This window comes from Papio anubis, chromosome 1 (assembly GCF_008728515.1).
Source record: "Papio anubis isolate 15944 chromosome 1, Panubis1.0, whole genome shotgun sequence".
In the NCBI taxonomy this organism is placed as follows: Eukaryota; Metazoa; Chordata; class Mammalia; order Primates; family Cercopithecidae; genus Papio; species Papio anubis.
The window spans coordinates 86,987,860-87,269,247 of record NC_044976.1 but is presented as its reverse complement, the minus strand read 5'-3'; the positions used below and the strand labels follow the sequence as shown (position 1 = coordinate 87,269,247).

The 281,388-nt window shown below is 38.1% G+C and overlaps 2 protein-coding genes, 1 long non-coding RNA gene, 1 other non-coding gene and 1 pseudogene across 15 annotated transcripts; 2 read left to right on the top strand and 3 right to left on the bottom strand.

The window, feature by feature from the left end:
- Positions 1-21,989: 21,989 nt before the first annotated feature.
- GTF2B (general transcription factor IIB) lies at positions 21,990-60,117 on the top strand. 2 transcript variants are annotated; one of them, XM_003892157.2, is made up of 7 exons: positions 21,990-22,139; positions 26,203-26,309; positions 48,881-49,014; positions 52,764-52,910; positions 53,039-53,168; positions 55,550-55,831; positions 59,701-60,117. In XM_003892157.2, the coding sequence occupies exons 1-7, from the start codon at positions 22,123-22,125 to the stop codon at positions 59,832-59,834; spliced, it is 951 nt and encodes a 316-aa protein (XP_003892206.1). In that variant the 5' UTR covers positions 21,990-22,122; the 3' UTR covers positions 59,835-60,117. The 2 variants fall into 2 exon arrangements, with proteins under 2 accessions (XP_003892206.1, XP_017799854.1); XM_017944365.2 differs by lacking the exon at positions 21,990-22,139 and adding an exon at positions 23,779-26,091.
- A 16,208-nt stretch (positions 60,118-76,325) lies between these two features.
- PKN2 (protein kinase N2) lies at positions 76,326-242,267 on the bottom strand. Of its 8 annotated transcripts, none has more exons than XM_003892155.4 (22): positions 241,762-242,171; positions 166,667-166,967; positions 146,263-146,417; positions 136,233-136,350; positions 135,441-135,586; positions 135,132-135,345; positions 121,657-121,794; positions 120,185-120,294; positions 108,207-108,350; positions 107,813-107,888; positions 107,064-107,238; positions 106,721-106,847; positions 105,006-105,136; positions 104,845-104,920; positions 104,677-104,768; positions 98,720-98,896; positions 90,472-90,534; positions 88,080-88,156; positions 83,532-83,674; positions 79,273-79,380; positions 78,970-79,050; positions 76,326-78,882 (listed from the first exon to the last, which is right to left on the bottom strand). In XM_003892155.4, exons 1-22 carry the CDS (start codon positions 241,807-241,809, stop codon positions 78,679-78,681), a joined length of 2,904 nt encoding a protein of 967 aa, XP_003892204.1. In that variant the 5' UTR covers positions 241,810-242,171; the 3' UTR covers positions 76,326-78,678. The 8 variants fall into 8 exon arrangements, with proteins under 8 accessions (XP_003892204.1, XP_003892203.1, XP_009210591.1 ...); XM_003892154.4 differs by having other exon boundaries at positions 121,609-121,794; positions 241,762-242,143; XM_009212327.4 differs by lacking the exon at positions 241,762-242,171 and adding an exon at positions 221,670-222,729.
- Positions 80,011-83,511, bottom strand: LOC108580472 (annotated as a pseudogene). Its single transcript, XR_001891558.3, has one exon. The product of XR_001891558.3 is annotated as an elongin-C pseudogene (transcript).
- On the bottom strand, positions 95,560-95,666 carry LOC116271930. The gene has a single exon (XR_004180662.1). It is a non-coding gene; the product is annotated as a U6 spliceosomal RNA (small nuclear RNA).
- On the top strand, positions 242,223-252,213 carry LOC103886535. 3 transcript variants are annotated; one of them, XR_002524454.2, is made up of 3 exons: positions 242,223-242,260; positions 243,351-243,450; positions 245,710-245,935. It is a non-coding gene; the product is annotated as an uncharacterized LOC103886535 (long non-coding RNA). The 3 variants fall into 3 exon arrangements; XR_001891564.3 differs by lacking the exon at positions 242,223-242,260 and adding an exon at positions 250,631-252,213 and having other exon boundaries at positions 242,288-243,450; positions 245,710-245,803; XR_002524453.2 differs by lacking the exon at positions 242,223-242,260 and having other exon boundaries at positions 242,288-243,450.
- The last annotated feature ends 29,175 nt before the right edge of the window (positions 252,214-281,388 follow it).

The window sequence follows — 281,388 nt, the reverse complement described above, 5'->3', positions numbered from 1 at the left end:
AGCCGAGATCGTGCCACTGCACTCCAGCCTGGGTGACAGAGAGAGACTCCGTCACAGACACACACGCGCGCGCACACACACACACACACTAGACAGTACAAATAGAAAAGCATCCCATGCTCATAGAATGAAAGGACTGATATCACTAAAATGACCATACTGCCCAAAGCAATCTACCGATTCAATAAAATCCCTACCACATTACTAACATCATTTTTCAAAACTTAGAAAAAAATTATAAAATTCATATGGAACCAAAAAATATTTGCCGAAATAGCCAAAACAATCCTAAGTGAAGAGAACAAAGCTGCAGGCATCACATTATCTGACTTCAAATTATACTACCAGGCTATATTAACCAAAACAGCATGTTACTGGCATAAAACTAGACACATAGATGAATGGAACAGATCAGAGAACCCAGAAATAAAGCTACAAACCTACAACAAACTGATCTTTACAAAGTCAAAAAACATATACACGGGAAATGACACTCTATTCAGTAAATAGTGCTGGGGAAAACTGGATAGCCATACACATAAGAATGAAACTGTACCCCTATCTCTCAGCACATACAAAAATTAACTCAAGATGGATTAAAGACCTAAACATAAAACCTGAAACTAAAAATCCTATAAAAAGGAGATACTTTTCTGAACATTGAGTTATGCAAAGAATGTATGACCACATCCTCAAAAGCAAACATAACAAAAACAAAAATAGAGAAATGAAACTTAATTAAACTAAAGTGCTTCTGTGACCAGGCACGGTGTCTCACTTCTATAATCCAGGCACTTTGGGAGGCCGAGGTGGGCAGATCACCTGAGGTCAGGAGTTCGAAACCAGCCTGGCCAACATAGTGAAAACCCATCTCTACCAAAAATACAAAATTAGCTGGGTGTGATGGCACATGTCTGTAATCCCAGCTACTTGGGAGGCTGAGGCAGGAGAATCGCTTGAACCCGGGAGGCAGAGGTTGCAGTGAGCCGAGATCATACCATTGCACTCCAGCCTGGGCGACAAGAGCAAAACCCCACCTCAAAGAAAAAAACAAGTGGGCAATGAACATGAACAGACATTTTTCAAAAGAATACATGCAAATGGCTAACAGCCACATTAAAAAAAAGTTCAACGTCACTAATCATCAGATAAATGTAAATTAAAACCATATTGAGATACCGTCTTACACCAGTCAGAGTAGTTATTATTGAAAATGTCTAAAAATAACAGATGTTGGTGAGGATGCAGGGAAAGGGGAATGCTTACACACTGTAATGCAATCTCTATGGAAAACAATATGGAGATTTCTCAAAGAACTAAAAATAGAACTACCTTTCAATTCAGCAACCCCACTACTGGGTATATACTTAAAGGGACAGAAATTATTGTATCAAAAAGATACCTGCTCTCCTATGTTTATCACAGCACTATTCACAATAACAAAGAGATGGAATCAATGTAAGTATTCATCATGGGAGGACTGCATAAAGAAAATGCGACATATATGTGTGTGTATATATACATATATACGGATATATGTATATATATACACACACACACACACACACACACCATGGAATACTACTCAGCCACAGAAAAAAATGAAATCATGTATTTTTCAGCAACATGGATGGAATTGGAGACCATTATCCTAAGTGAAATAATTCAGAAACAGAAAGTCAAATGCCACACATAAGTAGGAACTAAACAATGAGTACACATGGACACACAGAGTGGAATAATAGATATTGGAGACTACAAAAGGTGGGACGGTGGAAGTGCGGTGAGGGTTGAAAAGTTACCTATCGGCCAGGCACGGTGGCTCACACTTGTAATCCCAGCACTTTGGGAGGCCGAGGCGGGTGGATCACCTGAGATTGTGAGTTCGAGACCAGCCTGATCAACATGGAGAAACTCCGGCTCTACTAAAAATACAAAATTAGCTGGGCGTGGTGGCGCATGCCTGTAATCCCAGCTACTGAAGAGGCTGAGGCAGGAGAATTGCTTGAACCGGGGAGGCAGAGTTTGCAGCAAGGGGAGATCACACCAATGCACTCTAGCCTGGGCAACAAGAGGGAAACTTTGTCTCAAAAAAAAAAAAAAAAAAAAAAAAAGTTACCTACCTATTGGGAACAATGTTTACACTATGGGATGAGTACATTCTCAAAACTCAGACATGCAATATACACAAGTAAAAAAATCTGCACTTGTATCCTCTAAATGTATTTTTAAAAGTCAACCCCTTTCCCATTTAGAAAGAAAAACAGTGCAGCTCCCTACCAGCACTCATTTAACTTTACATAAGCACGCTCTCTGAGGCTGAAGCAAATCTGACCAATTTTCAATGTGAAAATAAAATATAAAAACTGTTAGTGATTTCTAAACAGAGCTAACATTAGAATTGCCTGAATCATCAGAATCGTCTATTTCAGAAAAATTGGATTAATCAAAGGAATCTTTGTCCAATAGCTGTTGGAGAACAATGTTAACCTCATGATAGGAATGCTACACTTTCTAGGATTTGATGTTTTCGGAGATCAAGAATTAATGGAAATACCACTACTAAAAACAGAATGCTATGAATAGAATGATGTCTTTTGTTTCCAAAGTCAATATACTAGAGTAATGTGAAAATAATAAATGCATGATATTTTGTGGCAAAGTTATCTCCAGTAAACACTCCAGCCACAAGCGCCACCAGTGAGTATTTTTAGGGCAAACAGGAAAAAGGTTAAAAAGTATAAACTTCCGGCTCACGCCTGTAATCCTAGCACTTTGGGAGGGGAGGTGAGGCGGGCGGATTGCCTCAGAGCTCAGGAGTTCGAGACCAGCCTGGACAACACGGTGAAACCCTATCTCTACTAAAATACAAAAAATTAGCTAGGCGTGGCCGCAGGCGCCTGTAGTCCCTGCCACTTGGGAGGCTGAGGCAGGAGAACTGTTTGAACCTGGCGGAGGTTGCAGTGAGCTGAGATCATGCCCCTATACTCCAGCCTAGGCGACAGAGTGAGACTCCATCTTCAAATAAATAAATAAATAAAAATAAAGTAAAAACATCCTACTTTAGCTGAAACCTCAGTACTATACCTTCTAAACATCATAAGTCCATTTTCTGTATAAATTCCAGTAATGACTTATCATCAAACCACTTCTATAATTATTCTTGAAGTATTCTGCTAACCCATACATACATGAAAGAATATAAAACTCACAAAAACTGTTCAGTTTTCTCAATTTCTTCTCTCTGGAATATCTTTCTCCCGGTAAAACAGTAGTGTCATGCTCCATACTGAGAAGTGATCATTTCAAAGGCTCCTGACGCTTGGCTGCTCAAAACCCTTCAGTGACTATCTCAGTCAGAGTTAAAGCTAAATTTGTCACCACCAACTTCTAGCCCCTGCATGATCTGGCCCCTGTTCTTCTCCAACCTCATCTCCTGCTACCCTCCTCTTCCCTCAACACACTCTGGCCACTGGCCTCTGCCAATCCCTGAACCCCAGGCATGCTCCAGCTTCAGTCCTTTGCCCTTGCAGTTCCCTCTGCCTGGAATGCTTTTCTGCCAGCATGCACCTAACTACCTCAGATCTGTACTCAATTATCACTTGAGGAGAACTCATCTGTAAATCCTGGCTCTCTCCATTTCCTTTTCCTGCCTTATTTTTCTTCTTAGCACTTATCACTATCTAACCCACACTATGTTTTTCTCATTTAATTTACTGTCTATCTCCCTTCCCAATATGTTCCATGAGGATAGGGATTTCTATTGTTCTTTTGACTGCTGTCACAGAGTCAGGCATATGGTAGACCACTCAATAAATGTTTCTTCAATGAATGAATTTCTGCCAATTGAGGTTGGCCCTTAGAACACCATTATTGTTATTGTTGTTTAGTTTTGTTCTTAACCTTGGGTCTCTTTTTGGTCAATGTCGTTCACTTATTAATACTTTCCTGAAATGCCAAACATTGCTCCTAAAACTGCAAATACAATGAGCATGTCTCAGAGTCACATAAGCCAGGTTGCTAAATCATCTTTGCCTGGGGCTTCAGCTCATCAACAAAATGGGACTCTGTCTGACCTCTTGAAGCCCAATGCCAGGATACAGGACTCAGAACTGCACTTAGCTGCTGGTACTCCAAAACAACTAGATTCAATAGAATAGTGGCATATTTAAGCCATGTTGTGCCTACATACATATCCATATGCGCATACATACACACACGCACAAAAGCTTGGAATTTGCTATCTTAAAAGTCAGGAATGGTCAAAGACAATCTTAAATGTATATTAATATGAGAAGGGATAAATATATGAAGGTACATCTAAAATATGTCAGGCTAAGTAGAAGTTAAAATGAATGAGGAGGAACTTTCTGTACAGCCAAGAAACTATCTCAAAGAAATATTAGGAGGAAGAAAAACTTAAAAAATAACATCTTAAGCATATGACCTTAATAATATAAAAATAAATGTATATTATTCTATATTCCTGTATTCTATATATCTATTAACAAATAAGTGAAAGATACAGTAGCTACTAAGTGCAAAGGAGAAAAATAAAATAGAGAAGGAACATATGAAATGACAGGAGAGGTACTGAAATGTGTTTTAGCAATGTTCTCACAGCGTTTTATATAAATAAATGAAGTGTTCAAAAATTTTTAACTGAATAAATAAAAAGTCAAAAAGGCAGGAATGGAACATCCCTCTTCCTTTTGCTTGGTAAGAAGATATTTCTAATCAGGGTTTCTGGTTCTGGGTCTAAAATGATATTGAGTGATGCCTCAGTCAGCCCCTGCTGCCCAAATAAGGAAAAATGGGCACTTTTTAAGGAAATGGGCATTATTTTTTAGAGTATAAATTAGTGCATCTCTGGCAGGCAATTTCACAATATTGAACAAAATGTTATCTGCATATGCCCTTTGATTCCCTGATTCCATGGTATTTACCCTTCAAATATATAAATGTTCACAAAAATGTTCACAACAGCATTGTTTATAACACCAAAACACTGGACCGGGCGCGGAGGCTCACACCTGTAATCGCAGCACTTTTGGAGGCCAAGGCGGGCAGATCACCTAAGGTCAGGAGTTCGAGACCACGCTGGCCAACATGGTGAAACCTGTTTCTACTAAAAATACAAAAATTAGCTGGGCATGGTGGCACACGCCCGTAATCTCAGCTACTTAGGAGGCTGAGGCAGGGGAATCGCTGGAACTGGGGAGGTAGTGGTTGCCGTGAGCCGAGATCACACCACTTCACTCCAGCCTGGATAAAGAGCGAGACTCCCTCTCAAAAAAAAAAAAAAAAATTACTAACAGTCCCTTTGCTTGCTTATACAACTGCAACATGGTAGTGTCACCTAAGCTGTAAATATCACTTTCTTCTGACCAAGCTGTTCATGTGGGAAGCAGCATGGGAAGTTGAATGACTAGCTGTATGGATACAGCACTGATGCCCCAGTCCTGTTTTCTGGCATAATCTTTTGTTCAGGAAATGGGAGTAGCTGTCTACAATGCTCGATGAAAGATCTTAAGAAGATGCATAATCTTTCTCTTTCCTTATTTCATGATAAATTAAGTGAACTTACATGTTTCCATGTTACTAAGTCCAAGTAGCACAGGTTGCAAATAAATGTACACAAAGGTATGAGCTATCACAGCCTAATTTAGTTGTTTGAAAGCAAGACAGGCCGGACGCGGTGGCTCAAGCCTGTAATCCCAGCACTTTGGGAGGCCGAGGCAGTGGGATCCACGCGAGGTCAGGAGATGAGACCATCCTTGCTAACCCGGTGAAACCCCGTCTCTACTAAAAATACAAAAAACTGGCAGGGCCAGGTGGGGAGCCTGTAGTCCCAGCTACTCGGGAGGCTGAGGCAGGAGAATGCAAGTGAACCCGGGAGGCCCGAGGCTGCAGTGAGCTGAGATCCGGCCACTGCACTCCAGCCTGAAGCGACAGGCGAGACTCCGTCTCAAAAAAAAAAAAAAAAAAAAAAAAAAAAAGAAAGCAAGACAAAACTAAATTCTCATTAACTTGAAGTGTGGCTCATATTGCATTACTCCGAAACAAATCTGAGGAAAATTTGAAATAACCAAATATATCTAGTTATTTTAGATATTTAGATTTGGAACCATTTACCTTCGTGGGGAATGTTCAGGATCTCTACTGTAAAAGCAAACTGCTATTGACCTTGGGTCTGGGGAAAACAATTTTTTTAGCATTAGTTTCTACAAAACAGAAGAGAGAGTAGAAAGATGTAACTAACCCCTCATTTGCAAAATAGACAATAATGTAGGCTACAACCACAGTTTAACATAACTGAAAGTGTAAACATGATAACTCATAGATATATTTAGAGTGAACATTTGATAAGAGTGCCATCAAAGTAGCTTGGTTAGTCAAAATACTGAATTAAAACAGATGAATGCAGCCAGACGTGGTGGCTCACGCCTTAATCCCAGCGCTTTGGGAGGCTGAGGTGGGTGGATCACTTGAGATCAGGGGTTCAAGACCAGCCTGGCCAACATGGTGAAACCTCGATTGTACTAAAAATAAAATAAATAACCGGGGATAGTGGCACACACGTGTAGTCCCAGATACTCAGGAGGCCGAGGCAGGAGCATTGCTTGAACCCAGGAGACGGAGGTTGCAGTGAGCCAAGATCACACCACTGCACTCCAGCCTGGGCAAGAGAGTGAGTCAGACTCCATGTCAGAAAAAAGCAAAACAAAACAGATGAATGCAAAAAGCAGCATGAACTTTTATGCAGCTTTTATACTACATTTGATGCTAATTCCATAAAGTCATTTAATTCAGTGGAAGATGGCTCTCCCATTGTGTGTTTTAATAGCAAATGTACATTCAAGTCAACTTTTTTTTAACTTGAAAAAAACCCACCCCAATAAAAGTACCCTTTGTATTTTATGGTGAACCAAATATCATCTCTAAAACTGTGTGTGTGTGTGGCGGTGGCTCACGTCTGTAATCCCAGCACTTTGGGAGGCCGAGGCAGGTGGAAGGTCAGGAGTTCAAGACCAGCCTAATATGGTGAAACCCCATCTCTACTAAAAATACAAAAATTAGCCAGGCATGGTGGTGCATGCCTGTAGTCCCAGCTACTTGGGAGGCTGAGGCTGGAGAATCACTTGAACCTGGGAGGTGGAAGTTGTGAGGAACAGAGATGGCCACTCACCCAGCCTGGGCTGCCAGAGTGAGACTCCATCTCAAAAAAGAAAAAAAAGCCGGGCCGGTGGCTCAAGCCTGTAATCCCAGCACTTGGGAGGCCGAGACGGTGATCACGGGTCGAGATCAAGACCATCCTGAAGTTAACATCGTGTCCCCGCCTCTACTAAAAAATAATGAAAATCAATGGCTTCAGGGCGGCACCTGTAGTCCAGGAAGTACCGGGAGGCCGAGGCAGGAGAATGGCATGAACTCGGGAGGTTGAGCCAGTGAGCTGACCGCACTGTATTCTCTCCAGCTCAAGTAACAGAGCGACTCGTTTCAAAAAAAAAAAAAAAAAAAAAAATGTCCTGGCACAGGATTGGTTTTAACATCTAAATCATCCGAGATGTTAGGGACCTTCTGTATATCATTCCCCTATTCTTTTTTTTTTTTTTTGGAAATGGTGTCTGGCTCTGTCACCCAGGCTGGATTGCAGTGGTGCAATCTTGGCTCACTGCAACCTCTGCCTCCCAAGTTCAAGTGATTCTCCTGTCTCTGCCTCCTGAGTAGCTGGGTTTACAGGCACACACCACCACACCCAGCTAATTTTTTTTTTTTTTTTTTTTGATATTTTAGTAGAAACGGGGTTTCACTGCCTTGCCCAGGCTGGTCTCGAACTCCTGAGCTCAGGCAATCTGCCCGCCTCGGTCTCCCAAAGTGTTTGGATTACAGGCATGAACCACTGCACCTGGCCCCCCTATTTCAAACATAAAGGTTGCTTCCTGTTTTATATTATAACTAAAGTTACATATTTTCCATTTTTAGCATTTACCTTGCTTCCAATTTTTTTTCTTCTTGCTTCCAATTTTATATTATTATAAAACATGGCATATAACATGGCAATGGACATTTTCATGAACATAGCATTCCATATTTTAGATTATTTCCTCATTTCAGTTCTCAGAAGTGGAATTACTGGTTCATGAAGCTTTGACAGCTGAATCATTTTTGGAGTATTGCAAACTTGCTTTTCTAAAAAGGTTGTATCAATTTATAATGTTGTGACCAATGCAGCACAGTAATAAGAGAAGCAGTTTTATTTTCTCATCACATGACCACACTTTATAATTAGTACTTTCAGAGTTTGAATTTACGATTCAAATGATATTATATAATCTGCAAAGAGGTACCCATTTTACACAATAAGGCTTTTAGCATGTGATATTCATGGAAGCAATAAAAATGTAATACGAAAATTCATTCTTTAAGAAAGTAACAAGTCACGTGAATATGAACATGCTCCACCTTCTCATTTTCCCCCAGTAGCTCAACAGGGTACTTGATTAACAGGACTTTAAAGGCAAACCCCATGTAGATTAAAATAAGTGTACTTGAGCCTGAGCACGGTGGCTCACACCTGTAATCCCAGCACTTTGGGAGGCCAAGGCAGTTGGATCACTTGAGGTCAGGAGTTCCAGACTACCCTGGCCAATATTGTGAAAACCTGTCTCTACTAAAAATACAAAACTTTGCTGGCATGGTGGCAGGTGCCTGAAATCCCAGCTACTGGGGAGGCTGAGGCTGGAGAATTGAAATGAGAAAGTTGTTATTTTGTGGAAAATATTAACTACAGGATGTATGATAAAACAACACTAAATAGTGTTGCAAAACTTTTGAAGTCACATACTTAATGCAAAATCACATCTTCTTGGAAAAAGATATTAATTTTAAAAGTCACAAGCTATTAATGTGAAACCTTTAGCGTTTTTAAATTTTTCTTATTTTCTTTTGTCATCCCCATCCCCTGGCCTCCCACTCCACTTACAAGTTTTGCTGTTTTTATAAGAGTAGTTTAGGTCTAAAAGGAAACCACTGTTTGCTGAAAATTGAATTAAGAAGTGAATTAATTTCTAGCAATGTTCCTCCCCAAATCTGTAAGGAGACAACAGTTAATATTTTCTATTTCTAGATTATTAATGTTTTAAGACTATATTCTACCTCCCAGCACTTGGAGAAACCGCTGGCTTTTCCCAATGAAAAGCTGGATTTATTCTCACCTGGAAGACAATCCACCAACATTGGGAAACCAGATATATTAGTCAGGGTTCCCTAGAGGGACAGAACTTATAGAAGATAGTTCTATTTATATTTCATATATATAAATATATATAAATACATATAGTTTTTTATGTATTTATATTTATATATAATACATTATCTATATTTATATATAATGTTATAATATACATTATTTATATTTATAACTATATATAAAACTATATATAACTACATATATGGGAGTTTATTAAGTATTAACTTACATGATCAGAAGATCCCACAATAGGCTGTCTGTAAGCTTGAGGAGCAAGGAGAGTCAGTCTGAGTCTCAAAAGTGAAGAACTTGGAGTCCGATGTTTGAGGGCAGGAAACATCCAGCATGGGAGAAAGATGGAGGCTGGTAGGCTAGGCCAGTCTCGCCTTTTCAGGTTTTTCTGCCTGCTTTATGTTCACTGGCAGCTGACTAGATTTTGCCCACCAGATTAAGGGTGGGTCTGTCTTCCCCAGCCCCCTGACTTAAATGTTAATCTCCTTTGGTGACACCCTCACAGACACACCCAGGAACAAAACTTTGCATCCTTCAATCCAACCAAGTTGACACTCGTATTAACCATCACAAGTCCACCCCTTGTCAACTTGAACCCATACACATCTCCTGAGATCATACATAATCTTCAAATAAAGACAATAATAAGGTCATAATTACCCCTAACATAATACAACTATCCTTTGTACAACCGGAAATGCACCAATCCCCAACTCAAAAACTATTACATAAAGTTTACTATACTTAAATGCTGCTATGAAGTCAATAAATCTTATGTCACATGATAAAGGAAAAGGAAATAAAATGAGGATATTTTCTTAGTACAAGTGTATACACGCACAAACATGTTTTTTAACAAAAGGAGGAGGAAATATTCATGAGAGTTCTAGTCCTTGTTGCTGCAGTTGGTCATGTGGTCATAGCTGGTCTTGTTGACTACATTCTTCTACTACCCATTTGATATTTCCTTTGCCTTCAGCAAGCACCTCAACAGGTCGTGGTTTCTTTCCTAGTGGAGTGACCCAAACCTTCATTCCTGAGGGGTCTGGACCATTTGTAGTCCTCCCTGGATTGAGCTGTTGGAGTTTTCCATTGACCTTTATCACAGGGCATGGTAATACTAAGAGATGCCCTAATGGATCTCCTGTATTCCATGCATACTCTTCCTTACCTCTGTTATGGAGTAGTAGATTGATTTAATCTTGATAGTCCGGGTCAATCACCACAGCCAACACTGTAACTCCCTTCTTAGCCTGTTGACTTAAAGGTAGGAGTAGCCCAAAGTGTCCAGGTGGCAATCTTAACTTCCAGTTTAATGGTGTCATTGTCGTGTCTCCTGGTGGCAGCGATCCTCCTTCTGGAACTAAGACCTCTAGGCCAGCAGAACGTAATGTCGCAGGAATAGGAAGCAAAATTTTTGCTAATGGATCACTAGGGGTGATGATGAGTGATACCACTTCCACTTCCTCCCCTTGATTCCTGGACGCATGAATCCTGGCTATGGGAAAAACAGTACCATATATTGGACACTGATTCAGAGCATACACCGCCTTCTGGAGAACTTTGCCCCACCCTGGCAAAGTTTTGTCACCTAGTTGGCATTGTAATTGTGACTTCGAAAGGCCATTCCACCATTCTGTCAATCCAGCTGCTTCAGCATGATAGGGAACAAGGTAAGGCCAGGGAATTCCATGAGCATAAGCCCACTGCTACACTTCTTTAGCCATAAAGTGAGTGCCTTGGTCAGAGGCAGTGCTGTGTGGAATATCATGACAGTGGATAAGGCATTCTGTGAGTCCATGGGTGTTAGTCTTGGCAGAAGCATTGCATGCAGGATAGGCAAATCCATATCCAGAGTAAGTGTCTATTGCAGTGAGGACAAACCTCTGCCCTTTCCATGATGGAACAGGTCCAATATAATCAACCTGCCACCAGGTGGCTGGTTGATCACCCCAAGGAATGGTGCCATATCAAGGGCTCAGCGTTGGTCTCTGCTGATGGCAAATTAGGCATTCAGCAGTGGCTGTAGCCAGGTCAGCCTTGGTGAGTGGAAGTCCATGTTGTTGAGCCCATCCGTAACCTCCATCCCTGCCCCCATGGCCACTTTGTTCATGGGCCCATTGGGCGATGACAGGGGTGGCTGGGGAAGGAGGCTGAGTGGCATCCACAGAATGGGTCATCCTATCCACTTGATTATTAAAATCCTCCTCTGCTGAGGTCACCTGTTGGTGAGCACTCACATGGGATACAAATATCTTCACAGTTTTTGACCACTCAGAGAGGCCCATCAACATACCTCCTCCCCACATTTCTTTGTCACCAATTTTCCAGTCATGCTTCTTTCAAGTCCCTGACCATCCAGCCAAACCATTGGCTACAGCCCATGAATCAGTACATAATTGCACATCTGGCCATTTCTCCTTCCATGCAAAGTGCGCAACCAGATGGACTGCTTAAAGTGCTACCCCCGGGAAGATTTGGCTTCACCGCTGTCCTTCAGTGATGTCCTTCAGAAAGGGGCTGTAGTGCCGCAGCCGTCCACTTTCAGGTGGTGCCTGCATATCGTGCAGAATCATCTGTGAACCAGGCCCTAGTCTTCTCTTCCTCTGTCAGTTGACCATAGGGAACTCCCCATGAGGCCATTTATGCAGGCTAGGGGAAAGAAGGCAGGGTGGCAGGAGTAGAGGCTATGGGCATTTGAGCCACTTCCTCATGTAACTTACGTGTGCCTTCAGGACCTGCTCAAGCCTGACCACATATATACCACTTCCATTTGATGATGGAATGCTGCTGTACACGACTCACTTTATAACTAGAAACTCACTTTATAACAGAAAGCACCCAGTTCATGATAGGCAGTTCAGGTCACATGGTGACTTCATGACCCATAGTCAAACGATCAGTTTCCACCAAAGCCCAGTAACAAGACAAGAGCTGTCTCTCAAAAGGAGAGTAGTTATCTGCAGAAGATGGCAGGGCCCTGTTCCAAAATCCTAGAGGTCTCTGCTGTGATTCACCTGTGGGGGCCTGCCAAAGGCTCCAAACAGCATCCCTATCTGCCACTGACACCTCAAGCACCATTGGATCTGCTGGGTCATATGGCCCAAGTGGCAGAGCAGCTTGCACAGCACCCAGGACCTGTTGCAGAGCCTTCTCCTGTTCCGAATCCCACTCAAAACTGGCAGCCTTTCAGGTCACTCAATAAATGGATCAGAATAACACACCCAAATGAGGAATGTGTTGCCTCCAAAATTTGAATAGGCCAACTAGGTGTTGTGCCCCTTTCTTGGTTGTAGGAGGGGCCAAATGCAGCAACTTACCCTTCAACTTAGGAGGAATATTTGGTCAGGCACCATACCACTGGACCCCCAGAAATTTTGCTAAGGTAGAAGATCCCTGAATTTTAGTTGGATTTATTTCCCATCTTCTGGCATGCAAATGTCTCACCAATAAGTCCAGTGTGTTTGCTACTTCTTGCTCATTGGATCCAAGCAGCATAATGTAATCCACATAATGAACTAGTGTGATATATTGCAGAAGCAAAAAGCGATCAAGGTCTCTTCAAATAAGATTCTGACACAAAGCCGGAGAGTTGATATACCCCTGAGGCAGGACAGTAAAGGTATATTGCTGGCCTTGCTAGCTGAAGGCAAATTGCTTCTGGTGAATCTTTTGGACAGGAATGGAGAAAAAGGCATTTGCCAAGTTGGCTGCATACCAGGTACTAGGAGATATGTTAATTTGCTCAAGAAATGAAACCACATCTGGTACAGCAACTGCAATTGAAGTCACTGTTTGGTTAAGCTTGTGATAATCCACTGTCTTTCTCCAAGATTCATCTGTCTTCAGCACAGGCCAAATGGGAGAGTTGAATGGGGATGTGGTGGGAATCACCACCCCTGTGTCTTTCAAGTCTTTGATGGTGGCACTAATCTCTACAGTCCCTCCAGGAATGCAGTATTGTTTTTGATTTACTATTTTTCTAGCTCTAAAGGCTTCCATTTGGCCTTTCCCACCATAATAGCCCTCACCTACCAGTCAGGGAGCCAATGCGGAGGTTCTGCTAGCTGCTAACTATGTCTTTGCCAATTATCCATTCTGGCCTGGGGAAATGACCAGAGGATGAGTCCAGGGACCCACTGTAAGTCAGACATGAGCTAAAACTCCATTAATTAACTGATCTCTATAAGCCCCTACTTTAACTGGAGAACCACATGTGACGTTTTGGGTCCTCTGGAATCAATGTCAGCTCAGAGCCAGTGTCCAGTAGTCCCCGAAATGTCTGATCATTTCCCTTTCTCCAGTGCACAATTACCCTGGTAAAAGGCTGGAGGTCTCCTTGGGGAAGGGTGGGAGAAAGATTCACTGCATAAATTGTTGGTAATGTAGTGGGATCCTTCCTCAAGAGGACCTGGCCTCCCCTTCATTCAAGGGGTTCTGGGTCTGTAAACTGGCTCAAGTCTGGAAATTGATTGATGTGCTGTGATTCTCTGTTTTTATAATTCAAATTAGTCTTCAGTCCATTCGACCTGAAAGTTTTCTGCTTATATAAATTAAGTAGGAATGCAGTAGGCTTCCTAACAATTTCACTTCTAGGAACACCGTGATTAATTTGCCAATGCCAGAGCTCTTCACAAGTCAGACTATTCTGATTGCTGCTTTGTCTCTGCTGTCCATTACGGTAGCTATGCCCACCTTGCCTTTGATGGTTGAGTGCCACCACTTGGTCCCTACCACCTCGGGATCCAATTATTCCCATCGAATTTAAATTTTGTAGCTGGGTTCTTGCAGTTCCCACTGTTAGATCTGACATACAGAGAAGAGCAATTACAGAGCTCTTCAAAGATGCAGGTGCTGCCCTCACAAATCTATTTCACAAAGCGTTGGTCTAAGGGTGTATCTTCTGGACCCTCCCGGCTGGGATGAGTGGGTCTAAAGTGACTAATCCACTCCACCATCCCAATCTCCCTAAGCCTTTGGATCCCTTCCTCTACGTTAAACCAAGGGAGATCAGACGTTTCCAACTCGCTCACAGTGGGCCATATTCTAGTCCATCTTTCAGCTAACCAAGCATATAAACTATTAGAACCTTTTATAACTCCCTGAGCTGCAACATTAAATGTAGAATCCCTACTTAGTGGGCCCAAATCAATAAATTCAGCCTGATCCAACTCTATGTTTCTTCCACTGTTATTCCATACCCTTAATATTCATTCCCATGCCTGTTCTCCAGATTTCTGTTTACATAAATTAGAAAACTCAAGCAGTTATTTTCAAGCATAGCACACCTCCTCATGGGTCACACTCTCAACCTCATCTCTAAGGGCCCTCCAGGACTTTAGTCTAGTTATAGGTCTAGAAGCAAACAGGGGTGTTGGGGGTGGCTCTTGAGGAGAATCAACTTTTTTTTTTTTTTTTTTTGCCTGGCAACTGCCTCAAGGGAGGCCATCACCGTAGCTTCAGGCAGCACAGGGTTCATCTCCTCAGACAAAGGTGAAAAGGCTGATGGTAGCATGAGTCAGGGAGGGGATGTTGCCACTACTAGGGATGGAAAAGCTGATTCTTCTGGCAAACAAGGTTCATCAGAGTTTACAAATTCAGTGTCCCCAGCTTCATCAGGGTCCTCCCACACATCCCCATTCCGAGTTGCAGGGTCCCATTCTTTCAACCTCCTCACTTTAACAGTAGACACTTGGCAAGGCTGTGCATGCACCTTTCATTGCATGTCAGTCACTCACATAAGAGCTTGTGTCTGTTTTTCCATAATTTCAGCTATTTCTCTATAGGACATAAAATTCTCACTAGGGCTGGGCATGATGGCTCATGCCTGTAATCCCATCACTTTGGGAGGCTTAAGCGGGTGGATCACAAGGTCAGGAGTTCAAAACCAGCTTGACCAACATGGTGAAATCCGTCTCTACTGAAAATACATAAATTAGTTGAGCATGGTGGCGTGTGCCTATAATTCCAGCTACTCAGGAGGCTGAGGCAGGAGAATCGCTGGAACCCGGGAGGCAGAGCCTACAGTGAGTGAGATTGCACCACCTCACTCCAGCCTGGGCGACAGTGCAAGACTCCGTCTCAAAAAAAACAAGACTCTCACTCAGGGCAATCTTAGCAGAATCTGCTTCTGAAGCCAAGAGACAGAATTCCTAAGTTCATTATTTTCTTTCATCACCTTGTCCTCTGAACTTAGGAGCAACCAACCAGCTTCATAATGTTCCTTGGTTCTCCACATATGGTCAAAGGTATTATGCATAGAGCCACTAAATTCCTTGCCTCTCATAAGCAGTGAATCCGGAGTGTCAAATGCATTCATTTTGTGTAACTCTCTAAACAGTTCACACCAAGGACTATCAGTGTTCTCCACACTATTAGAAGTAGAGTCCTTAGCATCTTTGGGTGTAATCAGATTAAGCAGTCAACTCCAGAAACCCCCAAACCATTGAAAGAACTCCATCCTTCATATTCTGTTCCTCTAGAACCACTCCTGATACTAAAATCTGTATTAGTCAGGGTTCCCTAGAGGGACAGAACTGATTATATATACATATATGTATACATATACATATATATAGGAGTTTATTAAGTATTAACTTACATGATCGAAGTTCCCACAATAGGCTGTCTGCAAGCTCGAAGAGCAAGGAGAGCCAATCGAACCTCAAAACTGAAGAACTTGGAGTCTGATGTTTGATGGTAGGAAGCATTCAAGACAGGAGAAAGATGTAGTCTGGGAGGCTAGGCCAGTCTTGCCTTTTCAGGTTTTTCTGCCTGCTTTATGTTCACTGGCAGCTGACTAGATTGTACCCACCAGATTAAGGGTGGGTCTGTCTTCCCCAGCCCCCTGACTCAAATGTTAATCTCCTTTGGTGACACCCTCACAGACACACCCAGGATCAATAGTTTGGCATGCTCCAATCCAATCAAGTTGACACTCAGTATTAACCATCACACCAGAGTTTCAAATAAAGAAACAAATACAACAGTTAAATTCAGGATCACACCACACATGCAAGTACATTTAACAACAGGATATGAGCCAAGCACATTTCAGTTTAGGGAGCAAATGATCCAACAAACTCAAGTGTCCTTGTGCAGACAACTGCCTAGAATATTTTGGATCACAGATGCCCCATAAAATCAAGTCCACATGATGGCTGCAGTTACACTGCTTGTGGAATCTATTTCTTGATCTTAAAATCTCTATAGTTCCACATATTGCGTTGCTATTAGGAGATATACTACATGGATTCTGGTGCCAATTTGTCAGGGCTCCAATCCCAGCTCTGCCATTTACTAGCTATGTAATTTGGGCTAGTTTCTTAACCATTCTGTACCTCATTTTCTCCATCTGTGAAGTGGGGACACTAATGGTACCCAACTTATAAAGTTGTTGGAAAGATTGAATGAGTTAATATATGCAAAGCCTTAAAATAGTACCTGGCACATAAATAAATACTATATGAATGATTGCTACTATTCTTAATATCACGATTATTAATTTTGATTACTACTTCTACCTAAATTTAAATACAATTTTATAGCCCTTATTTAAAAATCAAAAAGATAGTAGATACTTCTACAAATATAACGTGTATTTTCCACAGCACAGTAATTTGGGCCTTAAAATATAGTCTTGCAATAACAGTTATATGGTATGCATGCACAGAAGCAGGAAAAATTTATTTTATTTATTTTGAGATGGCGTCTTGCTCTGTCACCCAGGCTAGAGTGCAGTGGTGAGATCTCAGCTCACTGCAACCTCTGCCTCCCGGGTTGAAGTGATTCTCCTCCCTCAGCCTCCGGAGTAGCTGGGACTACAGGCGCCCGCCACCACGCCTGGCTAATTTTTGTACTTTAGTAGAGACGGGGTTTCGCCATATTGGCCAGGCTGGTCTCAAACTCCTGACCTTGTGATCTGCCCACCCTGGCCTCCCAAAATGCTGGGATTACAGCCATAAGCCACTGTGCCTGGCCTATTTTACTTTATTATTTTATTTTATTTAGACAGTTTCACTTTGTGCCCAGGCTGGAGTGCAGTGGCATGATCTCAGCTCACTGCAGCCTCAACTTCCTTGAGCTCGGGTGATCCTCCCACCTCAGCCTCCCAAGTAGCTAGGACTACAGGGACATGCCACCACACTGGGCTAATTTTTATATTTTTGTAGAGATGGGGTTTCTCCATGTTGGTCAGGCTGGTCTTAAACTCCTGGGCTGAAACGATCCTCCCACCTTGGTCTCCCAAAGTGCTGGGACTACAGGAGTGAGCCATCATGGGCGGCCATAAGCAGGAAAACTTTAGAATTAGTTGTTTCTGGCTGTGAATTCTACCTACATCACTAACTTATTGTGTGACCCTGGGATATTTACCTACTTGACCTCTCTAAACCCTTGGAAGCAAAATCATAATCTTGACTGACAAGATAACCAAGAAGCAGATAAGATAAAATGTGAGGTGCCTGGCAGAGGCCTGATGCATAACGACCTGGATGGAGTCTACTTCAAATAACTCAACTATTTCTTATAGCTTCTCCAGGGACCCTCTTTTTTTCACTCTCTGGCTCCCTCCCACCAAGCTTCTACCACACGGCATGAGGCGTGTGAGGAGTGTATTACTCTTAAAAATAGAAAAGTGTAGCTGTCCTATTTTTAAGAATACAACCTTGGACACCTGTACTGCAAAACCTCCATGTTAGAGATCTATTCCACTCAGAAAAAAACAAAAAGAAAAACTTAGATGCAGAAATAATAAAGCCAACTTCCAAATGATGAGCAATCTACATTGCTTTCCAATTTCTGCGATGCTCCATCAGCCTCCCAGTCCCTTTGCCTCTGTGCACTGCAATACCGGTATCCTCATAATACTGTGGAGGGGCAAGTAGGGGTGAGGGGTATTTCTGCATATTGGAAGTGTGAAATTTGGCTTCCAGAGTCTATTGCACTGCCTCGGCTTCAGCAGGGCCTTACTCTTTTGCTTGGTGAAACCAAACCAAGAAGCAGGCCTAGGACCATCTCCAACTGAAAACTTCGTGTGTTAAGATATCACTGGTGACTTGGTAAGTATTATATTGCCATGTAAAAAAGGTTTAAAAGTCCATATTTTTAAGAGATGTACATAAATGTATATATGGGGTCAGGTAATAGATAAGCTTTATTTTAAAATAATTCAGCAAAGGGAGAAGTAAAGAGAAGGATACATGAAACAAATGTGGCAACATCTTGATAATTGTTTAATCAGGATGATGGGTATGATTGAGATTTATAATATTATTCTCATTATTCGGTCCCATTTTTGGGTTTGAACATTCTCATACGTAATTTTAAAATCTGAAAATTTTTTAAAACCTTCACATTTTTAGGAACAATACATATGGTCTTGTAATCAACAGGCACATGAGGCTTGTCTAATATCCTAGGCATCTTTCTCCATCTCCAAAAGAGTCTAGTAGGATCTGGTCTGGTCATGTATTCCATCACATCCTCTGTTCTTCCTAGTCCAACAGAGTATGTCTTTTAATTTCCAAGCACATATTTCTGAAGCCTTGAATAAGTTGGGGAATTGCCATTTTCTCCAACATTACCATCCAGACACTTATATATGTTTTCAAAAGTGAAACCATGAGGTAAATCTAATGAACCTCTAAAGCATTATGACAGGTAAAATAATCCTGACACAAAAGACAACATATTATATGATTCCATTTATATGAAAAGCCCAAGAAAGGCAAATCTATGGAGACAGTAGATTAGCAGGTCATGGGGCTGGGAGTGGGATAGGCACATACTGTAAATGGGCATAAAAGATCGTATTGGGATGATGGAAATGTGCTAGAACAGGATTGCGGGCGATGGTTATACAACTTAGTTGCCAAAAACCATTAAATTTTAAACAGGCGAATTTTACTGCATGTAATTATATCTCAATAAAGTTGACTTTAAAAAAAGAAACATAGGTAGGTCACAAGCATTTTTGGTTTTTTGAGATGGAGTTTCATTCTGTTGCCCAGGCTGGAGTGCAGTGGTGCAACCTCGGTTCACTGCAACCTCCACCTCTCACGTTCAAGCGATTCTCCTGCTTCAGCCTCACAAGTAGCTGAGACTACAGGTGTGTGCCACCACACCTGGCTAATTTTTGTATTTTTGGGAGAGACAGGGTTTCACCATGTTGGCCAGGCTAGTCTCGAACTCCTGACCTCAGGTAATCCACCTGCCTCAGCCTCCCAAAGTGCTGGGATTACCGGCGTGATCCACAATGCCAGGCAGGTCACAAGCATTTTAAAATCATTTATTAATCATGTAAAAGATTTTATATTTAAAATGAACTATAGCGCATCAACTTGAGATTTCACAGTAGTGATATAAACTTTTCAAATAACTTTCTAAGTTAAAAAGATGAGTTAATTTAAACCATTGCTTTAATTAAATTATTTTAATTTACATAATTAATTTAAATAAGTTATTATACAAACCAGAAGTTTTGGTGAATGCTAGTTATGTTATTGATTCCCGAATGATAAAATCCCAGCTCTGTGTGTGTGTGTGTGTGTGTGTGTGTGTGTATTTTAACTTCAAGATCAATAATAAATATTAAATGGGATTATGCTGATTAAAATGCTTTGTAAATTGCCAGTGCTGTACTAACAAAAGAAAACGAATGGCTTACCTAAGCTGCCTTCTACTTTAATACAAAAGAAATTCTTACAAGTTTATGACAGACAAGAGACTCTCCAGGTGTGGCAGGAATTGATTTAACCAGTAATGCTGCCTCCCTTTTCTAGGGTTTCAATTTCTTCCTTCAACAAACATTACTGAATGCTTATCATGAATCCACCAGGTGCAGGTCCATGTTCTGGATCTCAAGAGATGCACAGTTGTCTTATTCCTCCTCTTCCTCCAAGCTAAGACGCTTTACCATGAAACCTCTACTGGACTGAGGTGCAGCAGACCCAAGCCCTTTTCTGGTTGCACTTGACACAGCTGAAAAGGGTTGGCATTTTTCAAACTTTCCCAAATATTGAGGGAGGAAAAAACCCCCACAAGAGTACAGTCAAGTTATTAAAGTGACAGAATTACAAAACAGAAGATTGGGGTTGGGAAAGAAAAAAGAAATGCTCCCCGGTTCCCACCTAGATTTGAGTTCCTAAAATCCTGCCTCTTGCACACCCCTTTTTCTTTCTAAGGAAGCTAGTATCTCCCACCTTCTCAAGAAAACAATGAGTGCTCAATTAGATTTAAATCCCATCCCCAAAGAAAGGAAGCAGTCTTCTAAGTTCTCAGCCCCATGAAAACCACCAAGCACTTTCTCTACCAATCCCCATATTTCCAAGACTAGTTTTCTCCTGCAGTGTTGTCGCAGGAGAAAAGGGTCTGGAGGCAGGAAACCTAAGGCCGATTCACACTGATTTCCTAGAACTGAATCAAAAAGAAAACCCCAACTTTCCACACCTAAGTAACAAAAGAACCAGACACTACTCCCTTTGCAACCCCCTCCCCCCCCCCACCCCCCCCCCACCCCCCCCCCCCACATACACCCCCCCCCCAATACCCCCCTCTCAACACCCCTCCCCCCAACACACACACACTTTTTCTGTGTGGCAGATGGGAAATTGAAAGTATCTCTGATTGGTTGCAGAAAGCAACCAATCAGACATTTGCATAGGAGTGTAACTTTGTAACTTCTCTTTAGCCTCTGATTGGTTGCTTTTCACAACCAATCAGACTGATTGTGGAGTCACTACTTCATTTACATAGGGTGTACACCAAGTAACCGATGGGAAACCTCTAGAGGGTATTTAAACCCCAGAAAATTCTGTAAAGGTAGTCTTGAGCTCCTCTGCCCTGGTCTCTGCCGCTCTGTGGCGTGTACTTTCGTTTTCAATAAATCTGCCTTTGTTGCTTCATTCGTTCCTTGCTTTGTGCGTTTTGTCCAGTTCTTTGTTCAAAACGTCAAGAACCTGAACACCCTCCACCAGTGTTATTGTTGTTAGTAGTAGTGGTATTACTATTTTGACGTTAATTTGGCTAATAAATCTAGGGATATTTTGCATTATCTAGATGTTCTGCCAAGTTTTCTATACGTAGCTATCAGCCAAATTTGCAAAGGCCATGAAAAAAAAAATGATCAGAGTATGACCCATATCGTCGTGCCTCTCATGCACACATTGGTCTCACGTAATTTTGTTTCATCTCCTGCCAATTCTAAAAGGGTATGCAAGGCAAGATACTATAACCTATATAAACCTACATACCCTGTATCAAAACGACGTGCCTAAGAAGATAACATGCTAGTTGATGACAGAGCCTGAAGAGACACCTGTTCTGGATGACCTAAGTGAATTTCTCTTTTTATTTTGAATTCCTTAGAAAGAATCACCCTTGGGGCACGTAAGAACCGGCTCAAATGGGAGTGCCTGAAGCCGGGTGGGGTACTGGGGCCGGGGGGTGGCGGTGAGAAGGTGGGAGAGGAAGGGGTGGTTAGACTTTTAGGGATGCAGGCTTTGGCACCACTACGAAGCCAGGGTTTTCTTCGTGTTTTAACTCTGTCAGATTGAGAGTAGCTCTGTTGTAGCCCCTTTGCAGGGTTCCCATGAGACTCTTCCTAGGCAGTTACGTTGACTCGCTTAGCAACATAGCAAATTACAGAAACGGAGTAAGAACGTAAGAAATCTCAAAGCGCGTGACGTATGGGATCTCACTGCTCTTGGCCCTTCTCCCGACCCGTAGCCCCGCTCTGTTACGACAGCGTGGGTGAGTCGTCTATAAAAACTCATCTCTGCGCGTCTCTTCGCCACACTCGCTTCCTGTTTTCGGCGGATCTGTTGTGGCTTGTTGCGGGCACCGCAGTGGCCCTGAAGATGGCGTCTACCAGCCGGTTAGTATGTCCGGCCGAGCCCGGCGAGCTGAGGGGCGGGCGGGAGCGCCGCGGGCTTTCAGGCGGCCTCCGGGCAGCCTAGTCGGACTAAGCACCGAGGGGTATGGGAGAGAAGCGGCGGGACTGGCCGACCGGCCGGGACAAAGGCACTTCCAGACGGCAGGACTGTCAGGGTGTCGGAGGGGTTACCCAGCTGTTGACGTTATTGCTTCGGAGTCTTATGTCGTCTTCTCATGTAGACATCACCCTTTGTGGGTCCTGGTGGGCTTCTGTGTCCCCAGCCCTTGTCCTCGTCTTTTCCGAATATTTCAACCTCCCTTTATTTTCTTCTCCTTCTACCTCCGCCCCTCCCCCAGCTTGTTGTTTTCGTCTACGGCCCAAACAACCCGAGGTCCGTAATTTCTCCTTTTCAAAGGAACGGGAAATAGTTGGTTCCGGGTCCCTATCGATCTGACAGCTAGGAAGTTGGGAACGTCAGCATTGGTAAGCCAGATGGAACCAGGTTACCATCACAGCGGGCCTCGAAAGTGGAAGTTAGAGCCATCGGAAGAGTTGATTAGTTCCATGCTAAAGGATTTGTTTACAAATATCGTTGCCTGTGTCCTTCTGAAGAAAATCTTGCATAAGAAATTTAGTTACGTGTACTGGGAGGTTGCTCTTCAGTATATATTTAAAAATGCAATGTACTCATATCTACAGGAAATGCATGCAGTACCCTCAGAGACAGCCTTTAATCTTGTGACCTGAAAAATGCTTGCAGACCCTAATTATATCTCTCATTACCACTATGAGGTAGATATTAGTATTTTTGCGTAAGTGTAAACTGAGTCATGCCAATGTTGATTTTTCCAAGGATAGTGTTAGAGTGTAGAGTGTAAGATAACCTGTTTCTTGTTATCCACACCTGGCCTTTGGTTAACTAATGCTGTGTTAAAAGTATCAAATTAATTCTACAGGTTCTGGAACTCTGGCACCATTTTTCTGACCCTATCAGTTGTGGAATTGGTTAATTTCACAGTGAAAGCCATTTTTACAAAATAGCCTTTTCTGGTAACTGCCAAGACTTACATTTTATGGTTAGAAAAAAAGAATTTGGGGTGGGAGGCGCTTTAGCTAATGTACTGTTTGAACAGAACTCATAAAGCCAGTGACACTCTTGTTTACTGATTCTGATTCTTGGATTGGATGCTCAGTCATTCTATCTGGGTGGTGGTCTGTCAGGTGAGGCCTCCTTGTAGGTAAATGGAAAACTTTGGCTCCCCAAATCACTCAAATACGACTTAAATTCTGTCATGGCTTTTTAAGTCTGAATTTTTTTCTAGATATGTGCAATTTATGTATCATGGCAGTTATTGCTTAAGTTTTTCTATCAGTGACAAAGTTAAATGTAGAATTTTTTATTTTTTGGAACAGGCCTGGGCTGAAGTGCAAGTGGCACAATCATGGCTCACTGCAGCCATGACCTCCCCAGTTCAGGTGATCCTCCCACCTCAGCCTCCTGAGTAGCTGGGACCATAGGTGCACACTAATTTTTTTAGTGTGCCTGGCTAATTTTTTTATTTTTTAATTTTATTACTTTTTATTTTTGTAGAGACGAGGCCTAGTTACATTGCCCAGGCTGGGCCCGAACTCCTGGGCCCAAACAGTCCTCCGACTTTGGCCTGCCAAAGTGCTGTGGTAACAGGTATGAGCCACTATGCCCAGCCTAAATATATTATTTCTATCTTTTGCATGTTTTTCTCTCAGGAAGATGTATTGTTACTAGGCCGTGAAACTGGCTGGTGACCTCACAGAAGAATACAAATATTTTGAGTTCAAATGTAAGCTTCGCCACTTACTAGTTCCATGACTTCAGGCAAATCATTCTGTGAGCATAATCTTTTAAAATGGGAAATAGGCCTTTCTTGCAGGATTGCTGTGGAGATTGACAATAATAAATGTGTAACACCAGCAATACAGTGCATACCCAATAAATGATAGCTCTAAAATGGGGTTTGGGATTATCTGGTACTTTAGATGTTTTAATGTCAGTGGTGGTGGTTTCCCTATTCCTCCCCATTGTTTCTGTCTGTTACCACCTGCGCCACCCCATTTGTATGGTTCCTCTTTTGTATTGTGGGTAATTTGGTTAAAAGTTTACTAATTTAGCATACTTTTATTTTGATAGGTAACACATACAAATGGTCCAAAAGCAAAATTGCAATAGACTAAAACCATGAAAAGTAGTCTCTCAAGTCTCCCCAGATCAGCCATAGTTACTAGTCTTTTGGTGTTTTCCTCGTGCTTATGATTTAACAAGTGTATACAAATAGTTCTAACCTCTCTTCTCCCCAAAAGTGACCTAATTTAAACTCCATTCACTACCTTGCTTTTACCTTTTTTAAATGACATTAGCACGCAGATTTTAAAAGTGGGCAGCTCAGTCACAAAGTGAGCACATACATAGCTACTACCCAGGTAAGGAAATCAGATACCACTAGCACTAGCTAAGACACTAGCAAAGTCTCTGTCCTCAGTCATTCCCCCTCCCTTGAGAAAACCGCATCCTGATTTCTAACACCATCAATTTGTTTTGCCTGCTTTGAAGTTGGCATAAATGGCATATGTATTCTGCTGTCTAGCTTCTGTCAGTGTTTTGAGGTTCATCCATGTTACAGTGTATGGCTAGTTCATACTTTTCAGCTTTGTATAGATTTTCTACCTTACTCTTCACTCTTCATATCTTTCAGATGTTTCTGTATCATTACATGAACTAGAGTTTTCTGTCTACTTTTTAATAGTGCAGAGTGTTAGTTCTTAGTACTGTGTTTAACATGGCCTCCTCTTTTACTAATTTGTAATTAGTATTACTCTGCTAACATTTTCCTTTATTTCAACATAGTTTTTCGTAATTGATAACAACTGTTTAATTTTATTTGTCATAATATATTAAAATACTTTCCTTAGAGGAATTTATGGAGTAATCACAAATATGAAGTAATACTTACCCCTGCGTTTTCCCAATGAGAAGATTCAAGACATGTTCTGGTTAAGCTGACTAGATAAATTTGGAGGGGAATAGGGATTATTTTATCAGTTTTCCTGTAGATATCATCATCTAAGTTGAGAGTTAACCTTCTGAATGGTATTTGCTAACATGAGAAACTTTACCCCAAACCACAAATAACTATTTACATACTATAAGAACAGTTGATTTTTGTCTTTTACGTGCATCTGATGTCCATAACCTAACCATTTATTGTATTATTTCAAACGATTTTTAAAAGGGCCTTATTTGCAGTGCTACCAAGCATTTATGATTGGGAGGTCATACCCCCTGAAATAATGATCAAATATTTGTTGCTTTTACAGCTGATTCTGTCAGATCATTTATGATTAATGTGTAAAAAAAAGATGAACGTGTCTTCTGCAAACTGCTTTGTTGTTCAAAATAAGATAAATTGAGCTAATTATTAATATCACAGATAAATTTACAAGTAGCTTTTGAAACAATTCCTTGAATGATAAAAAATTCAGTAACTGAATTCTGGACTAAAGGAAATCATCAAGTCTTAAGTTCAGCAGAGCAACTTCTACCACCCCTCATTTCTATACTTACTGGGTTCAGTGTACTATTTAAATCTGTTACTAAAGTAGTTAACAAGTAGAAAAATACAGAGAGAAATTGTTCTCTGACTAGACAAATAAGTGGCAAAGAGCACAAACTGGATGGTAATGTAAATGCTGCAGGTTATTATGGTAGCTAGTCATTACAACACTAACCAGCATTTAAAAAAATCTTAGTAGACTACATATTAAGAGAAGAAACTAATTATTTTCTATTTATGTTTTGAAAGCCTTCCACAGTAAAATAAGAATTCCAGTGGAAACTACTTGCCAGTTACTAGCTAGAATTTAAAGTAACCTAACTGGGATGTTTACTTTGAAAATCTAGCTCACACGTGTTATAATCGTATGTATTGAAGAATGTTCACAATCTTTGTCTTCCCCATCCCCCGTCCCAGGAGATTACTGTGATACATGTTGATTGGGAAGATGTAAAAATACAACTTTTTTCTTTTAGTTTGGATGCTCTTCCAAGAGTCACATGTCCAAACCATCCAGATGCGATTTTAGTGGAGGACTACAGAGCCGGTGATATGATCTGTCCTGAATGTGGCTTGGTTGTAGGTGAGTTGTTATTATGGTTTTAATTTAAATTACTGTTTAGGAGGCCAAGCACCGCGGCTCATGCCTGTAATTCCAGCACTTTGGGAGGCCGAGGCGGGAGGATCACCTGAGGTCAGGAGTTTGAGACCAGCCTGACCAACATGGAGAAACCACATCTCTACTGAAAATACAAAAACTAGCTGGGCATGATGGTGGGTGCCTGTAATCCCAACAACTCGGGAGGCTGAGGCAAGAGAATGGCTTAAACCCGGGAGGCAGAGGTTGCAGTGAGCCGAGATCGCATTGCACGCCAGCTGGGGCAACAGAGCGAGACTCCATCTCAAAAAAAAAAAAAAAAAAAAAAAAAAAAACTTGTTTAGAGTTCTTCACTTTTGCATAGTTTCCAAACTGTCATTTAATGAACACATTTTGACTTTCTTCCCCAACAAATAATTTATTGCCAAAAAAAAAAAAAATTAGGAAACAGAAATGAGTAAAGTTGTTTAGAAACATATTTTATTGTATATCCAAATTTATGTTTTTATAATGTCAGGTGGGAGCTAATCCAGAAGAAATGAAAAGGCCACAGTAATTTCCTAAGTCCTTCGTCTGAAATACTTGGTGGAGGACTGGGGAGATGGGCTGACACTCATGCATATTAAATAATCAAACTTTTGTGACTTTTTTATATGTTGAGAAGTAGATAAACATGATTTTTGAGTCTCACCGAAAGCCTTTTAGTCCAAAAAAAAAAGATTTATTATAACTTTTATATGGAATCATTTATTGATGAATGTCTAGTATAAAATTACTGTCAAAAATACCACTTAAAATTTCACCTTGTTCCTACTTGCGCACTAATCTAGATATGCAGCAGAACTTTAGATTGCAGATAGTCTGTTCAAAAACTATTCTTGTGGTGGCGTTGCAGCATCTGAGAATCGGGGTAATATTTAGCAGTTTGAATTACTTAAGAATGAAAACTCTAGAAGGATTGTGGGCAGTATAACAGAAGCATTAGTAGTGGCATACTGTGGAATTGTCTTACTTGGTCCGAGAAGGCTGTTTGCCTCAGACCTACAGTGGGAGTTTTAAAGTATAGAGTTGCTAATAGGGATTGAGAATCATTTGCTACTGTATGCAGCTGAGTAAGGAATAGCCAATACATTTACTATATACTAGGTACTATTCTAAATGATTTACATATTCACTCAGTTTATCCTCACAACAAACTTGTGAGGTGAGTACTAACATTATCTTCACTTTACAGATGAGGAAACTGATGTTTAGGTAGTCTAGAAGATTGACTCCATTGTCTGCATGGGAGGCAGATTTCTATCTTGTATTGCCTTTCATAATAATAAAATTTTAATCTGGGGTCATCAAAGTACAACCCATCACCTGTCTTTATATGGCCTATTTGCTAATATGGCTTTTACATTTTTAAATGGTTGAAAAAAATCATTATTTTGGGACATGTGAAAATACAAATTTCAGTATCTATAAAGTTTTTCTTCGTTTGTTTTTTGAGATGGAGTTTTGTTCTTGTTGCCGAGGCTGGAGTGCAATGGCGCAATCTTGGTTCACCACAACCTCTGCCTCCCGGGTTCAAGTGATTCTCCTGCCTCAGCCTCCCAAGTAGCTGGGATTACAGGCATGTGCCACCGTGCCCAGCAAATTTTGTATTTTATTTTTTTAGTAGAGACGGGGTTTCTCCATGTTGGTCAGGCTGGTCTTGAACTTCTGACTTCAGGTGATCCGATCACCTCGGCTTCCCAAAGTGCTGGGGTTACAGGCGTGAGCCATTTCGCCTGGCCAAAGTTTTTTTTTTTTTGATATGGAGTTTCGCTGTTGTTGCCCTCTTGTTGCCCAGGCTGGAGTGCAGTGGTGCGATCTCAGCTCACCGCAGCCTCTGCCTTCCAGGTTCTAGTGATTCTCCTGCCTGAGCCTCTTGAATAGCTGGGATTACAGGCGCCCACTACTATACCCGGCTGACTTTTTGTATTTTTAGCAGAGACAGGGTTTCAGCATGTTGGCCAGGCTAGTCTTGAACTCCTGACCTCAGGTGATCCATTGGCCTCGGCTTCCCAAAGTGCAGGGATTACAGGTGTAAGCCACCACGCCTGGCCTGTTACCTATAAAGTTTTATTGGTATATAGCAACACTCAGTTGTTTACATAGTGTATGTGGCTCTTTTCATATTACAACAGCAGAGCTTAGTAGCTGCAACAGAAACCGTATGTGCAGCTCTCATCACTTGTTCTGCTGCTCAGCATACTAATTGCATTGATGCAGTTATAACTCAGCAACATGTTGATCGCCACATATGTTGCCATACTGCACTGTTTTATTTATTTATTTTTATTACCATTACATATCCATCACACCAAAACAAGAAAAGTTAACTTTGAATGTCATGCTTTTAAGGCCTGGTGGAGTGTGGATTATTTTGCTACTGAATTAGATGGCAAAACAGTTGTGTTTATTACACAATGATACTATAGCTGTGTTAAAAGAATACAGTAAGCGTGGACATTACTATACTGAGCACTCATTAGAATATTTCTAACTCAGGAAAACAATGGTCAGAAGATAATGTAAAATAGAATATCTTAACACAACATAATTTTTTCACAAAAATAAAAGAATGAAACTGCGGCTGCAACTGAAGTTTCTAAGTGGCTTATTTCTTGGCCAAGCAAGGACAGCCATTTACCAATGATAATTAATTCATATTTGATTGCAAGAGCTGAATATATGTGTCCAGAGAAAATAAATTTATTTAAGGCTGTTAGCATCTCACCAAGAACAGTTGCTTGAAGAGTTGAGGACAGTGGAGCAACATCAGTAGTCAGTTAAAAGTCAAGGCAAATTATCTCAGGTATTTTTCTTTGGCTCTTGATGACTAGATTGATGTTATTGGTACTTTTCAGTTGTTTATTCAAGAAATCAGTGCTGGGCCGGGCGCAGTAGATTACACCTGTAATCCCAACACTTTTGGAGGCTGAGGGGGCTGGATCATGAGGTCAGGAGTTCAAAACCAGCCTGGCCAAGGTGGTGAAACTCTGTCTCTACTAAAAATACAAAAATTAGCCTGGCATGGTGGTGGGCATCTGTAATCCCAGCTACTGGGGAGGCTAAGGCAGAGAATTACTTGAACCCGGGAGGCGGAGTTTGCATTGAGCCGATATTGCACCACTGCACTCCAGCCTGGGTGATAGAGTGAGACTCTGTCTTAAAAAAAAAAAAAAAAAAAGTCAGTGTTGAGCTTGTCAGAAGAACTAGCTCCAATGGGTTGTCTACATGGAGCAGCTATAGGAGAAAATAGCTTCAAAGCAGTTGCGAAAGTGTTAATTCAGTATAACCTGAAGTGGACTCTGCTAAAATTTATTATAACTGATAAGGGTAAAAATATATGTGGAGCAGAAGACTTAGTGGGACAGATTTGCCAAGATTGAAAATGTAAGGTGTTTAAACAGCCTGTTTATTGTATTATTATTCAGCAGTACTTTGTTAGAGAAGACTTTAATCTACCTGGTGTTACTGAACCAGTAATTGTGAACAATGAACTTCATTCACTCTTGTGGACATAACTATCAATATCAGTTCTGTGACTTTTTTTTTTTTTGAGACAGATTCTCACTCTTTTTCAGGCTGGAGTGCAGTGGTGTGATCATGACTCACTTCAGCCTCAACTCCTGGGCTCAAGCAGGACCTTGGCTAATTTTTTTTTTTTTTTTTGGTAGAGATAGGGTCTCACAGTGTTGCCCAGGCTCGTCTTGAACCCTGGCCTCAAGTGATCCTCTTGTCTTGGCCTCCCAAAGTGCTGGGATTATAGGTGTGAGCTATCATGCTCGGCCAGTTTTGTGACATTTTTTGTTAGAAATAAAAGCTGAATATTTCTAACAAAATATTGTTAGGGTGACTTGTCTGAATGACACACTAATTTGGTGATTTAGCAGTAGTAAAGTTTTGTTGTGATTTTTCTGAACTCAGGGGCCAAGAGTAAGATTTTTCTGAATCAGTACTGCCTTCAGCTACTGCTATTGAACACTGGATGGTTTTGAAAATTAGCTTTTGCTGCAAACTTGCTAATACTTCTTAATGAATTCATCATAAAGTTACAAGGCAAAATACTGCTTTTCTGTGAAACATAAACTGCGGTAAAGTCAATTTCACAAGTTAACGTTTGAATCATAAGTAATGTCAAATTGCTTTTATATACTTTATATACTTCCAGTGCTGTCAGAAGTTAAAATAGGATATTCATTACCACATAGATTTGCAGCAGATATATTTTCCAGGCTTAAGCTATATTTTCAGCGGTGTTTTTCAGACCTGAATGCAAATGCAAAGGAAATTTTCATATTTCAAAATTTGTTTTCATTGCACAGTTAAGGGGGTTCCATCTAACCTTCAATTGGTAGTGACTAATCTGCAGGGTAACAGTATGTAGGCCATTATCAGGAGAAGAATGTGATACAATTCTATAAATGCCTTCCAAGCAGTAAATATGCTCAATTAAAATCATACGCTTGTGGATTAATATTGGTATTTGGCAGTACTTATCTATGTGAAAAGAAAGTGAAATATATAAAATCTTGTCAGTACAACATCATTGACACATGAACATTTGTCATTCATTTTGATGATAGAGAACATTAACTTTGAACTCCAGTTAAGTGAAATGTTATCCCCCAAAAAGAGAATTTTATTCTTCTCATTAGTAGACATGTATTACAGTAAATTACCTAATTATTATATTTTAAATTTCAACAATAAAAAATAGTGGATTTTTTTCTTATTTTATATAAGTACCTACTTAATATCCTTAATTTTGCCTCTTGACCCACAAAGCCTAAAATGTTTACTGTGTCACCCTTTACAGAAAATGTTTGCTTAACCCTTCAGTTAAATGAGAGCCTTCCAATTCTTCCACAATGTTAAGATCAGACTGATAATGTGTACGAGTGAGACAGACAAAACTGAAGATAATTTCAGCTTCTTAGCTCTCCTAACCTCTGTAGCTTTTTTTTTTTTGGAGTGAGAGTCTTCCTCTATCCCCCAGGCTGGAGTGCAGTGGCACGATGTCTGCTCACTGCAGCTTCTGCCTCCGGGGTTCAGGCGATTCTTGTGCTTCAGCCTACTGAGTACCTGGGATTACAGGCGTGCACCACCACACCCATGTGTATTTTTAGTAGAGACAGGGTTTCACCATGTTGTCCAGGCTAGTTTTAAACTCCTGGCCTCAAGTGATCCAGCTGCCTCAACCTCCCAACATTCTTGAGTTTACAGGTGTGCGCTATGGCGCCTGGCCCATTTTTAAATAACGTAAAAGTATCCCATTATATTTTCAGCCTTCCCACCAGCCTCACTTCCGCTTTAACCAGAAAGACAGTTGAGATTAATCAGCCAGAAAAGGAAGATACAATTCACAGGACTTGTATGCTTTCTTGTGCTTGGAATTCCTAATTTTTGCTTGTACTTTTCTGCTGTATCAAACCAAAGGAAGTTAATTTTGTTTTTGCTTTTATTGATTTATTCATATCAAACACCATGTTAAATCTTGAGGTCTGAAAAAAATATCCAATGAAACTTACTTTCTGTGATATATGACAGTATTTCTTTTTGATACTGATTCTTCTGACATAAAATATAACCAACACTTATTTTAAAATACGGTAGGCTTATTCATAGATTAATGAGTTAAATGTGTAATATATCGTGTAAGTGAAGAATCCATTCCATTACCAAACAAGGACAAGTGTAGAAGAGTCTAGTAGCAAAGTTCTGTTTTGCTGAGACTATCATCAAGCAAATTAAGTTGGAAATACCTAAATTGAACATAACACTGCATTAGTATAAATTAATATGACATACATGCCTGTATATATTAATGTCATATATCAATAGTGAATTTAGATTGCATTAAAATCGTGTGTCACTTGATGAGGATACGTTCTGAGAAATGCATTGTTAGATGATTTCATCATGTGAACATCATAGATGGTACTTAATAAAACCTAGATGGTATAGCCTACAACACACCTAGACGACATAGTATATAGCCTATCACTTCTAAGCTACAAATCTGTACAGTGTTATCGTACTGAGTACTGTAGGCAGTTTTAACTCAGAGGTAAGTATGTATCTTTTTCTGTTTTTTAAATACATATCTAGTATTTATTGTTCTGACTTCTGGAGCTTTCGGCCAAACTCTTATTCTAGTATATGGTGCTTTTAACATCCGGTTCAATGTAGGCTTTGTGGGGCATGTCTGACCAATTGTACCTTCACTTACTAGTTCTTTTTTTTTTTTTTTTGAAGATAGCATCTTGCTCTGTCACCCAGGCTAGAGTGCAGTGGCATGAGCTCAGCTCACTGCAACTTCCACCTCCCAGGGTCAAGTGATTCTCATGCCTCAGCCACTCGAGTAGCTGGGATTAAGAGTGTGCACCACCACTCCCAGCTAATTTTTGTTGTTTTGGTAAAGACGGGGTTTCCCCATGTTGGCCAGGCTGGTCTCAAACTCCTAGCTTCAAAGAGATACCCCAGCCTTGGCCTCCCAAAGTACTGGGTTTACAGGTGCGAGCCACTGCGCCAGGCCCCACTTACTACATTTTTGTAGGTACTCAGGTACATTAACTTACCCAGTTTACCTATGAAAAGTGGGAGAAAGCTAGTATCCTTTCATCCCATTGTTCTGCGAGTTGTCAGGGTGCATACAGACCCTGCCATATATGTGAATGTGTTCAGCTCTGTCTTATATATCGAACATAGAAAAGGTACAATGAAAAGATGGTATTATAATCTTAAGGGACCACCATTGTGTATATAGTCCATTCTAAGCCAAAATGTTATGCAACATGTGACTGTATGTGTAATTGAATTTGCATCAGCTCACTGGTTTAAAGGCATTTGCTCTTTATTGCCAGCTCAGTTCAGCCTTTGCCTCTTACACTAAGAAAATGGGGAAGAAATCAAGCTGGGCAAATATTCTATAGCCCACTAAGGGATAGCATTTGTGACTTTTTTCTTATTTAAAATACTGGTTTTCATGGGAATTTGAATCCAGACATCAAGTGTTTCCTAATAAATTATCTTGGCATATATGATTTGATTATGCTTGCCATAAAATTTTTTACATTGTCTGAAATGTTTTAGATTAAACTATATTAATTTAATAAACATTTTCTGAATTGTTTTTGGACAGTCCCTTTTTTCTTTTCTTTTTCTTTTTATTTTTTATTTTTTTGAGATGGAGTCTCGCTCTGTCGCCCAGGCTGGTGTGCAGTGGCACAATCTCTGCTCACTGCAACCTCCACCTCCCGGGTTCAAGTGATTGTCCTGCTTCAGCCTCCAGAGTAGCGGGATTTAGGGGAGGCACGCCACCATCGCCTATTGATATTTTATTTTTAGTAGAGACGGGAGCCACCCATGTTGGCCAGGCTGGTCTCAACTCCTGACCTCAAGCCTCGGCCCCTCACACACCTCCCCAAAGTGCTGGGATTACAGGTGTGAGTCACTACACTCAGCTGGACAGTCCTATATTTAATTAATGTTTAATTTGTGCTTTAAAATTAGGACAGCCCATTGTCACTAATTCCTCTTTAATAGCAAACTGAAGAGTAGATATGGCCCAAGTTTCATATTCAGAGCCGTATGTCACCCCCTCATCTGAGTTAGCAACTAAGAGAGCCCTTTACTATCACTTTTTTTTTTTTTTTTAAGACAGAGTCTCACTCTCGCCCAGGCTGGAGTGCAGAGGCTCACTGCAGCCTCCACCTCCCAGGTTCAAGCAATTCTCATGCCTCAGCCTCCCGAGGAGCTGGGACCACAGGCACCTGCCACCACACCTGGCTAATTTTTTGTATTTTTAGTAGAGACGGGTTTCACCATGTCTGCTGAGCTTGTCTTGAATGCCTAACCTCTGGTGATCCGCCCACCTTGGCCTCCCAAAGTGCTGGGATTACAGGCGTGAGCCACCGTACCCGACCACTATCACCTTTTTTAATGAAATAATTCATAATACCAGAAGTATATTTATGTTATAAGTTTATATCTTATACCTTATACCTTTTTTCCTGCCTCTAATAACATTTATCTCATTGTCTCTCAAACCGTCACCTCATTCTTCTTGAGGCCGACCCACCACCAATCTCAAAACAAGGGCAAGTGTTTTTGATTTTTCTTAAAGTAACGCAATACTTCAGGAACCAATTTTTGTTTCATTTACAGTTACATTACGAACTACCTCAAAACTTAGTGGCTTACAACAGCCATTTTATTTTGCTCATGATTTTATGAGTCAGTAATTTGGGAAGGACTTATCTGGGCAGTTGGCATTGGCTGGACCTGTAAGATCTGCTTCTTTGATAACTTCTTCACTTGCATTTCTGGTTCCTCTGTGCTACTTGACCTCCGCACATAAATCTGTCATCCTCCAGGGCTTCTCCGTAGTTGTCTCACAGTAGTCATATTTTATACTACATGGTAGCTGGCTTCTAAGAGAAGTACCTCAAGAGCAAGTGTTCTGAGAAAGTGGAAGCTAGACATGGGTGGTAGGTAAGGGTTATGCCTGGAACTGGCACAGGATCGTTTCAGTATTCTGTTCGTCATGGCCATGATAGGACTCACCTGAGTTGAAGGGCGTAGAGAAATAGGCTGTACCTAAACGTGATAGTGACAAGGTCACATTGCAGAACAACATGTGGATGGGAGATATTGTTGCCATCGTTGGAAAATACAAATTGTCACACATTTGCTGTCTGTTGATAATGTTTTCCCCCAGTATTTAAATAGCTGTATAGTATTTAGTGTCCTTTAAAACTTGTTTCCATTTTTTGTAGCTGTAGTTAATGATATTTTTAATGCTATTTAACATGTGATAGTTGTTTAATTGGTTCTCTTTTATTTGAATTACAAGATTTTTATTTGAAACATGAAGTGTTATGATTTGGTATTAGCTGCCCATTTCATCATTGATCCTTAAGATACTGGTAGTGACTCTAAAACGACCAATTTTTATTTTTTATTTTATTTTTGAGACCAGGTCTCACTCTGTTACCCAGGCTGGAGTGCACTGGAGTCCTCTCGACTCACTGCAACCTCCACCTCCCTGGTTGAAACGATCCTCTCACCTTAGCCTGCTGAGTAGCTGGGACTATAGGCACACGGCACCACACCTGGCTAATTTTTGTATTTTTTGTAGAGACAAGGTTTAGCCATGTTGCCCATGCTGGTCTTGAACTTTTGGCCTTACACAGTCTACCTGCCTCAGCCTCCCAAAATGTCCACGTCCAACCTGGGCCAATTCTTAAAGCAAAGTTTTGTTGTTCCTACTATGAAACTGGTTTTTGTTTTGTTTTGTTTTTGAGACCGAGTCTTGCTATGTCACCCAGGCTAGAGGGCAGTGGCTTTATCTTGGCTCACTGCAACCTCTGTCTCCTGGGTTCCAGTGATTCTCCTGCCTCAGCCTTCTGAGTAGTGGGATTACAGGTGACCACCACCACGCCTGACTAATTTTTGTATTTTTAGTAGAGATGGGGTTTCGCCATATTGGCCAGGCTGTTCTCAAACTCCTGACCTCAAATGATCCACCTGCCTCAGCTTCTCAGAGTGCTGGGATTACAGGCATGAACCACTGTGTCCAGCTGAAGCTGTTTGTTCTAACAGCACTTTTTTGTGGGGTTTTTTCCCCAGATGCCAATTGTACGATTATGTCGTTTTAAAAGTTGAACACTAGGTGGCAGTATTATTATATTTAGATAATCAGTTTGTTCATAAATTTGACCTTGTACATTTCCCATAAATTTATTTTTATAACCAGTAAAGTATTAGCTTAGTAACCTGCCATAATTGCTATTAAAACATAAAATTGGTCTATCATGACTTCTGTAAGTTATTTCACAATGAGGAGTTGTTTGAAACTAGTAGTAGTATTTCTAGTTAAAGAAAAAAAAATGTACCATTTAAATCTAAATTATTTGATTGTGTACCATTTAAATCTAAATTATTTGATTGTATGTAAAAACAATGTAACGAAGATACTGGAAAATAGTTTAAGTGTATTTGAAAGAGAAAAATGAGTCCATTTGACCTCTCCCTTCTACTAAACTCATTCTGCATGTTGTTTATACCAGTGAATCTGAAATATGAATGTATAAATGTGCATTAAGAGTCAGCTGGGGAATGTGCTTAAAATGATTCTGGGCTCCATTTGCAGACATTCTAATGTAGGTCATACATTGGTAACATATTGAGGAACACAAATCTGTACTATTTACAATTTACCACATTCTTTTAGATTTCCTGTACGTTTAGATTTTTTATCTTCATATTTTCCATGTCTTCACACCTAGACTGCGAACTCCTGGGGGCATATATTTTATAATTGTGTGTCTCCATTGCTGCTAGTATAGCTAGAAGTTACTGTCTCTAGAATTGAGGGTTGGCTTTACTAATTGATAAGCCGTGTAACTATAGTTGAGTGACATAATTTGTTCAAGCTTAATTTGTTTCATCTGTAAAGTAAATCTTTTTTTCTTCCCCCATGGAAGACAGATACCATACATCTCAGAATTGCTGAGTCAAATGAAATAATATGTGAAATACATAGTGTAATTTTAGTATAAGATTTCACTGATACATATTGTGGAGATACAAGTGCTTTTTTTTGAGGCAGGGTCTCACTCTGTTGTCCAGGCTAGTGGCATGATTATGGTTCACCGCAACCTTTACCTCTCAGGCTCAGGTATCCTCCTGCCTCAGTTTCACAAGTAGCTGTGGCCACAGGCTCATACCACCACCCCCAGCTACTTTTTAAAAAAATTATTAACATTTGTAGAGGTAGCATCTCCCTGTGTCGCCCAGGCTGATCTCGAACTCCTGGGCTCAAGCAGTCCTCCTGCCCCAGACTCCCCACAGTGCTAGAATTACAGGCATGAGCCACTGTGCTCAGCTTCCCCCCCGCCCTTTTTTTTTTTAACCTTGTAGAAAAAGAGGGTGATTCTAAGTCTGAGATGCCACATTTCATAGCATGTCAGTTGCAACAAATGTTTGAGTGACTGCTGTGGGTCTGGTATATTTAATGCTCCAGTTATAGTATGTTAAAGATTATTGGGTAACCGTCTTTCAATTAGCATTAACAGTGTTTTCCAAAGGGAAAATTAGGTTTGGTTTAATATGGCCAAGTTTTAAAAATAAGCATATTTGTATTCACTTACAAGTTATTTCTTTGGCATCCCTTGTAAGCCTTTAGACACAGCCTTCTTGCCTAATTTACAGCTTTTAATTTGGGTGCAATTTTTCTCTTAAGCATCAGAAAATTACCCATTAAGTACTTGAGTAGCAGACTGCCCTTTGAGCTGGTTTGTTTCCATTTTACAGAAGGGGAAACTGAGACTCAGATTGCTTAGGTAATTAGCTCAAGATTCCCATCTTATAAGCAACAGAGCCACATAAATCCAGGTCTGTGGGACTTAAAAACCTTTTTTAACATATGTCTCTGTTAATCACTGTGCTGGTTGGTTACTGAGAGTGATGGAAGGTGAGAATGCTGTGAGCAAACCCTGGAGCAACTCTTTGGATAGTGTATGAAAGAGAGTAGGGTAACCTAATATGGGATCCTGCAGTTAAAGCTACATTACAGATCTTCCAACTATGGTGACATCCTGAAGATAGTACTGTTGAAATTCGAGTGAAGCACAGTTTTTAAGAATGAGTAAGGATTTATGGAGAGAAAATTATTCCAAGTAAAGGGAAAAAGAAACCTATGCCATAGGATAGAGGCCTGAACAGTAGTAGTATGTGAGTGACCAAATTTATTGTGGCCAAATTTAGGATACACTTTCAACCAATGCATCAGCTCCTCATCTTAGATGCTGCTACTCCTATCGACCTACTTGTATTTGAGGAAAATTGAAATGTAATAAGATATCCAGGGATGGGGCTTACAGTGTATTTTCCTCACTGTTTTCCACTGGTTCACCTTGAACAGTTTTCTTTAGGGTCTAAACATCAGGGGCAAAGTAGGCTTTTATGGGCTGGTCTGGGAAATAAACTGTGATATGCTTTGTTTCTAGGAGATAATTCATGTTGAGTTCCTACTCAATTTATGGCAGCATAAACTGTGAGAGACTGGTGATTTAGAGACTTGCTATATTATTAATAGTATTTCTTTACGAAGTCAGCATTCTCTTCAAACTTGAATGCTGTCATTCAAGCTGACCATTTCTTAGTCAACATTCTCTTCAAACTTGTCTAATGTAAGATTTCAGTAAGAATGTGTAGTGACCCTGGACTAAAAAGTAGGATTATTTGACATGTCATGAGAAGGAATCGTAGAAAGGATTAAATGACCACGGAAAGTGTGGAAGCTAGTGATACATTTCATCATCAACATTAGACTTACTGTTTACAGCATGTTGACTTAAAATAGTTTTCCAAAGTACCTTGGATTTTTTTTTTTTTTTTTTTGCTTTAAACGTAAAAATATTTGATGCTTAGAGTTTGTCCACCTTGAATAATAATACGTTCAGATTCTTGAACTTCTAGACTTAACCAGCACGTTTGACAGCATTTGTAGTTTTTAAACTAAATGAACCTGTGAAGACAAGTAATTTGGGGTTATTCTGAGACTTCTACTTCTGAATTCTTTACTACAGGTTGTATGCCACAGTGATTAAGATTAGTTTCCAGGAAGACAGCAGAAAGAATTGAAATTCTGGGAAATTCCTCTTCGTGTTCCTGTTCTTAAAAATTTCTTTATGAGGAGCTGGGGGCTTGTGCTGTAATCCTGATAACTCAGGAGGCTGATGCAGGAGGATCACTTGGGGCCAGGAGTTCAAGACCAGCCTAGGCAATGTAGCCAGACCGTGTCTGTAAAAAAAGAAATATTTTTTTTAGTTAGCTGTGTGTGATGGCGCAAGCCTGTAGTCTTACCTGCTTGAGGGAATTAGTTCCCCCAAGTAGCTAGTGAGAATCGCTTGAGCCCAGGAGTTTGAGGCTGCAGTGATATGAGTGTGCCACTGCACTCTAGCCTGGGTGACAGATCAAGACTCCACCTCCAAAAAATAAAACAAAATTTTAAATTCCTTTATTAAATTATAAAAATAAGAAGCAAAAACACTCCTAAGAGTCTAGGTCAGGCTAGAAAATCAGACCCTCCTCAGTATTTGCTTCCTGGCTGCTTTTGGTGTGTTGCAGTTTCCCCTGCACGAAAAGTCCTTCTAGTTTTCACGTTGTACTATGAAATACCTTTGGTTGGACTTCCAATTGCTTGCATGGTAAAGAGGATAAATGTCTGTTTAATTTGTCTTTCTTTGTGGTTTGCTTCAGAATATGAGGCAGAGTACCTTGATTTTTCTGGGCATTCTTTCTCACTTCTCCTCTCCCCCATCCTCTTATTCATTATAGCTGAGACTGCTGGTTATTTGCCAACGTCCATTTCCCTGTTCTTTCATTAGTAAGAGTCCCTGAGTTTTACATGGGCATGTATGTGGCTGCTCACCTAGACCCTATATCCCAGTTTCTCCTGTAGCTAGGTATGCCATGTGGTTAAGTTCTGACCAGTGGGTTTGTAAGTATTAGAACAGATGTGTACAGCTCTAGATCCTGCCTTAATAAAAGATGTATCCTTACTTTTTCTCCTTCCCAGTGGCTAGAATGTAAACATGATAAAGGAAATTACCAACAGCTGTCCTATGCTACAAAATGCAAGCCATAATAAGGATACATTATCAAAAAGATAGGAGGAGCTTGGGTCATACTAGCCTGGGACTATTAAGTGTGGACTGTTAACATGAGAAACTTCTATCATGTTTAAGTCACTACTATTTATTATTTAATTATAGCAACCCTACCTGTATATCCTTCCTTAAAAACTTCTGGAATCCTGGCCAGATGCGGTGGCTCACCCCTGTCATCCCAGCACTTTGGGAGGCCGAGGCGGGCAGATCACGAGGTCAGGAATTTGGGACCAGCCTGACCAACATGGTGAAACCTTGTCTCTACTGAAAATACAAAAATTAGCCGGGCATTAGCCGGGCGTGGTGGTGTGCGCCTGTAATCCCAGCTACTTGGAAGGCTGAGGCAGGAGAATTGCTTGAACCCAGGAGGTGGAGGTTACAGTGAGCCGAGATAGTGCCACTGCACTCCAGCCTGGGTGACACAGCGAGACTCCGTCTCAAAAAAAAAAAAAACCAAAAAACATGGAATCCTGTGGGAAGTTTCTCTTGTTTGGGTCATCTATTAGTCTGCTAGGGACTGTGCTACTGCCCAGAGAGACTGAGAGTACTGGTGGTAGTGATGTTGGAAGATTTTCTGGATTGGATTGGATTGACAGTTCTTTATTATAGATAGAATGAATAAGCTTAAAAATCAATATGAGGCTTATGAATATAAAACTATAATAAAGAGAAACAGGGATCCTATGGACTTGGCAGAAAACTGTGCCCATAACATAGTTTAATTACTCAGAGAAAGTTACAGAAACCAATGTGATCAATGAGCTAAAGGGTCCATTATTGAAATATTATGGAAGATTTCTATTAAATGTCAGAAAAAAGTAACACAGCACAAGGAGACCAACATGATAAAACTGGTTTTTAGGCGGTAATTGGCAGACTTAACACTCTAAAAAACTAAATCAGTAAAGCAGAGAACAAACCTGAGACACACCCACAGTGTGCAAGACGACAAGATACCTATTAGGTTAGTCAGACAAAGTACCCACTATGGTACTACTTGAAGATCCAGGTGAATAAAGTATTAAAGATAAAAGAGAAAAAAACTTTACATTCCTAGCAGAAGAGCTCAGGGCTACAAATCAAGAATTGTGCACACCACTGGGGATTGCATGCTTTTAATGTTTTAAAAATTATATTAATAGAGACTTGTAACCTACCACTTCCTTTGTTTTTTTTTTTTTTTTTTTTTGTTTGAGACAGAGTTTCACTCTTGTTGCCCAGACTGGAGTACAATGGCACGATCTCGGCTCACTGCAACCTACACCTCCCAGGTTCAAGGGATTTTCCTGCCTCAGGCTCTCAAGTAGCTGGGGTTGCAGGCATGCGGCACCACGCCCGGCTAATTTTGTATTTTTAGTAGAGACCGGGTTTCACCATCTTGGTCAGGCTGGTCTCAAACTCCTGACCTCAGGTGATCCACTCACCTTGGCCTCCCAAAGTGCTGTGATTACAAGCGTGAGCCACTGCACCCGGCCTAAAAAGTTACTTTCAAAGGACCTAAATCATGTTGACAGATTACTTCTCTGTGACAGTTGCTGAAATACAATGAACTTATCCCTAATTCTTCAGTTTGTCATTTGGTACAAAAAGGAAGCCATAGAACAATCTTCTGAGCCAGACGCAATGGCGCATGCCTGTAATCCCAGCACTTTGGGAGACTGAGGTGGGTGGATCACCTGAGGTCTGCAGTTTGAGACCAGCCTGGCCAACGTGGTGAAACCCTGTCTCTACTAAAAATACAAAAAATTAGCCGGGTGTGGTGGTGGATGCCTGTAATCCCGGCTACTCGGGAGGCTGAATTAGGAGAACTGCTTGAACCTGCAAGGCAGAGGTTGCCGCCAGCCAAGATCCAGCCTGGCCAACAAGAGCGAATCTCCATCTCAAAAATAATAATAAATAAAAAGAGCAATCTTTTATACGGATTTGTACATAAATCTCCAAAAATACAGTGCCGAATTATCTTTGTTAATTGTCGCTTGGAACAGCACTAATGACTATTCGCTTAACATTTTTGGTTCTCCTTTAGGGTATATGATGTAATTGTATTTCTCCCCTTTGAAGCATAACCACTTACTTGACTGGCTTTGGCCAGTGGCATGTGAGTAGAAATGTTAGTGTCACTTTTGGTCAGAAGCCATTATGAAGTCTGTGTATAATTTCCCACATTCCCTTCCCCATCCATGGTAACTGGCAATATCTCAGGTGATAAAGATCCTGTCACCTTGAATAAGGATGGTGTAAGAAGCTTTCAGCTATCCCTTTATAGATATGTAATGTGAATAAGAAATAAACCTTCATTTTAAGCCTTTGAGCTGCTTTAAAAATTGTTCCTCCAGTATAACTTGATTTATCCTAACACATAAGTATTAAAGTATAATAAATCTCAAACAATTGTGGTTAGCTTTTTACAACATAAGAAGACGCGGTGGCTGGGCGCGGTGGCTCACAGCTGTAGTCCCAGCACTTTGGGAGGCGAAGGACGGAGAATCGCTTGAACCTGGGAGGCGAAGGTTGCAGTGAGACTAGATCGCACCACTGCACTCCAGCCTGGGTGACTGAGTGAGACTCCGTCTCAAAAATAAATAAATAAATAAATAAATAAATAAATAAATAAGTAAATAAATAAATAAAGACAGTGTGTAAGAAACACAGTGGTCTGGTAGGAAGACAGACATTTAATAAACTCAACACTTACTCCTATTTAAGGTACTTAGGGTAGAATAATGCTTTAATAGACTGTTTCAATTGTATGCATAATGTTGAAATGTTTCAGTTTAAAATGAAGAGCATTGTTTTGAAAGTTTTGACTAGTGCTTTAGATATAAAATATAAATGAAAGTTAAGCATTGGAAATGGAATGTGTTTTTTTTGGAATATGTTTTTTGCCACTGATGGGGTTCTATATCTAGAAGTCAAATTAAATTTAAAAAAATTAATAGTCTATTAAAAGTGACTGAATGTAAGCATATAAAATATAGCAATTAGTGGTTAGAAAATGAGATTTTTAACATAAAAAATCTAGGTCTAGTCTTAAGCATGGCATACATAATACTTTGAAATCTGCAAGAAGACCTTGAGGAAAGAGTATTCCCTTGTTGAAGAAGATAAGAATTGTTCTATGATTCCCAAAATAATATATAGATTTGGTGTCATTTAATTCAAAATCAGTAGTATATTGGTGGGAATGAGTTTTTAATTTTTAATTTATTGAGCTGTAATTGCATACCATAAAACATAGTTTGAATTTTGACTGCATGTACTGGTGTAACCCACACCCTAATCAAGATATAGAGACCGTTTCCCTCACCTTAGAAGTCATTTTGGCAGCCGGGCGTGGTGGCTCGTGCCTGTAATCCCAGCACTTTGGGAGGCCGAGACGGACTGATCACAAGGTCAGGAATTTGAGACCAGCCTGGCCAACACCGTGAAACCCCGTCTCTACTAAAAATACAAAGTTTAGCCAGATGTGAAGGTAGGCGCCTGTAATCCCAGCTACTCGGGAGGCTGAGGCAGGATAATTGCTTGAACCTGGGAGGCAGAGGTTGCAGTGAGTCGAAATTGTGCCACCTCACACCAGCGTGGGTGACAGAGTGAGACTCCAGTTGCGGGGGGAGGGGGGAAAGAAGTCATTTTATGCCACTTGCCTGCCAGTCCCACCCAGCAATAGCCGTGGAACTGATTTCTGTTCTCATAGATTATTTTCCCGTTTTTTCAACTTCACTTGAATGAAATCATACAGTATGAACTTTTTTGTGACTGACATTTTTGGTTTGAAATAATTTCAAAAAAATTTCAAAAAGTTTTGAGATATATTTGTTATTGCATGTGTGAGTAGTTTATTTACTGAAGAATATTCCATTGTGCACATTTTTCTGTTGGTGGGTTGTTTCTAATGGGGCAATACACTCACTCCATCCCTCAGTATCTGTGGGGGACTAGTTCCAGGACCTCCCTTGCATACCAAAATTTGCAGATGCTCTAGTCTCTGATACAAAATGATGTAGTATTTGCCTATGCACATCCTCCCATATACTTTAAATCAGCTCTAGATTACTTCCGTAGCGTAAATGTATGTAAATAGTTGTTTATACTGTGCTCAGAGAATAATAGCAAGAAAAAAATGTCTGTACATGTTCAGTACAGGCGTTTTTTTTCCCCAAATGTTTTCAGTCTGTGGTTGGTTGAATCCGTGGATGCAGAATACACAGATACAGAAGGCCAGCTGTACTTAAGAATGGAATTGCCAGATTGTAAGATAGGTGCCAGAGTGACTAAACCACTTAAAACTGGTGCAAGTGATTTTTGACAAGTATTCTCGGTTTCTTCTTGAAAAATGAGATGGAATTCGTATTCTCTTCAGAATATGGTAAAATGTTTTAGTTAATACCCTTTAGACACCACTCTAATATATGGATTGAGAGCTATACATGTGTGAAATACATAAATACACATATTGGGTGTGTTTACTTTTTTGGATGGGGAACTTGATTAAAAGTGTTAAAGATCACGCTCTAGATGGAGCGAGGAGTTGTGCATATATATGTATTATAGTAGTGTAATTTTTCTTTGATACTATAAATCTTCACATAGACTACAGTGTGTGGTTAAGAAGGAAACTAGTGGAAGTTCGTATGTTTCTTGGTTTCTAGAACATTAAAAGGATATGTGAAGTTTTGTGTATTTGCTAATTAGCTGACTTCTTCCTTTTCAAAAGTTGATTATAGATTATACCCAGGCATGGCTGCCTTGTACCACTTAGCCCTTGAAAAAATTTTGTCTTGCAGCTTTCTTCCAGAGCAACTTTTAAAAATACTACTCCATTGAGATTTTCTTCAAATGAAAATTCTTTATGTATTCTAATTTTTTTCTGAATGGACTTGCCCTATTTCTTGTTACTCATGCACTTAATCTGCTGGACTAGTTGTAGTTGCATGGTATGCTAATTGAGTTATTTTGGAAACTTCATTCCTTATGAATGCTCTTTTGGGTTGTTAAATATAAAAAGAGGGAATGGTTCTTAGCACAAACCACAGATTCTTGAACGAGTCGTTTAGATCATTCCTACGTATGTGGAAAAATTACATCACCACCCAGTGTTGTGTTTTCTATTTATACTATGCTACCTTAAAATAATCCATCTTAAAAAAAATTAAAAATCCATCTTGTCTTTATAAAAACAATATAAAGCAGGCAGCAAATGGAACTCATGGTAAGGTATTTCAGAAAATGCTATGAAATGAAGCATCTTAGCTAACTAATGGTTTATCTTTAGATTTCTAGACAGACTTAAAAGGTGTGGGCATACCTTCTGCCTTTTCACTTATGCCATTGTCTTGATACATTCATATGTGTTAATAAAAATATTGCAAGTTACTGATGACATTTGATGATTTTTTTTTTTTAGCTTAAAATTTAGTAAGTAACTCTGGGTTTGAAGGCCACAGTGATTTTTGTTCTGTGCGTGTTTGTGTTTTTATTTTGCCAAATAGTAAAGTTAGATTGTCTTTTCTGTCTTTGAAAACATAAGTGCATGGGAACACCGTGGTATCACTTTAATTGGTGGATGCTATTAAAGGGACTAAATTCTGTCTAAAAATACTATGCTGGTGCTTATGATAAATTTAGTGAAAAGAGCTTGCCATGAAACAGGCACAATATCTAAATTTTAGGAAAACATATAGGTGCATACATATGAACGAAAAACACAGAGCATATATGAAAATATAGTGGTCGTCACTGGGTATTGGGAATGCAGGTAATTTTTTTTTCTAACATATCTTTTAGTGAGCAAGTATTTTCTAAAAAGGAAGAAAACTTGATCTCTTTAGTGTGATCTCTTTGAGACATGGGTTTGTTGGTGAATAGTACTCACTGCACAGTGGTTTGGTAAGGTTTCAGTGCACAATGACAATTTGATACTTTTAAGTACCTTTTTAAAATCTGTGTAATTCACATTACTTCCTAAGTTTAGTGATGTTTATTATGAGGAAGAGGAAATAGAGAAATCCTTATAATGCCATCCATCTAACGCTTTTCTCCTTGTTTTGGGCCACCTCCTCGATGTGATGTATTAAAATTGCCTTCTGACTTACCGCCCTGCTTCTGCCTGCCTTGCCTGTTCTCATTGCATGCAGGGATGGCAGATGGGAACTCTGCCTCTAATCTCAATCCCTTTGTAATGTGGACACATGGTAGTCCAACTGATAATCCACTTTTACCTCAGCTGTTTAAAGAAAAGTTTTTCTGTTGCGTGCGGTGGCTAACCCCTGTAATATCCCAGCACTTGGGGAGGCCGAGGTGAGTGGATCGCTTGAGCCTAGGGGTTCACGACTAGCCTAGGTAACATGGGCAAAACCCCGTCTCTACAAGACATACAAAAATTAGCCAGGCATTAGTGGTGCATATCTGTAGCTGCTCAGGAGGCTAAGGTGGAAGTATTGCTTGAGCCTGGGAGGCAAAGACTGCAGTGAGCCGAAATTGCACCACTATACTCAAACCTGGGCGAGAGAGCGAGACCCTGTCTGAAAAATAAAAAGAAAGAAAAAAGAAACATTTTGTCAGAGGCTTCAGGAATGAATCATTCTCTTGAGCATTTGCTTACTTTCGACAGGGTCTCACTCACCCAGGCTGGAGTGCAGTGGTGTAATCACGGCTCCCTGCTCCCTGCAGCCTCAACCTCCTGGGCTCAGGTGATCCTCCCACCTCAGCCTCCCTACAGGCATGTGCTACCATGCTCAGCTAATTTGTTTTTGTATTTTTTTGTAGAGACAGGGTTTCACCATGTTGCCCAAGCTGGTCTCGAACTCCTGGGCTCAAGTGATTTTCCTGCCTCAGCCTCCCAAAGTGCTAAGATTACAGGCGTGAACCACCATGCCGGGCCTTTTCTTAAATCTGTCACTAAGATTAAATTACATGATCACTATACTCTGGTTGTTTATGAGCATTTAAATTAATTTTTATATACAAAATTAAAAAGTTAGCATGGTCTAGGTGGAATTCCTTCTGTTTTCTCTGTTCTTTGCTGTCCTCCTGATCAAGTACTTAGCAGAGCACTTGGAAACTTTTAAAGTCTTCTATGGAGATTAATGTTACTGTTTTGTTATTTGGGTTTTTTTTTTTTTTTTTTTTTTTTTTGAGACGGAGTTTTGCTCTTGTTGCCCTCTTGTTGTGAACTCAGCTCACCACAACCTCCGCCTCCTGGGTTCAAGCAATTCTGCCTCAGCCTCCTGAGTAGCTGGGATTACGAGCATGCACCACCACGCCCAGCTATTTTGTATTTTTAGTAGAGACAGGGTTTCTCCATGTTCGTCAGACTGGTCTCGAACTCCCAACCTCAGGTGATCCGCCCGCCTGGACCTCTCAAAGTGCTGGGATTACAGGCATGTGCCACCATGACCAGCTAATTTTGTATTTTTAGTAGAGACAGGGTTTCTCCATCTTGGTCAGGCTGGTCTCGAACTCCTGACCTCAGGTGATCCGCCTGCCTTGGCCTCCCAAAGTGCTGGGATTACAGGTGTGAGCCACTGCGCCTGGCCCGAGATTAATGTTTTAAACTGATGCCTCTCCCTTATCATCCCCACAAAAAAGGAGAAACTCAGAATATATGCTATCTTTCTAATTTTCATAGCAGTAAATAGCGAATATTAAGCACGTAGTACTACTTTTTAAACACTTTACACGCACTATACGTGGGTATTATAATATCTTATTTAATCTTTATAATCTTTAAAATACGAGGTTAAGGAGAATTTTAGAGCTGAGGTAATAAAGACATAGAAATGAAGTAATATTCTAAGGCTAAGCAGCAAAGGGCAGAGTTCACACTCTTGACTATTATATTAATTGACTGTTATTGCTGCAGTAACTGGTTTCTGCCATTTGTTTCTTTCTGCTTGCTGTGTATACACAAAGATGAAATGGTCTGGTTCCTTCCTACTTTCAGCTTCATCACAATTCACTGAAAAAGCTCATGTTTTATAATTGGAGTGTAGAACAGACTCTGGTGTGCATTTCAGTTCTAGCTATGTGATCTTAGGCTAGTTCATCTTATTTGTGAAGTGGCAGTAAAAGTGGTACCTCCCTTGATAAGGCTGTGAAGATTAAGTGAGAACATGTACAAAAGGGCACAATGAGTAGCGTGTCTAAGTGTTCAGTGTTAACTTTTGACTACTCTGAAGGTATTGCCAGACATTGAGATTTCTCACCAAAACAGTAATAATACGGTTTACTTGTGTCTGCTTTTTTTTGACATGATATATTTAGATGCTGCCTCTTGGCTTAAAGAGAAAAGTTTGCCTACCAGACTTTCTTCTTACTGATTCTAGGCTTGAAGTTTATTCTGTATAAATTATTTGGCCACATATATTTTTCATCAAATTGTTACTTTGAAACAGAAGCTTAGGCTTATTTTCTGCAAAGCATTTCCCACCAAAACTTAGTGACGTTTTAATATGAAATTATTTGCATTAATACCATTCTAAAAAATGTTTTCTGTTTTTTTCCCATGCCTGTTGCAAATTTTGTGCAAAATCTGGTTCTTAATCATTATTACATTGTTTGCCTTTGCATCACATATGAATAGCTGTACTTTGCTACTTTTGACATTCTTTTTCTTCCAAGAGTTAGAATATCATAGCATAATGTTTCAAGAGGATTATTGTTAGACTGGCACAATAGTTAAAGGAATGCTTTAGGGCAAATGTCTGAAATGTGATATTTGAGCTAGATCCTAGATGTCCATGTGGAGATTTCCTGGGAATAAAATGGCTTAGTTGGGCATTGGACAGTGTAGTTAAGTAAACCTTATCTTGACAAAATGATTCAGGTATGTGCTTATATTCTTAGGTGACCGGGTTATCGATGTGGGATCTGAATGGCGAACTTTCAGCAATGACAAAGCAACAAAAGATCCATCTCGAGTTGGAGATTCTCAGAATCCTCTTCTGAGTGATGGAGATTTGTCTACCATGATTGGCAAGGTAATAAGTCCATTTGGCAGGAAATACCAATTGCAGAATGACCATAGACCTGAGAGTTTGGGAACTTTGCAAAAGTATGTCACTGTACCAGTGGGGACTCTTGACCTGTCTAATAAGATTTGCCAGTAATATCATTGTGAATGAAGGCTAACTTGTGTGTGTATTCCATCCTAAAGTGGGGAAGACTTTTAAATCAAATTAAATCCAAATTAAATCAAAATTACAGGGCCTTTATATCTGACCTTTTTTTCATAAATCACATTTTGTATACATACAAAAAATGAGTGTAGTGTGGCCTTCATGAGTTAATATTGATATATTCTTTGAATATCAAGAATGTCTTCTCGGCTGGGCATGGTGGCTCACGCCTGCAATCCCAGCACTTTGGGAGGCCGAGGTGGGTGGAGATCAGGAGTTCAAGACCAGCCTGGCCAAGATGGCGAAACCCCGTCTCTACTAAAAATACAAAAATTAGCCGGGCATGGTGGTGGGTGCCTGTAATCCCAGCTACTCAGGAGGCTGAGGCAGAGAATTGCTTGAACCTGGGAGGCGGAGGTCGCAGTGAGCCGAGATCGCGCCACTGCGCTCCAGCCTGGGCGACAGAGAGAGACTCCATCTTTAAAGAAAAAAAAAGACAAAAACTTGTCTGGGCAACAGGCTGGAGTACAATGGTATAATCAAAACTCACTGCATGCTCAAACTCCTGGGCTCCAGTGATCCTCCTTCCCTGACCTCCCAAGTAGTTAGGACTACAGGCGCATACCACCACACCTGGCTAATTTTTATTTTTAAAATTTTTTTTGGCCAGGCTCGGTGGCTCACGCCTGTAATTGCAGCACTTTAGGAGGCTGAGGCGGGCAGATTGCTTGAGGTCAAGAGTTTGAGACCAGCCTGGCCGACACAGTGAAACCCCACCTCTACTAAAAATACAAAAAAAGTTGTCAGGCATGGTGGCGGGCGCCTGTAATTCCAGCTACTCAAGAGGCTGAGACAGGAGAATCGCTTGAACCCAGGAGTCGGAGGTTGCAGTGAGCCAAGATCACGCCACTGTACTCCAGCCTGGGTGACAGAGTGAGACTCTTGTCCAGGCAGGTCTTGAACTCCTGGTCTTAAGCAGTCCTCCCGCCTCAGGCTTCCAAAGCGCTGGGATTACAGGCATGAGTTACCATGCTGAACCCTGCATAGCCTGTTTTGTTTTTGAGACAGGGTCTAACACTGTCGCTCAGGTGGGAGTGCGGTAGCATGATCTCGGTTCACTGCAACCTCCCCCTCCCAGGCTGAAGTGATCCTTCCGCCTCAGCCTCCCAAGTAGCTGGGACCACAGGTGTGGGCCACTACACCTGGCTAATTTTTTTTATTTTTTATAGAGACAAAGTTTCACCATGTTGCCCAGGCTGGTCCCAATTCTTGGGCTCAAGTGATGCACCCACCTTGGCCTCCCAAGGTGCTGGAATTACAGGTGTGAGCCACCATCCGTGGCCAAGATAGAAATATTTTTAAGCTGCTAGATTTATCACATAATAAATTTCTATGTGTACTTGGGCATATTTTTCGACTTTCTATTTTTTCCTGTCCTGGTCCAGTTAGTCAAATGCCGTACCACACTGTTCTAATATATAGTAGCACTAGTTTTCCCTCATTGCTCTTCTTTTTCAGCATTTTCTTCACTAGTGTTTTCCATTTAAAGGTTAAGTTTGTTTCATTTTTTAAAAAAGTTTAGGTTTGTTCACTTGCATTTTTTGTACCTTTGGAGTTGATCATATGATTTTCCTCCTTAGCTCTATTAATACGATGTTTTATATTAGATTCTTTAATATATTTGTGGAACAGTCTCCACTTGGTTGATATTACTGCCTTTTAATACACTGTTGGATTCTGTTTTCTGTGGGGTTTTTTGGTTTTTTTCTTTTGAGACAGGGTCTCTTTCTGTCACCCAGTCTAGAGTGAAGTGATGTGATCATAGCTAACTGCAGCCTCAAACTCCCAAGCTTAGGTGACCCTCCTGCCTCAGCCTCCCGAGTAGCTGAGACCACAGGCATGCGCCACCACACACTGCTTGTTTTGTTTTGTTTTGTTTTTCTGAGACGGAGTTTCACTCTTGTCGCCTAGGCTGGAGTGCAATGGCGTGATCTCAGCTCACCACAACCACCTCAAGCGACTCTTCTGCCTCAGCCTCCCAAGTAGCTGGGATTACAGGCATGTGCCACCACGCCTGGCTAATTTGTATTTTTAGTAGAGGCGGGGTTTCTCTCTGATGGTCAGGCTGGTCTCAAACTTCCAGACCTCAGGTGATCCGCCCGCCTCAGCCTCCTAAAGTGCCAGGATTACAGGCATGAGCCACCGCGCCCGGCCTGTTTTTTAATATTTAATATTGTCACTGGGGTTTTGGTCAATTTGCAAATTGACATAGGGAAAATTGACTTCTTCATAATAAATCTTGTATTCAAAAACTCATAATGGGCCGGGCGTAGTGGCCGAAGCCTGTGATCCCAGCACTTTGGGAAGCCGAGACGGGCAGATCACGAGGTCGGGAGATCGAGACCATCCTGGCTAACCCGGTGAAACCCCGTCTCTACTAAAAAATACAAAAAAAAAAACTAGCCGGGCGAGGTGGCGGGCGCCTGTAGTCCCAGCTACTCGGGAGGCTGAGGCAGGAGAATGGCGTGAACCCGGGAGGCAGAGCTTGCAGTGAGCTGAGATCCGGCCACTGCACTCCAGCCTGGGCGACAGAGCGAGACTCCGTCTCAAAAAAAAACCCAAAAAAAAACTCATAATGCCTTTCCATTTCCTTAGGTATCTTATGTGTCCTTCAGGAGATGTTTGAAAGTTTTCTTCATGAACATCTCACATGTTTCTCAAGTTTATTGCAAGATTTTCGTTGTTGTAATTGAAAAATTTGCTTTCCTTGTCTTTTAACTGGTTGATTGTACTTATGAAGGGTATTGATTTCTATTTATTTTGACCTTGCTGCTTTAGTGAATTATTTATAGCAGCTGTTTTTTAGTGATTTTCTTGCATACTCCAGGTGTATAAAGATACTATCTGCAAATAGTTTATCACCTCCTTTCCAATTTTGTACTTCCGATTTTTCTCTTGGTTAATTGACTCGTTTTTCTGATCAGTGTTATAAAATGGTAGCAGTGGGAGGTGTGTTTGTCTTGTGATTTTGGTGATAATGCTGGTAATGTTTCTTCATTAATTGTACTGGCTTTGGGCAGAGGAGAGTGGTTTTCTTATGTAAAGAAGTACGCATTTGTAGTGTCCTATGAGTTTTTATCAAAAATGAACTTTGAATTTTGTTCATTTGCCTTTTTAGCACCTTTGGAGATGATCATGATTTTTCTCCTTAGATCTAATAATATAGTGTTTTACATTATTTGATTCTCTAATAATATCTTGTGGAACAGTCTCCAGTTGGTCATGATATACTACCTTTTAATATGCTATTGGATTCTGTTTTCTAGTATTTGATATTTTTTATCATATTTCTAAGTGAAATTAGACTTCCTTTTTCCATGGTTTTGTCAGGTTTTTGTATCGTATTTCTATTTATACACTTTAAGCTTCACATTTTCTATGTTCTTGAACAGTTGTTAGAATTACATATTCCTTTAGTATAGATGGGCAGGATGCACAATTCAGATTTCTAGTCTATATAGAATCAGATCTTGTAAGTTATATTTTCATAGAAAGTGTCCCATTATTCATACTTTCCAAAACGTTTTTTCATAGTTTTAACTGTTCTATAGGGTACAGGAGCTGCAAGTTTTGATGAATTTGGCAATTCTAAGTACCAGAATCGGAGAACAATGAGCAGTTCGGATCGGGCAATGATGAATGCATTCAAAGAAATCACTACCATGGCAGATAGAATCAATCTACCTCGAAATATAGTTGTAAGTTCTTGTCTACCTCCTTTAAGCCATTCTGGCATTGACTTTGCATAATTTAATGAACACATGAAATTTCGATATTGCAGCTAATTAAATGACATAGAGTTAAACTTAGTTTCTCTGCTTTGAAGGATCGAACGAATAATTTATTCAAGCAAGTATATGAACAGAAGAGCCTGAAGGGAAGAGCTAATGATGCTATAGCTTCTGCTTGTCTCTATATTGCCTGTAGACAAGAAGGGGTTCCTAGGACATTTAAAGGTAAGTTTTTACCTTTTTTTTGTTGTTTTTTTGTTGTTGTGGTTGGTTGGTTGGTTGGTTTGTTGAGATGGAGTCTCACTCTGTCACCCAGGCTAGAGTGCGGTGGTGCGATCTTGGCTCACTGCAACCTCCGCCTCCCATGTTCAAGCTATACTTCTGCCTCAGCTTCCTGAGTAGCTAGGGTTACAGGCACGTGCCACCACACCTGACTAACTTTTGTATTTTTAGTAGAGACGGGATTTCGCCATGTTGGCCTGGCTGGTCTCAAACTTCTAACCTTAGGTGATCTGCCCGCTTTGACCTCCCAAAGTGCTAGAATTAACAGGCGTGAGCCACTGTGCCCAGCCTAAAATAGCATTTTCTACATCATATTAAAGAAACAGACCAATGTCAGGCAGCTTTGACACTTAGAAGCTAAGTCATCTTTATTGTCACTACAGTAATTCACTTGAGCATCATTTGCCAGTGTCTACTTATTTTGTTCCTTGACAGCAAATTCATAGAATGTTCTTTTAGGCTGTTTTCCCACGTAGACTCATTTTAGTCCATGTAAGCCCACTATGTTCTTTGCTAGTGAAATCTTTTGATGGACTGTTAAAATTTTGTGGGCTTTCAGGCCTGTAATGGTAAACCAAAGTAGGCCATTTACACATTTGGTTTACATGAAAACAGTTTCCATTTCTAGCACCAGTCTCTGTAGATGAGGGAGTCAGGCTTTAGAAAGTATCAGTGAAGGCCAGATACGGTGAGTCACACCTGTAATCCCAGCACTTTGGGAGGCCGAGGCGGATCACCTGAGGTCAGCAGTTCAAGACCAGCCTGGCCAATATGGTGAAACCCCGGCTCTACTAAAAATAGAAAAATGAGCCAGGCATGGCGGTGCACGCCTGTAGTCCCAGCTACTCGGGAGGCGGAGGTTGCAGTGAGCCAAGATCGCACCACTGCACTCCAGCCTGGGCGACAGAGCAAGACTTCATCTCAAAAATAAATTTAAAGAAAGCATCAGTGAAGTTTTTTCTCTTGAGGTGTATTGTTTGCATTTTACACTTCAGTTGGAGGCTTTGAAAGAACTGGTATTTTTCATACAGTTTGCAGTTACATGGGAATATATGACAGTTTGTTCAGTGTTGCTCACTGACTTACACTACCAAAGCTCAGTTTAGCTGAAGACTATACTTAACCCTTTATTCATCCAGTGAGTATTTATTTTTTATGTTTTCTTATGTAAAAGTGAAGAGGTGATGGCCTTTATCATCATCTTTTTTGTTGTTTTTATAATTAAAACAGAGCTTTTGTTAAATTTCTTCTGAAAGTGTATGGTGGTTGCATCTGGGAATAACAGGGTCAAATATTTTATCTCATCGAGCTATATAGCCCATAATTGCAGGGATTTTATGTACACATGACACTGTGTTGCCTAAGAGGTATCCTTTAGCTTGAGTATTTTCTTTCAGCTCCTTGATAACACTGCTTACAACAGGTTAATATATAAATATCAATTTTTCATTTAAAGAAATTTACTTGCAATGAATTAATCCTTAGAGCAGTTAATATTTTGAAAGATTAAGACCTAAATTTAGCCAGGCACAGTGACTCACACCTGTAATCTCAGCACTTTGTGAGGCCGAGGCAGGTAGATCACGAGGTGAGGAGTTCAAGACCAGCCTGGCCAATATGGTGAAACCCCATCTTTACTAAAAATACAAAAAATTAGCCAGGTGCAGTGGCAGGCGCCTGTAATCCCAGCTACTCAGGAGGCAGGAGAATCGTTTGAACCGGGGAGCAGAGGTTGCAGTGAGCTGAGATGGCATCACTGCACTCCAGCCTGGACAACAGAGTGAGACCTCATCTCAAAAAACAAACAAAAACCCTACATTTAAAGAGTGAAGAACATTAGGCCAGGCGCAGTGGCTCACGCGTGTAATCTCAGCACTTTGGGAGGCTGATGCAGGAGGATCACCTGAGGTCAGGAGTTCTAGACAAGCCTGGCCAACATAGTGAAACCCTGTCTCTACTAAAAATACAAAAGTTAGCCAGGTATGGTGGTGCACGCCTGTAGTCTCAGCTACTCGGGAGGCCGAGCCCAGGAGGTGGAGGTTGCAGTGGGCTGAGATTGTGCCACTGCTGTTAGCCTGGGCGACAGAGTGAGACTCCGTCTTTAAAAAAAAAAAAAAAAAAAAAAGTGTGATGAACATTAAAATTAACTGAGAAATTTGCAGTTATCTCTGGGGGGGAGTATCACTGAGAGAATTAGGGTTTTATCTTTAAGGCATGATTGAATGTTTTACAATTAGAATGTATGTTTATAATTAGAAATGGTAGATTTTAAGATGAACTATATGGCTTAAGTGAATTGATTTATTTAATTTTTTTTCTTTTAGAAATATGTGCCGTATCACGAATTTCTAAGAAAGAAATTGGTCGGTGTTTTAAACTTATTTTGAAAGCACTAGAAACCAGTGTGGATTTGATTACAACTGGGGACTTCATGTCCAGATTCTGTTCCAATCTTTGTCTTCCTAAACAAGTGCAGATGGCAGCTACCCATATAGCCCGTAAAGCTGTGGAATTGGACTTGGTTCCTGGGAGGAGCCCCATCTCTGTGGCAGCGGCAGCTATTTACATGGCCTCACAGGCATCAGCTGAAAAGAGGACCCAAAAAGGTAGGGTTCGTCATCAGGAAGTGTGGCAGTAAACTGTGAAATTCGCAGCATGTGATTATTTTTCCATTTTAAGTTTGAACCAGGTAAATAGCAAGAACCCACATTTGGCCGGGCACAGGGACTCATGCCTGTAATCTCAGCACTTTGGAAGGCCAAGGCGGGTGGATCACCTAAGGTCAGGAGTTCGAGACCATTCTGATGAACGTGGTGAAACCCCATCTCTACTAAAAATACAAAAATTAGCTGGGTGTGGTGGTGGGGCTTGTAATTCCAGCTACTTAGGAGGCTGAGGCAGGAGAATTGCTTGAACCTTGGGAGGTGGAGGTTACAGTGAGCCGAGATTGTGCCATTGCACTCCAGCCTGGGCAATAGAGCAAGACTCCATCTCAAAAAAAAAAAAAAAAAAAAAACCCACATTTAAGACATCGTTCCTCAACATCAAAATGTTAAGAAAAAATGTTTTGCTTTTAAATTGCTCATAAAAAAAAATGTTCAGAGACATAACCCTGTAAACAAACCTAATTTTTTTCCCATTTGAATTATTTTAGTTTGTACATCTTTTATTCTTACAAGTTCTTTTTTCTCCCTAAATATATCCTCTTGATCATACTCTTTTCCTCCCCAAACTTACGTTTTTAAATCTTAGGGGTCAGGGAGGCATGCTTTGTTTCTCACTGCTTGGCATGGGATCCTGCAGATAGACACGCTGTAAAATATGTGTTGGCCATCAGCCTTTAACATTCTGTTAAGGTTGGTTTTTTCCCATCTTGTACAGTATTTTACAGTTTCTTAATACAAATTCTGAAGTGAGTAGACGTAAGTGGTTCAGCCTTCTAAAACCATGTTTAAATTTAGTGTTGTAGGAAAACTTTCACCAGAAGTATTAAGTGAATTTCTTTTCCTTTTTCCTTTTTTTGTTTTTTTTTGAAACGGTCTCCCTCTGTTGCCCAGGCTGGAGTGCAGTGGCACAATCTCAGCTCACTGCAGCTTCCACCTCCTGGGTTTAAGCTATTCTCGTGCCTCAGCTTTCTGAGTAACTGGGACTACAGCCACGTGCCACCACGCCCAGCTAATATTTGTATTTTTAGTAGAGATGGGGTTTCACCACGTTGGGCAGGCTTGTCTCGAACTCCTGGCCTTATGTGATTCGCCTGCCTCTGCCTCCCAGTGTGCTGGGATTATAGGCGCAAGCCACCACGCATGGCCCACTAACTCCCTTTTAAATTTAGAAGTGACTACTCCTTTCTAAATGTTTGAGGATTATAGAAGTTATTCATAAACAAATGCATGTAAAGAAATTCATAAACTAGGTGCGGTGACCAGCCTCCTGGCCAACATGGCAAAACCCTGTCTCTACTAAAAATACAAAAAAATTAGTCAGGTGTGGTGGCACACATCTGTAATCCCATCTAGTAGGGAGGCTGAGGCAGGAGAATCACTTGAACCCAGGAGGCAGAGGTTATAGTGAGCTGAGATCATGCCACTGCCCTCCAGCCTGGGTTGATGGAGTGAGGCTCTTTTTCAAAAAAAAAAAAAAAGGTGGCAGGGCGTGGTGGCTCACACGTGTAATCCCAGCACTTTGGGGGAGGCCAAGGTGAGTGGATTGCTTGAGGCCAGGAGTTCAAGACCACCCTGGCCAACATGGCAAAATCCTGTCTCTACTAAAAACACAAAAATCAGCCCAGCATGGTAGTGCACACCTGTAGTCCCAGCTACTTGGGAGGCTGAGACATGAGAATCTCTTGAACCTGGGAGGCAGAGGTTGCTGTGAGCCTAGATTGCACCACTGTACTCCAGCCTGGGAGACAGAACAGGACTGTCTCAAAAAACAAACAGAAAGTGAGTTAGTGAATTACTGGCCTCAATAACTTTGTAATACTCTATTCACAACAGCCTTCAGCTTAGGCTATATGTTGAAAAAATAATAAATGATAGGAATAATTAGAAAGAGGAAGCCAATCATTAGTTATTTAAAGGAGCCATTATCCATTCCCTTTGGCCTTCACTTACGTTTTAAGGAAATTTTGAGTCTTTTAGTAAAATTGAGAAGTTGCAGTTAGACAGTTTGTCCTTGAGGTACATTTCTAGTTGTAAAGTTTATTCTAATGAAGAACATGGAAACATTAATCTTGGTGCTTTCTGCTTTTTAGCTTTATATGAAAAGTCGTCTTCAAATGTAAGGTTCTTCTCTTCCCTGCACAGCAGGCAGTTGACATTCAAATAGTTGCCATTTATTGGTATTTAGATGTAGAATAATGTAATGCAGTGTGAGATAAGGAAATTTAAAATTAGCAAATTGTACAGTGATGGCAGGCATTCACAGTGAAAATCACTAAAACCTCACTGATTTGAATCAAGTGTGAAAAGGTGATAAAATGAGTTTGTATTAAAAGATGTTTAGGCCAGGCGTGGTGGCTCATGCCTGTAATCCCAGCACTTTGGGAGGCCGAGGCAGGTGGATCATCTGAGGTGAGGAGTTTGAGACCAGCCTGGGCAGCATGGTGAAACCCCGCCTCTACTAAAAATACAGAAATTAGCTGGGCGTGGTGGCAGGTGCCTCAGCTACTCAGGAGACTGAGACAGGAGAATCGCTTGAACCAGGGAGGCAGAGGTTGTAGTGAGCCGAGATCTTGCCGTTGCACTCCAGCCTGGGTGACAGAGCAAGATTCCTTCTTTAAATAAATAAGTGATGTTTAAAAATCCATTTTAATAAAGCATTCATAATACTTAACCAAATATTGTAGTGGCAGTCCTTTGGTATTTCTTTTAATGACTTTGAAAGGAAAAAAGGGACAGTGACTTTAAAGGGTAAAAGTGGATCTATTAGGATTTTGTAATAGACTAGAAATGTTCATTTGAGCTAAAAATATTTGCTTATGTGCTTGTATCAGTGAAAAGCATCTCCGTATGCTATAAGTAGCTGTTTGACCTCGATGTATTACGTAGAAAAAAAAGACTGTAGAACAATATTTACAGTGTAACATTTTGTTTTTAATAGGGACCTCTTAACAGAAGTTAGCTAGAGGAGATTTTGCATGGGAACTTTCAAACACAGAAATAAAAAGTGAATTTCTTTACAAGAATGTATTTGTGGAGTACTTTGTGATCATCAGAAAGATTTATAAAGAAAAAGGAGCAGTCAGTTGTAAATACGATACCCAGTATAATAAGATAACACTCCTAATACTAAGTCCTGAACCCTGTTCATATATTTTATATTAGTTAAACTCCTTAAAACATTGACAGCTCTGTAAGGTAGTAACTACTGCTATCATTTTTATTGTTGTTGGTTACTGACTTTAGCTCCCGCTTTTTTTTTTTTTTGAGTCAATATTTGGTTAAGCATTATGAATGCTTTATTTATTTATTTATTTATTTATTTATTTATTTATTTATTTATTTATGTAGAGATGGAATCTTGCTCTGTCACCAGGCTGGAGTGCAGTAGCACGATCTCGGCTCACTGCAACCTCCTCCTCCCGGGTTCAAGCAATTCTCCTGCCTCCAGCCTCCTGAGTAGCTGGGACTACAGGCGCCCGCCACCACGCCTGGCTAATTTTTTGTATTTTTAGTAGAGATGGGGTTTCACCATGTTGGCCAGGCTGGTCTTGATTTCCTGACCTAGTGATCTGCCTAACTCGGCCTCCCCAAGTGATGGGATTACAGGCGTGAGCCACTGTGTCTGGCCTAGCTGCTGCTTTCTACCTTTTAGTATGTATTTCCATTATCAGTTTTTAGAAATCACTTCTGGTTTTGTTTTTAAGTTTGGCGCTTTATACTGTATAATCATATCTCACAAATGACAATGCAGGTAGTAGAAAGGAGGTAGGATGGAAATGACGGTTAATGTTTTGATTTTTGTCTTTTAGAAATTGGCGATATTGCTGGTGTTGCTGATGTTACAATCAGACAGTCCTATAGACTTATCTATCCTCGAGCCCCGGATCTGTTTCCTACAGACTTCAAATTTGACACCCCAGTGGACAAACTACCACAGCTATAAATTGAGGCAGCTAACATCAAATTCTTGAATACAGAACTTTGCCTGTTGTACATAGCCTATACAAAATGCTGGGTTGAGCCTTTCATGAGGAAAAACAACAGACATGGTACGCATTCCAGGGCTGAATACTATTGCTTGGCATTCTGTATGTATATATACCAGTGAAACATATTTAATGATTTAAATTTCTTATCAAATTTCTTTTGTAGCAATCTAGGAAACTGTATTTTGGAAGATATTTGAAATTATGTAATTCTTGAATAAAACATTTTTCAAAACTAAAGTTTTTGTTATAATTATATGTTACATTTAACTTATACATAATTATAAATAATGCAAATCATTGCAGCTAATAAAGCTTTATTTCCATTACTTATATATACATAGTTTTTTATTTTAATAAATTCATGGAAAGAGCAAAAGCTTTTGAGAACCATTGTTAACATCCACATCGTATTTAGTGTCCAGTTTGAAAGGATTCATATGTGAGATTTATTAATATGTCTATTAAACAAGAAGTGATGAGCTTGGACCTTTTGAAAGGCACCAGCTTGACAGACATTAAAATGTTCTAAGTATGTGATTTTCTCAGTGAACTTACTGAGCAGAGAAGATGATGCTGGTAAATTAATAGCAGCAGCAGATCAACAGATTTTAATTTCTGGATGTTAAAATCTCATGTTGTAGAATCTGCATATCCCCGGTTCTTTTTTATTCTTTGTTAGGCTTACTGGTATACTCACAGGCTAAAGAGCATTTCATTTATTATCTATTATTTTTTGATACAGAGTCTTGCTTTGTTGCCCAGGCTGAAGTCCAGTGGCCCAGTCTCAGCTCACTGCAACCTCTGCCTTGCCTCCAGGGTTCAAGCAATTATCCTGCCTCAGCCTCCCGAGTAGCTGGTATTACAGGTGCCCACTACTACGCCCAGCTGATTTTTTTGTATTTTTGGTAGAGACAGGGTTTCGCCATGTTGGACAGACTGGTTTAGAACTGACCTCAAGTGATCTGCCCACCCTGGCCTCCCACAGTGCTGGGATTAGAGGCGTGAGCCTCCACACCTGGTCTAAAGAGCACTTTAAATGAAGATTACTGGGCCTGCAGGTGGTTTTTACAGGGGACTTGAATCCAAGCTAGACATCACCACTGGTAACTGCACTGCTCTGGAAACAGGTGTCACAGTTCTGAAACATCTGAAAAGAGGTTAGCACTAGATTAGAAAGACGATCTCCTGTTGTGGCCTGGTGGGCAGGGTCAGACTCTGGTTCATAGAGGGTCTTTGCCAAGAGCAGACCTCCACTGCCATTCTGCTGACCATGGAGTGGGGATAAGTATTGGTGCCATGAAGACAAGTGGTATTTCTGCCTTGAACAAAACATAGGACACTCACCCAGTATTGTTTAGAGCTGGGGGAGAACACCGGAAAAATAATCCTGTCAGGGAGAACCTGTCCCACCCAGCGTGAGGCCTAGCAATAAGGAAGCTTCAGTCTGTATCTCCCTTCTGGACACATCTTTGATCCCTAGCATCACACGTCTCCACGTACGGACTAACGAACAGTGGTGCTCTCTAGTGTTCCCCAGGTTCTAGTGACTAGCCACAAAGTTCCCCATTCAGTGACCACTGCAGTTACCAAAGTTTATTTTTGCACTTAATAAAGGTCAGTACCTACACATTATAGAAAATTAGGAAAATACATAAATAAGTCACCCAGAAATAACCAGTATGTTGGTGGGGGTTTTTTTTTTTTTTTCGAGACGGGGTCTCACTGTAGCCCAGGCAGGAGTGCAGTGGCAAGATCTTGGCTCACTGCAACCTCTGCCTCCTGAGTTCAAGTGATTCTACTGCCTTACCCTCCTGGTACTTTTTTTTTTTTTTTTTTTTTTTTTTTTCATTTCAGCTTCTTGCTGTGCTTATTTTAAGAGAAAGGTTCTCACTCTGTCACCCAGGCTGGAGTGCAGTGGCATGATCATAGCTCACTATAACCTCAAACTCAGGGTGAACTGATTGTCCTCAGCTTCCCAAGTAGCAAAACTACAGGTTGAGGACACCACACCCAGCTAATTTTTTCTATTTTGTAGAGACATGTCTCACTATGTTGCTCAGGCTGGTCTGAAACTCCTGGCCTCAAGTAATCCTTCCACTTAAGCCTCCCAAAACATGAATTACAGGCATGAGCTACCGTGCCTGGCCCACATTTTTTCCAGCATAGCTGATTAAGATGTAATAGGCTTGTTTAGTCTGTTCATTTTTCTGGTTAAAAAATCTGATGTATTCATTAGGTAGCTAGAAAAATTCAGATAAAGGGAAAAGAAAAATCTGGTCCTTGCTACTCGTGTCAACATCTTGGGCCGGTTTTTTTTGTTGTTTTTTGCTGCCTATACATTTGTAAAGCTTGGATCAGGAGAATTGATTTTGAAGATTAGTCTGGGGTCAGAGGGTATGTTTGGGCTGTTTTTTTGTTTTTTTGTTTTTGTTTGAGAATGAGGCATTGTTGTAGGCATTTCTTGAAACTAAAGGAATTAAAATGCTAGTTTTTATAAATCCTCTGTAAGCCACCCATATGGTTAAATCAGCTTAATTCCAAATACTGAAATAAGGAAAAATGCCTATTCGAAGGGTAACTAGTAGCACTGTGACCTGTTTTTTCCTTCCATCCCTGGCTTCACATGCTTGAGTGTTCTCAAAAGGGGTAAAAGTGGTTGGAATTGGATCCATTGTTAATAACCCTTTTGGGAAGTCATTAAATCTGACTACTGGAACATTCTCACTTTCAGCAAAGAAGCGCAGGGCTCAGCAGCAATTCTGTTTGGGGCTCAGGCCCCTCAAGCCTTCTTCACCTGAGCAGGCCCTAGTCCTTATTTGTCTATTTCTTTGAAGACTGTTCCATCTTTTAAATATAGAAGTTTATAGTTGGATGATTTTCTACTAAAATTCACTCAAGATACGGAGTGTTCATTCACAACTAAATCTTATTTATTGTGGCAAAATTGCTAATACTTAGACTTTTTTTTTCTTTCTTTTTTTTTTTTTTTTGAGACAGAGTCTCGCTCTGTCGCCCAGGCTGGAGTGCAGTGGCGCGATCTGGGCTCACTGCAAGCTCCGCCTCCTGGGTTCACGCCATTCTCCTGCCTCAGCCTCCTGAGTAGCTGGGAGTACAGGCGCCTGCCACCACACCCGGCTAATTTTTTTTTGTATTTTTAGTAGAGAGGGGGTTTCACCAGGTTAGCCAGGATGGTCTCGAGCTCCTGACCTCGTGATCCACCCGCCTCGGCCTCCCAAAGTGCTGGGATTACAGGCCAGGCCCTACTTAGGGTGAAAAGAATTTGACATACTTTGAAAACAATACATTGTAAATTAGTGATTCAACGTGATTTATCGCCTGAGTTGTGAAAAATCCTGTATTAAGTGGACACCCACCTTATTGAGAGATGAGCATACTTGGATCTTGAAGCCAGCTTCTTTTGGGGCCTACGTTTTAGCAAGTAAGTAATATTACTGAGCTATGCAAGATAGTTTCTACGAAGATAACGTGGATCCGCTTTGTACATGTTAGCATTTTTTTTTTTTTTGTGACGGAGTCTCTGTCAGCCAGGCTGGAGTGCAGTAGCACAATCTCGGCTCACTGCAACCTCCGCCTCCCAGGTTCAAGCGATTCTCCTGCCTCAGCCTTCTGAGTAGCTGGGATTACAGGCGCTGACCACCACACCCAGCTAATTTTTGTATTTTTGGTAGAGACGGGGTCTCACCATGTTGGTCAGGCTCATCTCGAGCTCCTGACCTTGTCATCCGCCCGCCTTGGCCTCCCGAAGTGCTGAGATTACAGATGTGATCCACCTTGCCTGGCCACACGTTAGCATTTTTAAACAGTTGAAGTCTTCATGAATATGGCTCCTTGCATTTGGGTATTTGAAACATTCACTGGAAGCCACTTTCATTGATAACCTGTGGTATTACTCTGAGAGTTCAAGGATTTGATTATACGTTTCATGAAATCTTAGCTTCAGTGCTCTGGTCCAGTCTCCCCATTTGGTATATCAGAGCAGTGTAGAGAAATGAGAAGATCTGCACGAGCTCTCTTAGTAGTAGCAAAGATGAGATGGACTGAGGTCTCAGTCATTCAATCCAGTGTTCTTTCCACTGAACCACACCATTGAAGCTCACCTCACAGGACGTTGCCTGAGGACCAACTTTAGTTGTACCCTTCAAATATAATTCCATTCAGTTACGAAAGAGAACACTTAAAGGCAAAACTTGTATCTGGCTTCTTGAGGAGAACTTTTGAGAGTTTTTGAATTATCTTTAAATCGGCCCAGGTGACAAAGAGTTAATAGCCAGAAATTGTTTAGCCTTTCCTCCAAACTTAAATGCTGCTTAAACTACATGCCTCTTGATAGTAAGCATTTGTGTTCAAAGCAACATTGTACTTTACCAATGGTTGTGTTTGGTTTCTGAGCTAATTTTGTTTCACAGGTGCAAGATTTACTTTAATTATCAAGATGAACAGCTGTGGGGGTCAGCCTATTACCCATATGGTCCTAATCCAGCCAAGAGGCCTCTGTGCCTCATGCCAATATTTCCAATTGTCAGTGGCCCTGACTTTTCCTGTTGCTGGAGTTTTAATCTCATCTGCCAATTGTGGAGCTATTGAAAGATCTTCTGATCCCCTGAACACCTCCTCATTCTTCCCTTCCCAGATACACACACACACACACAGAGACACACACACACACACACACCCTTCATCAGAATCTCAAGATTGTAAGGCATCACTACAAGAGCCCCATTCAGCTGATCTCTAGCCACAGAGACCCCGGCATCTTTCATAAGCATAAACTTCTATTCGTAATCCTCATTGGCATTTCTGGGGCAATATTTAAACTGGCATTTCAGGAGGCTCAAGCTTGCACTTGGTGAAAGAGGAGGAGGGAAAAGGTGACTCTGAGAGGAAAAAACCTCTTTTTCCCTCTACCCACACACTACTAAACAACTTTTCTGACACTGTAATGTGCGGGTATTTCCCCACACACACTTAGCAATTCTCCCGGAGACACCAGCTTGGTGTCCTATCATTCAATTCTGCCACTGTTTACCTGGAGATATATGCATCAGATCCCACAGGTTAGGGGCTCATTCCCACAAAAACTGCCCCCCCTCACTTCAGACACCAATTGCAAGTAGTAGGTTGTCACCTATATCTTTGGCAAAACGTTGGGGCTCTCACCAGCCCCTCTTTGGGTTCCACTATTGTGCTAGGGCAGCTCGTGTGACTCAGAAACACATTTAACAGCTTATTATAAAGGATATTACAAAAGATACAGTTGAACAGACAAAGAGATGCATAGATCAAATATGTAGGAAGGGCACTGATGGCCTCTGCAGGCACACCTCCCTCCTGGAATCTCCACATGCTCAGCTGCCTGCAAGCTCTCGGAACCTTCTCCTTTTGGGATTTTATGGAGGCTTCATTATGTGGGCAGGATGGATTACATCACTGGCCATTGGTATCAACTTTCAGCACCTCTGGACCTTGGTAGGGGGTTGGGACTAACCCCTCTCATTACATGGTTGGTTCCCGAGGCAACCTGCCCTCATCTGAGGCTATTCAGCAGCCTGCCAAGAATCATCTCATTAGGACAAAAGATGCTCCCATCACCCAGAAAATTCCAAGGGGTTTAGGAGCTTTCAGACTCCCTGATCATTCAGGTAATTACAGAGTTTCTATCCAAGTGCCAGTCTAAATACCAACACCTCCAAGAAGTCTTCACTGAATTCACAAAATTCTAGGTTTGCTTGGAACTGTATAAAGTGCGCCTGGAACATCTTTTAGTTTAAGAAAGCAAGGAGGTACTCAAAGACCAATGGGGTCGAAGTTTGGGACAATCTAAGCATCCAAGAAAAAAGTATAATACATTTAAAAATCCATGAATTCACAGTAATACACAACCATACCAACCATAAAAGCCAAGAAAAATTGAGGGAAGAAAAAGCAAAAGCTTAAGAAAGAACAAGCTAAGAATGGCTGCTAATCAATACAGAAGGAATACTAGAGTTAGAAAATTATTTTGCAACTACCAATGTAATGATTTATTCAGATGAAGGTAATTGGAAGGATAAAACCACTGAAAGGAAGGTTTTTGGGAAATAGAATAAATAATCTCAAGTATTATCTCAAGTTGCTTACTAGTTACAAAGGAAAAATACATCTTTACAAAGAGAGTTCTGATGATCCACCTTAACCATGTGATTGAACTTAAATAATAGATACTTGACATTACATATCTCCTTATGTGATGCAATAATATGCCATACCACTGATGTAATATTCCTTAAAAAGGTTTTAATTTTTATCTATTTTCATCTGATGTTTTTGGAAGCTGACTGTTGACTGGTCTAATTTAAAATCAATTTTTAAAAAGGTTTGCAGTGAGGCAGAAAAAGCACCAGGCAAGAGATTGGTCTTGGCTCTGCCATTTAGCAACCATGTGAGCCAGGACAACTGCACTCTACCCATTTCACAGGAGTACTCTTGAGGATTAAATGAGATAATATATATGAGACTACTTAATTATAAGATATTAGTATTTAATTGCTTTTTTTTTTTTGAGACACAGTCTCCCTCTCACCCTCAGTGGTGAAAACTTGCTCACTGCAGCCTTGACCTCCTGGGCTCAAGCGATCCTCCCGTCTCAGCCTCTGAGTAGCTGGGCCTACAAGTGCACACCACCATGCCCAGCTAATTTTTTTTTTTTTTTTTTTTTTGAGACGGAGTCTCACTCTGTTGCCCAGGCTAGAGTGCAGTGGCACGATCTTGGCTCACTGCAACCTCCGCCTCCCAGGTTCAAGCAATTCTCTGCCTCAGCCTCCCGAGTAGCTGGGATTACAGGCACATGCTACCAAGCCCAGCTAATTTTTATATTTTTAGTAGAGATGGGGTTTCATCATGTTGGACAGGCTGGTCTTGAACTCCTGACCTCAAGTGATCCACCTGCCTCGGCCTCCCAAAGTGTTGGGATTACAGGCATGAGCCACCACACCCAGCATTTTTTTTTTTTTAATAGAGTCGAGGTCTTGCTATGTTGTCCAGGCTGGTCTCGAACTCCTGAGCTCAAGCAAACCTCCTGCCTCCGTCTGCCAAAGTGCTGGGATTACAGGCCTGCACCACCGCATCCAGCCACTATTTATATTTACTTTAAAAAGGTGAAAAAATCATTACTACTACAAGCAGGCAATGACTTCAGTGACCTGAATATGGGATGAGAAGCAATGAGTAAAGTAGATCTTAGTAGAAAGGCAAAAATAGGCAAAGTCCAAAAAGTCAGCAAGAGTAGGAACACTTAAAGTGCACTAGGAGGCTGGGCGCAGAGGCTCATGTCTGTAATCCTAGCACTTTGGGAGGCCAAGGTGGGCAGATCACTTGAGGTCAGGAGTTCGAGATCAGCCTGGCCAACATGGTGAAACCCTGTCTCTACTGAAAATACAAAAATTAGCCAGGTGTGGTTGTGGGCACCTGTATCCCAGCTACTCGGGAGGCTGAGGCAGGAGAATCACTTGAGCCTGGGAGGCAGAGGTTGCAGTGAGCTGAGACGCCACTGCACTCCAGCCTGGGTGACAGAGTGAGACTTAATCTCAAAATAAAAAAAAGAAAAAAGTGCACTAGGAAAGTCTGGTGCCAAGGTGAGCTCGATATCCTGGTTTTCTGGCTCTATGGTTACATGTGTTCACACATGGGAGAGAAACAGTGCTGATTCCTTAAAGGGAGGAGGGGTGTTTTGCAGTTTACTCCAAAAAATTATATAATCTTGACAATACCAAGGACATATTTAATTTACACAAACGCAACTACAACTACTTGTCATGTGTATGTGTACAAGAGAGAAAGAAAAATGATTTAAATGGTATAACCGGTCTAGCCTCTCACGTACTAAACATCTCTTAACAAATCTTACCTTTCAGAATGAGCATGACAAGGGAGCCGAGTTTACTGAGTTACAGCTACTCGGGAGGCTGAGACAGAAGAATCACTTGAACCCGGGAGGTGGAGGTTGCAGTGAGGCGAGATTGCGCCATTGCACTCCAGCCTGGGCAACAGAGTGAGACTCCGTCTCATAAAACAAACAACAACAACAAAAACTTTAGTCTTTTTAATTTATGGAGACTTGTTTCACGACTAACCAGAGGCATCAGCATCTCCTGGAAATTTACCGGAAATGTAAATTCTCAGGCCCCATCTACCGAATCAGAAATTAGGGGTGAGGCTGATGTGTTTTAACAAGTCCTCTGAATGATTCTAATACATGCTAAAGTTTGAGAGCAACTACACAGGAAAGTTTAAATAGTAAATACTTACTTCAAAATAGTGAGATGAGTTAGCACGGTTGTTTGGATGCAGAGATGAATTTAAGAGGTTGGGCTGGGCACAGTAGCTCAAGCCTGTAATCCCAGCACTTTGGGAGGCTGAGGCCAGCAGATCACCTGAGGTCAGGAGTTCAAGACCAGGCTGGCCAACATGGTGAAACCCCATCTCTAATAAGAATACAAAAATTAGCTGGGCATAGTGGCAGGCGCCTGTAATCCCAGCTACTCGGGAGGCTGAGGCAGGAGAATCACTTGAACCTTGGAGGCAGAGGTTGCAGTGAGCTAAGATTACACCACTGCACTCAAACCTGGGCGACAGAGCAAGACTCCATCTCAATAAATAAATAAATAAAAGAGGTTGGGCTTGAAGTTTTAACAAAGTTGCACAAAGAAATAAGAGTGGAGCAGGGAGCTGAGATATATGGAATAGTGATTATAAGGACGAGTTTGGGAATGAAAGCTGAAAAAGGGAAGACCAGTGAAATCACCAAACTGGAGGCTTCCCCTACTACCAATAACTTTAATCCTACAATGCACTTCGATGGATCTCATTCTTCTGCCTTCCCACCAAATAACCACCGTCTTCTGTTTAACATTCTCTTACTTAACAAAGTTTTATTACTTTGTTTGGTAATAGACTTTGAAAAAGAATATCACGTTGTATGTAGTTTTGTGATTAGCTTTTTTCACATATTTTGTTCTTTTCTATTGTTCCCTATAGCTGCAGTTACTTTTCATTGATCTATAATATTTCGTGGTGTAAATATGTCATATTTTATTAAGCCATTATCTCCCACTGATGGGAATTTAAGTTCCAGTTTTTGCTACTACAAATAGTGCTATGAACATTCTTGTTCATGACACTTGGTGAACATGTGTAACAGTTCCTTTTTAATACAAGTGAAATTGCTGGGTACCAAAGTATGCAAATGTTCAAACTTTATAATACCAAATTGTTTTTCCAAAGCAGTTACTTCTTTACACTTACCACAGCAATTTCAAGGGAACACATTGTTGGACTCCATCACTTGATATCAAAATTTAAATTTTGTCAACTGAATGGGTGCAAAATTGTATCTCAGTGTGGTCTTGATTTTAGTTCTCTGATTACCATTGTGGTTGGGCTTTTTTTTTTTTTTTTTAAAGTTCTGGGGTACATGTGCAGGATGTGCAGGTTTGTTATGTAGGTAAACGTGTGCCATGGTGATTTGCCGCACCTATCAACCCATTACCTAAGTATTAAGCCCAGCATGTATTAGCTATTTTTCCTGATCCTCTCTCCTCCTGCACCTCTACCTCCACCTCCTACTGACAGGCCGCAGTGTGTGTTGTTCCCCTCCCTGTGTCCTTGTGTTCTCACCATTCAGCTCTCACTTATGAGTGAAAAAGTGGTGTTTGGTTTGCTGAGGATAATGGCTTCCAGCTCCACCCATGTCCCTGCAAAAGGCATGATCTCATTCCTTTTTCTGGCTACATAATATTTCATGTATGTAAGTACCACATTTTCTTTGTCCAGTCTATCATTGATGGGTATTTGGGTTGATTCATGTCTGTGCTATTTTGAATAGTGCTGCAATGAACATACACGTGCATGTATCTTTGTAGCAGATTTATATTCCTTTGGATATATACCCAGTAATGGTACTGCTGGGTCAAATGGTATTTCTGGTTCTAGGTGTTTTTTGTTTTTTGAGATGGAGTCTCACTCTGTCGCCCAGTCTGGAGTGCAGTGGCACAATCTTGGCTCACTACAACCTCTGCCTCAGCCTCCCAAGTAGCTGAGATTACAGGCGTGTGCCCCCACACCCAGCTAAATTTTGTATTTTTAGTAGAGACGGGGTTTCACCATCTTGGCCAGGCTTGTCTTGAACATCTGACCTCGTGATCCACCCGCCTTGGCTTCCCAAAGTGCTGGGATTACAGGCGTGAACCACTGTGTCCGGCCCAGTTTGTGCCTTATCTTTTAACTTTATGATGTCTTTTGATAAACAGAAATTCCTAATTTTATTATAGTTGGATATATCAATCTTTCTTGCATTTTAGTGTTTTCTTGTAACATATTCTCAACGATTTATGTTTTGCTTTTGACACTTCCTGTTCAATATGAGATGTTTATGTATGGTGTGACACAGGAATTCAATGTTGTTACATTTCCACACGAATAATTTTCCTAACTCTATTTATGTAGTTAGGAAACTCTGTAACACTTCTTCCTCCACTGAATTATGTCTCTTCTTCTACATGTTAAAATTCCAGATACATGTGGGCCTGTTTCTTGATTCTTTTGTCCTATTTCTAATATGCACCAATACTACACCTTTTAAGTCTTATATGTTTACAGCTACATAATTTTATCTAATTACTTAATATATAGTTACATAATAGAATTACTACAATAATTGCCATATCCTTTTAAGTGTTGGTATCTAGTAGGGCAAATTCTCCTTTCTTCTTTAGGAATTTCCTATTCTTAATCCTTTGCTCTTCTACATGAACTTCAGAGTGAGCTTGTGAAGTTCCACAAAAAATTATTGGGATTCTGATCGGGGTTGCAGAGAATCTACAGACCAATTTCAGGAAAACTGACATATCATAAAATGGGTATGTCTACGTTTACTTAGTTCGTCTTTAATGTCTCCCAGTAAGGTTTTTCCTGTACAGGTCTTGTATGTGTTTTATTTATTTTTAGGTAACTTGGTTTGTTAGCATTGTAAAAGTTGTTTTTTGAATATTATGCTCTGTAATTGTTTGATGGTGTATCAACATACCATCAACTTTTGTCTTCATCTTAATCCAGTATCTTGGGTAAACTATTATTGCTGGCAAATTGCAGTCTTTTGAGTTTTCTAGGTAGGCAATCACATCATCTGCAAGTACTGGCCAGTTTATTTGCCCCTTTGAATCCTTATGCCACTTACAGTAGCAAAGTACAATATTGAAAAGTAGTAGTAATGACAGGTATCCTAGTCCTATTCTCAATTTTAAAGGGAATGCTTCCAATGTTTCTTCATATGAAATGTCATTGGTTTTAGCTTTTGGTTTTAAAAAATATAAAAAACATTTATCAGGCCAAAGAAATCCACCTCCCACTCCAATTTTTTTTTTTTTTTGAGATGGAGTCTTGCTGTGTCACCCAGGCTGGAGTGCAGTGTCGTGATCTTGGCTCACGGCTAGCTCTGCCTCCCAGATTCATGCCACTCTCCTGCCTCAGCCTTCCGAGTAGCTGGGACTACAGGCGCCCGCCACCACGCCCAGCTAATTTTTTTGTATTTTTAGTAGACGGGGTTTCACTATGTTAGCCAGGATGGTCTCGATCTCCTGACCTTGTGATCCACCTGCCTTGGCCTCCCAAAGTGCTGGGATTACAGGCATGAGCCACCACGCCCGGCCTCCATTTTTTTTTTAAATCAAACATGAGATTAGCTTTTCCCTACCTTTTCTCCTTCAATCTGTTAGTATGGCAACTACAGACTTTCTAATTTTAAGCCATCCTTGCATTCCTGGGATAAACCCAATTTGATGTCTTTTTCAAACATCACTGAACCTGATCTGATACTTTATTATTTTGCATCAATACAAATTAAATTTGTTAGTAATGTACTTTTGTCTGTTTTATCTAGATTATACTGATTTCATAAAATGACTTGGGAAATAAAATCAATTTATAAAATCAAAGAGAGACTTCTAAGACAACCATTGTTATGAGACAGATGTCGCTGGAAAAACCATTTGAAAAGCCATCCAGCAGACTGCCTCATCATCCATAGAGAACTCACTTCCTGCTTCCTGGACTCTCAACTGCTTTGATGTTTCAATTAAAACAAAAAACAAAAAAACAGTGTACAGTAACCTTTCTTTTTTTGAGATGAAGTCTCGCTTTGTCACCCAGACTAGAGTGCAGTGGTATGATCTCAGCTCTTTACAACCTCTGCCTCCCAGGTTCAAGCGATTCTGCTGCCTCATCCTCCCCAGTAGCTGGGATTACATGCATACACCACCATGCCCAGGTAATCTTTCTATTTTTAGTAGAAATGAGGTTTCATCATGTTGGTCAGGCTAGTCTTGAACTCCTGACCTCAAGCCATCCACCCACCTTGGCCTCCCAAAGTGTTGGGATTACAGGGGTGAGCTACCGCACCTGGCCACACTAAGCTTTTTTTTTTTTTTTGAGGTGGTTTCGCTCTTGTTGCCCAGGTTGGAGTGCAATGGCACAATCTTGGCTCACTGCAACCTCTGCCTCCCAGGTTCAAGTGATTCTCCTGCCTCAGTCTCCTGAGTAGCCGGGATTAAAGGCATGTGCCACCATGCCTGGTCAATTTTTTTATTTTTAGTAGAGACGGGGTTTCTTCATGTTGGTCAGGCTGGTCTCGAACTCCCGACCTCAGGTGATCTGCCCGCCTTGGCCTCCCAAAGTGCTGGGATTACAGGTTTGAGCCACTGTGCCCCACCCGCAGTAACCTTTTAATGAAAACACAGGGCTGGGCACAGTGGCTCACACCTGCAATCTCCGCACTTTGGGAGGTTAAGGTGGGAGGATTACTTGAGCACAGGAGTTTGAGACCAGTTGTGGCACGTCTGTAGTCTCAGCTACTCAGGAGGCTGAGATGGGAGGATCGCTTCAACCTTGGAAGTCAAGGCTGCCGTGAGCTGTAATTACACCATTATACTCCAGCCTGGGTGACCCTGTCTCAAGAAAAAAAAAAAAACCAGCATCAAAAATGAACTGAAAGCCTGCCATTGTTTGTTGTTGCTGTTAACAGATGATGCAGGTATTCTGGTGATGCTACTTGTGTGGCTTAGTTATCCTGAACACATTTTTTCACTGTATTAATGGTATGTTCTATTTTTTACTGTTAAGTATTTATGTGTAAATGAACATAAAACAATGATTACTTATCGAAGCGCATAAATTCAAAGTCGGGAATGACAATGATGTTAAACCACCAGAGACTGTCTACATGAGTGGCTGTGATAATGACACCTTTGCCTTCTGAAGGTTCAATGTACACAAACTGTTTCATATAGAAAATTATTTAAAATATTTTATAAAGTTACCTTTAGGCTATGTGCATAGGTGGATATGAAACAGAAACTCTCTCTACTCTTGTTGACATTTAGGTTTTCATGGTGTGTCTAAAATCTACTTTGATATTAGGTGAAGCTACCATAGCTTTAGCTTGAGTGGATTTTGCATCATATTTTTCCTCATATTTTTACTGTCAGCTTCTCCATATACTTCTATTTCAGATGTATCTTTTTGTAAACATTATACAACCAGATTTCTCTTTTTAAAATCTAATCTTATAAATCCTGCTTTTAGCTAGTGAGTTTGCTCCATTTATATTAATTGTGCTTTGGATTCATTTCTACCATCCTGTCTTTTGGTTTAGAATTTATACTCACTATACAGTGAATAGCCTTGGCATTTTACAGTGAACCTAAAATCTAAAGTTAATACCTTAACATTCCAACAACAAAAAGACTACACAATACTGTGTAGCTCTGGTCTTCACTATCCTGACTTTCCTGCTACTGCTATCTAGAATTTGTGCTCAGAAAAAACAAAAAAACTAAAAATCCAACAATTCCTTCTTTTATCTCTTTGGTTTATTTAGATTTACCTAGGTGTTTGCCATTTTACGTATCACAAACCTTTTTTTATCTTGTGTCACCCTTCTGGGATCATTCTTCTTCTTCTTCAAGCACATTCTTCAGAATGTCCATTAGAGCAGCAAGCGTTCCCCTTTTAAAAAATATATGCCGTAATTCTTATGAAAATAATTTTATTTTTATGTAATTCTAGGTTAACCTTTTTTCCCCCAACACTCTGAAGGTCATATTCCACTACTTCCATTGTTGCAATTGAGAGGTCAGCTGTTAGTCTTTCCTTTATAGACATTTAGTCCCTTTTCTCTGGATAGTAACAAGATGTTGTCTTTGGTGATCTGCCATTTCACAATGGTTCTATGTATACATTTATATTTACCCCGTTTGGAAAATACTGTACAGCTTGGATATTTTTCATCTCCGAGAAACTTGCAGCCATTATGTCTTTAAATATTGCCTCTCATTCTTTCCTCTTGAGTCTCCATTCCATCTTCTGTATCTCTTAATCTCCCTTTTATATTTTCCATCTTCATTTGGGATTGATTTTTCAGTTTCCAATCTTCAGTTTTCCTCAACTGTCTAATCTGCTGTTTAATCTTTCCACTGAATTTCATATTAGAACAACTACATTTTTCATTTTTGGATTTTAAAAATGTTTAATTATGTTAAAATATTCATTTTACATGTTTATACTGATAGTTTTAGGTATGTAAATATATATAGCTATTTTATAACTTATATCTGGTAATTCTTTTTTTAAGACAGGGACTTGCTCTGTCGCCCAGGCTAAATACAATGCAGTGGCATAACAGCTCATTGTAGCCTTGACCTCCTGGGCTCAAGCAATCCTCTGACTTCAGTCTCCAAAGTAGCTGGGACTACAGGTGCACACCACCATACCTGGCTAATTTTTAGGTGCTTTTTTTTTTTTTTTTTTTTGTAGAGATGGGGTCTCGCTGTGTTACCCAGGCTAGTCTCAAACTCCTAACCTCAAGCAATCTTCCTGCCTTCGCCTCCCAAAGTGTTGGAATTATAGGCATAAGCCATTGTGCCTGGCTGATAATTCTAATGTATGAAATCTCTAACAGGGATATCTAAATTTAAAATTTCTGTTGGTTCTTACTCAAGGTAACTTGCTGTCTCTCACAAGTGTTTAGGGATTTCTGACAGTGAATTACTTGATCTTAATCTGTGGAAATCTGATGGTCCCATCCTGGAGGAGCTTCCATCCACAGAATATTTCCTTCCACTGTCAGGGAAAGAGTGACATGCAAACTAAAATTTGAACTCGTCTACAGGATTTAAGCACAGAACATAAGTCCTGATGCTATTGCAAGGTTTGTTATCCTCAAAATTGTGTTGTTAGAGAAATCTATCCTTGGTAACCCCACTTCTCTTGGGTGCCTGAATTTTCAAAACCAGCTCCTTGCCATTGTGACTCCTACCTTTTCCAACTTCCTGCTGCTCTGCCATACTCTGTAGACTCAGCTTCCAGTTCTCTCAATATTCCTACTTTTGTGCTTCAGCACTCCCACTCTAACTCTCAGGTGCTGAGGCCCTAACTTGTTCGGACTCTGCTCAAGTTTATTTGCTTGTTTTGGGGTGAAGGGTTGCCACAGACCACTCTTACCTTTAATGAGATTGGCAAAACCTCAAATTACGTATCTTATTGATGGTCTTCCACTAATTTTATACGCGTGTGTATACTATTATTTTTAATAACTTTAAAGCCTCTACCCATTATACTAATGTATAAAGCCAGTATCTCAGAAAAACCCTAGACCTCAAAAGATGGCTGGAAAGTAAGTAAGAATTCTAAATTTAAATTAAGATTATGATCTGTGGATTAGTATTTGCTTATTTGGATTTTTCATATTTACTCCAGTGGCTTTGGGAATACTGGTAGTACTTGCAAAAATCTTGTTAGACTTTAATCTATACGGCAGATTTACCAAGTCAATATATGATTGCAATTTCCATTATGTCCTCAATTTGTGTTACAGGGAGAGCATGCATCATTTTATATTTCTAAAATATTCCATTTGTAATTTTTAAATAAGATTACTATAAAATGACTAGTATTCTGTTTTATTCATTTGCTTTTCTGAGAAGCCAGGTCCTAAATTAAAGTAAGTTAACCTCAAACAAGAGAAAAGTATATACAATACTGGTGCTTGCATCTTAATATTAAAGCAGGCTGTTGTTCTTCATTCATCAACATTTTGTTGCTTCAAAAAAAACCTTCCTATTCTCCGTATCTATACACAGTAAGCAGTCCTTAAATATGTTTCAAATAAAAGATGCTACTGACCTTACAGGAGCAGAATACAAACTTTTCCCATTATTCCCAGTGAAGTGGACAATTTGCTCTGAATGTTCATGGTTTTAAGTCTTCCCTAGGACAAAAAGTACTTGCAAGAATGTTTACTCAAGTTAATTAGTCTTTGAGATTTTGAACACAGAAAAGTTAAAGTATATTTTAGTCATTAGGAAGTTTCTAAAAAGAAAGAATACTTAAAACCAAAGTTACAAATTTCAATCTAAATAGACTTTAATTTGTGCACTTGTGATAATTTATGACTGCAAAACACTTGTTTTCTTAGAATGACATAGTGAAAGGCACATTTCATTTGAATGCATAGTGTACCATTCTAAAATATCCTAATTTCTTTACAAAGTGCTTGAGCAGTCACATACACATACAGTAATAGCAAAATATATTTACACTCTATAAAGCTTAAAATTTTAAATCTGACTAAAATATATATATTTTTTAAACTACAAAAAATTAGTGCTTTCTTCAGCTTAATTGTGTAAATAGACCCTGCCCTCTAATTTTTTTAGTGATTGACTTCAATTAAAAAAAAATTCTGTACACTGTGTAGTTACAAAATGCTATGTCAGTTTTTAATGCTAAAAGCCTGTTTTAGACATTACTTTCTTTGCTATTTGAGAACCAAAAAAGTGAGCAGACTGTACCTCAAAAGTATTTAGTGTTTTATTTTAATGTTGTATTAACACTGTTTAAATTAAAGCCAGACAATTAAGCTAAGTTCCTCTACTGTCCTTTGCCAAGGAAGTTAACTGGCATTTAACAATAACTTTAAACCACATATTGTTCCCCCTTTCTATTAAGATTTTCTCCCAAAGGATCTTGGGTAATTAACAATTTGGAAGGTAATATAAATGATCTCTGGACAATTTTAATTGTTCTCAGAGTACAATGAAAAGATGCTAAAACATCCCAGCAAATATTTATAAATGTTTTTAGCTCAACTCTCCATAAATCAGTGTGCTTCTTCATGTTTCTCATAAGATTTACACCTGAACAATTTTTAAGAGATGAGCTCACTGTGATTAAATAGTTAATTCAGTATGGTTACTTAACAGCTTGCTATTCCTGAGGTATAATGACCCTAACATGCTAAGCACAGGATCAAAGATGCTATTACTAAACTAAGAAAAAACAATAAAGTCATAGATTAGGAGAAAAAAATATAAAATCAAACCAAACCAAAACAAACAAAAAACTACAGGCAAATGGAAAGTCATGGTTTGCAAAAAGACAATCCTAGAAGAGTATAAAAAGCCACAGACGGATCCTTTGAAGAGTTGTATAAAATATTTGATCAAATTATTTTTGAGACTTTTGAGGTACAGCTTTAGTGTTATAATTAATTTTTTTATAAAATATAGACTGTTTTATCAAAAATATTTATACATTCTGTTACAATATATTGCTTTTGCCCTCAGTAACTGCCAATATAAAATCTGGATCCAGTGGCCTAAAATATACAAATGCACTTAATGTAAATGCTGGAGTTTGAGGTGTCTGCTTGGCCACTGTACAAAAGTGATGAAGTGGTAAAATTAAATAATAAGCCTACAACATAGAATACATTAAAACTTGCACATATACATGTTCACAGCATGTATACAATGATAATCTCTACGGTTTAACCAAGGTATAGTTCCCTTCTACAGCAGACACAAAACCAAGTGAACTAGGTTGGCAGATGTAGAGTGAGTATCAAAAAAGGGGTAATCGGTTCACTGATTCTGGAAGATATGACTGAACATACTGAGCATCTAGACTTTGGGAATGCATACAGGTAACAATATCTTGGTTCAGCTGATTAAAAGTCCTCATTCTTAACATCTTAAGTAAATGCTGATCTTGTTTGTTTCAGCACTGTTTAATAAAAACAAAATTGTTTGGCAAGCAGCTCCGCTGGAAAGCTATAAGCCTCTGTTACATGGTTGATAAAAATAAGGCAATATAAAGTTTTCTCCTAATAAATATAGAACATTTATAAAATAAGACATCAATTCATTCTGTTTTTTTAAAAGATCAAGCCCCAAATTGTATACAAACTGCTACGTTTTTTGATATTACAGTAATGTCTTTAAAAAAAAGAGCATTTGTCTTATTCAAACAGAATCATACTTTGTGTGAACAGTAATAGCATTCCAAGCCCTTTTTTACTTTTTGTAAAACATAGTTAAGTGATTAATTTTCCTTCCACTTAAGGCGGGCATATGGCAAAGCTAGGGACTATAAAAAAAAGTGGTTTTTTTTCTTTCTTTTTAAAAATAGACTATTGATCCAAAAGTATTTGTGATGGATTTTCATAGCCGATGTTCACTCAAACTCCATGAAACTGTTTCCAGTGCTCATATTTACGCTGAAGTACAATGAGAAGCCACTTTTCAAGAAGTATTAGAATGGTACTTTTCAACAAATCTTCATGTGTTTCAATTAAAAAAAAAAAACAAAAAACTCAGAAGCTATTGGTGGCACAGAGAGCAAATGAAGGGTTGCTATTTTTAAGAGGTCTTCTTGTGAGTCAGTCAGCTTGATTTCGCAGTGTCTAGCAACTTAACACCAATCAGCAATGTAGTCAAAATCTCTGAACATTTCCTGCTCCTCTTCCGAAAGTATCCTAGGTTCTCGAGGTGGAGTCAGAATAGGTGCTTCTGAGGTAAATTCATCATCAAAATTACTAACATCTTCTCGTCCTCTTATGGTAGGTATAAATGGTGGCTTTACTTTTTTGTCCATCAGAGCGCTCCAATCAATTAGCTGGATCATAAAATACAAAATGACTAGTTTAGTTTGTTACATCTAATTGCTCTAGTTTAATAAAAAATTTTAAATAGTCACACTTACCCGGAAAAATGGGTGCTTTTTTACATCCTCTGCATCTTTCTCGCTAGCCCCAAGGCGCCGCTCAGGATTTCTTCTTAACAGCTAGCACAATGTAAAATAAAAAAGTTAAAATAAAATCAATAGAATAAAATTCACTGATAAAGATTATTTTTAAAAACTCAGATATATTTTGTCTGTTTTTGTCTAAGCCATGCAACATTTATGAACTGAAAAACAACTTCTAAAGTTCTACTGGGAAATTTTCTTTAATATAAAAAATTAAAGTAGTCTTAAAAAAATTCTTATCCTTAATTTAATTCTTACCCTTCTCATTATAGAAATGGCTTCTGTAGATAAGAACCTTGGATACCTTACTTCATCATTTACAATACTGTCAAAAACTTCCTCTTCATCATCACCAGGAAAGGGAGACTAGAAGAAATACCTTTAAGTAAGTTAAAGCAAGTTTTAAGGCAGTAAAATCTTATCACCTATTCAAAGTATAACCAAGATCCAGGCAGTGAAAAAGAAAAAAACAAACAAACAACAAACCCATGCCTACCAAAACAACAACAACAACAAAAGAAGTATAAGAAGTGACAATAGATATGTATCTATTACAGAGGGAATATACCATATACTCTTTCTGAAATCTTTAAATTTTATAGACCGTTAAAAAAACTTGTCTATCTCATATATGATATGGCTTTTCATTTCATTTCATTCCACTCCAGTCCATTTTATTTCATTCACTCAATCACCTGTTTGGCCAGACAGTCAATTTTTAGAGTGTCTAACAGAAAGTAGGGAATATTTAGATAACAGAATCCTGAAGAACCTCAATCTTGTGGAAAGACAGAAGAAAATGGATAAGGTTAATATGGTAATAAATGTTATAGTAAAGGAAAGCAATCTGCGGAAATACATCAGATATAAATGTGCTTTGGATTTTAAAGTCAATAGTAAATTAATGGTGGTAAAACGCAATTAGAGATTAGTAGGCATAACGACCGTACTAAGCAGCTGCCAACAAAATTAGACTGAAAGGAACCCAAAAAGCACACATTGACAGGCATTTTTAATGCTCTAAACACAAAAAGTTTTAGGGCATTTCAATAAGCACAGTATTAAAATCATTTTTCATAATGACCCTGAGACATAAAAAGTAGTTACATTATATTCAGTATGACAATTTGATTCACAAAGAGATAAACTTTCAACTATGCTGAAAACGTGTCTATCAGATGTGATTGCCTGCCTCAGAATTTCAGATGGCTTAAACATCACTCACTCATTTTAAAAATCAGGACACGAATGTCTAAATATCATTTAATTCCTTAAAATCACTGAAGTGAATCAGTATCTTTAACCTTATTTTCTCACTGGCTATTGAAATATAGGCTTACTTAGCCTCATTAGATTTGATTTGGCTGCTTGCTTCCAATTAAGTTTTAAAGAATAATAAGCAGAAAGCAATATCCAGGGAAAGTGAGCAATCTTTAAGGAATCTGTGAAAATAAATTCAGAATCCAGCTTCTTAAGGCTGAGCTTCTAATCTTGCTCATAGCTAAGAAAATTTCAAAGCTTTCAGTTACCAAAACCTTAGTTTGTTCATTCACTCACTCAAAATACGTAAATCAAATATACTACATGGGACAATGTAGTGCACTCAAAATACATAAATCAAATGTACTACATGGACAATCTAATTTCTTTTGGGGACTGAATCAGTAAGTCAGGAGAAAATTTTATTTTACTAGGATTCTCAATGGGAATTTCAATGGATAATACAAAGAGAGCACTTTTGTCTTCTGCTTGAACAATTTTTACTTGAAAACTCACTCTCCAAGTCTGAATAGCAAAGAAGTATCTATACATTTGTTAAAACGTGTAGTATCTTTTTTCTCAAATAGATTGTAAGCAAACAGGGCTAACAACAGAAAGCTAACAAATGTGTTTTAAGCACATTTAAAAGAAACCAATAGTCTGTTCAGATATCAACACTGATAGTATCTAAAACCATGTCCAGCATTACATTCAATCACTCTGTTATCTTCACTCCCATCTGAGGCAGGAAAAAGGGGACTTGGGATATTTGTTTATTCCTGGAGTCTTTCCAGTAATCAAAACTAGTAGAAGTATACAAATTTGAGCATGTATGATATATCCAGCTAGTTTACAATTATTTGTAATAATAGAGAAATCTGACATAAACTTTAGCCACACCTTACGTTCATCATAGTTAAAAAGGAGTTACCACTAGCGTTTCATTAATGCTATAAAATTATGAAGTAGACTGATGAGTTTTAAGTTTAGTTCTTTTCCCAGCTACCCTCTTGTGGAGATACTAAAAAGAAATTGCAAGAAACAACTAAGAAATAGCCAGATCCACTGTCTTTTATCTTCTAGGTAATTAAGAGCTCAATCAATTAGCTCTCTTAAAAAATATGAAACAGGAGCTTCCTTGTTTTCTGTCAAACCCTCCAGTGGCTTTATAATGGGAGGGAGTAGATTCAACTGGCGATTAATTCTACAGTATTTTGTAATAAACTCATATTTTCCATATGTCATCTCTAATATGGAGAGTAAATTTTAAGCAAGCACATAATTGAATCTCATAAACTTCATACTTACTTGAATATTACACTAAACAAAACCAAAAAAAAAAAAAAAAAAAAAAAAACCCCAAAATGTTACTTTTAAAATAAAGGAAGGGGGTGGGGAGAAGTTCAAGTATGCCAGAGCTTACAGAAGATTAACTATTTTATGAGAACTTCTGGCACTCTCAGACAGTAAAAGCCACTGTGGACTGGAGCTAAAATAAATCGTTCCAACCTAAACACTGCACAACAGCTTTTCTAAATAGAGGTGAAAAATTCAGATCTGGACCACTAGTCTTAAGAACAGAAACAAGGCTGGATGAATTGAAGATCCTATCCTGGAGCAGCAAAGCATAATGCTTTAGAGATATGTTCTGGAGCCAGAGTGACAAGGTTAAAATTTCCAGCTCCACCATATGAGAGCTGTGTGACCTTAAGCAAGTCATTAATCTCTTTGTGTCTCTATTTACACCTCTGAAAATGGGCATAAGATCAGTACGGAGCTTATCAAAGGCTGCTGCAAAATTAAATGAATGAATATTTAAGGCACACAGAACAGTGCTTAGCTTAGGACATGATAAATTTTATTTTAATTAGCCATACTTCTCCTCCTTTTCCAAAGAATCCACTTCAAACTGACACACCAAAAGGGGCTATCCATCCGGAGAAACTAAAACCATTTGTTTGTTTGGGGTAAGTGCCAATAAATGACAAGCATAGAACAAAACTTTAGAAATTTCTGATACTCAATTTGATAATTCATTCATTTAGCCACTAACTTCTTCAAACTTGTAAGTGTACAAGGGAGGTTGCTGGCATGGGGAAACTGCAGAATAATGAACCAATCCCTTAAAATAATTTTTCTTGCATCTCCAGTTTAAGTCCCTTCAAGTAATCTTTAATTACTTATTAAAAGATTTACTCTTTCTCAATTTCACCCCAATTCAACATTTCTAACAGTTTATAATATAATACATTATTAGTCTCCTATTATTGCCTTATTTAACATAATTCACTGTTTCCTAATGGTAATAATTTCTGTGTACAACTCAATTATCCTCAGAAATTTAAGTTAATCGACAGAAAACAGTAGGAAAAAATGCTAATCTTTTCAACTCTACCATTTTTGAAAGTAACATTTCTTTCATTTTTTAAAATTATATTTTATTTAACAATCTAGGAAGTTCACAGCCAACAGCAGTTCTATTGCAACTTCAGGTGCAACTGGGAATTCAGGAATCTCGGTGGAGCTGTTAGTGTAGCGAACCTTGTACATAAAATACATACATATTTTTGATAGCACATGTGAAGGTATCTCTCTAAAATTGACCTCATTGGTTTCATTCTCAGCAAACTGACCTGGGCCACTCAACATGGCTTTTATCATGCCTGATGTTAATGCACGTTCTGTTTTTACAACAAATTCATGGCCATCGGATGATATCAATCTGACATACATGGCATCAGGGCCTTCACAGCCACCATAGCTTTTCTCCTCTCCATTCATTTTGTTCCTATGAAATTCTACTTTGCTTCCCCAGGAACTTCAGCTGTTTCCTGGTGAAGCAAGGATGCAGTGTGTGTTGCTCACTTCCGTCTAGGGGAAGTCGAAGGTTACATTTATTTCTGACCAATCTATAGTGGGCTTTTCTTTACACGTACAGAGTACATTTTTTAAATTAGTCTTTCTGTTATTCCATTCCCTATAAAATGACTATGTCTTAAAATCAGAAAACACATTCAAAGCACAACACTGAAATACAAGGAACTATTTTCAAAGCACTGATAATGCATTCCGCAAACCACATAAAAATCTTTATTGAAGGTATTACAGAAAGATAGCTGACTACTAGTATACTATAAATATTTATAAAACTTAAATTCCACTCATACTGAAGACAGTATTAGGTGGTTTTATAAATGACATGCTTTATTATTTCAATCATCCTTCCTTTTTTCTCTTACCTATTTTACACTGCTTACCTCACCAACAAGCATTTCATATATAAGTACGCCAAGGCCCCACCAATCTACAGCCCTTGTATAAGAAGTTTCTGTTAATACTTCTGGGGCAAGAAATTCAGGAGTGCCACAAAATGTGCTTGTTCTATCTCCATATCCCATTCCTGGAAAAGATAAAATTTAAACATTTGTTAGCAAAGAAAATAAATCTAGTATATAAAAAAAATCAAAGCTATCTTTGGGAGGCAAAATTAAAGTTGCACATTTGTGCATGGCGAACAAATTCAGACATATTTAAGATATTTCAAGAAAACAATAAGGACTGGTACAGCAAAAACTGTAATAGCAACTATACTATCTAATTAATGGGTAAATAGAAATAAGATATCCATGTTTCTTTTCAGTTAATTTTTCTTCTTGTCATTACAAGGGAGCTAAGAAATTACAACAAAATGAACTGATTGTGAAGTTCTATCATCTTTCCAATTCAATCTTAAATAAGTTTATTTACTTTACTATAAGAACAACATTATAAAAAAATAACAGTTTGGAAAATACCAAAAATCAAACCCTTGGATAATCAGGAGCTAACCAAATGTGTCATATAATACAGAGAGATAGGGCTATGAGCGGTGGCTCATGCTTGTAATCACAGCATTTTGGGAGGCTGAGGTGGGTGGATCACCTGGGGTCAGGAGTTCAAGACCAGCCTGGCCTACATGGTGAAACCCGTCTCTACAAAAAAAAAAAAAAAAAAAAAAAAAATTAGCCGGGCATGGTGGCTCCTGCCTGTAATCTCTGCTACTTGGGAGGCTGAGGCAGGAGAACTGCTTGAACCTGGGAGGCGGAGGTTGCAGTGAGCCGAGATTGTGCCATTGCACTCCAGCCTGGGTGACAAGAGCAAAACTCTGTCTCAAAAAACAAAATATCTATATATATATATGCAGAAAGGAAGGAAGGAAGGAAGGGAGGGAGGGAGGGAAAGAAAAAAGAAAAGAAAAGAAAAGAAAAGAAGGAAGGAAGGAAAGGGAAGGGAGGGTGAGTACAGGTTGAACAACCCTAATCCAAAAATCCAAAATCTAAAATGCTTCAAAATCTGAAACTTTTTGGGCACCAACATGATGCCATAGAGAATTCCACAAGTACTTAACACAAGATTAGTTTCATGCACAAAATTATTAAAAATAATATAAATTTTTATATTATTATATAAATATAAATTTACTTTCAGGCTATATATAAGGTATATATGAAACATACATAAATTTTGTGTTTAGACTTGGGTCTTAGCCTCAAGATATGTCATTATGTATATATGCAAATATTCCAAAATCCAAATAAATCTGAAATTCAAAACACTTCTCATTCTAAGCATTTTGGATAAGGGATACTCAACCTGTATTAACATTTTAGCTAACTAGTTTTTAAATATATGTTCCTCATAATTTATTAATATGTTAATCAAATAGTCTACATATTGAAGATACTGTCTCCATGTATTCCAAAGTGTTAAAAACTTGTCATAAGTGTCATCTTTTTTTCTTTGAGACGGAGTCTCACTCTGTTGCCCAGGCTGGAGTACAGTGATGCGATCTCAGCTCACTGCAAGCTCTGCCTCCCGGGTTCACGCCATTCTCCTGCCTCAGCCTCCCGAGTAGCTGGGACTACAGGTGCCTGCTACCACACCCAGCTAATTTTTTATATTTTCAGTTGAGATGGGGTTTCACCGTATTAGCCAGGATGGTCTCGATCTCCTGACCTCGTGATCCGCCTGCCTTGGCCTCCCAAAGTGCTGGGATTACAAGCATTAAGAATTTTAAAGAAAAGCTCTCAATTCTAAATTAAGAATAATTAGGTATGCATATATAGAGACTACAAAATAGAAATGAATTTGTATGTCTAGGAACCAAGACTTGAAGGGCACAATTAGATACATTAGCACACTGGAGTGGGGAAATTTTTTTTGGCAAAATTTCTTTAACACTATCATAATGATTTTTATTTTCTTCAATAAATTATTATTTTAAAAAACAGTGATATAGTATTAATATCTATATGAGTTCTGCACCAGCCTTTTAGTAACTTGGCCAAAACTAGGAAAAAGTTAATTAACAAAGAAATAGAACTTATGTTTCTTACAGACTGGTAAAGCTGCATGGAAGTGGTTAATATCAGGCTCTAGATTAATAAATACCTGGTTTAAGTTCCAGTTCTGTCATTTGTTAACTGTGAGAGGTTGAGAAAGTTGTCTAACATCAAAGCCTAGGTTTCTTCATCTGTATATAAGGGTTAATAATACCATCTACCAGTGTGGAATGATAAGACAAGGAAGACTCAGAAGGGTAAGGAGGTGGGAGTGGGGTGGATGATGAGAAATTACTTAATGGGTACAGTGTATGTTATTTGGGTGATGAATATCCTAAAAGCCCTGATTTCACCACTACACAATTTATGCATGTAACAAAATTGCACTTGTACCCCATAAATTTATACAAATAAAAATAAAATAAAAAATTAAATATTTCCTTCAAAAAAACTATCTACTTTCATATGATTGTTATGAATTACAGGAGATATGCATATGATGAAGCATTTTGCAAAATTCTTGGCATACGGTAAGCACTCAAAAGTTGTTAGCTATATTATTATAATCTACTAAATATGTTTTTATGATAATGCATTAATAAGTCTGGTTATTCAACACACATATTTTCTGTACCTTTTATGTTCTAGGCACCTGTGCCAAGTAGCGGGAACACAAAAATGAGAGTTAGACATGGTTCTTTAAGGGGTTTACAGGAGACTGGAGGAAAATGGATATTTATTGATAATTTTATAATAACAAGGGAAGAGCAAGATAATGCAGAATAGTGAAGAAGGGCTCCTAAAGCAGAGTTGGGAGTTGGGGTAGTAAAAGGCAATCTCTGGTAATTTGCCTGTAGAGGTTACACTTGAGTTGAATGAGAAGGATGTGCAGATGTTAGTCAGCAAATAGAGTTGGGATGGGTGACAGTGCTAGAGGGACACAGACTATAAGCAATTCATTGTTGCTGGAGCAAAAAGTACTAAATACAGAGCAGCAAGAGATGAGGCCAGAGAGGAAGGCAGGCAGGCAGATCAGGAAGGGCACTCTATGTCACCTTATCCTAGCCACTGAAGAGTTTTCAGCAGGTGTGTGCCATGGTCTGATCTGTATTTATATGGACTCCTTAAACAATTCAGCAATTACATGGCAGGTTGATTTGGGATAGAAAAAGACTAGAAATAGGAACAATTAGGAGATTATTATACCTGTTTTGTCAAAACAAGATGATGGCTAGCAGGAGTTGACTGGAAATGATAGATTTCAGAAATATTCAGGAGGTTAAGTGGCAGTAGAATTTTTTGAATAACTACATATGGAAAGTAGAGAACAGGATAGAACGCAAGATAATTCCTTGCTTTCAGATTGAAGACTGAGGGGATTGTGGTACCAACAACCAGACTACCTGAGGAAAATAAGTGATTTTTGTTTGGGTAGTGTTTGAGGTGTCTCTTCACTGTTCAGGCAGAGCTGTCTAGTAGATAGTTGAATATATACCTTTGGAATCCATATGAAAGGAAATAATAGATTTGAGAGTCATTAGGATATAGCTGCTAGTCAAAAAACTGCAGTGAAGAGCAGCCGGCTAAGGAGAGATGCTGAGAAACAAAAGCGTTTAGATCAACAGTGTCCAATAAAAAGAAGCCCAGTTAAAGAAAAAAACTGACTTGATTCAGCAATTATGTCAGTGGGTATGTGATGGGCATATATCTACAGAGTTCATTCATTTATTCATCCAGCTACTTATTAATCAAACACTCACTGAATACTTAAGATGTACCATTCCCTGTGTTAATGTACTATGGAAACAAAGCTAAACAGCAAACAGAAGCCAGCAGTGCAGAGGGAGATAGGCAATGTTAGTACTAGTAAACAGAAAGAACCATGTCCATTTTTTTATGGTTGGAGAAGTAAGACTCAAAGAGATTAAAACTAAGTTTTCCAAAGACAAACAGCAAATAGTGGCAAAGCCATGATTCAAACCTAGAACTGTTTGGTTCCTAAGCCCATGATCTTTATCCTTTCTTATGTTACCTGATTCAAATTTCCCCAATTTACTTACTTACTTTTGAATATACAAAAAACATACTTGAGATACCTATCTCAATTTATTTTCTATTTTTAAATGTTTCCAGTTTTAAGAAGCTGGAAGTAAATTATCAGGCCTATGAAATTCACTGTGTACAGTCTCACTGGAATAAATGATTTTGGTGCTTAAGCAATACTTCCTTAAAGTAGTGACAAAATTATTAATCACGCAGAGAAGCTTACTATGATTTCTATACATCTAACCTTATTCGTATTCATAGAACACATTCTTAATGTGATAATTAGGTTATATAAGCAATGTCTTCATTATATCTACAATGTCTTAATGAAGAATAAAGTTAAAAGTACAGTTTGTTTTCCATAGACAAACTTGAAAACTACTGATGCACAAAGAAACAGTAATTTATCAGAAAAGAAACTTAAAAACATTCGATTACCTTCTTTGCAAAGACCAAAATCAGCAATTTTCACAAAGCCCTCTGTATCTAGCAATAAGTTATCCAATTTCAAATCTCTGTTCAGGATAAAAAGATACAGCATGAAAAAAAAAAATCAGTAGGTTATACAGTTAAAAAAATAATTTCAACTGGAACTGTACTTTATTAAAAATGGGATTTCCAAGTTATGATTTGAGATTTAAATATTATATCATTGTTTTCTTCCTTTTAGTAAGCTTATTGCTCTATATAAGGTAGCTTATGAGAAATTATTCTCCTGTTACATAAAAAAGGAAGAAGGTATTTAATTTATTTGTGATAATCTAATTTAATCCACTTTTTTTTTTTTCTTTTGAGACGGAGTCTCACTTTGTCACCCAGGCTGGAGTGCAATGGCATGGTCTTGGCTCACTGCAACCTCTGCCTCCCAGGTACAAGCGATTCTCCTACCTCAGCCTTCCAAGTAGCTGGGACTACAGGCGTGTGCCACCACACCCGTCTAATTTTTGTATTTTTATTAGAGAGGGGGTTTCACTATGTTGGCCAGGCTGGTCTTGAACTCCTGACCTTGTGATCCGCTGGCCTTGGCCTCCCCAAGTGCTGGGATTACAGGCATGAGACACCACACCCAGCCCTTTTTTTTTTTTTTTCTTTTTTTAAAGACAGAGTCTCGCTCTGTCACCCAGGCTGGTGTGCACTGGCATGATCTCGGCTCACTGCAACCTCTACTTTCCAGGTTCAAGCAATTCTTGTGCCTCAGACTCCCAAGTAGCTGGGACTACAGGTGCCCACCACCAAGTCTGGCTAATTTTTTTTTTTTATTTGTAGTACAGATGGGTTTTCACCATGTTGGCCAGGCTGGTCTCGAACTCCTGACCTCAGGTGATCCACCTGCCTCAGCCTTCAAAAGTGCTGGGATTACAGGCGTGAGCCACTGCGTCTGGCCAACTTAATCTAGTTTTAAAGTTTGCTTATATGCCATCCATAAGAAAGAACTGTAAAGCTAACAGTATTAATAAGGCATCAGAGGGCAGGTTTCATCTTTTGAAAGAATGAGAGAAAGCTATCCATCCATACTAGTTGATTACAAATTAGGCAAATTGACAATATTTTATCCATTTTGTTCAATTTATTTTTTCTTTTTGTGATACAAGGTACTCGCTCTGTTGTCTAAGTGGGGTACAGTGGCATAATCATGGCTCACTGCAGCCTTGACCTCCCAGGCTCAAGCAATTCCCCCACCTCAGCCTCCTGAGTAGCCCAGATACAGGCAGATATCATCACTCCTCGCTGATTTTTAGATTTTTTTTGTAGAGACAGAATACCACTATGTTGCCCAGGCTGGTCTCAAACTCCTAGACCGAAGCAATCCTCTCACCTTGGCCTCCCCAAATACTGGGGTTACACGTTTGAGCCACGGAGCCCAGGAAATATTTTATCCGTTAGGTAAAACAGAACTTAATCCTGAAAACATCATTAGAACCTTACCTGACTGGGTGCGGCGGCTCACAACTGTAATCTTAGTACTTTGGGAGGCTGAGGCGGGTAGTCACCTGAGGTCAGGAGTTTCAAGACCAGCCTGGCCAACATGGTGAAACTCTGTCTATACTAAAAATATAAAAGTTAGCTGGGCATGGTGGTGGGCACCTGTAATTCCAGGTACTCAGGAGGCTGAGGAAGGAGAATCGCTTGAACCCGGGAGGCAGAGGTTGCCATGAGCCGAGATCGTGCATTGCTCTCCAGCCTGGGCGACAAGAGTGAAACTCTGTCTCAAAAAAAAAAAAAAAAAAAGAAAAAAAAAAAAAAAAAAAAAAACTTAAATAATCCAATGTTTATAGTCTTCTAATTCTGACTAGTCTTCTCATATCTGCTTGGTCTTGGGCAGTGAGTGCTAGTCAAAGTGTGGTTCACAGACTAGCTGCTGGGCCACAAATTACAGAGATCAGCTACATCACCAATATACTATTTAGTTCAGTTGACAATAAGGCTTCGTAATGAGGGAAGCAGTGTGATGTTTTACACTCTAACACAAGCTACTTGTCTCATCACGGACACGTTTTTAGCAGTATTGGTCTATGGAGGTTTTTTGCAATGAGTTGTTTGAATGCTAAATATTCACTAGGATGAATATTGTTGAGAAATGCACTGTCATAGACCAACCCATAATTTGACTATTTTAATTAGAAAATGTGCTATGGATTAGGAAACAAAAAGTTCATCATATAATCATAGTGCTAACCACATGTCTTTCAAAATTGGGGTTTGACTTATCAGATGAAGGAGAAAACTAAGAATCTGGTTAAACATAAAACGTTTAAGAAACACAAAACACTATCTTTAATTCTAAATCACACCAAAGCAAGCCATTAGAAAAAATTAAAAATTAACTTACCTATAAACAATTTTGTGTTCATGTAAATACTGCAACCCAAGAACTACACAAGCAGCATAAAATCTGTTTGAAGAATTAAATCAATAGGAGTTTAATAAATTTTATTGCTCTTGAATCCCAGCTTATATGTTTATACTTCAAAGCAGACCTATCATTAATTTATTTCACAAATTTTTTTTTTAGTCCCCACTATGTATCACACATTGTGCTAGATATTAGGGGTAAAATTTAAAAATGAGAAAAGTATAGTTTTGACAATTAAAGCCATTAACTTTGCCTAGTGGAGTCACTGAGAACCTCAGAGGGGACATTTGATCTGGTTTTGCAGGAGGAATTACAATATACCATAAGGACAAAGGACAGTGTGACAGGCAGAAGTTTTGTGGGGGAAAAAATACTTACCTGAGAGAAAAAAGAAATAGAGGTGCAAAAGGCGTTAACACGTTTGATAACAAGTAAGTCTGGTGTGGCTGAAGTAAAGGATGGGTGTATCTGGGGAAGAAGTAGGAGATTAAGCTGGAAAGATAACCTGGGTGAAGGACCCTGAATGTCATATTATGGATACTGAAATTTTTTCTCTTAGTGACAGAGAATCAAACCATTTTAATCAGAGGAGAATGATGGCATTTGTTTTCTGGTAGCAATGCGAAGGATGGAGAAGTAGGTAGAGATCCAGAGGAAAAAAGAACAGATAAGGCTTTTATCATAGTTTAGATGAAAAGATCATGAGAACATCTACTGTAGTGGCAACAGAGATACAGATTCACAAGAACTTAAAAATTAGCATGACAGAAGGTGCTATCCCATTACAGGATAAGGAAGAGGGAAGAGCTACAGGTAACTTTCAAGGTTTCCATCTTAGTAGAATGAATGGATAAAAGAAACAGAGGTGGCCAAGGTTTTGTGACAAAACTAGGTTTGGCATTTGACAGGTTGACTTTGTCTGTGGGGCAGGTGATGATATATAAAAGCTGGGTATATGGGTTTGGATCTCAGAAAACCTGGGCCGAGAGAGAATAATAATTCTTGAGGCACAGGACCATGTTTGTCTTTTTCAGTTTTTATCCTAAGTTCATAGCATAATGCCTGATATACATGATAGGCTTATTGAACAAGGAGGAAATAAATGAATAGATTTAAAAATGCAAATGTCTTCAGTGTAGAATAGCCTATAAACACTTAGGATAATTAGTTTTTAATTATAAAAGTAATAATATGAGTATTTTCTCTATAAAACATGTAATACGCTTCTCTCCAAAGTACACTATTTCATCCATCTATCTCCATCTCACCTCATTCCACTGCAGTTCATACGGATAATAATTCTTGTCACTTTAACATTATTCCAAACTTTCAGAATATATTTACATTCACATGTAGATAATATAGCTATGTTTTATATTTGCCTATTTTTATTAAAAATGGGTCAATAATTTTTATTTATTTATTTTGTTTCTTGAGATGGAGTTTTGCTCTTGTTGCCCAGGCTGGAGTGCAATGGTGCGATCTCAGTTCACCGCAACCTCCGCCTCCCGAGTTCAAGCGACTCTCTTGCCTCAGCCTCTCGAGTACCTGGGAATACAGGCATGTGCCACCACGCCCGGTTAATTTTGTATTTTCAGTAGAGACAGGGCTTCTCAACGTGGTCAGGCTGGTCTCAAACTTCTGACCTCAGGTGATCCGCCCGCCTCGGCCTCCCAAAGTGCTGGGATTACAGGCGTGAGCCACCGCACCCGGCCTATTTACTTTTAAATTATACTTTAAGTTCTGGGATACATGTGCAGAACGTGCAGGTTTGTTACATAGGTATACATGTGCCATGGTGGTTTGCTGCACCCATCAACCCATCATCTGCATTAGGAATTTCTCCTAATGCTATCCCTCCCCTATCCCCCGAACTCTGATAGGCCCCCGTGTGTGATGTTCCCCTCCCTGTGTCCATGTGTTCTCATTCTTCAACTCCCATTTATGAGTGAGAACATGTGGTGTTTGGTTTTCTGTGTTAGTTTCCTGAGAATGATGGTTTCCAGCTTCATCCATGTCCTGAAAAGGATATGAACTCATCGTTTGTTATTGCTGCATAGTATTTCATGGTATATATGTGCCACATTTTCTTTATGCAGTCTATCATTGATGGGCCTTTGGGTTGGTTCCAAGTCCTTGCTATTGTGAACAGTGTTCCCATAAACATACGTGTGCATGTGTCTTTACAGAATGATTTATAATCCTTTGGGTATATACCCAGTAATGGGATGGCTGGGTCAAATGGTATTTCTAGTTCTAGATTCTTGAGGAATCACTACACTGTGTTCCACAATGGTTGAACTAATTTACACTCCCACCAACAGTGTAAAAGTGTTCCTATTTCTCCACATCCTCTTCAGCATCTGTTGTTTCCTGACTTTTTAATGATCGCCATTCTAACTGGTGTGAGATGGCATCTCATTGTGGTTTTGATTTGCATTTCTCTAATGACCAGTGATGATGAGCTTTTTTTCATGTTTTTTGGATAAATGTCTTGAGAAGTGTCTGTTCATATCTTTCGCCTACTTTTTGATGGGGTTGTTTTTTCTCTTGTAAATTTGTTTAAGTTCCTTGCAGATTCTGGATATTAGCCCTTTGTCAGATGGATAGATTGCAAAATTTTTCTCCCATTCTGTAGGTTGCCTGTTCACTCTGATGACAGTTTCTTTTGCTGTGCAGAAGCTCTTTAGTTTAATCAGATCACATTTGTCAATTTTGGCTGTTGCCAATGCTTTTGGTGTTTTAGTCATGAAGTCTTTGCCCGTGCCTATGTCCTGAATGGTGCTGCCTAGGTTTTCTTCTAGGGTTTTTATGGTTTTGAGCCTTATGTTTAAGTCTTTAATCCATCTTCGGTTAACTTTTGTATAAGGTGTAAGGAAGGGTTCCAGTTTCAGTTCCCCACATATGGCTACATATGGCCACATATGGCTAGTTTTTCCAACATCATTTATTAAATAGGGAATCCTTTCCCTATTACTTGTTTTTGTTAGGTTTCTCAAAGATGAGATGGTTGTAGATGCGTGGTGTTATTTCTGAGGCCTCTGTTTTGTTCCATTGGTCTATATATCTGTTTTGGTACCAGTACAATGGTATTTTGGTTACTGCAGTCTTGTAGTACAGTTTGAAGTCAGGTAGCGTGATGCCTCCAACTTTGCTCTTTTTGCTTAGCATTGTCTTGGCTATACAGGCTCTTTTTTGGTTCCATGTGAAATTTAAAGTAGTTTTTTTTTTTTTCTTTTTTTTGAGATGGAGTCTCACTCTGTCGCCCAGGCTGGAGTGCAGTGGTGCGATCTTTGCTCACTGCAACCTCCACCTCCCGGGTTCAAGCAATTCTCCTGACTCAGACTCCCGAGTAGCTGGGATTACAGGCGTGTACCACCACCCCTAATTTGTGTATTTTTAGTAGAGATGGAGTTTCACCAGATTGGTCAGGCTACTTTCAAACTCCTGACCTCAAGTGATCCATCCGCCTAACCTCCCAAAGTACTGGGATTACAGGCGTGAGCCACCACACCCAGCCTAAAGTAGTTTTTTCTAATTCTGGGAAGAGAGTCAATGGCAGGTTAATGGGGATTGAATCTATAAATTACTTTGGGCAGTGTGGCCATTTTCATGATATTGATTCTTCCTATCCATGAGCATGGAATGTTTTTCCATTTGTTTGTGTCCTCTCTTATTTCCTGGGGCAGTGGTTTGTAGTTCTCCTTGAAGAGGTCCTTCACATCCCTTGTAAGTTGTATTCCTAGGTATTTTATTCTCTTTGTAGCAACTGTGAATGGGAGTTTATTCATGATTCAGCTGTCTATTATTGGTGTTTAGGGATGCTTGTGATTTTTGCACATTGATTTTGTATCCTGAGACTTTGCTGAAGTTGCTTATCAGCTTAAGGAGATTTTGGGCTGAGACAATGGGGTTTTCTAAATATACAATCATGTCATCTCCAAACACAGACAATGTGACTTCCTTTCTTCCTATTTTAATAAACTTTCTTTCTTTCTCTTGCCTGACTACTCTGGCCAGAACTTCCAATACTATGTTGAATAGGAGTGGTGAGAGAGGGCATCCTTGTCTTGTGCCAGTTTTCAAAGGGAATGCTTCCAGCTTTCACCTATTCAGTATGATACTGGTTGTGCGTCGGTCATAAATAGCTCTTATTATTTTGAGATACGTCCCATCAACACCTAGTTTATTGAGTTTTTAACATGAAGGGTTGTTGAATTTTATCTAAGGCCTTTTCTTTTTTTTTTTTTTTTGAGATGGAGTCTCGCTTTGTTGCCCAGGATGGAGTGCAATGGCGGATCTTGGCTCATTGCAACCTCTGCCTCCATGGTTCAAGCGATTCTCCTGCCTCCCAAGCAGCTGACACTGCAGGCATGCGCCACCACACCCAGCTAATTTTTTTGTGTTTTTAGTAGAGACGGTATTTTGCCATGTTGGTCAGGCTGGTCTCGATATCCCAACCTGGTGATCTGCCCACCTCGGCCTCCTAAGGTGCTGGAATTACAGGTGAGAGTCACTGCACCCAGCCTTTTTTTTTTTTTTTTTGAGACACAGTCTTGTTCTATCGCCAGGCTGGAGTGCAGTGGCGAGATCTCTGCTCACTGCCACCCCCTGCCTACCGAAGGCCGTTTTTTACATCTATTGAGATAATCATGTGGTTTTTGTCATTGGTTCTGTTTATGTGACGGATTATGTTTATTGATTTGCATGTGCTGAACCAGCCTTGCATCCCACGGAGGAAGCTGACTTGATCGTGGTGGGTAAGCTTTTTGATGTGCTGCTGGATTTGGTTTGCCAGTATTTTACTGAGGATTTTCGCATCAATGTTCATAAGGGATATTGGCCTGGAATCTTTTTTTTGTTGCTGTGTCTCTGCCAGGTTTTGGTAACAGGATGATCCCGAAAAATGAGTTCGGGATGATTCCCTCTTTTTCTATTGTTTGGAATAGTTTCAGAAGGAATGGTACCAGTTCCTCTTTGTACCTGTGGTAGAATCTGGCTGTGAATCCATCTGGTCCTGGGCTTTTTTTGTTGGTAGGCTATTAATTACTGCCTCAATTTCAGAAAAATATGGAATGCCTCATGAATTTGCGTGTCATCCTTATGCAGGGGCCATGCTAATCTTCTCTATATCGTTCCAATTTTAGTATATGCGCTGCTGAAGAGAGCACGGGTCTATAATTTTTAAACGTGGGGCTTGGGTGGGGGAGGGGTGTGGTGGTCAGGGTCCACCAGGCAGTTTCATCAGGGCTTAGACTCCCCAACACAGAAATAAAAAACAAAAACAAAAATAAAATGCAACTACTTAGAAATACTTACTTGATTATACATTAAAAATTATATAACTTACCAGAAGTTTAAAGGAGCTACTGAAGTTTGTTAAAATAAATGTGAGCTTAAAATTGCTTAAGATGGCCAGGCATGGTGGCTCACGCCTGTAATCCCAGCACTTTGGGAGGCTGAGGGAGGCAGAGGGAGGCAGATCACCTGAGGTCAGGAGTATGAGACCAGCCTGGCCAACACAGTGAAACCCCATCTCTACTAAAAATACAAAAATTAGCTGGGCGTGGTGGCACACGCCTGTAGTCCCAGCTATTTGGGAGGCTGAGGCAGGATAATCTCTTGAACATGGGTGGCAGAGGTTGCAGTGAGCCAAGATCATGCCACTGCACTCCAGCCTGGGCGACAGAGCAAGACTGCCTCAAAAAAAAAAAAAAAAAATTGCTTAAGATCGTTAAACATAATTTTCTTAGCAAACTTATTTTAGTGGCGAAACAATACTGTAACAATTATAAAAATATATTGATTTCTCTCTTTTTTTTTTTTAATTTGGGGGGTCTTACTCTGTCACCCAGGATGGAGTGCAGTGATGTGACCTTGGCTCACTGCAACCTCTGCCTCTGGGGTTCAAGTGAGTCTTCTGCCTCAGTTTCCCAAATAGCTGGGATTATAGGCGCCTGCCACCATGCCCAGCTAATTTTTGTATTTTTAGTATAGACAGGGTTTCACCACGTTGGCCAGGCTGGTCTAGAGCTCCTGAGCTTAAGTGATCTGCTAAGTGATCTGCCCGCCTCTGCCTCCCAAAGTGCTGGGATTACAGGCGTGAGCCATGGCTTCCCACTGATTCCTTTCTTTGTAAACAGACTACCTTGATTAATTGGGTATACTATGTAAAATACGTATTTTATTGAATGCTCCTGTTTGTCAGGTATTGTGTCAGTTATTTTCATTTATTAGCTTACTTAACCTTCAATCAAGCCTTAAGATAAATATTTTACAGAAGCAGATAATGAAGCTCAGAAAACGTAATTTGTCTAAAGTTAGACTACAAAACAACAAAGCTAGAAATCAAGCTATTTTGATTCTATGGTTTCAATCAATAAAAATTCACTGATTGCCTAATATGTTCCAGCTGTTCTTTTAGGCATTTCACTAATAAACAGGACAGATATGGTCCTTGCTCCTCTCTTTTAAGTGAAATAAGACAGACAATAAAAATTTAAAAAATAAATCAGATTTCATGTAGAAATAAAATGATATGAAAAAGATAATACAGAAAATAGAGTGAATTGAATTGGTTAGTGATGTGATATTATAGCTAGGGTACTCAGAAAATTACCTTTAAAGAAATGACATTTGATCTGAGAACTGAACGATAAAGGGAGGTACTTCAGATTTGGAGTTCTGTAATGTAGCATTGTATTCTTGCATTTTCACTGAACTTTATGGTTTTATTTGTATATAATTTATATTCTCAGCAAAAATAACAGCTTCTTAAGGCAAACTACATTTATATATTATTTTAAAAACAAAAACAAGCATAAAAAATAAAAGCAAATTCCCATGGCAGCATGGGCTAGGCTTAATCGTAATGCTCTGCCTTATTGAGGGAATGAATTATTCGTAGCCTTCTATTACTTTCTGGCTTTTGCCTCCTTTTAAAACGCTTCAGTACCCATTCGAATTAACCCCTATTTCCCTCATCTGAAACTTCAAGGTTATGACAGTATTACAATTATCTGCTTTAAATACCTCTAATGGTTATGACAAGAATCAAATGGAGGAATCAAAGTGAAAGTACGACACGGATGTCAGTTGCTATTTCATCAGATTATAGATGTGGAATGAAAACTAAAGAGTAAATATAATAGAGATTTACTACTAGATTTATGCTTCCTATGATTTGGGATATATTCTACAGGTGGAGTTGACTGGACTTGCTAATAGTTTGAGTGCTGAAGTTAAGGGAAAAAGAGCATCAAGAATGACTTCTTGTGTTCTGGCTTGAATCTGGTTAATAAAATAGGGAAGATTAAGAGTAGCAGGCCTGGAGTGTAGTAGATGAGGTAGATAGAAAAATGGAAAAAATCAGTTCAGTTTAAGTTGTTAAATAAGATACTTAGCCACGCAAATGGAAAACTAGCTGACCACTGAATATTATTAGAGTTGGAAGTTTAGGTAAAAGGACGGGGCTGGAAACACAAATTTGGTAAACACCAGCATGCAGGGTGTAGGTATTAATAGCACTTTCCTAGGTTCAAATCTTAGCTCCACCATTTAACAGCTATAAAATTAAGATACTAACAGGGAAAATATACATACATGCATATATAATTTCAAGTGTTTACTATTATTCTTATGTATTTGAGTAAGCCAAACCTTGACTTCAAAAACTACAAAAAGTTTACCATGAAAAGTCTGCTCTTTATCCCTTTGTCTGGAGGCAACACACATAACCAGTTTCTTTTACATTTGTTCAGAGATATTTTAAGCACAAGGACGCAAATACTTGATATTCTTTTAAATTACTCTTTAGAAAGGCAAATACAAACATTTTATATAAATATATGATAGACTCTTCTGTACTTTCTTTTCAAAAACTTAACAGTGCATTTTGAGTATAATCTGTCTTTAAAGCTGTAATTCTGAATGGCATTCTCTAGTGAGAAAATCTAGTAGCACAAAAAGAAATTTTACTAAAATGAATCTACATTGTTTATCTAAAGAATTAATTGTGGTTTAGGATAACCCATGACATTTTCAACACAGACAACAGAATACATACAAAAAGTATATGGCAAAAAAGTAAGTAAGGAGTTCTAATATTTCTTGCAGAGATCTATTTTCTGTTAGGAAAAAAAATCTAAAATTCAAAGAATCTCTTTTCCTTCCCACATTAAATCAGTCATGGAAAAACTCAGATAAATGTCTAAAGCATACTCACACAGCTCTTGGTTCTGAAAAGACATCAGTATGAATGTGCATCATTAGGTCCCCACCGGCAGCATATTCCATTACAAAGCAAACATGCTCTTTGGTTTGGAAACATGCAAAAAGGTTCACCAAAAAGGGATGCCTTACACTATTCACAGTTTCAAAAATTCTTTTTTCACACATCAAGCTGTAAAAGAAAATATTTAAAAATAAGCAGATTAAAAATAATTCTAGTTGGAAATAACATCCTTTATAAATTACTAAACTTAAAAATAAGCACAATTTTAGCTATAACTTAAAAATCCTAACATGTGTCTTAGTTTTGCTATATGTGCTATGAAAACTGATCTACCTAAAATACGTAAGTTTAGTTGAAATATATTAATAGAAACTTTAAAAGATTATAGTGTTCACATTGATAGTCTATAGCACATATATGGTTAGTGGTTATAGTTAATTTTTTAAAAGGCTTAATTAAGGGTGATTTATGAAAATTATTCAGGAATTTGTCAGAGAATTTAGCAATTAAAGCATACTATGAAAAATTTAAAGTTTGTGGTGAAGGTAATTTCAAGGACAGTATCTATAATTCACAAGCTATAGTATTAAATTTTTTTATCATATAAAATTGATATGAAGTTGAGAGGTACAGATATGCTGCATAAAATTTTAATTTAAAAGACTAGAAAATAAAGACGATACATGACAAAGTGTCTAAATGTTACTACAAATTAAGGCACTATTATAAATAAACTCATAGAAGATTAAAAAGTTAATAGTTTTTATTTTTGTCATTTAAATTTACTAGAAAATAATGTACTTAAAAATTGCTTTGGACAAGATCTGTAAGACGTATTCTAATACATCTGCTTTATTAAGCCAATCTGAATTTTGGCTAAATGTAGATAAAATAATCAGATGAAATAAGACAAAACTAAGATGTTTTGGGCTTAAGTAGATGACAAGTATGTTCTCTTCATTATCTACAGTTGTGTGTTTTTTTGAGATAGGATCTTGCTCTGTCTTTCAGGAGCTGGAGTGCAGTGACATGATCATGGCTCACTGTAACCTTGAACTCTTCGGCTCAAGTGAACCTCCTGCCTCAGCTTCCTGAGTAGCTGGTACTACAGGCACATACTACCATGCCTGGCTTTTAGTTTTTGATAGGGACAGGGTCTCACTATGTTGCCCAGGCTTGTCTTGAACTTCTGGTCTCAAGCAATCCTCCTGCCTTGGCCTCCCAAAGTACTGAGATTACAGGTATGAACCACCATGCCACCGCCTGTCCCTAGTTTTTATTTATGGGTGACTCACTAATTCATTATGGGTGAACTTATGAATGAAACAACTGTTCTCAACTGAACAGATGTTAGAACTGGGTGGAACATATAAATGGTATAAAATATTTGAGACCCACTGGCTGGACTACCCCTTGAAATTATTTTAATGCGATTCACAGGAATTATTTGAATTACAATAATGATGATACATCTGTATAGATGTCTTTGAACAATGAGACAAAAGAGCAAGGCTATAGGTCCAAATTGACACAATAATTTTAATTTTATGCATTTTATAGTACACGAAAAAGCTATTGCATACGAATCTTCAACTTGTCTCACATTATCTAAATTGTGTATTGTCCCTAAAAGTTCATGCAACAGTCCAACTTTATGTAAAACTTTAAACCTTATTCATCCTGTTCAGAATATTTCCCTCTAAATTGTCATCACTCTTCTCTCCTTATTCCCAAATAACTTGTCTACCAAAACCCAGCAAAAATCCCACCTCTTTTATAAGACTCTACCTAAATCTTGCTCTAAATATTTCTAATAGTGATGACAAGAATCAAATAAAGGTGTCAAAGTGAAAAGTGCAACACAAATGTCAGTTGCTGTTTCATCAGATTATAGATGTGGAATGAAAATTTAAGAGTAAATACAACAGAGATTTACTATTGGTTTTATGCTTTCTATGATTTGGGATATATTCTAGAGGTGAAGTTGACTGGATTTGCTAATAGTTTGAGTGTTGTAGGTAAGGGGAAAAGAGCATCAAGAATGACTGTGTATGGCTTGAGCAACTGGTATTGCTGTTTAATAAAATAGGGAAGATTAGTAGCACGCCCAGGGAGTAGTACACTATATGTACTATGGTGTAGTAGTACACCAGTACACTGATTTCCTCCTAAGAACTGCTATTGTTTGTATTGCTTATTTTAAGCTGGACTCTATCTAGTCACCTTTATTACATAATGTATTTATGTCTTGTTTCCCTAAGTTACTAGTTCCTAACATGTTTTGTGTACTTTCTTCAAAGTTCATTACATTTTTAGATAAGTTAGAAACCTGAAAACTTATATAAATAGTCATTTTAGTCAGGGGAAAACATCATTAATAAAACCAAGGTCTTAGAATTGAATCCTACATAAGCTGGTTAGCTGTGCTTTCTTCTACAAACACAAAAATATACTTCCAACCCTATTCTGTTGTGTTGAAATATAAATTGGTAAGAAAAGGAAGCTGAGTGAGGAGGCATTCCAATAACATAAACGTAATATCCTTACTCAGCAATTGAAGGGCAGACAGGACTTAAGAGTGTTTTACTCATGGTAGGTACACAGAATATGATCTTTGTTCATAAATTATCTAACACTTTATTTTAAAATCCATAATTTGTGTTCACTTAAAAAGAGGCTGATTTGAAATTTTCTATTATTCATAATTTCAAAGTAAAATAATATAATACAGACTATAGAAAGAAAATTTAGACTATGAGAACTGTCATTAAGAATCATAAAGTAGGCCAGGCACAGTGGCTCATGCCTGTAATCCCAGCACTTTGGGAGGCTGAGGGAGATGGATCACCGGAGGTCAGGAGTTGCAGACCAGCCTGGTCAACATGGTGAAACCCTGTCTGTACTGAAAATACAAAAATGAACTGGGTGTGGTAGTGCACACCTGTAATCCTGGCTACTAGGGAGGCTGAGCAAGGAGAATCACCTGAACCTGGAGGCGTAAGTTGTAGTGAGCCGAGATCACTCCACTGCACTCCAGCCTGGACAACAGAGTGAGACTCTCTCTCAAAAAATATATACATAAAGTATTCTAGGAACATCTATTAAAAAATAAACAATGACACTAAATTCCATGGCTTAAAAAGATAAGCTAGGAAGTGGAAAGTAAATATTTAAAATTCTGCTCAGTTATAATAAGTTTAAGTTATTTACCATGTATACTTGCAAGTAATGAAATATATTACTTTTAAAAAATGCTAGTCTTGGCCAGGTGCGGTGGCTCATGCCTGTAATCCCAGCACCTTGGGAGGCTGAGGTGGGCAGATGACCAGAGGTCAGGAGTTTGAGACCAGCCTGGCTAACATGGTGAAACCCTGTTTCTACTAAAAATACAAAAAATTAGCAGGGCATGGTGGTGCACGCCTGTTAATCCCAGCTACTGAGGAGGCTGAGGCAGCTCCAAGAATCGCTTGAACCTGATAGGCGGAGGTTGCAGTGAGCCGAGATCGCGCCATTGCACTTCAGCTTGGGCAACAAGAGCAAATCTCCATCTCAAAAAAAAAAAAAATAAATAAATAAAATAAAATAAAATAAAAAAGCTACTCTTAAAAAAAAAACTTATAAACTAATTTTTTTTTCTCGCCTTCTTTCAGATATGCTAGAAATTTAAAAGTACTCCTTTTTCATATCTTCATTCCTCAAATTTCTCTAAGAGTGTGTTTCATTTCTCACTTTTGGATTTTTCTTTTCTCTCTTTTTATACCAGTTCTACTTGAGATTTTTAAATTTTCATGTTACTGAAAAGTAGAGATTTAAGTTAAGAATGGGTGTGGTGGTTTACACCTATAATCCCACACTTCGAGAGGCCAAGGAGGATCGCCTGAAGCCAGGAGTTTGAGACCAGCCTGGACAACATAGGGAGACCCTGACTCTATGGGGGAAAGAAATGCAGATGGATCAGTTGTATGCACCTGTGGTCCCAATGGGAAGCTGAGGCAGGAGGATGGCTTGAGCCCAGGAACTCAAGGCTGCAGTGAACTAGGCTCATGCCACTGCACTCCAGTGTGGGTGACACAGTGAGACCCTGTCTCTACACAAGACTGGATTAATTTTCAGTTGAGATTACTAATGGCCTAGATTCTGGCTACAGCACTATCCTGTGATCCGAATTTTCTGTAGATTTAATTAGAAAGCATTTCTCCTACAAAGATTTAGCACAAAGTTGTAACAAGGTAGCAGAAAGCCACATAAATCAAGATTAATAGAAGTAGTAAACAGTTCCCTATTATTTTAGAAAATAAATGAATTTACCATTTAAGAATCTGGAGAAAAGCAAATATTCCTTCAGGGAAGGAAAACATTTGACCCTTCTGTTAGTCCAATTATAAACAGCCTTAGAATCAAAGACTTGCTTTGGTGGGATCACAGACTTGCTTTAATTATCTGCTTGTATAACATAAAAATAATTCTAAACATGTAATATGGTGCTCGGAATATTTTATAAATATCCAGCAAGCTCTTTAGTATTAGATATCAAGAAAGCATTGATTTTGATGTGATTGAGGTGTATGAGAAACAGTGAAAAGAAACAACGGTGAAAAACAAATAGGAAAATCCAAAAGGAAAAGTTTATTTAACATAAAAAAACAAATCTCAATCTTTTGAGGCCTTTCCTTATTCTAAGAACTACCCATATGGTGGAAAAAAAAATTAAAAGTTGCAATTTGGCATCTCTATGTATCAGTACAACTCAGTAAGGCAAGTATTACCAAAACAAATATATTTTTAAATATATGAGTTAACTGGGGCTTAAAGATGTTCAGTGAAATGCCCTAGGGTCAAATCCTTACTAAGGAGGAGCAATGAGGACTAGAAACGTCAGCCTTCTCAGTCATAGCCCAGGGCTCTCTTCATTGTGCAGGGCTGTCTACCATTAATATTAATATATGCTTCCTAGTGGTGTAAGAAAAATGTCCAATGAAAGCCCTTTTCTGTGATAAATATGCCATTTTTACACAATAATGTCCATATTTAATTATTCTGTATTAAGACAGTCATTTCTTAAAGTATATTCTCTGAGTGAATTACAATCTTAACCCCCCAAATCCTTGCATTTTAATAATTATGAGGCCGGGCGCAGTGGCTCACGCCTGTAATCCCAGCACTTTGGGAGGCCGGGGCTGGCAGATCATGAGGTCAGGAGATTGAGACCATTCTGGCTAACATGGTGAAACCCCATCTCTACTAAAAATACAAAAAAATAGCCAGGCGTGGTGGCACGCGCCTGTAGTCCCAGCTACTTGGGAGACTGAGGCAGGGGAAGTGCCTGAACCCGGGAGGTGGAGGTTGCAGTGAGCCAAGATGGCACCACTGCACTGCAGTCTGGGAGACAGTGAGACTCTGTCTTAAATAAATAAATAAATAAATAACTAATTGTACAAAAAGATGTATCCACAACTTAATTAGACCCAGACGTTAGGGTCAAAAAACATGTTTTTAAGAAAAATAGAGGGAAAAAATAAGATAACATATTCTGCTTTGTAAAATACTTTAAAACATTCCATTAACTGTAGATTATTTGTAAATGACTTTTTATCATTTCCATTAAGATAGAATGAAATACAGCCCCACCAAACAACAGATGAATAACAGTTTCTATTCCATATAAACACTTTAACATTTTCATATATAAAAACCTTAACAGAATTAGTTTAAACATTTCACTATCTTTTTTTGGTATCCATTAACCAGTTAATTATCACAGGAAGGGTAAAAAGGAAGGGGCAAAAAAGAAAAACTAATGTCTACCTTATGTCAAACATAGATACATTATATTTAATTTCTTCACATATTACTGTAAAATCGTGATAATTTTGCTGTTGTAATATATACATCATTTCTCTTAACTTACAAATTCAGAAAAATAAACAATTTCATTTTTAAAAACTAACCTGTCTACTTCATCTCGAGCCACAATATCACCTTTCTTTAAGGCTTTTATAGCAAACATCTCATTTGTGTGTTTATATTCAGCTAAAAGCACCTGAAATAAAATTAAAATAATTATTTTCCATTTGAGTTAATGTTGTAGATATTCCAAAAAATTCCAAAAAGATTACCTTTCCAAAATGTCCTCTTCCCAAGACAGCACAACACCTGAAATCTTGTAGATTAAACTGAAACCTTTGCTGAGATCTGAAAAGAGAAATGTCAATTAATAATAAGACAACAAATTATGGTACCAAACATGTAGTAGCAAAACTTGGTATATATTCTTTACCTTTTATCCTCAAGTTCCTGAATACCACTATATTCTAGGCCTGACTGAGGAGTATCAGGCTTGTATTCAGATTGAGATTTTGGAAGTATACTATTTCTGTCATTCTCAATATCAAAAACAGTCTCTGAATCCTGTAAAATATTAAATACACATTAAACCATAGAAACACCCAGAAAACAACTTATTTGGTAATAATAAAACTAAGGAAAAACATTTCAAAAGTCAATATAAATGTTGGAGTGAAAAGTAAAATTCAGATACTCATTCTTTAAAATTTTTTTTCTTTTTTTAGAGGTGGATCTCACTATGTTTGCCTAGAGAGCTCTTGAATTCCTGGCCTCAAGCAATCCTCCTACCTCAGCCTCCCAAGTAGCTGGAGCCATTACTTTTACATTAAACTTATCTAAAAAAATTTGAGCTGGGTGCGGTGGCTCAAGCCTGTAATCCCAGCACTTTGGGAGGCTGAGACGGGCGGATCACGAGGTCAGGAGATTGAGACCATCCTGGCTAACACGGTGCACGGTGAAACCCCATCTCTACTAAAAAATACAAAAAACTAGCCAGGCGAGGTGGCAGGCGCCTGTAGTCTCAGCTACTCGGGAGGCTGAGGCAGGTAAACCCGGGAGGCGGAGCTTGCAGTGAGCTGAGATCCGGCCACTGCACCCCAGCCTGGGCGACAGAGCAAGACTCCGTCTCAAAAAAAAAAAAAAAAAAAAAATTGAAAAACTGGGCTGGGCGCGGTGCCTCATGGTTGTAATCTCAGCACTTTGGGGGCCAAGGCGGGCGGCTCACCTGAGGTCAGGAGTTCGTGACCAGCCTCACCAACATGGAGAAACCCTGTCTCTACTAAAAATACAAAACTAGCCGGCATGGTGGTGCATGCCTGTAATCCCAGCTACTTGGGAGGCTGAGGCAGGGGAATCACTTGAACCCAGGAGGTGGAGGTTGCAGTGAGCCAAGATCGTGCCATTGCACTCCAGCCTGGGCAACAAGAGCAAAACTCTATCTTAAAACCAAAACAAAACAAAACCAAAACAACAAAAAACTAACACATTATTATGTATGTTAATCATGCTAGAAGAAGAATAGTATTTCAGGCAGTATGTCATGTAGTATCAAACTCACTCCTATGTTACCTATAGCTTAAGCAGCTTATTCTATCTCTTCTGGACCATGAGCATCCAGAGGCTAATGACAATTTCATGCCAACATTAAGAAGTTGGTTATCTCCTATCAACTCAGTCTAATTTAGCTGAGACTAGACCATAAGAAACACAAATTCGGCTGGGCGCAGTGGCTCATGCCTGTAATGCCAGCACTTTGGAAGGCAGAGGCGGGCAGATCACCCGAGGTCAGGACCAGCCTGACCAATATGATGAAACCCCATCTCTACTAAAAATACAAAAATTAGCTGGTCATGGAGGCATGTGCCTGTAACCCTAGTTACTTGGGAGGCTGAGATAGGAGAATCGCTTGCAGGAGGATGACTTGAACCTGGGAGGCAGAGGCTGCAGTAAGCCAAGATCATGCCATTGCACTCCAGCCTGAGCAAAAAGAGTGAAACTCCGTCTCAAAAAACAAAAACAAAAAACAAACAAAAAACCATACATTCACAGTGGCAATTTTAAATGGAAATACACGCCTTATTCACTATGATGCTTTCACTGCTAATTCATTCGGTGAAAAGGAATTATGCAAGGTTTAAAATGGCTTGCCTGTCCTGGTGTATCCAAAACTCTTAATTCAGAAGATTCATCTATTTCTCCAAGGGAAGAAGCTCGTGGTGGGGCTGGAGGAGGTTCAGGCTCAAGATCAAAGTCCAATTTGGTTACTGTAGAATCACTTATAGAAGATAAAGTAACTCACCAAAACAGTAATAGAAAGTCTGTATTTTAAACCACTTTAAAATTAAAGCAAACAATTTACTTTTTAAGTACACAGAACACTACTTTCAAAATACTACTTGGGGAAAAAAACAAGACTCAGTACACCTGCTATAATCAGTACGTAATTGTCCCAATAACTTTGCATAAGATGCTTAAAATCTCAGACACATACCTAGCTGGAGGTGCTAGTTCAGGGATGCGTACATCAACCACTGGCACTGTAGTAGGCACAGGAGCTTGAGGGCTGAAGGTGCCAGAATGATTTACTGTAGGAATAGCTCTTCTTACTAGCCTTCCCCAAGTGGCAATATTAATATTCATTTGAGGAGCTCTGAGAAATGTTTTGCCTGTAGATATTGAAAATAACAAAAATAGAACAAGTAATTTATGTATAACCAAAAGTCATAATTTAAAAATTCTTACTCGTCAGTTTATAATCTATGAAGAACAAACAAAATTTGTCACTTAAAAAAACTAGTTTTTTACTATTTGCTAGTAAAGGCTGGTGCAAAATAGCATAAGTAGTTTTAAAAATAAATAGGTAAGAAATTTTTTTTCTCTTTAAGTCTAGTAGTAATATGTGGTTAAGGTTTTAAAAAGAAATCTTATCTTTTACAGATATAAACTATAATATTTATGAATAAATCAGTAGGATGTCTGGGTTTGCTTCAAATTTGAGAAAGTAGTGAGAGGATGGCATATGGATAAAATAAAATGAGTTGACTATTGTTGAAGCTGGATGATTGTACATTTCACTAGTCTCTTCACTTGTGGATACATTTACAATATTCCTTAATAAGAAATTAGAAATAAATGAATAAACAAAAACAAAAAAACCCACAGATGGCTATTACTTTTTAAATGGTAATTAGATGTTTAAGAAAATATCAAAATGCTGTGTATTTGATTGTTAGTAATTACCTTGTTGCTTTGAAAAAATTTTCTTTTGTCTTTGAAGTTTTGGTCTTCTTTCAATAACTGGGTTAAAAAAGGTAACCTGCAGTGAAGAAAATTCAAGTTGACATGAAAATAGCATTGGATTTATGGTTCATGAAATCCACTAAACTTATAAAATTTGAAAGCTTAAGAGAATCTTAGTTATAGTTTAGTCCAGCCCCTCATTTTCTAGCTGAGAAAACAGACATAGAAAGAATAATTGGTTTGTCTCAAGGTCACATACCTATTCAGTGGCATAGCTCAGCCAAAACTCAAGTCATCTGTCTCTCAGCCTAACACTCTTTCCACTTCTATATTATGCTGCCTACATACGTAATTTCAATTGTAGTTATGCACATTAATAAAATACATTTATTACCTCTGCAAATAAAGTACCCTGTGGTTCCAAATAGAGACACATGCCATGCCGTTGGTTGTCTAAAAAATCTTCTAACCTCAGAAATTTTACAGCACACAGAGACCGCCAATCACGCCAATAAACTGAAATTTCCAGTTCACGTGACTAGGATAATTAAAAAAAATAATAAAGAAAACAGAAAAGACATCATTGGACACACACTTGAATAAAATATCACAAAAATATGAAATACAAATACAATGAACAAAAATTACACACACAAAGGTCACACTGTTTTAAAGAGATTTGTAATGTTTCTCAACTGTATATTACTTTATCAAACTTACACATTTTAATTCAAAGGAACAAAACTTACACTGTGACACTTTCCAGCTAAGGTATTCCTAAAGTATACTTAAAGAATACACAACTGGGAACAATCAGTACAGATGAATAACCACCAAAACTCCTTCTCTTACAGCTTCAATCTTTTGGATTTCCCTCCTCTGTTTGTCATCACGTGCTATGTTACTACCCCAATGCTTGCTTGCTTCAAAGAACTCATTTGAAACCTTTTTATTTCTTTGTCTCATTGCTGAGTCAGAAAAAGTTCTGCAAATAGCATTTATTCTGTACTCACAATGTGCCACATATTGTGCTAATAAGCACTTTAAGAATATTAGGTCATTTAATTTTCAAAATACCACTGGGTAGCAAGACCCATTTTGTGTACGTAGGGCAGAAAGGGGAAATTCAGACCAAGCTTTATACAGAAAGATATTCGCTTATTATAACAATAAAACATAATTTAAAAAGCAAATTAGCAAGAATTTGAATGTTCAAAAACCAGGGACAAGTTAATTATACCAAAGCTATATGAGAGAATACACAGTAGACATTGAAAATGCTCATGTGGGGAAATATATTTAAGGTTTTAATAATCAGTGTTTAAATGTACCTGTAGAACATAGTTCCTAAGCTGGGGTCAATCCATATACTGACCACTACCTATATGTTTTAATGTATATATATTTTAATCATAAAGTACTGGACTTTTCTATTATTTTGTTTTTAGGCTTCTGTACACCATCCACATAAAGAGATAAATGTTTCTCCTTTTAAGGCTCTACAAAGCAGTAAATTACTTACTTTATATAACAAATTTCAATTTATAAACTTATGCATCTTATTATGTAAGGTCTTGGTATATACAGTAAAAAAAATCTATTGACCTTAAATTATAAATCTAGTTGATGCTAATGAACACGAAAAACACCTATAAAAAATGCAACATGAAAAGAAATGAATCAAAACACAATGGGCCAGAGGGTTTTATAGCCAAACAGGAAAACAATTAGAAAAGTACATCTATGGCAGTGAGAATGTGATCTCAGGGACTCCCACCTCATTTCTTCTCTCTGACTCATAATTAATATGGGAGAGAATTGTCATGAAAGAAGTATGAGGAGAATATAATTATTTTAAGACTAGCAAATGGCAAACAGAAGGGATGGGGTACTAAGGCTGTAATATTCTATTCAAGTTAGAAGTGTAAGTATTTTGGAAGCAGCTATTTTGGGAAATAAACTGGAAGAATCATGTCAGGATTGGTAATTTAGACTCCATTTTTTTAGATTGGAGGAAAAGAGGTCGACTTTCTCCTGCCTTCTTCCACTGTTGCAAGGAAGACTCGTTATGAATCGGGAAGATGCAAGATGCACATATGCTAGAGACAGAATTAGTACTTGTTAGAAGTTCTTATTACACTTTTACACTGGCTGAAATGGTAAGATTTTGTCTTACTGTGAATAAGAGAGGATCCAATCACCTCATTTGCTATTTATTACAGACGCTCTGGTAAAATTAACATATTGACTAATTTCTCTTTCCTCTGTATCTTCATTCCATGCTTCAAACTAAAGTACATTTCAGGCTGGGCAAGGTGGCTTATGCCTGTAATCCCAGCACTTTGGGAGGCTGAGGTGGGTGAATTACTTGAGGTCAGGAGTTCGAGACTAGCCTGGCCAACATGGTGAGACCCCATTTCTACTAAAAATACAAAAGCTAGCCAGGTGTGGTGCCATGTGCCTGTGGTCCCAGCCTCTTGGGAGGCTAAGGCATGAAAATCACTTAAACCCGGGAGGCAGAGGTTGCAGTAAGTCAAGATCATGCCACTACACTCCAGCCTGGGCAACACAGCAAGACCCTGTCTCAGAAAAATAAAAATTAAAATGATCTGAGATTTAGGATAAGTCACCTCATAGACCTTAAGCTAGCTTTCCTAGAATTATACATTGAAGTTTTATGTAGAAAGTAGAAAAGTTCCTCTTCAAAGCTCATCTTGGGTTAAAAATAAAAGACACTAGGAATAATCGCTCCTTACTCTAAAGCCTCCTATCAACTATTAGTTATTACACTTTAGCCCAGTTAGTTGCTTTGGCTTACTCAGGCATGTCTGGACAGGCCCAGGGAAGTCTTAGTTCACAGCTTATGCCCCTTCCTTATTTGGAAATGTTGTTGCTTCCTTAAACCTTTCATAAGCAACTTCCTCTTCCTCTTTGTTCTCCTTTGCACTTACCTATTTAGGAAAGTTTTAGGTTATTAGCAAATCGGTAATCAGTTTAAGACTGTGAGGTCCAGCTCCAGCCAACGGATGCAGGACACAGCAGTGAGGATGACTCAAATGCATAAGGGATATATATATATATATATGTCTGCTTTTCCTTTGTTCTGGTGTGCTCTTGCCATTGTCCCATCTGCGAGGGGCACCCTTTCTGCAGAAAGTAAAGATCGCCTTGCTGAGAGATCCTTTGTCTCCATGCTGAGTTTTCTTCACGGCACCGATTATCTGTTTCTAACATTTTACATACAAAGCTCTTCACTTTTTGTTACTTTGCACTGTTCCCAGTGAGCGTTACTTTCTTCAAAACATAAGTGGGAGAGTGGCTGTGATCTAGAGATATTTTATGTCAGTACTCCATCATTTGTGTCCAATCCCACTTTAAATCCTAACATCCAGCATGGTTTGAATAAGTAAACCAGTCACATGGTATCTGAAAAACAAGGTACCATATAGATAGACTAAAGCTTCTACATAAGATGTCACTAATGTTTATAATTTATTTTTTATTATTTTTTGTTTTTTGTTTCACTCACTGCCCAGGCTGGAGCGTAATGATGCAATCTCAGCTCACTGCAACCTCCGCCTCCCAGCTTCAAGTGATTCTCCTGCCTCAGCCTCCCAAGTAGCTGAGATTACAGGCACCCGCCACCACACACGGCTAATTTTTGTATTTTTAGTAGAGACTGGGTTTCGCCATGTAGGCTAGGCTGGTCTCAAACTCCTGACCTCAGGTGATCCACCCGCCTTGGCCTCCCAAAGTGCTGGGAATACAGGCGTGAGCCACTGTGCCCGGCCCAACGTTTAGAATTTAAAATGCAAGTGTGATTGCTGGTATGCTGGCAATTTTCTAGATGAAGCAGGTCAGTTCTATAAGGCAAGGGCATGCTGTTAGATAATTTCAAAGTCTAGGAGCAACAATATATGGAGCAACTCTAGGAGCAACTCTAGATGGAGTAAAACTACCACCAAAAAAAGCTGAGCAGTATGAGTTGAGATAGGTACTGTCCCAACTTTTCATTTTGTCTTATTATGAATTGAATCTAGGATCAAAAAGAAAACTGCTTGGTGTAGACCTAAGGAATCTGCGTGTCTTATCTGAAGTCTAAGATCTGAAAGTAAACAAACAAGGTAAGAGACACTGCATCAGCCTTATGTGTGGTGGAAAGCAACAAATTAAAACATGTGGTGCAATGAAAAAAGAACAGTACACATCTATCACAAAAGAATTAGCACAAAGAATGCTGAGGTTCCCAAATTGTTCGCTGAGGAGCCCTGGGGTGCCAGAGAGTATTTTCACTTTTCATAGGAAACACAGCAACATCTATGGGACACTGTGAGAACTACTAGCACAAGGTAGTTCATAGTTTCAACATTAGAATACTCCATATTTCTTCCGGTGATGTCATATCTTTGCTAAGGTGGGTTTTCAACAATAATAAAAAGCAACTTCCTATGAGGAATCATTGTGGAAGAAGAGAAGAGATTGCAGTTATCCTTATGATCCCAAGGTTTGGGAAGTTACATAGTGAGAACAGGCAGACATGTCCCATTAGTTAATTTTAAGTATGTACTGATGGAATAAAAATATTATGTTTTCTCTCAGTATTTGTATTTTTCAAAAACACCTGTTTTAAGACTTAAATACTAACTAGTAAGCCCTTCTTAATACATGGAACTGTTGGGTATTTCTTTAGGTCTAGGGACACACTGCAGAAACATTACAAGGACACTGAGGACACTGAACTGAGAAAGTTTAGGAACTTTGATAGAAGTAATGGAGAGCTGGGCTCTACTACTGAAATGAAAAGGGCAAAAGAAAATGTGAACCAGGCTCCACTGCCAAAAAGAAAAGAAAGCTCAAAAAAGCTTTCTGTTGCCACTTAAAAAGAGAATAAACTCAATGCCTGGAAAATTCAAGAGCTGAAGAAAGGTGAGATTTCTGCAAACGTGTACACGAGAGATGATACTCACTGGTCTTCAATGTGCTTCTGAGGACAACATAGGCTTTGGAAATTTATCAGTTAGCGTCCTAGCAGCATGCAGATAGTACACTGAAAGAGTTTAAGTAAATAGAGTTTTTAAAATTGGCTACTTATGGAGATGTGACAAAAGTTAAACCGACAAGGAATGAAAAGAATCTGAGGACAAGCAACAGTAGAAATCCATTATCACTCTTCGCCTGAGGGGGCAAGAGGAACTATTAATCATTGCCAGAATCTGATTTAGACTAAATTTTGAAAAAGGAACTATCCAACAGGAGTTGTGGCCATAGATGAATGCTGTTGTGAAAAGCAAGGCAAGGCAAGGAAGGAGAAAGGGAAATACACACTGCGACTTTCCTTTCCTCTTGCTCTTGCATCTCCTAACAGTGTCTCTCATTCTAAGTCATAGCCAAGTCATCTGAGTAAACTTTGTAGTCATCAGCCCACAAACAGGGTAGGACGGGGAAGGAAGGAGACTGGAATCCACTGGGGAAAAACAGAAAACCACCACCTCAAGAAACAATAATATATGTTTTCAGTTCAGCAGTCCAATGAGAGTGATTCTCCAGCTGGAACAAATGTGACAAAAAGAGGGAAACTTTGGGATCATTTGGGAGGATGAGAAATACAGAGAGAAGAGTAGGAGACAGAGATAATGGAGAATATAAGGCCATGATCTTGCCAGGAAAAGTCAGCCTGCTATAGATGTGGGTTACTGCCTCTGCTCCCTTTATAGGAAAGACACAAACAACTACGATAGAAACTACTATGCTGTATCAACTATGCACAACTGCTTCCTATGTCAATCCACATCATATAACAAGTTCCAAAAACTCCTAATTATTCCAAACCTATTGTATACTTTTCTGCCTCCATGTCTTTACATATATAGTTTCTATTTCTAATCTTATATCTTATTCTCCAACTCAAACCTATATTGTTATATAAGATTTTCCTACTATTCTTTCCCCCATACCAGTCCAAATTTTCTCTTCTCATCAAGGGCAAGTTAAACATCCATCTCTTCTACAAAGGCATCCTTTAAATCCAGCCCACATTTTTCCCCCGAGGTTTTTTAGATGCAGCTATCTTTTTATGCATCCTTATAGGAACTTATGTTTTCAAATCTGAGGACTCATGGTTGTCATCATTCTAGAAATTACTGGCTATTATTCCTTCAGACATGGCCTCTGCCCCATTCCTTCTAATCCCTACTTTTGGAACTTCACTCCACGTGTTAGTCATTCTTAGTTTATCCTTCATGTTTCTTAACCTTTCTTTCATATTTTTCATCTCTTTGTCTTTTTGTGTTGTATTCTGGGCAACTTCTTTAGCTCTTTCAGGCCACTAACTCTCTCTTCTTTAACATATGCTCTTAGTTTTCCATTTCAGAAGTTGTGTTTCCTATTTTTTACTTCTACTTGGTTCTCTTTGTTATCGGCATCAACAATTTGTCAATAAAGGTCAATAATGTTTCATCTCCACCTTTCCCCCATAATTATTTGAAGCAAATTTCAGACATCTATAATTTCATTTTATTTATTTATTTTAAAACTCTGCTTAGTCTTTTTGGCTCATTACCCATCCTTTGCTCATGTTTTCAAATTCTTCTATTCTTTAAATACTATAATCATTTAAATATTTAAACACAAACTTTAAAATATTTTATATTATATATTTAATAATCCCATTATCTGCTTCTGCTTGGTCATGGTGGCTATATCCTCATATATTTTAAAATTTTGGATGCAAGCTCATGTTGGTAGACTTATTATTCCCTAAGCTTCTGAAATACAATGTAATAGTTTTTTATTTTATCTCAAACAATTTATTTTTAACCTACCAGGCCTTAGGGTCCTTTATGCAAGGAATACCTCTGGCACTTTTGCATTCTTTTGCATTTCTTTTTAAAAATTTTTCTTAAAATTTCATTATTTTTAAAATTGTTTTCTTTTTTGTTTGCATTTATTTAAAGAATAGATATAAAGTCTCGCTGTGCTGCCCAGGCTAGTCTCAAACACCTGATCTAGTGATCTGCCCACTTCGGCCTCCCAAAGTGCTGGGTTTACAGGCATGAGCCACCACAACCGGCCCACACACAGCTTTAAATTGGTTACTTTAGTGTCTCATTCTTAAGAAAGCCATGATGGCCACACATTTGCCCAAATATACAATATGACAAACAGAGATCTTAAAAGAGATCTCAGAAGTAGTATAGACAATTCAAGAAAAAAATTTAAAACATATTCTCAGTTTTAAGAGATGATATTATCTCCATGAGAGAAAAACAGGGTGTTTTTCAAAAACTAAAGAACAAAAATGAACTTTTAAAAATTAAAAATATGACATCAAATGTAAATTTTTCAGTTGTAAAAATTTCCTAGAAAGTGGAAAAAAAGACAGAGAAACCACAGAAAAAGAAAATCACAGGATTAATCTAAGAGGTTTAATTACCAAGAGAAAACACTAAAAATGGAGATGAGAAAATTATCAAATAAGTAAGTCAAGGAAACAAATAAGCTTTCTGAAAAAAAAAATAAGCTTTCCATTTTTTTTTTGTTTCATGGATCTGAAACAAATAAGCTTTCAAACTGAAAGTGCCAAACAATATCTACCAAAAAGAATGAAAGATACCCTAGTAAGATACACTACTGTGAAATTTCAGAATACCAGGGAAAAAAAGATAAAATCTTATAAGTTTTTAGAGATCTAGCAGATCTAACAGATCATGATCAAATGCTGAAAATCAAGGGAGACACAGAATTCTCGACTGTAATACCGAGGCTAAATAATAATTACACAACTCAAAATTAATGAAAGTAATTTCCAACCTATTAGGTTGGTGCAAAAGTTATCGTGGTTTTTGCAATAGAAAGTAATAGCAAAACCGCTATTACTTTTGCTGCAACCTAATAGAATTCTATACCCCAGGTATGATAGTAGAATATACATATTTTCAGACATATATCATCTCTAAAACTTTATTTCATTCACCCTTTTCTCAGCATGAAAATGGAGGATATGATTCACCAACACGAGGAAGTAAAGCAAGAAGATGGAGTGATCCAAGACTCAAGTGATCCAATGTAGAAGACAGTTCTCAAGATGACAGTAAAACAAAGTCTCAAGATGAAAGCTGTGTAGCAACTATTTAAATTGGAGCAGAAAGATGTAAGGCCCTAGAAAGGATGTTTCTAATGGGGAAGAAATGTGGACTAATAGATAACCAAGCATACCTGCTTATATACAGTTGTTTTAGAGTCCTTCTGGAGCTTTTGGGGATAAATAATAGGTATGCAGAAAACTAAGCAAAACAAAACAGAGGTATTTAGTGGCCCTAAGGGGAGGAAAGGTATTAAAAAGGAAATATAATCACAGTACAGAACATGGTTCATCTATGGACAATCCTTATAGTTATAATAAACACTAGATTATTGATTTAACATAATTATTTGGGAGAATGAGAATAGGAGTGTGGTGGTTTAAAAGTTAAATTCCAACCTTCTTTCATGTAGTGAGTCAAAAATTTCTGAAAATTAGAAAAAATAAATGAAAAGTCTCTTGGGTTCTTATAATCTTATTTTGTTATTATTATTATTATTTTGAGATGGAGTCTTGCTCTGTCGCCCAGGCTGGAGTGCAGCGGTGTGATCTCGGCTCACTGCAACCTCCGCCTCGGGGGTTCAAGCAGAGCCTCAGCCTCAGTCTCCGAAGTAGCTGGGATTACAGGCATCTGCCACCGCACCCAGCTAATTTTTGTATTTTTAATAGAGATAGGGTTTCACTATGTTGGTCAGGCTGGTCTTGAACTCCTGAACTCGGGTGACCCGCTCGCCTCGGCCTCCCCAAAGTGCTGGGATTACAGGCATGAGCTACTGCACACAGCTAACTTCTTAAAATCTTGTTATTTGCCTCACCTTGCCCTTTCACTCCTGTCATCATACTGTCATACCAGTAACTATAATCCTTTCACAATCTCAACTGTCTGCATACTTCTCTCTGAACATTATCTCCTAACATTCTAGTTCACTCTAATACCTCAACATCCACTGATACGACAATCCCACTGTTAGTCCCAATCCATGAATCCTACCATCTTTTTACTTGTCCTAACTGCTTCGATACTCTCTTCCCTCCTTTCCCAGTGATCCGTCAACATTTTCTACAGCTCTGCTGTTAACAACACTGAAATCTATTAAAATTGTTCTAAGTTTTGTTTCTAAGGACAGGGCTCTTCTCTGTTTCTAATATTGATAAAGAACTTTTACTACTACATTAGTAAAGTTACTCTAAAGGAAAGGTGCAAAAAGTTAACAGGGCTTAGTGTAACATTTTGTCTTTTATTTCAATCTCTCATGGGAGTTTAAGCTTTTTATAACAGGAAGGCTGAGGGAATTCAGGGAAAATGAAAAATTGCATAGCTACAAGAAAATATAAAAGAGTAACCCGACAGAATAGAAAGAACACAGAGTTAGTAGTCAGTAGACTTCATTAATAATCCTGGATTAGGCCAGGCACAGTCTCAAGAGTGTAACTGGATTAGGCCAGGCTCAAGAGTGTAATCCCAGCACTTTGGGAGGCTGAGGTGGGCGGATAACCTGAGGTCAGGAGTTCAAGACCAACCTGACCAACATGGAGAAACCCCATTTCTCCTAAAAATACAAAATTAGACAGGAGTGGTGCATGCCTGTAATCCCAGCTACTCGGGAGGTTGAGGCAGGAGAAGCGCTTGAACCTGGGAGGCAGAGGTAGAGATGAGCTGAGATCGCGCCATTGCACTCCAGCCTGGGCAACAAGAGCAAAACTCCATCTCAAGAACGAGGAAAAAAAAAAAAAAATCCTGGATTATACCCTAGACTAGTTAGTTAGCCTGAGGGCCAAAATTTCCTTAGTTTGTAAAATGGAGCTAAATTATACCAACAATTTAAAAATGTTTTTCCTAATAGCAAAATCCAAATGATATTTTACATAAAATCCCAAAACAACAACAAAAAAGACTGTGTTGCCTCTTGAGACAATTCTGCAGAACACTGAGGCTCCACAGAACATAATTTGAATTTTTCTAGATCATTCTAGATCTAGATCATTTCCAGAACTATCCTACAAGTCTAAAAAAAACTATGAATTTTTTATCTCGAAACATTACAGACAACTTAGTTCCGGAATGCCATAGAAGACAAAGGTGACACATGAGACAAAATGCTGGAAACAAACATGTCAGTTTAAAGCAATATTTCCTATAAATTTTTTCTTCTTTTATTACTAAGACCGCTTGAAATGTTTCCATCGGTACATGTTTTTATAAACATTTTCTATAAATAGTCTATAAATATAAGGGATAAAAGAATAGAAAGCACATGAAAATGTAAAATATCCTATGTAAACAGAAGGAGCTATTTTAATAGGGAATGTGGTCTCTGCCAAGGAAAAGTTTATAATCAAATTAGGGGTAAGAAACAGCCTATCAAGAACCTAGAGGATCTGCTTAACATGCACAGTGTCTTCCAAGTTTTAAAAGGAGCATTACTCCAAAGTGGGAAAAATGCCTGATGCCACTGAGGTGAAAAACATTTTTAGGTGAACATTACAATGGTAGGTAAAGAACAAACAACAGTTATCACAGTCTTTTATTGTTCTAAGCTTGTAGTTTAGGTAATTTAAAACCATATTATCTATTCCAGGCACTCATCATCTTCTGCTGTTTCCTCCTCTGTGCTACTGTTATCTTTCTATCTCAATTCAAATCACCAGACAGAAAAAGAGCATCCAATTAAAAGTTAAGACACTGAAGGTCTAGTACCAGTCCTGAAATTTATTGGTATGTAACTAACCTGGATCTTGGTTTCCTCAACTACAAAATAATGGCAAGATTCTGAATTACTTGTAAATTATCTTTTCAATATAAAACTTTATTAACAATAACCTTTTCATAAGAAAAATCTCCTAGTCATTTTCCTTCCAATAACAATTCTTTAAGTTTCCTTTCTATATTACTCGATAATTACCTTAAATAGGCTCTGAAATGAAAGAAAATGACATTCAACCAGTTAGTTCTCCATTCTCAAATCCACTTTCATTATATTCAAATTCATAGCCATACTTCAAACCCTAGGCTAAAAGAAAGAATACCCCTGAATGGCTTAAATGTACCAGGCAATGCAAGGTATTTTACATACACTACCCTGGTTTTTCATTGTAACAGTTCTGTGAGTATTACATTCTTAACTCCACTTTAGAGTCGGTAAAACATTGAATGCTTTTAAAATGTTTTGGGGATTACCGTTCTAGCCACTACTTTTAAAACTGGGAAATAATTAAAATTTAATGCTTTCCCAGTTTTAAAAGTAAAGGCTTAGAATAGTAATCCCCAAAACATTTTCACAGCATACATCGTTAAGCATTGTAAATCTGCTTTCATTAACATAATTAATTTTTAGAATAACATATACCATCAACCTAAATACCAAATAATAAAAAAGTTTAGTATCTTTTACTTAGTTTTTAGATAAAATTACGATTACGTAATTTTCCTCTCACAACCCAATGAATGGATTTGAATCTAAAAGTTATCACTATGGATTTAAATCTACTGTGGACCAAGTTAACCTCTGTTGGGTTCTATGGCCACAGACTGAATTCTAGTTATTCAAATTATTCTTGAAAGACACTGAAACACATAGAAGGCTGGGTGACCAAGCCTAATAGCTCATTTCAAATATAGCTTGAGTAAGATATCCTACACATGGTGAGCCAGAAGAATTGCCTTAGTTGTTAGACAGTGCATTATTTTTTTTTTTTTTTTGAGAGGGAGTCTCGCACTGTCGCCCAGGCTGGAGTGCAGTGGCCGGATCTCAGCTCACTGCAAGCTCCGCCTCCCAGGTTTACGCCATTCTCCTGCCTCAGCCTCCCTATAGCTGGGACTACAGGCGCCCGCCACCTCGCCCGGCTATTTTTTTTTTTTTGTATTTTTTAGTAGAGACGGGGTTTCACTGTGTTAGCCAGGATGGTCTCGATCTCCTGACCTCGTGATCCGCCCGTCTCGGCCTCCCAAAGTGCTGGGATTACAGGCTTGAGCCACCGCGCCCGGCCTAGACAGTGCATTATTAAGATCACCTATATGCTTCAATATTACACCTTACTGATCTTTCAGGTTGCTATGAATGAAACATTTTCAAATTACTACACAAATGAAAGATCTTATAGCTATCTGATATTCATCTCTATATTAAGGTAGACTTTATAACTCATTGAATAAGAAATATAAAAAACAACTTAAGTTCTATTTTTATTCTTGTTAAGAATACAACTTGTTGAAACCTTCTAAAAAATATAACTCACATTTAAAATGAATTATAATGTAATTAAAATTCAAGTAAAAATGTTAGTCCTCTTACCCTGTCTAGTTCCAGTGTAAACTTCTGGTCCCATGATTGATTGGAAATGGGCTTCCAGCTAGTTTGGCCAACCACAGTATTATCAAGCTTCAAAACAGCACAGACATCATCTGTAATTAAAATTTACAAACTAGCTTAAAAACCTTAAACCTTTATAAAAAATAGAAGTACTGCTTTTTAATTAGCAATAAAAGTCTTAAGACCCTTTGAAAATAAAGTTTTTCATAATCAATATTAAAACTTTTGAATCTAAATGGCTAGTTTTATATATACATACACTCCTACTAGACACTCCCAAATTGTTTGTGTTTGACAAAAACACAAATAGTGACTGCTATCTCTTTTGTTTACATTGGCATGTGACTGAAAGAACAGATAAATAGTTGTTTGCCACACTGTGTTTGTGTGAATATCAATCAGTTTTTCTTTCTCTATCTGATATTTACAGAGCTTGTTGCCTTAAACAATTCTTTATTTTCACATTTTTCTTAAAGCCTCTCTCTATACACAGGAAAGCACAGGCAAATTCACTTTTGTATTCTACGGTAGGTTGAACTGTCACATGCTTTTCCCCTGTTATATATCTATATGTAGTTTATGCTTATACTTCAGAATTTCTCCCCAGTGCTTTCCAAACCTCTTGCATTTTACTCTCCTCGAACGACACCCCTATCATCCCCCATCTCAGTGACTACCAGGCTATTATCTCAGTAAACACATCTGGATCAGCAGTTAGATTACCAAAATTTCAATGTTACTATTAAAGTGTCAGTAAACCATTAAAAGAATCAAGGCTGGAGATGGTGGCTCACACCTACAATCCCAGCACTTTGGGAGGCTGAGGTGGAAGGGAAGTTACAGCTCCTGAGTTCGAGACCAGCCTCCGCAACATAGTGAGACCCTGTCTCTAAAAAAAAAAAAAATAGCCAGGCATGGTGGCACGTGTCTGTAGTCCCAGCTACTTAGGATGCTGAGGTAGGAGGATCACTTAAGCCCAGGAGGTTGAGGCTGCAGTGAGACATGATTGTACCACTGTACCTAGCCTGGGCAACAGCAAAACGCTGTCTCAAAAAATAAAGAAAAATAAAGGAATCAAGATATGATTCTACAAGAAGGACCAGTCTCACAGCTTCTGTATACCTTCAGTTTGGCATAAGAGTGATGCTCAATAGTTCATTCTTCCAAAAGAACTAATGTTATTTGTCATTCAGTTTTCTAATGTATTTTTAACAAAATAGAATTTGTTGCCTTTTTGTTTCCTGTCATCAAAGCTTTTAATATTTTAAAATTAAATCATAAAAACCATAATTTTAAAGTATTTTGTCCAACTTGAACACTTCATATTCTTCTCTATCCCCATTCAGAAATCCCTTCTATAAGCACTTTAGTTTGTTACATGATTTTTAAAAATCTGGTTACTGAACTGGACAAGTCATCGGTTTTTAGAAGATTTCGACTACTTCCGCTTTTACTTTTACTCGTTCTGCTCATGAAAGATGATCTGGTTTCACTTGGACTCCAACCAGGCAGTGCAACTGATGTTGCTTTTGACCGTCCAGGGACATTCTCTAGGATATCTTGGCAGCCCATAAGACGAACTTCCAAAGTACCTGTTAGCATACATAAATATCAAATAAGAACATCAATCCTTAATCCATGGAATCCTTAAACTAAATCTGTTATCTATTCAAAAAAAGAAAAAAATAATCTGGTAACAAAAACTCTTCTCCCAGAGGATTTGTGAGGTAGTTATCATCTTTCCTATTTTAATTAGAGAAACCATTACAAATTCCTTAGACAATTAGAAGAAATTTTATAGAAAAGAACAGCACCTCCTGGCTGTGCATGGTAGCTCTCTTGCCTATAATCCTAGCACTTCGGGAGGCCGAAGTGGGTGGACTGCCTGAATTTAGCAGTTTGAGACCAGCCTGGGCAACATGGTAAGACTCTGTCTCTACTAAAAATACAAAAAATAGCTGGATGCGGCAGTGTGCGCCTGTAGTCCCAGCTACCCGGAAGGCTGAGGCACGAGAACTGCTTGAACACAGGAGGCAGAGGTTGCAGTGAGCCGAGAATGCGCCACTGTATTCCACCAAGACTCTCTCTCCCAAAAAAAAAAAAAAAAAAAAGGAACAGCATCTCCCCAAAGCTGTCTGTCTGTAGGGCATAAAACAAAACAAGTTACATAAACTATGTTGGTAGAGGTATGGGAGGAGAAACATAAAGCTAAATAATATGCCATTAAAATGGTACATGAAAATTGGAAATAAGGAAGTCTCACTATGTGAAAAGGAACTACGTTTAATAGTTACGTAGTTAACACAGAAAAGAACTTTACAAGGTTTTTGTGTAACTAAATAAATTTGTGTTCTATTTGATGTAAAATGACATTATCTTTCCATTCTGTTAGTTTAATTAGCCAAAAAATTATGGGTTGTAATTAAGCATAAAATAACTTCAATTTATTAGGCAAAAAAATACTAAAGATGTTCAAAATGAAAACAAAGAACTATGCGTTAGGTCCTCTGGATATACGGCTTTGTCATTATTTGGGCTAGGCACAATATACTAGAATTTAAATAATGCTTCAGTATTAACATTTTAGATACTGTACACTAAATAACATTTTAGGAGAAGTATTTCTGGTAAAAGTTGTCCCATTAATTTAAATAACTACTTAATTTTACTTAAAGTTTTAAATTGTTTTTAATAATACTTAAGTACTTATATATTTCTGTCCAGGTAAGTAACAAAGCTTCCCAATCCAAAATACCAAAAAATAATAATAATAATAATTCAGACAAAATATATGATAAAAAGGGTTAAAGACACTGGACATCAGGCAATGAAGAATAATGATCCCCGAGAGATGGGAAACAAATGAGATAAGCCCTAAGATTGCTCCAGCTTACTGTCTTAAGAATTTCCAGGACACAGTGCAGGGAGGGGGGAAACTCAGGGGAGCCAAGTTGAAGAAACAGAAATGAGAGTACAAGGAAACCAAAGCAGCTAGAGTTCACAAGGCAGAATAAAGGAAAGAGCTGTTCATAGAAAGAACTCCTGAGATGGTCAGAGGGTTTTCAAGTATTCATCAAAGTATTAATCGGGCGCGGTGGCTCACGCCTGTAATCCCAGCACTTTGGGAGGCCGAGGCGGGCGGATCACGAGGTCAGGAGATCGAGACCATCCTGGCTAACATGGTGAAACCCCGTCTCTACTAAAAATACAAAAAATTAGCCGGGCGTGGTGGTGAGCGCCTGTAGTCCCAGCTACTTGGAGGCTGAGGCAGGAGAATGGCGTGAACCCGGGAGGCGGAGCTTGCAGTGAGCCGAGATTGCGCCACTGCACTCCAGCCTGGGCGACAAAGCCAGACTCCGTCTCAAAAAAAGAAAAAGTACTAATCAGCACCTGCCTATGAAGAAAAGATCTGAGGCAGGGTAAAGAACCAACTGAAAAAGTTAGAAAGAACAATACTCAGGGCATAAAGGCAGGAATAGTGTTTGCCACCACCAACCAGGCTTGAAAATCTCAACTCATGAGGTACTGAAGAAAATATCCAAAAGAGTCTTGCCCCAGCAGTAGAGAATAATTACCCCTAAACTAAATGATTTCACATAACAAATCTTTAAAGCAGTACCCAAAAGGGCCATATTGTTTCCAAGTAACTGTGTCCTAGTACAAAGTTCAAGAATATTTATAGAAATACAAAAATATTCAGCATCCAACAAGGGAAAATTCACAATGTCTGCCATCTACTCAAAGATTACCAGCTGTATTTGTTTTCTATGGTTGCATTACAAATTATTACAAGCTTAGTGGCTTAACATAAATGTTAGGGTTAGAAGGCAAGGATATCAAAACAGTCAATCTACTGAAAATGTGGCACAGACACATGGAAGAAATGAAAAAGACCTAAACCAAATTTCTAGTGATTAAAAAACGGCAATATCTGAGATTAAAAAAAAAAAAATACACTGGATGGGACTGCAGGCAGATTAAACATTGCAAAAGAAAGATTATTGTTCTTGAAGACATAGTAAAGAAATGATCAAAAATAGAAGACACTAAGGAAAGACTTGGGAATAAAAAAAGAACAGAGCATATATTAACTGTGAGTTTAATTTCAAGTGGCCATATATGTGTAATTGAAATTTCTCATGAAGAGAGAGCAGAAAGAATTGGAGACACAAAATGTATTAGAAAAAAAAAAAAAGGCCATGAATTCTCCACATTTGATGAAAACTATAAACCCAAGAAGTATACAACAAGAAGTTCAATGAACACTAAACAAAAGAAACAGAAGCAAGCCATACTAAAGCACACCATAATCCAATTTCTCCAAACCAGTCATGAACAAAAAACACTAAAAGTAGCCAGAAAAAATCATGTTACATAAAGAGGAACAAAGATTAAGATGGCAGGAGATCTCTTATGCAAAACAATGAAAGCAAGACCATACACTTAACATATGTATAGTTTTTGTATGTCAATTATTCCGCAATAAAACTGCTCTATAAACTGGATACTGATGATGGTGAAATAGGCATATACATTTACTAAAAAAAATACTTTGTATATTTAAAATGAGTGAATTCTATGGTATGTAAACTATATCTCAATAAGGCTATTAACATTGGGAGGTGGAGTGTCAATAATGTTTTGTTAGACTGTGGAAATCTTATCTTACTGTATAGCATTAACACATTAAGTAGAATATCATTTTGAGTTCAAAAAATTTGTTGTGTTTCTTGTTTTGTTGTTAAACTGGCAAATTTAGCTAATTTCCACTGCAAATGCTCAGCTGTAAAATGCATCCTGGGGAAACTGAAAACATCTGGCTACTACTTCAAACTATGGTAGCTTATTAAATATTTTAGTAATTTCAGTATATCAGAACATGACAATGCTCAACACCTGCTTTCATTTAGGAAAAAAAATCTAGAGGGAGTTCTTTATTAAACATCTAGAAGTTTCTTTATGAGGTGACATAATTGCATATAAACACATTAGAAATAGTTTAAAACTACATTCATAAAGCACAATATGAAATTTTCAAAACAAGCAAATCCAAGAAGTAAATGTTGGTATTCAGAAGTAATAACTATGAATTGCATTAGAACAAGTAAATGCTTTAACATTTTTCGTTCAGCTTTCTGGAAAACTATTTTATACCTATTTCACTAATTTGGTATTTCATCGTGGTATGATTAGGCAACTTTTTAAAATTCTGTAGAAATATCCTCTTATAAAAACTAGTAAATTTCTCAAAACATGAAACCCAAAAAAAAAAAAAAATCAACTTTACCTTATTTGAAGTAGCAACAAATTTGCAAATTTCAGTAGTATAATCATGCAACCACAAAAGAAACCGGAGTATGAGATGAACCACAAATAATAGCATGCAGTAAAAACTTCAGAACAGCAAATGCTCTTACTATTCATCCATGTTCATCTTTCGTCATGTGGAGTCTTCTATTAATGTCAGTACTATTTCCCTAGTTACTTAAAATTTAGTTTATGGTCCCTTAGAAGCTTAAAGAATTTTTTTTTAAATGTCTTAAGAATTGTAAGATACTTCTTTTTTGGTTGGTGACTTATATAACTGTGAGTAAAGTTTAGTAATGGAATGACGAACAGGGGAAGAAGGAACTGAAAAGAGGGAACAGGAGACTAGAAAAGGAAAACAATTCCAGTCAGCTCCAGCTGAGTTTCTAAAATGTGACTTTATTACTTTTCTAGAAATATGGTTAATTTCCAAATATTTGACGACCATATTTTAATCAATGCATCATTCAGAAGTGCTTGAGTATCAACAATGTGTTCAGCATTGAGCCAAAAGGTGGTGAAACTTAGTAGACAATAAGTGCAGTCCTTGCCTGAAGTATAGTCCTTGCCTAATTGTCAGATACTATTTACCAAGTACTTGTTGAATGTATCAAATATCCCATGCTGGAGGCGAGGATATGATGTAGGTAGATGACAAGGTCTTTGTTCTTTACAGGTCTATATTCCAGTTTTGATTTAAAAATACATATAAGAAGAAGATGAATACTAAGGTAAAGACATTTAAGCAGTGTAGAGGAGGCACCGGGCACAAACCAGTTTGTGACAGAAGATTCATGGTTGGAGTTACAGAGATATGACTGGAAAGATAAATAGGTATCAAATATGAAAGAATTAGATCAGAGGTTCCCAAGCTTTCTCAGTTCATGGTGCCCTAATGTTTTAAACTATTTTTTAACTGTGTCCCAAGGCCAAAAGATATATCTAATAGTTCTGCTTATTAAACAGTTAGGTCCAAACATAGGATATGATTGCTTTCCTAACAAATTAATAGCTATTTGAAAAAAAATACATATAACTAAAAGAAAAAGCATTTTCATTCTTAAGCAAGATTACTTCCTTTTGGAAACTGTATAACTTATAAAGCTTTGGAATCAGTTTGGAAACTACCACACTGATTTCCTATTTCACACTGATTTCGCATAGCACTTTAAAAAAACCAAAATCACAGCAATCGAGGAAAACCCAGCTTCATAAATACAAGACACCACTGAAAGGAATGTAGCTCCACCTAACGCTGAAACTGTAACTACCTTGAGCTAGTAGTCTGAATGGTGACTACAGGAAGTGCAGTTAATGCTGTGCTTCCCTCAAAAACTTAAAATATCCTGATGTGGCCCTGTGAATTCACTTTGGTGTCCCAGGTTGCCTCAGATTTAAGCACTCAATTTGTGAACTGCATCTTTAGACTGATCCTAATTAGTGGCAATAGCGAAGTTTAACTGTAAATTTGTCCTTCGTGTTTTGATGTATAAGTTTGACACAGAGTAAAACTGAATAATGATACTCTTAACAACCAGAATGTGATAGTATGCTATGCAACATTGAAGAACACTTTCATAACTTCAAAATTTTTAAGGTTTGTTGATATTAATATTCATAAGAAAATTAAAGGATTCTGGAAAGTCATGTAACAAAAATATGTCATATTCACATGGCCCATAAAAAAGAAGCCTTTGTGGGTGATGTCAGAGAAAATGATGGAGTAAGAAAGTCCTCATGTGGTACAGATCAGATCACATAGCATCTAGTATTTAAGATGGACATAATTGCAGAATAAAGTATATTCCTTTAATAAATCTGGCCTTGTGAAATTGTTTTTTAAAAAGATATATGTAATGAATCCTAAAAAAAAAAGTACAAAGACAGTCTCTTTACAGAAATAGAAAAAGAAACTGACAGAAACTTTCAGAATTGAGTTTATCACAACTCAGGAAAACATTCAAAGGTTTACCACAAATAAGCAAATGTTTAATCAAAATCCAAAAAGCAAGGGACACTCCGGAGAGCTCTGTGGAGTTTTCACTTACCTTTGCCTCATCTTTCTCTTAACTCCCAACAGCTTGGGGGCAGTATTGAAGATGGCAGCCTGCTGTAAGGAGGGAGCAGAGATCTTTTTCTAAAATAATTGTGATCACCTGCTTTGACCTGTCTGAGGGCTCCTTAAAATACTAACACCAACAGCTTGCCATTATTTCACATAACTAGAAAATCTTTGGCTGGGCACAGTGGCTCACGCCTGTAATCCCAGCACTTCGGGAGGCCAAGGCGGGTGGATCACGAGGTCAGGAGATCGAGACCATCCTGGCTAACACGGTGAAACCCCCATCTCTACTAAAAATACAAAAAATTAGCTGGGCATGGTGGTGGGCACTTGTAGTCCCAGCTACTCTGGAAGCTGAGGTAGGAGAATGGTGTGAACCCGGGAGGCGGAGCTTGCAGTGAGCCGAGATCACTGCCTGGACAGCAGAGCGAGACTCCGTCTCAAAAAAAAAGAAAGAAAATCTTTGAAGGCAGAGAAACAGCTAAGTGGAGAGCATCTGTCAAAAACAATGGAAGGCAAATGAAACAGTCTCTGCAAACTAAGGAAAAAAGAAGATCAGTTGGGGTTAAACAATAGAAAAGCCAAAGAACCTGGGAGCAACAGCTAGCAGAGGAAATGCTTTGGAGAATAAAAGACTTTGCAATGCTTGTACATATTATTGGGATACTAGAAGGCTACGTGCAAGGAAGAGGCATCCTCGGAAGAGATCTGAGAACACCCTAAGCTCTCACCTATGATTGACTCTCAAGCTCTGCACAAAGCAAATGCAGAGTTGTACAGTGTCTGAGTGAGCGCTCAAGCACAGGGCCCAGCTGCAAAGACTGGGCAATCTTTTCTTCTTCAGGAATTAAAGGAAATGTCTGTTGAAACACCCGATGACCACTACACAGTAAGCCAAAAAGTATCTGAGACAGGTCTCAATTTAGAAGTTTATTTTGCCAAGATTAAGGACATACATGACATAGTCTCAGTAGGTCCTGACAACACGTGCCCAAGGTGGTCGGGTTACAGCTTGGTTTTATATATTTTAGGGAGACATAAGGCATCTATCAATACATGTAAAATGTACATTAGTTGGGTCCAGAAAAGAGGGACAACTCAAAGTGGAGATTTTTCAGGTCACAGGTGGACTCAAAGATTTTCTGATTGGCAATTGATAGAAAGACTTTATCTAAAGACCTGGAATCAATACAAGGGAGTATTGCAAGAGTGTCGTTAAGATAAGGGGTTGTGGAGACCCAGGTTCTCATTTTGTAGATGAAACCTCCAGACAGCAGGCTTCAGAAAGAAGAGACTGTAAATGTTTCTTATCTACTGAAAAAGTCTATTCTGTCAGTCTTAAGGTCTCTGTTTTGATGTTACTGCTGGTCTGCTATGCCCGAATTCCAAAGGGAGGAAGGCATAATGAGGCATGTCCAACCACCCATTCCCAGCATGACCTGAACTAATGTTTCAGGTTTACTTTAGAATGCCTTTGGCTGAGAGGAGGGGTCCATGCATTCGGTTGGGTGGCTTAGAATTTTATTTTGGTTTACAATGTATTAATGAAATAGACACCTCAGGGACAATACATGAGAAAGAAGACAGTCTCTACAAAATAGATTATGAAAGTTGCTAAGCAAACAACTACATTCAACATATAGCAGAAAAACGAAATCTTTGGGAGTAGAATCTGATTTGTGAGTAAGTATACTACGGAAAGGAAGTACTTGAATTATGAAGCAAGCACAGTAACAGAATATGGTCAGTTCACAGAAAAAAGAAATTAACAGAAACTGTCCCTGGGGAAGCCAAGATGTTGGACTTACTAAATTAAATTGCTCAAAAATCTAAAAGAAACCACGGACAAATATCTAGGGGAAACAAGAAAAGTGATGTGTCAACAAGTAAGATAACATCAATACAGAAAAAAAAAAAATTATAAAAAAGAACCAAACGGAAATTCTGGAATTGAAAAGTATAATAACAAAAATGAAAAAAATTTACTAGAGAGGTTCGATACAAGATTTGAGCAGGCAGAAGAAAAAGTCAGCCAACTTGAAGGCAGATCAATTGACCTTGTCTAGTCTTAAGAGCAGAAAGAAAAAATAATGAAGAAATAAGAGTCTAAGAGAAATACCATAAAGCACACCAATGTAGGCAAAAATCAAAATCTCAGAAGGAGAAGAAAGAACATTTGAAGAAATGATTGGAAACTTCCCAAATCTGAAGACAGACACGAACCCACTCATCAAGCTCAAAGAATCTAAGCAGAATTCAAAAACATCCACTCTAAGACACATTATAATTAAACTGTGAAAAAACAAAGAAAATCTTGAAAGCAACAAGACAAAAATAACTCATCACTTACAAGGGATCCTCAGTAACATTAACGGTTGATTTCTCATTACAAAGCATAAAGGCCTGGAGGGAGCAGGAGGACTTTTTTTGTTTGAGACGGAGTCTCACTCTGTCACCCAGGCTGGAATGCAGTGGCACGACCCGGCTCACTGCAACCTCTGCCTCCCGGGTTCAAACGATTCTCCTCCCTCAGCCTTCTGTGTAGCTGGGATTACAGGCAGACGCCATCATGCCTGGCTAATTTTTGCATTCTTACGATAGATGGGGTTTCACCATGCTGGCCGGTCTAGTCTCAAACTCCTGACCTAAAGTGATCCACCCGTCTCGGCCTCCCAAAGTGCTGGGATTATAGGTGTGAGCCACTGTGCCCAGTTGGACATTTTTTTAAGTGCTGGAAAAAACCAAAATTGCCAGCCAAGAATTCTATATATATAGCAAACTATCATTCAAAAAAGAAAAAAAATAAAAAGGTTCCTAGATAACAAAAGCTAAGGGAGGTAGACACTAGGAGACCCGCCCATAAGAAATGCTAAAAAAGCCTTTTAGATTGAAATGAAGGATGTGGGAGGAGAAGGGGGGGCAGTCAGGAAGGGGAGGGAGGGAAGGGAGGCAGGGAGGGAAGAGAAGCAGGGAGGGAGGGAGGGAGAGGAGGAAGGGAGAGAGAAAGGAAGAAAGGAAGACAAATGCAGGTAAAATTAACTACATAAGTAAATATAGAAGCCAGTATTTTTTTTTTTTGAGATGGAGTCTTGCTCTGCCACCCAGGCTGGAGTGCAGTGGTGCGATTTTGACTTACTGCAAGCTCCGTCTCCCGGGTTCACGCCATTCTCCTGCCTCAGCCTCCAGAATAGCTAGGACTACAGGCGCCCGCCACCACGCCTGGCTAATTTTTTTTTTTTTTTTGTATTTTTAGTAGAGACGGGGTTTCAACGTGTTAGCCAGGATGGTCTCGATCTCCTGACCTCATGATCCGCCCGCCTCGGCCTCCCAAAGTGCTGGGATTACAGACATGAGCCACCGCGCCCGGCCAGAAGCCAGTATTTCTATATTTTAAGTAACTCTTCTTTTGTTTCCTTTATGATTTAAAAGACTAATGCATAGAACAATATTTATAGCCTATGTTAATGGGTATATGGTGCATAAAGACAGTTTGTGACAATATAACAAGGGCACAGTGAAGGAGTTTTGTAGGCTACTAAAGATAAGATTATAATAAATTTAGGACATTAGTTACAATCACTGGGGTAATCACTAAGAAAATAATAAACCTGCACACAGATGTTTATAACAGCTTTATACATAACTGCCAAAACCTAGAAGCAACCAAGAAGTCCTTCAGTAAATGAATGAATAAATAAATTATGGTACATACACACAATAGAGTATTATTCAGCACAAAACCAAAAATGAGCTATTAAACCATGGAAAGACATGGAGGAAACTTAAATGTGTATTACTAAGTGAAAGAAACCAATGTGAAAAGGCTACATACTGTAAGATTCCAACTATATGACCATTCTGGAAAAGGCAAAAACTACGGAGGCAGTAAGGTGAGTGGTTGTGAGGAGTTCAAGATTTAGTGAAAGACCAGGCATAGTAGCTCATGCCTGTAATCCCAGCACTTTGGGAGGCCAAGGCGGACAGATCATTTGAGCCCAGGAGTTGAAGACCAGGCTGGGCAACATAGAGAAACCCCGTCTCTACAAAAAAAATAAACTGAGTGTGGTGGTGTGCACCTGTACTCCCAGCTACTAGGGAGGCTGAGGTAGGAGAAAAAATATATATATATTTATCTCAGAAAAGGGAGCAAGAAGAGAATAAGAAAAGTAGAGTAGAAGCTGGGCATAGTGGCTCATGCCTGTAATCCCAACACTTTGGGAGTCTGAGGTGGGAAGATTGCTTGAGGTTGGGAGTTTGAGACTAGCCTGAGCAACATGGTGAGACCCCACTCCTAGCAAAAAATTAAAAATTAGCTAGGTGTGGTGGCACGTTCCTGTACTCCTAGCTACTCAGGAGGTTGAGGCAGGAGGACTGCTTGAGCCCAGATGTTTGAGGTTACAGTGAGCTATGATCACACCACTGTACTCCAGCCTTGGCAACAGACAGAGATCCTGTCTCAAAAATAAATAAATAAAAATGGAGTAGAAAAATTCAATTAAAACCAAAAGAAGGCCGGGCGCGGTGGCTCAAGCCTGTAATCCCAGCACTTTGGGAGGCCGAGACGGGCGGATCACGAGGTCAGGAGATCGAGACCATCCTGGCGAACACGGTGAAACCCCGTCTCTACTAAAAAAAAATACAAAAAAAACTAGCCGGGCGAGGTGGCGGGTGCCTGTAGTCCCAGCTACTCCGGAGGCTGAGGCAGGAGAATGGCGGGAACCCGGGAGGCGGAGCTTGCAGTGAGCTGAGATCCGGCCACTGCACTCCAGCCTGGGTGACAGAGCAAGACTCCGTCTCAAAAAAAAAAAAAAAAAAAAAAAAAAAAAAAAAACCAAAAGAAGGTAGTAATAGAACTCAGAGAAAAAAAGATAAACACTTGCAAAAAACAAAAACAAAAACAAAAAAACCTGCAAAATGCCAGAAGCCCTTTTGTTGTTTAATAATTTGGCTGGTTTTTGTCCCTGGTTTCTGGAAGACAGCCTCTAAGTCTAAACCTCTGGACTGTCCCCCAGTGATAGGAGTGCCTTTGTTATTCATAGTGGATACCTCAGACCACACCTGATAAGGTGACTCATGGTTGGCCTCTAGACAGTTTCAGGATGGGGGGCTGGCCATGCCAGAAAGAATGATCATATCTTTAAGAGGTGGAGGCTTTGAGCCACACATCAATCAGTCTGACCTCCTGACCTAGGGAGGGGCACAAGGCTGGAGATTGAATTCAATCATGTGGCCAATGATTCACTCAATCACACCTACGTAACAAAGCCCCAGTGAAAATTCTGCACACCCAATGCTCAAGTGAACTTCCCGATCAGTGACAGACACTGATGTGTTAGGAGGGTGATATATCCTAAGGACGCATAAGGTTTGTGTTTGAGATCCTCTAAGATCTTCCCCTTTATGTTTATTTTCTTTTCGCTGCAGTGAGCCATGAAGGTCCTAATTTGTATCCTTTATAATAAAAATGTAATCCTAAGTATAGTGCTTCCCTGAGTTCTATGATTTGTTCCAGCAAATTACTGAGCTGAGATGCTAGTAGAAATTCTGGAATCTGTAGACAGTTGGTCAGGAGTGCATGTGGCCTTGGAAACTCTGTTTGCTGCTTGCTTATGAAGTGATGGCAGTTTTGTGGGGGACTGTGCTATAAACCTATTAAATTTAACCTACCTCTCAGTAGTTACCACCAGGATTATTACATCCTATTGGTAATTACTTTAAATGTTTCTCTCTCTTTCTTTCTTTCTTAGAGATGGAGTCTTGCTCGGTCACCCAGGCTGGAGTGCAGTGGTAGAATCACAACTCACTGTAGCCTCAAACTTCTGGGCTCATGCAATTCTCCTGCCTCTGCCTCCCAAGAAGCTGGAACTACAGGTGCATGCAACCTCACCTGGATAACTGTCTTAAACTATTAAATTAAATAGCAGACACTGGTCAGATGCGGTGGCTCACACCAGTAATCCTAGCACTTTGGGATGCCAAGGCAGGCAGATCACTTGAGGCCAGGAGTTTGAGACCAGTGTGGCCATCATGGTGAAATCCCATCTCTACTAAAAATACAAAAACTAGCCAGGCGCAGTAGCACATGCCTGTAATCCCATCTACTCGGGAGGCTGAGGCACAAGAATTGCTTGAACCTGGGAGTGGGAGGCTATAATGACAGAGTGAGACTGTCCCAGTAAAAATGAATTTAAAAAAAAAAAAAAAAAAAAAAAGCACAGACTGACAAAATGGATCTTATAAAACAGGACACAATAATATATAATCTAAAAGAGACTCATTTGAACCCAAAGACAAAACCAAAACAAAGTAGGGGTAGCTGTTCTAAAATCAGACAAAACAGACTTTAAATTAAATATTATTACAGGAGAGAAAGAAGGACATTATAAAGGAGTTAAGGTAAAGGTAAAGGAGTCAAGCCATCTAAAAGATATAAAAATTATAAACATACATGACCTAGCAACAGAGCCCACAAATATAGGAAACAAAAATTTACATAACTGAAGGGAGAAACAGAGATGGTTCTACAGAAATAGTTAGACATATTACCATACTTCCAATAATGGACCTATTAGAACATGATCAAAGAAGAATGAAAGAAAAATAACTATTGGTGAGGATCTGGAGATACTGAAACCCACTTTATACATTACTGTTAGAAGTATAAAATAATGTAAATGCTGTGAAGAACAGTTTGACAGTTCCTCAAAATCTTAGATATAGCTACCATATGACCTAGCAATTATACTCCTAGGAATATACCCCCAAATTGAAAACAGATGTTCAAGCAAAAACCTGCATATAAATGTTCATAGCAACACTAATCACAACAGTCAAAAGGTAGAAAGAACCCATATGCTCTGACAAACAGGTCAATCAAATATGGTTGAGTATTCCTTATCCGAAATGCTTGGGACCAGAAATATCCCAGATTTTGGAATGTTTATATTATATTATACTTACCGATTAAGCATCCCTAATCTGGAAATCTGAAATCCCAAATCCAAAATGCTCCAATGAGAATTTCCTTGGACATGACCTTTGAGCATCATGTTGGGTGCACAAAAAGTTTTGAATTTTGGAATATTCCCGCAAGTGGAATACTATTCAGACATTAAAAGTGAGTGAAGTACTCATACATAACATGAATGCACCTTGAAAACAATATGCTAAGTAAAATAAGCCAGGCAAAAAAGGTCACAAATTATATAATTTCTATCATATGAAATATCTAGAATAAACAAATCTGTAGAGACAGACAATTAGTAGTTGCTGGCAGCTGGGAGGAAGGGGGAATGAGGAGTGACTGCTTAACGGGTATGCGTTTCCTTTTGGGGTGATGCAAATGCTTTGAAACTAGGTAGTGGTGATGGTCACACAATATTGTGAATATACTAAATGCTTCCAAATTGAATAAAATTAAAATGGTTAATACAACAAATTTTATTCTATGTGTATCTTATCACAATTGAAAAAAATCTATGCACAAGTTTTTCAATTATTAAATCAGAACCAGTTATAGACAAAAATACACACAACAAACAACGGATATACACTACATACCTGTTAATGCTGCTGGTTTGGATAGTGTACTATATTGATTTTGTGTAGATATCATACTTTGACGTGGACTTAGTGTTGGTGATGCAACAAGTGACAGTTCTTCAATAATAATACTGCTTTTGGGATGATTCTTGGGAAGTTCATTTAATCTCTGCTCTAATGAATACTTTAAAAGGTCCAACTTCTGACTTGATTCATTAAATCTTGCTTGAGCCTTGCACAGGGAAAAGACAATTGTTGTCACTCAAATAATCACGTACTTTGAATAATGTATTTATTAAATCAAATAAAAATTTTATTTAGAATTACTTCTGAAAGTGCTTTTCTGTCTGTTACTTTTCCTGAGCCAAGTAATTTCATTACATTCTTTGCACCTTCTGCTACTGCAAACTCTATCCTAAAATGATGCCTTAATTCTTCCATCCGAAGTTCAAGAGGACTTATCACAGGTTTTGCTAGAAGGGAAAAAAGAAATTTTAATTGCACCATTTATTTGACTTTCCAATTTGCAGTGATTAAAATCATGAAAAGAAATGAATTCCCGTGACATTACAGTAATTTAGTCCTTACATCAATAAACACTGAAATAAAAGTATTTGATATGATACTGAAATTCAGTCTTTCATTTTTGTCATTATACATCAAAATCACAAATCTGGAAAAAAGATTTTAGAGGTGAAAGATATCCAAATATTGTAACACTGGGAGACTGAAAGTTTCTACTCCTACTCTTAGCAACTAGCTGTAAAGATTTCTTCTGGAATTAAAAATAAATAAATAAAACAAAACCAAAAAAACAAAAGAAAACAAAATCATACTCTTAAACAGGTAACAGATTGTTTTAAAAATACAGACTGATTGTAAGTATTTGATAATCTATTTAAATGAAGAGATATATTCTAGATCAATATCTTCTTGAAATATAAGGGCCAAATATCTAAAAGCATCTATCCAAGTGAAGAGTCTAAAACTCAAGATTAAAAAAAAAAGATAGTAATAATAATGCTTCCTCCCCCTTAACTTTGAACCACTGCCCTGTTCCTACATAAGATTATTTAGCACCATTATGCTCATAAGAAGGAGGACAATTTATTCCATCACCATTATCAAAAGCCAATTCATTAGTCTGGACTGCCTGAAGAATCTGCATTCGTATGACTTCTATTTTTGTCTTGCTATCCTGGAGCAGTTGCTGAGCTGTACCATGGAGTTTCCGATCCTATTAAAAAAAAAAAGTTTGAAAAATTAAGCAAATAAAGGGGAAAATGAAACATTTTCATATCTTCTAAACAGATCAAGTGATGTATCAGCAAGTGAAAAACAGTTAAAAGAATGCTGTTAGCGCTATAATATATCTTATTGATAAATTTACAAAAAAAAGAGCCATCAAACTTACAGAGTGATAATTGTGAAAAACAACTCCATTAGTTAAGACAGTTTGGGAGAGAAGTAAATCTTATTATGGCTGTGTTTTTAAAATTTATTTTTTATTGCATATACTTGCAGTGTACATGATGTTTTGGTATGCATACACACAGTGAAATGATTATTACAGTCAAACAAATTTACTTCTATGGTTACCCCTTTTCATGTGTATATGTATTACGTGTATCTAAAATCTACTCTCTTAGCATATTTTCGGTATATAATATTAACTGTAGTTCATGCTATATATTAGATCTCTGGACTTATTCATCCTACCTAACTCTAAATATGTACCTTTTGACCTACTTCTCCCCATTTCTTCTTCCTCCCTATTGCTGGTAACTGTATTCTACTGTGTTTCTATTTATTCAGCTCTTTTTTTTGGATTCCACAGGGAAGTGAGATCATGCAGTATTTTTCTTCCTGTGTCTGGCTTATTTCACTTTGCATAATGTCCTCCGGGCTCACCCATGTTGTCATATATGGCAGTATTCCCTTTTTCAAGGCTGAACAATATTTCATTATGTATATACATATATATATATATACACACAGCACAATACATTTATCTGCTAACAGATACTGTAGGTTTGAATCTTGTTACTATTTTTTAGAAAATCAAAATCCAAATTCACATTTGTAATTTTCTTATTTTTGCTATACACAAAAAATAAAGAATTTTTCTTTACTATGATCAATAACTCTAAGATTCAGAAACATAGTATGAAATGAATGCCTCCATGATTAAACCTAAAATAAAAACCTAATCAGATAGCATTTGTGTTCCAATTAATTATGCTAAGAGAGGTAGAAAACAGCATTTGTCAACCCTGGTGACAATGAGAAAGGTCCCTAGAAAGACTTTAATGTCAAAAAATGAGACCTTCTTAATAAAGCTGGAGAATAGACTTCTGTCATTTCTTAAGATTTCAAAAAAAGCTCTGAATTAAGTGAAATAATGTTAATGCCTGATACGATTTGGTGTTTGTCCCTCCAAATCTCATTTTGAAATGTAAGTCCTCAGTGTCTGAATCGAGGCCTACTGGGAGGTATTTGGGTCACAGGGACAGATCCCTCATGAATTGCTTGGTGCCACCCTCACAGTATGAGTACGTTCTCATTCTATGAGTTCACGTTGGTTGTTGAGCTGTTTGTTCAAAAGAGCCTGGTACTTCCTCCTCTCTCTCTTGCTTCCTCTCACCAGGTGACATGTTGGCTGCCCTTCATCTTCCATCATGACTGTAAGCTTCCTGAGGCCCTCAACAGAAGCACATGCCAGCACCATCCTTCTTGTACAGTCTGTAGTACCATGAGCCAAAAATAAACCTTTTTCTTTACAAATTACTCAGTCTCAGATATTCCTTTACAGTAACACAAATGAACCAATGCAATAGCATACCATTGCTTAGTTCCAGTAACACTGAATGTGAGTGACAGAAGGAATTGTATGCCAAATAATGACCTACTCAAAGATGTCAATGTCCTAAGCCTCAGAATCTTGTTAGTAAGTTACCTTACATGGCAAAGGAGATTTAAGGTAGCAAATAGAATTAATGTTGTTAATCATTTGACCTTAAAATACAGAGACTGTCCTTGATTATCCAGATAGGCCCAATGTAATCACAAGGGTCCTTAAATGTAGAAAAGGGAGGAAGAAAAGGTCAGAGTGATGTGATGTGAGAAAAACTGGACCTGCTATTGCTGGCTTAGAAGAAGCCAGGAGCCAAGAAGTGTGAGCAGCCTCCCGCAGCTGGAAAAAACAGGGCAACATTCTGCCCTACATCCTCCAGAAGGGAATGCAGTCCTGCCAACACCTTGATTTAAGCTCAGTAAGGTTCACTTCAGACAAAATAACTACAAAATTATAACATAATACATTTCTGTTGTTTTATACCACTAAATTAGTGATACTTTGTTACAGCAACTGTAGAAAACTAAGAAATTTTAAAAAGAAATATTAGAAGTTAATGCCACCTCCTGTTTTTAGAGTTGCATCAGTTGTTAAAGACTGGTATCCACACACACATACACACACAAATTGATTAAACATCAAGTTAGAAAGTACTTACTCATAAGAAAGGACAAGCTTTGCATTTTATTTAAGCATCTCTATTTTTAATCACTAAGGCAATCAGTACTAATTTGGAAATAAAATAGCACACAATCAACCTGTATCCTCCCGGAGATTCATGTCTCTTAGAACCCAAGAGACACGCTTGATGACGGCAGTATTATTTCAATAAATCAAACACTATTTGACACTGAATAAAGAAGAAAAAGATTGGAGATAAGGGGAATAAAAGTGAGCTGAGATATACTCTGCTGAATACCAAACTCAGGTTAATATACCATGGAGGAAAAAACATTGCATATTTACGAAATTTATAAATTTTTCTTCTATTTCTTTCATATTCCCAAAGTCAGTCATTTAGAAAATAGCTTCTGGCCAGACTGCTGCATAATGACATTTAGGTCAACAATGGAATACATATACCTATGTTTAGATATATTTAGATATACAAGTACTTACCATTGTGTTACAACTGCCTACAGTATTCAGTATAGTTACATGCTGTTACTACAGCCTAAGTGCAATAGGCTATACCATATAGTCTAGTACCTTCTAGAATTGTGTAAGTACACTCTATGATATCCACACAATGATGAAATCACCCACTGATGTTTTTTTCAGAATGTATCCCTGTTGTAATGCAATGCATGACTGAATTTCTTTGAGATCAGACTAGAGTAAAAGTATTCCAAAGCTCATAATTTAATGGGACAACCGTACTTTGCAGTCAGACAGACTTGAGCCCAAATCTTATTATATATAAACTTGGACAAATTATCTATTTTCTGAAAGCCTTAGGTTTCTTGCATAAACTATGTAAATTGTGATACCATTCTCTTCAATATAAAACTTTTGTTAGCATTAAACTAAAATTATATTGCCTAGCACATAATTGGCATTAAAATGTTCTCTTTTAGAACAATAAAAATAATGATTAAGTGTCTTGAAGTTCTAATGTAAAAGTATAAATATTAAGTAAACCATATAATATTACCCTCTTCAATTAAGCTACTTCTTTTATTATTTTATTGTCATGCAAAATGACAGTAGTTCCATCATTTTACTTCTTTGGAAATACTCCTTTCTTCACTATTTCAATTCAACAAGCAGGAAACAGCACTTGTATTTTATTTTCAAAATCGGTGAATTTTCCCACAGAAATTTCTGGAGGATCTGCAGGATGTCAACATATGATGAAACTTTTAAAATGGACTTTGGATATTATCTATCACAGGCAATACATAGTTATTACATATCAGTTTTACGTTTTCAGGCATTCAATGGAATTTTTATTGAGCACATAATACGTACAAGGGAAGAGATAAGGCTGGAGTATATGAACTGGTTTACATATTGGAGAAATCTGACTTATGTTGATAAAAACTTTGGGAAAGTTTTTACATATATGAGGTTGAACTACATGAAAATGCCAATGTCTGACTGATTTTGAACTAAAAAAACAGCCAATTTTATATGGCTCAACCTAATAGACTAAAGTAATGAACTATTAGTAATTGGTACTCTATAATGCTGGTAATTATATTTGGAATAAATATTTTACAATTATAAGAATAACTAAACATTTATACTATTTTCAAATTATATGTTTTTTATTTTACAAAAAAATAACATCTTGTTTTGCAAGCTACAGTGGGACATTACAACACATTACATCACACAGAAAACTTTCAAAAAAGCCAATCATTGTTCTTATTAGTACCATCTAGGTAATAAATAGGCCAATCATTCTTATTTTTTCATCATGTATTTATGTTAAAGTAACATACAGGAAGTAAGCCATAAATTACATGCCAGACCAGTGAAAATACAAATATTAATCAATCAGAATGTTACCCGATGAAGCTTATAATTTGCTAGAAGACATACAAATGATTATTATATGCACTAGGAAGTTAAAACTAGCTGAAGAAAATTCCCAAGAAATATGGAATCAGGCCAGGGATGGTGGCTCACGCCTGTAATCCCAGCACTTTGGGAGGCTGAGGCGGGCGGATCATCTGAGGTCAGGAGTTCAAGACCAGCCTGGCCAACATGGTGAAACCCTGCCTCTACCAAAAATACAAAAAATTAGCCAGGCATGGTAGTGCCCACTTGTAATTCCAGCTACTCAGGAGGCTGAGGCACGAGAATCACTTGAATCTGGGAGGTGGAGGCTGCAGTGAGCCAAGACTGCCCTACTGCACTCCAGCCTGGGTGACAGAGTGAAACCCTGTCTCAAAAAAAAAAAAAAAAAAAAAAAAAAAGGTGGAATCAATTGTAGTTGAGGGAATCCAGAAAGGCTTCCTGAGTCGTCATAATAAATAAGTGTGGAATATGTCAAGACTGGAGATTTTCTCATGTTAAGTGCTTTCACAACGACAACAACAAAAACAAACAAACAAAAAAACAAACTTCCACTAAAGAACCCAAGGGTACTTTTGGAAGTAACCTGGTTGTCATGGTGGTATCACATATGCATACATATGTATAGAAACATCCAAACTAATCGAAATATATAACTAAATATCTGCAACTTTTTTCTATCTAAATTAGATCTCAAAGCTTAAACAAACAAAACTGGAGGACTGGCGGTTGGGGAGACCTGGATGGACAGTCTGGTATATCCATATGTGGAGGATTGGGGAACACTTAAAACCAATGCAAGATGCTGGTAAGAACCCCAAATTTTAATAAATACCTTGGTTTACCGCCTGAATATATATACAGGAGACATGTCTTTATTTTTATTATTTATTATTTTTTTGAGACAAAGTCTCAAAAACTCCCAGGTTCAAGTGATTCTATAAACAGGAGACATGGCTGGGCATGGTGGCTCACGACTGTAATCTCAGCACTTTGGGAGGGCCAGGCAGGGGGATCACTTGAGGTCAGGAGTTCGAGACCAGTCTGGCCAACATGGTGAAACCCCATCTCTACTAGCCATACAAAAAATTAGCCAGGCATAGTGGTGTGTGCCTATAATTCCAGGTACATAGGAGGCAGGCTGAGGGAGGAGAATCGCTTGAATTTGGGAGGGGGAGGTAGCAGTGAGCCGAGATTGCACCACTGCACTTGAGCCTGGGCGAGAGAGCGAGCCTCTGTCTCAAAACAACAACAACAACAACAAAAAACAGGAGGTATGTCTTTAACATATCTCATGAAGCCCCCAGAGATCGTTTCAAAGGATAAAAAAACAAAAAACAAAAAACAATGATGCTGCTTAAAGCCACACTACCAAATAAGAAAATGGCAAGCTAAACTACTTATGTAACGGGGTAAAATAACTGCATCCCATTCCTCAGATCCTTGTGCTGACAATAAAAACATGTTAGTCATAAAAGGGATAATAAGAAAATAATTACAGTACACACAGTATGAAATAAGAAAAAGAACAATGTGTAAATTATGGGCCAGAGGAAGATAAATGGAATGGGCAGTGAAGCGGTATCAATTGTTTTAACAGATACTTATTGAGTATTTGTAGCAAATTTCTTCAATGTAGTATTGTTTTAGGTATTGAAGATATGGTAATAACCAAGATAATGTCTCTGCCTGCATGAAATTTATTTTCTAATGCTGAAAACTGATGGTAAAGAAACTGATCACATAAATTGTAATTTAAGGTAGTGGTAATGCAATAAAGGGATAAGAAGAGACAGAGGTTGCTATTTATCTTAGGATAAGTAGTGAAGAGCTTGCTGAGGTGGTAGCATCCAAGTAGATGACTTAATGAAGGGAGAAAGCCACAAAAGTACTTGGGAGAACAGATACCTAGGCAAAGATATAGCAAGTGCAAAAGCCCCGAGGTAAGAGTGTGCTTGCTATGTTTAAGGGATAGAAAAGAAGCTAGTGTAGCTAGAGTGTAATGTGAGATGAAGGTGTTTTAGAAGATGAGATCAGAAGCTATAGGTTTTCAGAGTCAGAATAAGAATTCTGGATTTTAAGTATGAGGGAAAACCACTGGAGGGTTCTGAAGCAGGAGGGTGAAAATATCTGACAAATTTAAAAAGGACAGCTCCGATCATAACATGCACAAGGGTAACAATTTAATCATGTAGAATCCCATAACCAGAGTCCTGTTGACAATTTTTACTGCCAAACTGAATTAATCATCCCTGTCCCTAAATTTGCTCCCCCTCATGAATTCTCTGTCATTGTGAAGGGCACCATAATTTATCAGTCTATCCACATAACCAATCTAAGAACAATCTTTGACTCTGCCTCCTTCCTCATATCCAAGATACCAAAAGTATGACTCTTATCTTCACTGTTTTCACTGCTGTTACAAGCGAAAGGAAGCTATTTAACCTGTACTACTGCAAAACACTACTTAAACTTACTGCCTGCATATAAGACCTTCTTTAATTAATTCTTTAAGTCTGAGGAGGATGGATGTGAACTTTTTTTTTTTTTTTGAGATGGAGTTTTCCTTTTGTCGTTGCCCAGGCTGGAGTGCAATGGTGTGATCTCGGCTCACCACAACCTCCACCTCCCAGGTTCAAGTGATTCTCTTGCCTCAGCCTCCCAAGTAGCAGGATTACAGGCATGCAACACCATGCCCAGTTAATTTTGTATTTTTAGTAGAGACAGGGTTTCTTTATCCATGTTAGTCAGGCTGGTCTCTAACTCCCAACCTCGGGTGATCCACCCACCTTGGCCTCCCAAAGTGCTGGGATTACAGGCGTGAGCCACCACACCTGACCGGATGGATGTGAAATTTCTAAACTTGAAATCTGATTGTGTATTTTCCCTGCTAAAAGGAGCTCCCTGCTTTCAGCAGCTCCATTTATCTTGTAAGATAATCACAACTGCTTAATTCTGTGCAAACTACCATATAACCTGGCTTTTCTTTCAGTTTCGTTGTATCTCTTACTATGCCTCACCCACTTAAAACTCCACTGGTGGGGAAGGGAAAGAAGCCCTAATGGAATCACCTGGAGGACTTTTCCCAAACAAAATGAATGTCTTTCTGGAGATTCAGATTTGTTTCCCTATGGCTTTTAATTGAAAACGACTGCTAGAGTTGACAACTCTTACTATTAGAAGTACATTTTAGCTACCCTCAGATATGTTAGGTAAGAAATATGCTAAGAACTTGTGCTACAGCCACACCAAATCACTTTCATTCCTTAGAATAAGCCAGGCTATTTCACAGTTCCTTACTGTGTATATACTGCATTCAACCACACCACCATCCCTAAAAAGTAATTTTTTATTAAATGCCAAATCATCCTTCAAATATCATACTAAAACTTAAAAGATTCTCCATTGTGCTTCCAAAGTCAGTCAAACAAATCACTGTTACACACTGTAACTATTCACACACGATATATCTCCTTTTAAGATAGCGGGTCTCTTAAAAGCAGGATATTATCTATTGAGTACCTAGTATGTAATAAGGACCATCTTTATTACACTTATACCCCACAGCCTAGCATAATGGCTATCAAACTTTTAACTAAATCCTTAGTGAATAAATTAATATTCCACATAATTAAAATTTATAATTTTCCCTAATCTAAAACGATGTACTCTGACCCTTTGAGAAGTTTAAAGATGAAAAATAAAAACAGTTAAGGTGGAATCTAGACAGAAATAACTGGCAGGCCTATCTCAGAGACAATAGTAGTTGCAAATGGGCTTTGGACATCCATTTGAGTCCCTCTCAAATTAATAAATCTAATTCAAAATAAAAACCTATGCAAAATTGACATATCTGTTTTAACAGGATGCTCACAGCCTTGTTCACTTTGGATCTGTGGTTGTTTTAGGTTATCTATTTGTTTTACTTTTAATATGTCCATAACTGTTCAACTTAGAGCAGTGGTTAGTAATCTTTTGTGGATTAAATACCACTTTGAGAATAAGGTGTAACCTACAGCCCTTTCATCCATACAACTATCAACACAGACACTTGCTTTTCCTATAACTTCAAAGGGTTCATAAACCCCTCAAACTAATCCCTCCACCCCAGATTTAAAAACTTCACTCCAAAGGTAGTAGCTGGGTTAATTTGAAAATGCTCAGCATAATGTGCTAAAATCGCAGTTCCAGGAACAAAGTATTTACTTAGAAAAAAAAAGGTCAAAATAACATTTTATAAAAATATAAAATCCCTAAAACTAAATGTCAGTGCTAAAAATAACAGCACAAACAATAACTCTATCATCCAATAAGAAATGTTCAAAGTTAGTGAAATAATATCCTATCAAATATCACATAAGTAAATAGGAACAAATACCTTTCTCTAAAAGTAACAAAAAATTCTTTTGAACATAAAATCTAATGCTCATAATTAACGTTAAAACATTTTTTATGAAAAGTACACATTTCTTTCTTTTTGATATCTTCCCTAATGTCTTTTTTTCTTTCTCTTTAAACAATTTTTTTTTTTTTTTTTTGAGACAGGGTCTTGCTATATTGACCAGGCTGGTTTCAAACTCCTGGCCTCAAGGAATCCTCCTGCCTCAGCCTCCCAGAGTGGTACGTATACAGGTGTGAGCCACCAGGCTTAGCCTCAAATTTCATTTGGGGTGAATAGCTAGGATGCACGACTAAGAAAAAAAAATTTCCCTCTGATTTCAAATTCTTTTTAAACTGAAACAAACAAACAAAATACATAAGAACTTTTATTATGAAATTATTTTTAAAATATCTATTAAAATATAAAAAATTGATTTGCAGAGATAAAAATATTTAAAATACATGAGTTGAAAGTAAAAAGGTATATTTTATAATTTTATATCCTTCTTAGAATTTTTGGAAATTATTAAAACTATAGAACCTTAGGCTGAAGAGAACCTTGAGGATAATCTGGTTCAGTGGCTCACAACAATTTTTTTTTTTTTTTTTGCTGCATTATACCTAATAACAAGGACATGTTCTTATTACTAAGAATTGCTCCACATAACACTGATTTTCAGTTAGGAGTTATATGCCCATACCAGATTCCCAAGAATGCACAGGTCTAGGCCAAGCAATTATTGATGATGCCAAAATGTACCATCTTTTCATTTGCCCTCTCCCAAAAACTTGGGAGAGTGGTCTATAATGTGGAAAACTCATTATAGATTAAATTTTTTTAGATAATTTCTTTTTAAATAATTTTAGATTTACAGAAAACTTGCAGATATGGAAAGCTCTGTGTATCCTTTACCCATAAGGTCAAATTTTTGATTAACTAGGTCTTGGTAGGAATAAACAATTTTAAAAATGTTACCTTAAAAAAAAAAAAACCCACGAAACAAAACATGTTTCCAAATTCTTTTATTCACTCTTTCAAATTTTGAGGTAAAAATTATCTCAGATGTCATAATATAGTGTTTAAACAGTGAAATTACCAATTAAAAGCACAAAAATGTGACAAACACAGCACTAAACAGATCTCAAAAAGGATACTTTTTAGTGTACCATAGCTTAAGAAGGCAAAATCACCTTGTTAGACCTCAGCTGGAAATAAGCATGTCAGACAATTCAAATTTCCCCCGCTCCAGGCATGTACACAAATGACTGCCAAAGTGCCATGCCACCAGTACTGATGTTGGAGTTACAAATAAATTTTATCGAGTAGATAAATTTATAACTATGGAATCTGCAAATAATGACTAAGTAGTTACATTTATTTACTACACTTACCTTTGAAGATCCATTTGAATACATCTGTATCATATTCTCTGCACCTTGTTTTACTTTAAGTTCTATATCCAATTGTTTTTGTAGAGCCTTTAATCTATTGTTGCTAGTAGAACAACGAGGGTCACTATTTGGAGTATCTGGAGTCCTTGGGCAATCTGTAAATAAAATATTGTTAAAATTACTTATTAGAATGAATTGCTGCTTAAAATTGGAAGTTAATATTTTTCAAATAAACAGCGTTTTTCAAACTTTGAGATGAGCCTAAATGAAATCTCCTTATGCTCATAGACAATCCATGAATTCAACCAATTCATGCAAAAAAAAAAAAAAAAAGTATTTGAGTTGCAAGACTACTTCCCAGGGTAGATTCCACTTAAAACATAAAAGTGATTATATTAAGTCTGAAACTCAGTTAGAAGATTGTCCATGGTTTCTCCAACACCATTATTATTATTATTATTATTTTTGAGATGGAGTCTCGCTCTGTCGCCCAGGCTGGAGTGCAGTGGCGCCATCTCCACTCACTGGAAGCTCCGCCTCACAGGTTCAAGCCATTCTCCTGCCTCAGCCTCCCGTATAGCTGGGACTACAGGCGCCTGCCACCACGCCCGGCTAATTTTTGTATTTTTTTAGTAGAGACGGGGTTTCACTGTGTTAGCCAGGATGGTCTCGATCTCCTGACTTCGTGATCCGCCCGTCTCGGCCTCCCAAAGTGCTGGGATTACAGGCATGAGCCACCGCGCCCGGCCAACACTATTATTTTTAAATCAACTTGACTAGTTTATTCAATAATTAAACTAAATTTCCTACTATAACCTCATTAGCTGGAGAATAAAGCATATTCAAACATGATACAAATTCAATTAAGGTAATTCTTTTTAAAGAGAACTAAGGTTATCTACAGTGTAGCAATGCTTCAAAAATATTGATCCATCAATATCAAATTGATGCAGGGCAGAAGGAGGTTACAGAGGGATGAAAAATTCAAGTCCACAGCCTCTCATAAAGGATACTGTGTTGCTTCTATTTAAAAAACAAAAACAAAACTTCGCAGAATAAGTTAGGGAGGAGTCCCTTCTCAATTTTCTTGGATAGTTTCTGTGAAATGGTACCAGCTCTTATTTGCACATCTGGTAGAATTTGTTTATGAATCCATCTGGTTCTGGGCTTTTTTGGTGGGTAGGTTATTCAGTTTTGGAACTTGTTTTTAGTCGGTTCAAGGGTTCTATTTCTTCCTGGCTCAGTCTTGGGAGGGTGTATGTGTCCAGGAATTCATCCATTTCTTCTAGATTTTCTAGTTCATATGCATAGAGGTGTTCATAATATTCTCTGAAGCAATTGCAACAAAAGCAAAAATTGACAAACGGGATCTAATTAAATTAAAGAGGTTCCACACAGCAAAAGAAACTATCAACAGAGTAAACAGACAACCTACAGAATGGGAGAAAAAATATTTGCACAAACTACACATTTGACAAAGGTCTAACATCAGCATCCATGATGAACTTAACAAGGAAAAAATAACCACACTGAAAAGTGGGCAAAGGATATGAACAGATACTTTTGAAAAGACATACATGTGGCCAACACGCACATTAAAAAAAGCGCAACATCACTGATCATTAGAGAAATGCAAATCAAAATCACAATGAGATACTATCTCACACCAGTCAGAATGGCTTTTTTTGTTTTCTTTTTTTGAGACGGAGTCTTGCTCTGTCACTCAGGCTGGAGTGCAGTGGCGCCATCTTGGCTCACTGCAACCTCTGCCTCCCAGGTTCAAGCCATTCTCCTGCCTCAGCCTCCTGAGTAACTGGGATTACAGGCGTACGCCATCATGTCGGGCTTATTTTTGTATTTTTAGTATAGGTGGGGTTTCACCATGTTGGTCAGGCTGCTCTCGAACTCCTGACCTCGTGATCTGCCTGCCACGGCCTCCCAAAGTGCTGGGATTACAGACGTGAGCCACTGCACCCGGCTCAGAATGGCTATTATACAGAGGCTAGTGAGGATGCAGAGAAAAAGCAATGCTTATACACTGTTTGTGGGAGTGTAAGTTAGTTCAACTATTGTGGAAGACAGTGTGGAGATTCTGCAAAGACCAAAAGACAGAAATACCATTCGATCTAGCAATCCCGTTAGTGGGTATATACCCAAAGCAATATAAATGGTTCTATCATAAGGACACATACATGTGTATATTCATTGTAGCAAAGACATGGAATCAACCTAAATGCCCAGCAATGACAGACTGAATAAAGAAAATGTGTGCGTGTATACACACACACACACACACACACACCATGGACTACTATATAGCCATTAAAAAAAAAAGAGAGAGAGAGAGATCATGTCCTCTGCAGGAACATGGATGGAGCTAGAGGCCATTATCCTTAGCAAACTAATGCAGGAACACAAAACCAAATACCACATGTTCTTTCTTATAAGTGGGAGCTAAATGATGAGAACACATGGACACATAGAGGAGAACAACAGACACTGAGGCCTATTGGAGTGTGGAGGGTGGGAGGAGGGAGAGGAACATGAAAAACAACTATTGAGTACTAGGCTTAATATCTGAGTGACAAAATAATCTGTATAATAAACCCCCAAGACACAAGTTTACTTATATAACAAATCTTCATGGGTACCCTTAAGCTTAAAATAAAAGTTAAAAAAAAAAAGCATAATATGTTGCTTTACAGATTTCTATGATTTTAGGAATGGGAATATTTTCAAAATCTCTGTGTTAGTAAAGTCCCTAAAAATTCAAAACATGTGCCATTTAAAGATGAGCTTCATGGAAATAAATTTGTCCTAGAATAAAATAAAAATGGGAACTATTAATGCATAAAAAATCAATGCCTGCAGATTTTGAAAATTATAATTTTCCAAGTAAGTAATTTTCATTTTGCAAAAACAAATAAAACTTCAAAAAGAACCATCTTATTCTGGATAATCCATTATTATTGAAACACTTCTTTTTTTTTTTTTTTGGAGACAGTCTCACTCTGTCGCCCAGGTTGTAGTGCAGTGGTGTGATCTCGGCTCACTGCAACCTCCGCCTCCTGGATGCAAGCAATTCTCTGCCTCAGCCTCTCGAGTAGCTAGTATTACAGGCGCCTGCCACCACGCCCGGCTAATTTTTTGTATTTTTAGTAGAGAGGGTTTCACCATCTTGGCCAGGCTGGTCTTGAACTCCTGACCTCATAATCCACCTGCCTCAGCCTCCCAAAGTGCTGGGATTACAGGTATGCGCCCGGCCGGTTGGAACACTTACCTTCAATCAAAATTCTTCATATTTTAAGTTTAGTATTTGTATTTTTATCCACACTAGGTCCCTTTACTTCTAAAAAAGCTAGAAGACTAGGGTACTACCCTGTTCTAGGTGATAAGTAACTTGGTCATCACTGGAAAACTGCCTAAGCTCCAAGTTACTTTACCTTTGTGCTTGAAGGTTCCCTTCACTCCTCTACAATATAAGATGGTGTGACTAACCATTTTAATGAATGTATTTCATATTAAGTTTTATATTCCCTTTAAAAAATCACTAATTCAAACACATGCAATTATAATTTATTAATATAAAAATATAGATATTAAGGCTGAGGCAGCAGAATCACTTAAGGCCAGGAGTCTGAGACCAGCCTGGGCAACCAAGTCAGATGCTGTTTCTAAAATAAATAGATAAATAAATAAATAAATAATAGAGATACTAAGCTAGGATGTAAAATAATAGTGCTTTAACGATATCTGCCCGAACATGTGTATGTGTGCATATAAATCCTTAGAATAACCTTTTGAGACAGATATTATCCATACTTTATACATCAGGAAACAGGCAAAGCCACACAATTAATTCAGAAAAGGTTCTGTTCTAACTGAAGTCCCCAAATTACAAATGGGCTGCCCAAAAAAACTGATATAAAATGTAGGTAAGTTTTCAAATCAAATCACAAAAGAGCAACTTAGTATATATCTAGTATAGTGGTTAAGACTGCCCAGGTTTGAGTCTCAGTTTTGATACTGAGATTCAGTACAAACCATGTAATATAGGGTAAGGTACTTCACAGTTCTGTGCCTTATTTTCTTCATGTGTTAAATAGTGAAAACAGCATGTACCTCACAAGATTATAGTGAAGATTAAATAAATTATATGTACAGAGCTTAGAAACAGGTGTGGTACACAGTAAATATGCAATAAATATTAATCAGCAGTACCCACCGTAGAAAGAGTATCTCTGTTGAGTCCATAAATGAACTACACATTATAACAATGACTGAACAGATCTGGGAACATTTTAATTTTCTTCTTTTTGTATAAATGATATCAGAATCTTGTAAGAAGTGTAAATTACACAGAATTTGGTATATAAAGATAGCTTATAGTAAGCACATTTTTTTACAGAACTGGAATGCATTCAGAATAGAAGGCCCTTAGTTGAGTATGAAAATGTGTTGTCTGTAAAACAGTTGATGGTGTGTTTAGCCTAGGATGAGAAGGAAAAATGATTCCTGTCTAAACATTTAAATATTTGTCTATGAAAGCTGTCCACTTACTATTTCCCCACAAGACAGAGAATTAGAACCAATGAGTAAAAAGGTAGTAAGGGCAAAATTTTTGTCACAACATAAATTCCTTATGTTTTGGGTTATCTAACAATAAAATGGCTTGTCTTAAAATGTAATAAAGTGTCGTCTCTGGAAGCACTTATACAAAAGACAGATTACAATTTGTTAGAGATACTATATAATAGACTCTTAAACATTACAGCAGGTTGTACTAAGATATTGAAATATTCGGCTGGGCACGGTGGTTTATGTCTGTAATCCCAGCACTTTGGGAGGCCAAGGCAGGTGGATCACGAGGTCAAGAGATCAAGACCATCCATGCTGAAAACCCGTCTCCACTAAAAATACAAAAATTAGGTGGGCATGGTGGTGCACGTCTGTAGTCCCGGCTATTCAGGAAGCTGAGCAGGCAAATCGCTTGAACCCAGGAGGCAGAGGTTACTGTTAGCCGAGATTGCGCCACTGCACTCCAGCCTGGTGACAGAGCAAGACTCCGTCTCAAAAAAAAAAAAAGATATATCCATTGATCTGATAGTCTGTGAATTTGTAAAAATACTACATAACACTGTTCTTAAGGAAAAGTATATCCTCAGTTTTAATAATGATTACAGGAATATAAGAAATGAGAAAATGGTTAAGAACCAGGGCTCTGAGGTCAGAATGCCTGGGTTAAAATCCTGTGGTTGCTACTCATTGGTATGGTCTTGATTATATACTTACTTAACATCTCTGTGCTACAGTTTCCTTAGCCACAAATTGAGGATTACTGTAAAAACAAAGCCTATATAGTGCTTAGGTTGACGCTTAAAATGTAATAAGGGCTCAGTAATATTACAAGTCAGGGCTCAGCTAAGTAGCCAGTATTTCTGCTCATTTAATCTTCCCAAGAACTCATAAAGGTTTGCAATATAACTTCATTTCACAAATAAAAAAATCTGGGTCGGGCGAGGTGGGTCACGCCTGTAATCCCAGCACTTTGGGAGGCCGAGACGGGCGGATCATGAGGTCAGGAGATCGAGACCATCCTGGCTAACACGGTGAAACCCCGTCTCTACTAAAAATACAAAAAAAAAATTAGCCGGGTGTGGTGGCGGGCGCCTGTAGACCCAGCTACTTGGAGGCTGAGGCGGGAGAATGGCGTGAACCCGGGAGGCGGAGCTTGCAGTGAGCGGAGATCGCGCCACTGCACTCCAGCCTGGATGACAGAGCAAGACTCCGTCTCAAAAAAATAAAAAAATAAAAAAATAAAAAATCTGAAACTTAGAGAATTTATTTGCAAAGGTCACAAAAGTGTACACCAAGGCAGAAATTTAACCTTAAATATGTCTTATATGAAGTAAACTTTATAAAGTTCACTATTTTTCCCATTTAGAAATCAGAGAAACACTGTCCTCACCCTTGGATTTCATCTATTTTCCCCTTGAACCTGCTTTCCTACACACTACCTTTCTTCTCTCCAATTTTCTTCCTTGTACTTTATAGTAAATTTGAGCACGATAAAACATACAGTTGCCAGTATATTTCTTAAACTCTTCTTCTCATAGTGAAACATATTTTAAAACAAGGATAATTAGAACTTCCTACTTCCCATTAATACTCTCACCATTCAAAAAAAAAAATTAAAAACTTTATAAAATGGTTATCATTTTTCTACTCTTAACAACTGCCTTTACATTTAAAAAGAGGTGAATCTGCTCTTAAATACATACTTTGCTGGCTAAAGAAACTAAACCCCATGATTACAACAAAAAACAAATTTCCATTTGCTACATATATTGCTAATATTACTGAAAAAGTTTTCTCGGGGGTATTATAAGAAATTATGCATGCTTCTAACCTTCTAAACATTATACAATTCAAAATGTATGTTATACAAATTCAATAAACTTGCTTTAATGTTTACATATTAGATCAAAGAGATTTTAGGCATGTATAAGTTACAGTAGACAATGCACTGGAGATAAGCCCATAAAGTCACACCTTTACACACATTTAGCCAATATAAATTGTTGTGCTTTAAGATGGAAAGTAGACAAGATTAATTCCTCCACTAAAATATTTTTAATAGCCATGTCTACCAAATACAGTCCCAACTTCACGGTTAGGCATTAAAGGTCTTATGCTATCTAGCTCCAAGCTAATTCTCCACTACTATTTTTCCTTGTCAAATTCTGTGTTCAAAACCTTTCTAATAAAATGCAATTGCTTTCTTCAATACTATTGTTAGTTTAGGCATTACTTTCTCCAGAAAACTTTCCCTAACCATTCTCCAGTCTAATATATCTTCAAAGTATACTTTCGTCCCTCCATTGAAATGTGTACTACACAGTATTATAATCTGTTTTCACATCTGTTTTTCCTCTGAGACTACAAGCATCTTGAGTGCTGTGTTCTTAGCTATTTTAATGACTGAGTTTAACAGCAGACCAGACACAGAAAAATAGCAGATTAATACTGAAAAATAGCTAAGTTTTTTAAAAAGAGAAAGAAAGGAAAAATGAGACATAAAGAGACACAGAGGAAAAAAAAAAAAGCTCCAATATATCTTATGGTGCTTCAGAAGAAAAATAGTGACTTGAAGACAATATATAAAGAGATAATGACTATCACCTTTTAAGAACTAATAAAAATGCCAATCCACAGATTCAGGATACCCAATCAACCCCAAGCACAAACATATAGGGGAAAAAAAGTTCATACTTGGATATATCACGGTGAAACTTCAGAACATCAAAGACAAAGTGTTCACAGCAGTCAGAGAAAGGGTACCTTCAAAGGAATTACAGTTAAATTTATGGCAGTTTTCAGCAACAACACTGAAAGGTGGAAGAAGGTGAAATGACAGCTTCTTTATGTTAAAGGATACAACTACCTCCTTAGACTGTGATATGGTTTGGATCTGTGTCCCTGCCCCAATCTCATGTCAAACTGGGATCCCCAATATTGAACGTGGGGCCTTGTGGGAGATGACTGGATCATGGGTGTGGGTCTTTAATGAGTGGTTTAGCACCATCCCCTTGGTGCTGTTCTCACGATAGTGAGATCTGGTTTTTTAAAAGTGTGTAGCTCCTCCCACTCTCTCTCTTGCTCCTGCTCTGACCATGTAAGACGTGTTTGCTTCCCTTTCGCCTTCCACCATGACTGAAAGTTTTCTGAGGCCTCCCCAGAAGCCTAGCAGATGCCAGCATCATGCTTCCTGTACAGCCTGTGCAACCATAAGCCAATTAAAGCTCTTCATAAATTACCCAGTCTTGGGTATTTCTTTACAGTAGTGTCAGAATGAACTAATAAAGGTTGTATATATCCAATGAAAATATCTTTCAACAGTGAAGACAAAATAAAAATATTATCAGAGAAAGATGAAAACAGTTTTTCACAGACTCATTAAAAATTTAAAAATGCTAAAGGATGTACTCTGGGAAGAAGAAAAGTGATTCTAATTGGTAGGTCAAAAAAGAAATAACAAAGAACAGATAAAGTGGCTTAGATGTGAGTGATTTTAAAGGACCACCATATAAACCAATAAAAAAAGTCATGAGGGGGTTTTTAAAAAATAGAATTACAATGGCAAAAACTGCAATTAATTTTGCACCAACCTAGTAAGACAGTAAAATATAAGCTAGGGTATAAGTAAATAAAAGCATTCTAAAGCCTTCGAATTGTCCAAGAGATAAAAACAGCAATCAGACTACTGCCTTTGACAAGTATGCATGATGTACTATCTAAATGAATCAATTTCCAAAACAATCAAACTTTTAATAATTGATTCTTAAAAAATAGTCTGAAAATGGCAAGAAAAGAAAGAAAAAGAAACATTAAAGGCACAAAATAAGATACTAAATATAAACCCAAATGTAACAGCAATCATTTAAATAGGCTAAATGATCCAGGTAAAAGAGATTATTAGATTAGGTAAAAACAAATGAATAAAATAAATCCAACTATATGCTATTTTAAGAAACATATCTAAAACATGATACAGAAAAGCTGAAAGTAAGGAAATGGAAGAAAGGTATTCCACACAATCACTAACCTCAACCCACAACCTGTATTGATAACAGACAAAAGATACTTTAAGGCAAAAAATACTTCAAGACAGAAAGATTACAGATAAGTCATTTCATTATAATAGAAGGTTCAATTCACCAGAAATATGCATCAATTCTAAATATGTAGGTGTTCAATTATGTGGCAACAAAATAAATAAAAAACCGGCAAATTTTAAAAAAATATAGCAAATCTGCATTCCACCAAATTATAACACAGACAGTTCCAGCACATAATTACAAATCACAAATCTCAATCGGAAAACAATTCACCATGAGAAAAAAATTACAGGATTAGCCTTGTAAAGATTTCACTTATTGTATTTATCCTATAGAGACTGTGAAATAAGTATGTTAAATATGTAAAGCTAAATGCAAGGGGTATCAACTGGGACAAGAGACTATCAAAATTACCAAGATTAACAAAATAGAACCTCTAGCATTAAAAAAATATGTAATAACAAAATTAGAAACACAATATTTGATAAAGAGCAAGTTTGATACAGGTGAAGAAACTATTAGAGAAATGGAGATAGATTTGAAGAAATTAATATGTATCTAAAGTTCCTGAAAAACTACGTAGAAGGAAAACAGGAGGTACGACAATCAAAGGGACAGAGGCTAACAATTTCCCATAAATTGATGAAATACATAAATCTCAGATTTAGGAAACCCAACAAATCCCAAGCAAATCAAATGAAATGAAATCTATGCCATTATACTTTAAGTCTAGAACACTGAAGACAAAGGATATCTTAATAGAAACTAGATGATCTACATGGCTTCAAACATGAGACTGGCAGCTGTTTCCTCAACAAGAGTAGAATCCAGACAACCACGAAATAATAGTTTCTAAGTGCTGAAAGAAAATAAATGTCAACTTAGAATTGTATATAAAGGGGAAATCGTCTTTCTAAAGTATCTACTGTACTTTAGGAAGCACAAGAAAAGATCATTCTAGAAGGTATGTCTGAGAAGCATGAACAAAGAAAATGGTCAGCACGTGGGTAACTATAAATCAACAATGACTATATAGAACAATAATGTTTAGATCTAATTTGTGGAATTGAAGCTAAAACGATATAAACAGAACATGGCCAACAACAGCATGTAAGTATTCTAAGTTTATTGTATAGTATAGAAAGGTTTTGCCATTGAAGAATCTAGTTGACAAACTATGCAAGTTATTTTGGACAGAGGGAACTTAATACAGGGAACTAGTTATATCATATGTTGCCAAGTATTATGCAAAGGACAACCCTGTGTACAGGTGGCAAAATTCCTCTTCTCAAAGAGGTTAGAGTCAGGTGTGTGTGTGTGTGTTTATGTATATGTGTGTAAAAATATAACGTATGTATATATAAAAGGGACACTTTGTATGTACCTGTATGTATATGTGTGTGTCTATACATACCAGAGTGTATGTGTGTATATATGAACATTTTCAAACATACTGCAAAGTTGAATTTTACAGTGAGCACCCATATACCCATTACCTAGATTCTGCTAATCTACACACACACATGTGCATAAGTATAGAGAGGTAAAAAAAAGAGGTAAAAAAGAGAAAACATAGGGATAGGAGAAAAAAATTAGAGCTGGGATTAGTAGCAGAAAACGTTGAAATAATAGAGGCAGATGCCAGACCATTTGAAAGGCATCTCTACCATGCTGCAAATTTGTACTGTATTCTGTAGCAAATGAAGATCCACTGAAAAGTTTAAATCAAGTAACTAACAGGACTGAATCTGAATTCTAGATTTTAAAAAATGCTGACAGTAGTGTTTATGTTGAATTAAAGAAATACTGAATTTGTACTCTGTGGCAATAAAGATGGAGAGGAGATACAGATTTCAGTCCTGTTATCAGAGGTAGAATCTATAAGGTTTGGCGACTTACAAACTTACAATGAAGGTTGAAGGTGGGGAAAAAGGTTTTAAAAAGTCAGGTTTTAGTTATAGATTACTGGGTCATGCCACTAACAGGGCAGAAAACACAGAGAAAGATTCAGAGATAGCGGTCCAAGAAAGGAAGAGTTCAATTTTAGACATGATGAGAGGCAAAGCCAACAGGACATCCAGGTAATAATCCAAAAGGGCGGCTATAAACTATCAGATGAAGCCCAGAAAACACAGCCTAGCTGGAGATACAGCTTTGGAAGTCACCAGAAAACAGGATATGATTAAAATTTCCTTAAGGATAAGATTTCCCAATGCCAGAATAACGAGTAAATACTGAATTTGTTAGATTCCCCCAAAATGTGTAGAGCAATAGATTGCTGTTTCTGGTGCTTTTCGTATTTCTTTAAAACCACAACTGAGCAGTTGGCTTACAAGATGAAACAGAGTTCTAGAACACAGGAGCAATCCTGATCCGTCTTAGAGGACTTCTGACTACTTAAGGTCTAGCCTTACCCTGATTCCTTGATTGTCTTGGAGATTAGGAATATGGTTGAATTCTTGAGTCTTTCCTTCCCAGACCCAGGAAAGCCTCCTCAGACTTTATTTTACATCCAAATGGGGTTTCATGTTCAGACTTAGATGGCCTTGGATGTCTCATGCTTTTCCTCAAGCTATCAAAATACTGCGTTCACAAAACACCCTAGAGAGGGTACATATTGTCTGTCCCTCTTATTCTACAAATGAGAAAACCAAGGTCTCGACAGGTTCCAAGTGGTATACACCACACAACCATTTAATAGTGCAGCCGGATGACATCTCAGATAATATAACCTTTAGTCTTTATTTTATAGCAAGCTGGCTCTCTATGTCCATTATTCATAAAGTGGTACTTGTATAGCCAGGATGTCTGCTTATGAAACACTGTTTACTGCATTAAACAATTAAAGGGAAAGATATTAATAGTTGAAATAAACTTAGCCAAATCTAAATTAATAAGGTCAATATTATACAAAATCACTAGCTTACTATTTATCTATATTCTTAACATACTTTCTCCTGTAAGTCTCTAAGTTACTATCTTAAAAATAAACTGCTCCAGAATCTTGCCATGTGTTACCATTACATTAACTTTATACATCTCCTAAAGTCCAACTTTCTTATTTAAAGAAAGATACTTTACCTTTTATAGCCATCTGGAACCTGCTCAGGTTGTAATGAATGCTCAATTATTAAAGGAGGCTTAATTGGCTATTTTATATACTTGAGATAACCCTTGTCATATATCACCAACTGAACTAATTTTGGTTAAATATTTTATAACTAATACAACCTCTGGTTTAAGCTTTCTTAATATGTTACAAAAATAGGCAAGGGTAACACTGTGAGTTAGAATTTTTTTTTTTTTTTTTTGAGACGGAGTCTCGTACTGTCGCCTGGGCTGGAGTGCAAGGGCTCAATCTTGGCTCACTGCAACCTCCGCCTCCTGGGTTCATGTGATTGAGTTAGAATAATTTTTTAAGGTAAAACAAGCAACCTAGGTATAAAAATTACAGAACTGCCTCTATCTGCAATATCTTAATGTTTGAAAACTGCACCTATCATTAGAGGAGACTTCTTCATTCTGCATATAACTCTGTACCTAGGGCATGCACTGTTCTTTCATAAATTCTCCTTAAGATGGTGTTGCTCTATTTTTCTTAATTTCCTCTATGACGATAATGTGTATTAACTACTACATACTTGTTAGACTGGTTTAAAAATATATGAACAATACCAAGTGCTGGAGAGAATGTGGAACAACTGGAACTCTCATTCACTGATGGTGGGAATGAAAAATATCACTACTCTAGAATATATTTGGCAGTTTATTTCTTTCTTTTTAAAGACCAGGTCTTGCTCTGTTGCCCAGGCTGGAGTGCAGTGGCACGATCATCGCTCAATGTAGCCTCAAACTCTCAGGCTCAAGTAATCCTCCCACCTCAGCCTCCCAAGTAGCTGGGATTACAGGTGCAGACCACCATACCTGGCTAATTTTTAAATTTTTCGTGGAGATGAAGTCTCACTATGTTGCCCAGACTGGTCTCAAACTCCTGAGCTCAAATGATTCCCCCACCTCCACCTCCCAAAGTGCTGAGATTTTAAACATGAGCCACTGTGCCCAGCCATCTTCTTATAATGTTAAACATATGCTTCCACATGACTCAGCAATCCTACTCTTCAGTATTTACTACAGTGAACCAAAAACTTTATTCACACAAAAACCTGCACATGAATATTTATAGCAGCTTTACTGATAATTGCCAAAAATTGGAAAACCAACCTAATGTTCTTTGTGAATGGATAAATTATAATACATTTATACAATCAACTATTGCTCAGGAATAAAAAAAAATGAACTACTGATACACACAACAACTTGAAGGAGTCTCAAAGGCAATATGCGGAGGGAAAGAAGTCTCAGAAACTTATGTACTTTATAATTCTATGTACATGACATTCTTCAAAAGAGAACTATAGTGACAGAACAGATCAGTGGTTGTCAGGGCATACAGAGGTGAGGAAGGGTGTGACTACAAAGAAAGAATACGAGGGAGATTTATAGGGCATTGGAAGTATTCCTTTTTCTGAATGTGGTGGCAGTTAGATGAATTTATCTTAAAATTCATGGAAAGGTATACTAAAAATATATATACAATTTTACTACATATTAACTGTTTTAGAAAATACATCATAAAAAGAATTCAAGTATTAGGGAATCTATACATTTAATCTCATGATTTTAAAGATGAGGAAACAAATCCAGGAGTTGAAAACAGCAACTTACTAATGATCACACTATTGAAGTGGGCAGGGCAACAGATAAAAAGAAAATTAAATCTTCATTTCTATTCATCCAAGACCATAAACTGGTCTTTAGTCATGAACAAAGTTCCCTCAATACAGATATATTTTAGGAATTTAGAAGAATTTGCTAAGATTAACCCCACAAAATCCCAATATAATATTAGGTATATTATATTACTAAATTAGTATTTCCCTTCTGAATATTTTAAATATTAAAGAAAACATTCACCAAATTAATAAGTAGAAACCAATCTAAGCTTGGTGGAGTTTGAAAATATAAGAATGGCACAAGAAAACTGAGATGAAAACAGAGACTATACACTACCCAAATTATTATCTGTACTTAATAAAATATAAAAAAATGTTCTTATAGTCTTCTTCAGTGATTATATACTTAAAGAAACCAAGATTCAGGAAACTGGCTCTTTCCCAAATGAGTGTCAGGTTCTAACTAAGGCTTAGATTACCACTCCATTTTACAGAGATGAGTAATCTTTTTTCATAAGGTACATTTAGCCTCAGCTAACCATCACTCTAATTTCCACATAGGATGACAACAATACCCCTTTAAACTATTTTTATTTCTAATCAACAAATTAAATATTTATGGAGTACAATGTGATGTTTCATTACATTTATACATTGTAGAATGATCAAATTAGGCTAAGGTATCTATTACCTCAAATATTTATTTATTCGCAGTGAGATTTAACAACCTTTCTTTTAGCTATTTTGAAGTACACATCGCTATTAACTATAGTCACCATGCTGTGTAATAGATCACAACTTATTCCTCCTGTCTAAAACTTTTTAACCTGTGACCAACATCTTCCTCTTTCCCATTTACCCATCCTCCCCCTCCCCAGCTCAAGCCTCTGGTAATCAGCATTCTCTTCTACTTTGATGAGTTTATCCTTTTAAGATTTCACACATAAGTGAGGTCATTAGCTATTTGTCTTTCTGTGTCTGGTTTATTTCATTTAGCATAAGGTCCTGTAGGTTCATTCATGTTGCAAATGGCAGAATTTCCCACATCTTTAAGGCTGAATAGTATTGTACTGTGTTTATATACCATGTCTTAAAAATACATTTGTCTGTTGATGGGCACTTCAGTTGTTTGGATATCTTGGCTATATAATGCTGGAATGAACATAGGAGTGCAGACATCTCTTCGACATGCTGATTTCAATTTCTTTAAATATATACCCAGAAGAGGAATTGCTGGATTATATAATAATCCTATTTTTAGTTTTCTCAGAAACCTCCACACTATCTTCCCAAGTGGCCATACTAATTTTACAATACCACCAACAATGCACCAGGCTTCCTTTTCTCCATTTCCTTGCCAACATTTATCTTCCATTTTTTTGACAATAGCCAATCTAATAGGCATGAGGTGGTATCTCATGGTGGTTTTAATCTGCATTTCTCTGATGGCTAGAGATACTGATCATTTTTTCATATTATCTGTTGGCCATTTGTATGACTTCTTTTGATAAATGTCTACTCAGGTCCTTTGCCCATTTTTTAAATAAGATTATTTCTTTTCCTTGAATTCAGTAGTCTGAGCTCCTTATTGACCCCTTATCCAATATACAATTTATAAATATTTTCTCCTATTCTTTGGGTTGTCTCTTCACTCTGTTAATTCTTTCCTTTGCTGTACAGAAGTATCCAGTTTGATGCAAACCCATTTATCTGTTTTTGCTTTGGTTGCCTCTGCTTTTATCCAAGAAATCACCGCCTTGATCAATGTCAAAGAGTTTACCCTCTATATTTTCTTCTAGCAGTTTTATAGTTTAATGATTGACATTTAAGTCTTATAAATGTATAAGGTAAGATAAAGGTATAAAGTATAAAGGTATAAGGTTTAAAGGTATAAGATATAAAGGTATTACGTATAAGGGTAAGATAAAGGTCCATTTTCATTCTTCTGCAGGTGGATATCCAGTCTTCCCAACACCATTTATTGAAGACTCTCTAGTCCCCACCATGTGTTCTCGGCAGATTTGTCAAAAATCAATTGACTTGAATTGCATGGGTTTATTTCTGGGCTCTCTTTTCTATTCCATTGGTTAATGAGTCCATTTTTTATGTCATTACCATGCTGTTTGGATTACTATAGCTTTGTCATATTTTGCAATTTGGTAATGTGATGCTTCTAGTTTTGTTCTTTTTGCTCAAGATGGTGCAGAGTCTTTTCTGATTCCATACAAATTTTACGATTTTTTTTTTCTAGTTCTGTGAAGAATGATGTTGGGATTTTGATACAAATTACCTTGAATCTGTAGATCACACTGGGTAGTCTGGACATTTTAACAATATTAATTCTTCCAATTCATGAACACAGGAGATTTTTCCATTTATTTGTACCATCTTCAATTTCTTTCATCAATGTTTTATAGTTTTCTATACAGAGATCTTTCAATTCTTGGTTAAATTTACTAGGTATGTTTTATGCTATTAATGAGATTGTTTTAATTTTGTTCTGATATTATATAGTTAGTATATAGAAATGATACTGACTTTTGTATGCTGATTTTATATCCTGCAACTTGACTGAATTCCTTTATTAGATCTAACAGCTTTATGGTGTTAGAATTTTATATATATATGTAAGATTGTGTTGTTCACAAACAGACAATTTCACTTCTTCCTTTCCTATTTGTGTATCTTTTATTTCTTTTTCTTGCCTAAGTGCTCTAGCTAGGGATTAGAGACTATGCTGAAAAGAAGTGTTGAGAGTGGGCATCCTGATCTTGTTCCTGATCTTAGACGAAAAGCTTTCAGCTTTTCACCATTAAGTACAATGTTAATTGTGGGCTTGTCATACATAGACCTTCTTGTGTTGAGAAACATTTCTTCTATACCTAATTTGTTCACAAAAATTTTTTTTTTTTTTTGAGACTGAGTCTGGCTCTGTCGCCCAGGCTGGAGTGCAGTGGCCGGATCTCAGCTCACTGCAAGCTCCGCCTCCCGGGTTTACGCCATTCTCCTGCCTCAGCCTCCGGAGTAGCTGGGACCACAGGCGCCCGCCACCTCGCCCGGCTAGTTTTTTGTATTTTTTAGTAGAGACGGGGTTTCACCGTGTTAGCCAGGATGGTCTCGATCTCCTGACCTTGTGATCCGCCCGTCTCAGCCTCCCAAAGTGCTGGGATTACAGGCTTGAGCCACCGCGCCCGGCACAAAATTTTTTATCATGAAACAATGCTGAATTTTCTTAAATGATTTTTCTGCTCCTATGGGGATAATCTTATGGGCAAAAATCATATGATCATCTTTAAAGTATATAGAAGATGAACAAGAAGCTCAGAGTATCATGGGCATGATGAGAAAATAAATAATTCATTTCCTACTACTATTAAGAATGAATACATTTATTATACAAATAACTTTCTCAAACAATCAGACCTTGACTTTACAATAAGGAATATTTCAGAGTTTTATAGTTTAAAAGTTCACCTGATAAAAATCCTTATTTTACAAACAATAAACTAAAGAGTCAAAGAGATCATTATTACAGAGGTGAATTAAGAGCAAGTCCCTGGCCGGGCGGGTTGGCTCACGCCTGTAATCCCAGCACTTTGGGAAGCCAAGGTGGTGTGGTCGAGGTCAGGGGGCATCCTGGCCAACATGATGAAACCCTGCCTCTACTAAAAATACAAAAATTAGCTGGGGGTGGTGGCGTGGAGCCTGTAGTACCAGCTACTTGGGAGGCTGAGGCAGGAGGATCACTTGAATGCGGGAGGCGGAGGTTGCAGTGAGCCGAGATTGCACCACTGCACTCCAGCCTAGTGACAGAGGGAGATTCCATCTCAAAAAAAAAAAAAAAAGAACAAGTCCCCTGCCACTTAGTAACGACTTATACAATGCAGATTTAAATTCTGTCACTCTTTACTTAAGTCATTTGTTCTGCTTACTAAGCTTATGTACCCACAAGACAACAGGAATTAGTCAAACACTTCTGTTATAAATCCACTCATACCTTTCAGAACTGAAAGCAAAGTACAATGTCCTTGAATCTTCTTGCCAGACCTAATCTAAAATAAGTTTATCTTAGTGTGCAAGGTAAAACATCTAAAATTTTATGGCAAACTGGCCTAAAATTAATGACATAATTTTAATCCTCTATGTTGTGGTTGTTGCTTTTTATGTTGTTAAGTTAGTAAAATGGGAAAAAGAAAAAAATAACTTATTACCAAGTTGTGTAAATGTGCCATTTGCAAACAGAATTTTTTAAAATAAAATAAAAATCTGACGAACTCATCAAGTCTAAACAAACTGAAGTATTAAGAAGTCACAGTATAAAGTTGTATTTCATATATCATCTGCCCTCCAATTATCTGAAATGTCAGTATTAAAAATGGTCAGTATAATAAGTTTCTGGCTTAAGTCTTTGTTTTCTAAGTTATTTAATGTTTCAAGTGTCATAATAATTAGGCTTTGATACTAATTCTAAAGACTAATATAAGATGTGGATTTCCTGGTATTTTTCTATTTTGAGATATAATATTCACAAGTGAACACCTACTATGTTTCAGTTTCTGTAATAAGCCTTTAAAATAGATGAGTGAACACATGTCCCTTCCCTCAAGGAGAAGACAGTTTAGTAAGTGATATAAACACGTACAGAAATACGTTACAATGCAACAATGAATGGATAAAGTAGCACAGAGAAGATAGAGCAGAAAATGTCATGGAAGGTTTTATCATAATACCTAAAAATTGGTTTTTAAGGGTGATCAGGAATTTGACAGGACTTAAAGGAGGTAATTTCTTTATATAAAACACTAGAAGAGACAAATTCAATCTAAAGTGATAGAAGATGGATCAGTGGGTTCCTATGGCCAGGGTTGGGGATCATGGTTTAGCTGGGAAGGAATATACGAGAACCACTGAAGTGATGAAAATGTTCTGGATCGATTGTAGAGATGGTTAGCTGGGTGCACACACACATTTATTAAAAATCATTAAATCATGTACTTAAAATATGTGCATTTTGTCATATGTAATTTATACTTCAATAAACTTAATTTTTTTTTTTTTTTTTTTTGAGACAGAATTGCTCTCTGTTGCCCAGGCTAGAGTGCAGTGGCACGATCTTGGCTCAACACAACCTCTGCTTCCTGGGTTCAAGCAATTTTCAGGCCTCAGCCTCCTGAGTAGCTGGAACTACAGGCACACGCCACCACGTCAACTAATTTTTACATTTTTAGTAGAGACAGGGTTTCACCATGTTGGCCTGGCTAGTCTTGAACTCCTGGCCTCAAGTGATCTGCCTGCCTTGGCTTCCCAAAGTACTAGGATTACAGGCATGAGCCACCGTGCCCGGCCACAGTAAAGTTAACTTTTACAAAAGGAATGGGGAAACCAAATGGGCTCCTCGTGTTGATAAAACTCTTCTATATTCCAGTGAATCACAAGGTAGTTATCAGTATTCTGTGAGGAGGAAAATTTCTCTAAATAAACAGAGTTTAAAGCTCCAGTGCTGTTTCTTATTTTAGACTGCTCTTAAAGATGTAACAGGCAAAAACAAAACAAAACAAAAAAACCCAAAAAAACCCTAGAGTTTGGCAGAGTTCCATGGAACAGGCTATTTCTGAGTTTATGTAATATTACTAAAAACAGCATTTTCGTAATACATTATTTCCATTTATAACATAATTATTGAGTGTGTAAGAATACTAGATGAAGAGCTGAAGGGTTCTTTTTAACTAGATTGGTGATTCTGAAAAAATTAATTTGCATCTTTGGGATTATTTCAATCTAAAATTAGAAGCTGGGTTTCCTATTACTTCTTTCATTTTAAAGTTTCAATTATTCTTACAAGGTTGAAATCTCTACATAGAGAGCCTCCTAATAAAAGCCCTAAATCCCAGATGTTGAAAGTGATGTCGAAAACCAAGTTTTAACAAGAACACTAAATATCAGTAGCGTTTTCTGCAACTTTTGAGATGGTAAATATTTAAGGTTCTTAGCCAAATTTATGTATTTTCTTAATCAAAATCAAAATTACTTACATCTATTATTTATTAGCTAATCACACAGGTTCTTCTAAATTTTCTACCATGCTATAGCTATATTACTCTATACACTCTCATACTCTTTTTCTTTGCAAATAAAAAAATTGACAGTTATAGAGATTGATAATGTCTTGAGACCTTGAACCAAATGCAAATATCCTTGCAATTATTATTGCAAGGATAAGACCAAATGTATCTTACATAAGTTTTTGTATAAAAAGTTAAAGAAAGACTATACATACTGATGGGTGAATACTGGCACAAACATAGAATTTTTTTATCTGGAAGGATATACAACAAAAAGTAATGTTACCTTTAAGGAGACGGTCTAAGAAAGAAAGAGGTGGTTTTTTAATTTTTACTTTCTGTACCATTAAAAATATTCCAACATAAATATTAATTCTATTGTTTAAAAATTATGTTTTTACATTGAAATCATAGGTTATATTTTCCCTTTTATTTTCTATGCTTAAAGAAAATAAAAGTAACGTGTAACAGTTTTTTCTATTGTTTTTCTTTGTGAACACATATAGTGTTTTTCTTTTTGAACACTATGCCTAGTAGTTTAGTTGTTAATTCAGTTGCTTAGAGCACAAAGAATGAAGGCCATAGGTCTGATTAATTATATCTGCAAAGAATAAAACCATCTCTTGTTCAAAGAACACAGTTTTAAGTCAGCTGGCAAACTTGCGCTGTTGATTACAGGATGAATCAGGTAAAAGCATGTGATTGACTCAATATGAAACATTAATACTGGAGACTCACTCTAAGTAATGTCCTACCAACAGAGAGTAAGAGAGAATACATTAGGGTTATTAAATTCTAACTAAACATTTCAATTTCCATACCTATCAACTTCTGCCCTTCTGAACAGAATATAAATAAGACCTTAACCAAAAGAGAAAAGTCTGTGTACTTTCAGAAAAGCTAAAAACTATTCATGTGCCAAAACTATTTTCTAAAAAGATACATTTTTTAAAAATATACCATATAAACATCAAATAAAGCACTACTATACCTGTAATATCTTCTGGATCTGATACAACAATATGTGCATTTAATTCCTGTAGCTTGTGATGAAGTTCTTCTAATTTTTTATTTGATTTTTTCAAAATGTTGTCTACATAAGCCAAACTTTTTTTATCTGTTGTGACTTTCCTCAGATTTTCAGCTCCTTCTTTGATTTTCAGTTCTTTCCTTATTTCTCTCTTAATTCGATCCTTGATATCATCCAATTTCTGTTGCACCACTGTATCTGAAAAGTCTAATTTTTGAACAGCACTCACATTCTCAGAAAACGGAAGACTTCGGGAATCCCCCTACAGAAAAAAATAAACATACAAATGTGGGAGTTTAGGAGAGTTGGCTGCTCAGTAAATATGCAGTGTTTTCAGCCTAAGGGAGTCTTTCTTGATTACATTACAGTTAACTATATTTATCTCCTTAATAAGCAACAGACCAACTACTTATTGACTTTTATTATAACCACACAAAATAATAAATTCAAGAACTCACTGGCCACTCACTAAGTAGCATTACTTGACAAATAGATTTATATTAAAATAAAGTGAACACAACACATCTACACACAAAGGCTGTATAAAGATAGCGGATTTTGGTATCTTAGGAACCCACGTTAGATCCCAGCCCCTACACTGTGAACCTTGGGCAAGTTACTTAACTTTTCAAATACTCAGTTTTAATAGTCTACAAAATCTAAATAATAATAGTGGCCACCTTTTAGAGATATTGTGATAATTCACAAATGCTGTAAATGAAGTTCTAAATACAAGTACTGGATCACTGTAGTCACTTAATAAATAAAAAGTATTATTAAATTCTATAGGTAAACACTAAAAGCCCAGACTTCATCACTACACAATATATTCATGTAACAAAACTGCACTTGTATCCCTTAAATTTATACAAATAAAAAAATTCAATAGGTGAGTAATTTTATCTTCTGTAAGAAACTTCTTAAAAATAATACTGGCAAAATAGATATCCTTATGACCACTTTTTAGTTAAAAAATTAAATGTACTAGGGCTTGGGAAAACTATATTCAGAACTCCATTTATACAGTTGTCATTTGGTATGTGTGGAAGGCTGGTTCCAGGATCCCACTATACACCACAATCTAAAGATGCCCAAATCACTTATATAAAATGGTTTAGTATTTGCATATAATCTAAATACACACCCCATACTTTACTCTCTAATTATTTATAATACACAATACAACTGGTAAGTAAATAGTGAAAGGAGCTGGGCACATTCCTCAGCCCTGGGCTCAAAACTCCCTGAGCCTAGTACAAACACATCCCATCCTCCCATCCCACCACATACCACCATGTATCTCTCAAACTCCCTGAGCCCAGTACAAACACCACCTGGAAAGTCTCCGATAAGGGGACAGCCGTTCAAGGTTACTGAAAGCGCGGGAGCCAAAAGAATTTCTTTGTTCCCCTGCAACTTTCGGGCTATAAAAAACAAACGCTCGCATTGTTTGGGGCCCTCTTGTATACTGTGGAATGGAGGGACCAGGTTCGAACTTGTAGTAAAGATCCTTGCCGCTTGGCTTTGACTCTGGACTCTGGTGGTCTTCTTTGGGGAACAGTCTGGGCATAACATCTGGGGGCCCGTCCGGGATTCCCCAAGCCCACCAGACCCCTGGTCAACGGATCTGCTAGGATCGATCTACTGATAGGTGAGCTGGCTCGTCTCTGTCTGTCTGTGTCTGTGTGTCTGTTCTAAATCTGAATCTGTGACTCGCGAGGTCTGAAACTGGAGCTGCCACAGTCCTGGCGGATGCGCTATAGGACGGCCAGTGGAGACCGGTGGGAGACGTCCCCTGGCTCTCTTCTGATCTAAATTGCGATCTGAGCTGCCCGAGCGCGTTCACGATCCGGGCAGCAGCTGACTCTGACCCCGACTGCCGGGGCGCGCTCGCGATCTGAGTTGCCTGACCCTGGCTTCCGGCGCGCGCTTCCGGCCCCGGTCCCTGGGCTCCCGGCTTCCGGCACGCGTTCGCGATCTGAACTGCCCCGGTTCCCGGGCTGCCGAAGCGCGCCTGCGACTAGCTATCATTAATAAGTCAGATCAAATTTCCTTTATAGGGATTCTAACCCACATTCCTTTACAGGAAAGGACTACAAATCATTACAGGATGGGTAATACCCAGAGTACTCCTCTATCTCTCCTTACAAGTAATTTCAAAGAAGTTAGAGCAAGGGACCATGATCTTGGTATGGAAATCAGGAAAAGAAAGCTAATTACTCTGTGTCGCTCCGAATGGCCTGCCTCTGATGTGGGGTGGCCACCCGAAGGGACCTTCCGGCTTGCTGTCATTACTAGGGTAAAATCCAAGATTTTCCTACCTGGGCATGCGGGCCACTTAGATCAAATCCCATACATCCTCATATGGCAGGACCTTGTTGAAAACCCGCCTCCTTGGCTGTCCCCTTTCCAATTAGCCTCTGAACCCTGTAAGGCACTGGTTGCTCGACCACTAAAATCCAAGCAACCAACTGCCCCCCCCCCATCCTGTTCTACCTGACAGCGGTGACCCACTGTTCACAGAACCCCCTCCGTACCCCTCCGGGCCCCAGGCCCCGGCCCCTCGGGCTGAGTCGCGGGAGGGAGCAGGCAGACGGGAGGCGGCCAACGCACCCGGACCCACCCCCCGGGCTGAGTCGCGGGAGAGAGCAGGCGGAGGGGAGGCAGCCGGCACTCACGGGCCCGCTGATAGGGAAAGTAACTTTGAAGGGCCGGCGGGGCGGACGCGAGGGCGCACTTCGCGGACTAGCCCCCCCAGCCGCCTGACTCCACGGTGGCTTTACCCCTTCGGGAAATAGGACCCCCAGATGACACAGGAATCCCCAGGCTCCAGTACTGGCCATTCTCCACCAGTGATTTGTATAACTGGAAGACTCAGAGTGCTCGGTTTTCAGACAATCCCAAAGATTTACTGGCTTTACTGGATAGTGTCATGTTCACCCACCAGCCCACTTGGGATGATTGTCAGCAGCTCCTCCGAATCTTGTCTACCACGGAAGAGCGAGAGAGAATACAGGTAGAAGCCAGAAAGCTGGTCCCAGGGGACGACGGTCAACCGACTGCCAACCCTGACCTCATAAACGTGACTTTTCCTCTGACCAGGCCGGCGTGGGACTACAACACGGCAGAAGGTAGGGGACGGCTACACCTTTATCGCCAGACTCTAATGGCAGGTCTCCGGGCAGCTGTTCGCAAGCCCACTAATTTGGCCAAAGTATATTCTATTCTACAGGGAAAGACAGAGAGCCCAGCTACCTACTTAGAGAGATTAATGGAAGCTTTTAGGCAGTACACCCCCATAGATCCAGAGGCTCCAGGAAGTCAGGCAGCTGTAGTAATGTCATTCGTAAACCAGGCAGCCCCAGATATTAAAAGAAACACTCCAGAAATTAGAAGACTTGGAAGGAAAGCGGATTCAGGACCTCCTTCAGATAGCCCAGCAGGTTTACAATAACAGAGATACTCCAGAGGAAAGGCAATTTAAGGCCACTGAAAAAATGACCAAGGTCCTGGCAGCAGTGGTACAGAAAGAGCATCTACAGCCAGAGTACACCCAACCCAGGCGGCCCCCCAGGCATGATAATCTGAGAAAAGACCAATGTGCCTACTGCAAGGAGGTTGGCCACTGGGTAAGAGACTGCCCCAAAAAGAAACAACAAGGACAGGGACCCCCTAGGTCTACACCCGTACTAGTCACTCAAGATGAAGACTAGGGAAGACGGGGTTCGGATCCCCTCCCCGAACCTAGGGTAACTTTGCAAGTGGAGGGGTCCCCGGTCCAGTTCTTGGTCGATACGGGAGCACAGCACTCAGTCTTAGTTAAAACTAATGGAAAATTATCCTCCAAGTCCTCATGGGTACAAGGGGCCACAGGAGTTAAGAAATACCCATGGACAACACAAAGAACAGTAAACCTCGAGCCAAGAATGTAAACTCCATTCTTTCCTGGTCATCCCTGAGAGCCCCTGTCCCCTATTAGGAGAGACCTGCTAACTAAAATGGGAGCACAGATCCATTTCCCTCCTGAGGCCCGGCCGTGACCAACTCCCACAATCAACCCGGTCCGCCCTGACTATAACCCTAGAAAAATGAGTGCACTGCTCCACCCAGGAGCAAACGGCCCCTGACCATTATATAGCAACCTGGGCCTCCCAATATCCAGAAGCTGGGGCGGAAACGGGGCTAGGGACTAGCAAAACAATCATTCTGCTTTATTTGTTGAACTTAAAACTGGGGTAGACTCGTATGGCACGCCAATACCCGGAGCGCCCCTAGAGGCCAAGAGGAATTGCCCAAGATATCCAAGCTCCTTGACCAAGGGTCCTTCACCATGTCACTCACCCTGAATACTCCATTGTTGCTGCAATGAAAACCTAATAGTGGAGAATACAGACCTGTACAAGACTTAAGAGAAATCAATAAGAGGGTTGTGGACATACATCCAACTGTGCCTAACCCATATACCCTCCTGAGTACCCTAAACCCTAAACATCAAATGGTACACTGTTTTAGATTTAAAAGATGCTTTCTTCAGTTTGCCTTTAGCCCTCAGGAGCCAAAGGCTCTTCGCCTTCGAAAGGGAATGACCCTGATAGGGCATAAGTGGCCAACTGACATGGACCAGACTGCCGCAAGGATTCAAAAAAACTCCTACCCTGTCTCGGGATGAGGCCTCCCATGAAGACCTGTGAGTACCGACGCAAACACCCTGAAATAACCTTACTACAGTATGTTGATGACCTCCTGATTGCCAGACCCAAGAAGTTACATCCAAGGGACCAAGGGTCTCTTACAAGCTCTGGGAAATCTAGGCTACCGAGCCTCGCAAAGAAAGGTCAAATCTGTAAGCCAGAGGTGTAACATATCTTAGGGTACCTGCTTAAAGAAGGGCAGCTGGTTAACAGACTCGAAATGTTTAAACTGTTCTGCAGATCCCCAGGCCCAATCCACCCGGCTGCGAGGGAATCCCTGGGGTCGGGCGGGTTTTGCAGACTATGTGATACTTGGGTTCGCAGAACTGGCTAAAACCCTCTTTATCAGGCAACACGGGGCAGTGGCAGCTTACTTATGGGATAGGACGGTTTGTCGGCTTCCAACAGAGATTAAAACCACCACTGCCTGCACTGGGACTACCTGATATTACCAAGCCCTTCCATTTATAATGCGTAGGATGAGAATAAAGGTGTCGCCATGTAATAACTCAGAACTTAGGCCCTGGTGGAGGCCAGTTGCCTACCTGTCAGCATTAGCACCCAGTGCCGGGTGGCCCCCTTGTCTCTGAATGATTGCAGCCACGGGCCTGATGGTGCAGGATGCTGATAAACTTGTCATGGAGCAAGAATTATGGTCGTTACTCCACATGCCAACGGAAGGTGTACTCAAACAGCCACATTCAATCAATGGATGAGTAACGCTCACTCCACCCATGGCACTACCAAGGACTACTACTAAACTCTCTCAGGATAACATTCCTGCCCCCAACGCACCTTAAACCCCGCCTCGCTGCTGCCCAACCCGACCTGGACTTCCACCTCCATGACTGCACTGGAGATACTAGCTCAGGTAACGGAGTTCCTCGAAGACCTGCAGGACTCCCACTTCCTGGACGCACACCTCGCCTGGTTCACTGGATGGGAGCAGCTTCATGCATCAGGGCTAGAGGTACTTGAGCCGCAGTGACTTCAGAGACTGAGGTAATCTGGCGGAACCCCTGCCCCTAGACATCGCCCAGAAGGCCAACTGATAGCTTCTTCACCCAAGCTCTTACCTTAGGGGCGGGGAAAAAGCTGACGGTATATACAGACAGCTGATATGCTTTTCTGCAACGGGCGCATACATGGGGCCATTTACAGGAGCGGGGTTACTGACGGGCTGAAGGAAAAGAGATAAAGAACAAGCAAGGTCCTAGTCCCACAGCTCCTATGGAGCTGTGAAAAGTTAGCCATTGTGCATGCCCAGGGCATCAGAAATTAACTACTCCAACTGCCTGGCTGGCAACTTTCATGGACCAAACCAAGAAAGGTGGTGAAGGCTCACAACTCCTTGCACTCCAGCTCCTGACCCGGGCCCCGGACTTGCCATATTTCCCTGATTATTCAGGAACAAGACTTCCAGTGGATTGACAAGCTTCCCAAAACAGATGCAGAATGGGTGGTGGATCGATACTAATGACCAAACCATCCTACCAGAAAAAAAAATTAGACAACAAGTAAGTTAGAACACATCCAATCGAACCACCCACCCAAGTGCTCGGGCGGATGATAGACCTGATCAGACGCCTAAACTCAAATTCAGACATACAGCCCAGATGGCCAGCAACATCGCGGGACAAGCTGCAAAGTCTGCCAGCTTAACAACGCCACCCCAATCCCAGGCTGCAACAACGGGAACAAGGCTCAGGGGAACCAGGCCCCGGCATCTACTGGGAAGTAGATTTTACTGAGATAAAGCCAGGAAAATACGGGTATCGGTACTTACTTGTCTTGTAGATACTTTTCAGGGTGGACTGGAAGCATCTCTACCAAGAAGGAAACTGCTCAGGTTGTAGCAAAGAAAATCCTGGAAGATATCCTCCTGCATGGCTTCCCCGGGTCCAGATAGGGGTCAGATAATGTACCGCCTTCATCAAGCAAGCAGGTCAGGATTTGCCTCCATCCTTGGGGCAAATTGGAAACCAGCATTGCACTTACAGGCCCTCCCCAGAGTTCAGGACAGGTAGAAAGAATGACCGGACCCCAAAAGAGGACCTTTAACTAAATTAACTATGGGAGACTGGCTTAATTGCAACCTTCCCCACGCTTCTGTTCCAGGGCCCAGAATAATTTCTTACAGACTGGGCCTTACCCTTATGAAATTATGCTGCGACCCCACCCTTTAGTTCCCAGCCTAAAAGATGATCTGCCTAAGTCTGAAACAGAAAATGTCTCTGAACTCTTATTTCACTCTACAAGCCTTGCAGAAAATTCATCAAGAACAAATCTGGGCCCAAGCTGAACGAACTATAAGTGAGACCGTCCCCCCGGCCGACACCCCATCCATACTCAGCTAGAGACTGGGTCCCCTGGCTGCCGTAATAATCGGCTAAGAGACCCTGTAGAATCCAGGCGGAAAGGACCACTCCAGGTACTCCTAACCACACCCCCACCACACCCTAGCAAGGAAGGCATCGCTGGCCGTGATCCACTACACCCACGCCAAGCCGGGTGGACCCAACCTCCTCCCACCTCCTGGGACCACCATGGCAGCGGCTGGAAGCACCCTGTGACATGTGGACTGTGGACAGAGCTAAAACAACCCCTTAAAACTCACCCTGGCGCCTAGCTCACTGCAAACACGAAAGTTAGGTAGTCTAACCCTAACGCGCAGTCAGCTCTCTTGGTGGCCGCTTGGAGAAATCACAAAACCAGCTCTTAATCCCTTTAGTTCCAGATTCTGGCTTTATGAAACCGAACCCACCCTGACAACCATATTCGAACATAATAGTGCTGATTGCCCCTCCTCAGGTCAAGTTCAAATTCTGCCTAAATTTTACTGGTTTCCAAATAGCCAAACTGCTACACCAACAATATGCTTTGAGTTTGATCAGACTAAATACAATTGTAAACACCATTGGTGGCACCAAATGCCGGGCTGTCCCATAACTATTGTAACATCCATAGACCCCGTTGGGGAGAGGAAACAGTTAGACCCTAACTGGCTCCTTCCATCGCAGAGACGGGATGGAGACTTTTCATATACATGGGATAAGTTAGGAGACCCCTTGGAACTCCCCGCTGACCACGCCAACATGGGGCTGTATACTACTCCCCTCCTCCACATGGCCTAGCAGTCACCTCATCTCTGGTGAGGCCTAGTGCAAGCACTGCCCTGGTCCACGGGATCCAAATCCACAAGAAAAACAGACCACCACAAGACTTATATGTCCTTTCTCCTGGCTAAAAGTTAGCAAGAAGGACTAGGAACTTGCTAACCTTACAGGGCCCTCACAGCCTGTCGGCTGCTTTCTGTGTGCCACTCTAGGGCGCCCACCGCCAACCGGCCAGTCCCTCTGTCATGGGATCCCTACCTTGCCCAGCTAACAACCTCCCAAACCTCCCTCTATATGCTCCTATCCTAAACGTGTCTCCTGCACCTAAACCCCAAATAGAAGTTTCCTACTGTTTCTCAGGAACCACCCCAGCCTCGTAGCGCATCACTGCAACTTCCCTAATATCATCACCTCCATATTCCATCAGGCATATTTTTTCTGGTGTAATGGAACCTTATCTAAAACCTACCTAGTCCTCTTGTTAATCAAACCTACTGTGTTCCCTTGTCACATTAGTTCCCCGTTGGACTCCTACCAACTGCCATGGAGTTCCTAGGTATGCCTGTAACTGGACTAGTGTTGTTATTCACTCAGACCCTAGACCGGTGACTCAGTTTGCTACTCCTCCCTCATTGCAGGAATCTCCTCACCGCATCCTTCATTAAGTGCCGGACTGGTGGGAGCCTGTGGTCACACCCTCATAGAAAACAAATGTTGTACCCAACAATTTGCCAAGCTATGGAGGATGGCTGAGTCCCTTTGCCTCCCTTCAGCCATTGTGCCTCACGCCCCTAGCTCTCAGGTAACCTTGCAGAACCGAGGGGCCCTAGACCTACTCACTGCAGAAATGTTGTGGTACATGCATATTTCTGGAAAGAAGACTGTTTGCTCGTACATAAATGAATCAGGACTTGTAGAAGACCGGGTCCAACAGTTAATAAAGTTAAGCACTGAAGTAAAACACAGCAGTTTGCTTCAGCTGCAGACCAATGGTGGAATTCTATAAGCTTCTGTTAGCCCCCTTCCTTTACAGTCTACTATTTCTGCTTACCGTAGGACCTTGTGTTGTTAACAGAATTTTACAATTTGTTAGGGAGAGATTTGACACTGCATAAACTCATGGTCCTGCTAGAGCCCACACCAAACCTGTAAACGGAAACAGAATCAGACTTATAAGACCCAAGATTGGCTCTAAAGACACCTGGAAAAGAAGGGGAATGTAGGAGCTGGGCACACCTCAGCCCCCGGCCCAAAACTCCCTGAGCCTAGTACAAACACATCCCATCCCTCCCATCCCACCACATACCACCATATATCTCTCAAACTCCCCTGAGCCCAGTACAAACACCACCTGGAAAGTCTCCTATAAGGGGACAGCCGCTCAAGGTTACTGGGAGGACAAAGAATTTCTTGTCTCTGCAACTTTCGGCTATAAAACAACGCCGCGATTGTTCAAGGCCCTCTTGTACACACTGTGGAATGGAGGGACCAGGTTCGAACTTGTAGTAAAGATCCTTGCCGCTTGGCTTTGACTCTGGACTCTGGTGGTCTTCTTTGGGGAACAAACAGTCTGGGCATAACAATAGTTGCTATGCTGTATTATTTGTATTATTTTTAGTTAATTTATTTTTCCCTAATACTTCAATCTGCAATTGGTTGAATCTGCAGATGAAGAATCCACAGACATGAACGGCCAACTGTCTATTTCAAGACTAAGTATGCCAATTGGTAATTTGGTTGACTCACTACAAAAGCATCATTACTTGAGAACACCTCTAAACTGTGTTCTATTGATGGAAGCTAAGACAATACACAGTACAGTCACCTTAAAATGAAAATCCAATTAGTTAAGCATAGCTAATCTACATTTACAACAACCAAAGTTATGTTCTAGCTATTTCTATATCATTTACTGTTTCAAAGTCCATTACTATAATACCATTGGATTTAAAATGTTTAAATTCTGAAACACAAGAAACCACAGATAATGGTTACCTCTGGGGAGGGGACTTGAGTTTATGAAGGACATGGAAAAGAAAAAGAAACACTGCAGCCTTTTTGTACCTTTGAATCACAGACCTCATTAATTCAAAGATATTCTTTAATTTTTTGAGAATTCCTCACACCCATATAAATAAGTTGATGTGAATACTTTCTACATTCATTCTTAATTTCTAAAAATTATGTATCATGCAAAATAGTGAAAAAAGTGAGCCAATGGGTGATATGGGATCTAGTCTTTGTTCTCATATCAATTTACCTTATGCCTGCAGGTGTATTATGCAAAATATGAAGCAGTTGATTAGTTGATTTCTATAAACATCTCTCTTTTTTTTTTTTTTTGGTAGAGATGGGATTTTGTCATGTTGTCCAGGCTGATCTCAAACTCCTGGCCTAAGTGATCCTCCCACCTTGACCTCCCAAAGTGCTGGGTTTACAGGCATGAATCACATGCCCCGCCTGTTTCTAGCTAAGAATTCCTTTGAAACGCCAACAAAAAACAGTACAAAGAAAATTTAATGTTGTTATGTATAATTACCAGGTTCCATGGATCCTAGGTTAAGAATTCCTAAAATAGGTAATCTGCACCTGCACCTGTTAGAAATTATATTTCTGATCTGTCACTCTACAGATAAACAATGATCTTCTACCTGAGCCAAAATACTGTCTAGATTTTTCAGTATTTATAATGGAATATAAGTCGTACGATCCATTTGGCTTCCAAAGTTTAAGTGTCTACCCTTGGCTAGTTGTTAAAAACACTAGCACATACCTATTGTCAAAGAATAAAATCCCAAATTCCTATTGTCTAGTTTCAGGTAAAGTGGACTGAGGCAAAAAGTGTTTAGTTTAAGCCAGTTCCATTCCTCCAAATATTTTTGTTTCAATCCTTACACATTCATCAGAAAACACTTTATGAACCGCTTTCACAGATTTGTTCTTTAATATTATGTACAAAGCCAGAGGTCTGCAAAATTTCTTTGCTCATGGTACTCTTAGTATCTCAGGAAATTATTCCTTATTTCTGACAGGCCAGAAGAAATACCTAACAGTTTCGTTTACTGCCTACTTCAACTCCCATTTCTTTGCACTTTGTTCCTTAAACTCCAATTGTATCAAATTATAAAACTTTACTTCAAGAAATCATCTCTCTTGGCTCAGCCACTAAGCATGCTGCACCTTTGGTATGCACCATCTCTCCTTTCTCCTTCAGTTTATCTCTTTCAAGTCTCTTCTTGGCCCTGTTAACTTTTACTTTGTTTCAAAGATCAAGAACAACTCTTCCTGGGAAACAATTTCCTGTCCAATGCCTTTCTTTAGAATTTAGTTGAATGCCTCTTCTGTGTGCTCTGATATTGTGTATCTTATTGAAACAATTACCCCCTTTTTTATCTGATCACTCTTCAAAGACTATGAGCAATTTGAGGGCAGGGCTTATGCTTGCCAGATTAGTTTTTTTGTTTGTTTGTTTTTTAATGACTTGTCCATTATGTTATTTAATATTTTCCCTTTAGAATTAAGGAAAACCTGTCACTGCTGAGGAACTCATGCTTTCCTCTATCTGATAAATAGAATTTGGAGAAGAGGCAGAGTCAAGATGGCAGAATAAGACTCTCAAGTGACTGACTCCCCACAGAAACATCAATTTGAACGTGATCTATGCATGAAAGTAACTTCACAAGAGCCAAGGAACCAGATCAGAGATTACTGTATCTGGCTTTAGCATTACTAAGAAAAGATCAACTGAAGCGGGGAGGAAAGATAGAGGTGCAATGCCTGAATCACCTCTCCCCCAACTATAAGCACAGCACACACAGAGAGAGATACAGCCCACTTGGGGTAAGGAGAGGAAGTGACTGCAGGACTTTTGACTTGTTGTTCAGTACTGGGCCTGCCGCGGTAAAACCCAACACCAGGCAGAACCCCATGGCCCTTAACCGCAGACCAAGGTACGCAGACAAGGACCCATCCTGCTACTATGTGGAAACCTGTGGCCTTAGTGTGACAGACTTGTGTCCTGGCATCTACAGTAGCCTCAGGCCATGAGTGAACTTCAGCAGCAGGAAGGCTATAGTGGTATGGGCCTGGCTGGTGCCCCAGGGATGTAGTAGTCCTGGTGGCAGGACTGGGACCCCATTATCCTTCTTCCCACCCTAGGCAGCACAGCTTGGAGACTGACTCCATCTACTGGGGGAAAAAGAGGGATATAAAAGCAGGACTTTGATCTTGACTTGGTGACAAGCCTGCCATGGTAAAACTCCGCACTGGGCAAAATCTGATGGCCCACTGACCCCAAGCTGGCACCCAAAGACCGTGCCTCTGAACTCACTTCAGTGTCAGGCAGAGAGACATGGCCTCAGTGGAATAGACTCTGGGCTACATCACTATGTCTGCAGTGGCCTTGAGCCACAAATAAACCTCAGCAGCAGGCAGGCCATAGTTGCATGGGTCTTGAGCATACCCCTGTGCTGTGCTTGTCTTGGCAGCTGTGGTTTTCGGGTGTGACCTAGCATTACAGTGGCCATCTGGCCACAATACTGCCCGCTCCACCTCTTCCCTCAACCCCAGGCAGCACAGTGTGGAGACACTGATGCTTGAAAGGAGGTGAAGGGAACAGGTACACAAGGTTGTTTTGGAGCATGCCGTGGTGAGGCCCAAGCACTGAGCAGAGTGACACAGTGCCTAACGTGTCCTGGCCCCAGGTGGAAACTCACACACCCAGAGAGACAAACTACCCTCCAATCTCTCCCCTAGTTGATCTGGGCCAGAACACAAACCAACTGTGAATTCACTGCAAACCTGGGCTTACGGTGCCATCTAGTGCTGAAACAGTGATAGTGGCCAAGGGCTCGGAGAACACAATAATTGCCCTGCTTAGAATTTCTGGAAGAACAGGAACAAACCACCACCAGACTGTGAATGGGGAATAAACAGCTAATCCCTCAATGTTCAGATGTTGTGGCAGGCCAAAGGCATGAAGAATACTCAGGGATCGGGCACAGTGGCTCACGCCAACAACTGGGAGGCTGAGGTAGGTGGATCACCTGAGGTCAGGAGTTTAAGACCAGTCTGTCTAACATGGTAAAACCCTGTCTCTACTAAAAATATAAAAATTAGCCAGCAGTGATAGTACATGCCTGTAATCTCAGCTACTCAGGAGGCTGAGGTTGGAGAACTGCTTGAACCTGGGAGGCAGAGGCTGCAGTGAGCCAAGATCGCTCCACTGCACTCGAGCCTGGGCAACAGATTGAGTGAGACTCTGTCTCAAAGAAAAATTTTAAGAAAGTATTTAGGAACCATAATTTCATGAAACAAACAAAATAAGGCACCAGGAAACAACCCTCAAGTGATGGAAATGTGTGATGTCTCAGAGAATTCAAAATAGCTGTTTCAAGGAAACTCAATGAACTTCAATAAAACACAGGGGAAGAATTCAGTAATTTATCAGAGATGACTTGAGAGATTAAACAAACTGAAATCCTGGAGTTGAAAAATACAATGAACAAAATGAAAAATGCAATAGAGAATATCAACAGCAGAATCTATCAAATAGAAAAATCTGAGCTTGAAGACAAGCTGTTTGAAAACACATAGCTAGAGGAGAAACAATTTTAAAAAGGGTAAAAGGGAATGAAGAAAACTTACATAACCATGTGAAAGTATCAAAAGAGCAAATATTTGGGTTACTGGGCTTCAAGAGGGAATTGAGAATGACAAAGGGGTAGAAAGCTTATTCAAAGAGATACTAACACAAAACTTCCCAAAACTAGAGAAAGATACAAATATCCAGGTATAGAAAGGTCAAAAGTTACCAATCAGATACAACCCAAATAAGTCTACCCCAAGAAATAATACAATCAAATTCTCAAAGATCAAAGACAAAAAGATTTTGAAAGCAACAAAAGAAGCAAGTAACATATACGGAAGTTCCAATCTGTCTAGCAATAGATTTCTCAGCAGAAACCTTGTAAGTCAGGACGAGTAAGATGATATATTCAAATTGCTAAAGAAAAGAAAAGGTTGGGTTGGGGGCGGGGGTGGGATGTCAACCAAGAATACTGTACCCAGGACAGTTATCCTTTAGAAATAAAGCAGAGATAAAGACTTTGCCAGACAAATGAAAGCTAAAAGAATTTATCATCATCAGATATGTCTTACAAGAAATGTCAAAAAAAAAAAAAAAAAAATAGGCCAGGAACAATGGTTCACACCTGTAATCTCAGCACTTTCAGTGGCCAAGCTGGAAGGACTGCTTGAGTTCAGGAGCTTAAGGCCTTGGGTGGCACACCAAGACTTTGACTCTACTAAAAATGAAAATTAAAAAATCAGCTGGGTGTGGTGGCGTGTGGCTGTAGTTCCAGATACTTGGGAGGCTGGGGTGGGAGGATCATTCAAGTCCAGGAGATCAAGATCAAGACTGCAGTGAGCCATGATCACACACTGCCCTCTAGTCTGAAGGACAGAGTGAGACCCTGTCTCAAACATACAAGCAAACAAAAAATGCTAAAAACAGTTCTTCAAATGAAGAAAGGGACTCTGACGTGTAACAAGAAAACATCTTAAAGGTATAAAACTCACTAGTAAGTATACTGGAAGACAGAATACTGTAATACTATAAATGTGGTACATAAACCACTTACATCTTTAATTATGAAGGCTGAAGATAAAACTATTAAAATAGTAATTTTAATTTGCCAAGAGATGGGCAATTTAAGATATAAAATGGGACATCAAAAATTACAAATGTGGGAGAAAATGGAGTTAAAATGTAGAGCTTGTTTTTTATTTCTTTTCCTATCTTTATAATCAAAGTTGGGTTGTTATCAGTTTAAAATATCTCATTTTAAGATTTTTTTCATAAGCTTCATGGTAACTGCAAAGCAAAAACCTGTAAGAAATACACCAAAAATAACAGGCAAACCATCAAAACACATTACTAGAGAAAATCGCCTAACCATAAAGAAAGACAGCTAGAGACCATAAACAGCTAAAGCAATCCAGAGCAAAAAGAACAAAGCTGGAGGCATCATACTCCTTGACTTCAAAACACACTACATAGCAATAGTAATCAAAACAGCATGGTACTGGTATAAAAAAGACACAGAGATCAATGGAACAGAAGACAGCCCAGAAATAAATCCACCCATCTACAGTTTATTAATTCTTGACAAAGGTGCCAAGTACACTCAATGGGGAAAGCGCAATAAGTGGTGTTGGGAAAACTGGATATCCACATCAGAAGAATGAAATTAGATTCTTACCTCTCACCACAGACAAAACTCAACTCAAAATGGATTAAAGACTTAAATGTTAAGACCCCGAACTACAAAATCACAAGAAGAAAACATGGGGGAAATATAGGGGAAAGCTCCATGTCACTGGTCTAGGCAAGTATGTTTTGGACAAAACCTGAAATGCACAGGCAACAAAAGCAAAAACAGTTTGAGCATTCTAAATCCAAAACTCTAAAATGCTCCAAAATCTTTTTTTTTTTTTTTTTTTTTAAAAGATAGGGTCTTACTCTGTTACTCAGGCTTGAGTGCAGTGGTACAATCATTGCTCATTAGCAACCTTGAAATACTGGACTCAAGTGATCCTCCCACCTTAGCCTCCCAAGTAGCTAAGACTACAGGTGTGCTCCACTATGCCTAGCTAATTTTTATTTTTTGTAAAGACAGGGTCTTGCTACGTTGCCCGGGCTGGTCTTGAACTGATGGCATCAAGTGATCCTCCTGCCTTAACCCCCGCAAATTGTTAGGATTACAGGTGTGAGTCATGAAACCTTTTGATTGCCAACATGATACTCAAACTAAATGCTTACTGGAACATTTTGAATTTTCAATATTCCAATTTGGAATGCTCAACCAGTAATTATAATGCAAATATTCCAAAACCTGAGATAATCCCAAATCCAAAATCCTCTGGTTGTAAGCATTTCAGATACAGGATACTTAACCTGTACAGACAAATGGAATTGTATCAAACTAAAAATCTTCTGCATAATTAAGGTGACAATCAACAGAGCAAGGATGCCAGTCATAGATTGGAAGAATACATTTACAAACTACACAACTGATAAAGGGTTAATACTCAAATATAAAGAACTCAAGCACTTAGTAACAAAAAATAACCTGATCAAAAAATGGGCAAAAGGCCTGCTAGACATTTCTCCAAAAAAGAACATACAAACAGCCCACAAGTGTAAGAAAAAATGTTCAACATCACTAATCATCAAAAAATACAAGTCAAAACTACAAGGAGATATCACCTCACTCTAGTTAGAATAGGTACTCTCAAAAAAATCAAAAGATAGCAGGTGTTGATGAGGGTATGGATAAAAGGGAATCCTTATACACTGCTGGTGGGAATGTACAGCCATTATGGAAAACAGCATGGAAGGATGCTCAAAATATTTTAAACAGAACTACCATATGATCCAGTAATACCACTACTGGGTATATATATCCAAAGAAAATGAAATCAGTATGTTTTAGAGATATCTGCACTCCTATGTTTATTACAGCATTATTCACAATAGCCAAGATATGGAATCAACCTAACTGTCTATCAAAGAGAATAACTATTTTTGTTTCTTGTTACATATTCCCAACTTTTTCGTACCCATTAGCCCATCTTTCCCTACCCCTTTATCCCCGTTCCCCTCTTGTCCTCTCATAACTACCATTCTACTCTCTCTCTCTGTGAGAACAACCGTTTAGATTCCACCGATGAGTGAGATCATGTAGTATATGTCTTTCTGTGCCTGGCTTAGTGTTTTCTAGGTACATTCATGTCATCTGAAATGACAAGATTACATTATTTATGATTGAATAATATTCCATTGTGTATATATACTATATTTTCTTTATCCACTTACCAGACTTCATTTAAAAAGTTGGGAATATAAAACAAGAAATTTAAAAATAGTGTTTCTCTTTGACCTAGCATTCTAATTCTAGAAATCTAACCTAAGATAAAAATCAGAAATTTTTGTTACATAAAATGGTCAATTCGATCATTTTAAAATTAATCAATAATATGTGCAATGCACTGTATTGGGCACAGACAGACTTCCTTACAAAGCTTACAAATATCAGGGCTTTAAACCAACTTTAGAAAAGAGAAAGTTCAGGATGCTACTTAAGTGTCATAACAAAAGAATTTCAAGTCGGCTAGGAAATAAAGAAAGGTTTTCCTTATTTATGCCCTTGATTAGTTAACAGTAGTATATGCAGCTGATACATTGCTGTGTAAACATACTTTTATTTCAAGTTATGTTAAAAATAAGAACTTTAAAAGTAGAGGGAAAGATAAATTAGGAGGGATTTCCATTTTATTTTTCAAAGTTTTCCATGTTTTCTCTATTTTTTTTGACAATAAAATTTTCTCCACTTTCTTTTTTATCTTGTCTAATAAGGGAAAAGACATTATTTAAAAGAGACCAAAAGAACCAAAAGTAATATTAACTTTATTTCAATTTTGGAAAATGTAAAAGCTTATAATCATATCTTATACTATATTATATCTGCTACTTAACCTTGCCACTTTCATTCAACACAATTTTCTACTATAAGGTACCAAACTACAGACTACACAGTACATTGTAATTAAATTACCTCATGTGCCAGTCAAGTATTTCAAATACACAAATGTGATAATATGTATTTTGTAAATACAACTTTTACTTTATAAAATAATGAAATTCTTATTTTTAGACCCAAACATAAACAGACATTTTCAATTTAATATACTTCAACAAACTCAAAGTAAAGTTAAGAAAAACACTGAAATAAGAATAAGACCAGATTCAAAGAACAAAATGAAAATGGACTATCACTCGTGACCAAGTACTTCATTTAGGGAGAGACAGGAGAGGATGTTTACTCCTCATTGGTCCAGTTCCCAGAGAAGTGAAAAAGCTGTTACTCTACATTTCAGAAATATAAAACAGTCTGACCTGATAGATGCCAAGAAATGTCAGAGTACCCATAAAAACTCACTGGATACAATGATTCATATACTATGTTAGCTAGAAGGAATTTCAAAAACCATTTAGTCTAACTTTCTTGATTTTAGTTTTGGGGAAAGCATGCTTAAAAGAGCTAAGCAACGAACTGTCAGAGACCTGGCTGGGTTCAGCTTACTAGTCTTCTGACTCCTGGTAAATTGCTTTCTTATTTACTCCATACCACCTTCTTAGAGGGGCCCCCTGAAACACCCACTTATCTATATTTGAACTACATCTTGACCAGACTGATTTGCATTAATTAATAGATATTACCTGCCTTAAGTCAGGTATATTGGCAGAAAATATTTCTTCTTCTCTAATTTCACCCTAATCCAACATTCTGTGCCTCAAAAGGAGAGTGCTCTCAACTAGAAAGCAACAAACCAATTCAAACACAAGCCCAGTGCACTGGCTATGCAATTCAAGCATATTATCCTGTCTATCTGTACCTGTTTGCTCATCTATCTTTTGGTTTTCCTATCATACAGGGTTTAAAAAAAAAAACTTTATTTATTTATTCAAAACATGCATTGAGTTCTAGGCAACGAAATATAAAGATAAAAATGACCTGATCCTTCTTTCTTTCTGATATTCAATTTATTAAAGAAGACAGACAAGAAAACCAAATATAATTTAAAAGAGCAGCAAAGGCTTCACACAAACGTAGGCCATATTGTGTTTTTTGTTTCTTTGTTTTGAACAGAAGGCTCAGTTAGAATGTTATGTTATGGAAAAAATGAAGCATCTGGCATCACAATTACCATGTATAAATTCTGATACTGCAATCATGCTAAAGCTTCGATTTCCTCATCTGTGAAATGGAATTATTATAACTGCCTGACCATATTATTTTTAAGTCTCATAATGTCCATGTCCACTGAAAAAATATGCTTTCATAGCAACAGTACAGTTTCTGGCACATAGTTGGTACTGAAGCAGATAGTGCTGGGTGCCTATGTAATACCATCCTCCTATTATCCCCACTTAAAAAACAACAACAAAAAAGAAAACCTCCCATTTTGTTAGATGCAACAATGTGTGCAGCTAAAATTCTCACTTCACCAGGCTCTCCTGCAGCTAGAAGTAACCATATTACCACCTTTCATCAAAGAGAACTAAGCGGAGGATTTTGATACAAGCTTTTACTTCTCCTTTTCTTTTTGCCTGGAATGCAGACCCAAGGCCTGAAAGTACAGCAGTCATCTTGTAACAGTGAGAAACAAAGAGGACAAAACCCAATACACTAAGGATGGCAGAGCAGAAAGAGAGAGAGTCTGGGTCCCTGATGGCCTTACTGGGCACTGCTACACAAGCCCTAGACTGGCTACCTTTATACTTCTTCTTTCAGATGGAAAATAAATCCCTATTTGATTAAGGCAAGATCATATAGGGCCCTATAGGCCAATATAAAGACTTTGGTTTTTATTTTGAATGAAATGGAAACTCAAGGCAGGGTTTCAGCAAAGAAATGATATAGTCCGACCTGTGTTAAGAAATAATAGATTCAAAGAAGGCAGGGAAACATGTTGTGAAGCTATGGTAGATTGTTACAAAATGGCCTCAAGTGAATCCTGCCTCTCTGCATTCATACCCTTCCACATTGACTCTGGGGTAGTCTTCTGAGGACTCTGACTGAAGTGACATTCTACTGATGTATAGGAGTTCCAAGTACAGGCTTCAAGAGAGCTCACAGCTTGTTTTTGCTCTTAAAAACCAACTGCTATGTAAAGAAGTCCAAACTATTCTGCTTGAAAGAGAGACAACATGGAAGATGAGAGAAACCATATGGAAAGAGACCATGTGTATGAGAACAAAAGCTTTCCAGCTATTCTAGCCTTTCCAGCTGAGGCACCAGACATGTGAGTGAAGCCACAGTAGGCATTCCAGTCCAGCTTAGCCACCAGCTGAATACAGCTGCGTAAGTGAGTCCAGTTGAGACCAGGAAAAGAAACACCTAGTATACCCAAAGACTCTTGAGATGAGTTTGCTATGCTGCAACAGACACATAATAAAGAGGCTATTGTACTAATCCAGGCAAGAAATGATGATAGCTTTAAGCAGTCTTTTCAAATACAATCATTATCAATTACTTTCTGCGGACTTCTACTGGATAACAACTGTAACAACTGAATTTAAAAGATGGTGATGTTGGCTGGGAGCAGTGGCTCATGCCTGTAATCCCAACACTCTGGGAGGATGAGGCGGGTGGTTCACCTGAGGTCAGGAGTTCAAGACCAGCCTGGCCAACATGGAGAAACCTCATCTCTACTAAAAATACAAAATTAGCTGGGCATGGTGGCATATGCCTGTAATCCCAGCTACTTGGTAGGCTAAGGCAGGAGAATCGCTTGAACCCAGGAGGCGGAAGTTGTGGTGAGCGAAGATCGTGTCACTGCACTCCAGCCTGGGCACAAGAGTGAAACTCCGTCTAAAAAAAAAAAAAAAGATGGGATGTTAATAACATTATCACTGGATATTGGATATAGACTTGCTGGGGGAAAAAAGACATGATCTATATTAAGCTAAATATGAGTTCATAATGATGTCTCCAACTTGAATCTATCAGAACACAGATCATTCTAGCCTCCTCCTTTTGCTTATCTGTAAATCCCAACTCCAACAGTGAGAAACCTGGCTCCTACCATCTACCATCCATTTACTAAATCATTCAGTTCCAGTAAAATGCATAGAAGGATCAGAATTGTTAACCCATGCCCCCATGGGAAACAACTTTATCAACTAAAGTACAGTAATTACATGGTTATCTATTTTTCTGTAAATCTAAACCTGTTCAAGAATAAAGTCCATTAAAAAACAAAAACAAAATAACCCTTACACTCAGGAGTGTATGTCTAGTGAGAAGACAGACATTAGATAAGCAAACCACAATTAAAAATTTTGATAATTGCAAAGAATGAAAAGCCTACTTGTAATTTAGGTTAAGATATCAAGAAAAGTAGTATTTATTTTCCTTCTCCAGGAAAGTAGTAGTTATTGAGACCTGAGAGATGACTGAGTTATCCAAAAGGAGAAAAAGAAACATGTGCCTGCTTGAAGAACTAAAACAAAAATTAGAACTGTAAAATTTCTGGTTCTTGACAAGATTGAATAGGCTTGTATCTCTTCACTCCAGCTCACGTAAATTCAACTAAACACCCTGGACTTAATACAGCAGAGAAGGCAGAAAGGAAAAAACAGACCAGTTAGGAACTTCAGGTCTTGAGGAAGACAAGATATGAATTCTCTGGGTTTTCCTTTAACAGATTTCTCCAGATTGTGCCAGAAGTCTGTAACCCAAAACCAAAGAATTAAAAAAAAAAAAAAAAAAAAAAAAAAAGTCCCAAGAAAAACCTGCTTTCTTTAGCCAAATAACTGCAAAACAGGGCAGCCCAGTAGGACAGAACTCTTTTTGACAATACCAACCCTACCCCAGCCAGGCATCTCAGATGCCTCCTACCTTGCTGTGTTAGAGGGTATTGAGTGGGGATCTGGACTTCCCATTTGGCACCAGTCTGTGGTCCAGGTTAGTATTTTCAAGTTGGAAGAAAAAAGTGTAGAGTAAACTGGAAGATTTCTACACTTGTCCTATGTGGAGAATGTCAATACTAATAATCTGATAAATTACACATGCATATTACAATACCGAAAGGAACCACAAAACAAATAAAAAAAGAGTGATATACAGAGAAGTACTATAAGAAATCAAAATGGAAAACTAAAAAAATACATATGTAGCCAAGAAAAGGGAAATGGGAATGAACAGAAAACAAACAATAAAATAGCAAACTTAAGCCCTCACATACCAATAATCACTTTAAATACAAATAGTCTACACACAAAAATTTAAAACACAGATTGGTGCAGTGGATTAAAAAAATATGGCCTTGGGACAAGTGCAGTGGCTCCTGCCTGTAATCCCAGCATTTTGGGAGGCCAAGGTGAAAGGACTGCTTGAGCTCAGGAGTTCAAGACCAGACTGGGCAATATAGTGAGACACCATCACTAAAACAAACAAACAAAACATCAAACAAAACATATGTTACCTAAAGGAACATCGTTTCAAAATATCATGACATAGGTAGGCTAAAAAGGATGGGGAAGAATATACCATATAAACATTAATTTTTTAAAAAAAGTATCCATATTACTACCAGGAAAAAGCAGACTTCAAAGCAAACAAAATGAAAAAAAAAAATCGTCATTAAAAATGATAAAAAAGTCTATCCACCAAGATGACATAACAATACTAATTCTGGAAACAACACAGCTTCAAAACACAGGAAGCAAAAACTGACAGAACTATAAGGAGAAATTGAAAAATAGACAATTATAGTTGGGGACTTCAACATCCCTCTCAGAAAGACAGAAGTAGTAATAGAAAACCAGGAAGAATACAAAAGAACTAAACACCACCATCAAAAAGGGAATTTAAGTAACATTTATAGAAATGTTTCACCTAACAATAACAGTAATACATATTTTCTGTAAGCACCCACAAAATGCTCACCATGATCACAGCCTGCATCATAAAACCTAAAGAAATATAAAGAAACATAAGCATACAGAGTATGAATCAATAACTTAGATGAAATGAACCAATTCTCCAAAAAAATACCACCAAAACTCACCCAATATGAAATAATTTGCATAGTCCTGTATTATACAATATTTTCCAGAAAATCAGAGGGAATACTTCCAATTGCTCTTATAAGGTTGGTGTTACCCTGACAGAAGAAATAAACACAAAAACTAATTTCTCCCATGAATTTAGATGTAATAATCCTCAATAAAATATACTCAAATTGAATGAGTACTGAAGAAAAAGAATTATACAGTACAACACAGTAGGGTTTACTCCAAGTATATAGGACTGGTTCAATATGCAAAAATCCACCAATATAATCCACCATATATCAGGAGAATAAAGATTTTAAAAAATCACATGATCATGCCAACTTATGCAGAAAAATTATGTAACAAATTTCAAGAGCTATACATGGCAAAAACTCTAAGCAAACTAGAAATAGAACTTCAACTTGACAAAGAGCATCTACAAAAAAACTTACAGCTAACATCATATGTAATAGTGAAAAACTAAATGCTTTTCCCCAAGATCGGCATTAGGACAAGGATGTCTGCTCTCAGCACTCTTATTCAATGCAATATTAGACATTGTATCTACTACAGTAAGTTAATAAAAAGCATATAAACTGGGAAGGAAGAAATAAAATTCCCCCTATTAGCAGATAATAGGGTCATGTATATAGAAAATCCCAAGGAATGTACTAGAAAACATCTACAATAAGTGAGTTCGCAAAACCACAGAATACAAGAGCTATACACAAAAATAATCATTCTTCTATATACTAACAATGATCATGTAGACAACAAAGTTAAAAACAAAATACCAGTTACAATCTGTCTAAAAACTGAAAACATAGATTAAAACCTAACAAAATATATATAGAATTGATATGCTCAAATGAATCATAGATCTAAATGTAAAATCCATGAGAAAATCTATGTTTTCTCCTTTATCTTTTAGAAAAAAATGTAGGAGAAAATCATAACCTGGGGTTAAGCAAAGAGTTCTTAGGACACCAAAAGCATGATCCATAAAATAAGCAAACAAACAAAAAAGATCAATTGGACTTACCAAAATGTAAAACTTTTGCTCTTCAAAAGGTGCTGATAAGTGCACACCATAATCGAAGAAAATATTTGCAAATCACATATGTAAGAAAAGATTCGTATCTGGACTATATAAACAACTGTACTCAACAGTAATAAAACAACCAATTTAGAAAACAGGCTTGAACAGATACTTCACCAAAGAGGATATACAACAGCAAACAAGCACATAAAAAGATTGCCAACATCATTAACTATTAGGGAACTGCAAGTTAAAACCACAATAACAGATGTCTAATAAACACCTATTAAAGTGGCTAAAATAAAAAAAACACTGACAATACAAAGATTCTTGTGAAAATGCAGCACCAACTGGATCTCTCTTACATTGCCCTACGGAATGTAAGATGGTACAGCCACTATGAAAAACAGTTTGGCATTTTCTTATAAATTTAAATATATATATTTTTATACCATATATATATAAACAGTAACACTTAACATGACTTAGCAGTTACATTCTTGGATATTTACCCTAAAGAAAGGAAAACAAAACTATACAAAAATGCTCAGAATAACTTCATTTGTATTAACCCCAAAGCTGGAAATAACCCAGTGTTCTTCAACGCGTACATAGGGAAAAGGATAAAGGATAAACATATTGTGAGGCCGGGCGCGGTGGCTCAAGCCTGTAATCCCAGCACTTTGGGAGGCCGAGACGGGCGGATCACGAGGTCAGGAGATCGAGACCATCCTGGCGAACACGGTGAAACCCCATCTCTACTAAAAAATACAAAAAACTAGCCGCCTGTAGTCCCAGCTACTCGGGAGGCTGAGGCAGGAGAATGGCGTGAACCCGGGAGGCGGAGCTTGCAGTGAGCTGAGATCCCGCCACTGCACTCCAGCCTGGGCGACAGAGCGAGACTCCGTCTTAAAAAAAAAAAAAAAAAAACATATTGTGGCATATCCACAAAACAGCATGCTACTAAGCAATAAAAAGTAACTACTTACAGGCATATGCCTGTAATCCCAGCTACTTGGGAGGCTGAAGCACAAGAATTGCTTGAACCTGGGATGGGGACATTGCAGTGAGCTGGGATTGTGCCACTGTACTCCAGCCTGGGTGACAGAGCAAAACTGTCTCAAAAAAAAAAAAAAAAAAGGGGGTGTAGGGGGTTCAGACACAGTGGCTCACACCTGTAATCTCAGCACTTTGGGAGGCCAAGGTGGGCAGATCACAAGGTCAGGAGTTCAAGACCTCCCTGGCCAACATGGTGAAACCCCGTCTCTACTAAAAAAATACAAAAATTAGCTGGGCATGGTGGCATGCACCTGTAATCCCAGCGACTTGGGAGGCTGAGGCAGGAGAATTGCTTGAACCCAGGAGGCGGAGGTTGCAGTGAGCCGAGACTGCGCCACTGTACTCCAACCTGGGTGACAGACCAAGACTCTGTCTCAAAAAAAAAATAAATAAATAAATAAAAATAAATAAAAAAAGTAATCCCTTGGAATACTGTTTCATGCCACTTTCTTCAATGTTACACATAAATTTAATGAGATCCATTATTAGTTTTACCAGGAAAAAGTAAATCAGAAGTAATGAATCAAAAAAATAGGTTGTATAACAAGATACTTAAAAACAAGCAGTATGTAACAAGAGACATTTGTACTAAGAATTCAAAATATAGAGACACATGGAACTATTTAATATAAGGATAATTTCCCTGATACACAAGATTCAAGGCCTAGGAGACAAATCATACAGTGGAACTAATGAATATAAACTATCAAGAAACTATAAGAAATAACGTAAAACACATTAGACTAGGAATCAAAACACCTGGGTTCTGGCCTTGACCTAACACTTAACAGTTATCTAACTTAAAGCAAGTGACTTGAGCTTTCCTTAAGTAAACAGTTATCTAACTTAAAGCAAGTGATTTGAGCTTTCCTTAACTAGTTATCTAACTTAACAGTTATCTAACTTAAAGCAAGTGACTTGAGTATCTCCTTATCTCTAAAATCGAAAAAATAATGCCTACATCTCAATATTATTATGAGAATCAAGAGAAAAAATAGATGAGAAGGCATTATATTATTTAAGAAGGGGGTGTATATGCTCAGTACCCCATGTTTTAAAAGGAATGGACAAATACATGCCTTTTAGATTTTAAAACTCCACGAATGCTGCTTAAAATAGAATTTTGATAACTAAAAATATTATGCCAGCTGAAATGAGGCAAAAGTACATTGAAATGAAAACATAAAAAGGATACTTGGATTTACACTTTGGGAGGCCAAGGCAGGTGGATCACTTGAGGCCAGGAGTTCAAGACCAGTTGGGCCAACATAGCAAAACCTCACCTCTTCTAAAAAATACAAGAATTAGTTGGGTGTGGTGGCACATTCCTGTAATCCCAGCTAGTTGGGAGGCTGAAGCACAAGAATTGCTTGAACCTGGGATGGGGATGTTGCAGTGAGCCGAGACTGCGCCACTGTACTTCAGCCTGGGTGACAAAGCAAGACTGTCTCAAAAAAAAAAAAAAAAAAAAAAAAGATACCTGGATTCAAATATTCAAAGAACCATGTTTGAAAGGAACAGTTTGAACAGTTTTCCTCTGATAAACTCCTTATCCTTCAGGTCGAGGTGGAAAGCGATCCTTGATCTCACCTATATTGGTTAGATGCTCCTGCCAGGTGACCCACAGCACATTCCACTTACATATCCTATCATATCTCTCATCACACCTTTATTTATTTGTCTTCCCTGATTGATAAGATGGCTTTCTAAGTGCAGAGGCAGAATCTTTCTTGCTCACTATTGTGTCCCCAGCACATCATAGTCAATCAATAATTTTTTTCGTTTCTTTTTTATTTTTATTTTTATTTTGAGATGGGGTCTTGCACTGTCACCCAAGCTAGAGCACAGTGGTACAATCATGTCTCACTGCAGTCTCAACCTCTCAAGATCAAGTGATCCTCCCACCTCAGCTTCCTGAGTAACTGGAACTACACAGGCACGTGCCACTGTGGTTGGCTATTTCTTTTAATTTTTTTGTAGGAATAGAGTCTCACTGTGCTATGTTGCCCAGGCTGGTCTTGAACTCCTGGCTCAAGTGATTCTCCTGCCTTAGTTTCTCAAAGTGATATTTTTAAGGTAATTCTTTACATTTCATGGGAGATATAGCAATCCCTCATATCCAAATCCAATCTCCAGCTCTCCCTGCCTCCAAAGGTCTAGTTATAGAAAACATTTTAGGCAAAAAGAAAACACATGTATTGGGAAACATAAACAGGTAGAATCAGAAATAAAGACAGTCCTCATGTTTATAATATGGAAAAAGCTTTCATGCACCAGTCATTGTTCCTTTCCATTCGGTCGCATACATATTCAAGCATAAAAGACTATTATACAGTGAGAAAAATCTGAACTTTATTAATAATTGTCCTCTTAATGATTACTTAACAAATTTCCCTTTCTTATTTTATCTGCACATTCCACATTCTTATAATCTTATATGCTTGAAACAGAAATAATTTTACTTTACGAGTATTTTAAACAAGAGGGCTCATTATCAAGAGACAAGTACTAGAGCCTACCACTGACTTTAGAGCATCTGATCACCATGCCACTGATCAAGTCTATCAACTTTCCCCTAGTAGTGTGTCTTAAACTGTTGCGTATATGGAGTTGGGGTGAGGAGTGGGGATGCAGATTACAAATCTACTATGGGATCCTGATGAAAGCAATGGACCTCAGAAAATTCCATGTGTACAACACACACACACACAGAGTGGTAGGAGGTTTCATGAGGTTCACAGATTCCTGAGGTTTATCCAAGCACCCTAAATTCAAAGCCTACGTAGATGTACCCTCTTGTCAACCAGTTACCTTCTAGCTATCAGCTATTTCTTGTGAGCCTAATATGCAAAAAAGACTTTTTAGAAAAATGCACTATGTTCACAAAAGGGTATCCAATAAGACCTTAATTAATTACCTTACCATAATACCTTCTTTATATAAAATCAACCATGTTAAAAATTTAAGTAACTTCAAAGATCATATTAAGTAGACCTCCCAATGATGAGAAAAACCTTTCTTAAGGTCTAGATTCTATTTGTACTCACACGTTTTTCATTCTGAACCTTCTCCCACCCCTGGAATTCCCAGTAGATAAAACAGGCAAGCCCCTCACTGTGTCCGCAGTTCTAACAATATAAGAAATAATGATAATTAGTTCCATACACCTATTACTAACCAATACAATTTAACTGAGACCCTTAAGAACAAAGGGTCAAAAAAACAATGCGATACCACCTTACTCCTGCAACAACGGCCATAATTTTAAAAATCAAAAAATAATAGATGTTGGTATGGATATGGTGAAAAGGGAACACTTCTAAACTGCTGGTGGGAATGTAAACTAGTACAACCACCATGGTAAACAGTGTGGGGATTCCTTAAAGAACTAAAAGTAGGTCTACCATTTGATCCAGCAATCCCACTACTGGGTATCTACCCAGAGGAAAAAAAGTCATTATATGAAAAAGACACTTGCACACATGTTTATAGCAGCACAATTTGCAATTACAAATATATGGAACCAGCCCAAATGTCCATCGATTAACACGTGGACAAAGAAAATATTGTGTGCGTGTGTATGTATGTATGTATGTGTATATATACACACACACACACAGACACACGCACCATGGAATACTAAGTCATAAAAAGAAACGAAATAATGACATTTGCAAGCAGCCTGGATGGAATCAGAGATAACTATTCTAAATGAAATAACTCAGGAATGGAAAACCAAACATTGTATGTTCTCACTCGTAAGTGGGAGCTAAGCTATGAGATGCAAAGGCGTAAGAATGATACAAGGATTCTGGGAACACCACAGGGAAAGGTGGGAGTGGGGTGAGGGATAAAAGACATACACTGGGTACAGTGTACACTGCTCTGGTGATGGGTGCACCAAAATCTCAGAAATCACCACTAAATAACTTATCCATGTAACCAAACACCACCTGTTCCCCCCAAAATCTATTCAAATAATTTTAAAAAGGGTCATGAAACATTTTTTTAAAAGGGCTACTTATACATTATATTTTTCTTCCATCTCTAAATGTGAGTTAAAAGTCCTTACCCCTAGCCAGAACTTCTCAATGGGGCTGTATCACCTCCTAGGGGTATTTTGGAAATATGTAGAAATTCTGGTTCTGAAGACAACAATAGAGACAAACAGACACGGAGACAGACAGGTTGGGAAGTGACCCCAACAGAGGCAGAGACTCAGTGAAACAGAAATCTAAACAACTCTTAAGAAATCACGAAGCCTATGAGTATATCAGAACAATTAAGAACAAGTTTTGGTCATGTGCAGTGGCTCACGATTGTAATCCTAACACTTTGGGAGGGAGAGGCAGGAAGATTGCTTGAGCCCAGGAGTTCAAGACCAGCCTGGGCAACATGGTGAAACCTCATCTCTACTAAAGTTGCAAAAATTAGCATGCACCTATAGTCTCAGCTACTCGGGAGGCTGAGGTGAGAGGATCACCTGAACCCCAAGAGGCTGAGGCTGCAGTAAGCCGTGATTGGTGCTGCTGCACTCTAACCTGAGCAACAGAGTGAGACCTTGTCTCAAAACAAACAAACAAAACACACAAAAAAACAAAAAACATTTTGACTGCTAGTTCAAAATTCCAGCTCTATCACTTACTACTTGTGTGAATTTTGGCAAACTACACACTCAATAATCTCAGATTTTTCTTACCTCAAAGAATTATTAAAATGATTAAATAGTTTATATACATTTTAGTCACAGTATCTGGTACTTATCACTTATGCAATTATCAAGAGAGACAACATTATTATCAATATTACTAAATATAGCCAAAAAGTGCCCAACGGATAGTAAGAATAAGAATGTTGAAAAGATGAAACATAAGAATGTTGAAAAGATGAAACTAAAATTATTTTTTATGTATATGCTTAATTTAGAATAGATCTATCATAACATCCGCAATGTGCTAGAGTGTTGATTATTTTTTAAATAAGCACAGACACAATAGAAAACACAGTAGCATATCTATTTCAAGCATAATGATAAGAAGTATTTGGCTTAAATAAAGAAATATATAGTAAGAGGAAAAAATTATAAAACAAAAGCCCAGAGATGTCTTTGTTGTTTTAAGTATATAATAAAACAACAACCAAACTAGTATTATAAATAGATGGATGAATGGATGGACAGATAGGAAGAGACAGAAGGAGGGAGGGAATTAGATTTGGGCTTCTCATTAAATGTTTTATTTTACTCATTAGATTGAAGAAATAAAAGCAAGTTGTCAGTTACTCGGAGCTGGAAGGTAGAGAAAGGAACAATGAAACTATATGGACAATATAAAACTACATCCCTGAGGAAATAAAACTAATTAGTTAAGTACAACATAAGTAAAAGATATTTACAAATAGAAACAATAAAAGATCCAAATGCCTTCGGTGAAACAAGTTAAAAATTGGTGAGCAATAAAATATTCTACTGGCAATTTGACATAAATGTGATGTAGGAAAACAAGTGCAACCTTTCCATTGTCATCATATTGGTCTTCATATATGCTAATGACACAAGAAAAAATATTTTTAAATTACCATAAGGGTTTGTAAGAAATAACTTCTGATGTGGAAATGATAAATACCACATTCAGCATAGTAGCTGGGGGTTTAGGAATGGGGAGGGTAAGAAAGAGAGAGGTATCCAGGAGGTTTCGTTCAACTATACTGGTAATGTTTATTTATTTATTTATTTGATGGCTGGTCAATACAACAGTGTTTTTATTACTCTCTATGTACCTTCAGCATGTCTATAATATTTTATAATAAACAGGGAAGAAATGATACAAAAACTAAAAGGGGAAAGCTATCCAATAGCAAATACTGGATTTCATTACTGGGGAAGTAGTTGTGAAACACTGCAGAATTCCCTGAAGGTTATTAAATATAGGATAGTCCTCTGTCTGGAATTTAGATGCTGCAAGTGAAGGCAAAGACCTCTCAACCTTTTAAAATTGTTTTATTCTGAGACCACATTTCCTTGAAAAAATGTTAAGAAATTTTCAGTTCAAATGCCATGTTACATGGTATATTTCAATATATGAGAAATACTAGGATATATTTAAATTTATACTCAACCTAATACATAAGCTTTTTTAATCTCATTCATTTTTCTCATTGTAAAGTTGGTCTCCACTAATTTTAATACATCAAAACAAAACTATTGAACGAGGCCTGCCTGCCTCTGTAGACTCCACCTCTGGGGGCAGGGCATAGCTGAACAAAAGGCAGCAGAAACTTCTGCAGACTTAAATGTCTCTGTCTGACAGCTTTGAAGACAGCAGTGCTTCTTCCAGCACAGAGTTTGAGATCTGAGGATGGACAGACTGCCTCCTCAAGTGGGTCCCTGAAGCCCGAGTAGCCTAACTGGGAGATACCTCCCAGTAGTGGCCAACGGACACCTCATGCAGCCAAGTGCTCCTCTGAGACAAAGCTTCCAGAGGAAGGATGAGGCGGCAACATTTACTGTTCTGCAATATTTGCTATTCTTCAGTCTCCACTGGTGATACCCAGGCAAACAGGGTCTGGAGTCCACCTCCAGCAAACTCCAAGAGACCTGCAGTTGAGGGTCCAGACTGGTAAGAAGGAAAACTAGCAAACAGAAAGGAATAGCATCAACATCAACTCCATCTGTAGGTCACCATGATCAAAGACCAAAGGCAGTTAACCACAAAGATGGGGAGAAACCAGAGCAGAAAAGCTGAAAATTCTAAAATTCAGAGTGGCTCTTCTCCTCCAAAGGATCACAGATCCTTGCCAGCAACGGAACAAAGATGGCCGGAGAATGACTTTGACGAGTTGACAGAAGTAGGCTTCAGAAGACTGGTAATAACAAACTTCTCTGAGCTAAAGGAGGATGTTTGGACCCGTCACAAGGAAAGTAAAAATCCTGAAAATAGATTAGAAGAATGGCTAAGTACAAAAAACAGCATAGAGAAGACATTACATGACTTGATGGAGCTGAAAACCATGGCACCAGAACTACCTGACGCATGCACAAGCTTCAGTAGCTGATTCAATTAAGCAGAAGAAAGGATATCAGTGACTGAAGATCAAATGAATGAAATGAAGTGAGAAGCCGGGCGCGGTGGCTCACGCCTGTAATCCCAGCACTTTGGGAGGCCGAGACAGGCGGATCACGAGGTCAGGAGATCGAGACCATCCTGGCTAACACGGTGAAACCCCGTCTCCACTAAAATACAAAATAGTAATAATAATAAATAAATAAAATAAAATGAAATGAAGTGAGAAGAGAAGTTTAGAGAAAAAAGAGTAAAAAGAAACGAACAAAGCCTCCAAGAAATACGGGACTATGTGAAAAGACCAAATCTACGTTTGACTGGTGTACCTGAAAGTGACGGGGAGACTGGAACCAAGCAGGAAAACACTCTTCAGGATATTATCCAGGAGAACTTCCCCAACCTAGCAAGGCAGGCCAACATTCAAATTCAGGAAATACAGAGAACAGTACAAAGATACTCCTCGAGAAGAGCATAATTGTCAGATTCACCAATGAAGGAAAAAATGTTAAGGGCAGCCAGAGAGAAAGGTCAGGTTACCCACAAAGGGAAGACCATCAGACTAATAGCAGATCTCTCGGCAGAAACTCTACAAGCCAGAAGAGAGTGGGGGCCAATATTCAACATTCTTAAAGAAAAGAATTTTCTACCCAGAATTTTATATCCAGCCAAACTAAGCTTCATAAGTGAAGGAGAAATAAAATCCTTTACAAACAAGCAAATGCTTACAGATTTTGTCACCATCAGGCCTGCCTAACAAGAGCTTCTAAAGGAAGCACTAAACATGGAAAGGAACAACCAGTACCAGCCATTGCAAAAACATGCCAAATTGTAAAGACCATCGATGCTAGGAAGAAACTACATCAACTAACAAGCAAAATGACCAGCTAACATCATAATGACGGGATCAAATTCACATATAACAATATTAACCTTAAATGTAAATGGGCTAAATGCCCCAATTAAAAGACAGACTGGCAAACTGGATAAAGAGTCAAGACACATCAGTGTGCTGTATTCAGGAGACCCATCTCATGTGCAGAGACACATATAGGCTCAAAATGAAGGAATGGAGGTAAATCTACCAAGCAAATGGCAAACAAACAAAAAGCAGGGGTTACAATCCTACTTTCTGATAAAACAGACTTTAAACCAACAAAGATCAAAAGGGACAAAGAAGGCCATTACATAACAGTAAAGGGATCAATTGAACAAGAAAAGCTAACTATCCTAAATATATATGCACCCAATACAGAAGCACCCAGATTCATAAAACAAGTCCTTACAGACCTACAAAGAGACTTAGACTCCTACACAATAATAATGGGAGACTTTAACATCCCACTGTCAACATTAGACAGATCAACAAGACAGAAAGTTAACAAGGATATCCAGGACTTGAACTCAGCTCTGCACCAAGAGGACCTAATAGACATCTACAGAAGTCTTCACGCCAAATCAACAGAATATACTTTTTCTCAGCACCACATCCCACTTATTCCAAAACTGACCACATAGTTGGAAATAAAGTAGTCCTCAGCAAATGTAAAAGAACAGAAATTTTAACAAACTTGTCTCTCAGACCACAGTGCAATCAAACTAGAACTCAGGATTAAGAAACTCACTCAAAACCACACAAATACATGGAAACTGAACAACCTGCTCCTGAATGACTACTGGGTACATAACGAAATGAAGGCAGAAATAAAGATGTTCTTTGAAACCAATAAGAAAAAAGACACAACGGAGCACAATCTCTGGGGCACATTTAAAGCAGTGTGTAGAGGGAAATTTATAGAACTAAGGCCCACAAGACAAAGCAGGAAAGATCTAAAATTGACACCCTAACATCACAATTAAAAGAACTAGAGAAGCAAGAGCAAACACATTCAAAAGCTAGCAGAAGGCAAGAAATAACTAAGATCAGAGCAGAACTGAAGGAGACAGAGACACAAAATCTCTGAAAAAAATCAATGAATCCAGGAGCTGGTTTTTTGAAAAGATCAACAAAATTGATAGACTGCTACCAAGACTAACAAAGAAGAAAAGAGAGAAGAATCAAATAGATGCAGTAAAAAATGATAAAGGGGAGATCACCACCGATCCCACAGAAATACAAACTACCATCACAGAATACTATAAACACCTCTACGCAAATAAACTAGAAAATCTAGAAGAAATGGATAAATTCCTGGACACACACACCCTCCCAAGACTAAACCAGGAAGAAGTTGAATCCATGAATAGACCAATAACAGACTCTGAAATTGAGGCAATAATTAATAGCCTACCAACCAAAAAAAGTCCAGGACCAGATGGATTCACAGCCAAATTCTACCACAGGTACAAAGAGGAGCTCGTACTATTCCTTCTGAAACGATTCCAATCAATAGAAAAACAGGGAATTCTCCCTAACTCATTTTATGAGGCCAGCATCATCCTGATACCAAAGCCTGGCAGACACACAACAACAAAAAAAGAGAATTTTAGACCAATATCCCTGATGAACATTGATGCAAATATCCTCAATAAACTACTGGCAAACCGAATCCAGCAGCACATCAAAAAGCTTATCCACCATGATTAAGTGGGCTTCATCCCTGGGATGCAAGACTGGTTCAACATACACAAATCAATAAATGTAATCCATCATATAAACAGAACCAAAAACAAAAACCACGATTATCTCAATAGATGCAGAAAAGGCCTTCTACAAAACTGAACAGCCCTTCATGCTAAAAACACTCAATAAACTAGGTATTGATGGGATGTATCTCAAAACAATAAGAGCTATTTATGACAAACCCACAGCCAATATCATACTGAATGGGCAAAAACTGGAAGCATTCCCTTTGAAAACTGGCAGAAGACAGGGATGCCCTCTCTCACCACTCCTATTCAATACAGTGTTGGAAGTTCTGGCCAGGACAATCAGGCAGGAGAAAGAAATAAAGGGTATTCAATTAGGAAAAGAGTAAGTCAAATTGTCCCTGTTTGCAGATGACATGATTGTATATTTAGAAAACGCCATCGTCTCAGCCCAAAATCTCCTTCAGCTGACACGCAACTTCAGCAAAGTCTCAGGATACAAAATCAATGTGCAAAAATCACAAGCATTCCTATACACCAAGAACAGACAAAAAGAGAGCCAAATCATGAGTGAACTCCCTTTCACAATTGCTTCAAAGAGAATAAAATACCTAGGAATCCAACTTACAAGGGATGTGAAAGACCTCTTCAAGAAGAATTACAAACCACTGCTCAATGAAATAAAAGAGGACCAAACAAATGGAAGAACATTCCATGCTCTTGGATAGGAAGAATCAATACCGTGAAAATGGCCATACTGCCCAAGGTAATTTATAGATTCAATGCCATCCCCATCAAGCTACCAATGACTTTCTTCACAGAATTGGAAAAAACTACTTTAAAGTTCATATGGCACCAAAAAGACCCCGCATTGCCAAGACAATCCTAAGTCAAAAGAACAAAGCTGGAGCCATCATGCTACCTGACTTCAAACTATACTACAGGGCACGGGGATGGTACTGGTACCAAAACAGATATAGACCATTGGAACAGAACAGAGCCCTCAGAAATAATACCACACATCTACAACCATCTGATCTTTGACAAACCTAACAAAAACAAGAAATGGGGAAAGGAATCCATATTTAATAAATGGTGCTGGGAAAACTTCCTTACACCTTGTACAAACATTAATTCAAGATGGATTAAAGACTTAAATGTTAGACCTAAAACCATAAAAACCCTAGAAGAAAACCTAGGCAATACCTTTCAAGACATAGGCATGGGCAAGGACTTCATGACTAAAACACCGAAAGCGATGGCAACAAAAGCCAAAATTGACAAATGGGATCTAATCAGACTAAAGAGCTTCTGCACAGCAAAAGCAACTATCATCAGAGTGAACAGACAACTGACAGAATGGGAGAAAGTTTTTGCAATCTATCCATCTGACAAAGGGCTAATACCCAGAATCTACAAAGAACTTAAACAAATTTACAAGAAAAAAATCAAACAATTCCATCAAAAAATGGGCAAAGGATATGAACAGACACTTCTCAAAAGAAGACATTTATGCAGCCAACGAACACATGACAAAATGCTCATCATCACTGGCCATCAGAGAAATGCAAATCAAAACCACAATAAGATACCATCTCACACCAGTTAGATTGGCGATAATTAAAAAGTTAGGCAACAACAGGTGCTGGAGAGGATGTGGAGAAATAGGAACACTTATACACTGTTGGTGGGAGTGTAAACTAGTTCAACCATTGTGGAAGACAGTGTGGCGATTCCTCAAGGATCTAGAACTAGAAATACCATTTGACCCAGAGATCCCATTACTAGGTATATACCCAAAGGATTATAAATCATGCTGCTATAAAGACACATGCACATGAATTGTCAATGCAGCACTATTCACAATAGCAAAGACTTGGAACCAACCCAAATGTACATCAATCATAGACTGGATTAAGAAAGTGTGACACATATACACTATGGAATACTATGCAGCCATAAAAAAGGATGAGTTCATGTCCTTTGCAGGGATATGGAAGAAGCTGGAAACCATCATTCTGAGCACACTATTGCAAGGACAGAAAATCAAACACCGCATGTTCTCACTCATAGGTGGGAATTGAACAATGAGAACGCTTGGACACAGGGTGGTGAACATCACACACTGGGGTCTGTCGTGGGGTGGGGGGAGGGGGGAGGGATAGCATTAGGAGATATACCTAATGTAAACGACGAGTTAATGGGTACAGCACACCAACATGGCACATGTATACGTATGTAATAAATCTGCACGTTATGCACATGTACCCTAGAACTTAAAGTATAATAAAAAATAAACAAAACTACTAAGATGTCACAAATGTATCATTTAAGTAATAGTCAAGTGGAATCTTCACAAGTTAGTATCTTAAATGGATTCTCATTTACAACCTTAATTTAAAATATTTTACATTTTATGGTATATTAATGTTTTTAATAATTTATAACACACCCTAATTATTTTCTGTCTGAAAGAATCACATACATCATTACATTCTTAATAATTCACAATACAGTATGCTTCACTGTCTTGAAGTATGCAGAATCATCTTGTAGTATGGAAAATCATAATTGAAAGTACATTTCTCCTACAGAAGTCATATTCCATAGATAGTATAAAAGCAAATCTGGGAAAAGGTAACAGTGGCCTAAAATAGTCTGATCAGATATAAATTATAATTCAGTTTTTGGCATGTAGGTACTGTGATAAATCATCTATCCTATACTTAGAATACAGGTTTTTTTCTTAAAAAACTATCTCATTTAGCAAAAAGTAAATATCTATTATATGTGACATCCTATTCTAGTCAGTGGTGATATAAAGAGCAAGTTACTCTTTCTATAAGTTGGTGGCATAGATCTAAGTTTACAGAAACATATTTAATATAACTTGTTTTAAAAATGTATTCATATCATATTGGAAAACAGTTGTGACTTTTAAGCCCATAATATATTCCTAAAATATCTTATGGAAAACAAAAATAATTTTTTAAATCAATAATGTATCACTAAAGTTTATTCACCTTAGCACTAGAATTTGAAGGCTTAGAGGGAAAAAAGTCAAAATTAATTTCCCCACATTAAAAATAATGTTTCTAGGCCGGGCGCGGTGGCTCAAGCCTGTAATCCCAGCACTTTGGGAGGCCGAGACGGGCGGATCACGAGGTCAGGAGATCGCGACCATCCTGGCTAACACGGTGAAACCCCGTCTCTACTAAAAATACAAAAAACTAGCCGGGCGAAGTGGCGGGCGCCTGTAGTCCCAGCTACTCGGGAGGCTGAGGCAGGAGAATGGCGTAAACCCGGGAGGCGGAGCTTGCAGTGAGCTGAGATCCGGCCACTGCACTCCAGCCTGGGCAACAAAGCGAGACTCCGTCTCAAAAAAAAAAAAAAAATAATAATAATAATAATGTTTCTATCTCTCTTGCCAATTCAATATATAGACATATATATATATGTACACTCGCACACACATACTAAATATAATTTATGATCAAACGATATATGTTTATATTAGAACTGTAGAGGACAATATAAGAAAATTACATACAATACAGTTCCTTCCTCCTGAAATTCTGACTGCCGTTCCCCAAGCATCATTTATCCCTCCAGCATTGAAACTTCCAGAGATTTTACCTGTCTACTTATTGAGCAATATAAATGATCACATTTCTAGCTACAATTGTAAACTTACTTTATAAGCATTGTACAAACATTTCAAATACATATACATTTCATTAAAATGCATTATATATCCAAAATGAGAACTTAAATACCTATGATTTAATGTCTACAATGTAAACACCTCATTAATATGAAGTCAATTTTTTCAGCCCAATCTTATTTCACATTTAATCAATACTACCAGGATTACTATTGGTCGAAATGACATCTCAATAAAAAATAATTAAAAATCGTATCTACTCCAATTGACAGCATGTACTAAATCTGAGGTTCTCACAATTCCAACATAGAAACATGTATCAAAACCCAAACTGTCCAGACTGATTAAGCAAAGGTGGAATATTAACGGCGGGAAGCAGAATGATAAATAAGAAAACCTTAAGTTCTTTTTTTTTTCATTTCTCTCTTTAACTTCAAGGGTAAAAGTGCAGGTTTGTTACATAGGTAAACGTGTCATGGGGGTTTATTGTACAGATTATTTCATCACCCAGGTAATTAAGCCTAGTACTCATTATTTTTCCTGATCCTCTCCCGTCACTCCCCACCCTCCAAAAGGCTGTTGTTCTCCTCTATGTGTCCACGTGTTCTCATGATTTAGCTCCCACTTATAAGACAGAACACGTAGTATTTGGTTTACTGTTCCTGTGTTAGTTTCCTAAGGCCTTCAGTTCCATCCATGTACCCACAGAAGACATAATCTCATTCTTTCTTATGGTTGCATAGTATTCCATGATGTCTATGTACCACCTTTTCTGTATCCAGTCTATTACTAATGGGCATTTATGTTGATTCCATGTCTTTGCTATTGTGAAAGTGCTGCAATGAACATATGCATGAATGTGTCTTTATAACAGAGTGATTTATATTCCTTTGGGTATATACAAAATAATGGGATTGCTAGTTGAATGGTATTTCTGTCTTTAGGTCTTTGAAGAATCGCCACACTGTCTTCCACAATGGTTGAACTAATTTACATTTCCACCAACAGTGTATAAACATTCCTTTTTCTCCACAACCTCGACAGCATCTGTGATTTTTTGACTTTTTAGTAATAGCCATTCTGACTAGTGCTAGATGGTACCTCATTATGGTTTTGATTTGCATTTCTGTAATGATCTGTGACGATGAGCTTTAGAAAACTGGTTTGTTACAAGATCTACGGCAAATTTTTAAATTGTGTGTTTCAATTGTGTCTTTTCTAAAACAGTGATAAATTCAGCTACACTAAATTCAAATAATTATTATGATAGCTTTTAAACATAAAAATACCATAGAATGTAAAGAAATAATAAAAGTAGTTCTTATGCAAAATTTCTCCTCAATATGTTAAGTATAAAATAGGAGAAAATAGGCCTGGAAAATTTTTCTCGTTTCTAACAGATCTTAATCATAACCCACTTCCAGAAAGATTCCTTCAATTAATCTCTTCTTTAAACTTATCAATCCTATGCTCTATACTAATATGGCACTTAATACGTTCTAATTTATCTAATATCATGATTCAAATATTACCTAATGACTTCCCAAAGTGCATCTCCACCTTGAATCCCAGAACCAGTTTTACATTTCTAACTGTTACACATCACCACTTGAGGTAGTCTATTGATTTCAAACTCGGCATGCCTGAAAACAAACACTTCATCTGTCTTCCTAGTCTCCCTATGTCTTCCGATGATGCCAAAATCCCTAGCCACCCACCTTCAATCCTAAGGATCATTTTTTACCTGTCCCTTCCCTTGCCCTCCACATCCAATCAGATGCCAAACACCACATATCTACTTTCCATTCCCTTTGCAAGGTCTCTGATACATTCTCAAAGTCAAGTCTATGTGTGTGGAGAAGGAGAATGTGTAACTGATAAGTGGCACTGTTCAACTGGAGACCCAGCATAATTTTCTTCAGTTCTTGGAATAAGAGGCAATAATACACAATTTTAATAAATAACGTGTAGGCTGTTCTTTTGTTCAAGTGATATGTTTACATCTAGCCAAGTACAACTAATTTTCTTAACCCTGTATCTTTTTACTCAGTGACATTTTTAGAATGATCTATATGTTCCTAATATGGTTCTAATTTTAACCCTAAGTTTATATTATGTCCATTTTGAATCCTGTAAACAACTTTTGCTTTAATGGTGATTTGGGATTGTATGCTTCTTTCCCTTCATTATCCCAATTCAGCAGTTCTCAACGTGTGATCCACTTGCCCCAGGGAGTCTCAGTATCTTTGCTTCATCACTTAACGTCTATCTTCCCCTGCCATATTTTAAGGTTCATGAGAGAAGAAAGTGTATTTGATTACTCTTAAATATTTTGATGGGCTGGGTGCAGAGGCTCATTGTAATCCCAGCAGTTTGGGAGGCTGAGATGGGTGGATTACTAGAGGTCAGGAGTTTGAAACCAGCCTGGCCAACATGGTGAAACCCCGTCTCTACTAAAAATATAAAAATTAGTGGGATGTGATGGTGTGCACCTGTAATCCTAGCTACTCGGGAGGCGGAGGCAGGAGAATTACTTGTACCCAGGAAGCGGCGGTTGCAGTGAGCCGAGATCATGCCACTGCACTCCATCCTGGGTGACAGAACAAAACTCCATTTCAAAAAAAAAAACAAAAAACAAAAAACAAAAAACAAAAAACAAAAAACAAAAACCTTTATTATTATTATATAACCAGGCCCCAGAATAATGCTTTGAATATAGCAAGAGCTCAGTGAATATTTGCTGAATGAATGGAAAAACAGCTGCTCAAAGTTGAAATACAACTGGGAGAAAAGAAAAAAAAAAAAAGAATCACACTAACCACAAAGGCCATTAGATACAGAAATAAAGACTGCTACTTGCCTAAAGAAAAAGTCAAATTATCTACCTATATTCTGTAAATCAGGCAGCAAAATGTGACGTATATTACATAAATGTAATCTCCAAAAACAATGTTAAAAATCAATGCTTTAGGGGCCGGGTATGGTGGTTCACGCCTGTAATCCCAGCACTTTGGGAGGCCGAGACAGGCGGATCACCTGAGATCAGCAGTTCAAGGCCAGCCTGGTCAATATGGTGAAACCCCATCTCCACTTAAAAAGAAAAAAAAATCAATGTTTTATATGTTTAAAGGCCTGAGATTAATTTATTTGCAAAATACACTTCATTTCTCATCAATGAGGCACTACATTATGTTGACTATAATAAAACAAAACTACATTTTAATCACAATTTAGGATTAGTAATGTTGAAATATGACTTATTGTATCATCAAATCATATATTCCAAAATAAAGAACCATTTTTTTTCCATGGATATAAGCAGTACCCCAAAGAAACACAAATAGTCACAAGACTTTGAAATATCTTATACTTTACTACTAAATGGAATAAAGTTTATAAAATGACTTATTTCATTATGAGCAAGGGTTGGACAACAAAAACCTATAGAGAACCAGCTAATACCCATAACTAGTTTCCTTATTTCTATTCACACAATACAAGAACTACAAGTTTAACAGGTTCAACCACAAAACCATATTAGAGTTTAACAGGCAGGCCAACACTGCACATCTACACAATGTCACCACGTATTTATGTATTAAGGAAAGCCTTAATAACGAATAATTTCAACATTTTTTCTCTAGGTTAACAATCTGCGTTAGTGTTAGTGATGCTACTCAATAAAACCAAACAGCAGTCTTGTTCCCATATACTACTAATACTGTCCAATAAGCTGGATTTCCTTCAAATACACAAAATAAATAAAAATGCAAAAGAAAAATACTAGAACAATTATAGACCCAAAAACCACATTAATTTGAATATAAATTACACATGGATTACTTTCACCATTATCTAAGAGTGCTCTGAGATAAAGAAATGTAAAATGTCATTTGAGTTGCGTTCTCTCAATATTCTGGTTAGAAAAATATCATCGGGTAATTCATAGAAAAGGGATCCAGAATGGAAAATAAGGAAATGAAAATATACCAATCCTCTGTTATAATCGGGAAAATACAATTAAAATAATGAGGTATATTTCCTTACCAAAATGATTGGAAAAATATTAAACTATAACCTGTAAGGAAAAGGAACTATAATATGGAAAACAACTTCGCAATCAACATATGGCTAACTTGAAGATACTCAGAATCAGCAATTCCATTTCTAGACGCATATAAACTATAAACATGTATATTAAATGCAAGACGTTTGTCATACCATTGTTTGTGATAGCAGAAAAATCATAACCAAATTATATAACCATCTATACAAAAAAAAAAAGATTTATCCTGTATGCAATGCTATGAGACACTACACTGTTGATAAAACCAATCTATTAACATGTACCTCCCTTGAATAAATATGGAAAAGAATTAAATTTAAAAAAACTTGTAAAAGAATATAATGAATGTAAGAAGACTTCATCTACCACATTTTCCTGTGCACAACGAGGAAAGGTAGTAGGCAGTAAGATGAAGAATGTCAAAAAAGTAGGGCTTACATCTATAAAACACTTAAAAAAAATACAATGTAAATTTTGCAGAACTAACATTTACTCAAGGAAAAGAGATATAAATTGTTCTCAGCCCTTTGGTACATGTTTGAAATATTTCCTAATTAAAAAAAAAAAAGTGTATGAGAGGAGACTGCTACTTCTGACCAAGGTTAAGTAGCCGTGGGCAGATTTACCCTCCCAGCTGAAACAAAACAAAACCGAAAACAGACAAGATATATACAACAGTTCCCAAAATATCTGACAAAACATAAAGACAGTGAGACTAGGGATGAGAAAAAAATGAGGTGTTCTTTGACCAAAATGGAACTAAATTAGAAAGGAATAAAAGGAAGCTATCTGAACAAATGTCCACAAATTGGAAACTGATGTACTGCTCATTAACCTATGGGTCAAAGAGAAATCAGCACATATTCTGAACTGTTTGAAAATGAAAACATATCAAAAATTGTGCAATGATGCTAAAAAAAGAAGGAAAACCATTGTTGTCTCAATAGAAACAAAAAATAATTAGATACAAATCCAACATTTCCTCCCTCATAAAAACATTAAGCAGGAAACGAAGCAAACATCCCCAATGTAATTAAAAGGCAAATACAAAACTCATACAACTAATCTTACATTAATTACTTAAAGCTTGCATGCTTTCCCCCTAATATCAGGAACAAAATAAGGATGGCTACTATAACCACTTCTACACCGTATTGGAGGTCATAGCCAGTACAACCAAACAAGAAAAATAAATAAATAAAAGGCACTCAGATTACAAAGAAGTAAAACTCTTTAAGCAAAGACAGCATTATTGTTACATAAAAACGCTATGGAAACTATAAAAAAAAGCTACCAGAATAAATAAATGTCAGCAAAGTTGCAGGACACAAGATCTACATGCAAAAATCAGTTGTACTTCTATATACTAGGAATGATCAGAAAAAGAACCGTTTTTTTTTTTTTTTTTTTTGAAATGGAGTCTGGCTCTGTTGCCCAGGCTGGAGTGCAGTGGCCGGATCTCAGCTCACTGCAAGCTCCGCCTCCCGGGTTTACGCCATTCTCCTGCCTCAGCCTCCCGAGTAGCCGGGACTACAGGCGTCCGCCACCTCGCCCGGCTAGTTTTTTTGTATTTTTTAGTAGAGACGGGGTTTCACCGTGTTCGCCAGGATGGTCTCGATCTCCTGACCTCGTGATCCGCCCGTCTCGGCCTCCCAAAGTGCTGGGATTACAGGCTTGAGCCACCGCGCCCGGCCAAGAAACTTTTTAAATACCATTTAAAATGGCATCAAAAACAGGTCGTACTTACAGTCATATCTAACAAAAGACGTACAAGACCCATACACTGAATACTACAAAATACTGCTGAAAGAAATTAGAGGAAATCTAAAGAAATAGAAAGACATACTTTGTACATCATAGAACAGACAACTTAATATTGTTAGGAAGTCAGTTCTCCTCAGGTTAATCTAAGATTCAATGCAACCCCATTCAAAAATCCCTACAGACTTTTTCTACAAATTGGCAAGCCAGTTTTAAAAATTATATGGAAATAGAACCTAGATAGTCAAAACAAATTAGAAAAAGGAGAGTCAAGTTGGAAGACTAATACTGCCAGATTTTGAGTCTTATAAAAAAGCACCAATAATCAAAACAGCATGGGACTGGCAAAAAAAATAAAAATAAATATAGCATGGGACTGGCAAAAAATAGTAATAATAAACATAGCAATGGATCAGGACAGAGCAGAAACTGTCCCACACATATAGGAACAACTGATTTTTTGACAAAGATATAAAGGCAATTCAGTGGAGAAAGAATACACACACACACACACACACACATATATATATATATATATACATACACTTTTTTTTTTTTTTGGAGACGGAGTCTCACTCTCACTCTAAGGCACCCAGGCTGGAATGCAGTGGTGCGATCTCTGCTCACTGCAAGCTCTGCCTCCCGGGTTCACGCCATTCTCCTGCCTCAGCCTTTCCAGTAGCTGGGACTACAGTTAATTTTTTTTTTGTATTTTTAGTAGAGAGGAGGTTTCACTGTGTTAGCCAGGATGGTCTCGATCTTCTGACCTCGTAATCCGCCTGCCTCAGCCTCCCAAAGTGCTGGGATTACAGGTGCGAGTCACCGTGCCTAGCCAAGAATATATTTTTTAAATAAATGTTGCTGAAACAAATATATGCCCATATGAAAAATATGAACTTTGATCTATACCTACCACCATAAACAAAAATTACCTCACAATGGATCATAAAACTAAATGTAAAACCTAAAACTAAAATTCTAGAAGAAAACAGGAGAATAGCTTTATCTTGGATACCAAACCAAAAACACAGTATGAAAAAGAAAGATGTTGATAAACTGGATCCATCAGAATTAAGAACTTCTGCTCCTGGAAAGATACTGTTAAAAAAAAAAAAGCTACAGAATTGAAAATATTTGCTATTCGCACATCTAATAAAGGTATTAAATTCAGAATAAAGATTCTCAACATTCAATATGAAAACTCAATTTTTAAAAATGGAGAAAAGATTTGAATAGATACTTCACCAAAGAAGATATATAGATAGCAGATAAGATCATGATGGTTCAACATCATTAAGTAAAGGCAAATATGCAAATTAAAACCAGTGAGATGTCACTACAAATCTACTAGAATAGCTAAAATTAAAACTATTAACTGTACCAAGTATTGGTAAGAATGTAGAGCAACTGGAACTCTTTTTTCTTTCTTTCTTTCTTTCTTTTTTTTTTTTTTGAGACAGGGTCTTGCTGGAGTGTGCAGGCACAATCACATCTCACTGCAATTAATCATCCTGCCTCAGCTTCCCAAGTGGCTGAGACCACATGTGCAAAACACCACACCTGGTTAACAACCAGAACTCTTAAACACTACTAGTGGAAAAGTAAAATGATACAGCTACTTTGGAAAATCATTAAAAACTTAAACATGTACCTGCTATATGCTTTAGCCATTTTTCTCTTAGGCAATTTACCCAAGAATAATGAAAGCTTAAGTCCACTAAAACTTCTTTATTTGTAATATCTCAAACCTGGCAATAACCCAAATATCCATCAACAGGTAAAGATAAATTATGGTATTATATATCCATATAATGAAATACTACTCAACAACAAAAATGATTGAACCAACGATACATACTGCAGCATGGTGAAATATCAAAATCACAATTTGAATGAAAGATGCCATGCTCCCCCTCTCCGAAGTATACACTGTATAATTCTTCCTATATAAAAACTTCACAAAAGGCAAATTCATCTACAGTGACAGAAAGTAGGGACTGGGAGAAGGGGAATAATGACAGGAGGAGATTAGAAAGAGACACAAAGAAACTTTTGGGGTAATAAATATGTTCATTATATTGTTTGCACTGACAGTTTCAGTTATTATCAGCATGTTAAACTTATCAAATTGCATAATTTAAATGTGCGAACTTTACGTCAATTATATCTCTTTAAATAAAGACGTTAAAAAAAAGGCCTTTTTAAGTCTCTTATTCCTTTTCTGTACACAGGATTAGTCTCCCTTTACTAATACCAAGGATGTTCATCAAAAATTATCTTCTATTAGAGTTAGGATATCTTGGTTCCAGACTCAATTCCTCTACTTAATGATAGTAAATCCCTTAACCCTCTCTGGGTCTTATTTTTCTAACCTGTAAAATGAGATTAAGCTAAACTGATATATGCCCATCTCAATACTTCATGGAACTATAAACTAAGTAGCCTTTGCTTTTTACCACATTGTTCCCAGAACTCTATAGTAAAATGTCATTCTATAAACCAAGTCACATTATGTGATGGGAGGCAAATAAATGCTTATTACAAAATATATCAATAAACCCCTAAAATTATTTGAAATATTAAAATACAAAATACCCACAGAAAAGATTAGCCTGCATTTAGACAGACCTAGTTTCAAATGCCAGTTGGGCTAACTTGCTATGTAACATAGGCAAGTAACTTTATCTCTCTACGCCTCACTTAAAAAATATATAAATAACAAAAATAAACCAGTATCTCTTAAGATTATAAAATAAAACCAGCACATGTTTGATATATGGAAGTTATTTAATAAACAGTAATTAAAATGTCTATTAATAAGATCGTGCTTTTACATCATAAAAATATCTGTATGCTTTATATCACAAAAATATCTGCACGCTTTAGACTTTATTGTAATATATGAAAATTTGTCAGAGAATTAACATAAAACAACCAATTTAAAAGGTTCTCTCACTATACATTAAAAAAAAAAATGGTTGCTCAGCATGAATGAAGAAGGTTAGGCAAGGCTATTTATTTAGTGCACATTAAGTATCATTTACACAAATAACTGCTGCATTTTATTGAACCCATGGAATAAGCCAAGAAAGCAGAAAAGGGACAGGGAGTGCTGGAAGGTAGAATCAGAAGTACTGCTACTTTTATATACTAAGATCATCAGGGAAATGCTCTCTCATATGGAGACACTTTAATGGGGACTTTAGTATATTTTAATTCATTAAAAAAAAAAGTTTACACAAAATATCACTGCATCATTAAAGACTTCCCTGTCCATAACAATAAATTTACCTCTTTAAGCACGGAACAGAATATGAAATACTTCAAACACAATGTTGCAAATTAAATCTAATTCTCCCAAAGATGAAACTATTACACAGAAAAAGAGTTTTCAACTGAAACTAGAACACCTCATGAAACATGTGCAGTTGAAAGTTTTCATTTACTTTTCTCTATAGTTCCTTGACTTAAATTATCTTTCATCATACTAGAAAGAAAACACATAACTGACTAAAAAGCTTTTTTAAGTAGTGAAATCTGCATTATTCCAAGTAAAACAGAATAAATATGGGATAAAATAAAACAATTCTTTGACTTTTCATATTTGTCCCAGCAACTGAATTTAGTTTCTAGAGTACCACCGTCCAGTTCAGTAGTCATTAGCCACATGTGGCTGTACACATTTAAATTTAAATTTAATTAAAATGTCAGTTCCTCAGGTATACTTAGCCACAATTTAAGTGTAGCTAGCCACGTGTTGCTAGTGGCTACCATACTGGATGGTTACCAAATGGATCTGTAACAGTTCTATCATTGCAGGAAATATTATTCAACAATTATAAAAGGCAGGAGCCAGGTCCAAAGTTTGTGTATACTACATAGTTCTTAACATAGTACATGAATATGGTAGGCACTTAAATATTTGATTTAATAAAGACAAATTACTGTAGTGGTAGAGACAGCCCTACAGACATGTCCTGTTTAGTCACTAATATTTTATAAAATTGAGCCAATATTTTGGCATTGGGAAGACTATCCCCCAATAAAAGGCAATAGCATGGCAACGAATGACCACAGCTAAAAAGTGGTTGCCATCTGCTTCTTTTATATGTACTTACCAGTTCCCAGACTCACAGTCATTCCCACAATTATGTATATCACTTGTACTTACCTGCTTCACTAATTTATGTTACTTACTTAGATACCCTGAGGACAAGTTAGCTGTGACCTTGGCTTACTACTGTATGGACACTTAAATGTTTTGCTAGTAATATAAAGATTAATTCAGATAAGTTTTATGAAAACATAAGTAGTATACTTAAAATAGTATGGCTCTGTTTTGATACATAATGCCTTTTAATAATGCAGGCCATTAAGTAAACTGCTTTTTTTATACAAAACAAAGGTTCTAAATAAAAAATTATCATTTGGGCCAGGTACACACCTATAATCTCAGCACTTGGCAGGAGATCGCTTGAGCTCAGGAGTTCAAGACCAACCCAGGCAGCATAGTGAAACCCCATCTCTACTAAAAAATACAAAAATTGGCTGGGCGCAGTGGCTCACACCTGTAATCCCAGCACTTTGGGAAGCTGACGCAGGTGGATCACATGGTCAAGAGTTCAAGACCAGTCTGGCCAATATGGTGAAACCCCCGTCTCTATCAAAAATACAAAAATTAGCCAGGCATGGTGGCGCGCACCTGCAGTCCCAGCTACTCAGGAGGCTGAGACAGAAGAATCACTTGAACCCAGGAGGCGGAGGTTGCAGTAAGCCAAGACTGCGCCACTGTACTCCAGCCTGGGTGACAGAACAAGACTCCATCTCAAAAAAAAAAAAAAAAAAAATTAGCTGGGTATGGTGGTGTGCACCTGTAGTTCCAGCTACTTGGGAGGCTAAGGTGGGAGGATCACTTAAGCCCAGGAGGTCAAGGCTGCAGTGAGCTGAAATCGTGCCACTGCACTCCAGCCTTGGTGACAAAGTGAGACCTTGTCTCAAAAAAAATAAATAAAATAAAATAAAATAAAAAATAAAAAAAATTCATTTGGTGTCTAGTAGTCTAAATGATAAGAATTTATGGCCTTTCGGCCAGGCGCGGTAGCTCACACCTGTAATCCCAGCACTTTAGTAGGCCGAGGTGGGTGGATCATGAGGTCAGGAGATCGAGACCATCCTGGCTAACATGGTGAAACCCTGTCTCTATAAAAAATACAAAAAAAAATTAGCCGGATGTGGCGGCGGGCACCTGTAGTCCCAGCTACTTGGGAGCCTGAGGCAGGAGAATGGCGTGAACCCAGGAGGCGGAGCTTGCAGTGAGTCCGGATCACGTCACTGCACGCCAGCCTAGGCAACAGAGCGAGACTCTGTCTCAAAAAAAAAAAAGGAATTTATGGCCTTTCAGAGTAACTCTCAAAAACACATTTGCATTATTAACACAGTTGAATTATTATCTTAATAATGCAACCTTTGAAATTAATAAGAAGTTTAGCTGGGGACTACTGAAATGAAGAGAATGAATGAGTCTATTTTAACTTCATGACAATTACTACCACAATTCACTTGCTCATATTTGATTACAGTAGCAGGTAGATAATAGGTATTCACATTGACTGAATTAATTACAGTCATGAGTCCCTTAACAACTAGGGCATGAGATACATTTTGAGAAATGAGTCATTAGGAAGTTTCATAGTTTTATTCATCAAGTGTGATTTACACAAATCTAGATGGCATAGCCTACCATACATCTGGGCTATATAGTACAGTCTATGGCTCCTAGGCTATAGACCATTACACTATGTTACTGTAGGAAACTGTAATGTGTATCTAAACATTTCTAAACACTGAAAAAGTACAGTAAAAATACATTATTATAATCTTATGGGACCAATGTCATATGTGCAGTCTGCTGTTAACTTAAGAGATGTTATGTGAGGCATGACTGTGATTACATTCTTGCCTAGATATGGGGGAAAAAAAAAACTTGCTGCAAGTATCAGATAAAAACAAAATGTTAATATTCAAGTAGTGAACTGTGAAAATCTCGTTTGGTAACTTTCATGAACTCAATCTTTGTTATTTATTTCTGCTATTTGTATAGTAGAAAGTCTGTAGTCTGGGAATAATTTTCCTTTTGGTACCTACATGTACTAGATTTTGAAAATTTTCAAACTCAAAAATTAGCAGCTTCAGCCACTCCTCATTAGTACACCAGCTGAGCAATTTTAACTATACTAGGCCAAGTTAGTAATAGAAAAACAAAAGTTTCTGTTTTGCATTTTGCAAAGAGCTAAAAATATGAACTGGTATCCTTATTTATCTCAACTCCTATAATTAAGCTGAAAAGGATACCTACTGCACAGGTGCTTATTATCAATATCATTCCTTTCTCTTTCCACAGGGTCAGAATATGGGACAAACAACAGTCTAGGGTTTTATTCCTTAATATTTTTTATGCCTGGAAATTGCTTTTAAATTAGTAAGTAACAGCCAAAAGTATAGATATGGTGAAATTCATCACATAGATAAAAATGAAATTGGATAAATTTCTTCCTACTCTTAAAAAAATATATAAATGATATTCTTAGAAATAAGGGATTTTATTCTTTTGGCTTAAATCTTTCAAGGAACATGCTCAAGGAAGTAATAAGTTTGTAAAATTATTTTCAAATGCTAGATTTAAATAAGTTCTCAAGCTTGAGCGATTATTCAGCAAATTAAAATAATTTTTACATATAGCCGGCAATTTTAAAAACTTGAAGCATTTAAAAAATATATTATATTTTCTGAAAAGTAATTTAATTTTCTTTTGTTTTTGTTTTTTGAGATATGGGCTTGCTCTGTTGCCCAGGATGGAGTGCAGCGCACGATCTCGGCTCACTGCAACCTCTGCCTCTCAGGTTCAAGCGATTCTCCTGCCTCAGCTTCCTAAGTAGCTGGGATCACAAGTGCACACCACCATGCCTGGCTAATTTTTGTATTTTTAGTAGAGATAGTTGGCCAGGCAGATCTCAAACTCCTGACCTCAAGTAATCCACCCACCTCCACCCCCTAAAGTGCTGGGATTACAGGCATGAGCCATGAAAAGTCTTTTAATAGGTCAACTAGTATTAAAACACACAATCCATACTAACAAAGGAAACTAGACACACCACACACACACCACACACACACCCTGCCCCTCTAATTCCCTAAAGATGGCATTGGATGCTGTCAGCAAAACAATACTTCATCTAATCTCAGTAACAGTAAAAATGCTCAAGGGTACAGAATTTCTAGGATAAGATGTTTTAAGATTAACACACAAAAAAACTGGACAAATTACTGCTAATCATCATTTGCTGTTTTCTACACCTGAGATCAATTACACTTCACCTCCTAAAAAAAAAAAAAAAGTAATTTAATATATATACCCTTAACTAAGAGAATTATATAAAATATTACTCCAAACTCTTATCTTTTTCTCTGAATCTTCGAATGACAGTTTATAACTTTTTAGTGTATTAAACTTCTAAGACCCCATCATTTACTCCACTTGAAAACCAGTTTTATTTAAAACTCACCCAGTAGAAAGTATTTTAACACTTTCTCTTCAGGATGTAAACAAAAACCTCTGGACTCACTGCAAAAAATGCATTCTTTAAACATAATTAATTTCTAAGGGACTTTTCTGTCGTCTCTAAATTCAAGATATTAAACAATATACCTCTGTATTCCTTATCCAGAGTTGTTCAACAGAACTTTCTAAGATGATCAAAACGTTCTGTGTCAATGCTGTCTGATATGGCAACCACCAGCCATATATGGCTACTGAGCACTTAACATGTGGATAGTGACCAAAGGATTGAATTTTCAGTTTAATTTAATTAATTTAGAATTGAACAGCTACACATAGCTAGTGGCTATCACTGAAAACACAATTATAGACTATCAAATGATCATGACGAGGTATGATAACCTCCAACAGTGCTGTATTTATTAAAAGAAACAACATAGAAGGCAACCCAAGTGTCCAGTGACAGATGAATAGAAAACAAAATGTGGTATATACATACGATGGATTACTCAGCATTAAAAAAAAATTCTGACACATGCTACAACATAGATAAACCTTAAGGATTCTGAGCCACATGAATTAAGCCAGTCACAAAGGGACAAACACTGTATAATTCCACTTATGAGGTATCTACTCAAATTCAAAGACATAAACTAAAACGGTAATTGCCAGGAGCTGAGGGAAGAGGAGTAGAGTTTTAGTTTTACAGGATGAAAAGAATTCTGCAGACAGTAATGAAAACTGTACAGAACTGTGAATGTACTTAACGTCACTGAAGTGTACACTTAAAAATAGTTAAAATTTACAATTTAAAATTATATATATTTTAAAAGCGTCACAATTCAGTCAAATAAGTACTTCTGATATAACAGCTAACTAGAAATCTAAAGTCATCAATAAATAAAATAGATGCTTCACAGAGATGGAAAATCAAATTTATTGAAAAAACAATAAAACAAAACCCAGTTACAGTAATCTCAAAATAAATCAAATTGTATTGTTACACATTACTACACCATACCCAAGAGCTGGGCTTTATGGGATCTAACTGTAAAGAGTAAATTGGAGCTCTTTTAAGAAGTCACAAGGCTAGACAAAATAAAGTCAGAATACTTAACACTTTGTTGTTTTTTGTTTTGTTTCATTTTATAGGCCCTGACAATAGAGCTGGCCTTGAGCAAGTCTCATATTAAGCAACCAGAAAAACAAAACTCAAAAAAAGGAACTGTATACAATTATTTTAACTTCCTTAAAAGATAAGGCTAACTCTAGTAGAAGGGCTTAATAAAAGTGTAGCTCTCAAGCTGTAAAGGAAATACTGGGGATAAGACACAAGAATGCCACTATTAATATGAAATAAATGCATGCGCAAGAAAGGAAGGTAAAAATCAATGTAAATAACAAAAGAGATCATCCTTTTCCTCAGAAATCTAAATGTATTTGGTTTCCAACAGCTATAATTACTAGGAGTGTTAACATATTACCACAAAATACTTTAGGAAAGTTATCGAGTGAAAAGGGATGATAAAATGAATTTACTCTCTAAGGCTTCAAAAAATCTTTTTTATTTAAAGCAATTTATCACTATAAGTTCTTTACTCCCCCAAACAGCCATAAATTGAAAATAAGTACAAATAAAATTTAATATCAGAAAAATATTAAAGGTATATTATTCCTTTAAAGCCATAAATATATTTTTTTTAGTGCACTGAACTACCTCACAGATCTACAATATTTACTTTGCAAGTCTCTACTGCGGGTAACATTTTTGGTCTCTTTTAACTTACATATAATTTAACTGGTTTTAATTGAAAACATCACTCAACTTCATTAGTAATAATTTAATATATATATATATTGGAGACAGAGTCTCACTCTGTGGCCCAGGATGGAGTGCAGTGGGGTGATCTCGGCTCACTGCAAGTAACCCCCACCTCTCAGGTTCAAGGGATTATCCTGCCTCAGCCTCCCAAGTAGCTTGGACTGCAAGCCTGGCTAATTTTTATATGTTTAGTAGAGATGAGGTTTCGCCATGTTGGTCAGACTGATCTTGAACTCCTGGCCTCCAGTGATCTGCCCACCTCAGCCTTCCAATGTGCTGGGATTACAGGTGTGAACCACCACACCCAGCCAATAATTTAAAGATTTTTAAATTTCACATAACTGTAAACCATGATAAACTTTCCAGAAGTTACACAATACTGCTGCTGGAATCACTACACCTCTACAATGTTTTCACGTTACTATTAAGTATGCCAAAGAATTTTGATACTGCCATAAAAACCCACAACTATGCTGCAAATCATATATTCCTTTTTGTAGTTTATTATTGGTTCTCTTGGAAAAAAATTTTTCACAATTGCTTTTAACAAAGCTTTGAAAACATGTTTTAAAGGTACACTTAAAAAAAACAGCTTTCTATAATCTATCACAATGAACTTTTCTGTGTTCTCTAAATTCAAGGTATTAAAATCGACCTATGTATTCCTTATCCAGAGCTGTTCAACAGAACTTTTAAGGTGATCAAAATGTCTGATGTCAATGCTGTCCAGGATGGCAGCCACTGCCCATATGCGGGTACTGAGCACTTAAAATGTGGACAGCGATAAGAGCTGACAATACTAGAACTGTGTAGAGAACTAAAATGAGGGATAGGAGTCAGAAGATAAGCATTCAGATTAAAGCAGACACTAGCTGAGGAAACACGAACATCTGTATATTGGGTACAATAACACTTTCCATCCCTAACTCAACAGGTCATTTTAAAAATAAAGTAGGGCCAGGTGCGGTGGCTCACGCCTCTAATCCCAGCACATTGGGAGGCCAAGGTGGCCAGATCACGAGGTCAGGAGATCGAGACCATCCTGGCTAACACCGTGAAATCCCGACTCTACTAAAAATAGAAAAAATTAGCCGGGCGTGGTGGCAGGCGCCTGTAGTCACAGCTACTCGGGAGGCTGAGGCAGGAGAATGGCGTGAACCCGGGAGGCGGAGCTTCCAGTGAGCCGAGATTGCGCCACTGCACTCCAGCCTGGGAGACAGAGCGAGACTCCACCTCAAAAACAAAAACAAAAAATAAAAAAAATTAAAAACTAAAAACAAAATAAAGTAAAATGACTGGGCACAGTGACTCAAGCCTCTAATCTCAGCACTTTGGGAGGCTGAGGCAGGTGGATCATTTTAAGCCAGAAGTTCAAGACCAGTCTGGTCAACTTGGTGAAAACCCGTCTCTACTAAAAATACAAAAATTAGCCAGGCATGGTGGTACGCTCTGGTAGTCCCAGCAGCTACTCCCGAGGCTGAGGCACTAGAATCGCTTGAACCAGAAAGTGGAGGTTAAAGTGAGTCAAGATCACATCACTGCACTCCAGCCTGGGTGACAGAGTGAGACTGTCTCAAAATACATACATACATACATAAATACATACATACATACATTGAAATAATTACTAACTCAAAAATGCTCTACAAACAATGATCTTATTATTAGTAATACTATTTATATTTTAACATAGTTTTTATTTTGTTTAAGATACCTTTATAATCAATATCAGTTCCTTCTCTATAATTAGCACTGTACTATGATAAAATAATAATCCACCATCGTTGCCAACCTCAAAGAAAACAAGAAGAAAGGTCCACCATCTTTAGAGATTTGGTAAAGCAAGAATGTTGTTTTAGATCTGAAATTTAAAGTTCTCCATTGATTATAAGAAAATCCTTACTATAAGGTTGATACTTACTATAAGGATGAACCAAAATTTAGTGTAGAATTTTTGTAGGGCTTCTATGAGGTTCCCACACAATGAAAACATACACCAAAACAAAAATTTAGAGTAAAATGAACATTCTCCTGATGCTGGAATCCAAAGATAAGGTTTCCATAGCAACAAAATGGAAATTAAATTATGCTAAGCAATAGCAACAAACAATTGGACACTTGCTATAATTCACAAATCAAAGCTCAAGCATATGCAATTACACTGTTGATATTATTTACTAATATTCAGAAGTGTATTGCCAAAAATCTGTTTTTCTATAATTGAAAAGTACAGGTTTTTGGCTCTGCAGATATATAATCTTAGTTCAAATTTACAAAACGTCCAAAGCCTCTGAGAGGACAAAATAAGGATCCGAATTTTTTTAAGTTGCTCCATGAAGTTACTGAATGGTGATATAATAGCTCAATATTTATAATGCATAATGCACAAATAACACACCATAGATTCTTATATAAAAACTCAATCCTAGAAGATAATCATATATCAACCTATGATTTTATTCTTGCATATAATCTCAACATATTATTTTAAATTATGATAATCATGGAAATATTTACACCTTAAGAAAGTTATTCTTACTGTCCCCTCTATGAAGCAGAAGAGGAAAAAAAGCAGGCGGGAAAGTGAACCTAAGAAGTATGAGCAGTTCTCTAGGTGTTTAATTTCCAACTCAGGCCAGCCTGTCCACTATAAAAATTAAGTATTGAAAAAAAAAAATGAAGTAATCTTAAAATTTAAACCAGACAAGGAAGAATTACTTAGTGTCTCCTATAACCAGGCACTTTATATACATCATTTTTTAATACTTATAATAGTCTTTTGAGCCAGAAGTTATCCTCATTTTTATTAAAAAAAAGATGTGCCTCATGTAGCTAAATAATACATAGAGAGCTAATGGGTGTCAAGTATAGGATTTAAACCTAGGTCTGTATGATTTTAAAACTTGAGGCCGCCGGGTGCAGTGGCTTGTGCCTGTAATCCCAGCACTTTGGGAGGCCGAGATGGGCAGATCACCTGAGGTCGGGAGTTCAAGACCAGCCTGACCAGCATGGAGAAACCCCTTCTCTACTAAAAATACAAAATTATCCAGGCATGATGGCACATGTCTGTAATCCCAGCTACTAGGGAGGCTGAGGCAGAAGAATCACTTAAACCTGGGAGGCAGACGTTGTGGTGAGCCGAGATTGAACCATTGCACTCCAGCCTGGGCAACAAGAGCAAAACTCCGTCTCAAAAAAAAAAAAAACAAAAAACTTGAGGTCAGCCACAGTGACTCATGCCTATAATCCCAGCACTTTGGGAGGTCGAGGCAGGCGGATCAAGACGTCAGGAGTTCAAGACTAACCTAACATGGTGAAACCCCATCTCTACTAAAAATACAAGAATTAGCCAGGTGTGGTGGTATGCATCTGTAATCCCAGCTACTCAGAAGGCTGAGGCAAGAGAATCGCTTGAACCTGGAAGTGGAGGTTGCAGTGAGCCGAGATCTCGCCACTGCACTCCAGCCTGGACGACAGACCAAGACTCCCTCTCAAAAAAAACAAAAACAAAAACAAAAACAAACAAAAAAACTTGAATTATTTAGTAGACGAATGATTTCAACTGGGCTTTGAAATTACTAATCAGATTCCAAAAGGAAATTTGGAAAATATACGTAAGGTTACTTTTTTAAAAATTTTGCCAGTTAGGATATTACTATCAATTCTTATCATTTTTTAAAAATACACATTTTAATATCTATGAAGAAAAGAAGTTGAGAGGCAGAAATGGGCTTGGCACAGTGGTTCATGCCTGTAATCCCAACACTTAGGGAGGCCAAGGACGGAGGATCACTTGAACCCAGGAGATCAACACCAGCCTGCGCAACATAGGGAGACACCATCTCTAAAAAAAAAAATTTTTTTTAATTAGCTGGGTGTGGTGTCACACGCCTGAGGCTGAAGTGAGCTGTAACTTTGCCACTGCACTCAGGCTTGGGCAACAGAGGGAGTTACTGTCTAAAAAATTTTTTTTAAAAATGAGGGGAGATGTTAATGCTTAGGCATTTTACAACCACCAGGTCATGAATCAGTGCTGCTCATGATGGTATTTTCACACTAAGAATAATGTTGTATGACTATATATTCTGTATGTGTTGGTATAAAGGTTTGGCAACTTTATATCAACATTTTAAAGTTTCCTTCTGTTTGCTGAACACTTGATAAATTTGGTTATGTAGTCTGAGAGGAGGAATTCGAGGGAACTGTTCTTCCTTAGAGGGAGAGAAGAATTTGGAGTTTCTAGGGCACAAAAGGAAGAAAGGGTTGCACAAATATGAACATAAAGAAGAGTGAGCCTTAAGATATGGAACTAGGTATTCCATGGGGAGAAGCATTGAGTGAACTGTGGGCATCCTTGTTGAAACCAGTTATGTGTTTATAAACGTGTAGAAACAGAAACCTAGGAAGCAGGGGTTGCCATAAGAACTTACAGCCTCCTGCCCCAGAAACACAGAATTCTTGGGGAGATTTGGAATTCCCATAAGGTACAAAATTGTGGGTTTGAGCCTATCATATCTAAAACTTGAAGCTAAGATTTCAGCATGAATTTGTCCTTCAGATCAACTGGCCAGTCATTGAGAATGGTTCTAGTGAAAAAGCAAGTACTGGCACTGTTGAGGGAGAAGGCAAGATATAAAATAAGGAATGCTGCACACAGTGAAGGCCAGGGTAATAACCTGAGGAGACAGGAGATAGGATGTGGTTACTGAGGTAGGAATGAGGGATGGAGAAAAGTGACAGAACAAAATGCTCCAAAATGCCAAAAAGGCAATAGAGTATAAGGGTTAAGAGGAATTTGTGTTCTCAAGACAGAGAGATCTTGGATATGTATCTTGGTTCAAGCCAGTTCCGTGACCACAGAGAAGTTATTTAACTTAAAAGGAAGTTTAGTTTCCGATGTAGGTGCGCTGGCTCACATCTGTAATCCTAGCACTTTGGGAGGCCAAGGCGGGTAGACTGCCTGAGCTCAGGAGTTCGGTATCAGCCTGGGCAACATGGCGAAACCCCGTCCTCTACTGAAAATGCAAAATATTACCCAGGCATGGTGGTGCGCACCCATAGTTGCATCTACTCGGGAAGTCAAGACACGAGAATTGCTTGAAGCCAGGAGGTGGAGGTTCCAGCAAGCTGAGATTGTACCACTGCACTCCAGCCTGGGCAACAGAGCAAGACTGTCTCAAAAAAAAAAAAAAAAAAAAAAACATTAAAGAAAGAAGAAAAAAAAAAGAAAGTTTAACTTCTTTAATCTTCAGCTCTCTTGCCTGTAGAGGTAAGAGCCTTACTTCAGCTGAGTTGTGTTTGAGATAGAGTCTCACTCTGTTGCCCAGGCTGGAGTGCAGTGGCGTGATCTTGGCTCACTGCAACCTCCGCCTCCCGGATTCAAGCCATTCTCTTGCCTCAGCCTCCCGAGTAGCTAGGATTACAGGCGCCTGCCACCATGCCCGGCTAATTTTTGTATTTTTAGTAGAGACGGGGTTTCACCATGTTGGGCAGGCTGGGTCAAACTCCTGACCTCAGGTGACCCACCCACCTCGGCCTCCAAAAGTGCTGGGATTAGAGGCATAAGCCACTGCACCCGGCCTCGACTGAGCTGTTTTAATGATTAAGTAACATCAATATGTATTCATTATCATTTGTTTTTCATAATAAACATTACTATTATTACCTACTTCTGTTGTGTCTGGTGACAGCTCCTTCTGTTGGTAAAAATTCTCAGTCTGAGATGTGGGAATTCAATTATTATACGACTTACGGTAATAAAATTATGTACCTGCCAAGGGAAAAATGATATACTGCAGTTCTGCTCCCTCATAAATACCAAAACAAAAGCAGAAAAAGTTTAAGTAATGAATTAAAAATGGAAGATTTTCAGACATGAGACTGTTATTTATTTAACAAACATTAATCAGCAGCCACTGTCAGAGAGAAGGGACCACTTCCTTTGTCCTCGGAAGGTTTGTTGAAAATCACTGAAAAGAGGCAGATAAATAGAAGAAAAGGCATAACAGATTTATTTCATCATAGTTTTATGTGACACAAAAGCCTTCAGAATGAAGAGCCAAAAATACAGGGGAAATTGTCCTTTTTTACACACAGGTTCAACAAAGTACGGACAGCCATGCAGAAACGTGATTGGACAAAAAGGGAATGATCTAATGTTAATAGACTGAGATCTAATGTTAATAGACTGAGTGGGAAACCATGCAAGACCTGTCTCATTTTTTTGTGTTTGTGTGCCTCTCTGAGTATGTATTCTTTACTTTCAGGTATGGAGAAGGGTTCTAAAATAGGGATCTCATGATCTATGGTCAAACAAAGCAGGTCAGGTAATTTTTTTTGTGACCGGTGTTACACACACACAAAAAAAAAAAAAAGGGAAGAAGGAAAAGTTAGAATAATATTCTTATGTTTTATGACCGACTTTTTAAAAGGGGTTCTGCATTGTGGAAGACAGTGTGGCGATTCCTCAAAGACCTAGAGGCAGAAATACCATTCAGAAATCCCATTACTGGGTATACGCCCTAAGGGATATAACTGGTTCTATTATAAAGATACATGCATGTGTATGTTCACTGTAGCACTATTCACAATAGCAAAGACATGGAATCCACCTAAACGACCATCAATGACAGACTAGTTAATGTAGTACATATACAACACCATGGAATACTATGCAGCCATGAAAAAGAACGAGATCAGCCAGGTGCAGTGGCTCATGCCTGTAATCCCAGCACTTTGGGAGGCCAAGGAGGGTGGATAACCTGAGGTTGGGAGTTCAAGACCAGCCTGGCCAACACAGTGAAACCCTGTCTTTACTAAAAATACAAAAATTAGCTGGGTGTGGTGGCACATACCTGTAAACCCAGCTACTCGGAAAGCTGAGGCAGGATAATCGCTTGAACCCAGGAGGCAGAGGTTGCAGTGAGCAAAGATTGTGCCACTGCACTATAGCCTGGGCGACGGAGCGAGACTCCATCTCAAAAAAATAAAAATAAATAAAAGGAACAAGGTCATGTCCTTTGCAGGGACATGGATGGAGCTGTAAGCCATTATTCTCAGTAAATTAAAGCAAGAACAAAAAACCAAATACTGCTGTGTTCTCACTTCTAAGTGGGAGCTGAACGATGAGAACACATGGACTCATCGAGGGGAACAATACACACTGGGGCCTACTGGAGGGTGGGGATGAGGGCAGGGAGAGCATCAGGAAGACTAGCTAATGGATGCTGGGCTTAATGCACCCCAGAACTTGAAAGTTGGAAATTTTTAAAAAAGGGAAGAAAATTTAAATTACATTAAATAATTCTAGCCTATATGCAAAAAAGAAAACAAGATATTTATGTAATTAAAAATACATTTGCAGAAAGGCAGTGAATGGGCTGCACAATAAAATATATACATCTGAAGTTAGTGAACAGAAAGAAGAATAAAGGCAATCTCCCCAAACAGAGAAAATTTAAAGAAATAGGAAATACGAAGGTAAGTTTAAAGACATAGAAAACAGTCCAGGTGATCCAACCTATGTTCATGAAGTGTTTAAGAAAGATGTTGTAGGAACTATGCAGAAGAGGGGTCAGGGAGAAAAAGAGAGAAACAGGAAAGGAAGGAAGGAACGAATATAATAGAAATATAAACCTTGTCAATGTAAAAACAATACAATACAATACAATAAATAAAATCAGTGCAAGGGAAGTGAATAGTGGAAGTGTACTGAAACTCTCATTTTTGTGCAGAGTTAATAGATGCTGTGGCTCTACAAATCAAAACATAGTTGTAAAGGAAACTACCAGAAAAAAACTAAAAATAATAATGTAACTAACACATTTAGGAAATGAAGAAGGAAAAACAGAATTTGGTTAAATGTCTTTTGTAAACCACTTATAAATCACTGGGTTAATGCATACGGTCTAAAATTGATAAATCAAAAATTTAGAATTATAACATCAATTCCAGAAATAATAAAGGGCAATGTGACTACTTCTGGGGGGTAGGACTAACTGAAGAGAAAGTATTAATGAAGAGATCTTCACTTCTAATTTTATACATTTCAGTATCTTTTGATTTATCTGTGCATATGTATATACGGATTATTTTCAAAATTTTTTAAAAAGTTAAGCAATGTAGGAGTCTATGAATACTGTCTTTGATGCCTCTAAAAGATTATATAACGAAGTACTTGGTGAAATCTAGGTCCTTCCAGAATTGACATCACTAAATGCTAACATTTGGTGTTAAAACCACCATAAACAATATTTTCTTGTTTACTGTAAAACTGTTGTTGAGGACATTGTTTATGCATGAGTCATTGTTCACTGTATGGGGGGGCCCTTGGGTGAATCTCTTTCAAGGTCAGTGCTAAATAAAGCTTGCTTCAGTTGGGGAAGAAAGAAAAGGGAGGTGGTGGTTCTGGTTTCTATGATCCACCTTTAAAAAGATGGATTCTTATTTATCTGGCTAGCCTTGGAGGAAAAATGAAACTGAGAGACAAGAGGACGAAAAAAGATTAAAAAATAAAACAGCCCTTTTGTTTCTGAGACTACTTCTTAGAGCTTCATTGTAGAGTATTGTTTTCTGAGTCTCAACACTGCTATGTGCAAGTTACTTTCTTCAGGACTAAAGGGCTAAAGGGATAAAAGATGAAGATAAAAAATATAGTCCTTTCCTTCAAAGATTTTAAGCATTAAGCCTAGAAGAGAAAATGAGGCAGGATATAAACAACTACAGTACAATGCAATATATAATAAATGTCATGCGATAGAAAATATCCTTAAGTTTTGAGGAGAGACTGGACATGAGTAGGGGAAAATAAGGAAAAAAATAAATAAGCAAAATTTGAATTTGGCCTTAAAGAAGTATTCCAGTTGATAGAATGTAGTAAAAATACAGGTGAGGAAAAATCACTAATCATAGCATGCCTGAAAATGTAAGCTGCTTACATGAGTAAGACTTAAGAATGAAAAGTATTTTGGGGCTACAACAATGACAGCTTGGATTGCCTAGCTAAGGAATTAGGACTATATCCCACAAGAATTAAGGAGTCACTGAATGCTAGGGACAAATTCTGAATCTGGCAATTGTACATAGTTTAAATAAAAGCAGAATAAGACAAAAGAGGTAGAGGTAAAATATCAAGATATTATGATCATCCAAATGATAATGAAGGCCCATACTTAGACAATGGCAAAGGAATGAATGAATTCAAGATACAGAAGTAGAAGAAACAACTGAAGGGGCTGAAGCAACAATAGTCAAATAAAAGTGACTAGCAGATTTCTAGCAGCCAGGGGAAGAATAGCTTTTGGAAATTTAGAGAAGTCAGGTCTGGCAGATTGGTCATATAATTCTTTTTTTTTTTTTTTTTTTTTAAATGAGACGGAGTCTCGCTCTGTCACCCAGGCTGGAGTGCAGTGGCCGGATCTCAGCTCACTGCAAGCTCCGCCTCCCGGGTTCATGCCATTCTCCTGCCTCAGCCTCCCGAGTAGCTGTGACTACAGGCGCTCGCCACCTCGCCCGGCTAGTTTTTTGTATTTTTTAGTAGAGACAGGGTTTCACCGGGTTAGCTGGTCATATAATTCTTTTTTAAATCTGTTCATTTATTTATTCACACATTTATTAAGCATAAGCTATATGTCAGTTGCTAGGGACATAAAGAGGAGTAAGACCTAGTTCCTGTCTTGAAAGTAATAGAGACATGTAACAATTATCATATTAAGTGATATGTTCAATAACAAGAGCTGTAAAATTGGAGGCTAATTTACAAATGTATCAAAATGCTGCATGACCAATTCCCTAAATTTATTAATCAAAAATATATCTTCAGTAAAACTTTTATTAGATATAAACATATTCATATATTCAAAAAATATGATTTTCTTATCAGAATTTTAAGGATCGTCCAATTTGTCAAATGCTGTTCAGACAAGCAATATTAGTATTCTTAAAGTCAGAATCAGCATTTGCAAAGATAGGGAGTATGGTTCAGAGAAATGTAAATAGTTTAATATTCTAGAATGTAAGATAAATAGGGAGAAAAATCAGAAAACATTGGGGTCAGATGATGAGAAGTATAAATATATTTTATTCTATAATTGATGGAAAGTTGCTGAAACTTTCAAGCAGGAGAATCCCTAGAATTCTCAATCTAGAATCCCTTTTCAGAAAATAGTCTGTCCTAACCTCACAAGAGGTTTCTTGAAGCCATACTGATACCAGAGAATCTCATCCCTCGATTGCCATAGTTAGATGGATCAGGGACATATGTTCCACTGACTAAGGCCACTCAGATTTTCTCATCTAAGAAGTTAGAATTGTGACATACAGCAACTCAGTCAGTCAGCTGTGGTCTATGTGCCCTGAACTTATAGAATTAATGTAAATTTATAAGTTAGGAGTGCCACTCGGAGACCACAGGGAAGAGAGCAAAGAGAATCAGTATACAGAGATACAAAGCAGTACACATACTTAAAGAAAAGAGAACATGTAGCCCTAAAAAGAAAGCATCCAGTTTCCCGTTTAGTACCCATGGGATCTGGCTATACGTCTTACCCTTAACTGATAACGTCCCCATAGCTTTCCAAAAAATCCAATTTCTGCTTAAGCTAATTTAAGTGGTTTTCTATTTTCCACAACTGTTACTAAACAAGGTTTTGGTGGTTAATCAGACTCTGGTGGTCAATCTGAAGGATAAATTAAAGGAAAAATAGGCTAGAAATAGGTGGAACATTTAAGGTAGAAAAGGAGTTACCAAACAAAAGCAGTAGTAACAAACAGAGGCAGGTATGATGAAAGAAAAGTAACCAATATTGTGCAGGGTCTTCAAAGTTTAATTAACATTAGTTTCAGGAAGCTGGAGCAGTACCAATTTCCTCTCAAGACTAGAAGCAACAGAATGTCATGATACCTTTAAGAAAACTATTTCAACAGAATAACTGAGACAGAAGTCATATATGAGTAAGTTAAATAAATGGTAGACAAGGCAACTAAGAAATTTCTTATAAAAAGAAAGAAATTTGAGGGTACAACAGTATTAAAGAGTATAATAAAAACATGAGATGTGAACTTATTTTTAAGCCAAAAGCTAGTGGATAATGAAAAGCCCCATCCTGCAAAAGAGTAAAACATGATATTCCAGAGCAAGCAAAAGTCCAGGAAAGTATAACCTTAGCAAGAAGAAGCAATTTTTTCTTAAAATTCAGTAGAAATAAAAAGGATGGCTAAAATTCCAAGAAATTTGAAAGTAAAGACAAGAAAACTTGAGGAAACTCACATGGTTGAAGAGCACATATCACTCACTACATAGAGATGAGTGATATGCTGAGAAGAAAGGAGCAGGAGTAGGTTGGATGACAGAAAACAACATTAAAAGTATGAGCCACAACTGGAGAATGGGATGGGTGTCAACAAGAGCTAAGACAAGGATGACCTTTACTGACCCAAAGCTTCAGGAGATAAAATTAAAAAAAAAAAAAAAAAAACAAAAGAACCACAAATTGATATAATAAGGAAAAAGTGAGGTATTACTGAGCTAGGTAAGGATAAGTTCAGGTACAGTTCAATACATAACCTAACATGATGTAACTCTAACTGGCAAAAATTTATCAAATTTGCAAGTCAGAGTTAGGCTAATAAAGCTATTTGCAGATGTTTCTATCCTAAAAGCTGAAAAGTGCTCTATTTTAAATTTGCATTATAAAGAAGTCTGGTAGACATTTCAAAATAATGTTTTTAAACATTAAAATAACTCAGACCTATCTCCATATTCAAAAATCAAAGCTATTAAATAAACAGCAATGAGATGCCACGATATACTTATTAGAATAACCAAAATCCAGAACACTGACAACACCAAATACTGGCGATGGTGTGGAACAACAAAAACTCTTATTGTCGGGAATACAAAATAGTTCAGCCACTTTGGAGGGCAGTTTGGGAGTTTCTTACAAATCTATTCTTACCGTACAATTGGACACCCTGGTATTTAACCGAAGGAGTTGAAAAGTTGCGTTCACAGAAAAACTTACATAGGATGTTTATAGCATTTTATTCATAACTGCCAAAACTTAGAAGCAAGCAAGATGTCCTTCAGTAGGTGAATGAATAAACTGGGGTACACACAGACAATGGGATATTATTCAGCACTAAAAAGAAATAAGCTATCAAGTTATGAAAAGACGTGGAGGAAAATTAAATGCTTATTTCTAAGTGAAAGAAACCAATGTAAAATGGCTACACATTGTATGATTCCAACTGCAAGAGATTTTCCCAAAGGCAAAACTATGGAAATTGTAAAAAGATCAGTGGTTGCCAGGGGATGGAGGAGAGGGAAGGATGAATAGGTAGAGCACAGAGAATAAGCTTAGTGCAGTGATACTATCCTGTATGATACTATAAGGCTGGATACACGTCATTATACATTTGTACAAACCCATAGAATGCACAACATCAAGATGTGTGCACTCTGGGCTCTGGATGATGATGATGCGTCAATAAAGGTTCATCAACTCTAACAAATGTACTCTTGTGGGGGATGTCGATAATGTATACATACATATGTAGGGACGCAGGTTTTTGAGAAATCTCTAGACCTTTCTCTCAATTTTGCTGTGGACCTAAAACTGCTTTAAATAAATGAAGTCTATTAAAAAACAACAACTCCAGATAAGCTGACTTAAATCTAAAAAATAAAACTGCAAAATTCTTAGGAGCAAACTTGTGTGACTATCTTTTAAACCCAGGATAGGAAATAATTTATTTAAAAGGGCATGAAAAGCAATTACAGTAAGTCCTCACTTAACACTGTTGATGGGTTCTTGGAACTGTGACTTTAAGAGTAACAATGTGCTGCAGGTCCTTTAATAAAGCTGTTTTGTCAATATTATTTCTTTTCTTTGAGACAGGGTCTCACTATGCTCCCCAGGTTAGAGTGCAATGACCTGATTCCAGCTTACTGCAGCCTTAACTCTTGGGCTCAAGTCATCCTCTCACCTCCACCTCCCAAGTAGCTGGGACTACAGGTGTGCATCACCACTTCTGGCTAATGTTTCTTTGTTTATAATATCACTTCCTTATAACATTGATGAGAAAAAAGAAACTGGTTTCATTATACGTTGTTTTGCTTAAAGTCAGTTCCCAAGAACCAATCAATGACATCAAGTGAGGACTTACTGTATGATAAATAATGGACAAATTTGCCTTAAGAATTTTTTTTTATCGAAAGATGCACAGCAATGACAAAAACTGTATTTAGGATTCTGAGTTTGTAAATACTAGTAAACTGTGCAGACGATTAATATTTTGCTTTATATCCAGTATTAAATCTGATCAACTCCAGCATTTTAATGGCAAGCTATGAAAATACCTAAATAACTGCTCACATAATCTTACGGAATATACTGCCCTTTAAACAAAAGAATAAAATATTATTAATGACTAATAATTAGTTTGCAACGGAGAGATATGGAATTGGAAAATAAGCAATTGATGAACTGTATAATTTTTGCTATTTCTTTGCTTCTGAATTTACTCGTTAACTAAATTAACCTAGCATTTGAGCGCCTAGTATGTGTGAAGCAATACATTATTTTATACAACTTCCTATAGTTGTTCATTTGGATAGTTTACAAATCCCCAGGCCATAAACTATTAATATAACTTTACTCTTTCTATTCCAAATGTACAATAGATAGTAAATGCAAGCCTGTTGATGATAATGATGTAAATTATTCTAAGTATTTGCCAAAGAAGGTAAAAGCATTTAAAACTGTCCCTCCCACACAACCCCAATAAAAGAAAGTGAAAAAGTTAGGAACTGAAAGACATTCACAATGTACACACAGGATTAACATAAGCAATATAAAGAACTCTTATAAACCAATAAGAAAAACAAAAATAGGCAAGAGACATAAATAGGAATTTCACTGAAGCCACATGAAAAAGGCCGGCAAACTTAAAAAGAAGTGTTCTACATCAGTGACAACCAGGAAAATGTGCATCAAGATAAAAAATAAGGCAACATTTTACACCCTTTTGATGTGTAAAACTTAAGAAGAGAATATCAAGTGTAGGAGAGGATGGATAACCAAAGGATCTTTTATTTCATACACTGCTAATATGAATATAAATTGGTGCAACCATAGTGAAAGTTCTGCATCATCTCTTAAGTTGAACATTCACCTACCCTATGAGGTAGCAATGCTACCTCCAGGTGTATAATAGAAACTGTGGCACATACACAGTAGGAAACATGCACAGACTGTCCATAGGATCTTTGCTTATAATTACAAACAAAACAAAACAAAAAACAGAAAATAACTGCCCAACAAGGGAGAGTGGATAAATATCCAAACATCCACCAAAGGAGAGTTAATGAATATTTCACTCAATGAAATATTATACAGCAATTTAAATGAATGACTATAGCACCATGCAAAAATGTGGATCAATCTTATTTGTAATAGGTGAAAAATCAAGTTCAAAAAGATTATATTCACAATTCTATACAAACAACTAAAAGACGTTTAGATTTACATGTCCAACTAACCTATACACAGTAGTCTCCTTTTATCCACCGAGAGACCCTCAGTAAATGCCTAAAACCATGAACAGTACTTAACTGTATATACACTTTTCCTTTAACATGCATACTGATGCTAAAGTTTAATTTATAAATTAGGCACAGTAAGCGTTAATCAACTAATAATAAAATAGAACAATTATAACTATACTGTAATTACAGTTATGAGTGTGGTCTCTCTCAAAGTATCTTAGTACTTATAAATATCTTATAGTACTATACTGTACTCACCTATTTTTGGACTACAGTTGACCATGGGTAACTGAAACCGCGGATAAGGAGGGACTACTATATAAGGAAGAGAATGAACACAGGACTCAAAAATGATGACCTAGATGACAAGAAGGTGGAAATAGAGGGATAGAATAGAGGAAAACTATAGGTAGGTTAAAGCTCCTAGCTTGTTTTGAGAGAGGGGCAGTGGTGGTCCATGAGTACTTATTAAAATGTTTGATAGACAGATGATTAATCCAAGCAGTGTGCCTGATGTTTAATGCATTTTTTAAAAATCCAAAAGTTGCATAAAATTTGTTCAATGACAATTCTGAAACAGGGAGAACAAACACCTCCTTAGAGAATCCCTAAGGTAGCAACTACAGGGAAGGGAAAAACGACATGATTAATGTATAAAATATACGATACTCAGGCCAGGTACAGTGGCTCACATCTGTAATCCAGGCACTTTGGGAGGCCAAGGCAGGTGGATCGCTGGAGTCCAGCAGTTCAAAACCAACCTGGGCAACATGGCAAAACCCCGTCTCTCCAAAAAAATATAAAAATCAGCCATGCATGGTGGCTCACACCTGTAGTACCAGCTACTCGGGAGGCTAAGGTGGGCAAATCACTTGAGCCCAGGAGGCAGAGGTTGCAGTGAGCCGAGATCACATCACTGCACTTCAAGCTAGGTGACACAGCAAGATCCTGTCTCAAAAATAAAATATATATATATAAAAAACTTTCAGCACATGTATTGTGTGGTATGTATTCTATAATTAAAAATAAATTCCAAATTTTGTCATAACTACATTCCATTAAATTAAGGTATATATGAGCCAGGGCAGTAAAACTTTCACCAATTTGATAAGTCACTGTCAAATTTCCAAAAGAGATAAATCCTAACAGTATTATATAAGTCTTGTATATCCACTCATCTTTATGAGGCACTTCAACACTACCTTCACATCTAAGGTGTTTACTGTCATCAAGTACACTGTCCCATGCTTTCCTGATCTTCATTTTTTACAGGCAATATTTATGTATATAATGTCACACAAATTTCATTTTTGTGATTGCAAAAAAAGCCAAGTATGGTAACAGAGCTAGTTTCAAACAAGATGTCATCAGATAAAATTAAGAGAAGCTAGACATGCATCAAGATAAAGGTTCTCTATTTCTGTTTTATTAAGGAATTACTTTTTCATTAGTATATTTTTCCCACTCTCAATTTTAAATCTTTTTGAAGCTTTTAACCAGTTTTCAACTTTGCTGTCAAGTTTGAACTCTGCTGTATATCAAAAGTTAATCATATTAAATGTCATATACTCTAGAGTAAAACTGGTTTTTGAAATAATATAGACATTTGACAATTATCAGCACACTGTATTTTATGAGGGAATAATGTATAATTAACTGTTTTATTCAAATACCATTTATGATATGGAAGTAACATTATTTTAGGTGATGTTTACAAACTACTACTCTATTTGTTTAAAAGTAAACATACTTCTGATGAATGGCATGAAAATTTACCATTGCCAAATTCAAAAAGCAGAAATAAGAGAGCCCAAGGAATCAGATGCTAAGCTCTGGGATAAAGAGATGATGTCTAGAAGGTGTCCCTACTTCTCCCTATTTCAACACTATGTAAATGGTAGGAATTGCAAGACACTAGACCTAATCTCTATAATACTAATGAGAGATGACCAAAAAAAAAAAAAAAAAAACCACCATGGTAGAGCCATCATTTAGTAACACTAGTTTAACACAGAGACTTTTACTTGGTAGTCAAGAAATATTTAGAAAGTTATTTAGCAAGTTTAATTCAGTAAAGTATGCGCTACAATTTACAAACATCGTGGTAGTCTATAAGAGCAGCATCAAACCTAAGCTGAAAAAACACACGGTATTGATATATTCAACGAAATTGTTGCTATACTTCATTACTGTCTATTACTAAATCCATACTACTGCACTTTTCTTTGAGACAGGGTCTCACTCTATCACCAAGGCTGGAGGTGCAGCCGCATGATCTCGGCTCACTGCAACCTCCACCTACCAAGTTCAAGCGATTCCTGTGCCTCAGCCTCCCCAGTAGCTGGGACTACAGGCGCACATCACCACACCGGGCTAATTTTTGTATTTTTAGTAGACAGGGGTTCACCATGTTGGCCAGGCTGGTCTCGAACTCCTGACCTCACGTGATCCACCTGTCTCAGCCTCCCACAGCACTGGAATTACAGGTGTGAACCACCGCGCCCAGCCTGCACTTTTCTTCTTAATAAAGCAGTGACTCATAATTGAAATATTCTGAGATTTAAAAAGTAAAAAAAAAAAAAAAAAAAAAAAAGCTAATTAGATCCACTCATCTAGAACCAGAGGCAAGAAAAAATTTTTTAAACTACTGTGATCTCTATCTTAAAACTCTCTGAGCTTCATTTTTCTTCAAAATTCTAGTAAGTAAAATGAGATGAAAAAAAAGAAAAAATGGACTCTACGGCCATGGGACTTTTAGGTGGGAAAAGTCTGTCAGTCTTTAAGTGACAGAACTATGAGCAACTTTTATTTTCTTTTGTGCTTTTCCACATTTTCTGGATTTTCTGTAATACATGTGCATTACATTTCTAATTTGAAAACAATGTAAAGTCTGTCTTAACTACCCGGCTTACCTTCTCATACTACCATCCCCCAAACCACCCTAAAATTATAATCCTCCCAACTCAGACCTTCCACTTTCCAGTGTCACTGCAAAATTAGACACCACCTTCTAATTTTCCATTAAATGAGTAAACTACCAGTGTGCTACATGGAAGAACGATGTAACTATTATAGAAATCCGTTTAGTACTTTTAAAGGGAATATTTTTGGGAAAAGGGATTAGAAACGTAAATTAAAGAAAACTACGTAATTTCATATGTCAAAGATTATAATGAACTTCTCTTAAAATAATCTAGACATCCCTCATCCTAGGTGACAAATGGAGCCTTCTCATCAATGTATTGTGCTCCTACTAAGTGTCAAACACAGAGCTAGGTTACATATGAGTATAAAATTTTAAAGCAAAGCACAGACAGTCTACAGAGTAATGTCAAATCTTTTGGGAAGTTTTGGGCAAGCATGTGACACCTTTCATGAGAAACAGTAATTCTTAATGAAGAAATCCTGTAAAAAGATTATTTGTACTATGATTCTTTGTGAAATATTAGACCGTATTTACAATAATAAAACACTGCTACATTATAGACTACCAAGTTGAATGTAGAAATCATTTCTCCTTGTTACAGATGGAGCTAACAAGTTAAGTTAATGTTGGTAAATTACATTTTTGGCCAATCTGTAGAAAGTTCACACCACTATAACATTAGATGCAAAATATTTATAGTTCCCCAGAACTGTGGCAATTTAAAGAATGGTACAGTGGGGCCGGGCACAGGGGCTCACACCTGTAATCCCAGCGCTCTGGGAGGCCGAGGCAGGCAGATCATGAGGTCAGGAGTTCAAGACCAGCCTGGCCAACACAGTGAAACCCCGTCTCTACTAAAAATACAAAACATTAGCCAGGCGTGGTGGCAGGTGCCTGTAATCCCAGCTACTCGGGAGGCTGAGGCAGGAGAATCGCTTGAACCTAGGAGGCGGAGATTGCAGTGAGCAGAGATCGCACCACTGCACTCTAGCCTGGGTGACAGTGCGAGACTCCATCTCACACACACACAAAAAGAAATAGTGTAATGGGAAACATATAGACCTGGGTTCAAACTCAGACACACAATGTAACCATAAGCAATTTACTTAATATTCTTGAACTTAAGTTTCCTGATCCACAACATGAAAATAACACCTACCTTATTGGATCGCTGTAAAGATCAAATGAGGTGTATAGGATACTAAGTACAATGTCTGATATGTAGCAAATAATTTTTAAAATGTTGTTTGTACTCTCTTATAATTATCCTCTAGTACAATTATCTATACTCTCTTCTGGAAAGCAAAAACCTATCTTGTCATCTTTATATCCTCCAACATAGCTTTGGTAGATACTACATAACTGTTTGGTGAAATTAACCCCTGTAATTTAAGGGTAACTATCTCAACTTTCCACTTGAGCAAGTTACCTCTATCTAAATAAAATCTGCTGAGAATGGAATTTAAAATTCCCAGACCAACACTTTATTGGGCATTTTGATGAAGAAAATGAATCTCCAATAATCAACAAGATAGCTTTATTAGCACACTGCTCAATATTTGGTCTGCATTCTACAAAATTACCATTGTAGCCAACACTTTCATTTTGAGATTCTTTACAGTTTTCATTAATCCAGGTTCCTTGGAAATAAACGTTAGTTTCTTTGGCATTGCAAAAATGTCTAAATTTTCTGCTATACTTCAAATAAAAAATAAAGAGAATACAACACAACAAATTAGTTATGAGATAAAAATTAGAAATTGGCCATTTTAAACAGCCAATTTTTATTTTTATTACGGTAAATATTCTTCCTTATACCTTGAAACCTCTAGCCACCAAAGTTTACATAGTTTATTAACGCTTCCTTGTTGAATAAGCCTCCTGAATTACTACCAATACTTAAAAACATTACTCCATGCTATTACAGTAATTAACAGGACAGAATACTGTCGTTTCAGATTTTCTTACTTTGCCTTTCCACGACCAAAAGCTAATTCCAGCTCAAGCAGTGGAGTATTTCAAATTCTACAATTTGAAAAAATAATGAAAAGCTGGATATATTTCTAAATAAATATCAATTTCATTAAAGGTAGGTTGTAATATGTAACTTTCAGAGTAAAACAAGCATTCCTGAGACAGGATACATAGCAAAGTAACAGTTTTAACCATTAAATACATCTTAAAACTGGCTACAGAATTTCTTAAATACTTAAAATCTGTATGGCAGAAAAGAATTAAGAATGTCATATTAAACAGTATTTCAGTCTAAGTTCAAACAATTTAGAAGCTTTTAAAAAAACTGATTCTTGAAACGAAAGTTTAATAAATACTTGGTTACTGTACACTAAGTTTCAGGACCCAATGAAATAAAATGTTTGAATGGATGGAAATATTTGGTGAAGCAACCTTTATGACTATCTTTAGTGTTGATGTAAGTAATATTCTCAAAAATTTTAATAAACACGATAAAGTTTAAATGCAGTAACTTTTATCAAAACTGGGAGTCAAATAAACCAAGAAAATGACTTGGATATATGACAACCTATAAGGTAACACTTAATAAAAACTATTCTTTTTTCTGGAAGGGGTTATATTTCAGTTTATCTAGAAGCTTAACTTTAGGTGTTCCTCTATTTTGGTCGTATTTCTAAGTCATCATATTGAAAATTTCTTCCTTCTTTGCTTGCTTCCTTGTTATTACCAAAATTGATCTTTTTAATTAAAAGATCCTAAATGTTGTATTTTAATACACATGAAAATATAATTTTCAGTTCCAGTGCCGAAGTAGGTGTCTTTTATGCCAACTTTCTATAAAATACAAGTAACAATGCCAAATATATTATAACTCGAACACTGCTCAATTCAAAAGAAAAATGACCCTATCATCCTTCTCAATCAAAACCAAAGTATGTTTTTCATGGTTCAAGACCAGGTAATGTAAAGTATTTCTCACTTGCCTCACATCATCTCCATTTTAAAAGCTGATGCAAATTATTTATTATTAATAAAATAGTAAATTACATTCATTTAGCAAATGTGGTATGCTGTAAGATCTGCTTATAAAAGGCTAACTGTAATTAAAATATTACATAGCAACATTTTCAATGATATGAAATTCAGCTTTGCATTACCAAAGGATTCTAAATGTGCAACACTGCATTGGTATACATTGTTACAATCTCTATTTTTGTGGAGGAATATCAACTATTATACCAACGTTTTCAACCTTACGTCTGACTGCACAAGAAACCAAACTTATAAAGAGATTTCTTAAAAAGTGTATTTAAACAAGAAATTTAGATGCAGTTGCAATACTTAATTTTGACATCAAGAATCAACTGTTTCAGAATTTCTAGATTTAGTCTTTCTTTAAAAAAATTAACTGTCCAACACACAAAAAGACATGCAAGCATGCTGTTTTTTTCCCTAATTCCCATCTACAATCTTCGAGTAGCTAAAAGATAACTATATTAAAATAAAGCAAAATAACTTTTAAGTCAAAAAAACATGAAATTTTAACATCTTTGTTAAAATTCAGATGTAAACACTTCTGGAACACTGCCAAGTAATGAAAAACCCGACAGGGTAGCTTAAGTCCCCATGTACACCATAGAGATCTAAAAACGAAAATCGTGCCTACATCATCAAATATTTAGCTGGAAATGGGAAAATAATAATACTGCTACTCGACATGGACTTAACTAAGAGATCTGTTTTGCTCTTATCTTTTGCAGACATGTGGTGCCCAATGTTTTCCCTTTCTCATTAGTAAACAACTTATATAGCTCTTTCTCTGGTGCTCAAATGAGAGGGAAAATGAAAGTCTGAAAAGCATCAGCATCTGAGCTTCCGGATCTGGGCAGGGGTAGCCGAGAAAGGCACCGTGTATCTATCACTTAGTTTAAAAAAAAAAAAAAAAAAAGGAAAAGAAAAAGATAACTCTCAAAATAGAGGAAAGAAATTCTGTCACCTGAAGAGGGCTGGCGAAGTGAAGCAAGCATTTGGTGAGACTCGTTTTTTTAAAAAAAAACTTGTCTAGGGGCTGGAAGTTATGGGGGCGCTCTTTGTGCGGAGTCTGAGGGGAGGGGGAGGGACAAGAAAACAGCTTGGGAGTCATTCAAAAGAGTTTAAGGAGCCGAGTACTGAGGAAAGGCGGGGCGGGGCCCAGCCGCGCGAAGGGAGGGGGCGACAGGGGCGTTCGCGGGCAGCTCTGACACCGCGGGAGGGGGCGACGGGCCGGCCTCTCCAGGGACCGGGCGAGAGCAGGCTCCAGCTGCAGCAGGGCTGCAGAGATGGGGTTCCCTCTGGTAGGCAGAATCAAAGCAAAGCAGTGGCAGGCCAGGGCTTTGGCGGGGGAGAGGGTCTGGCCCCCGAGGGAAGCGGTTCCCCGAGGGAAGCAGTTCCCGAGTGACATCCCGGACTTTCCGCACTTAGCGGGCTAGGGGCGCGGCGGCCGCAGGGCTTTCCTTGGTCCCCGACGCCGCGCGGGGCTCTCTCCCTGTCTACTCAGCCAGCGACTCTCGCCAGGGCCGCGGCCCTTACCTGCAGTTCCGTGAGCATAATCTCCCCCCGTTCGGGGTTGGACGCCATTGCGCTCCGGTATGGACTCCGCACCTGGAGGCGGCCGCCGCTGGCAAAGGGAGAAGGCGGGACGGGGCTCAGGGTGGGGGGTGAGGAACGGGGAGAGAAATAAAAAAAAAAACACAAAAACTAGGGATTCATGGAGGCGCAGCCCCTGCTGGAGGCGCGGCTTATTCCGTCCGGTTCATCGAGAGCGGCGGGGGAGCGAGGGCACTCGTAGCGGGCTTCCTCTCGCCGCCCGCCCGCCGCCGCCGCCGCCCGCACCGGACTGTTCGCCTAGTCGCTCCCTCTGGGCGACGCCAGGAGCCGCCTCAAGTCTCTCCGTGCGGGGCGCTGCGGCCGCGGCTGCAGCTCCTCCTGTCGCACCATTTGGCTGTCACCGCGTCGCAAAAGCGGCCTCACTTGGCGGCTGCCAGCACACGTGACGGCGGCAGTCACTGCCTCTCATCGGGCTGGGAAGGTGGGGCAGAGGGGTTCCCCAGGGCTAGCAAGGCGAGGGGGCGGGGCGGGGCGGCTTCCGACCCGACTCCGCGGCGAGGGCAGCCATTGGACTCGGCTGGGGTGAAAATAAGGGGAAAGGACTGGGCTGGAGTCTCTGGGGAGGCGGGAAGAGGAAGAAAACACACGCCTACTTTCCTGCTGCGTTAACGGCCTCACTGTGAACACTAGAACTCGGGAGCCTGCTCGCTGTTGTTTTTTTAAGTTTTTTCTTTTTTTTCTTTTTCTTTTTTTACCCCCAGTTCTACCTTGCCGAAGCTTGGGCCTAACTTTAACAGGCACTTTTGTAACCTCCACAACCCAAAAAGCTTCGGAACTCAGATCTTACAGATTACTCCTCTGTTCTCCCCTTGCCCGGCCATCCCCATCAACCCAAACTAATAATCTTGCCTTTTGCTCACCCTCTTCCCCAGCCCACAGCGCGCTTTCTGGACCAGTTAAGGTGCGCAGCTTGCTAAACGGGTCTGGTCTGTACTTTTCATGAAATGTAAGCGGCTGGATCCCTGGCAACTTTTAATGCACAGCCTTTAAGATGCCTTTTTCTTGAAGCTGAACTACTGTTTCTTGTGCTGGAGAACTCATTAGCTGGTTTTTTGGATTGTTTTAACTTTATTTAAAGAGGGAGGAGGTGGGACGGGATTACCCTCGGGAAAGGAAAAAAGCCAACTTTCCTTGTCGTGGTAAGCATTAAAGCTAACCTGACTACTTAGTAACGTATAGCTAAGTAGAGTAAATCTAGGTGTTTGTTTTTAATGACACTGTAGTATTAAGGAATTTAGAAGTCTCCCACAGGTAGCTTTTGTTTTTGTTTTGTCTGAGCAGTGAATGGATAGGTAAACACGTAACTTTCAATTTTTTGAAGCTGCGGTGCAATTCCTTTGTTAAAAACTACCTGGAGAAAGTGGTAAGGGTTATTTAGGTAGGTTGCTACTTAGGAAGGACATTCGTTGACATACTTCTTAGGAAGCGTAATATTACGTACTTGTCACACGCTCCGTGTAAATCTGTTGGGCTGATGCTAGGACTTATGTTTATCCTTTTGCCTTCTCAAGTCTCATATATCAATTCAGCAAACATCTATTGAAGATCTGGAGTTCTGTGGCCACAGTTTCTGAATTCTAACTCATATGTGTGTGATAAAGAATTTTTCTGGTGTGTACTTCACAAGTCTTACAACTATTTATATATCTAATATATTGCCTTGGTTGAAAGTGATAATTAAATTTACGTGAAAGAATACTTGGAAAGGCCAGGATATGATTACCTTTCCTGGTAACTAGAAGCCAGATGGTGTCCTAGGCTTTGGAGTTACAGCAAGGATTAAGAGTTCTTATCCGGCCAGGTGCGGTGGTTCACGCCTATAATCCCAGGACTTTGGGAGGCCAAGGCAGGCGGATAATCTGAGGTCGGGAGTTCGAGACCAGCCTGGCCAACATGGTGAAACTCTGTCTCTACTAAAAATACAAAAACTAGCTGGGCATGGTGGCGTGCGCCTTGTAATCCCAGCTACTCCGGAGGCTGAGGCAGGAAAATTGCTTGAATCTAGGAGGCAGAGGTTGGAGTGAGACTCTGCCTCAGAAAAAAAAAAAAAAAAAAAGAGGTCCTTATCCTTGGAGTGACTGGAGAATTCTTTGGGGAAGCCAACTTACATCTAAACAACAATAATTTTAAGTAATAGATACAAAGTGTTAGGGGAGCACTGCATGCTTTTGTGTGTGTGTGTGTGTGCATGCATGTTTTATTGTGGTAAAATGCGTAATCAAATTTATTGTAACCATTTTAAGTGTACAATTCAGGGGCATTGAATGCACACAGATTTATTTATTTATTTTTGAGACGGAGTCTCGCTATGCCACGAGGCTGGAGTGCAGTGGTGCCATCTCAGCTCACTGCAACCTCCGCCTCCCAGGTTCAAGTGATTCTCCTGCCCCAGCCTCCTGAGTAGCTGGGACCACAGGCACATGCCACCACGCCTGGCTAATTTTTGTATTTTTAGTAGAGACGGGGTTTCACCATGTTGGTCAGGATGGTATCGATCTCTTGACCTCGTGATCTGCCCGCTTCGGCCTCCCAAAGTGCTGGGATTACAGGCATGAGCCACCGTGCCCGGCCTACAGATTTATTTTTGTCACAGCTTACTGCAGAATGGATTTGAGATGGCTGTCATACACATAGAAGGTGATTAATAATGGTGGAACTAAGTTAACTGTGCAAGGGCTTAGAAATACAGTCAATGAGCAGTCTTTGTAAAAATTAATTTAGATATAAATGTTCACATTTCAGCATCATGTAATTTTAGAACTAGAAGTGACTTGAAATACCAAGCTTAACCCCTATTATAGGTAGGAAAAAAATAACAAATAGTTTCCTTAGCTATTTAGGAACAAGACAACAGTATTACTTAGTGGCAGAGGTGGGGACTATTACCTAAGTCTCCTAATTGCCATTCATGCTTATTTTAACCTTCACCATGCCACTATAATAACTTTAAATTGATATTAAACTGAAAGCATTAGACTCTCTTAAATTTTTACCATAGAAAAAGACTTTAAATTTTACATACTTCTAATGTTAAAACAATGTTAATAATTAAAAAAATTTTTTTTGAGACAGTCTTGCTCTTTTGCCCAGGCTTGACTGCAGTGGCATGATCATAGCTCACCACAACCTCAAATTCCTGGGCACAAGGGATCCTCCTGACTCATCCTCCCAAATAGCTGGGACTATAGGTACACACCACTGTTGATAAGGAATAATAATTTTACATTTCACCTATAAATTTAAGCAACAAATATACAAAGTTTTAAAAGTTGTGGAATTATTTCTGAGATTAGCCGTGCTAGGGAAAGTAGTACAAAATGGAGGCCAACAATATTAAAACTACTTGATAATCTGAAATATGTGATGATTTAAACAGCAAATTAGTTTCATTTAAGCTGAAATTTACTACCCAGGTAACCTTCTCTGTTGAGGGGGAAAAAATGTAATAGGACATGGATCATACTTATCAGACTGCAGCACACTTGAAAAAGTTTTAATAGAAACACATACCAGCTTGATTCAGATGGGTTGTATTGGGCCCCTGTTTACAAATGTGTTTAGGGAATCCTCAATATAGTTCTGAAGTTGTGGTCTAATTTACGTTAACAATAAAAAAAAAAAAGTTTTTTTAGCATCCATTTAAGAGGGCAAAGTCCTTAAAATTATCTGGATTGTATCACTAGTTATGCGGGTACCTTTTTAAATTTTTCATAAATATTTTAAAGGTCTTTAAGAAGTAGAAATGACCAAAAATCTAGACTGAATAGAAAGTGTTATCTTTTTTTCTTAAAGATGAGATGTTACAGGAAAAATTCTAGAAAAGCTAACAATTGTTTTTTTTTTTTTTCTTTTTCTGTGTTTTTGAAACAGATATTCTGATAAATGGGCCCTCTTTTTCCTTAAATTTCAAGTGAAATGAGACAGGAACCATATATCCAGGGAAAGGGCCAGAAACCTTTATTTTGTGAGTCACATTTTTTATTGCCTTCCGTTGTGTATTTCCCTGTTGCTCTTCCTTAATATTTGTAAACTGTGCAAATTCAAACTTGTCCCTACAGTATGATGGAGAATCAATACGAGAGTTTTGTTTTCCTTTCGTTGTTGTTGTTTTCCATGTTCGTGTTAGAAGAAAAAGCCCACCCCTGCTTCCAAAAGATTAGAATGAAGTAGCAGTGGTAATCAAAGTAAGAGTGCCTAAGGAAATGCAAAACTCCAGAGGACAGAATAAGAATTACTTGGTCACCACCCTTTTCTTAAGAAACCGCCTTGTAGAAATCATTCTCTTGTATGAGCTCTGAAGATAATTTTGAGAACAGGGTTCTTAAGATAAAGTCAAGAACACAGAAGAGTAGTCAGCTATAGTGACTACAGTAGCTGCTTTTTAGAATGTCAGCTCAGTCCACATCCACTTGACTGAGAATTCCTCCTATTCCCAGAGATATCTCTGAAGCCATGTTGACTCTGCTTAACATACCTCTTCCAGTAAACTATGATTAGATCACTGATAGACCATATCCAGGTTTAGCTGATCAGATTTTCCCTCTAAGACTTTGGAAACAGATCATTGGAATGCTGATCAATTGGCAGTCTAGAGTGGCAAGGTGTTGTTCTATGGATTGGATAGCCATTTTCTGCCAGGTACACAATGATGCAGAAAAACTGCTCTTTGGAACGAGAAAAAAATTTAATTCTTTTTTTTTTTTTTTTTTTTTTTTGAGACGGAGTCTGGCTCTGTCGCCCAGGCTGGAGTGCAGTGGCCGGATCTCAGCTCACTGCAAGCTCCGCCTCCCGGGTTCACGCCATTCTCCTGCCTCAGCCTCCCGAGTAGCTGGGACTACAGGCGCCCGCCGCCTCGCCCGGCTAGTTTTTTGTATTTTTTAGTAGAGACGGGGTTTCACCGTGTTAGCCAGGATGGTCTCGATCTCCTGACCTCGTGATCCGCCCGTCTCGGCCTCCCAAAGTGCTGGGATTACAGGCTTGAGCCACCGCGCCCGGCCTAATTCTTCCTATCACTGGGAATATAATGATTACTACAGCATACCTGGTCGCTTTTGTCATGGAACTTGTAGTTTGGTAAAACAGGTACAATGATAAGGTAAATTCATAATAGTTTAAACATAGGGCAGAGAATCTTTTCCTAAGTACTTCACACTTAAACTGAGTTCTCATAAGTGTGTAAATGTTAACTGGGGGGGAAAAAAGGTGTAAAAGCCTTCCAGAGAGAGAGAATAACATAGATAAATAGTTCTAATGTGGGTGGGGGAAACTTTATTGTAATTACTGCAAGGTTAAGTAGGTTATAGCAAAGAGATGGGGGAAGAAGTAAGAGTGTGTAGACCATATGTATCAGGATAGGCTATGCTATAGGTTATCCTATGTATAGGATAGGTTATGCTGTGTAACAAAATACTCCAAAAGCTTGTCAGTAGTCTACAAGAAGGTTTATTTACCTCCCATCCTGCATGCTTAACATGGCTCTGCTCCATATCATCTTCACTCTGGACTGAGGCTGACTGAGCAATCTAACATCATTGTCATGGCAGAAGGAAAAGTGGTAAAGCATGGTTCTTAAAGTATAGGCTCACATTTTTTTTCTCTTTTCAACAGCCAAACCTTTGCCATGCCTGAGAGCAACAAGGGGGCACAGACAGTGGTACCACAATGAAGGGTACTGAATGTGGGTGAATAGCAATCCAGTTCCATGTTTAAGATTTTGAAAGCCAGGGAGGGTGGCTTGTTCCTGTAATCCCAGCAACTCAGGAGGCTAAGGGAGGAGGATCATTTGAGGCTTGGAGTTAGAGACCAGTCTTGGCAACACAGCAAGACCCTCTCTCAAAAAATAAAATTTAAAAAAGATTTTGATGTTTATCATAGCAGTAATGGAAATACCATTGAATGAATTTTTCATTTTAAACAAGTCAAAATGGCTGTAATGAGGAAAACAGTTTTGAAATGGCCAAGAGTCAATTTGGAGAGAAAAATTAGGGGGCTGTGTTAGTTTTCTAGGCAGAAAAGGGGTGGGTAGTACTTTAAAGTCGGGTCATGGCAGTAGAAATGGAGAGAAGTCAATAGATTTAATAGATAGGAGAATCTAGTCATGTTCAGAGAAGCAGAGATGATAATATGTGGTCGCAGGATGGCAGAGGAAATATAGCAGGTTTGGTTCTCGATGTCTAAATAGTTGCTGGCTCCAGTCTTCCAGGAAGTCCAGCTACTCTCTTCTTTGTTCTTGGGTTCCTTGTATTCTCCTCATGAATTTCCCTTCCTGCTTGAGCTTGCGTGTGGTTGTGCGTGTGTGTGCTTAAGCAAACAGCCATAACTAGGCTATTAAGCCAAGGAGATAACCATCAGAGAAAGCATGACACCACAGTTCTGCCTACAGGATACAAGTAAGTAGGACCAGCAACACAGTTTAACTGGTGTTATCTCTTCTTCCAGTGACTCCGTCTCTACCCATTCTGCTTATTGTTCCCAAAGGATCCTGACACCAGCAAATGTACAAATTATAAACAATGAGTACATATTAGATCTCATATGAACCTTCCCATAGTAGTTTGTTTATACATCTGTTTGGGCAGTTTTTTCTCTACACAGTTATTGGATACAGTCTTGCTCTCACACTAAACTTTAAGCTGCTAGAAAAGGCCCATGTGTCTTAGATAGCCTAGTATAGTATCTCTTATGTCGTAAATATTTGTGTGTGTATACATATATGTGCATTTCTGTATGTATTACAGAAATTTAGGTTGTTAGCTAGGGACTGCATGGCCCTCAGAAAATTAGGTAAGCTTGCCTTGAAGGCCCAGTTTCATAGCCTTTAAAGTCAAGAGCCTCTTTTCTTCTAGTCCATTTGAACCCTGAAAGGTTATTCACAAATACTTTCCTGCTTCTCTCTCCCTCCACATATATTCCCACAACACTCCTCTATCACCTTTGTTCTTTGACTATGCCTATATTGATAGGGACCAGAAGCTCAGCCTATAACTTTTAACTACCCAAACCCTCTGTCCTTAAGCATTTCATGAGTTCATTAACTTTGTACCAGACATTTAAGAGGGATCACGCTACAGGATCTGATGGCTTTCACCCCGATGTTGGGTCCATTGCTCTTTTTCCACCCACAATAAATTAACAAGCGAATCCTGCTCCTTTCCCTGCTACAGTTTGATCATACTCAGGTTTTTCTGATTCTTAGCTGTTATCCCAAATAAGATTATTTGGACGATTCTTCAAAATATAAACTGTTCTTTTGAAAGGGGTACCAGAAAATACCATTTTTTCTGACTTGGTACATAATCAACTGAATGAATGCTAACTGTTTGAGTTGTATGTATTTGAAGTAATGAAAAGAAACTGTGCTTTAATCACTATTGAGAAGTTGAACTTTTTATTCTTACCCTTGGTGTTACATATTGAATATTGTCCTCTCCAAATTCGTATATTGAAATCCTAACCTCCAATGTGATAATATTAGGAGGTGGGGGCCATTGGGAGGTAATTAGGTCATGAGGGTGAAGACCCCATGGATGAGATTAGTGCCCTTATAAAAGAGTCTCCAGAGAGCTCTCCTGCTCTCTTTCTGCCATGTGCGGATGCAATGAGAAGTCAGCAGTCTACAGCGTGGAAGAGGGCCCTCACCAGAACCTGACCATGCTGCACCCTGATCTCAGACTTTTAGATCCAGAACTGTGTGAAATAAATTTGTTTTACTCATAAGCCATCCAGTCTATGGTTTATTACAGTAACCCAAACAAAGACACTAAGGATCTCTTTATACGCTTTGAAAATTACTGAAGACCCTAAAGAGTTTTTTTTTTTTTTTTTTTTTTTTTTTTGAGACGGAGTCTCCCGCTGTGGCCCAGGCTGGAGTGCAGTGGCGCGATCTCGGCTCACTGCAAGCTCCGCCTCCCGGGTTCACGCCATTCTCCTGCCTCAGCCTCCTGAGTAGCTGGGACTACAGGCGCCCACCACCGCGCCCGGCTAATTTTTTGTATTTTTAGTAGAGATGGGGTTTCACTGTGGTCTCGATCTCCTGACCTTGTGATCCGCCCGCCTCGGCCTCCCAAAGTGCTGGGATTACAGGCGTGAGCCACCGCGCCCGGCCTAAAGAGTTTTTATGTGGGCTATATATTGTGATGTTCACTGTATTAGAAGTTAAAACTGAAGAATTTTAAAAACCAGAATATACCAGCTCACATTTCGTTAGCCATCAGAGTGATGGCCTCATTCTATGTCACACAACCTCTGAAACATTCCACTGTACCCCTATGGGAGAATACAAGTGAAAAAGACAAGTGATATCTTAATTAATTAATTTATTTATTTTTGAGACGGAGTCTTGCTCTGTCGCCCAGGCTGGAGTGCAGTGGCATAATCTTGGCTCACTGCAACCTCCGCCTCCCGGGTTCAAGTGATTCTCCTATTTTAGCCTCCCGAGTAACTGGGATTACAGGCATGCGCCACCACGTCCAGCTAATTTTTGTATTTTTAGTAGAGACAGGGTTTCACCATGTTGGCCAGGCTGGTCTCAAACTGACCTCAGGTAATCTGCCTGCCTCAGCCTTCCAGAGTGCTAGGATTACAGGCGCGAGCCTCCGCCTCCGACTGTCGACATCTTAATATTATTACGAAAATAGGTTTAACCTTACAGACTTTCTGAAAAGGTTTTTTAGTGGTCCTCAGACCACACTTTGAGAGCTGCTGCTCTAATCTATAAGGCTACCTCTGATGATTCTGGATTAGTAATATTTTTCTACTTGTAAATATGGTAATGTGTTCTCTGTGCTTCCAGAGTTTAAGATCTATGGTGCCAAAATACAAGCTTCTGAAGTTCTGTGAGCTGAAGTACAAGCTTCTTGGCCTTTCAAGTGAAATGTTGGTGCTATGTGTGGGAAAATTTGGCTGGCCATGTCAAAATGGAAAAGGAATATAAGTATGAAAAAATTTACGTGATAAACATGACCATTTTACTACTAGTGCTTCCTTTATTAGAAATGTCTTCTGCAACTTAAAAATAGCAATAAAAGTCAATAGATACAAAAATATTGACCATAGCAAACATTTTAAAGGGTTTGGTTCGGGGAGGTGGAAAACAGGGAGCTTGCTTTCCCTACCATCATTTCTTCAACATCCAGCTATCATTCAATCATGTGTATGTACTATCTGAATTAGAGTAAACATAAACTTTTCTATCAAAGAGGACCCAAAATACTATGGCTTAAAGAACACTGAAATTTGCTTCTTTCTTACAAAGACTGTACCAGGAACCCAGGTTTTTTTCTCTTATTGCTGTGCACTTTCTAACTTATTATCATCCACTATGGCATTATTCTCAGCTGCATGGTTGAAGCTGGGTCAAGGAACTCCATGATCTACCTCATGTGAAGGAAAAAGGAGCTTGTAGGATCATATATCTAATGTCTTGAGGCCCAGGCTAAAAATTACACATTTCTGTTCATATTCCAGTCTGAGAATGTCATGTGGCCACACCTACCTTCAAATGAGGATGAGAAATGTCATCTCTAACTGTGTCGTTACGGACCTTGCTACAACTCTTCCTTAAGAACAGGGACAGGGTGGAGTTTGACGGACAATTCACAGTATCCACTTCATAGGTATTTGAGTCATTGATTTTTGCCATTGGTAAAGCATTCTACTTCTCAGGCTTTAAAATGCGAGCTTCAGAGAAAATGTATTATTTGTATCAGTTATTAAAAAAAAAAAAAAAGACAGCAAATTCTTAGAAAACTCCCTCCTAGCTTGAACCTTCTTAGAACCCAGCCACCGTTCTGTAAGAAGTCAAAGCTTCATGGAAAAGCCATATATATAGGTGTTGCGGTCGATAGTCCCAGCTGAGCCTAGCCTTCAAATCATCCCAGCCCAGTCACCAGACAGGAGAGTAAAGACCTATTTTCTTCTTGGTAAGAGATCTTCCATTGTCAGCTCTTCCAGCCCCCATCAGTTCAAGTTGCTTCCAGCTGTTAGAAGCATCCTATTTGAGGTCCTAGACATCATGGAAAGAGACAATCCCCACTATGCCCTTTACAAACTCCCAAATCATAGAATTTGTAAGCATAATAAAACGGTCGGTTGGTTGGTTTGGTTGGGGGTTGGGGAGACAGAATAATAGATATACATGGCAATAAATACATGGCAATATTTAACTAGAACATACATTCCAAGTCAGATATTTAAATAGGCCCTCTTCTCAAATTTCCCATGATAGAATTTTTTGAAATATTTAAGTTATCTAAAGTGAGTGATTAAAAACAGGTTAGCTTGGCCAGGAGGAGTGACTTACACCTGTAATACCAGCACTTTAGGAGGGCGAAGCAAGCAGATCACCTTAAGTCAGGAGTTTGAGACCAGCCTGGCCAACATGGTGAAACCCTGTCTCTACTAAAAATACAAAAAAAAAAAAAAATAGCCGGTATGGTGGCACACACCTGTAGTCCCAGCTACTCAGGAGTCTGAGCCAGGAGAATCACTTGAACCTGGGAGGCAGAGGTTGCAGGGAGCCTAGATCACACCACTGCACTCCAGCCTGGAAGAGAGACTGAGAATCCATCTCAAAAACAAAACAAAACAAAACGAAAAACCAGTTTAGCTTTTATAATTCATTCACTCATTTCACAAAATTTATGGAGTATCTAAAATTTACTGGGATTATACCTGCATACACACATTAGGACCCAGTTACATTCAGTCCTGTGTTTCCCATGTAGATTTTGAGCTTCTTGAGTGAAAACAATATTACTTCTGTAATCTTCACAGCATCCAGTAAAATATAAAGTTTAATATGAGTAGAAAGTGCTTGATAAGAACTTGTTTGATGATTTTTAAAATTTATAATAGAAGTGTGTATATATATCCATTCTTTATGTGCATACATACTACTTATTCAGGTGTGGCTGAAAAATGTGTATTTTCTAATTAAAAGTAACAACTGCTAGTTGTAAGTACTTATAAAATATAAAAACGTTTTTAAAATATGTCACTTTATAAAGATTCTTATGAAGGGTTTCCTATCAAAGATGCTATTTTGGCAGTATACAGTCATTTGCATATTTATTTTTATATGCTGGTAATTCACATGATCTGTGTATTGCTTTTACAGTTTAACTGTAAGCCTCTTGCCAAAAGAAATTTTATTTTTAAAGTATCTTATCACTACACACACATATGCAAGCAGTCTGAATTGTATAAAATATAAGATCCACATTTCAATTGCTTTACTTTGTTGCCTATCACAACTAGAGCTTCCTAAAATTCTCCTTTATTAGAGCAAAATGTGGCTGATTCAAATATCATGCTTCAGCTGCCTTCATCATTTGAATGAAATAAGCTCCCAGCAAGATGTATTCAAGAAACTATGGTTCAAACTGTGTTATCCTGCTATACAGCAATGTGCTAAACATTTCTGAAGCAATTTAACTGTGACTTAGTTGCAAACAATGTGAACACTTAATCTATAACTTGAAAATTCAAGACATTTCTCATGAGTTCACTTGCTTCAGAGAAAGATACTTCCTATTTTCTTATGAGCTAAGAATGGAAAGCTAAGAACTATTAAAACAATGAAAATGATCAAGCTTATAAGTTGAGTTTGTATTAAATCTGAAGTATTGTAGATATAATGATATTATATCACCTATTGTAGGTATAAACATATTGTAAGGGCTTTTACCCAAAAGAAAAGGACTTGCTTTTAAATTTATTCTGGGTTACATTTGTCTTACCATAAATTTTTCATTAATATATCCTACCTATATTATTAACATCATTTTTTCACTGTTTTCTCATGCTGATAAACTCTGTATTTGGAGTAATTATTTGCCTAAAAAATGCATGCCATCTTCACGAGGCCAACATTCCAAATATATTTTTTGCACTGAGTTAATAAAATATGTTACATTAATGAACTATACAATAATCTTTAATACTGATCAAACCATGTTTAAATTTGAAATTCACTATATTTATCAATATGTGAATAAAGATAAAGGAAAATGGACACAGGTTTATCAAAATAAGAGAAAGTAAATCCTCATTCTTATTTCACGTCAGTTATTTTTAAAGATGTTATTTAGGCTATGACTAATATGTCAAAACTCACCATGTAGACATCGTGTGGGTATAACTGTACAATGTTAAAATTCACTTACGTTTGTTTAAAATAACTGTTGATTAGCCAGATTTTCTTATATTTCAACCTCTTGGCTTGGCATTGTGTGAGTAGTGTAGTAATAGAATGATAATAAAGCAAATAATTTTTTGTAGCCTAACTCAATTTTTCACTTTTGAACTATCTTTCTAAAACCATTAACCTTCAAATGCATTTTTCTCTTCCAACTGATTCGTGATGTAGGCTAACATTTTAGTTATGGCAGCTCTGAATTAATCATTTTTCATTAGTACCTGTTTTACTTACCCTAGGTACCATGCTGAAAGTTGATCTCAATTTGGGCCTTTTCCTATCACTTAAATGCTGAAAGAATTTAAATTTCTTAGTTATAATGATAAACTCAACTCATTTGTTTTTATTTGAAAGGTAAATGAAGCCAGAAGCTATAAAGACTTTTATGAAAATAAAAAGCGTACTCAAAGTGTTAGATTTGATTTGTTTGGTATGCAGTGTTTACAGGACATCCTTTGCCTAAGGCAGTATTAATGGATGAAATTCAGGACATTCCTGGCAGAGATTTGAGGTGTTATGGTGAAGATTTTCTATATATTCATTCCCTCTACACTTGCTGTGATATTGACGTGGTCTTTTGGATAGATATAGCTTGTACACAAATCATAGTTACATCTGTAATTGACAAAGTATGTTTTTCAGCATACCATCATTTTTTTCTCCTGCTCTCCTCTACTTACCTCCTTCTCTAGTCCATGTGGTTAGAAATTACTTTCAACAGATTGGTGAAGATGTGTAGAATAAGGGTAATATTCCACAAGCTACAGCATCCACTCTTTTTATGGTTTGAATTTTTTTCTCTATCTCTATATACTTCTGAAATCTGTAATTCTTGTGTGTTTTGAACCTAACTCATCCCCCCAAAACAATTCTAACTTTAATATCCTCCCTCAATAATCCATATCTTCCTTATCAGTTACAGTCTTAAAATTCTCCCTTTTGTCAAATCTATATACAGTTGTTCATGAGTGATTGTTTTCAGGACCACCCCCTCGTATCCAAATCCACAGATGCTCAAATCCCTTGTGTAAAATGGCATAGTATTTGCATATACCCTACCCTGTATATTTTAAATTATCTCTAGATTACTTAGAATACCTAATAAAATGTAAATGCTATATAAATTAATTGTTATACTGTACTGTTCAGGGAATAATGACAAGTGAAAATGTCTGTACCTGTTCAGTACATATGCAACCATCCATTTTTTAAATGTTTTCAATCTGATGTTGGTCGAATTCAAAGATAGGAAATTCGTGGATACAGAGAGCTCTCCACTATCAACTTTGAAAATAGAATAGCTGAGTTTTACGTTTAGCAATTGAAAATAAGAGAAATAATTTGCAGATATAAGTATGTATTAGATTAACTGGATGACTTCAAATCTCTGTCCAGGAATTGTCAATTTGTTTACATGTAATCCAAATCCAATTTTCTTAAATATCAAGGGATTGCATTAGAGTCCCAGTTGTTTCTTAATTTGAATTGTCTTGTGAATCAGCCAAGGTACAGAAAATAAAATATGATAAGCCAAAGTACAGAAACGTTTTTATTTTCATTTCAGGCAGGCAGTCAAGAGTATTAAGATTTGAGCTGTAACTTTAGGTCAAATTGCCCCTACAATTCTACTGTTGTTATTTTTACCTAATACACTGCTTAGTATATCTCTGTTTCGCTGTATTGGCATCTGTTTAATGAGACCACAAACAGTAAAACAGTAAAGAACAAAGAGATAAGGAGAATGAAATAACAGTAGAATTTAGAAGTTAAATAAAACACATTCAATTTTACCTCTTTCCAGAGGAGCCTATACCAGCTCTAAGTTCAACTGCCTGAGACCGAAGTGATGATTCTGTCTACCTATTTGCCTTGGTTAGTATACTTATTGGCCCAACCGTTACATATGACAAAAGATAACTTGTATGTGTTGCGTGTGTGTGTGTGTGTTTACATGGGTCAAATACATTTCTCATGTCAATAATAATAATAATATAGTAAACATTTATGCCAAATACTATTCTAAATGCTTTATAGTTTATCCTCCCAATGACCCTACGAAGTAAGTACTATTAGTACTTATCTTTTATAGGTGAGGAAACCGAGACTTAGCAGGGTTAAGTGAACTGCCCATAGCTTCACAGATGCAGGAGGCAAAACCAGAACTCAAAATTGCCTGGCTCTACTAGAGTCTATGTTCTCTCAATGCAAACACTCGCTTATACAACTATGAACTCTGAAATCCATTGATTAATAGGTTGAGGCAGAACAAAATTAACAAAATAGAATTATATTTTACTTGATTCCCTAGTCTATTCAAATCTGTGTAATAGATAGAATATCTATTTTATATATAAAATTTTTATATCGAAATTTTTTTTCTAAAAACTTTTCCAAAGTAAATATAGTATTTTATGTTAAAACTACTCAAAGGAGTTAGGAGATCATTATGACCCTTTTATCCCTACCTTTTCACTTCAAATCATGTGCTTAGGCAGGAACACCACATGTATGTTCTACTGGCATGTAAAGGACATATAAAAGGCATATTCTCATATCCCCAGTGTACTACTTTTGAAATACACCCTTTATTACTGTGGTGTTTTCCTAATTACTCATTTCTAATTACATTCACAAGTCATTATTAATAATGACATCTTATTCCTTATTCAGTTAAACATTTGCATAATGTTCTTTATACAATTAAGCATTTGCATAGGTATTTTGGGTTACACAGTGTTCCTAGATCATTTAACACTGTATGTGAAAAAACATATCTCATTTGTCTAACTTAAAACTAAAAAACAGAAAATGCAGAAATGATCTTGAAATTCTTCTTTAAAAAACATACTGTGAATAGATTTAAGGGAAAAAATGTTATTTGAAGACTGCATATTCTTTCAGTATTGGCTGGCACTCTGAAATTTTAATGTACCTCGCAATAGATTTAGTTTATAACACTATGACAGAGTTAGGAGCAACTTTCTGTTATTCAAATATTCTCACTTTGTGTATTTAAATTTCTTAATTGAGCTAATCTAATTCCAAAATTCAAATTCAAACCAAGTATCCCTGGGTGCATTGTGTCTCAATTGTAGGCAATAAATGATCACCAGTTCAAGGCAATAATTGTATATCTTCCATCTACATATTTAAGATTAATAAGTAAAAACAAAGGAAAAGACAGCCTCACACATCTTTGAATCTCAGCACCTCCCTTGGTGATCTCATCTACTCTTCCAGCTTCCTCTAACTCCCAAATTTAGAATTCTATCCTTGACTTGTCTTGTTATCTTCAACCTCACATTGAATAGTCTGAATATTTCCACTTACACATTTCACTTTCACCTCAAACTCAAATTATTTAGAGCCGAACACATCACCTTTAAGCAAGTCTCCCCTTTCAAGTTTCCTTATTTCTATGAAAAGTATCTTCATTCTTCTAGTTATCCAGACCTAAAATAATTAAGTGATTTTCGACTCCTATCTCTCTACTCTTTTTTTTTTACCTCACCCACTGTTGATTGCAAGTCTTTTCTGTTTATTACTTTATTAATGTTTCTTACATCCATCCCTTGTTTTTTCTACTGCCACATCCCCAGTTAAGGCCCTGAATATATTTCATAGGCTCACAATGTACTAAGTATTCTCCCACATCACTTAGGATGTTTGGATGAGCTATTGCTGCAAAATCAATTGTACTATTTTCTGCTGCTGGTACCTGCTTACTGTTGACAACATCAAATTCTTCAGTAAGTTCTCTACAGCATTTTTTTTCTTTTTCATGGCTGGTTTTCTTGTTTTCCAGTCATTTGGAGCTAGCACCTACACTAGTCTAGATTCCTTGTTTTTCTATTTACCACATCTCATAGCAGAGACTACTTCTCTGGCAATACAACTGATTTGTAATTCACTCTTAGCCTTAGATTGCCTTTGTTTTGAAGCTCACTCCTGAATTACCAGAGGAATGAGCCATGATCTCAGAGACAGATCGTTCTCTCTTCCCACCCACGATTCCTAATCCCCTAAATGTAACCTCAGTCTTCTCTTTCTAATCATAAGGTGGAACATCCTTTCCCAAGAGACTACTGATATATACTAAAGTACACACAGGGCCCCAGTTGACCAACAAATTAATCTCATTTAGCACTTCACATGAATGGTGAAATCATTTGCATATTTAGTGATGACAATAAGTCTCTACTCCCTATCCTGTTCAAAGCTTTACCATAATGTCTATCTGCATTGGGGTTACACTTTCAACATCTGCTGTTGCTACACGTAAAAGATGAAGTTCAAATGTGTGACACATATACTTAAATAGGCTTCACATTATGTGAATGAATCTGTAGTTCTGAGCCTTTTTTCCCCCATTCTATAAAGGATTCACGAATGTGTGTGTGAGAGAGAGACAGAGAGAGAATGATCTCATCATTGGGATGACCTTAAATCTCTTACAAAGAAGAGCACTTTAGAAAACGTTAGAAGCACATCTATTTCTAGGAAGAAGTGTTACTTAGGATATACCTCATATTCTTCACAACAGGTAAATATACTATTTTCCTATGACCATGGAGTTGAGAACATTGCCAAAATAGTGAGTTTACTTTTATTTTTTTCAAAAGCTTTACAAGAAAGGAGAGGTTAGACTTCTTACTTAACCTCGCAAAGGTACATTTAAATAGAGATCCCCCTTCTTTTCATCAGAGACCATACTCGGAAAGTCTCTATAAGGTAGGTGGATTATGTATGTGAGTGAAGTGCAGGATATAAGAAAAACAATATTGTAAGCTTGAGGATAAATGACAACTGACACTGAACTCTGTCTGGGAGATATTAAGGGATGATAGGGACTCCAGAATATGGTACAGCCCTGCTATGGCCTGAATTTTGTTCCCCTCCCTGACAAATTCCAGTGTTGAAATTCTACCCCACAAGGTGATGATAGTAGAAGGTGGGGCCTTTGGGAGGTGATTAGGTCATGAGAGTATCCCCTCATGAATAAGATTAGTGCCCTTAGAAGAAGCCCAAGAGAGACCTATCATATCATCCACCACGTGAGAACATAATGAGAAGGGGCCATTTATGAACCAGAAAACTGGCCTTCAGCAGACACTGAACCTACTGGCTCCTTGATCTTGAACTTCCCAGCCTCCAGAACTATGAGAAATTAATTTATTCTGTTTGGGAGCACCCAGTTTATGATATTATAGCAACTTGAGTAGACTGAGACAAGCTTTATCTCAGAAACGAAGTTGCTACATGGGATGGAATTCAGTGCTAAGGATGGCAGAGTGGAAAGACAGGAGAAACTTAGATCTCTGATAATTGTGGACCATACCAAACCAGGACTACTACCTCCACACAAAATTGGTAAGTCCAGGGAAGCGGTAGCTTCAGCATTTCAGACCCAAGGATCAGCAGGGCTCTTTCTGTCTTTCAGGTCTTACTTGCCTCTGCTTCTCCTAGCATGCTAGCTTCTATCTCTCTTGAATAGAATCTCTCCACGTGGTTGGAAAAGTGCCACCAGCAACTTTTCATTTGGCACTTCACATGATAGTGACAACATCTGCATGCTTCAGGCTCTATACTTGGAGCTTGTGATCCTAAAGCAATACCAGGATACTCCTCCCTTATACATCTAGCTGAAAGTTCTGGGTCATTGGATGGGCCTGGGACAGGTACATGCCCGTCCCTGAACTAGTATGATTGGCCTTTCAGACATTGGCCTTTCAATTGAGTAGATGAATTATTTCCTGAAGGAACTAGGAGGAGGCAGACAAAAACTATACTTTCCATAATCTATTGCATCTCCTGTATTGCAATTATCTTTCGAGTTCTCCATCTCCTCTACTGCTTTGTAGGGCCTTGAGGGCAAAGACTGCACCTTATTAATTTTGTACCCACCCAGTCAAGACTAGGACCTGGCATATAGTAGACCTTCAGCAAACAGTTGCTGAAGAAAAAAATGAACAAAAAAATGCAGGCAAAGAATTTCAGTAGGAGTGGGTTAGGAACCCATGACAAAACTATAAGCAATAGGTAAAAATACCAGCAATAAGTAACGGCATTATGACCACTAAGGTAGCCTCAGGTCTGGGAATTTTATACAGTTCCGGCAGAGACAGGAACTTACTATAATGTAACCAGTTTAGACTGAATAAATGTGTAATTGGCATATAAACTTGTATGCCTAGGCAAGCAAGTATTTTTTTTTTGCAAGAAGTTCCTGAAAGTCCCTTATAATTTGTTGTTTAATCTTGTTAAAAATTTTAAAATGTCATATTTGCAAATATGGGTCAGGATGATAGAAATGTAAACCACTATCAGAGAAATCAGTTTGACTGACACAAATGATAAGGGATAATTTTAGATTCAGAATGGCTGGGGAACTACAAGATCATTTCATAGTAGACAAGTCTCGGTTTTATTAATGCCTTCCCAAAGCATTAGTTCAGGTAGGACCACGTAATTTAATAAGAGAATTGTGCCAAGATAAGAAAAGATATAAAAATAAAAACGAACATGAGTGAGGTTCAAAATTGGCTTCTTTGGGAAATTGAGATGAGATAGCATGGGAGGGAGACTTGTGGTAAGAATTGCTGTATTCAGGGTTATGTGTGTATAGAAGGATGAGAAACATTCCACAGAGAATTAGCCACAGGATCACTTTTGAGGAAAGAAGCCAGACAGGGGCCATCAGTGTTAATCTTAGGAAGAAATCATTTGTTGAGGAGGTGAGCAGAATAAAATATAGCCTTGTGAAAAGGATAGAGGTAAAATGAGTGAAAGATTTGCTTTAAAGATGCAATTTTATGCTCAGATTTTGAGTAATATCTCTATTCTATAATATATAGACTATCCTGGCATTTGTTAAATGAGTATACCTTCTTACTCAGTTCTTAAGTATTTGGTTTATTTTAAGAATTAAAAAAATTAAGATGCACTGAGCTTATTTTTATACTAGATGTTATCCAGATCCTATATGATGTTACAGAGGGCAAAAATATCATATTGTATTCATTGTATATTCATCTCTGTATTTCCAAAACCTAATAAAGTCTACAGCCCCACAGTAGACACTCAATAGATGCTTACCGAGTGAAAGATTCCTTAACTTCTGTAGTACTTTACAAATTCCAAAGTAGTTTCATACACATGATTTTGTATAATACTATAATAGCCCTTTGAGGTATTTATAATACATTTTTCAGATGAGAAAATAGATTTAAAAGAGGAAAATGACTTTCCAAGTCACAAAGATTTTGAATCCAAATCTTCTTCCTTCTGTTTTAGTTTAGTCTAGTCACAATGCTTCCCTTCTATGAATAAAGTATATTTTAAATCACTACACACCCAGAGACATACAGAGATATAGCGGCTATCTATAGGTTTGTCTGCTCAGCACCACACCTCCTTTAGGGGACCAAATGCTGCCATTCATACTATTCTACGCTTCTGGTCACTGGAGTATGAAAATGACCCATTTCAAGCCCATAATAGTACTCCAAACTATTCCAATTTTAGTCCTGGAGAATTTTTCAATTTAGAGGTAAAAAGGGTTATTGTCCTTTCAAATTTCGGAGTAGAAGAATGGAAAGTGAGTGTGGTCTGTTTATGGCCATGGAGGAAGAGTATTGTAGTTGGAGAAAAATAAGGCAAGCCAATTGTGATGTATAAAGATATAGAGCCCCAGACTGATCACGCCAAATAGGTCAGCTTCATCCTACGTATATTGAACCATATGAAATTACCATTTTTTTGTAGGTCAAAAATGGCTAAATATCATTTTCATTTGGCTCAATCTAACATGCAATATTATCCAGAATCTTAATAATAGAGATTAATCACTAAATAATAGTGATTTCCAGCTCAAGACTCTCTTGAGATAAATGGGAAAATGAAGGCCTAGAAATGTCAAGAGAGTAGCTAAAGGTTAGTACTAATGCAGGTTTTCTGAATTTCAGTCTAGGACCCTGTCCATTAAGCATAATGAGTCTAAAATTTTAAACTAGTCACTTTCAAATTTCATAAACCAGTTGCTCTTCACCACTTGTTTTATTTTAAATTTAGATTATTTTCTTCTTTGTTAAGCCTAGGGAAAGGGAAATATGCTGTATGACTCAAGGCAGACAGATTTACTTGTTATAAACTTTTCCAGGAGAAATAATTGATAGATTTTGACTAGTATCATGAACTTTAAAACCAAAAGAAATAACCTGACACGAGTTAAACGCATGGTCATTTTAAAGGCAAAATTCACATATGCAAAATTCTGACTACTATATTTTTTCTTTTTATTTAGATCTTCCAAGGAATGTCACAAACTTCTGTGTTTATAAGAAATAACTGGAGTTGCTTTTTCAACATGCAGGTTCCTGAGCCCCACTCAGACCACTAACTTAGTCTTTGGGGATGGGCATAAGCACCTTCTTTTTTTTTACCCCATGTAGAGATGGAGATCTTACTATACTGCCCAGGCTGGTCTTGAACTTCTGACCTCAAGAGATCCTCATGCCTTAGCCTCCTGAAGTACTGGGAGTACAGGCATGAGCCACCTCATTCTGCCCTTTAACAAGTTCACGAGGGGTTCTTATACACTCAAGTTTAGGCAGTAGCGTCTTAAGTATTGCCATTCTCAGGGATTCTGTCACTTAATATGCTTCTTTACACTGGAAGGTGAGAATGTTGAGAACACATCCCTTTAAAATGACTACATTGCCACACTTATCAATAGACTATGATGTAGGACTCAGGTGTATTGAGTGGGAAGTGATTCCACACGTGGGGCAACTCAGCAGCTCCTATTAATTAGCCTATCACCTACACATGGATGTCTATATTGCTCAACTCTTTGTCCTAACAACATAATGTTTCTGAAGAACAATTGAGTGTTTGTGGCTCAGACTCTATGCATGTATCTTCAACTAAACTCATTATTATTGTTTTCCCGAAATCTGCTTTTACTTCTACATTATCTACTTAAGTTAATTGTACTATGAATCACCTGTCTAATCAAGCCAGAAAACTCAGAGTGGTCCTCATGTCTATGTTTCTCATCTAATTAGACACGTAGTCGTGTTGTTGAACCTACTTTTCAAACATCTCTTGCTCGGATTGTTTTTTTTCTCATAAGCCTTATTGCCATTGCCATAAGGCCTTCCCTTAGAGGTTTATCATCTCTTCTGGGCTTTTAAAATGCCTCCTAGAAGGCTTCCCTGTCTCTAGTCTCAAGCTTTCTGTAGTCCATCATTCACATTACTATTGAAAATAAATTCAAAATGCAAATCAGATTTTGCCACTCCTAAGATAGTTCCTCATTACCTGCCAGATAAGGTCCAATTCATTTGCGTCACACACAAGGCCATTTGTGATCTGATTTCACTTTTCAGTACTGACCCTGGGCAGTTCAAGGGGCAACATCTCAATGCTGAATATACCATTAAAAAAAAAATCTACTTTTCACTGCAGTTGTCTTTCCTGACGCATTCTTAATATTTTCTTTAAGAGATTACACTAACCTTAATGCAAGTCCTTTGATCCAAAATCTCTTTAAGTTAATTTATCCCTCTATACCAGCATCCATCTGAAAATCCTAAAGGTTTATTTCTCAGCTGCTGAAAGTCTCTTCCTTGCTTATTCTTTGGGCTAGTTAAGAGATACGTTTGTATTTGATCCTACAAGATCCTACCTTATTTCCAAGTTGCTTCTTATCTATCCTTTATAAAGCACAGCAGGCACCAGAGACTAGGCCTGGAAGGTTGCTGGGTGTAAACATCCTGTGTCCCTCTTCCACTAAGCACTGTAAAAAAAGGTTCTGATTTTTCCCAGCCACTATAAAGTCCTTTTGTTTGCATTCAGAAGTAAGGTGACTGATTTACTTTCTTAGCTGTGAAGAGCTTAGCCACTAGGATCTTTAAAAACAGCCTGAGATCACTTAAGTTGTCCGCATTCTTAGAATCCAGTAGCACATTAAAAAATTAATAACACTGCCACAACCTCATGTGTCAGTTTGTTTTAATGATTAATAAACCTGCTGTCTGAAAACACTGACCTTGAAGGCATGACTTCATGTTGTGGGTTAAGGCTGTTTCATCTTGTTTTGTTGTCAGTGTACATGGACAATGTTGGGCATTAAAGGACATTTCCTTTATCCTTTTTGTAAGTCCATCTTCTAATCTTTTTTTTTTTTTAAACACTTACACTCATTTTTACAGTGTTCGTATCACTTAGGTTCTAAGATCTCTATATTTCTTTTCAAGTGGTGGTTGTGAGAGTTAGAGGGTGTCGTGTTAGAGGTTTCACTGTCACTGAAAACACAAGGAAGCTTGCTTGATGGTCCTTATACTCCAGATTTCAATTTTATCAGTCAGAAAAAAGTGCAGTGCCTTGTGCTCACTCATAGTCAGCTAATTATTCTTTTCTTTTTGATAATCTGTTTTGTTGTTGTTTTCTGTCATACCTGCCACCACTCAATACTATATCCTTTGTTTTGAACATTTCTCTAATTGTCTAAAGTCATTGTGAATCCCAACCATTACAGTTAATGGTTACCCGTGACCGGAGATGTTTGGGGGCATCACTTCTATCTTCTCATACAGGTCTCACAGGAATATTAAACCCTAGGCCCATGAAAATTTACTTATATATCAACAAATACCTGTAAGAAAATTCAAGGAAGAGAATTTCACCCACATAGCAACGAACCACGTAAAATACCTAGAAACAATCTTAAGAGGAAATGTGAGATTCATTACAAAGGAAAAAAAAATACAAAACCACTGAGATAAAGAGAAAGTTTTAAAAATAGATTTTGTAGCTGAGAAACACCTAGCATTCACCCAGAAGGCCTTAAAGTGAGTGAGTTAAGGAAATGAATGCCAGAGTCTGAAGAGTCTGTGCTGCTGCTGGAGGACCTGCTGCTGGGAAGCCACAGCCACTTTGTGACTTTGGCTTTCTGAATAGACCAAAATCAAGAAAGCTTGGTGAGTATTACACCACCTGCAACCCAAGTTACAATAGGAACACTGATTGCAATTAGCATTTGGTCAAGCTACAGTGTTTTTTCTAGGTAATATTTTCTAATTTCATTTTATGAGAAAATATGGCCATTTTTGTTTAGTATTTAAAAATCATTGCAAACTCTCATTGACAGATTTTAAATGTGATTATTTATTGAAGGTCAATAAACACTTGGCATTAAAAGGTCAAACTTTACATAACAAATTGGACATTTTAGCTTCAATATGGTTCGTTTTTAAAAAACCTTTACATGACTTTTTTTGGGAGACAGTAAAACTGAAACTTTCTGGCATACTGAACACCCAAGAAATAATTCTTAAGGTAGTTTCATTTTCTACAAGTTTCAAAAAAATTTTTAAAATAACCTAAATGAAATTTTTCCTTGAGGTGATTATATCTCCCTGTCTCTGAACAGAATATTCCAAGCACACATTAAATTTCTTTGGATATCACAGGTTAAGAAGAACAGGGGAAGTAAGGAGCTTTCTATGCAAATTCTGTCCAGCCATTCAACAGCTGTGCACTTTGGGCAAGTCAATAAATCTCTCTGATCCTTGTATTACACACAAAGTGAGTTGTTTACTTTGCCAGGTTCTCATGAGGGAGAAAATCAGAGCATAAATTATACACAACTACATATAGCAGTATTGTTTCAAGTTAAGTTTGGGATTCAAAAGAAAAGATAACTAACTTTTTTTTGAGTGATACTTTTATGCCAGGCACTTCACACGTTTTATCTTCTTTAATATTCATAACAACTTTATAAGGTAGGTATTATTCTCATTTTATCAATCATTGAGATATGAAAGCTTAGAAAAGCTGAGTAACCTGCTATTTGCAAACAATGATGAGAGAATTAGAACTAAGTGGGTCAGGCATTTTATTCATTTTTGAGGGGTAAATCAAGGTCCAGAAGGATTATTTGAATTTGCCATGGTCACATACTCATCAAAACTGAGATTTAAATATAATATTTTCACTTGTCAGTTTATTGGAGGATTTTTTTTTTCAGTTTTTGCATCACTAGAAGAAAGTATATAACTGCACATTTCTTGATATGATAGAGTTAGTATTAATTTCAAAAGTGTGATAGTGATATTATGGTTAATATTTTCTAGAGTCCTTTCTTTTAGAGATACAGTCTAGAATACTTATGATTGAGCAGTAAATGATGTCTAGAGTTTGTTTTAAAATTGCTTGGAGGTGAAGGGGATTGTGTATGGTTTGAGGGTACAGATGAAACAAGACTAGCATGAGTTAATAAATTTTGAAACTGGGTGATGAAATCTAAATCTACTTGATTTCAAAGCCTAAACATTGTTGTCAGGTGTAGCCCCTAAATACCATCAATTACAGCACTGTGTATCTAGGTCTTTTCTAAATGAAGTAAAGTAGTGATTTTTGAAAACCACCAACGATGATGCACTCTTCCCATCTTCTGCATTTGAGTGTATGCTTTCCCTCTGGGTAGCACTCTGTAGCATCTCAGGCCACTCTCACTACTGACTGACATCGTCTAAATTCAAGCAGTTCCTCTTTTACTTTGCAGATGAAGAGATTTATTCACCCAGCTAAAGCCTCTGAATTGCTGCTGATACTGTGTGGCTTACTTTGTTGAGACATGAAGTGATTCCCAAAGTCTCCAAATGGCTATCTGTGGAAGTCTTCCGGTAGGCAGCTAGCTTCTGTTGCCCACACAGAAATATTCACTACTGAGCTTTCTACTGGTTCTGAAATCTGCATTGGAAATTGTCTGCTCACAGAGAAGTGGGTTTATCATGAAGTTATCAAAGCTTAAGTTTTTAGGCTCACCACCTGTCTGGGCTGCTTCTAAGATCCCAGCAATACGATTAGAGTGTTGTGAATTCAAAGAATTCTTTAGTCCTTGCCAAGAAAACTTGAATTTTCCTGAAATCTTACAATATTTTCCAAATGTGATAACAGTCCTAAAATATGGAAAAAAGCATTGCAGATTATGTTTTAAAATTAATTAGTAAAATATTATGTTATTTTTCTGGATGCTTGTGGTAAATATCAGTTTTTCAAGACTTGTAATTTGTTGTGATTTCTTTTCTCCTTGTCTATGAGTTTTCATTTTTGAACCTAATTGCTTGTATTCATCGTTTTGAGTTTTCTTAAAAAATGTATTCCTAAATTATATTGGCTTTAGGGATCATAAAACCTGGACCCATGCATGTACCCACCCCATTATCTTGGCATCATTTGTATACTGAACTATTTGTCTTTCTCTAGAGAGTTTATACAGCTCCCCAAAGGCTCTCTAGTTCTTTCTGTCTTAGGAGAAAGGGGGACTCACCCTGAAAAGTTGGCTCAGGGTGTTGATCCCGGTGAATCCAGACAGTAGTATACCAATGTTCTCATGCTTCCGCTTGTCTCGTAGGAGTGGGGCTGTGTTTTCACAGCTTTTACCTTTCCTCTTCTGAGACATATGATCGGGTCTAAGCCACATTACTGTCTGTGAGGACTGACTCCTTAGTATGCTATGCATACCCACAAATCCAGTAACTCTAGTTCACCTGGTCCGGTGGCGCACATGCCCTGCCATCTTAACAAGATAATAGTATCTTCTCTATAAGCCTTCCCCTTAGTGGAGGCTACCTGCGTGTACTCTTTAGACCCCAGCCTCTTGTTAGGAGAAAGCAGGGCTATTATCTCAGGGTCCCTAGTTTGGGGAGGAGAGGCACACAAATGACTCTCAGAGAACTTAGGAATCCATGATGTTTCCTACCAGGATGCAGTTGGATTCACACATAGACTCTCATAGTATCTGAGCTGCATTGTAATCATTGCTAGACTGTCCTACATGCCGAGTAAGCTTTGGGTAATAACTATATTTTCTGAGTTGAAAACAGAAAAACAGCGGGAAATTTTTGAGTGTCTTTGTAGGGGTTATAGAAATATGTAAAATATGAATTGTCCTAGAAAATCTGGAAAAACATGTATTTAAAGAGCAGTTTACTGGTGTTTAAAATGACCCTAGGTTGCTGTGCACTTTGAATTCCTTTAGCTGTTCTTCATGTTTCATCTCTTCCTTGCTGTCAGATTAGTAATGATCATTTCTTGCTGCTGTCTATGAGTCTGCCAGTTAAGTCTTTCTTCATAGTATAGGTAGTGGTTTTCATAGTGAGTCTGGAGCCAGGCTGTTTGGGTGGAAATCTCAGATCTGCCATAAAGACACATGCACACGTATGTTTATTGCGGCACTATTCACAATAGCAAATACTTGGAATCAACCCAAATGTCCATCAGTGACAGACTGGATTAAGAAAATGTGGCACATATACACCATGGAATACTATGAAGCCATAAAAAAGGATGAGTTTGTGTCCTTTGTAGGGACATGGATGCAGCTGGAAACCATCATTCTTAGCAAACTATCACAAGAACAGAAAACCAAACACCGCATGTTCTCACTCATAGATGGGAACTGAACAATGAGATCACTTGGACTTAGGAAGGGGAACATCACACACCGGGGCCTATCATGGGGAGGGGGGAGGGGGGAGGGATTGCATTGGGAGTTATACCTGATGTAAATGACGAGTTGATGGGTGCTGACGAGTTGATGGGTGCAGCACAACAACATGGCACAAGTATACATATGTAACAAACCTGCACGTTATGCACATGTACCCTAGAACTTAAAGTATAATAATAATAATTAATTAATTAATATAAAAAAAAAGCCATGTAACTGTGGGGAAGTTACTTAACCTTTCTGCTCTTCAGTTTTCTCATGTATGAAGTGGCAGAAAATAATAGTACCTATGTCTTAAGGTTGCTATGAAGATTAAGGGAAATAAAATGCTTAAAACAATGCCCTGAAAATAATAGGTGCTCAATAAATGTCTCTTATTGTCATCCTCTTTCTCATTTGTTGTTTTGAATCTCCTAAGGACTTGGAAAACAGACAATCAACTCCTTTGAACTCTAAGATACAAATTCAGCCAAGTGTTGTGGCATGTACTTGTAGTCACAGCTACTCAGGAGACTAAGGTAGAAGGATCACTTGAGGCCAGGAGTTGGAGGCTGCAGTGAGCTAAGATTGTGCCACTGCACTCCTGCCTGGGTGACAGACAGACTCTCTGTCTTGAAAGAAAAAAGTAATAATTAATTTTTAAAAATAAATAAGATAAAATTGCATAGTCTTTTGAGTGCATAACCAAAACGCCTAATTAGTAAAGTGTTTGAGCATTAATGTGGCTATCCCATTCAGGCAGGAAAAAGCTTTAATGAAGAACCTTCTTTTTTTTTTTTTTTTTTTTTTAAATGCTGCTCACCTCACCAGTCCTTCTGATTAACAGAATCTTGACCCCAATTATCAGTCTAGACAAATTATTTTTTGTTTGTTTGTTTTTGTTTTGAAAGAGAGTCTCGCTCTGTTGCCCAGGCTGGAGAGCAGTGGCATGATCTCTGCTCAGTGCAAGCTCCGCCTCCTGGGTTCACGCCATTCTCCTTCCTCAGCCTCCTGAGTAGCTGGAACTACAGGCGCGCCCGCCACCTCGCCCAGCTAATTTTGTTTTTGTATTTTTAGTAGAGACGGGGTTTCACCGTTTTAGCCAGGATGGTCTCGATCTCCTGAACTCGTGGTCCACCCGCCTTGGCCTCCCAAAGTGCTGGGATTACAGGTGTGAGCCACCATGCCTGGCCTAGACAAATAATTTTAATGTTATACAAAGTAGTATTAATTTAAGTCTTTATAATAGTGACAAAAAGTGACAAAAAGATGAAAATGACTTGGCCTGAAATATGAGCATATAACTTGCAAGTAGCTATATTAAATACAGTGATGCTCAGAATAAATTTTAAATAATGTTCTGTGTGGTTCTCATGTTGATTTCTAATGTTCTATGGATAGCAACTGGTGTCAACTTTAGTCAATAGAGGATAAAGGAAACATCTCTGTCATCGTTCAGTGTAGATTCTTTTCTTTCATCATCCTGATTTTCACAAGCTTCAGCAGTTATTAATTCTAGCTATCCTTCCTCCTTGTTGGTCCCCAGCAGACCTATGCAAGGCTGCAAATTTCAGGGCATGATCAACCTTGAACTAATTCTGAGACAATATCTTTTGTCTCTGTGATGAAAGTGACTGAAGATTATGAGGCTCAGCACATAGAAGTCTCTCAATAAATACTTATTAAATGAATGAATGATTGCTTTGGTTTTCAGTGGAAAGAGAATAATACACATGATCTATAAAAACTCCCTGAATTGCACAGGAATCACTAAGCCTAAACTGTTGTGTTTCTTGTGTCACACTATTAAACATCATCCTGAGTCTTTCAGCCAGGACTTGTATTGTTTGGTGCATGCATGAAATCATATGTGCACAAGGCTATATATTCACAAGCTGTGTGATACTTGTTCTGGTAGGTAAGAGGTCTTTTTGCTTGGTTTAACTGGATGGGTAACATTGTGAGACAGTAGATTGCAGACAGGAAAGCAGTGAATATCATTGTTAAACATGTTAAAATTCATTTAAGTTAAAATTTTTTATTTTGCTTTAATTCCTGAACTTTTATTTGCCTATGGTCAATCTTTTTTAGGTGTCTTTTGTCTCAGTAAACTTTGTTTACAAACATTCAAGGCATTAATAGTGGCATTGTTTTTATTACATTTTCTGTATTAGAGATTATAATATGCTTCTGAACATCTGATAAAAGAAAAAGAAAAGGGAGCAGTTAAATAAGTGACCTAAAATCAGGACTAAATTCAAAACAAGCTTAAAGGTTTGCCGTGAACGAAAAAATTTAAAATTTAGTTGCTCCATCTAGTGGTGAACTGTTATATGACTTTAGTGAAAAGATTTTAGTTTTTCATGTTGAAGATTCTATTCAAATTTTGTTCTGGTAGGTAGAAAAAAAGTATTTAATGGACTTACTATCTTATTTTGCCACTTAAAATAACAAAATTTACCCAACATGAAAAGAAAACCACTACTTAATGAATCTAAATAAACGTAAAGACACATCTGTAACCAACTCAAATTTCATACAATTATTTCTTTCTCAATCAGTCTAGGAACGAGCATCAACATTTTTATCTGTATCTATACTCAACCTAAAATTATATATCACCCTGAAAGTTTAGGCCTAGCCCGAGTTAATAGGAGAGAAATGTTAATAGGGAGATCAACCCCTCTGCAGTTAAGATCATGGGCTTTTTGATTCAGGCCTTAATAAGGCCTGAGAAATGTTCTAAGTTGTATAAAAATATCAACCTAGCCAAAAGATATTTAGAAATCAAGATTACATGTTTACCTGAATGGAATATGTTGCTGTGGTTAACAATGGGCTCTAAGCCAGGCTACTTGAGTTCAAATTCTGGAAAGTGCTGATTAGCTGTGTGACCTTTGTGCCTTGGTTTCTTCATTTATGAAATGAAAATACTACTACCTCTCTCACAGAGTTATAAAGTTAGATACTGCCTGGAAGGCACTTGGAATTGCACCTGACACAGAATAAGTACTCCAATAAAAAAATTTCTAGTATCATTATTGACTTCATTTTCTGTATTTGTGATTTTTTTTTTTTTGGTATGTAATTGAACTGTGCCAAGTACTCAGACAGTTTGTCAAGACATTGGGAATCTCCTGCTTCTCTGACTCAGTGAAGTGTTCCCACCCTAGGAGAGACAGCAGTCCAAATCCCATTCTACCACATTGATTTTTTTACACATTATTGTTATTATTTTAGAAATGGGGTCTCCCTGTGTTGCCCAGGCTGGACTCAAACTTCTGGGCTCACACAGTCTTCCCATCTCAGCCTCCCGAGTAGCTGGGACTACAGGCACCTGCCACCATGCCCGACGTAAACATTATTGATATGGTCAGTCATTCCTTTTCCAAATTCAGCTCTCTTTCTCAGAATTTCAGCACTCACTGGAAAGCAGAAATAGTGTGCTTGCTCCTGGGCATGCCCCGACGTCTGTTTATTTCCTCCTCAGTACTTCAAAACCATGATTTGATTTTAGTCTTTTCTGACAGCAAAGCAAAAGTTCGATCAGAAAACATGGAATGACAGATTCCATTAGAATCTGGAGAAAATAGCATGCTGGGTTGAGCACGTTAGACTACATTTTTTGGAAGGGTGTGAGCCATGAAAATACCTTTTTTTCCAGGATCTAATTGCAAGTTACCTTGTACATATCTGAAAGTGCTTAAAAACACTGACTGTGGAGCCAGAATTCCTAGTTTTAAAGCTTATCTCTACCAATTTGTTAGTTGAATAACTTTGGGCAAATTATTGACTTCTATGAGCCAGTTTTTATGCACTTGTAAAAGCTAAATAAAAGAACCTATCTTAAAAGTTGTTCTGCAAATTATATGAACTAATATGTATAAAGTATTAATAGCCGGAATACTGCGTGGCGTGTAGTAAGTACTGTGTAAGCGTTACTTGTTACAGAGTCATTATTTGTGGATGGTCATTATTCTGTGGAGGATGAAATGTTGTATCCAAATTCAACATAGGAAGAGACTTACTCTTTGCCTTTCATCTTTTTGTGATATCTTTCTATATACTTTTTTCTTTCTTTTTCTTTTCGAGATGGAGTCTTGCTCTGTTGTCCAGGCTGGAGTGCAATGGCATGATCTCAGCTCACTGCAACCTCTGCCTCCCACATTCAAGTGATTCTCTCGCCTCAGTCTCCGGAGTATCTGGGATTACAGGCACCCGCCATCATGCGCAGCTAATTTTTGTGTTTTTGTAGAGACGGAGTTTCACCATGTTGGCCAGGCTGGTTCTTGAATGCCTGACCTCAGGTGATCCACCTGTCTCTGCCTCTCAAAGTGTTGGGATTACAGCTGTGAGCCACCGCGCCCAGCCTATACTCTTTTCTTGACTCTGGTCTTGAATTTTCTTTGCCTCTTCCCAGCCTTTTACTTCCAGTTTTTCTTCTTAGATGGTACTGTTGACTTCAGAAACTCTTTTCTCCTATTCATACACTTTTCTCTAACCTTTTCAGTTCTTACCAGGGAAACTCAAGGTTCCCTGGTCATGTCAAGGACATGAAGTATGTTTGTTCTATACGTGTTTCGAATGCATTGCATGGAGCTATAGTAGGTGCTCAATAGACACACATGAGTGAAGTATACAGAAAAACCAGCTTGCAGCCATTGGCTCACGCCTGTAATCCCAGCACTTTGAGAGGTCAAGGTGGGCAGATCACAAGGTCAGGAGTTCAAGACCAGCCTGGACAAGATGGTGAAACCCCGTCTCTACTAAAACTACAAAAATTAGCTGGGCATGGTGGTGGGTACCTGTAATCCCAGCTACTCAGGAGGCTGAGGCAGAGAATTGCTTGAGCCCAGGAAGCAGAGGTTGCAGTGAGCCAAGATCGCACTACTGCACTTCAGCCTGGGAGACAGAGTGAGACTTAGTCTCGAAAACAAACAAAAACAAACAAGCAACAACAAAAAATTAAAACCAGCTTGCATTTGCACCTGAAGTTTGTGATTGTCTCTGAAAAGGATACCTACAATTACAACAATTATTTTTATTTACTTAGCAGTCATAAATGCCAGGCACTGTAGTAAGGATTTCATGTAGCATGATCTCATTTAATGGCAATTTTTAGGGTGGGGGGGAAATCCTGTAAGTTTCTTTTAAAAACATTTTAATCGACAAAAACTATGTATTTATCATGTACAACATCATTTTGAAATATGTATACATTGAAATGACTAAAGCTAACTAACATATGCATTACATCACACATTCTTTGTGTGTGTGTGGTGAGAACACTTAAAAGCTACCCTTTAAGCAATTTTCAAGAATATAATACTTTGTTATTAACTATAGTCATCATATTGTACAATAAATCTTCTGAACTTATTCCTGCTGTCTAACTTATATCCTTTGACTAACATCTTCCCCACTACTCCCTACCCCCAGCCTTTGGTAACCACCATTACACTGTCTACTTCTATGATTTCAACTTTTTTACATTCTACATATGAGATCATATGCTATTTGTCTCTGATTGCCTGGCTTATTTCACTTAATGTTCTCCAGGTTTATTTTTCCATGTTGTGGCAAATGACAGGATTTCCTTCTTTTAAAAGGCTGAATAGGATTACATTGTGTATATGTACCACATTTTTTTGGTATATTCATCTGTTGATGGACATTTAGGCTGATTCTTTTAGTTATTATAAACAATGCTTCAGTGAACATGGGAATACAGATATTTCTTAGGCTTATTCCCTATCTTAGCTATTATAAATAATACTGCAATGAACATGGAAGTGCAACTATCCTTTCAATATACTGATTTCATTTCCTTTGGGTACATAACAAGTAGTGGGATTGCTGGATCCCTATTAGTTTCAATTTACAAATCAGGAAGTTGAGTTTCAGAAAATATAAATTACATGCCCAGAGTGTCATTTGCTAATGACCAAAGCATCTTTCTTCTGAAAGAGCCCCCTATTTGTTATTGGAGAATGCCTTCATTTTTTTATTCCTCTTAATATGTTGGATGCAGCTCTAGTTTTTTGGTCTACTATCTCTTGCCAGGCAAGCACGTTTGCTGAACTTCCCTAGAGAACTACACATTTGAGAGGTTGCAAGTTCAAATACTATGGGAGCCATACAGAGAACATCAGGAGTGAGGTATACCAAGTATTTGTTGTATGAGGGGTATGGACTGTGTCTACATGGGAGCAGTTCTAACTTAACTCCAACCCCAAATTGTCAGCAGAAAAGCAGATCCAATGTTGACATACATTCTGATTTTTCAAGAGCAGCTGGAAATCTTGAGTTTTATGTGTAACCTCTGAATTCCACACCTGAAATTTAAGTATTGTCTCAAAGAAAGAATCTTATATAGGCCACACAGAATAGGCCCGTAGGCCATATCTAGCCCTTGGGCACCTATACACTAAAAACAGTGGAGGCCCTGGTTCCTCTACTCTGAAACTAAGTAAGCTCCAGGCCCAATGACAGGGACAAGCATGAGCTGCAAATAGTTGTCATCAGTCTAGGGGATGCATGTGCATATGAGGAGCAGAGGCTTCCCCATCAGCAAATAGGTTGTTGTGCAGTTTTTTTTTCTTCTTTTTGATGCTGTTTCTTGACTGGGAACTTGATAATTCCTATTGTTAGCAAACTCAAGCAAGTGCTTGACTTGGAATACCTCCCTGTCTCCTTAGGTTTCCTAAATAAGCATTTTTTATTTTAATTCTCTGTGAAGAAAAACAACTGTGCATAGTAATTCATTCAATGGGGCGAGAGACTGAATATAAATAATTGAATCACTTAGAAGGTTAAATATAAAAAGAGCCCCACTGAAACAGAGAGAGAGAGAGAGGATATACACCACCATTCCGGTTCTAGCCACCAAGTCTAGCAGATTGGCTTTCTTCTAATCTACATAATCCTCTAGTTGCCTGACTCCATGCTTCATGATGGGAGGGGCCTTGTCTTGTCACAGCAGTATCCCCAGGCTCTAGTACGTTGTCTTAATACAATGTAGGGGTTCAATAAATATTTGTTAACTCTCAGCCTTTCAACTTAGATGATATCCTGTCACCCTAAATTTAGTATGTTCAAATCTGAATGTCTCCAAATCAGCTCCCTTCTGGACCTCCCGGTTTCTATAAATGGCATTGTTATTTTCTTACTCATGCAAGCTTGGAAGCTTCGAGTCACCTTGGAAATCCCTTGCTTTCCTCATCCTGTCAGTCGCCAGGTCCTGTTAATCCTCAGTGAGTAATGTCGGTTATATCCTCGCTATCCTTCCCTTCCCCGTCCACGTCACTCTAGCCTAAGCCACCCGTGACCTCATGCCACAGGGACCAGTGCAATTGTTGCTCTCCTCAGTTTTATGCCTTCCTCTCTCTAATATGTTTATCACAGGAAAACAAATTTTTGAGGACTTTAGCCTTTGGGGTTTCCCATTATTTATTACTGAGTCTAGACTTAGCTTTTCATTGCAGACAAGTCACAATTTGTTCATACTTAACACACCAGTCTTAATATCCATTATGCCACCATACAAATCCTCTCTTTTAGTCACACTGGTTCCATGAGTAGTTCCTGAAAACACTGAGCAGAGATTTTCTTTTTCTTTTTTACATTTCATATTTCCTTAGCTTCTTCTGGTTAAATAAATCTTTCCCCAAATTTCTGTTCTATACTAGTTTTTTGGTGAGACAAATGCTTGTCTTTTTTTTTTCCCAATATAAATCTCCCTGACATTCTAGCACACTAATTAGATCATGAATATAGGATGTATTCCATATACTGTTTTATAGAAAGGCAGTAGAGTATAGTAGTCAAACATAGCCCCTGGAGCCAGGCAGCTGACTTCAAATGATTTCAATCCTACCACACACTATCGCGGTGACTTCGGGCAAGTAACTAAATCTCTCTGTGCCTTAATTATCTCATGATGCCTATTTTGAAAGATTGCTAAGAGAATTAAATGGGTCACTGCATGTATAACAATGCCTAGCCCAGGATAAGTACCATAAAATTGTCAACTATCATCATCATCTTCACTATCATCATCATGTTATTCTTTTATGTGTATGTCATTTCTCCATAACTGATTTGTAAACCCTTTCAAATCAGAAGTTTCCACATATCCCTCTGCTTTGCACATAGGAGACTCACAGAAAAGCAGTGTGATGCAAAGCTTTGTGGTAGTCAAGACACCAGGCCTGTCAGATTAGGCAGGTCTCTCCACTTCTTTGAGACCCCATTTGCTATGTGTAAAATAGAAATATTTTTTTCTTAATGTTTATATTGTGTATTCAGTTAAAGTGTTTCATAGACAATAACTCATTGATTATCTGCCTACCTACCTCACATATGAGATAATTTATGTAAGCACGCTGGAAATTGAGGCATGCAGATGTAACCTGTATTACCAAGGTGCTCAGTAAGTGCTTTTTGATGAATGGGATCAAATGCTCCACTGTCTTTATTTTTTTCCAATGTAAACTCCACTTAAAGTGAATTAGAAGAATTTCTTTTTGATGTTTTTCATCAATAGTGTCCCAATTTTCTCGTGAAGCCCCTCCCTCCTTTCATTCCAGGGCATCATTGTTTCTTTTAGAGTGGCAGGTAGTGACTGTGAATACAGGCAGCTGGTTCTATGGTGTGTTGGTGCCTGGAGAAATCGTATAGACTGAAGACATCTCTTAAAATAATATGTTTTAACTCTTATTCCAAAGGGTTTAGGATTTTTTGCCTGCTGTTTATCAGAATGATCACAATCCTTTTTCAGAGTAAAAAGAGATGCTAGATTTAGGGGAAGGGGAATAGAATAATGAGGTATAGAAAACCAAATATTATCATGGGAGAAAAGAAAATCAGAACAGGAAACTGACATAAGAACAATAACTGTATTAGATTAAAAATAAATTAAATGGGGGAGTCATGTAAGATGAATATGATTTCCTTTAGTCAAGAAACTGTGGCTTGTTTAGTTTTTGTGAAGTGTAATATTACCAAAACCATAGTAAAAATAATGAGTACAGAGGGGTGTATGATACAGCCAGCTGTGGGAATTTCTAGGCTGGCTTCTGTGCTAATTATTAAGTATCCCAGCTCTCATCCTATATTCAAACCAAGCATCCGTAAACTCTAGCAGGATGAAGCATAGGAAGATATTCAAATACCAAAGTAACTATGGAAATGGGAGGAACAAAGAATTCTTGGAAGTCTCTGGGTAAAGATAAAAGGAAAACAGAATAAAGAAGATCTCACAGCAGGGGCCTGTGACAGATCTTCAAATCAGGAAGTCAGAGAAGATGAAGTGAAGCAGAGCCAAATCTTCACATCCAGGGAGATGGCCCGTAGATTATAACTACCCTGTTAACTTTCAGGTAACTCACACAGGAGAACAGAACTGGAAACACATAAAACATAAGTTTAATTCTCTCAGTAAATGATGCAAAAAAAAATAGCAAGAATTTTGAAAATGATCTTACATTTAGGAAGATTTTATAGACTGCCTGAATGTCTTAACCTGGAGAATAGCATTTCTGGATTAGCCAAATTCTAAGTGTAAATTTTTTTCCAAAATGTTAGGAAACCAAGCTTGCTTTGCCTATAAACTTGGGGGATTCACAGACAAATAGATGAATAGAGAGAGATATATAGAGATGCCAAACAAAAGTTTTTTGAAAGAAGATTATAGTTTTGTGCCAAACTAAATAAAAGGCAATGGGCCACTGCATTTGGGTGATGTATAGATTATCTACTTCAATGCAACAAACGCCTTCAAATGTAAGTGTCTCCACATGGTTTCTTATTTTTTTTTAATTTGCTTGTTCATGAGGTCTCTCAAGGCCTAGGCTTGGAATTCACACACAGTCATTTTCTTTCGTTCAGTCAAACCAACTCTCTATCAGCTCACATTCATGGGGTGGGAAAATTGACTCCTCCTCTTCATGGAAAGAGCTGCAAAGAATTTCTTTTGTGGCTATTTTAATCTATCGTAGGTGTTTAACTCAATTACAAAATCAGACAAGAGATGTGAAACAATTTGAATTAAACTGAAAACTTCTAAATCATTGCAAAGTAGTATTATTACATAGCTGACCAATTGTTCCTCCTCTCCTTTTATAGTGTCTTCTTGGCATATGTACTCATGAGGAACTTCAGGACAGGATACTGCAGGCATGCTGAGCCTATTGGCAGGGTATTAGGCCATGCAACACCTCCATCTTTTGCTCTTTGCGATTCAGTAGCTTAGGCATGTGTCTGCTACTAATTCAATGATGTGTAAAATGTACTGAATTTCTGAAAGAGTTTTCCGTGTGCTGTAAATCTTGTGATAGTATTTATCACTAGCTCAAGTACTGATCTCTAAATGTCTAGTTCCAAGGAAATTTATATTTTAACTAAGTAAGATAGGTTTTTATCTTCTTAAATTTTCGTACCAGAGGGCCTAAAGATAAATAACAGAACCGAAAAAAAAAAAAAAAGAAGAAGAAGAGAGAAAAAATGTTTAATTACCTTGTTTATTTAGCTCTGTGATGTCCTCTCAAAACTCAACAATGACAATGGGCTCAAGGGCTCAGTGCTTGTTTGTAGTAGTCGTCTCTTGAGGTGGCTCTACAATGCAGGGTTCCCCTTTTCTGAGGAGCTGCCATCATGCACAGACATGTCCTCTGATGACCTTTGCCCTGATAGCTGTGTCTACATTAGCCATCTTTATTCCCTGGACCATGACTAATTGGCTCAGGTCTGTCACCTGACCTAAGCTGGGCCAATCAGTTTGTCTCTTTTGTGTACTGGAAGTGTTGCAAGAAGAGAAACAGCATAATTTGAAAGTCGTTGGCGGTTGAGACACATTGTAAAACGCTGGAAAGAAGGCCCACAACCTCCTGCAGAGCAAACACCCTAGTTCCTAACCTTTCTGATCCAAGTTTTCCTTTGATCCTGTAAGCTGTTCTAGTATTCTTCCAGTACATTCTCTGTTTTTTTCAAAACTAGTAGAGTTAGTTGTTGTTACTTGTTATCAAGAGAAACTTACCTGACAGAGGATACCCACATCCATGGCTGAATAGTCAGAAGAAAATGGTTTATCTGGGTGCTATTTCATTCATTCATTCATTTGACAGTCATTTATTGAGGGCCTATTACATATCAGTTACAGAGATAGACACACGAATAAGATAGAAGGAGGTGTGAGGATAGTCACACCTACCTACAATTCCACTAAGTTGTGATAATACTAAAGTAGAGATACTTGCAAAGTGATGTGGGAGTACAGATAAGGGTACAAATGAACTCTTTGTGTAGGTTGGGGAAATGGGGTTAATCAGCTTGGACAAGGATGTAAGCTAAAAACTAAATCAAAGCTACACAGAAAATATAATCTCATTACATTACAGTGGTAACAAATGAAGAATTTCTACGTAGAAACTGAAGACCAGCTGTTCTCAATATCAACTCAGCTCTGCAGAGTGAAAACTGATTTGAACAGCAGCATGAGAGATTTAGATTACAGATGGAAGCATTTCCTGACAGTGAGAGTTGTTAACGTTGGGAGGTTGTAGAATCTTCTCTTCTGGAGGTTTGAAAAGTAATAGCTCTTCATCTGCCTGGGATGATGTTATTGTGATGCTGTCTAAAATAGGGAGATGGAAGATAATCACTCAAAGTCTTTTCTAGCTTAGAAATTTTTATAACACTGTCATTTGAAAAAAAAAAGACTTCTTAAAAAGCAGTTTTAGGTTCAAGCAAAGCTGAGAGTAAGATACGGAAATTTCCCATGTACCCTCTGCCCCCACTTGCACAGCCTCCGCCGTTATCCATATCTCCCACCAGCATGGTACATTTCTTACAACTGACAGACCTGCCTTGACATCATTATCACCCCAAATTCATAGTTTACATGGGGGTTCACTCTTGGTGTTGTACATTCTGTAAGTTTGAACAAATGTATAATGACATGTATCCACTATTATAGTATCCTATAGAATATTTCACTGTCCTAAAAATCCTGTGTTTTGCTTATTCCTCCTTCCCTCCCCTCAACCCTTGGCAACTACTGATATTTTTACTGTCTCCATAGTTTTGCCCTTTCCAGAATGTTACATAGTTGTAATCAAACAGCATGTAACTTTTCAGATTTTTTCTTTCACTTAGTAATATGCATTTAAATTTCCTCCATGTCTTTTCATAACTTAATGTCTCATTTATTTTTAGCATTGAACATTATTTCATTGTTTGGAGGTACCACAGTTCATTTATCCATTCACCTATTGGAGAACTTCTTGGTTGCTTCCAAGTTTGGGCAATTATGAATAAAGCTGCTATAAATGTCCCTGTGCAGCTTTTTTGCATGGACATAAGCTTTCCGTTCCTTTGGGACACTGTCGATTTTTAGGAAAACTGTATAAAATGGATAAAAAAATAAAATTAGGGCAGAAAAGTAATGCCCAAAGTGGAAAAATAATCAAATTAACTATTCCCTCTTGAATCAGGAATGTGAGAAGTGAAGAGATTCAAGTCTTCAAGATTTGTTATTTTGGAAATTGTTTTGAAATCACGTAGTTGGTTGTTCTAGAACCTCTTGGTTGGGACTCAACTGATGGTCAACTAATAGTGAGTCCTGTCTTTTCCTTCCCAGCCCAGAGTCCTTTAGTTTTTCCTAATTCGCTTTGCAACTATCCCACCCATGATGAGATGACATTGCTGCTGCCTCAACCTGTAACTGGAGCCTCCTCATCCTATTCTCCAAAGGCCCATCCAGGTCCCTCCCTCCCTCCCTCCCTTCCTTCCTTCCTTCCTTCCTTCCTTCCTTCCGTCCTTCCTTCCTTCCTTTCCTAAATAGTACAACATGAACTTA

Coding starts and splice junctions, on each gene's coding strand:
- PKN2 (XM_009212312.4), bottom strand. CDS start 221,741: ATGTTTTCATTGTGTGGGAACCTCATAGAAGCCCTACAAAAATTCTAC. Junction 120,295..121,608: donor AAAAACCGATGACTTGTCCA/GTTCAGTAACCA, acceptor TTTTAATTACAG/ATGATGTCTGTGCTGTTTTG. Junction 104,921..105,005: donor CAGGAACTTGAGGATAAAAG/GTAAAGAATATA, acceptor TTCTCTTTTCAG/ATCTCAGCAAAGGTTTCAGT.
- GTF2B (XM_003892157.2), top strand. Junction 53,169..55,549: donor GGTTCCTAGGACATTTAAAG/GTAAGTTTTTAC, acceptor TTTTTCTTTTAG/AAATATGTGCCGTATCACGA. Junction 55,832..59,700: donor TGAAAAGAGGACCCAAAAAG/GTAGGGTTCGTC, acceptor TTTGTCTTTTAG/AAATTGGCGATATTGCTGGT.